The 208,914-nt window shown below is 43.5% G+C and overlaps 1 protein-coding gene and 1 long non-coding RNA gene across 2 annotated transcripts; both read right to left on the bottom strand.

The window, feature by feature from the left end:
• Positions 1–7,665: 7,665 nt before the first annotated feature.
• LOC118964579 lies at positions 7,666–12,486 on the bottom strand. The gene is made up of 3 exons (XR_005051693.1): positions 12,236–12,486; positions 8,837–10,317; positions 7,666–7,805 (listed from the first exon to the last, which is right to left on the bottom strand). It is a non-coding gene; the product is annotated as an uncharacterized LOC118964579 (long non-coding RNA).
• Positions 12,487–24,947: 12,461 nt separating this feature from the next.
• On the bottom strand, positions 24,948–178,921 carry whrna (whirlin a). The gene is made up of 12 exons (XM_021602252.2): positions 177,380–178,921; positions 111,518–111,736; positions 110,936–111,061; positions 79,772–79,980; positions 78,888–78,918; positions 54,079–54,291; positions 53,361–53,582; positions 39,025–39,096; positions 37,646–38,189; positions 37,291–37,448; positions 36,638–36,760; positions 24,948–25,874 (listed from the first exon to the last, which is right to left on the bottom strand). The coding sequence occupies exons 1-12, from the start codon at positions 178,091–178,093 to the stop codon at positions 25,692–25,694; spliced, it is 2,814 nt and encodes a 937-aa protein (XP_021457927.2). The 5' UTR covers positions 178,094–178,921; the 3' UTR covers positions 24,948–25,691.
• Between the last annotated feature and the right edge of the window lie 29,993 nt (positions 178,922–208,914).

Below are 208,914 nucleotides of genomic sequence, written 5' to 3'. Positions count from 1 at the left end.
TGCAAATCTACCAAGACCTGGCCGTCCCTCTAAACTTTCAGCTCATACAAGGAGAAGACTGATCAGAGATGCAGCCAAGAGACCCATGATCACTCTGGATGAACTGCAGAGATCTACAGCTGAGGTTGGAGACTCTGTCCATAGGACAACAATCAGTCGTATATTGCACAAATCTGGCCTTTATGGAAGAGTGGCAAGAAGAAAGCCATTTCTTAAAGATATCCATAAAAAGTGTTGTTTAAAGTTTGCCACAAGCCACCTGGGAGACACACCCAACATGTGGAAGAAGGTGCTCTGGTCAGATGAAACCAAAATTGAACTTTTTGGCAACAATGCAAAACGTTATGTTTGGCGTAAAAGCAACACAGCTCATCACCCTGAACACACCATCCCCACTGTCAAACATGGTGGTGGCAGCATCATGGTTTGGGCCTGCTTTTCTTCAGCAGGGACAGGGAAGATGGTTAAAATTGATGGGAAGATGGATGGAGCCAAATACAGGACCATTCTGGAAGAAAACCTGATGGAGTCTGCAAAAGACCTGAGACTGGGACGGAGATTTGTCTTCCAACAAGACAATGATCCAAAACATAAAGCAAAATCTACAATGGAATGGTTCAAAAATAAACATATCCAGGTGTTAGAATGGCCAAGTCAAAGTCCAGACCTGAATCCAATCGAGAATCTGTGGAAAGAACTGAAAACTGCTGTTCACAAATGCTCTCCATCCAACCTCACTGAGCTCGAGCTGTTTTGCAAGGAGGAAGGGGAAAAAATGTCAGTCTCTCGATGTGCAAAACTGATAGAGACATACCCCAAGCGGCTTACAGCTGTAATCGCAGCAAAAGGTGGCGCTACAAAGTATTAACTTATTAAGGGGGCTGAATAATTTTGCACACCCAATTTTTCAGTTTTTGATTTGTTAAAAAAGTTTGAAATATCCAATAAATGTCGTTCCACTTCATGATTGTGTCCCACTTGTTGTTGATTCTTCACAAAAAAAAATACAGTTTTATATCTTTATGTTTGAAGCCTGAAATGTGGCAAAAGGTCGCAAAGTTCAAGGGGGCCGAATACTTTCGCAAGGCACTGTATGTGTATACAGTATATGTGTATCCATCACATCCTGCATTTTGTGGAGACTTTTTATCACAACCCTTCTCAGTCTCAGGATGATAGAACTTCGATTAGAAAGAGTGGGTGTGTTAGTGATGGCTGTGGCTGAAGCTGACTGCCCCTCTCTGGTAAGCCCTTGAGACAGTAAATCACAGTGACCTCTGCTTGACCTCCCAAAGTGTCTGTGTAGCACCATCTCAACAAACACAGCTGCCATGACTACCCAGTGCCCACCGAACAGAATGGAGAATAGGCTAACTGTCAGAAACAGCCATTTAATCATTTTCATACAAGCACATATTGGGCTGTGTTCGATAAAGGATTAGGATTGAATTGGCCTTCCCTGCATATCTACACGATTATGTCTCCAGAAGGAGGAGGAGAGAGACAGATGGCTGTGTGCTTGTGTGGGTAAGGAGAAGAGTATGAGGGGCTACGCTGATATTAAATAGTATTAAGAGAAGAGTGCTCTGCAGCTGGAGAAGGAATGTGGGACAGAGGACAGGAAGAAGGAATACTCCTCCTAGATCCACATTCGATACGATGTGTGTGAGCCTTAGTTTCCACTTCAAATCAATGACTAGGCTATAACCAACATTAAAGAGGCAAGAAACTGTGAATGTCCAAGACTATGAAAACAAACTGTCACTACACTGTCCATCTGAAGAGGACTCCCCTACAGGGCTCTGAAATCAGTTATGTCATTTCCTGTTTTCCTTGACTGTGTCATGAGGGCAAAATCAATGCATGTGATTGTTCTATTGTGAACCGCAGAGTCACTTGACTGTATCCCACATGACAGGATGGGTCTATTTAGTGTTGGTCTAGTATTGGGGTTAGAGAGAAATGAAGACCTACCAACCCAACTGCAAAAGCTAAGTGGTGTTGTTAACCGTCTAACCAAATAGTAAACTGTGATACACAAGCATCGTTTAAAGTTGTTCTAGTAATAATGCAGTGTGCTAGAATTTGTATCTTATTCTATAGCTTTTTGAGCTACATGAGAACCTAGCATTCCTTGGGTTCTACCACCACAAACTCTGTTTGCTACTGTCTAATTCTTTCATTTGACCTACAATACCAATGTGGCTCTTCAGAGGTGCTAAGACTAGTCCAACAGCAACAGAGGCTGCTGTTTCTCTTCAGTAGGTAGTGTATTGTGCATGCAGGGTGCCCCCTGAAATAACCTGTGTACCAAATGGTATCCTATATCCTATAGTGCACTACTTTTGACCAGAGCCCTGAATGGGAATAGGGTGCATTTAGGATGTTTAAACAGGCTATAATCATACAGTCCACTTGACTGGCTGCATCACTGTTTGGTATGGAAACTGCCTGGCATTCGACCGCAAGGCGCCGCGGCGGGTCATGCACACAGCCATGTACATCACCCTTTTTGCACAAACTTTTTTTGGACTCATCACATACGTTGCTACTTTTTACTATCTGTTACTTTATTCATAGTTACATGTGTATATCTACCTCAATTACCTCATACATCTGCACATCGACTCGGTACTAGTACTCCGTGTATAGTTATCATTACTCAATGTCTTTTAATATTAATTGTATTATTACGTTTTACTTTTCTATTATTTCCTTTCTCTCTGCATTGTCAGGAAGGGCCCGTAAGCAACGATTTGACTGTTAGTCTACATCTGTTGTTTATGAAGCATGTGACCAATACAATGTGATTAAATATAACCCCTCTGTCTGCCAGACACAACACACACCACAGAGGGGATGGAGGGAGTGTTCAGTGTTACACTGATCTCAAGCTTAGCATTGGTTAGGGGCTGTGTGAATCAAGCGTCTGAGTAGCAGTGTCCCACCGTCCATGTCATCTTCTCATTGAGATCTAAAAGGCAGAACTGATCCTAGATCAGCACTTATACTGGGATGCTTGATCCACACAGCCCCTGGACCTTGAACAGAAAACTCTGTCTATGTCCAATTGCTCAATGGAAGTTTTGTAGCACATACAGGTATTGTGATGACACTTGCTACCTGCCAACTTTACGTTTTTTACTTTTTAATTACGGTTTATATTTTTGGTTTTCCCCTTGGTCTACTTTTTTTCATTCAACTTTTTCACTCCGGATGCTTTATCTGGACGTGGTTCGTCAGGACATCCACCAGCCGATGCTAAGTAGTAACATTAACATGATGCCTTCTAATTGCAGCCGCTGTACTCTGTACGGGAGAACGATCGCCTAACGGCGAGGATAGCTGTGCTGCAAGCCCAACTTCAGACGGAATCGTTAGGCAAGGGTCATTTCAGTGTAGGAAAGGATGAAACAGCGTCTGCACCACCAGTAAGTACAGATAGTAACGTTAGTACAAATCCCCTCGCAAGGTCCCCGCAGCCAGACAACTTTCTCATGGCTTCTGGAAGGAAATACTGTAGGAATGCTCAACCAGTGTCGCTCATTCAGCCGACAGAAACTTTGAACCGGTTCTCCCCATTAAGCAGCGAGTCTGAGTCAGAGGCCGAGCCTTCTCCGGTCTGAGATGCCGGAGACTCCCACCATTAGCTCTGACAAATTGAAAACCCTAGTCATTGGCGACTCCATTACCCGCAGTATCAGACTTAAAACAAATCATCCAGCGATCATACACTGTTTACCAGGGGGCAGGGCTACCGACGTTAAGGCTAATCTGAAGATGGTGCTGGCTAAAGCTAAAACTGGCAAGTGTAGAGAGTGTAGGGATATTGTTATCCACGTCGGCACCAACGATGTTAGGATGAAACAGTCAGAGGTCACCAAGCACAACATAGCTTCAGCGTGTAAATCAGCTAGAAAGATGTGTCGGCATCAAGTAATTGTCTCTGGCCCCCTCCCAGTTAGGGGGAGTGATGAGCTCTACAGCAAAGTCTCACAACTCAATCGCTGGTTGAAAACTGTTTTCTGCCCCTCCCATATTATAGAATTTGTAGATAATTGGCCCTCTTTCTGGCACTCACCCACTAACAGGACCAAGCCTGGCCTGTTGAGGAGTAACGGACTCCATCCTAGCTGGAGGGGTGCTCTCAGCTTATCTATGAACATAGACAGGGCTCTAACTCCCCTAGCTCCACAATGGAATAGGGTGCAAGCCTGCCAGCTTAGTGGAGTCTGCCACTAGCACAGTCAGTGTAGTCAGCTCAGCTATCCACATTGAGACCATGTCTGTGCCTCGACCTAAGTTGAGCAAAACTAAACATGGCGGTGTTCGCCTTAGCAATTTCACTGGAAGAAAGACCTCCTCCATTCCTGCCATTATTGAAAGAGATCATGATACCTCACATCTCAAAATAGTGCCACTTAATGTTAAATCCCTCACTTCCAAGGCAGTTATAGTCAATGAACTAATCACTGATCATAATCTTGGGTGATTGGCCTGACTGGAACATGGCTTAAGCCTGATGAATTTACTGTGTTCAATGAGGCCTCACCTCCTGGTTACACTAGTGACCATATCCCCCACGCAACCCGCAAAGGCGGAGGTGTTGCAAACATTTATGATAGCAAATTTCAATTCGCCCCGATGTTTTCGTCTTTTGAGCTTCTAGTCATGAAATCTAAGCAGCCTACTCAATCCCTTTTTATAGCTACTGTTTACAGCCCTCCTGGGCCATATACAGCATTACTCACTGAGTTTCCTGAATTCCTATCGGACCATGTAGATAATATTCAAATATTTGGTGACTTTAATATTCACATGGAAAAGTCCACAGACCCACTCCAAAAGACTTTCGGAGCCATCATCGACTCAGTGGGTTTTGTCCAACATGTCTCCGGACATACTCACTGCCACAGTCATACTCTGGACCTAGTTTTGTCCCATGGAATACATTTTTTGGATCTTAATGTTTTTCCTCATAATCATGGACTATCAGACCACCATTTTATTACGTTTGCAATCGCAACAAATAATCTGCTCAGACCACAACCAAGGATCATCAAAAGTTGTGCTATAAATTCTCGGACAACCCAAAGATTCCTTGATGCCCTTCCAGACTCCTTCTGCCTACCCAAGGACATCAAATCATATCAAATGTATTTATATAGCCCTTCTTACATCAGCTGATATCTCAAAGTGCTGTACAGAAACCCAGCCTGAAACCCCAAACAGCAAGCAATGCAGGTGTAGAAGCACGGTGGCTAGGAAAAACTCCCTAGAAAGGCCAAAACCTAGGAGGAAACCTAGAGAGGAACCAGGCTATGTGGGGTGGCCAGTCCTCTTCTGGCTGTGCCGGGTGGAGATTATAACAGAACATGGCCAAGATGTTAAAATGTTCATAAATGACCAGCATGGTCGAGTAATAATAAGGCAGAACAGTTGAAACTGAAGCAGCAGCATGGCCAGGTGGACTGGGGACAGCAAGGAGTCATCATGTCAGGTAGTCCTGGGGCATGGTCCTAGGGCTCAGGTCCTCCGAGAGAGAGAAAGAAAGAGAGAAAGGGAGAATTAGAGAGAGCACACTTAAATTCACACAGGACACCGACCAGTATGACGCTCGCCACGGTAAGCTTGGAGAGTTGGCTCAGGTCTCCAACCTGACTCAACCAAACTCCCCGCTGCCTCTCATGCCTGCTCTGTTGCCATGAGTCCTGGTAGCGAAGTCATTCCTCCCTCGCTACTTCAGCCTGTTTCCATGGCAGGGTCTTGTCCCCTGCCATAACCTCCTCCCATGTCCAAGATGTCCTCCATTCTCTCTTCTCTTGGGCCCAGGATCCCTGCTCCTCCTGGCCATGCTGCTTGGTCCTTTGGTGGTGGGTAGTTCTGTCACGGCCGTCAAAAGAAGTCGACCAAAGTGCAGCGTGGTAAGCATACATTTTCCTTTTATTTAAAATGTCCCCCACAAAACAACAAACAACCAACCATGAAGCTTACAGGGTTATAGTTCCACTATCAAAAGTCAACTACCCAAACTGAAAGGAGGGAAAAAGGGCTACCTAAGTATGATTCCCAATCAGAGACAACGATAGACAGCTATCCCTGATTGAGAACCATACCCACCCAAATCACACCCTGACCAAACCAAAATAGAGACAAAAAAGGCTCTCTAAGGTCAGGGTGTGACAGTCTCAAATAAAACTGTGAAGGACCTCTGCGTTACTCTGGACCCCGATCTTTCTTTTGGCGAACATATCAAGACTGTTTCAAGGACAGCTTTTTTCCGTCTACGTAACATTGCAAAAATCAGAAACTTTCTGTCCAAAAGTGATGCAGAAAAATTTATCTGGGATTTTAGGTTAGACTACTGCAATGCTCTACTTTCCGGCTACCCAGATAAAGCATGAAATAAACTTCAGTTGGTGCTAAACACGGCTGCTAGAATCTTGACTAGAATCCAAAAAATGTATCATATTACTCCAGTGCTAGCCTCCCTACACTTGCTTCCTTTTAAGGCAGGGGCTGATTTCACAGTTTTACTGATAACCTACAAAGCATTACATGGGCTTGCTGGTGCTCTTCCATGCTGTCCCTAGGAGGGGTGCGTCACTTGAGTGGGTTGAGTCACTGACGTGATCTTCCTGTCCTGGTTGGCACCCCACCTTGGGTTGTGCCGTGGCAGAGATCTTTGTGGGCTATACTCAGCCTTGTCTCAGGATGATAAATTGGTGGTTGAAGATATCCCTCTAGTGGTGTGGGGGCTGTGCTTTGGCAAAGTGAGTGGGGCTCTATCCTGCCTGTTTGGTCCTGTCCGGGGGTATCGTCGGACGGGGCCACAGTGTCTCCCGACCCCTCCTGCCTCCAGTATTTATGCTGCAGTAGTTTATGTGTCGGGGGGCTAGGGTCAGTCTGTTCAGTCTGTTATCTGGATTATTTATCCTGTCTTATCCGGTGTCCGGTGTGAATTTAAGTATGCTCTCTCTTTCTTTATTTTTTTATTTTTTTATTTTTTTATTTCTTTCTTTCTTTCTTTCTTTATTTCTTTCTTTCTTTCTTTCTTTCTCTCTCTCCCTAGGACCATGCCTCAGGACTACCTGGCCTGATGACTCCTTGCTGTCCCCAGTCCACCTGGCCGTGTTGCTGCTCCAGTTTCAACTGTTCTGCCTGTGGCTATGGAACCTGACCTGTTCACCGGACGTGCTACCTGTCCCAGACCTGCTGTTTTCAACTCTCTAGGGACAGCAGGAGAGGTAGGTGTGACTCCTGAGGTGCTGACCTGTTGCACCCTTGACAATCTCTGTGATTATTATTATTTGACCCTGCTGGTTATCTATGAACATTTGAACATCTTGGCCATGTTGTGTTATAATCTCCACCCGACACAGTCAGAAGAGGACGGCCACCCCTCATAACCTGGTTCCTCTCTACGTTTCTTCCTAGGTTCTGGCATTTCTAGGGAGTTTTTCCTAGCCACCATGCTTCTACACCTGCATTGCTTGCTGTTTGGGGTTTTAGGCTGGGTTTCTGTACAGCACTTTGTGACATCAGCTGATGTAAGAAGGGCTTTATAAATACATTTGATTGATTGACACACACACACACACACACACACACACACACACACACACACACACACACACACACACACACACACACACACACACACACACACACACACACACACACACACACACACACACACACACACACACACACACACTTATATAGACTGCCTTGGGTTCCAGACGCATCTGATCAATAGTGTTCTCTACCTCAGCATACTTGGTCAGCATCCTGTTGTAGTCCTCCTAGAGAAAAGAGGGGGAAGGAAAGAGAGAGGAGGGAGGATAATAGTCAAGGCCGTGAGCTGGATAGAAAGTAGAAAAGCACTATTCTGAGCTAGACAACTAATTCAGTGAATTAGTGTCAGCGTGTGGAAGACACGGAAAGTTGTTTAGCCTTTGCGTCTGAGTATGTCAGAGTGCTTAGGAATCAGACTTAGTCTGAGTCTGTCAGAACGCTAAGGAATCAGACTTAGTCTGAGTCTGTCAGAATGCTAAGGAATCAGACTTAGTCTGAGTCTGTCAGAACGCTAAGGAATCAGAGTAAGTCTGAGTCTGTCAGAATGCTAAGGAATCAGACTTAGTCTGAGTCTGTCAGAACGCTAAGGAATCAGAGTAAGTCTGAGTCTGTTAGAATGCTAAGGAATCAGACTTAGTCTGAGTCTGTCAGAACGCTAAGGAATCAGAGTAAGTCTGAGTCTGTCAGAATGCTAAGGAATCAGAGTTAGTCTGAGTGTGTCAGAATGCTAAGGAATCAAAGTAAGTCTGAGTTTGTCAGAATGCTAAGGAATCAGAGTTAGTCTGAGCGTGTCAGAATGCTAAGGAATCAAAGTAAGTCTGAGTCTGTTAGAATGCTAAGGAATCAGAGTAAGTCTGAGTCTGTCAGAATGCTAAGGAATCAGAGTTAGTCTGAGCGTATCAGAATGCTAAGGAATCAGAGTTAGTCTGAGTGTATCAGAATGCTAAGGAATCAGAGTTAGTCTGAGTCTGTCAGAATGCTAAGGAATCAAAGTAAGTCTGAGTCTGTCAGAATGCTAAGGAATCAGAGCTAGTCTGAGCGTATCAGAATGCTAAGGAATCAGAGTTAGTCTGAGTCTGTCAGAATGCTAAGGAATCAAAGTAAGTCTGAGTCTGTCAGAATGCTAAGGAATCAGAGTTAGTCTGAACGTGTCTGAATGCTAAGGAATCAGAGTTAGTCTGAGCGTATCAGAATTCTAAGGAATCAGAGTTAGTCTGAACGTGTGCCTGTGGTGTGGTCCTACTCTCTGTGTATGTACCTGCAGCTGCTGTACCAGAGTGCTGGCCTGTTGTGGGCATCTGAAGTCCTCTGGCACCGTGGAGTTTTGGGGCCTGTGGGGCCCATTGGGGTGTGAGGGGGTCCGTCTGTACTGATCAGCAGCACCTCTCTCACTATGTCAGCAGTGGACTTGAAAACCAGGGCGGGCTCCACTGACAGAGACCTCTTTCTGGGGGAGTTTTTGCTCTTGGGGGGTGGAGGGTGTAGCCGTTTATGGGGAAGCGGACCCTGGGCTCTACCTTGGAGAAGTCTGGGGTGGGTCCCTCTCCTGGGGTGGGGTGGGCTGTCTCATCTTCCTCGGAGAGTGAGAGGCGTGTTGCCAGTAGTTAGTGCCTGACTCATCCTGTAGGCTCTCTTCACTCCCCTTGTTCCTCTATCTGAGTCGGTAAGATATCCCATGGTCAGGAAAGATGGCTGCTGGGTAAGGGGAGGTCCTAGGCTTGAGCTCCTCCCCCCCTGCCAATGAGGCCTGGGGGCATGGCTCATTTGGCTGCTGCAGGATTCCGGAAGGCTCTCTGTAAAGGTGGGTTCCTCAGGGAATGTCTCAGCTTCAATCCCGGGAGCATTAGCCAACTCCTCGGAGGAGAAGTGGAGGAGGTAAAGAAAGGTACAACCTATGGGAGGGGAGGAGGGATACGTGGGGGATGGACTGAGCAGGTCAGGTGGGAAAAGGGAGGAGAGGTCTTCAGACACACTCTCTACCAATCGTGTCCTCCGTCTGTTGTCACTCTCTACCAATCGTGTCCTCCCTCTGTTGTCACTCTCTACCAACCGTGTCCTCCCTCTGTTGTCACTCTCTACTAACCGTGTCCCCACTCTGTTGTCACTCTCTACCAATCGTGTCCTCCCTCTGTTGTCACTCTCTACCAACCGTGTCCTCCCTCTGTTGTCACTCTCTACTAACTGTGTCCCATCTCTGTTGTCACTCTCTACCAACCGTGTAGAGTCTGTTGTCACTCTCTACCAATCGTGTCCTCCTTCTGTTGTCACTTTGTTGTCACTCCCTCTGGGTCCAAGGCTCCAGAGTACCAGGGCAGATCATCCTCTCCATTCTCCACTCCCTCCTCTTCTCCCTCCTCCTCTTCTTCCCCCAGACCCACATCATGCAAGGCGTTCTCCAGTCCTATAATCCCATTCTCATCCATCTGGCTGTGGAAGTCCTCTTCTTCCTCTTCTTTCCTGTCCCCACCTTCCTTCTCATCCCCATCCCACCAGTCCACATCTGAGTCTATGGAGCTGTAGGGAGAGGGGTGTTGAGGAGCAGGGGTCCAGAACAGAACCCGCCCTCTGGTCTCCATCCTCTCTCTCTGGTTCTCTCTCTCAAGTCTGAGCTCTAGCCATAGGCTGCTCTGGTGCTCCTCTGAAGCCCACCTCCCACAGCCATGGCTCAGAATCTAGCCTTCTGGACCTGGCTGTAGGTCTGTTCTTATGGAAAGCTTTGTCATGGGGGCACTGGATACCCTGAAACCAAATGCAGTAATATTACAGGATTAGTGAGGGAAGCCTAACTCACTTTGCCCAGTACAACAAGTTTCAAATGCAAGCACACACATATTCACAGGTTGCATTATAAATGTTGCCCTTTCCCCTACATTGGGCACTACTTTTGACCAAGGACTTTAGGGAATAGGGTGCCATTTGGGATGCTCCCACAGACACACGGTAATGCTGCGTACGCACCAACATCTGGGGAAAGTCAAGTGCAGCATTATACCACTGCATCCCTACTTCTCTGAAGACAGATGTGACTTCACTACACTGAAAACTGCAGGCCATCTTTGAGGCAGTAAGGCCGTCATTCAATCATTTGATGCAGAACACAGAGCTAATGAACTGTGATTAAAGAGCAAGGAAATGAACAGTCTGTCTTCATCCTCATACACAGCTGCTCCCTACTGTTAACATGGAAGCATCTTAATTAACAGATAATCATGTGTCACTCCTTCAGTATGCCCAATATTTCATGCTTACGTAGGAGGGCTTTTTCTCTCTCTCTCTTTAAACATTTTTGGGGGTTAATGAGACAGACTATAATATGGGGAGACAGATTAGAGAGAGACAAAGGGTAGGAACAGGGATTGAACCCCGGTCTCCCAAGTCTGTGTTTAGACCATGTGACCTGCACAAAAGAAGGGCTTTCATACAGGAGAGGGGAATGGGGATATTAATTCCTAAAGGTAATCTTAGAAGAAATAAAGATCCATGTTTCAGTTTCAGTTAAACTATGCATATTATGAAGATCAATTGATTTATCAAATTGAATTGTTCAGTTTTGAGAGATATTGCATATTGCTATTTAGGCTAGCAATGGGAACACATCTGGGGTTCATATCAAGATAAAAGTATTTTTTGACGTCATGGAGTCTTTGGCTGTCACCATAGCAACAGACAACACCAAACCCTGCCTTACTGAGCTCAGAGAACAACAGGCCTCAAAGCTGCACTTCTTATCTCTACCTTCAGCCAATCAGCATTCACACAGCATTGACTCATGGACAACAAAAAAAGCATGGAGAGAAGACAAATGAGAGAAGTTTCTGGGAGTTTGAGTGGGAAGCAGCTATAGACTCATCTGTATGAGTGACACGTACCTCCTCACCCTACTGCAGTGCACTTTCATGCACTTCAAAATACCTCACACAAGAATATAAACATTCTACCTGTGAATGGAACAGAATCTATTAGGATAACAAATCAGTTTTGCAAGACACAAAGACCCAGAAGTGTTTGAAGAATATATTGTCACATCCAAAAGTGTAGTTTTGAGATATGAATATTCAGATGTTGTATGTTGAATAAATGTGAAAATGTGCATTTCAGAATCTAGAAAACACTATAATAGGGTCTTACAGGAGGCAAATGGCCAATTTCATCATGATTTTAAAAAAAAATGGTTTGTGATACCAATGTAAAAAGCATGTTAAGCATCCTTCCTCTCAATGAAGTTGCTATGTGAGATTTGCCAGAACAATCTGAGACGCCAGCAGACTCATATAGCCCCTCTGCCCTCATTTCACACGCACATGTATGGAGAGTCTCTCTCCACAGAGGAGAAGAGGCAGCTGGGCTGACGCAGCATGCATCTAAACTGAGACAACTGGGAAAACACAAGCACTTCAGGCAGATAAACAACTTCGGGGCATTTTTCTATGCTAATTTCAGATCCGGGACATAGTTCATTAGTGAATATCAGACTTATTTTGATGTAGCCTAGATAAGTTGTTTATTTTGTATGCATCCTATCTTAAGTAGGAATATAAATTGAAACTGTAGGATCATATCTTTGATACATTGATTAGGCTAGTATGCACATCTTCACTCGTCAATAGAGCAATATAGCCATTCTGTTGATTGTAAAGCATAAAGAAGGTGGACTCACCTGTTGCTTAAATCCAAGCGACGTGTCCATACAGCCCTGAAACCATAATCCAAGATTTTATGTGGTCAGGCTGGGGTATTAAACCGTGTGGGGTTTACCTACAGTGCACAGACAGACAGGGCTGATCTGTTGAGCACACCCACTAGTACCTCTCCACAGGAGCCCCACAGAGCCACACTGACATCTAGGCCACTCCTTGGGGTGCCAGGGGAGCTGTCTCTCTTTGAGACTGGGATGACGGGAGCTGCCAAGCTAGGCTAATTAACGCCCCTGCCAGCTAGGCTCTCCGACGACGACAGACTCCCAACCCTCCCTCCCATAGCTGTCAGGACAGACATCAACGGAGCCAAAAGCAACACATTTCAGTTTTGTTAGGCTGAAGACGAGAATTCTGATGATTCTATGAATCTATTTGAAGCCTCAGGATATCACTCAAGCTGAGAGAGAGCCCAGTCCAGTGAATATTAGCTAAGATGACCTGCTAAATATCTAAGCAACATAGGCTAATCTTCTTACGAGGCAAGGGGGAGAGATAAGGATGTGCAGACAGTCACAGAACAGAATTTGTTGGGTGCTCATGCTAGGAGAATGACAAACAGGCCTGGGCCTAGTTCTGTGAATAATGCTCAAAGTTTTAACTTAGCAAAACCAAAGTTAGGGGACCACAGTAGTTTAGGTGACTAATACCAGGTCAACTTATTACAAAAAATTCCCAAGTCTCCAAACTGCCTACCCACAAGATTTTCCATCCTGACAACATGCTATATCAGTTAGTCAAGGTTGATCAATGTTTAGTGAGCCGACGACAACAGTCCCACTGATGCAGTGAAATTAGGAGAAACATTACAGGGCGTCAGTGGTTCCTTGACTCCACTGGGGTAAAGCACACAGAGGCTGCCCAAGAGAGCCCATCAGACTTGTCAATTGCTCATACTTGTGTAGTAACATTGTAAAAGGACTATGTAACAACAAAGTAATACATAGATACTACTAATGTACAGTATGACATTTTTACATAACATTTTAGGAATAGCTTTGCATAGCACAAAGGAGTTGGGAGGTTTTATCACACAAACACCCCCCCCCCCCCCCCCCCCCACACACACACACACACACACACACACACACACACACACACACACACACACACACACACACACACACACACACACACACACACACACACACACACACACACACACACACACACACACACACACAAGAACACTACAGATTCTAAACTTACCTTGTGCTTCTTAGGTTATATCATCCAAGGCAGTCGTAGCAGGAATTCAGAGAGACAGCGAAATTGCAGCATCGGCAGACTTAAAAGTAGCATGCCTTAGTTGCCTTGAGAACTGCTTACAAAAAAAGACTCACCCCAATGTCACCAAGCGACCATGCGGTGCATGGCAAAACATGACTTCACTCAATGCCACCTGAGTAAACAAAAAGACTGAGCTATAGCTAGGTTCAGTTTCAATTCAGTCACTGACCATAGCAAAGAGTATACAAAGAGTATCTTTATCTTAAAACCTGTGCTATAATATCTACATCTATTCTGCCTATTTATCTATTCTTTCTCGGGCATGAACGCACTCTCCAAGTCGCTCCAAGTCCCGAAAAATCTGTATTTGAATTCCCACCACTCTCTATTTTAAATGTATAGTCAAAACTTATTAAAAGTAGATTACAGCTAATTCATGGTTAACGCAAATTAACTGGGTTGTAATACCTGATCGTGGACAATAATGTAAATCTATCAGGAAAAAGGTGAAAGAGTATTGTTGGATAATTCTTCTGTTCTCGGGGCATGGCACAAATTTTCAAAGCTAAATGTTATCAAGAAACCAAGCAATAGAGCGAAGTACCAATTGGTTCGCTAGGGGGCAGGACTTTCTGACTGATTTTTATTATGTATTATTTATTATGTAGACATAATAATATAAAGTTTCTATAATTTCTATAATCAGCATATTATAATAATTATCAGAATTATGTATCAACACCAATGATGTGTATGGGTTAATACATATCATTCATTGATTATGACTCAAATGATAAAGGGGAAAATACAACTGTTCAGTATCACTTCATCAACACGAGGTCGGCATTTTCTTATATTTTCAATGCCATGTATTATTGTTCCTCTAGATGGCACCCTTAGATTAATTACTGCAGAAACGTTCTGCGTCTGTTGTGTCTCTTATTCTACATATAATACATTATCAATTATTTTCCACATGAATGAAGACACCCATTATTCCCACACATTATGTGTATTAGTAAGGTTTGACTCCAAAAGCTGTACAGTCGCGTCTAAGACTGCTGATCTAAGATCAGGACCCGTAATCATAAAGCATCTCAGAGTGGGAGTGCTGATCTAAGATCAGGACCCGTAATCATAAAGCATCTAAGAGTGGGACTGCTGATCTAAGATCAGGACCCGTAATCATAAAGCATCTCAGAGTGGGACTGCTGATCTAAGATCAGGACCCGTAATCATAAAGCATCTCAGAGTTGGACTGCTGATCTAAGATCAGGACCCGTAATCATAAAGCATCTCAGAGTGGGAGTGCTGATCTGAGATCAGGACCCGTACTCATAAAGCATCTCAGAGTGGGAGTGCTGATCTGGGATCAGGACCCGTACTCATAAAGCATCTCAGAGTGGGAGTGCTGATCTGGGATCAGGACCCGTACTCATAAAGCATCTCAGAGTGGGAGTGCTGATCTGGGATCAGGACCCGTACTCATAAAGCATCTCAGAGTGGGAGTGCTGATCTGGGATCAGGACCCGTACTCATAAAGCATCTCAGTGGGACTGCTGATCTGGGATCAGGACCCGTACTCATAAAGCATCTCAGAGTCGGACTGCTGATCTAAGATCAGGACCCGTAATCATAAAGCATCTCAGAGTCGGACTGCTGATCTGGGATCAGGACCCGTAATCATAAAGCGTCTCAGAGTGGGAGTGCTGATCTAAGATCAGGACCCGTAATCATAAAGCATCTCAGAGTGGGAGTGCTGATCTAAGATCAGGACCCGTAATCATAAAGCATCTCAGAGTGGGAGTGCTGATCTAAGATCAGGACCCGTAATCATAAAGCATCTCAGAGTTGGACTGCTGATCTAAGATCAGGACCCGTACTCATAAAGCATCTCAGAGTGGGAGTGCTGATCTGGGATCAGGACCCGTAATCATAAAGCATCTCAGAGTGGGAGTGCTGATCTGGGATCAGGACCCATACTCATAAAGCATCTCAGAGTGGGAGTGCTGATCTGGGATCAGGACCCGTAATCATAAAGCGTCTCAGAGTGGGAGTGCTGATCTGGGATCAGGACCCGTAATCATAAAGCATCTCAGAGTTGGACTGCTGATCTAAGATCAGGACCCGTACTCATAAAGCATCTCAGAGTGGGAGTGCTGATCTGGGATCAGGACCCGTACTCATAAAGCATCTCAGAGTGGGAGTGCTGATCTGGGATCAGGACCCGTAATCATAAAGCATCTCAGAGTGGGAGTGCTGATCTAAGATCAGGACCCGTAATCATAAAGCATCTCAGAGTGGGAGTGCTGATCTAAGATCAGGACCCGTAATCATAAAGCATCTCAGAGTGGGAGTGCTGATCTAAGATCAGGACCCGTAATCATAAAGCATCTCAGAGTGGGACTGCTGATCTAAGATCAGGACCCGTAATCATAAAGCATCTCAGAGTCGGACTGCTGATCTAAGATCAGGACCTGTACTCATAAAGCTTTATCTTGGCCAGGTCGCAGTTTCAAATGAGAGCTTGTTCTCAACTAGACAACCTGATTACATAAAGGTGGAAAAAAACGAAAACAATTCAGAGTAGGAGTGCTGATCCTGGATCAGGTCATTCATGTCCATGCAATCTTAGTTATTATAATATAGAAACTGATCCTAAATCAGCACTAAAACTCTGAGACGTTTTATGAATATGTAATCTTGTTCATGGAGATCTAAAAGGCTAAACTGATCCTAGATTAGCACTCCTACTCCGAGACACTTGATACATACAGCCCCAGGAATATAAGAATAAAGCTGAGGCCCCAGACCGGCATCTTCCACTGGGTGTCAATGGTGCTGCTATGGTCCTCCCCAGGAAGGGCTGAGGTAGAGGAGCCGAATACTAATGCAGTCTACAGCCAGTGATGGGGTGTCTGTGGCTAGTGGGAAAGGTGTGCCTGGTGCCAGTAATGTCAAGCCCTGGTGTCTCCATCCTCCACACTTAAGAGGCAGAACGATGACAAACCCTTCCATGGCTGGTTTGCTGACACAACTTAGACACGACAATTACTCAAAGAGCATGTATCTCCTCTGTGGGGATGTGTGTGTGTGTGCCTGTGTCAGAGAGAGAGTGGGGATGCCGTTTGTGTTTTTGTGAGTGAGTGTGTGTATTGAATGAGAGAGAAAGCTTATCTGGTAAAGAAAGAATGACGACAAAGAAAGAAAGAAAGAAAGACAGACAGACAGACAGACAGACAGACAGACAGACAGACAGACAGACAGACAGACAGACAGACAGACAGACAGACAGACAGACAGACAGACAGACAGACAGACAGACAGACAGACAGACAGACAGACAGACAGACAGACAGACAGACAGACAGACAGACAGACAGATAGATAGATAGATAGATAGATAGATAGATAGATAGGAGGGAGAGGTAGGGAGAGAGAGAGATAGTAAACAGACAAGAAAACAGATACAGAGATTTAATTATAGGGTGAATGTTGCAAAATTCTTGTTACTTTCCAAAACATCTCAGATTTTCAAGACATCCTGTTTGAAAAAGTCACTGGAATTTTGCAACCAAAGGTATTGATGTTCATGTTATATTTCTGTATCGCTTGTTTGTGTATTGTTTGAGTATGGTACATTAGTAGCCTAGAATGTGTGTGTATGACTGTTTCTATGTTATTAGCTCACTGTATTGTCATAAACTCCGCACTGCCTGAGCACAAAGGCTTAGCAGAAAAAGGCACAGACAGCCAGGCAGTTCTTGTGCAGTTACCTTTACTGTCAAATTAAACACACTTTCTGTATAAATAGCATGGCTGTGTTCAACACTTGTCATTAAACTGTACAAGAGGCAGGCAAATCAAGAACGTTGAAGGGAAGAAAACAATAACACTAAAAACAACTTGTGCAGCTAATGGGGAGGCACACTCAGTGAGACAGAAATAAACAGTAGTGATTATCAGTAGACTCCAATAGGTTGTTATTAATATAACGTAAGATGCAGAGTGTACATTTTGCCTGCTGGGGGGGGCAAGGAGACCCACAGCTCCGCTAAAAACATTGACAACTGTGTGCCGTTTTCAAGGGATTGTTAAATAACTGTAAAATACTTGGCTGTCATATTATCACCTCTTAGCGATAAGGCACTACAGGGGTTTGTGGTATACTAATATACCACGGCTAAGGGCTGTATACTCAGTGTTGCATTGTGCATAAGAACAGCCCTTAGACGTGGTATATTGGCCATATACCACACCCCCCCGGACCTTATTGCTTAAATAACTCTGATGATGGAGCTAAATGTGGAATAATGGGAAATGTGTAGTTCTGACTATATGCTCTTCAAGAGGTGATGATATTACAACCAAATAGTTATCAAATGTACTTAACAATCCCTTGAAAACGGCACGCAGTGGTCAATGGTTTAACTAAGGGGAGCTGGGGGTCTCCTTGTCTCCTTGTTTTATTGATAACAACCTGTAAGTAGCACAGGTTCATGTGTTTACTACATTACCAAAAGTATGTGGACATCCCTTAAAATTAGTGTATCTGGCTATTTCAGCCACACCTGTTGCTGACAGGTGTATAGAATTGAGCACACAGCCATGCATTCTCCATACACAAACATTGGCAGTAGAATGGCCCGTAATGAAGAGCTGTGACATTGAACGTGGAACCGCCATAGGATGCCACCTTTTCAACAAGTCAGTTCGTCAAATTTCTGCCCTGCTAGAGCTGTCCCGGTCAACTGTAAGTGCTGTTATTGTGATGTGGAAACGTCTAGCAGCAACAACAGCTCAGCCGCGAAGTGGTAGGCCACATAAGCTCACAGACCTGGACCGCCAAGTGATGTAGCACGTAAAAATGGTCTGTCCTCAGTTGCAACACTCACTACCGAGTTCTAAACTGCCTCTGGACACAACATCAGCACAATAACTATTCGATGGGAGATTCATTAAATACGTTTCCATGTCCAAGCAGCCAAACACAAGTCTAAAATACCATGCGCAATGCCAAGTGTCTGCTGGAGTGGTGTAAAGCTCGCCGTTCTCGTCTAGAATGTGTGTGTATGTGATAAATCACACTTCACCATCTGGCAGTCTGACGAACAAATCTGGGTTTTGTGGATGCTAGGAGAACGCTACCTGCCCGAATGCATAGTGCCAACTGTAAAGTTTGGTGGAGGAGGAATAATGGTCTGGGGCTTGGTTCAGGTTAGGCCCCTTAGTTCCAGTGAAGGAAAAACCTTAACGCTGCAGCATACAATGACATTCTAGACAATTCTGTGCTTCCAACTTTGTGACAACAGTTTGGGGAAGGCCCTTTCCTGTTTCAGCATGACAATGCCCTCGTGCACAAAGCAAGGGCCATACAGAAATGGTTTGTTGAGATCAGTGTGGAAGAACTTGACTGCTATACACAGAACCCTGACCTCAACCCCATCGAACACCTTCGGGATGAATCGGAACACTGACTGCAAGCCAGGCCTAATCGCCCAACATCAGGGCTTGACCTCACTAATGCTCTTGTGGCTGAATGGAACCAAGTCCCCGCAGCAATGTTCCAACATCTACTGGAAAGCCTTCCCAGAAGAGAGGAGGCTGTTACAGCAGCAAAGAGGGGACCAATTTCATAATAACCCCATGATTTTGGAATGAGATGTTTGTCTAGCAGGTGTCCACATAATTTTGGCCATGTAGTGAATGAGCAGAGGGGAGAGATACATTAGAATGACCAGTCTACGGCTGTATCCAAAATGACAACCTATCCCCTACACAGTACATTCGGAAAGAATTTAGATCCCTTCCCCACATTCTGTTATGTTACATTCTTATTCTAAAATGGATTCAATACTGTTTCTTCCTCATCCATCTACACACAATACCCCATAATGACAAAGCGAAAACAGGTTTTAAGAAATGTGTGAAAATGTATAAAAAATAAAAAACAGAAATACCTTATTTACATAAGTGTTTAGACCCTTTGCTATGAGACTCGAAATTGAGCTCAGGTGCATCCGGTTTCCATTGATCATCCCTGAGATGTTTCTACAACTTGATTGGAGTCCACCTGTGGTAAATTCAATTGATTGGACATGATTTGGAAAGGCACACACCTGTCTATATAAAGGTCCCACAGTTGACAGTGAATGTCAGAGTTAAACCAAGTCATGAGATCGAAGGAATTGTCCGTAGAGCTCCGAGACAGGATTGTGTCGAGGAACAGATCTGGGGAAGGGGACCAAAAAATCTATTCAACATGAAGGTCCCCAAGAACACAGTGGCCTCCATCATTCTTAAATGGAAGAAGTATGGAACCACCAAGACTCTTCCTAAAGCTGGCCGCCCAGACAAACTGAGCAATCGGGTGAAAAGGGCCTTGGTCAGGGAGGTGACCAAGAACCCGATGGTCACTCTGACAGAGCTCCAAAGTTCCTCTGTGGAGATGGGAGAACCTTCCAGAAGGACAACCATCTCTGCAGCACTCCACCAATCAGGATCAGGAGTGGCCAGACGGAAGTCACTCCTCAGTAAAAGGCACATAACAGCCCGCTTGGCGTTTGCCAAAAGGCACCTACAGGACCCTCAGACCATGAGAAACAAGATTTTCTGGTCTGATTGAAACCAATATTGAACTATTTTGCCTGAATGCCAAGCGTCACATCTGGAGGAAACCTGGCACCATCCCTACGGTGAGGCACGGTGTTGGCAGGATCATGCTGCAGGGATGTTTTTCAGCGGCAGAGACTGGGAGACTAGTTAGGATCGAGTGAAAGATGAACGGAGCAAAGTACAGAGAGATCCTTGATTAATACCTGCTCCAGAGAGCTCAGGACCTCAGACTTGGGTGATCGTTCAACGACCCTAAGCACACATCCAAGACAACTCAGGAGTGGCTTTGGGATAAGTGTCCTTTGTTGGCCCAGCCAGAGCCAGGAATAGAACCAGATCGAACATCTCTGGAGAGACCTGAAAATAGCTTTGCAGCGACGCTCCTCATCCAACCTGACAGAGCTTGAGAGGATCTGCAGAGAAGAATGGGAGAAACTTACAGGTGTGCCAAGCTTGTAGCATCATACCCAAGAAGACTCAAGGCTGTAATCGCTGCCAATGGTGCCTCAACAAAGTACTGAGTAAAGGGTCTGAATACTTATGTAAATGTGATATTTCCAAATTGCAAAACATTTCTAAACCTGTATGTTTTGTCATTATGTGTTATTGTGTGTAGATTGATGAGAGGAAAAAACGATATAATCAATTTTAGAATAAGGCTATAGCGTAACAAAATGTGGAAAAAGTCAAAGGGTCTGAATACTTTCTGAATGCACTGTATATAGTGCACTGATTTTGACCAGCACCTTACAGGCCCTGGTCGGAAGTAGTGCACTATATAGTCAGCAGGGTGCCAATTGGGACAGAGCCCCACATCTGTGTTGTTTCCAAGTACATGCCACAAGACAGGACACCTGCCTCTCCATCATATTCGCTGATGAATCACCCTGTCATTGGATTGGACTGATTCCTTTCATCATCTCTTCCCCTCTGAATTACTCTGTAATATGGGTTAAAGAGAAAGCCAGATTGTTATTAACATTAGATCCAGGGTCAGTAATAATAAGTAATCCCAATACATTTTTTTTTTACTTTATTGAATTCCTCAAAGCCTGATATGACGTGGGGAGACAATTACGTTGGATGCCTGGGCATGGTTGAATGGCTTGGCATCAGAGTAGACAACTGACTGTATGTCTATAATATAATCACATTTATGTGGTGTAGTTAATGTGTTACTAAGATTGTTTGGGACATTTCAAGACATCGGTGTTTGAAAGAGTCCCTGTGTGTGGAGTCATGCCTGAGTCAGTGTGTGGAGTCATGCCTGAGTCAGTGTGTGTGGAGTCATGCCTGAGTCAGTGTGTGGAGTCATGCCTGAGTCAGTGTGTGTGGAGTCATGCCTGAGTCAGTGTGTGTGGAGTCATGCCTGAGTCAGTGTGTGTGGAGTCATGCCTGAGTCAGTGTGTGCAAAAAGAAAGTTCACTGTAGACATTACGCAATGTCTCAGAGCATGTTAGAAGCAGAACGTGGATTGACCAGTGTGTGAGTATTTGTTTTTGTGTAATGTGTGTGTGTGCCTTTCCCTCTCTCCTGCATCAGGTCAACCTGTGTAATGTGTGTGTGTGTGTGTGTGTGTTTGCCCTTCCCTCCCCCTGCATCAGGTCAACCACTTTTGCTCTCTGATCCTTGCTCTGCATTCTCTGCCCATCTCCAGTGCAACAACGTAGAAACAACGTTAGACACAGTACACCTTCCTCTCATCCCTCTCTCTGAAGGGCTGTCTGTGTCATATGCACAGTGTAAAGACACGGCTCAGAGAACAAAGCCACCATTTCTGAAGCTATGCAATTCCTCCCAGATAGCAGTGTTTAATAGTGACTGCCTTGTGGATAGGAGTAGGACACACTCACACACTCCCACACACACGCGGAATGTTAAGCATTTGAGGTGGCATTGGCAGGGAATAGGGCAGTCTTCTCATGATTGTGTCTCATACCCTAAGTATGCATACAGAATACTATTGCATCCCAAATGGCACCCTATTCTCTATATAGTGCACTTCATTTTACCAGAGCCCTATCGGTCCTGGTCAAAAGTAGTGCACTATAGGAAAAGGGTGTCATTTGGGATGCTGCATAAATATACAATGATTGAAAAGATGGAAAATCTCTATTATCTGAATGGGGTGAACAAAGCACTTGTATGTTAATGGACATCAAGAGAAACCTGACTTAAACTTGATTGTTATTGTTGCTACATCAATAACTTCTATCTGTCCCTTTCTCTGTCTGTCGTTCTCTCTATCTGTCCCTTTCTCAGTCTGTCGTTCTCTCTCTCTGTCCCTTTCTCTGTCTGTCGTTCTCTCTATCTGTCTGTCGTTCTCTCTGTCTGTCCCTCTCTCTCTGTCTGTCGTTCTCTCTATCTGTCCCTTTCTCTGTCTGTCGTTCTCTCTATCTGCCTCTCTCTCTCTGTCTGTCTCTCTCTCTCTGTCTGTCTCTCTCTCTCTCTCTGTCTCTCTCTCTGTCTGTCTCTCTCTCTCTGTCTGTCGTTCTCTCTCTGTCTGTCGTTCTCTCTATCTGTCTGTCTCTCTCTCTCTCCATCTGTCGTTCTCTCTCCGTCTGTCGTTCTCTCTATCTGTCTCTCTCTCTGTCTGTCGTTCTCTCTCTGTCTGTCGTTCTCTGTCTGTCTCTCTCTCTCTGTCTGTTTCTCTCTGTCTGTCGTTCTCTCTCTGTCTGTCGTTCTCTCTGTCTGTCTCTCTCTCTCTGTCTGTCGTTCTCTCTCTGTCTGTCGTTCTCTCTCTGTCTGTCGTTCTCTCTATCTGTCTCTCTCTGTCTGTCGTTCTCTCTATCTGTCTTTCTCTCTCTGTCTGTCGTTCTCTCTGTCTGTCTCTCACTCTCTGTCTGTCGTTCTCTCTCTGTCTGTCGTTCTCTCTATCTGTCTCTCTCTCTCTGTCTGTCTCTCTCTCTGTCTGTCGTTCTCTCTATCCGTCTCTCTCTCTCTGTCTGTCGTTCTCTCTATCTGTCTCTCTCTCTCTGTCTGTCGTTCTCTCTATCTATCTGTCTCTCTCTCTCTGTCTGTCGTTCTCTCTATCTGTCTCTCTCTCTCTGTCCCTCTCTCTCTCTGTCGTTCTCTCTATCTGTCTCTCTCTCTTTGTCTGTCATTCTCTCTATCTGTCCCTCTCTCTCTGTCTGTCTCTCTCTGTCTGTCTGTCGTTCTCTCTATCTGTCTCTCTCTCTCTGTCTGTCGTTCTCTCTATCTGTCTCTCTCTATCTGTCTGTCGTTCTCTCTATCTGTCTCTCTCTCTCTCTCTGTCTGTCGTTCTCTCTATCTGTCTCTCTCTCTCTGACTGTCGTTCTCTCTATCTGTCTCTCTCTCTCTATCTGTCTCTCTCTCTCTATCCCTCTCTCTCTGTCTGTCATTCTCTCTATCTGTCTCTCTCTCTCTGTCCCTCTCTCTCTCTCTGTCGTTCTCTCTATCTGTCTCTCTCTCTTTGTCTGTCATTCTCTCTATCTGTCCCTCTCTCTCTGTCTGTCTCTCTCTGTCTGTCTGCCGTTCTCTCTATCTGTCTCTCTCTCTCTGTCTGTCGTTCTCTCTATCTGTCCCTCTCTATCTGTCTGTCGTTCTCTCTATCTGTCTCTCTCTCTCTCTCTCTGTCTGTTGTTCTCTCTATCTGTCCCTCTCTATCTGTCTGTCGTTCTCTCCATCTGTCTCTCTCTCTCTGTCTGTCGTTCTCTCTATCTGTCTCTCTCTCTCTGTCTGTTGTTCTCTCTATCTGTCTCTCTCTCTGTGTCTGTCTCTCTCTCTCTGTCTGTCGTTCTCTCTATCTGTCTCTCTCTCTGTCTGTCGTTCTCTCTATCTGTCTCTCTCTCTGTCTGTCGTTCTCTCTATCTGTCCCTCTCTGTCTGTCGTTCTCTCTATCTGTCTCTCTCTCTCTGTCTGTCGTTCTCTTTATCTGTCTCTCTCTATCTGTCTCTCTCTCTCTGTCTGTCGTTCTCTCTATCTGTCTCTCTCTCTGTCCGCTATAATGATAAAACTCCCCTGAATGGCACATGTACCGCTTCACTCTCTCTCCCCCTCCCTCGCACACCCCCTCTCCCTCCCCGAGAGGAAACAAATAATCCTCCACAACAACTACTGCACTTCTCAGTTCTTTCATTGGTCTCTCTCTCTCTCTCTGTCTCTCTCTGTGTCTCTCTGTCTCTCTCTGTCTTTCTCTCTGTGTCTCTCTGTGTCTCTCTGTCTCTCTCTGTCTTTCTCTCTGTGTCTCTCTGTGTCTCTCTGTGTCTCTCCGTCTCTCTCTGTTTCTCTTTTCCTCTTCCTGATTGCCATGACTTGCTCCTCATACCTGTTCAATTATTGGATAAAGTGCTTCTTCAAGTTCTTAGCATCAGCTCTCCATCAATCCACCGTGACTTCTGTCTGTTTGTGTGCTTGTGTGTTTGTGTGTGTGTGTGGTAAGATGGCATGTCTGTTTGTGTGTGTGTGTGTTTGTGTGTGGTAAGATGGCATGTCTGTTTGTGTGTGTGTGTGTGTTTGTGTGTGTGTGTGGTAAGATGGCATGCCTGTGTGTGTGTGTGCTGGGCCACATGTGTTCTGGGAGTGTGTATCGGAGAGAGCTTCTGCAGCAGTTTCCTTTCCCAAATGCCTCATTACTACCTCTTAGTAATTACTATGTGGCGCAGGCCCCTGCAAGCCCCTTGTGTAAACACAAATAGCACGGCTGACTAGCACTGCCAGAGAGGGCAATTAAAACACAATCATCTCCATTACTCTTCACTTGGGGACACATTTGCAGAAAAGGGACTTAACAGTACACTTTGAAGAATTCAACTTTTTAAGCATGTAAGATAGTAGGTTTCTATAATTCATAGATTATCTTTATGTATATATTGTATAGTATCTACATTTGTACATTTACAAAAACAAACTGTCATTGGAAAATGGTGTTTCCTCCTGCCTCTTCCATCTGCTGGATGGAAGGCTGGCTTGCGTCCCACCTTTTTCTTTATTTAGTGCACTACTATTTACCAGGGCACATAGGGTTCTGGTCAAAGGTAGTGCGCTATATTGGAATAGGGTGCTATTTGCGACACAGCCTGTGTCTCTTGCGTGTGCTGTTAGTCTCTCAGACTGACGCAGGTTAGTAGACACTGACCGCTAAATGACCACTAACTGACCGCTTCAGGAGCATATCTTCTGCCAGAGCTCTAGTGCTGATGGCGTCATTGTCCAATTGTCCATTTGAGATCCACAGGATGAAGCCACTAGCCAACACAGATAGAGTGACAGTATATGAGATTGCCATAAACACATACAATAAGGTGTCCAGAGAGATGACTGCTGCAGGCAGTATCCTAAAAACCAAGGTCACAAGGATGGTGAAAGTCCATGAAAATCAGAAATCATGGCAACTTCTCAACTTAGAGTGCAACTGTGTCCGTGTCTTGCTTTGGGGTTAAAGCTGGAGGATGTTGAGGATGGTGAGGCCAAGTGACCAGATAAAGATTGGTAGATGAACCCATGTACAGAACAGTGTGTAGGACTATGCCGCTTTGCCCCCACAGCCAACCCTATCCTCTCCAGCTCTGTAGCCCCTGTCCCTCCTCCCTCCTTCCTCCATGATACTTCCTCCTACAGTGCCACGTTGAACTCCGTGACCAGGAAGTCCACGTGTTCTCTCTCTTTGGTCTTGAAAGCCTCAGCGATGAGGCGCGCTGCGTCCCTGTGCTCCCGGCCCCTCAGGGAAACCCCGTTTACCTCCAGGATTACCTGACCCACCTGTAGCTGCCCGCAGTTGTGTGCCGAACCGCCCCTCTGAGAGAGAGAGGGAGAGAGAGAGAGGGAGAGAGAGGGAGAGAGAGAGAGAGGGAGAGAGAGAGAGAGAGAGAGAGGGAGAGAGAGAGACCTAGAACATTTATTTGTGATAAAGAGAACACAAACAGACGACAAACACTCGTTGGCACATCGTCACTGTTACAATTACTAATTAAACCAGGAAGCAAAAGGAACTTTTGTGATCTCATCTCTCACCACTGTTCCAGTCCCTCAGCTCAAATCAAATCAAATTGTATTTGTCACATGTTTTGTAAACAACAGGTGTAGACTAACAGTGGAATGTTTACTTACGGGTCCTTCCCAACAATGCAGAGAGAAAAATAGAAGAAAAAAACTAGAAAAGATTATAACACGATGAATAAATACACAATGAGTAACAATAACTTGGCTATATACACGGGGTACCAGTACTGTGTTGATGTGCAGGGGTACGAATGTATGGAGGTAGATATATACATATAGGTAGCCATCTCATTTGGAACGTTCACATGGACTGTGATGACCTGAGAGACTAAAGATACTACAAGAGTAAAACCAAAGATACTGGTAACTGACCCAAGATATATCACCGGCATCGTTTCCAATGAGAGCAAATTAAGCAGAGTGGGCAAAACCTAGCCTTATTTTAGCATGTATTTGCATAATTCCGTTAGGGAACGCCTTCTCTGTGAAGGCCTTCTCCTTCTTAACAACACCATTTTTTTGCAATTTTGGCAAAGGGTCAAGTCTACAAAACTTTGACTCTGTTCGTAACAGACTGTAGTTTTGGGAACAGAAAACTGTATTGAGATCGAATGTTTCATTGATGAGAAAATTTGCAGAATGTCAGCCAAGTTTCATCTAGCTCCATCTTCTCCCACTTTATTTGATTTATTTGTTATATCAAAAGTCAAAAGGGGGCTGGGGGCTGGGATTCTTTTTTATTTTGTACAAAATATATATAAATATAGCACAAAACACACATCACGACAAGAGAGACAACACAACACTACATAAAGAGAGATCTAAGACAGCAACATAGCAAGGCAGCAACACATGACAACACAGCATGGTAGCAACACAGCATAACAACAACATGGTAGCAACACAACATAACAACAACATGGTAGCAACACAACATAACAACAACATGAAAGCAACACAACATGGTAGCAGCACAAAACATGGTACAGACATTATTGGGCACAGACAACAGCACAAAGGGCAGGAAGGTAGAGACAACAATACATCACACAAAGCAGCCACAACTGTCAGTAAGAGTGTCCATGATTGAGTCTTTGAATGAAGAGATTGAGATAAAACTGTCCAGTTTGAGTGTTTGTTGCAGCTCATTCCAGTCGCTAGCTGCAGCGAACTGAAAGGAGGAGAGACCCAGGGATGTGTGTGCTTTGGGGACCTATAACAGAATGTGACTGGCAGAATGGGTGTTGTATGTGGAGGGTGAGGGCTGCAGTAGGTATCTCAGATAGGGAGGAGTGAGGCCTAAGAGGGTTTTTATAAATAAGCATCAACCAGTGGGTCTTGCGACGAGTATACAGAGATGACCAGTTTACAGGAGTATAGAGTGCAGTGATGTGTCCTATAAGGAGCATTGGTGGCAAATCTGATGGCCGAATGGTAAAGAACATCTAGCCGCACGAGAGCACCCTTACCAGCCGATCTATAAATTATGTCTCCGTAATCTAGCATGGGTAGGATGAATCAGGGTTAGTTGGCAGCTTGGGTGAAAGAGGAGCAATTACGATAGAGGAAACCATATCTAGATTTAACTTTAGTCTTCAGCTTTGATATGTGCTGAGAGAAGGACAGTGTACCATCTAACCATACTCCCAAGTACTTGTATGAGCGCTAAACCCTCAGAGGTAGTAATCACACCTGTGGGGAGAAGGGCATTCTTCTTACCAAACCACATGACCTTTGTTTTTGGAGGTTTTCAGAACAAGGTTAAGGGTAGAGAAAGCTTGTTGGACACTAAGAAAGCTTTGTTGTAGAGCATTTAACACAAATGGGCCAGCTGAGTACAAGACTGTATCATCTGCATATAAATGGATAAGAGAGCTTCCTTTTGCCCAAGCTATGTTGTTGATGCACTATATTTGGTTCTAAACGGATGCTTCAGATTTCTACATCTTGACAGACATCAAGCTAAACTAAAGTTACTACTTACTATAAGACTATGTTGGTGCTGTTTAGGCCCAGGGAGCATCTATTGAAGATTTGATGCAAAAGTATATAATCCTGAATTAAATTAATCTGTTAGGAATTGTGAATGGTTGTGAATACTTTATTTGTGTAATAGTGTGAGTAAGTAATCATTAAGGAAGAGCCAGAAACATATGGCTCTATTTTAACAAACCTAACGCAATGGTAAATCTAAGCGTTATAGGTTGAGGGTCATGTCAGAAATATTTATGCTATTTTCACTATCACAATTATCGGCACAAAACTTGGTGGCATTGAGCGAAAGGTCAGGGTTCTGATGAATACAAAAGTTGTGGGTGTGTAGAGGCTTGGCCCCTCACTGGCCAATCAAAACATGCTCAATGGCGAAATATGTGGTTTTGTGTGTATTTGTATTTATTGCCTTGGAATCAACTCCAATTCCGATGTTAGTCCGTTAGAGTTTGTTAAATGGCTTACTGAAACGTAATAACAAAATGTAGACCTGTCTTTGCTAAATTTGTTGACTCATTTGCAGTCCACATTGTTCTAACTAATTGTATGGCTTTAATAGCATTCCCACTGATACAGGGGCTAGGCCTAATGTACATTGTATTATAGCTGAGCATGGACATGGCAAATATTGAAAATAAGCTAGATTAAATTAACCTCTTAGAGCTCTAGGGGCGCTATTTCATTTTTGGATAAAAAACGTTCCCGTTTTAAGCGCGATATTTTGTCACGAAAAGATGCTTGACTATGCATATTCTTGACAGTTTTGGAAAGAAAACACTCTGAAGTTTCAGAATCTGCAAAGATTTTGTCTGTAAGTGCCCCAGAACTCATTCTACAGGCGAAACCAAGATGATGCATCACCCAGGAATTAGCAGAATTTCTGAAGCTCTGTTTTCCATTCTCTCCTTATATGGCTGTGATTGCGCAACGAATGAGCCTACACTTTCTGTCGTTCGCCCAAGGTCTTAGCAGCATTGTGACGTATTTGTAGGCATATCATTGGAAGATTGACCATAAGAGACTACATTTTCCAAGTGTCCGCCTGGTGTCCTGCGTCGAATTCGGTGCGCAATTGCCAGCTGCTTCCACTTTACCATTTGATTCAGGGGAGAAAGCATGTGTCCAAGAACGATGTATCAATGAAGAGATATGTGAAAAACACCTTGATGATTGATTCTAAACAACGTTTGCCATGTTTTCAGTCGATATTATGGAGTTAATTTGGAAAAAAGTTTGCGTTTTGAGGACTGAATTTATGGATTTTTTTTGGTAGCCAAATGTGATGTATAAAACGGAGCTATTTCTAATACACAAGGAATCTTTTTGGAAAAACTGAGCATCTGCTATCTAACTGAGAGTATCCTCATTGAAAACATCAGAAGTTCTTCAAAGGTAAATGATTTTATTTGAAGGCTTTTATGTTTTTGTTAATGTTGCGTGCTGGATGCTAACGCTAATGCTAACGCTAAATGCTAACGCGAAATGCTAACTCTAGCTAGCTACTTTTACACAAATTATTGTTTTCCTATGGTTGAGAAGCATATTTTGAAAATCTGAGATGACAGTGTTGTTTACAAAAGGCTAAGCTTGAGAGATGGCATATTTATTTCATTTCATTTGCGATTTTCATAAATAGTTAACGTTGTGTTATGCTAATGAGCTTGCTGATAGATTTACACAATCCTGGATACAGGGGTTTTTTCATAGCTAAACGTGACGCAGAAAACGGAGCGATTTGTCCTAAACAAATAATCTTTCAGGAAAAACTGAAAATTTGCTATCTGAGAGTCTCCTCATTGAAAACATCTGAAGTTCTTCAAAGGTAAATGATTTTTTTGAATGCTTTTCTGTTTTTTTGTGTAAATGTTGCCAGCTGAATGCTAATGCTAAATGCTACGTTAGCCATCAATACTGTTACACAAATGCTTGTTTTGCAATGGTTGAGAAGCATATTTTGAAAATCTGAGATGACAGTGTTGTTAACAAAAGGCTAAGCTTGAGAGCTAGCATATTTATTTCATTTCATTTGCGATTTTCATGAATAGTTAACGTTGCGTTATGGTAATGAGCTTGAGTCTGTATTCACGAACCCGGATCCGGGATGGGGAGATCAGAAAGGTTAATTATTGATAAGGTGTAAAAATAGAACAAATAATTCTAATCAAATACTAAACAAAACAAAACAACTGGTTTTAAATAGGCTTTGTCACACTTACTGGCACCATCATTTCTCCCCGCGGGCATATAGTAACAATGTAGACAATGTAGCTGGATAAAGATCCACTATAAAGAGAAAGGGAGAATGTCCACTCACTGTCATACTGCTCCCAAATAGGCCTGTGTTTTCAGAACATAATCGGAACTATTTTACAGATCAGATCGTATTCACACATCTTCAGAAGTTGCATTCCAAGCGCACCACAGACGTTGTCACGATAAAACCAGGAAGGTGAATCATTCTATGTTTGGTTATAATACAACTAAACGAAAAATAAGCAATCTATTCTTTTAAAAATACAGCAATAAATAAATGTAAAATGTAATGAATGATATCATAAAATCACCATTATTAAAAAGACACACATTGCTGTTGAACCAACCTTCATTATAGTAGGCCTAAGGGAAGGCTTCGGTTTTCAACATATGAAACGGAAAACTAGCGATTTTTATAGGTTGCAGATAACTTCTAATTACGAGGTTCCCCGGTATCTTTCGTTTCATGATGGGAATGGACATGTAGCCTACATCATGGCGGGGGTTTAACGTACATCAAAAATGGGACCTGTATGGCTAAAATAATGTGGGCCTGCCTACAATGCATAGATAACAAGAGAACACAGCTTTGGTGATGAAATTTAAAAAACGCTTTGGTGATTATATTTTAATAAAGCTTTGGTGAGGATATTTTAATAAAGTTTTGGTGATGATATTTAAAAACGCTTTGGTGATTATATTTTATACAGCTTTCGTGGTGATATTTTTATAAAGCTTTGGTGATGATATTTTAATAAAGTTTTGGTGATTATATTTAAAAAACGCTTTGGTGATGATATTTTAATAAAGCTTTGGTGATTATATTTTAATCAAGCTTTGGTGATGATATTTTAATAAAGTTTTGTTGATGATATTTAAAAAACGCTTTGGTGATTATATTTTAATCAAGCTTTGGTGATTATATTTTAATAAAGTTTTGTTGATGATATTTAAAAAACGCTTTGGTGATTATATTTTAATCAAGCTTTGGTGATGATATTTTAATAAAGTTTTGTTGATGATATTTAAAAAAAGCTTTGGTGATTATATTTTAATCAAGCTTTGGTGATTATATTTTAATAAAGTTTTGTTGATGATATTTAAAAAACGCTTTGGTGATGATATTTTAATAAAGCTTTGGTGATGATATTTTAATAAAGCTTTGGTGATGATATTTTAATAAAGCTTTGGTGATGATATTTTAATAAAGCTTTGGTGATGATATTTTAATAAAGCTTTGGTGATGATATTTTAATCAAGTTTTGTTGATGATATTTAAAAAACGCTTTGGTGATGATATTTTAATAAAGCTTTGGTGATGATATTTTAATAAAGCTTTGGTGATGATATTTTAATAAAGCTTTGGTGATGATATTTTAATAAAGCTTTGGTGATGATATTTTAATAAAGCTTTGGTGATGATATTTTAATCAAGCTTTGGTGATGATATTTTAATAAAGTTTTGGTGGGGATATTTTAATAAAGTTTTGTTGATATTTAAAAAACGCTTTGGTGATGATATTTTAATAAAGCTTTGGTGATGATATTTTAATCAAGCTTTGGTGATGATATTTTAATAAAGCTTTGGTGATGATATTTTAATCAAGCTTTGGTGATGATATTTTAATAAAGTTTTGGTGGGGATATTTTAATAAAGTTTTGTTGATATTTAAAAAACGCTTTGGTGATGATATTTTAATAAAGCTTTGGTGATGATATTTTAATCAAGCTTTGGTGATGATATTTTAATAAAGCTTTGGTGATGATATTTTAATCAAGCTTTGGTGATTAAGATTTACTTCCAAGCGGTCTCAGGAGGCAAACCCTTTATCAACAGTATTGACTTCTCCGCGATTGCATTGGGCATCAAAAGCCTTCATTGAAATTGAAACCTCCCCTACCTCCCCTTCTCTGCAAACTTTCTCAGTCTAAATCCCCTTTATTGTTATGTACCATCTTCTCTTCCATCTCTCTGTATATCTCTCTCCCCTTCCTAGCTCCCTATCTCCCTCCCTCCGTTGCTCTCTTTGATTTTGAATATGCTGATTTCACGGTCAGAGCCTTTGTCGCTCCCCTCGCAATCAGCGGCTCTTTTATTTTTCATTAGCCTCTCACCAAAGCATATTTTGAGCGGCAGAGCTTTCAGTGGTTCTCTGAACTCCACAGAACAGCACAGCTCCCTCCCCAGCCCTCCTCTCTCCTCACTCTTCAGGTTAATCAAAAGGGACACAAACAGACCTGAACAGAGCAGAGCTACAGCCAGGTACAGTGGTATTACCCTCAGTTCAGCCAAGCCTTTATTTCACATAACAGTCACTGCTCTCAGTGGATGTACTCCTTCAGGTAAAGGGAGAGAACAGTGGATGTACTCCTTCAGGGAAAGGGAGAGAACAGTGGATGTACTCCTTCAGGTAAAGGGAGAGAACAGTGGATGTACTCCTTCAGGTAAAGGGAGAGAACAGTGGATGTACTCCTTCAGGTAAAGGGAGAGAACAGTGGATGTACTCCTTCAGGTAAAGGGAGAGAACAGTGGATGTACTCCTTCAGGGAAAGGGAGAGAACAGTGGATGTACTCCTTCAGGTAAAGGGAGAGAACAGTGGATGTACTCCTTCAGGTAAAGGGAGAGAACAATGGATGTACTCCTTCAGGGAAAGGGAGAGAACAGTGGATGTACTCCTTCAGGTAAAGGGAGAGAACAGTGGATGTACTCCTTCAGGTAAAGGGAGAGAACAGTGGATGTACTCCTTCAGGGAAAGGGAGAGAACAGTGGATGTACTCCTTCAGGTAAAGGGAGAGAACAGTGGATGTACTCCTTCAGCGAAAGGGAGAGAACAGTGGATGTACTCCTTCAGGTAAAGGGAGAGAACAGTGGATGTACTCCTTCAGGTAAAGGGAGAGAACAGTGGATGTACTCCTTCAGGGAAAGGGAGAGAACAGTGGATGTACTCCTTCAGGGAAAGGGAGAGAACAGTGGATGTACTCCTTCAGGTAAAGGGAGAGAACAGTGGATGTACTCCTTCAGGTAAAGGGAGAGAACAGTTGATGTACTCCTTCAGGTAAAGGGAGAGAACAGTGGATGTACTCCTTCAGGGAAAGGGAGAGAACAGTGGATGTACTCCTTCAGGTAAAGGGAGAGAACAGTGGATGTACTCCTTCAGGTAAAGGGAGAGAACAGTTGATGTACTCCTTCAGGTAAAGGGAGAGAACAGTGGATGTACTCCTTCATGGAAAGGGAGAGAACAGTGGATGTACTCCTTCAGGGAAAGGGAGAGAACAGTGGCTGTACTCCTTCAGGTAAAGGGAGAGAACAGTGGATGTACTCCTTCAGGTAAAGGGAGAGAACAGTGGATGTACTCCTTCAGGTAAAGGGAGAGAACAGGATCAACTCTTATCCTATTGATTAAACAAATGAAAGGGTGCTTGGAACCCAAAAATCAAATTGAACGTACTCTTACAGTTAGACATTCATGTAAAGCACCTGGCAAGGGTAAAGGGCAATATTTACCTGAGCTGGACTTGAACTAGCCATACCCACGGACGTCTAACCTTAGTCACGACATCACAGGGTTGATCTTTGACCCTATTGCTATGGCTACTGTAATATTAAAATGTAAACCCCTAATTCTTTGCAGGGTATTCGGCCCCCTTGAACTTTGCGACCTTTTGCCACATTTCAGGCTTCAAACATAAAGATATAAAACTGTATTTTTTTGTGAAGAATCAACAACAAGTGGGACACAATCATGAAGTGGAACGACATTTATTGGATATTTCAAACTTTTTTAACAAATCAAAAACTGAAAAATTGGCCGTGCAAAATTATTCAGCCCCTTTACTTTCAGTGCAGCAAACTCTCTCCAGAAGTTCAGTGAGGATCTCTGAATGATCCAATGTTGACCTAAATGACTAATGATGATAAATACAATCCACCTGTGTGTAATCAAGTCTCCGTATAAATGCACCTGCACTGTGATAGTCTCAGAGGTCCGTCAAAAGCGCAGAGAGCATCATGAAGAACAAGGAACACACCAGGCAGGTCCGAGATACTGTTGTGAAGAAGTTTAAAGCCGGATTTGGATACAAAAATATTTCCCAAGCTTCAAACATCCCAAGGAGCACTGTGCAAGCGATAATATTGAAATGGAAGGAGTATCAGACCACTGCAAATCTACCAAGACCTGGCCGTCCCTCTAAACTTTCAGCTCATACAAGGAGAAGACTGATCAGAGATGCAGCCAAGAGGCCCATGATCACTCTGGATGAACTGCAGAGATCTACAGCTGAGGTGGGAGACTCTGTCCATAGGACAACAATCAGACGAATATGGCACAAATCTGGCCTTTATGGAAGAGTGGCAAGAAGAAAGCCATTTCTTAAAGATATCCATAAAAAGTGTTGTTTAAAGTTTGCCACAAGCCACCTGGGAGACACACCAAACATGTGGAAGAAGGTGCTCTGGTCAGATGAAACCAAAATTGAACTTTTTGGCAACAATGCAAAACGTTATGTTTGGCGTAAAAGCAACACAGCTGAACACACCATCCCCACTGTCAAACATGGTGGTGGCAGCATCATGGTTTGGGCCTGCTTTTCTTCAGCAGGGACAGGGAAGATGGTTAAAATTGATGGGAAGATGGATGGAGCCAAATACAGGACCATTCTGGAAGAAAACCTGATGGAGTCTGCAAAAGACCTGAGACTGGGACGGAGATTTGTCTTCCAACAAGACAATGATCCAAAACATAAAGCCAAATCTACAATGGAATGGTTCAAAAATAAACATATCCAGGTGTTAGAATGGCCAAGTCAAAGTCCAGACCTGAATCCAATCAAGAATCTGTGGAAAGAACTGAAAACTGCTGTTCACAAATGCTCTCCATCCAACCTCACTGAGCTCGAGCTGTTTTGCAAGGAGGAATGGGAAAAAATTTCAGTCTCTCGATGTGAAAAACTGATAGAGACATACCCCAAGCGACTTACAGCTGTAATCGCAGCAAAAGGTGGCGCTACAAAGTATTAACTTAAGGGGGCTGAATAATTTTGCACGGCCAATTTTTCAGTTTTTGATTTGTTAAATTTTTTTTGAAATATCCAATAAATGTCGTTCCACTTCATGATTGTGTCCCACTTGTTGTTGATTCTTCACAAAAAAATACAGTTTTATATCTTCATGTTTGAAGCCTGAAATGTGGCAAAAGGTCGCAAAGTTCAAGGGGGCCGAATACTTTCGCAAGGCACTGTATATGAGAATGCTATTCATTGACTACAGCTCAGCGTTCAACACCATAGAGCCTTCAAAGCTCATCACTAAGCTAAGGACCCTGGGACTAAATACCTCCCTCTGCAACTGGATCCTGGACTTCCTAGCGGGCCACCCCCGGTGGTAAGGGTAGGTAACAACACATCTGCCACACTGATGCTCAACACGGGGGCCCCCCAGGGGTTTATGCTCAGTCTCATCCTGTATTCCCTGTTCACCCATGACTGCATTGCCATGCATGACTCCAACACCTTCCTTAAGTTTGCTGATGACACAACAGTGGTAGGCCTGATCACTGGCAATGATGATACAGCCTATAGTGAGGAGGTCAGAGACCTGGCAGTGTGGTGCCAGGACAACAATCTCTCCCTCAACGTGATCAAGACAAAGGAGATGATCGTGGACTACATCGACGGGGCTGTAGTGGAGCAGGTTGAGAGCTTCAAGTTCCTTGGTGTCCACATCAGCAATGAACTATCGTGGTCCAAACACACCAAGACAGTCGTGAAAAGGGCATGACAACTATTCCCCCTCAGGAGAGTGAAAAGATTTGGCATGGGTCCTCAGACCCTCAAAAAGTTCCACAGCTGCACCATTGAGAGCATCTTGACTGGTTGCATCACCGCCTAGTATGGCGCATGTACACGGCGCATGTGACAAATAAACTGTATAATTGCTTAGCATTGTCTCATTGTCTCAGGCCCTCTGAGTGTCAGAGCCCTGCTATAGAGTCTATTCTGAAGGTTATAATCATCCCTGGTAAATCTGCCAGTCCTCGGGAGTGGAGGAACAATGGCATGGCAGCCAGGGATCTCAGTTTGAGTTATCTTCCGACTTATCTGACAGAGGCTGTGTTGTGTAGCCATGTGTGGAAGAGGAGGCGGCACGGGCCAATGACAGTGCAGAGTTGCAGAACACAGAGTACTATGGCTAGATCAATTCTGACAGGTGCAGGAGATTGTCTGGCAAGCTGTCATTTCGGAGATGACTTGAAAAGGGAGGGGTGAGAGGGGTGAGGGGCATGAGGGGTATTCTAGGCTGTTTGAGACCCACCTGTATGGTGACGATGCGTGGCAGGGGCTGGCGAGTGTTGGCACCCCCTTCGATGGCGATGCCCAGGGTGCTGGCACTCTTTGCCACCCTCACCAGTGTGGAGGTACGCTCCAAGAGACCCGGCTGCAGAGAGAGAGAGATAGAGAAGAGAGGGGGCATAATATAACTCAGCTTTTTACTCAAATATTCACCCTGGAGACCCATGAACTCTTTTCTTTTGCACCTTTGTTACACATTGGTCCACCCATAAAGGTAGGAACCAATCAACAATTTTCCCACCACCTAACCACTAATCAGCAATAAGCATAAAGGGACAGGCAGAGGAAACAAGAGACCTCTAGCGCAGTATGAGATGAGATGGAAGTGATTGAATAGATGAGAAATCATTGAAAGGACAAAAATGTATCAATGAGCAAAGAAAGAAAAACTGTATGTGCATAAAGAAAGAATAAAACAGAAAGAAGTTAGGACAGTTAGGATTGAGAACAAGCTTCAGATAGAGTGAGCAGTGACAGAGGACAACCCAGCTCTGTTTGTCTGTTTCTCTTCTTGTAATCCCTCCCTTTCAGCTCCATCCATCCATTCATCCATCCATACATCTCCCTCTTTCTCTTTCTGTGTCGTCTTTCTCCCCGCTGGTGTGTCCTCCTCACCGGTTTGGCGGTGCTGTCCCCACGTGCCCCCTTGGAGTCTCGTGGGGGGCGTGTGTGGGGACTGCTTTCCCTGCTGAGTCGCCCCGACTCGCTAATGTCCACCCCACTGTCCTCGCTCAGTGTCTGTCCACTGTCTGACAGCTGGGACAGGGTGGCACCTTGGAGGGGATGGGTGCAGAAGGTTAGAGACTGGCACAGGGACACACTCAGGCAGAAATACATACACCCATGATTACACATAAACATGCACTTCCTCTTATTTGTGTAACCAATCCTTCACGTCCAAATCTGGTCTCATGGTTTTTGGAGTCCAACTCTAGCTTTTCCTCCAACCTACTCCCTCCATGCCTCTTACCTCGTGACTGGGGCAGGGACCGCACCTCGTTGACGTCAGACTCTGCATTGGGCCTGTGGACCTCCACCATGACAAAGTGCTGTTTGTTGGAGCCAGAGGAGGCCTTGTCCGTGCTGTGTGGAAGGGGAGGGGGTGTGGATGGGGCAGGGAGTGGAGGTGGAGGGGGTAGATATGGGGAGGGGGCGGCAGGTTTGGTGGTCTTAATAGATGACTGGACTCTAGGGAAGGGGCCTATGGCGTGCTTGTTGACCATGGAAAACTTGGAAGTTGCCATCTCCTTCTTATGGGGGACAGAGGGGTCCCTCTTATGGGGGACGGAGAAATCCTTTTGGAGGGGGACCTTGGGTGAGGAGGGGGACCCTTGGTTCCCCCTCTGGTCCTTGGGTGGGTTATGGGCAGGGGCGGTGAAGTAGAGTCCAGAATAGGAGGATTTGGAGGAAGGGCGTTTTTTGACCTGGTCTCGTCTGCTGGGATGCCTCTGCAGCCCTGGAGGGGGTGGGGGGTTGAAGGTGGGGGGAGATTCGGATGTGGAATGCACCTCATCCTAAGATAAGAGGAGAACAAACAGATCACATTCCTTTCATCCCACAAAACACTCATATACTACAGCACATTTCTGGAATCTCCTCATTCCACACACACACACACCACCAATTATCACGCCTCAGAATTCAACACAACTCATTCAGTTAGGCCAGGATTCAGTTGAGACCCACAGCTAAACATGTTTTTTTGTGTAACCTCAGGTTACACCTTCCCAGTCCGCTGTGTCCCCGGCAACAAGCTCTCCCCTCCAACCAAAACCAACTGAGAAATGAACAATGAAAACAGCAACAGGAGCGGGGAGAGAATGAATGAAGTGATTCATGGGTTTAAAAATAGCAAGAGAAAGCAATCAAAACCAACACAAATATGTTCTGGCTGAATGGAGTTGAGGTGTTTTTAAGACTCTTCAGGTCTTTGCTCTCTGTGTCCCACATTACATCTCCTTGGAACCAACACAGCCTCCTGTCAACATCGGTTACCGTTGCTCTGGTAACTGTGGTAGGTATTCTTGTTTGTGTTTGTGTGTTTCTGATTAGAGCTTTTACCTCAGGTGTCAGACACAGAGCAAGTTCCTCCTTAGTAAGGAGGGAGGAGGAGGAAGAGGAAGCGGAGGAAAAATGTATGCCATAATATCCTCTAACTCTAAACAGACTCCTCCACAGGAAAGAAAGAAATAGGCTATAAGAGTTCAAACTGCATATCCGTTGCTTCCTCTTCTTGTCGCTCTTTCATTTCCAGCTTGTTGTTTTTTCCCTCTCCCTCCATCCCTCCCTCTTCCTCTGCTCTGTCCATCTTTATGAGGTTATGGTTCTGGGCCTGACTGCGGGGCTCACCAGAGAGACGTCAGGCAGTACATCTAGACTCTCTTGAGACTCCTCCCCATTACTGTCCACCATACTGTCATTCTGAGAGAGAGAGAGAGAGAGAGAGAGAGAGAGAGAGAGAGAGAGAGAGAGAGGAGGGAAAATAGGGGGGAGACGAGGGTAGAAAGAGAAGAGAGAGAGAGGAGGGAGAGAGAGAGAGACAGCGAGAGAGAGGGAGGTTACGTGAACAGCTGCTTATTTATCCTAAAGCAAATGTTGAGTCCAAATTGCATTTCGTAGGAGTTGTTTCATCTCTAAGAGGGAGGAAAAATAACTCAATATCGTTCTAAATATACTAATCATTCTAAATAAATGTAAATCTACATTCCTAGCTCAACGTTTGGAATGCAATACTACAGGTGGGTACTCGTCACACACACACAAACACAAATGCACACACAAACATTTCTCTATACACACTCACACACACTTTCACTCTCACTCGCACAAGCACTCACTCCATAATTTTCTAACCACTCACACATAATATGCACATACATTTATATTGACTCTACACACCCACACACCCATTCACATGCAAGCTGCTGTTCTCTGTATTGGAACTGACTTTTTAAATATTTCCTGCATATAGTATGCTTACTTACTTACTTACTTACTTTATTGTGTATTTCATATTTCTTATTCTTATTTCTTGTGTGTTTTTTCTAGTAATACATTGTCATTGATTAATGCATTGTTGGGTTTTGAGTTTGCAAGAAAGGCATTTCACTGTACTTGTGCATTTGACATCAAAACTTAAAATCGGAAACTTGAACACACACCTCTAAATCTCTATATTACACCTTTCAATCTCAAAGTTTGGAATGCAATACTACAGTGGGTACTCAGCACTCACACAAGGTGCACAGAAACCCAATATATCTGCATGGTGCAGGATGAACTGTTGTTCACTGTTCATTGTTTAGTGAGTTCAGACCCTTCATTAAACTCTGCCTGTACCAAAACAAAAGCCCCATAATTTCAGTCTAATTAAACGCTCACTGAAGGCACGGGAGTACTTACGGGCAATTCATTTACTGCAATACAGGGGCACAACTTTCACTATGGATGGCGGGGACATGACCAAATGACAAATTGCATTTTTGTCTCCCCTGGTTTTATCATTGCACTGTGATACCAAAAGCGGCATTGGTGTGCTTTAGGACCATGCGCTGTCCGCATGGCAATTTCAGCCAGCTGGATTTAGGACCGCGTGGACACCACAGAGCGTGCAGACAGGCTGTGTGAAGGCAAAGCTTCTGAAAGGCACAGCACCGCTGTCTCTGTGTGTGTTACGCTTTTTCTCAGAGAAGTAAAAACAAGCAGAGCAGAAACTGGATACTCTTTATTTGACTGATGTAGCTGGCAAGGTAACTGCTGTTTTAAATATTGATTCCCAGTGTTGAGCTAGTAGTGTAACTGACATGTAACGTTAGCTACAGTAATAATTCATCCCCCTCGAATGAAGTTCTGTCTGAAGAGAATGAACTAGCTAGCTAGTAGCAACCACAGCCAGTTCAGCTCTAGTCTCTAGCTATTTGTCAGGTAGCTGTATCTAACAGCTGTTGAGTGTATGAAATGTTTTATAGACTTTTTGTCCAGTTTCAACAGAAGTAAATGAACTTGGCTAGTTTTCATCAGTTGATGTACCATTACTATTAGAGATTGCCAAAAGTTGTTTAGCGTTAACTAACTAACTCAATAACTTTAGCTATTATTTTGCCTTAATCACACTAGACCTGAATCAAACAATGACACCAGTGGCCAAATGATTAAAGTCCAATATTCTGAAGTTTTTTGCCAGCACAATGTGAGTTTTTATTAGAGTCAGTTTAGCAATGTAAGGTTATTGATCTGCCAGTTTCCCTAGCTAATTCTCTACTTTTCACACTGACATGGTATAAGAAGTTGGTATAATACTATACTCATCATGTCTTCAGTGCGAAATGTCAGATTAATAGTAGGGAGAATGATTTATTTCAGTTTTTGTTTCTTTCATCACATTCCCAGTGGGTCACAAGTTTACATAGACTCAATTACTATTTGGTAGCATTGCCTTTAAATTGTTTGACTTGGGTCAAAAGTTTCGGGTAGCCTTCCACAAGCTTCCCACAATAAGTTGGGTGAATTTTGCCCCATTCCTCCGGACAGAGCTGGTGTAACTGAGTCAGGTTTGTAGGCCTCCTTGCTCGCACACGCTTTTTCAGTTCTGCCCACACATTTTCTATGGTATTGAGGTCAGGGCTTTGTGATGGCCACTCCAATACCTTGACTTTGTTGTCCTTGAGCCATATTGACACAACTTTGGAAGTATGCTTGGGGTCATTGTCCATTTGGAAGACCCATTTGCGACCAAGCTTTAACTTCCTGACTGATGTCTTGAGATGTTGCTTCAATATATCCACCTCGTTTTCCTCCCTCATGATGCCATCCATTTGTGAAGTGCACCAGTCCCTCCTACAGAAAAGCACCCTCACAACATGATGCTGCCACTCCCGTGCTTCATGGTTGGGATGGTGTTCTTCGGCTTGCAAGCCTCCCCCTTTTCCTCCAAACATAACAATTCATCATTATGGCAAAACAGCTCTATCTTTGTTTCATCAGACCAGAGGAAATTTCTACAAAATGTACGATCTTTGTCCCCATGTGCAGTTGCAAACCGCAGTCTGGCTTTTTTATGGTGGCTTTGGAGCAGTGGCTTCTTCCTTGCTGAGCGGCCTTTCAGGTTATGTTGATATAGGACTCATTTTACTGTGGATACAGATACTTTTGTACCTGTGTCCTCCAGCATCTTCACAAGGTCTTTTGCTGTTATTCTGGGATTGATTTGCAGTTTTTGCACCAAAGTACGTTCATCTCTAGGAGACAGAAAGCGTCTCCTTCCTGAGCAGAATGACAGCTGCATGGTCCTATGGTGTTTATACTTGCGTACTATTGTTTGTACAGATGAACGTGGTACTTTCAGGCGTTTGGAAATTGCTCCCAAGGATAAACCAGACTTGTGGAGGTCTACAATTTTTTTCAAAGTTCTTGGCTGATATCTTTTGATCTCCCATGATTTCAAGCAAAGAGGCACTGAGTTTGAAGGTAGGTCTTGAAATACATCCACAGGTACACTGCCAATTGACTCAAATTCTGTCAATTAGCCTATCAGAAGCTTCCAAAGCCATGACATCATTTTCTGGAATTTTCCAAGCTGTTTAAAGGCACAGTCAACTTAGTGTATGTAAACTTCTGACCCACTGGAAAAGTGATACAGTGAATTATAAGTGAAATAATCTGTCTGTAAACAATTGTTGGAAAACTTACTTGTGTCATGCAGAAAGTAGATGTCCTGACCGATTTGCCAAAACTATAGTTTGTTAAGAAGAAAGTGGTTGAAAAGTGGTTGAAAAGCAAATTTTAATGACTCCAACCTAAGTGTATGTCATCTTCCGACTTCAACTGTATTTGCATGTTATGATTTTGTGAAGGCTGGCTGAATTCTGTCAGTGTGTTATTTTATCTCAGCATGTCTATAGATTCTCCCTTCTCCTTGTTTTTGTTTGCTTGGAAATGTTGATACTGAAGAACGTTTTCAGAAGAAACTGTGTAACTTAGCGGCTAAGAAATGCATTGCCATTATCCTCCCTCAGTGTCTCAATGGATGACAGAATTATAAAGTTATCTATCACTAGATTTGATTTATTACGAGATTAAAGGGATACTGTGTAACTTACAAAAGGTCTGGGTGCCTTATATGGAATACTGTATGACAAAAGGGGTCAGGTTCAGACAGTCTAGCAGCCACAAATATATATTTCATGGCATTCGAGACACCTGTCTGATTTATGCCTGTCTCAATGAACTAATCCAATAAGAAGGCCTAAGAATATAGGGATTGTGGCTCAGATGCACAAGACACGTCTCTCTCCAGAATGCGTTATCTCCTGCCATTTTGTGGGTATTCATTGTTTCATAACTTTATTGTGTGCATTGTTTGCTGTGTCTATTAATTCCCCATTACATACAGTACCAGTTTGGACACACCTACTCATTCAAGTTTTTTTTTGTTTTTACTATTTTGTGAAGACATCAATACTATAAAATAACACGTATGGAATCATGTAGTAACCAAAAAAGTGTTAAACAAATCAAAATATATTTAATATTTGAGATTCTTCAATGTAGCAACCCTTTGCCTTGATGACAGCTTTGCACACTCTTGGCATTCTCTCAACCAGCTCCACCTGGAATGCTTTTCCAACAGTCTTGAAGGAGTTCCCACATATGCTGAGCACTTGTTGGCTGCTCATCCCAAACCATCTCAATTGGTTTGAGGTCAGGGGATTGTGGAGGCCAGGTCATCTGATGCTGCACTCAATCACTCTCCTTCTTGGTCAAATAGCCCTTATACAGCCTGTAGGTGTGTTGGGTCAATGACCGGTTGAAAAACAAATTATAGTCCCACTAAGCGCCAGATGGGATGTCGTATCGCTGCTGAATGCTGTGGTAGCCATGCATTCTGCGTTTTTGTTTATTTCATTCCATTTATATGTTTGTCAATGTATTGGTCGTCGTTTGAAATGCTCCTGTCAATGTTGAGTAAGGACGCACACCTGATTACGCATTTAGTAGTAGAACTAGTCTACCTGGCCTGCACGCAAATATAGGCCTATAAATGTGCCCATTTTGGGATGTCTGATAGTATTTCTGATTGCCGTTTCTCACCACCACTAATGAGCTGTGGAGCTTCTCAAAGTATTTTTTCTTCACCACAAACAACAAGTAAACAAAGTATGGTTTTAGAATCAATTGAGAATGACAAAAGTTCCTCAAAGTATTATAACAATATTTCCAGCTCTCTCCTTTTCGATAACCACTTGGCATGAAAGGGAAAAGTGTAATGCTCTGATCCAATGGAAACGTCATAAAATATCTGATTACTTCTTATCCCTTGCACAAATAGCCTACAGCGGTGTCTATCCTGAGCTCACTGGTGCGCAAAACTCTGAGGATGCAGACTGGGTTCTGAGGATGCAGAGCCTGGGTTCGAGCCCAGGCTCTGTCGCAGCCGGCCGCGACCGGGAGGTCCATGGGGCGACGCACAATTAGCCTAGCGTCGTCCGGGATAGGGAGGGTTTGGCCGGTTGGGATATCCTTGTCTCAACATGCAATAGCGACTCATGTGGTGGGCCGGGTGCAGTGCGCGCTGACCAGGTCGCTCGGCGTACGGTGTTTCCTCTGACACATTGGTGCAGCTGGCTTCCGGGTTGGATGCGTGATGTGTTAAGAAGCAGTGTGGCTTGGTTGGGTTGTGTTTCAGAGGACACATGGCTCTCAACCCTCATCTCTCCGAGCCCGTACAGGAGTTGTAGCAATGAAACAAGATGGTAACGACTAACAATTGGATACCACGAAATTGGGGAGAAAAAGGGGGTAAAAAAAAATTGTAAGATAAATTGGCACTCCAAATAAAAACATTACCGGCAACTTCAGGAGCGTAAAGGCAGAATCTGCAAAGGCCAGCAGCAGCAGCATCAGGAACAGGTTTTTTTCTTCTGGTCAGGCTATCTTGCTCTCTGGCTCCCTCTTGAGTCATTTGTGTGTCTTAAATATTTAATTAAACAGCATACTTAAAGCATCAGACAAGTTCAGTACATATACTAAAGATGATTTTATCAGAACACATAGGGTGTGTCTATATATAGAAAAATACAAGTTTTCAAATTTCGACTGATTGATTGTTCGAAAGAAAAGACTACTCTTGGTCGACCAAGATGGTTTTTTAATGTCGTCGACAGCCCTAGTAGAAATGCAGGAAATTAGCTTTAAATGGCCCAAAAAATTCTGAGGGACCCCCAGACCCACCACCAGATTATATCCACCCCACTTCTGAAACCAAAGTTGCGCCCCCCCAGCTGCAATAGTTATTACTTACTATGTGTGTGTACTGAGAGGAAGCTGTTTATTTGTGTGTGTGTGTGTGTGTGTGTGTGTGTGTGTGTGTGTGTGTGTGTGTGTGTGTGTGTGTGTGTGTGTGTGTGTGTGTGTGTGTGTGTGTGTACATGTGTGACAGAGAGAGGTGTGACAGAGAGAGAGAGAGAGGTAGAGAGTGAGTGAGTGTGTGTGTGTGTGTGTGCATGTGTGACAGAGAGAGGTAGAGAGAGAGAGAGTATTTGTGTGTGCACACATGTAATCAGCTGTACGTGTGTCTGTGTTTGCATGTGTTTGGGTATGTGACTGTACACCATACTGTGTCTAGTTGATAAATTCACATTTTCTGATCCCCAACTAAAACCATCCCACCTCTCTAATCTCTCCAAAACAGCGGCATTCAACTGTGACTCCAAAACAACAACAACTATAAGCAGGGGCACAGCCCAGACCCCCCCCCCCCCCCCACCACCAGAACACACACACATACACACACACGCACACACACACACACACACACACACACACACACACACACACACACACACACACACACACACACACACACACACACCTGGTCATACCATCCAGAGGCCATGCTGAGATAGAGATGTGACTTGTGAGTGTGTGAAGGTCTGGCATGGTCCACCGTGTACTATGTATGGTAAGCCTGCTGCAGCTTTTCTCAACTGTCAGCTTGTTTTTCTGAGTCAGAGAGTATTGTGTGTGTGTGTGCATGTGTTTACGTGCGCCTCTGAGTGTGTGTGTGTTACGTCAACGTAAGTCTGGCTGTCTGAAATTACTCCTGTTGAAACAACAGCCACTACCAAGCACCAGCACACATTTTAGGACAGAAGACACTAGTGATGCACAGGTTGATTCATAACCCGCAGTACCCTCACTTATACAGTGGCTTGCAAAAGTATTCACCCCCCTTGGCATTTTTCCTATTTTGTTGCCTTACAACCTGGAATTAAAATATACTTTTCTGAGGTTGTGTATCATTTGATTTACACAACATGCAAAATATTTTTTCTTGTGAAATAAACTAGAAATAAGACAAAAACAACAGAAAACTTGAGCTATAACTATTCACCCAACCAAAGTCAATACTTTGTAGAGCCACCCGTTGCAGCAATTACAGCTGCAAGTCTCTTGGGGTATGTCTCTATCAGCATGGCACATCTAGACTGGCACATCTAGACTGCTCTAAAACTGCTCCAGCTCCTTCAAGTAGGATGGGTTCCGCTGGTGTACAGCATTCTTTAAGTCATACCACAGATTCTCAATTGGATTGAGGTCTGGGCTTTCCAATACATTTATATGTTTCCCCTTAAACCACTCAAGTGTTGCTTTAGCAGTATGCTTAGGGTCATTGTCCTGCTGGAAGGTGAACCGTCCCAGTCTCAAATCTCTGGAAGATTGAAACAGGTTTCCCTCAAGAATTTCCCTGTATTTAGCTCCATCCATCATTCCTTTAATTCTGACCAGTTTCCCAGTACCTGCCGATGGACAAACATCCCCACAGCATGATGCTGCCACCACCATGCTTCACTGTGGGGATTGTATTCTTGGGGTGATGAGAGGTGTTGGGTTTTTGCCAGACATAGCGTTTTCCTTGATGGCCAAAAAGCTCAATTTTAGTCTCATCTGACCAGAGTACTTTCTTCCATATGTTTGGGGAGTCTCCCACATGCCTTTTGGCAAACACCCAACAAATGTTTTTTCTTTAAGCAATGGCTTTTTTCTGGCCACTCTTCCGTAAAGCCCAGCTCTTTGGAATGTACGGCTTAAACTGGTCCTATGGACATATACTCCCCTCTCCAATGTGGAGCTTTGCAGCTCCTTCAGGGTTATCTGTGGTCTCTTTGTTGCCTCTCTGAACTTCTTGATGCACCCATCCCGTTAGCGGGATCATTTTCGTCAACATCCGCTGAATTGCAGAGCGCCAAATTCAAATTAAATTACTAAAAATATTTAATTTTCATGAAATCACAAGTGCAACATAGCAAAACACAGCTTAGCTTGTTGTTAATCCACCTGGCGTGTCAGATTTCAAAAAAGCTTTTCGGTGAAAGCATACCAAGCGTTTATGTAAGGACATCTCTCTCAGCAGACAAAACATTACAAACAGCTAGCAGCCAAGTTGATTGGTCACGAAAGTCAGAAAAGCAATAAAATGAATTGCTTACCTTTGATGATCTTCAGATGTTTGCACTCACGAGACTCACAATTACACAATAAATGTTCCTTTTGTTCCATAAAGATGATTTTTATATCCAAAATACCTCCATTTGATTGGTGCGTTATGTTCAGAAATCCACAAGCTCGAGCGGTCATGGCCCGGGCAGACGAAAATTCCAAATAGTATCTGTAAAGTTCGTAGAAACATGTCAAACGTTTTTATAATCGAACCTCAGGTTGTTTTTACAATATACACTGCTCAAAAAAATAAAGGGAACACTTAAACAACACAATGTAACTCCAAGTCAATCAATCACACTTCTGTGAAATCAAACTGTCCACTTAGGAAGCAACACTGATTGACAATAAATTTCACATGCTGTTGTGCAAATGGAATAGACAACAGGTGAAAATTATAGGCAATTAGCAAGACACAACCAATAAAGGAGTGGTTCTGCAGGTGACCACAGACCACTTCTCAGTTCCTATGCTTCCTGGCTGATGTTTTTGTCACTTTTGAATGCTGGCGGTGCTTTCACTCCAGTGGTAGCATGAGACGGAGTCTACAACCCACACAAGTGGCTCAGGTAGTGCAGCTCATCCAGGATGGCACATCAATGCCAGCTATGGAAGGAAGGTTTGCTGTGTCTGTCAGCGTAGTGTCCAGAGCATGGAGGCGCTACCAGGAGACAGGCCAGTACATCAGGAGACGTGGAGGAGGCCGTAGGAGGGCAACAAGCCAGCAGCAAGACCGCTACCTCTGCCTTTGTGCAAGGAGGAGCAGGAGGAGCACTGCCAGAGCCCTGCAAAATGACCTCCAGCAGGCCACAAATGTGCATGTGTCTGCTCAAACGGTCAGAAACAGACTCCATGAAGGTGGTATGAGGGCCCGACGTCCACAGATGGGGGTTGTGCTTACAGCCCGACATCGTGCAGGACGTTTGATATTTGCCAGAGAACACCAAGATTGGCAAATTCGCCACTGGCGCCCTGTGCTCTTCACAGAGGAAAGCAGGTTCACACTGAGCACATGTGACAGACGTGACAGAGTCTGGAGACGCCGTGGAGAACGTTCTGCTGCCTGCAACATCCTCCAGCATGACCGGTTTGGCGGTGGGTCAGTCATGGTAAGGGGTGGCATGTCTTTGGGGGGCCGCACAGCCCTCCATGTGCTCGCCAGAGGTAGCCTGACTGCCATTAGGTACCTAGATGAGATCCTCAGACCCCTTGTGAGACCATATGCTGGTGCGGTTGGCCCTGGGTTCCTCCTAATGCAAGACAATGCTAGACCTCATGTGGCTGGAGTGTGTCAGCAGTTCCTGCAAGAGGAAGGCATTGATGCTATGGACTGGCCCGCCAGTCGGTTCCCCAGACCTGAATCCAATTGAGCACATCTGGGACATCATGTCTCGCTCCATCCACCAACGCCACGTTGCACCACAGATTGTCCAGGAGTTGGCAGATGCTTTAGTCCAGGTCTGGGAGGAGATCCCTCAGGAGACCATACGCCACCTCATCAGGAGCATGCCCAGGCGTTGTAGGGAGGTCATACAGGCACGTGGAGGCTACACAAACTACTGAGCCTCATTTTGACTTGTTTTAAGGACATTACATCAAAGTTGGATCAGCCTGTAGTGTGGTTTTCCACTTTAATTTTGAGTGTGACTCCAATTCCAGACCTCCATGGGTTGATAAATTTGATTTCCATTGATAATTTTTGTGTGATTTTGTTGTCAACACATTCAACTATGTAAAGAAAAAAGTATTTAATAAGAATATTTCATTCATTCAGATCTAGGATGTGTTATTTTAGTGTTCCCTTTATTTTTTTGAGCAGTGTATTATCGATAATATTTCAACCGGACTGTACCTTCTTCAATAGGTGAGCGAGAGAAAATGTCTGCTCCAAACTGTTGCGCATGCAAAACGCTGCTGACACCCAGCCATACAATGACGTGATCTTTCTCGCTCATTTTTCAAAACAAAAGCCTGAAACTATGTCTAAAGACTGTTCACAACATATGGAAGCCATAGGAAAAGGAATCTGGTTGATATCCCTTTAAATGGAGCGAAGGCAGGCAATGGAACAGAGAGTTTTCAGGAAAAACAGCACTTCCGGGTGGATTTTCCTCAGGCTTTCACCTGTAATATCAGTTCTGTTATACAATATTTTGACAGTTTTGGAAACTTTAGAGTGTTTTCTATCCTAATTGTATGCATATTCTAGATTCTGGACCTGAGAAATAGGCAGTTTCATTTGGGTACGTTTTTCATCCAAACATCAAAATACTGCCCCCTACACTCAACAGGTTAATGCCCTCCTTGCCTGGTCTGTGAGTTTTGGTGGGTGGCCCTCTCTTTGCAGGTTTGTCGTGGTGACATATTCTTTCAATGTTTTAATAATGGATTTAATGGTGCTCCGTGGGATGTTCAAAGTTTCAGATATTTTTTTATAACCCAACCCTGGTCTGTCCTTCTCCAGAACTTTGTCCCTGAGCTGTTTGGAGAGCTCCTTGGTCTTCATGGTGTCGCTTCCTTGGTGGTGCCCCTTGTTTATTGGTGTTGCAGACTCTGGGGCCTTTCAGAACAGGTGTCTATATACTGAGATCATGCGACAGATTGCACAAAGGTGGACTTTAGTTAACTAATTATGTGACTTATGAAGATAATTGGTCGCACCAGATATTATTTAGGGGCTTCATAGCAAAGGGGGTGAATACATATTCACGCACAACTTTTCTGTAATTTCTTTTCATTTCACTTCACCAATTTGGACAATTTTGTGTATGTCCATTACATGAAATCAAAATAAAAATCCATTAAATTACAGGTTGTAATGCAACAAAATAGGATAAACGCCAAGGGGGATGAATACTTTTGCAAGGCCCTGTATCTGCGGGGCGGGCGGGTTTAGTGTCATGATATATTGTGTGGATGAAGGGCAGCTGGGTGGCTTATCATTCTTGTCCAATTTCTAGGCTACGTTGAGGTTTACCGTTCATTATTTTTAAGCTATCTGGCATTATTAGTGCGGAACTGTATGTGCACCAAATAGTCTACATGCCAAAGGCTTTAGAGAATGGGCAGAAACAATAAGGACAATCTCTTAGTTTAATTCAATAAGAGAAAAGCTGCAGAATGGAGAGTTTAAAATAAAGAGAAGGGAAGGACAGAGAAGTAATGTTTGGGAAAGATTTAGTGAAGTGTTATTAAAAGAGGGTGAAGGCAGTGCTGGCTATGTTATTTGTGATTAGGGTAACCACATTTAAAATACCCAATTGTGGCACAACAGGATGATTCTGCGTAACATTCGCAGGACAGCGTAGCCTACATGAATAGAATCATTTGGCATAACATTTGGTTATGTTATGTAGAATACTATTTAATCATTATGTGATCTTCCAAGACTTTGACTCATCTTTGATCTAACTTTAGCCTACTAAAGGAGCACCACTGTGAGATGTGGAGGAGCTACTCTCAAAGCACTCCGGTGAAAAGGATGACATTTTATGACCAAGTTTTCCAAGTTCGCGGAGCAGAAACCTGTAAGTTCCTGTATGTTTCCGCCGTCGCACCATGTGTTGTTGGTCATAAATCAGAGCCCCCAACCCTTGCACTTGCCAGAGAGCTCCCGCTTCCTATTTGCTTGAAAAACTGTAAAACCCACTGGTTGTATATAATCCGTCTGCATGTCGGAGGAAAGCCAAGTCTCAGAAAAATAGAGTATGTTGCAGGACCTGATGTCCCTCTTGAAGGGGATCATCGCTCTGAGTATATCAAGTTTTTCATTAATGATTGAACATTAGCGAGTAGTATGCTCTTATTCTCACTAAGACCTTGCCACGTCTGCCTCTCCGTAAGCATCTTCGCAGCCTAAACTCTCCGATAGGACTCCCAAGCAGATCGGCTCCTTGCCGAAGAAGCTAGTCCATTGTTCTGCATTCTCAGGGAATTCGGGAAGGGCAGGATGGATGGTGAGTACCCATACATTTTTAGACGTCACTGCAGAATACCCACCACATGCATATGAACACATACTCAGCTGAGTTCTTTCTTACAAGACCTGAATTTCATATAATATTCAATACATCAATAAAGCAGTAGAACAAATATCACAATATCGGAACCTCAACTAAAATAAATCAATGTAGGCTAAAGCAGAAAACATATGAGAATATATAGTCCTCCTGCCTATGTGATAATATGAAGTACATATTCAGATTAACTTCACAGTACAGAACAAGTTTGTAAAGGAAAAATAAGTGCCTAACTTAGTTTTCAAAACCTCCCACAATGACTCTCCCCATGTCAAGTCCATTTAACTCCTGACAGTCAATGTCTTGCTCAAAGCCATAAGCGGGCCTGTGGCTGTGACGTTTAGCCTCCCTCTAACTGTTCTGAAGACTCTGGCTGTAGTGCTTATTTTTTTCCATTCTGAGTTAACTATAACCTGGGTGTCCTCTTTAGCCTTGTCTACAATGCTTACTGCCACTAAATGTGCTTTGGTTCGGGCATCTTCAAAAACCTTTTTTCGTTTTTTTGTTGTTTTTTATGTTGGAGGCAGAGGAGGCAGAGGATGTTATTGTACATTCCACCCACTCTTTTGCTAGTTTAATCCATCCAGTCTTTTCTAGACCCAAGCTCCCTGCATTTTTTCATGTTGTACAGCCCAGCTTTGAATTTTGCATGACATGCCAGGGGTTAATAGGTTTGCTTGTTCTTGAACTGAGCCTCCGTCTGGTGGATGCAAAAGTACATTTTGATTCTGAAACAGGAGTGGAGAAATAGGATTAATTTCTTTCAGCATCTTGAGCAAATACGAATGTGCAGTTAGGGACCAGTCTGTAGAGGTTCTATCTTTATCAGCATCATAAAAGCTGAGAGTATTTCAACCATATAAAATATGCATCCAAGCTGAACTGAAATCATATCAGAAACATATTGGATCATTTTCACAGCTTTCTATTTCCTTACAACCGGTCAAACATTCTTTCCCTTTTTTTTTGGTCCCTAAAGGTCTTTACTCCATGAAGGAAGCAGAAACAGAGACAACTTTACAGATGTCAACTATAGTGAAGCATTTATTTCATTCTAGCCATTTATGACACTATTCTGGTGAACAAGGGTTTATTTAGTCTTCCAGGGCAACATATAGCCTAGAAGCTTCATGTATCTAATTATAGACAATGTGACTAACAAATTAAGGTCGGGAATAGGAGAGTCACCAGGCCACTAGCACAAGCACACTGCATGACAATGTGTGTGTATGCACTGTGAATAGGGAAACACACACACATGCATGCAAGCACACACCCACATGCAGGCTCATGTACACCGAATGCACACACACACACACACACACACACACACACACACACACACACACACACACACACACACACACACACACACACACACACACACACACACACACAAATACATAGACATTTTCAAAAAGACAGTCACACTTGGATATAAGTACAAGACACAAACCAGCAAAGGAAATTACTTGCATTGGCTTTATGCAACCTGATAAGTGAATGCGGACTAAAGCACTCCAAACAGTATTGACTTCAAACATGAAAGCAGAACATCACTGCAAACGGATGCAAAAGAAGAGTATTGGCAACAACTTCTACCTCCATCATATCTATCAACCACAGCAGTCTTTCCTGTGGGGTTGAAAAGGGAGGGGGAGTCGGGGTTAAACGGAAGAAGTTCCTAGATAAATAAGTCTCTTTCATCTGTAGTGGAGGATTTACACCCTTTCCAACTCAGCAGGGACACAATGCTCTTATCCCTGTCTACGTCCCAAATGGCACTCTATTCCCTATTTAGTGCACTACTTTTGACCAGGATCCTTAAGGCTCTTGTCAAAAGTAGTGCGCTATATAGAGAATAGAGTGGAATTTGGGACGTAGCCCCTCTGTCCTCCCAATCCCCTGTCCTTGCCCCATGCAGGGCTGGTCATTCTGAGGAACGTCGTCCTTAACGGCTCTATCCTCTACAACTCATCAAACAGGGACAACTTCCAAGAGGTCTGCTTCGAGGCATCAGTGACAACTGGGAAAGATTAATGACTCAGACTTTCAAAGAAAGTCATACAGACAAGTAGGCAGACAAGACAGACAGACAGACATAGAGAGAGAGAGAGCGAGAGAGACAGACAGACAGAGAGTGGATCCACTCCAACCCAGTCGCCCTACCCGTGCAGAACTGAGGGTGGTGGAGGTCATGTAGCTCGTTGACGAGGAGGCCAGGGTATCTGGGTAGGAGACCATAGAGATGGAGTCAGAGTGGAGAGCGGCCGCACAGGCACTCCCCTGCCGAGCCTCCAAAGCCTGGATCTCGTGGCGCAGCACCATCCCATCGAAACGCTCCAGATCCTGGGGAGTTACCAGGCCACGCACCTCTGATAGCAGGGCGAACTGAGAGGAAGGGTGGGGAAGGGGAGGGAGACAGGGTTCAAGAGTTATATGGAGCTATAACAGGCATCAGTCTAAAACATGCATTAGGAGACTATGGGGAATGCAGAATGCAACTGAAGAACACTGTAAAGCACTTTGTGAATTGTGAATTCAATACATTTGATAAATCATTGCTTTATATGAGGTGGAGGGCTATGGCATAGACAGAAAGACAAGCAGCTTTATAATATAATGGGTAAAAAAAAGTCTGAACATCCACAAAAGCCTTAACATAAATCATCGAAAGTCTCACAAAACTTGTCATCCAAGTGATGGATGTACAGAGAAAAGGCAAATAATCACCATAAGCACTACGAAGTGAGAGAACACAATAACCCAATACATAATGCACCTCACACCAACTAATACACACACACACACGCACGCACGCACGCACGCACACACACACACACATCCTCCTCCCACATCTCCCCATACACACACTTTCACTCCTCACCTTGGCATGTGTGTTGAGCAGTTCAAACAGGGCCAAGACCAGCTGCTCCACCCCTATGTGTCCGTCTCGGTACTCCTCCACGTAGTAGCCCATGGTCTGCCTCTCTGTCTCTGTCAGCAGGTGGCGGGCCTGTTCCTCCAGCATGGCTCTGCTCTGGTTCACCAGGCTGGACAGGGTCACCTGGGAGCCAGCCATACCCTTATAGAAAACCATCTGGAGGGGGAGAAGGGGGGAGAAAGAAGGAACAAGGGAAAGGGGGTAAGGAGGAGGGTTGAAAAAGCAAGAGGAAAATGTGTGTGTGTGTGTGAGGAGGAGGGTCAGAAGGTGGTGAGAAGTTGGTGACACAGAGGTGAGGGGGAGGAGTGTGTCAGGAAGGAAATTATAAATGAGAAACAAAGGGACAGAAAAAGAACAGAGAGAGAGAGAGAGAGAGAGAGAGAGAGAGAGAGAGAGAGAGAGAGAGAGAGAGAGAGAGAGAGAGAGAGAGAGAGAGAGAGAGAGAGAGAGAGAGAGAGAGAGAGAGAGAGAGAGAGAGAGAGAGAGAGAGAGAGAGAGAGAGAGAGAGAGAGAGAGAGAGAGAGAGAGAGAGAAATCATATGTACATGTACATGCCCATGCATTAGCCATTCCTCATCATTCATCCATCCAACCCACAGCTGGCATGGAGGGCCCTAAGGCTCTTGGCTCTCATCACAAACACAGAACCACGGCCCACTGTGTGACAGCCCTGTTCTGTGCCAGCTCAACCAATCCAAACAATTTACAGAGTGATGGCATCACGGCACTTGAGAAACAGATGAGAATTGTACTCTGCGTTCACACACACACACGCACACACACACACGCACACACACACAGCACCCACTGTACATGCACGCACACACACATGCGCTCTCTCCTCACTCTTCCTTGCCCTCTCTTTCTCCTGCTCTGTGCTCCTCTCTTTCTTTTTCTCTTTATCTCCTCGCTAGCAGCTTTCCTTGAATTAGCTCCATATTTAAAGACACTTCAAAGTCACCAGCCACGAGGCTGTTTAAGAGAGAAGGAGAAAAAGAGAGCAAGATAGAGAGGGAGAGAAAGAGAGAGAGGTAAAGAAAGACAGAGAAAGAAGAGACAGAGAGAGGCGGTACGGAAGGAAAGAGAACGACAGAAAGAAAGAGAGAGGAGGGAAGGAGAGAGAGAGGAGCACCACAACCTCACCTCAGCCTCCTCATCCTAAACTCTTAAACACTGTCATTAGTCTGTGTTAGCCATCAGGTCTGGGGAATGAGGTGTTGCAGCCTGCGCCAAACATAAGTCCCTACCCCAAGGTGAATCTGCACACTAATCAACTGTATTACAGTACCTACAACATGCATTTAGATGAAGAATCCTACGGACAAGGGCACATTTATGTATCCCAAATAGCACCCTATTCCCTATAGAGCCTTGGTCAAAAGTAGTGCACTATATAGGGAATAGGGTGTCATTTGAGACGCTCTCTGAGAGTATAGTTCAAAACTACAAGGTGTAAGGAAAACCAATCCCCATTGCCAATCCATGTGATAGGCGTTAGGACACTGCTGGTGCCAACGATAATTTACTTAATTCAGATAAATTAATTACAGCACTAAAGTATGCTCTCTAGAGATTAGCTTCTGAGACCCGGGGTCTAGCCTGTAGCTCATGTTAAAATCTCTAAAAGTCTAGATCAGGTATCCCCCTCAAAAATGTACTATAAGGAATAAGGCTTGGAAGTGTCTGTCGCTGTCCTATTTTTGGCACACGTATTTAACCCCTTTTTTTTTGTTGGGACAAAACTACCGTCTTACCTCCATTCATTTTTTAAACCCATACCAGGTTACCTTTAGACGAGTCCAATGACACTTGTGGGGGTCGTAGCATGTTTGTGAGAGTCTCATCTTTTCATAGCATGGTTATATTAGTTAGTAGGCCAAACGCTTTCATGAGAAGACTGATTTCCGGGATGTCTCCTGGTCTGACAAACACCGCTGTAGCTCTGCCACTTTACACCGCAGGTGCAGAAGGCCGATGTAGGCAGATGTGGTGGGTGGAGACGCAGCCCATGCAAAAAGATATCTCTAACTTAAACTGCCATTTTTTTATGAGGATTTTTTTATGATGTTAATAAGATAGACGCATGGGCGCGTCAAAAGAGTCTTATTTAAACTAAGACCCATTAATAGTCCTATCAACTATTACAATGGCCAGTGTGCTGCTGGATTCTGTCTGTGCCTGCATCTTAAATGGGACACAGCCTGGGTCTTTGGCAATTCTAAGTGTGCACTCTGCCAGATAAGATGACTGTACACTTTATCAAAGGCACCAACTACAAGCACCACTGACCACATTCCAATCAATACACAGAGAAAGGGATAGGATCAAAACAAAACAAGACAATACAAAGAGATGGACACCACACAAGACAAGAGAGATATGCTCTCATCTCCTCACTGCTTACGGGTCAAATTCACACCACACTGCACTGTCTGGCACTCTGTTGTAAATCAATGTTAAAAAAGATCAGCGTAGATCAATCCACTTTGATAGTAGGATCAAAGTTCCTACATACTAAAACTTCATGACACTTCTACGAAAAGTACTGGATGGGGGAAAGCAATATACCGGTAGTGGAGTTCTGTGTCCACCAAATTAATTTGACCTTTCACCTGGCAGATCAGTGAGAACTAAGAAATGGACTTAGAAAAAAGGGTTCCAAACAGGTTCTTTGGCTGTCCCCATAGTAGAATCCATTTTGGTTCCAGGTAGAACCCTTTTTGGATCCTCTGGGGAAAGTGTTCTACATGGAACCCAATAGTGTTCTACCTGGAACCAAAAAGGGTTCTTTAAACGGTTCTCCTCTGAGGACAGCCGAAGAACCCTTTAAGGTTCTAGATAGCACTTTTTTTTCCTAAAAGTGTAACATTAGAACACGGGAATTATTCATCATTAGGAAACCAGTGTGAAGGATGCATCATTAAGAAACCCGTATGAAGGATGCATCATTAAGAAACCCGTGTGAAGGATGCAGCGGGGTGCCAGGCGGCGGGGTGCCAGGGTTTCCTTCTACAACTGGAACTGTACCTGGCTACCGTGCGTCCTGCTCCCTCCGGAGCAAGCGTCCTCGTCTCCTGTTTGACTGAGTGAGCTCTCGAGTGGGCCAACGCAGTGTGGAATGGTCCGGACTCGGCGAGGGATCATTACCCCGAGTTCACGGCTGAGTGAACGGCTGTTCCACCTGCGTCAGGAGACGAGGAGCGCTCAGGACTTTGCCCTGGATTTCAGGACCTTGGCCGCAAGAGCAGGGTGGAACGACAGGGCCCTGATAGATCATTTCCGATGCAGTCTCAGGGAGGACGTCCGCAGGGAGCTAGCATGTCGGGACACCACCCTCACACTGGATGAACTCATTGACATGGCTATCCGTCTCGACAACCTGCTGGCTGTCTGCGGGCGTTCGGATCAGGTCCTGTTGTTTCCACTTCCCAGCCCTCCTGCCCCTATCCCTATGGAGTTAGGAGGGGCGGCTTCGAGGGGGACCGGAGGAGGAGTGTCTTCCTGCACCAGTTGTGGTCGGCGAGGGCACACGGCCGACCGGTGCTGGAGGAACTCGTCTGGGAGTCGGGAGGGCAGGCGGGGCACTACTCGATCACCCCATGTGAGTAAGCACCAGACTCACCCAAAACTTCCTGTCGGTCATATGTATCTGTTAACTTCTTTCCCTGGGTTTCTTCCCTCTCTACAGCATAAGGCGCTAGTCGATTCAGGCGCATCTGGGAATTTCATGGATCGTGGGCTCGCGTTAAGGCTAGGGATTCCCCTGGTGTCGTTAGACCTACCTTTCCCCGTGCACTCCTTAGATAGCCGACCATTAGGGTCAGGAGTAGTTAAGGAGGCTACGGTGCTGCTGGACATGGTAAAGCAGGGGGGTCATAAGGAGCAGATTAGTCTGTTCCTTATAGATTCACCTGCATTTCCAGTGGTGTTGGGCATTCCCTGGCTAGCTCAACACAACCCGGTGATTTCCTGGCGACAGGGGGTTCTTAAGGGTTGGTCAGAGGAGTGTTCAGGCAGGTGTATAGGAGTTGCCGTTGGTGCGACTACGGTGGAGAGTCCAGACCAGGTTTCCACCGTGCACATTCCCTCTGAATATGCCGATTTGGCTATCGCCTTCAGTAAAAAGAGGGCGACCCAATTACCACCCCATTGTCGAGAGGACTGCGCGATAAACCTTCTGGAGAACGCTGCACTTCCTAGGAGTCACGTGTATCCATTGTCCCAGGAGGAGACAGTAGCGATGGAAACATATGTTGCTGAATCGCTGGGACAGGGGTACATTCGGCCCTCCGCATCACCCGCCTCCTCGAGCTTCTTTTTTGTGAAGAAGAAGGATGGAGGTCTGCGTCCGTGCATTGATTATAGAGGTCTAAATTCCATCACAGTGGGGTTTAGTTACCCACTACCTCTCATCATTTCACGGGGCGCGCTTCTTCACAAAACTGGACATGAGGAGTGCGTATAATCTGGTACGTATCCGGGGAGGAGACGAGTGGAAAACCGCATTTAGTACTACATCTGGTCATTATGAGTACCGCGTCATGCCATATGGGTTGAAGAATGCTCCAGCCGTCTTCCAATCCTTCGTTGATGAGATTCTCCGAGACCTGCTCGGGCAGGGAGTGGTAGTGTACATCGGTGACATCTTGATCTATTCTGCCACACGTGCGGCGCATGTGTCTCTGGTGCGTAAGGTACTTGGGCGACTGCTGGAGCATGACCTGTATTGCAAGGTGGAGAAATGTGAGTTTTTCAAACAGGCCGTTTCCTTCCTGGGTTATCGTATTTCCACCTCCGGGGTGGTGATGGAGGATGACCGCGTTACAGCCATACGTATTTGGCCGACTCCGACCACGGTGAAAGAAGTGCAGCGGTTTTTAGGGTTTGCCAATTACTACCGGAGGTTTATCCGGGGTTTTGGTCAGGTGGCTGCTCCCAACACCTCACTGCTGAAGGGAGGACCGGTGCGCTTGCGTTGGTCAGCAGAGGCGGGCAGAGCTTTCAGTCGTTTGAAGGAGCTGTTCACCAATGCGCCCGTGTTGGCGCATCCGGACCCCTCTTTAGCGTTCATAGTGGAGGTAGACGTGTCCGAGGCGGGGGTCGGGGCCGTGCTGTCCCAGCGCTCGGGCGTGCCACCCAAGCTCCCCCTTGTGCCTTCTTTTCGAGGAAGCTCGGTCCGGCGGAGCGAAACTATGACGTGGGGGACCGGGAGTTGTTAGCTGTAGTCAAGGCTCTGAAGGTGTGGAGACATTGGCTTGAGGGGGTGAAACACCCTTTTCTCATCTGGACTGACCATCGTATTCTCGAGTATATCCGGGCAGCGAGGAGACTAAATCCACGTCAGGCTAGATGGGCCATGTTTTTCACCAGGTTTCGGTTTACCATCTCATACCGGCCAGGCTCCCAAAACACCAACGCCGACGCACTGTCCCACCTCTATGATACCGAGGAGCGGTCCGTTGAGCCAACTCCCATCATTCCACCTTCATGTCTCATGGCACCGGTAGTATGGGAGGTGGACGCGGAGATAGAGAGGGCCTCACGGTTAGAGCCGCCCCCCCCTAACTGTCCAGCGGGGGCTCAGTACGTGCCGAGGGGGGTCCGGGATAAGCTGATCCGTTGGGCTCATACTCTCCCTTCCTCGGGTCATCCTGGCATCGAGAGGACAGTGCGGAGTATTAGAGGGAGATACTGATGGCCCATGCTGGCTAAGGACGTGAGATTCTCCTCCTGCTCAGTGTGCGCTCAGAGCAAGGCTCCTCGGCACTTGCCTAGAGGGAAGTTACAACCCCTCCCCGTTCCACAACGGCCGTGGACACACTTATCGGTGGACTTTCTTACCGACCTTCCCCCGTCCCAGGGAAGTATTACAATCCTGGTCGTTGTGGATCGGTTTTCTAAGTCCTGTCGTCTTATCCCGTTGCCCGGTCTCCCTACGGCCCTGCAGACTGAGGAGGCCTTGTTTACCCATGTCTTCCGGCACTATGGAGTGCCTGAGGACATCGTTTCTGATCGGGGTCCCCAATTCACGTCCAGAGTGTGGAGGGCGTTTATGGAGAGACTGGGGGTCTCGGTCAGCTTAACTTCAGGTTTTCACCCCGAGAGTAATGGGCAGGTGGAGCGCGTAAACCAGGATGTGGGCAGGTTTCCGCGGTCCTATTGCCGGGACCGGCCTGGTGAGTGGGCAAGGTATGTTCCTTGGGCTGAGCTCGCTCAGAACTCCCTACGCCACTCCTCAACTAACTTGTCCCCTTTTGAGTGTGTGTTAGGTTACCAGCCGGTCCTGGCCCCATGGCATCAGAGCCAGACCGAGGCTCCTGCGGTTGAGGAATGGGTACAGCGCTCCAAGGACACCTGGAAAGCCGTCCAGGACTCGCTAAGGTTATCGGGAGAACGGCAGAAGAGGAGCGCTGACCAGCACCGCAGTGAGGCCCCCGTGTTTGCACTGTCACGAGTTGGCTCCCCTGCCTGTTCGGGCGGTGCTCGGCGGTCGTCGTCACCGTCCTACTAGCCGCTACCGATCCCTTTTTCGTTTGTCTGTTGGTTTTGTCTTATTAGTTTCACCTGTGTGTATTTTTGTTTAATTAGCTTCCCTATATGTAGTAGTTTGACCCGCCCTTGTTTTGTGAAGGATTGTTTTTTGTTACTCTGTTGGTTGTGGTTTCATGTTTGTATTCTCCGGACTGTTTGGTCCTGTGTTTGGGCTGGTCTGTTTTATGTATGTTGGCATGACCGTTTTTTGCCGGAGAATAAATTACGATTTACCAACCCTGCTCTCTGCGCCTGACTCCAACCCTAAATTACGATTTACCAACCCTGCTCCCTGCGCCTGACTCCAACCCACCACTCCTGGTAGGCTGTGACAGATGCATCATTAGGAAACCAGTATGAAGGATGCATCATTAGGAAACCAGTGTGAAGGATGCATCATTAGGAAACCAATGTGAAGGATGCATCATTAAGAAACCCGTGTGAAGGATGCATCATTAGGAAACCAGTGTGAAGGATGCATCATTAGGAAACCAATGTGAAGGATGCATCATTAAGAAACCCGTGTGAAGGATGCATCATTAGGAAACCAATGTGAAGGATGCATCATTAAGAAACCCGTGTGAAGGATGCATCATTAGGAAACCAGTGTGAAGGATGCATCATTAGCAAACCAGTGTGAAGGATGCATCATTAGGAAACCAATGTGAAGGATGCATCATTAGGAAACCAGTGTGCTTGGTGTATTTTTCTGCCTGTCCTAGCCTAGCCACTAGCCAGTCTGTCACAGTACGAAGTGTGTGAGGGCACACACAGCCACCACCTTGCCACCAGTCCCTAGTGAGAATTACAAATCTCTCTGTTTCCTCCTCTCTCTCTTTCTCTGCGTTTTTGGAGAAAAGGATAACATTATCTTCCACAGGGGAAAGAAAACAAGACAAGGTCGCAGCTCAGGTACTGAGAAAGACAGAGGTAGAGGATGAGGAGGAAGAGTAGTGGAGTGATTTCACCAGCGTAAGAAAGATGAGGTGGGCAAGATTGGTTGTGAGTGACCTTGGAAGACCTATATCCAGGTATTAAACCCATCCCTACAGAGAGTGGGACCCTGCAGACACGTATGTAGTGGAATTATATCAGGCCCAGGGAAACATATTCCTTAGTCTAGCCTCGTTAAACCACACTATATGTTTCCACCTCTTCCAATTTCACCAAATGTCGACGAGAAGCCGAAACAGTTGATGTACAGTAAAAGCCTCTGAAAATGATATATATTTTTTTATTGCGGCTGACAGTCTACAGCTAGAGCTAGGCAGTTATCACATTCATAACACTAGGCATTTTAGCTGTTAGGAGGCCATTAGTGGATTGAATGACATCCATCTTTCCCACAGCATGCTGCCTGCTGATTGAATCACATTACCGGACCGCAATGCTCCTTAATCAGATGGAGAAATTAATTAACAACAGTTTCATAACAATAACCATCAAGCTAATGTACTGGACTGGAGAGTCTCGGACCCTCTGCTAAACCATGCAGAAGCAAACTCTTCTGCTTCCCAAATGGCACCCTATTCCTTATGTAGAACACTACTTTTGATCAGGGGCCATAGGGCTCTGGTCAAAAGTAGTGCACTATTTAGTGAATAAGGTGTTATTTGGAACACATCCCATCTCACTCTTCATCCACCTACACACATCACTGACCACCACAGACAGCCTGGTCTCATAGACTAGACATAACATAGTAAATGAAAATGTGGGATGTATGGTTACATAAGACAGAAGGTTACTTATTGCAAAAATGTAGGGTGGTTAGTCGGGGTGGATGGGTAGGCATATAACGCAAACATCTAGCAACCCAAAGGTTGCTCATTCGAATTTCATCATGGACAACTTTAGCATTTTAGCTAATTAGTTACTTTGCAACAAAAAATACAAATTATATTGTCACACACACTGGATAGGTGCAGTGAAAGGGTAGCCATAGTAGTAGAGCACTCCTGGAGCGAATGAGGGTTAAGTGCCTTGCTCAAGGGCACATCAGCAGGTTTTTCACCTTGTTGGCTTGGGTATTCAAACCAGTGACCTTTTGGTCACAGGCCAAACACCCTTCCCTTAACCCTAACCCTTTAACCTTTACCCTAACCTTAACCTATAACCCTAACCCCTAGCTTAGCTAACATTAGCCACCTAGCTAATGTTAGCCACAGCAAATGTAATTATTAACATACAGTAGCAAATGTATGATGTTTCCAGGATGTACTTTTACTATGTTACATCTACCCCTGAGTCTGGGTTGCCACAGAAGTAAATCGACCTCCAGCATACAGCAATTAAGCCGTAGATTCAACTTCAGGGGAGGGATGAGCTCTTACCTAGCCAAATAGAGAGGGACCTTATCTGTGTGACTGTCTGTGGAGGAGCAGTGAGGGAAAGGGCCATCAGAGGCTGGAGCCCCTGGAGCCACACAATGTTTACATCCTGGTACTAAACACACAGGGACGTGTGACAGCTATTGAATCCTGGGGGTGGTGGGGGTGGGGGTGGGGGGTGGGGGGTCTGGGAGTGGGTGTGTGTTTGTGTGTTTGTGTGTGCGTGTGTCCCACTATTCCATGAAAATGGAACAATCCATTGAGCCCTCCTCTCCACTGATTGTGTGACGTTCTCCGATCGATGGAAACGGAGAGAATAGCGTTTAAATGTGTATCCACCTCTATAACCTCATTGTGAAACCAGATTTATTTGTTATTCTTTAGACAAGGTTTCTTTGGGGGGAAAGCTATTAGCCAATAATAGCCCTGTCAAAATCAATTAGAGTCTATGCATAGAAAACTGATTGGGCTATCTCTTCCATTCACCATTAAAATGAACATAGTCGTATGTCAGATCCTTTGCTATGAGACGTTTGTTGTGCTGAACCAGTACTGAACACATACATTTTTACTCGATGTCATGGTGCAAGTGGGGTCACGTCACAAACTATTTCATTCTGCCGTGCGACCAACTCATAATTAATTAGCTTATCGGCCCATTCTGGCCTTTGGCTGTAATGAAAAAGAGTATGACTGCTGTGACGGACTAAATCAAGATGAAGGACAGAGAATGGCTAGCAGCGGTGTCTTGTTAAATATAATCATCTGGCTGTATCTTCACAGCTGAAATGAGTTGGGAGCTGAGAACAGTTGATACTGTGCGAGTGTTCCTCTCTGTTCATATTGAACATTTTTGAAGCTGTTGCACAGTGTATTAAGAGCGTCTTCCCAGCTGACTCAGCCAACAGCTCTCAGTCTGCAGCTCTATTCTGCCTTGCATCTATTACAGCCAGCTCTGGGGCTTGGCAGCTCGCTTGGGTAAACTTTAAAGACTTTTTGAAACTCTTCCTTCGCCAGAATTGCTACTAACTCTCTTTTTATTCTCTTTCTCTCATTCCCTCTCTCTCCCCTTCCCCCCCTCTCTCTGTGGAGAGTTCCCTGTTTTTGTTAGCTTCAAAAGAAAGATTTTTCAAATGCATTGAGGAACTATTGTAATTCTCAATGGATGTAAAAACAGACTTTGTTCCTTGCTGTTCGAGGTGAAGAAAAAAATATTTTGAGAAGCTCCACAGGTAGTGGTGGTGCGTTAAGCCAATCAGAAATACTATCAGATCTCCAAGTGGGCACATTTATATGCCTACATTTGCGCAGGCCAGGTAGCCTATAGGACTACTTCTATGCGTGCGGGTCCTGACTCAGCATTAACAGGAGCACTCCAAACAAAAGACAATGACTAAATTGACAAATCTCGTAAATGGAAGGAAATAAACCAAAACTTGTTTCTCACAAGTGTAGCATAGGTTGTGCACTCTGCTAACAATGTGCCCACTCCAACAATGAGAACAGGAAGACTGGAATAATAATATTGAATGCATTAAAATAAATTACTGTAACCAAAGTAACAAACATTGTAGATTAGAAATTATAGGAATTTACGGTAAATGTACTACTGGTGATATACAGTGCATCCAGGAAAGTATTCAGACCCCTTGACTTTTTCCACATGTTGTTACATTACAGCCTTATCCTAAAATTGATTAAATCGTTTCCCCCCTAATCAATCTACACACAATACCCCATAATGACAAATCAAAAACTGTTTTTTTGGACATTTTTGCAAATGTTTTTTTTTTAAACAACCTGAAATATCACATTTACATAAGTATTCAGACCCTTTACTCAGTACTTTGTTGAAGCACCTCTGGCAGCTATAACAGGCTTGAGGCTTCTTGGGTATGACGCTACAATCTTGACACACCTGTATTAGGGGAGTTTCTCCCATTTTTCTCTGCAGATCCTCTCAAGCTCTGTCAGGTTGGATGTGGAGTGTCACTGCACAGCTATCTCCAGACATGTATGATCGGGTTCAGGTCTGGGCTCTGGCTGGGCCACTCAAGGACTTTCAGAGACGTGCCCTTCTCCCACGATTGCTCAGTTTGGCCATCTTGGTGGTTCCAAACGTCTTCCATTTAAGAGTAATGGAGGCCACTGTGTTCTTGGGGACCTTCAATGCTGCAGAAATGTTTTGGTACCCTTCCCCAGATCTGTGTCTCAACACAATCCTGTCTCAGAGCTCTACAAACAATTCCTTCGACCTCATGGCTTGGTTTTTGCTCTGACATGCACTGTCAACTGTGGGACCTTATATAGACAGGTGTGTGCCTCGGCCATGGAAGCCACACACAAGCCTAAGATCACCATGCATAATACCAAGCTTCGGCTGGAGTGGTGTAAAGCTCGGCGACATTGGAGTCTAGAGCAGTGGAAACGCATTCTCTGGACAGCTGGTGAAGCTGGAGTCCGAATCTGTGTTTGGCGGATGCCCGGAAAACGCTACCTGCCCCAATACATAGTGCCAACTATAAAGTTTGGTGAAGGAGGAATAATTGTCTGGGGCTTTTTTTCACTGTTCAGGCTAGGCCCCTTATTTCCAGTGAAGGGAAATCTTAATGCTACAGCATACAATGACATTCTAGACAATTCTGTGCTTCCAACTTTGTGGCAACAGTTTGGGGAAGGCTTTCCTGTTTCAGCATGACAATGCCCACATGCACAAAGCGAAGTCCATAAAGAAATGGTTTGTCAAGATCGTTGTGGATTAACTTGACTGGTCTGCACAGAGCCCTGACCTCAACCCCATCGAACACCTTTGAGATTAATTGAAACGCAGACTGTAAGCCAGGCCTAATCGCCCAACATCAGTACTCGACCTCACTAATGCTCTTGTGGCTGAATGGAAGCAAGTCCCTGCATGTTCCAACACCCACAGTAGTGAAAAGCCTTCCCAGAAGAGTAGAGGCTGTTACAGCAGCAAAGGAGGGGACCAACTCCATATTAATGCCCATGATTTTGGAATAAGACGAGCAGGTGTCCACATACTTTTGGTCATGTAGTGTATTTATTCCAGGCCAGTTTAAATTCCATCTAACTTTTTAATAAAATAAATGGCCTGCTCTCCAACTTTATTTGGAATGGAAATACCTCAAGAATCTAATTGACTGTTTTACACTTCCCCTATCAAGCTAGAGGTGTTAGACTGCCTCATATGAAGATGTATTACTGGGCTGCAAAACTGCATTCACTTTAACAATGGACAGCAGACTATCCTTGTGCATCAAGTATCAAAGCCAGAAATGTAACATCTTATGATACCTTATGATCTCAAATATATTCACTACTTCGGGTCCAAGGTGTTGAGTTATAGAACCGACAATCCATTGATTCTCAATTACATTCATATTTGGGAAAATGTACATCAATTCATGCGGTGGAAAGAACCATTATCGCACCCCTATTTGGAATAACCCCATCTTACCTCCAAGTCCTGATTCCAAAGTGGCAGCATGAATTTTGAGCATGTGTACTATGATGGCTCTCTACTGTCATTCGATCATTTACAAGAAAGATTTGGATTATCCAAGGCCGATCTCTTTAAGTTCTTACAACTCAGAAATTCAATCATATTTAATCGCTTCAACAGAATCTAGATGAATCAAAGGCGTCTAGAATAGAACAAATACTGAAAGACGCTGCTACGCCAAAGAAGTTAATTGCCAAGTTATATCAAGGGCTGATTGAAAGTACCTGATAGTTCAGAACCTATGAGGAAAAGATAGGAAACAGATCTAAAGGAAGGAATTCTTCTCTAAAGGAGAACCATTGGTCACAGATATGTGAAAAACGCTTACACCTACTCCTACAACCTAAACGACTGCAATTTAAGATAATTCATAGGACTTACTACACTCCTGTCAGAAAGCATGTAATACTTATTTGACAGAATTTGTAAACCATACAGTATGTGGACCATCTCAAAGAATGTACACTGTATGATTGTGGCCAAGTTCGGGCATGTTCTGTATTGTCTGTATTGTTGTCTTGTTTCTGTTTTTTATTGTTTCTGTTTGTGAATGTCAGTTTAATTTGGATACATTTTAAAAAAAAAATGTTAAAGAATTATTGTTTTATAAACCAATTCAGTAATCCTCACAAAATCTCATCAGGTTGATGAGTAATTAGTTTGGATTGTTTATAGGGATCTAGGAAATCAAAGGAAATACACCCAGTGATGCCTTTTTCAAGAGATAGTAGCCTCTCCTCTCCTCTCCTCTCCTCTCCTCTCCTCTCCTCTCCTCTCCTCTCCTCTCCTCTCCTCTCCTCTCCTCTCCTCTCCTCTCCTCTCCTCACCTCACCTCTCCTCTCCTCTCCTCTATTTTCCTTTCTCCTTCTTCTAAGCGATTATAAAGGACTGTCCTGTCCCAGTATCTGGCTGCTCATGCAGGGTATCACTTTAATGGAAGGGTCTTTTTGTGCATATTAACATAAAGGGATTGCACAGCAGCACATAAAGCTCATTGATCCGCTAAGTCACCTTGTGAAGGAACGTGTTCGTCCTACAAGATCACTCTGGCACAAGCACTCGCGTGCGCACACACATATACACACACACACAATTCAGTCCCATTCAAAATCCTATTTTAGCTAACCTCTAACCCTAACCTGTACCCTTGCCCTACACACACACACACACACACACACACACACACACACACACACACACACACACACACACACACACACACACGCACACACAGACACGCACACACAGACACGCACACACACAATTTGGGGCTAAAGACACATAGTTCTCTACATAGATAGCTGTACAAGAGCTCTACAAGGTAAGATGACTGACTTTGCACACACAAGGATTGTGTCATGCTTTATCAGTGTAGACACAGTAACACCTTTTTGGAAGTCTACCCAATGCCCCGCTCCTCTACATCTCCCTGTGGACCCAAAGACATGACCTTGTTATGTCAATGGCGAGGAGCAGCACTTCAAGAGATGTGTAAACGATGGTGATCTCTACCTGTCTCTTCCTCCCCTCTTCTTTCCTTGCTGTCCTTCTTTTTGGCAGATTTTGTCTCTCCCAACTCTCCACCTGTCTCCTTTCCATCTAAAAAAAACCTTCCGCTGCACTGAAGACAGGGCCAAAGTCAAAACCAAAGACAAAATGAGCATCCGTGAGAGAAGACCTTGTAACTAAAGACTCTCTCTACAGTACAAGCATACTGGGACATCATCTTCAGATAAAGCAATGTGGGCTAGGTCTACATGAGGGTGCTAATTTAAAAAACTCACAAGAGCTCTGACCGATACATAAAGCTTATCAAAGAACAGTTATACTATCAAGAGCAGTGTTTAAAAAAAATGTATTTCACCTTTATTTAACCAGGTAGGCCAGTTGAGAACAAGTTCTCATATAAAACTGCGACCTGGCCAAGATAAAGCAAAGCAGTGCAACAAAAAACAACAACACAGAGTTACATGTGGGATAAACAAACATACAGTCAATAACACAATAGAAAAATCTATATACAGTGTGTGCAAATGGGGTAAGGAGGTAAGGCAATAAATAGGCCGTAGTAGCAAAGTAATTACAATTTAGCAAATTAACACTGGGGTGATAGACGTGCAGATGATGATGTGCAAGTAGAAATACTGGTGTGCAAAAGAGCAAAAAAAAGTAAACAAAAACAATATGGGGATGAGGTAGGTAGTTGGATGGGCTATTTACAGATGGGCTGTGTACAGCTTCAGTGATCGGTAAGCTGCTCTGATAGCTGATGATTAAAGTTAGTGAGGAAGATATAAGTCTCCAACTTCAGCGATTTTTGCAATCCTTTCCAGTCATTGGCAGCAGAGAACTGGAAGGAAAGGAGGTGTTGGCTCTAGGGATGACCAGTGATATATACCTGCTGGAGCGCGTGCTACGGGTGGGTGTTGCTATGCTGAACAGTGAGCTGAGATAAGGCGGAGCTTTACCTAGCAAAGACATATTGATGACCTGGAGCCAGTGGGTTTGGCGACGAATATGTAGCAAGGGCCAGCCGACGAGAGCATACAGGTCGCAGTGGTGGGTGGAATAGGGGGCTTTGGTGACAAAACGGATGGCACTGTGATCAAAACGGATGGCACTAGGGTGGCAGGGTAGCCTAGTGGTTAGAGTGTTGGACTAATAACCAGAAGCTTGCAAGTTCAAATCCCCGAGCTGACAAATCTGTTGTTCTGCCCCTGAACAGGCAGTTAACCCACTGTTCCTAGGCCATCATTGAAAATAAGAATTTGTTCTTTAACTGACTTGCCTAGTTAAATAAAATAAGTAAAACTGCACCAGTTTGCTGAGTAGAGTGTTGGAGGCTATTTTGTAAATGACATCGCCAAAGTCGAGGATCAGTAGGATAGTCAGCTTTACGAGGGTATGTTTGGCAGCGTGAGTGAAGGAGGTTTTGTCGCGCAATAGGAAGCCGATTCTATATTTAATTTTGGATTGGAGATGCTTAATATGAGTCTGCTAGGACAGTTTACAGTCTAGCCAGACACCTAGGTATTTGTAATTGTTCACATATTCTAAGTCAGAACCGTCCAGAGTAGTGGTGCTAGTTGGGTGGGCGGGTGCGGGCAGCGATCGGGTGAAGAGCATGCATTTAGTTTTACAAGCATTTAAGAGCAGTTGGAGGTCATGGAAGGAGTGATGGCATTGAAGCTCGTTTGGGGGTTTGTTAACACAGTGTCAAAAGAAGGGCCAGATGTATACAGAATGGTATTGCCTGCATAGAGGTGGATCAAGGAATCACCCGCAGCAAGAGCGACATCATTGAGATATACAGAGAAAATAGTCAGCCCGAGAATTGAACCCTGTCGTAAACCCATAGAGACTGCCAGAGGTCTGGACAAGGCAGACCTCAGGCAAGGCAGTTATTTCAGTCATTTGAGAAATCAAAGCTGTTGAGTCTGCCGATAAGAATACGGTGATAAACAGAGTCAGAAGCCTTGGCCAGATCGATGAAGACGGCTGCACAGTGCTGTCTTTTATCGATGATGGTTATGATACCGTTTAGTACCTTGGGTATGGCTGAAGTGCACCCGTTACCAGCTCGGAAGCCGGATTGCACAGCGGAGAAGGAACGGTGGGATTCGAAATGGTCAGTGATCTTTGTTATCTTGGCTTTCGAAGACTTTAGAAAGGCAGAGCAGGATGGATATAGGTCTGTAACAGTTTGGGTCTAGAGTGTCACCCCCTTTGAAGAGGGGGATGACCGCGGCAGCTTTCCAATCTTTAGGAATCTCGGACCATACGAAAGAGAGGTTGAACAGACGAGTAATATGGGTTGCAACAACGGATAGTTTTAGAAAGAGAGGGTCCAGATTATCTAGCCCAGCTAATTTGTACAGGTCCAGGTTTTGCAGCTCTTTCAGAACATCAGCTATCTGGATTTGGGTGAAGGAGAAGCTGGGGAGGCTTCGGCAAGTAGCTGCGGGGGGTGCAGAGCTGTTGGTCAGGGTTGGGGTAGCCAGGAGGAAAGCATGGCCAGCCGTTGAGAAATGCATATTGAAATTCTCGATTATCGTGGATTTATCGGTGGTGACAGTGTTTCCTAGCCTCAGTGCAGTGGGCAACTGGGAGGTGCTGCTCTTATTCTCCATGGGCTTTACAGTGTCCCAGAACTTTTTGGAGTTAGAGCAACAGGATGCAAATGTCTGTTTGAAAAAGCTAGCCTTTTCTTTGTAAACTGGCAGTGTGTATTGGTTCCTGACTTCCCTGAAAAGTCGCATATCACAGGGACTATTCGATGCTAGTGCAGTACGCCACAGGATGTTTTTGTGCTGGTCGAGGGCAGTCAGGTCTGGAGTGAACCAAGGGCTATATCTGTTCTTAGTTCTTTTTGAAAGGGGCATGCTTATTTAATATGGTGAGGAAATTACTTTTAAAGAACAACCAGGCATCCTCTACTGACGGGATGAGGTCAATATCCTTCCAGGATACCCGGGCCAGGTCAATTAGAAAGGCCTGCTTGCAGAAGTGTATTAGGGAGTGTTTGACAGTGATGAGGGGTGGTCGTTTGACCGCAGACCCATAACGGATGCAGGCAATGAGGCAGTGATTGCTGAGATCCTGATTGAAAAGAGCAGAGGTGTATTTGGAGGGCAAGTTGGTCAGGATAATATCTATGAGGGTGCCCATGTTTACGGATTTAGGGTTGTACCTGGTGGGTTCCTTGATAATTTGCAGGACGGCCAGGGTGTTAAGCATATCCCAGTTTAGGTCACCTAACAGAACAAACTCTGAAGATAGATGGGGGGCAATCAATTCACATATGGTGTCCAGGGCACAGCTGGGGGCTGAGGGGGGTCTGTAATTTTAGATTTTTTGGTGGCCTTCCTAAAACAGGATTTAGACACGGTAAGGACATCAGGGTTGGTGGAGTGTGCTAAAGCAGTGAGTAAAACAAACTTAGGGAGGAGGCTTCTGATGTTAACATGCATGAAACCAAGGCTTTTACAGTTGCAGAAGTCAACAAATGAGAGCACCTGGGGACACACAGGGCCTGGGTTAACCTCTACATCACCCGATGCACAGAGGAGGAATAGGATGAGGGTACGGCAAAAGACTATCAGAACTGGTCATCTAGTGCGTTGGGAACAGAGAATAAAAGGAGCAGATTTCTGTGCGTGGTAGGATAGATTTGGGTCATAATGTATAGACAATGGGTATGGTAGGGTGCGGGTACAGTGGAGGTAAACCTAGGCATTGAGTGACAATAAGAGACGTTGCATCTCTGGAGGCACTAGTTATGCTAGGCGAGGACACCGCATGTGTGGGAGGTGGGACAAAATAGCTATCTAAGGCATGTTTTGTTGGGACTAGGGGCTCCGCAGTCAAATAAAACAATGATAACTACCCTAAACAACAGTATACAAGGCATATTGACATTAGAGAGAGACATTAAGCGAGGCAGAAAGCAATCACACGTGTTGATTGGGAGAGCTAGCTAAGACAACAATGGGTCGACAACAACAGCTAAACAGCTAAGACAACAACAACAGGTAAAAAGGCGATGAATGGGCAGAGAGGGTTAGTTAACTACACACAGGACCTGAGTTCAAGGCTGGGGCCGACAGATATACAAAATAAACAAAATGGAGTATTGTGATTAATGAACAGTGCAGCAGGCATCAGCTATGTAGCAAAGTGATCATAGGGTCGAGTGAACAGCAATAGGTGAAACAGGGAAGCCTTTAGATCATGGGTGTCAAACTCTGGCCCGTGGGCCAAATTTGGCCCGCGGGGTAATTATATTTGGCCCGCGAGACAATACCAAATTACTACTAGAGCTGGCCCGCCGGTATTATACAGCGCATTCACCACTAATACTACGAATCCCATAATGCTCTGCTGTTTTCGCGCGCCAATCAGGACAGGACCCAGAAACGCTCTCTCCTCTGTGACAGTAGTCATAGCAACATAGACGCTACAACTGTCAGCGAGCTAACCCTTCCCAAAAATGGCGAAAAGAAAGGCAGAAAACAGGAGCTTTCTGGACAAGTGGGAGGCAGAATATCTGTTTACATATGTAAAAGACAAACCTGTTTGTCTTGTTTGTGGAGTCAACGTGGCTGTAAGTAAGGAGTACAACATTAGACGACACTATGAAACGAAACACCATGACAAATACAAGGACCTGGACATGACTCAAAGGAGCCAGAAAGTAGAGGAGATGAAAAGAAGTTTGGTTTCACAACAGAATATGTTTAAAAAAGCCACATCACAAAGCGAGGCTGCTGTAAAGGCTAGTTATATAGTGGCAGCAGACATCGCAAAATCAGCCCGGCCCTTTAATGAGGGAGAGTTCATGAAAAAGTGCATGATGAAGGTTTGTGACCTCGTATGCCCAGAGAAAAAACAAGCATTTTCAAACGTGAGCCTGAGCAGGAACACAGTAGCTGATCGCACATGTGATCTTGCCACCAATCTGTATGACCAGCTGATGGAAAAGGGAAAAGATTTTGTTGCGTTCTCCCTCGCTGTGGATGAGAGCTGCGACGCATCTGATAATGCTCAGCTGTCAGTCTTCATCTGTGGAGTGGACTCAAATCTGTGTGTTACGGAGGAGCTATTAGGATTCAAATCAATGCATGGCACAACCAAAGGAAAGGAAATCTTTGAGGAGGTTTCCAAATGTGTAACTGAAATAAAGCTGCCGTGGGATAAACTCGTTGGATTAACGACAGATGGTGCGCCAGCGATGTGCGGTATAAAGAGTGGACTGGTGGGCATGGTTCGGGAGAAGATGCGGGAAGAAAACTGTGCAGGTGAGCTAACTGTTTACCACTGCATCATACATCAGGAAGCACTGTGTGCCAAAGCCCTAAAGATGGAACATGTTATGACCACAGTAACACAGGTAGTTAACTTTATAAGAGCCAAAGGTCTAAATCACCGCCAGTTGAAATCTTTTCTGGAGGAGTGTGGTTCGGAATACGCAGACGTGCCGTATCACACAGAGGTGAGATGGCTAAGCAGAGGAAAAGTACTGAACAGATGTTTCGAGCTGCGTGAGGAAATATGTAAATTCCTGGAAACCAAAGGGAAGGATACAGCAGAGCTCCGGGAGCAAAAGTTCCTGTGTGAGCTGGCCTTTCTCTGTGACATCTCGAGCCATCTCGATGCGCTGAACCTGCAGCTTCAGGGGCGGGGGCGCATCATCACAGACATGTACGCTGCAGTGAGGGCCTTCAAAACTAAACTGTGCCTGTGGGAGAATCAGATGCTGCAAGGAAACCCTTGCCATTTTCCCTGCTGCCAATCCATAAAAGCGCAGATCTCTACCGCCGTGTTCCCATGCGCACAGTTTGCTGAAAAACTCAGTGTTCTCTCAGTGTTCTAGCCGGCGATTTGCCGACTTCGATGCCCAGAAATGCAAGTTTGAACCGCTTAGTAATCCCTTCGCAGTTGATGTGGAAAATGCACCAACCAACATCCAAATGGAGCTGATTGAACTCCAGTGCAACGACACGCTGAAGTCAAAGTATGATGCTGTGGGCGCCGCACAGTTTACACGGTTCATCCCTGACACAATGCCTCAGCTCCGCACCCAAGCTGCTCAGATGCTCTCCATGTTCGGCAGCACTTATCTATGCGAGCAACTTTTCTCCTCGATGAAGATGACCAAAACAACTCACAGGAGACGTCTGACTGATGAACATCTTCGCTCGATACTGAGGATTTCTTCAGCTCAGAGCTTGAGCCCAGACATTGATGAACTAGCATCCAAGAAGAGATGCCAGGTATCTGGCTTGGGCACATCAGATTAGACAATGTGTGCAATAATTAACGTTTTCTTTATGCACTTTTTCTTGCTACAAGGCATGGGCTTGAATGGTTGATTGATTTATTATCATTTTATTTGTAAAATTATTAGCCAGTGGAAAAAGTTTATTTTGGTATTTAAATCAGAAGGCTGCAAATAGAAAAGAGGCATACAATTTTTATTTAAATTTTATTTATTTAATAAATGAATGCCATTGATGTGTTTTTTCATTTGAAATTCGATTTTGCATGTCTCCACTATTAAATTATATATTGTATGGTAATAAGCGATGCTTGTTCCATATTCAATGTTAAAGCAAAACTTGTTTGGGTCCATATTAAAAGGTTAATTTGTTAAATGTTGGCCCGTGACTTTGTTCAGGTTTTACATTTTGGCCCACTGGGTATTTGAGTTTGACACCCCTGCTTTAGATAGTCGTTACTACGCTAGCTGGGAGATGCGCCTGGCTTAAGGCTAACTGGTGCTAGCTTTGGGACAAGGGCGTCACCGTCGGCAGACCAGTCGTGATGGATCGGCGGGGCTCCGTGTCGACAAAGGGTCCAGGCAAAAGAGGTGTTGTAGCTGGCACAAGTTTGCTTGCTAGCAGGGATATGCGCCTGGCTTGAGGCTAACTGGTGCTAGCTTCGGGACAAGGGCGTTAGTCACTATAGCCACTCCGGTGCATCCGGTGCAAAGGTCCAGAGCTTATGGCAGGAATCCGGTGATGTAGTGGCTTCTAGTCGTGTTAGGGAAGAGTCCGGGAGGCATCAGCTGTGTTTCTAAGTGATCATAGGGTCCACTGAGCAAGCCGGGAGATGGGCCTGGCTCAAGGCTAGCTTCGAGGCTGGGCCACTCGGTAGCAGCTAGCTAGCTGCGATGATCCGGAGTAATGGTCCGGAGCTTACGGCAGGAATCCGGTGATGTAGTGGAGAAAAGCAGTCCGATATGCTCAGGGTTGATATCGCGCTGTGCAGACTGGCAGGTATTATCCAGGCTAAAAGAGGCTGGTGTCTGAGCTAAAGGTAAAGGCCGCTAGCAGTGGCTAACAATGACTAAATAGCTAGTAGCTAATTAGCTGGTTAGCTGCTGATAGCTAGCTTCTGATGAGGGTTCTAGCTATAATTTAAAAATGGGAAAAGATATTTAAATAAATTGAAATATATACAGCAACAAAAAAGAAAAAAAAAAAAAAGAACATTTACACGGGACAACAACAAACACGTCCGCATTGGCTACGCTATCTTGTGTGGGTTCCTTCTTTTTTTCTCAAGTGGGTGAAGTAAAATACCCTCATTTTTCTTCATGATGACCACTAAATAGGGTATAATATATTATAAAATGGGTAGTTTGGGTCCTGGATACTGATTGGCTGAAAGGTGTGGTATATCAGACATTATAAACTTGTTGGTTCGAGCCCTGAATGCTGATTGGCTGACAGCCGTGGTATATCAGACCGTATACCGCGAGTATGACAAAACATGTATTTATACTGCTCTAATTATGCTGGTAACCAGTTTATCATAGCAATAAGGCACCTCGGGGGTTTCTGGTATATGGCCGAAATACCACGGCTAAGGCCTGTATCCAGGCACTCCGCGTTGCATCGTGCTTAAGAACAGCCCTTAGCCGTGGTATGTTGGCCATATACCACACCCCCCAGGCCTTATTGCTTACATTTAACACAGGTATGATGCAAAAATGCTTGTTTACTGTTCTATTAGTGTTAAACACCAGTTTATAATGGCAATAAGGCACCTCAGGGGTTTGTGATCTAAGGCTAATATATCACGGCTAAGGGATGTACTGTATCTAGGCTGTACTCCGCTTTGCGTTGTGTCTAAGAACAGTCGTTATATTGACCAATGTACCGCACCCCCCCCCCGGCCTTATTGCTTAAATATGAGTTTAACAGTGCCTTGCGAAAGTATTCGGCCCCCTTGAACTTTGCGACTTTTGCCACATTTCAGGCTTCAAACATAAATATATAAAACTGTATTTTTTTGTGAAGAATCAACAACAAGTGGGACACAATCATGAAGTGGAAGGACATTTATTGGATATTTCAAACTTTTTTAACAAATCAAAAACTGAAAAATTGGGCGTGCAAAATTATTCAGCCCCTTTACTTTCAGTGCAGCAAACTCTCTCCAGAAGTTCAGTGAGGATCTCTGAATGATCCAATGTTGACCTAAATGACTAATGATGATAAATACAATCCACCTGTGTGTAATCAAGTCTCCGTATAAATGCACCTGCACTGTGATAGTCTCAGAGGTCCGTTAAAAGCGCAGAGAGCATCATGAAGAACAAGGAACACACCAGGCAGGTCCGAGATACTGTTGTGAAGAAGTTTAATGCCGGATTTGGATACAAAAAGATTTCCCAAGCTTTAAACATCCCAAGGAGCACTGTGCAAGCGATAATATTGAAATGGAAGGAGTATCAGACCACTGCAAATCTACCAAGACCTGGCCGTCCCTCTAAACTTTCTGCTTATACAAGGAGAAGACTGATCAGAGATGCAGCCAAGAGGCCCATGATCACTCTGGATGAACTGCAGAGATCTACAGCTGAGGTGGGAGACTCTGTCCATAGGACAACAGTCAGTCGTATATTGCACAAATCTGGCCTTTATGGAAGAGTGGCAAGAAGAAAGCCATTTCTTAAAGATATCCATAAAAAGTGTAGTTTAAAGTTTGCCACAAGCCACCTGGGAGACACACCAAACATGTGGAAGAAGGTGCTCTGGTCAGATGAAACCAAAATTGAACCTTTTGGCAACAATGCAAAACGTTATGTTTGGCGTAAAAGCAACACAGTTCATCACTCTGAACACACCATCCCCACTGTCAAACATGGTGGTGGCAGGATCATTGTTTGGGCCTGCTTTTCTTCAGCAGGGACAGGGAAGATGGTTAAAATTGATGGGAAGATGGATGGAGCCAAATACAGGACCATTCTGGAAGAAAACCTGATGGAGTCTGCAAAAGACCTGAGACTGGGACGGAGATTTGTCTTCCAACAAGACAATGATCCAAAACATAAAGCAAAATCTACAATGGAATGGTTCAAAAATAAACATATCCAGGTGTTAGAATGGCCAAGTCAAATTCCAAACCTGAATCCAATCGAGAATCTGTGGAAAGAACTGAAAACTGCTGTTTACAAATGCTCTCCATCCAACCTCACTGAGCTCGAGCTGTTTTGCAAGGAGGAATGGGAAAAAATGTCAGTCTCTCGATGTGCAAAACTGATAGAGACATACCCCAAGCGACTTACAGCTGTAATTGCAGCAAAAGGTGGCGCTACAAAGTATTAACTTAAGGGGGCTGAATAATTTTGCACGCCCAATTTTTCAGTTTTTGATTTGTTAAAAAAGTTTGAAATATCCAATAAATGTCGTTCCACTTCATGATTGTGTCCCACTTGTTGTTGATTCTTCACAAAAAAATACAGTTTTATATCTTTATGTTTGAAGCCTGAAATGTGGCAAAAGGTCGCAAAGTTCAAGGGGGCCGAATACTTTCGCAAGGCACTGTATTACATGTAAAAGTACAATCTCTGCATGTTCCTGTAAAGTTTAGCTCAGGTTCAGGGCATTGTGTGTGGTTTACTGACGTTGACAAGTATCCACAAGATGCTGTTAAGGCCTTGCACCAGAGCTATGTAAAGTTCAGCTCCATCTCCTCAGGCCAAGTTCTCTGTAATTGTCAATAACAGCAAACCAAACAGCATGAGTCCTGTGGGACAGTATTGTGTTCTGGGGGTTCTCCCAGCCTGACCTAAGCCTGGCCTCTCGCCCTGCTGATGCCCTCACACCCAATAACACCGGTGGCGACCGCATGACATGGACGAAAATGCCAGCGTCCCTCTGCTTCTCTACATGCTGGCATGATGCAGCGCTGTCACAGATGTGGATACAGATGACGAGAGAGTTGGAGAGAGCAGATATGATCACAGCACATACAGTTGCAAATAGAGACATACACACACAGTATTTTACAGCTAACCTTGTGGGGACACACAATTCAGTCCCATTTAAAATCATATTTTCCCTAACCCTAAACCTAACCCATACTCTTACACTAACCTTAACCCATACACTAACCTGTTAGGGATCCCAAGTAGCGCAGTGGTCTAAGGCACTGCATCACAGTGCTAGAGGCGTCCCTACAGACACAGGTTCGATCCCAGGCTGTATCACAACCGGCCATGATCGGGAGTCCCATAGGGTGGCACACAATTGGCCCAGCATCGTTCGGGTTAGGGGAGGGTTTGGCAGGGGTAGGCCATCATTGTAAATAAGAATTTGTTCTTAACTAGTTAAATGAAAGTTAAATAACCTAAAACTCCTGACACTTAACGTAACTTTAACCCTAAACCACCTCGAAATAGCATTTTACCTTGTGGGGACTAACAAAATGTCCCCAGTTGGTCAAATTTTTGTTCATTTACTATTCTTGTGGGGACTTCTGGTCACCATAAGAATAGTTAAACATGTCCACTGGCAGGCCAGGGACACACGTATAAGACTGATGATGTCATAGACAGAGCTCTGTGTGGAGGTTGGCCTTACCCTTCCTGATGCTCCTTGGTCCATGGACAAGCTGCAGGATAAACAGATAAACAGAACACATTATTACACTGTCCTCATGACAGCTCCCTCCAGACACACACGTATCACTGGTAGCATGTTGTCATTACCTCTCTGCTCTGACAATATGTGGACACACACACACACACACAAGCAGGCAGACCGCCAGATATTAGAGTGATGTACTGTCCTGGTATAAAAACATCTACCTTGCAGTTATTTGTTTCTCTCTGTGGTGTGTGACCAGCTCTCCAAAGCTCTCTTAATCAGGCGTACTGCATTACAGCTAATGACACTGAGCTGGAGCAGAACACCACACGCACGCGCGCACACTCACGTATCTCATTGCCCGGAGTGACACTAAATAAACTGGCACGCCTGGAAAAGCATTTGAAATGGAAATGTATGGAAACCTTGTATGTGGGTCATTCATCTATTCAACTGCACACATGCATACAGATTACATCTACAGAGCAGACAGAACAGATGAAGAAGTATCTATCCTCACAATGGGGAGAAGGCCAATATCTCTGTCTTTATGAGAGTAATTCTAGCTTCTCGTAGCAATCTAAGCAGCCAACAACATAATTACTGATTCAAAGCATGTCGTTGGGGTCAGTAAAGGGAGAGGTGTGGTAAAATCAAAGATGCCCTCTTGAAATTACACATTAAATCAGGCGCAAATTCAATTAGCGAGCTTTACTTTTAAACACCATCACCATCTCCCTTACCATCTCCCACCCCTCCCTCACCATCTCCCTCACCATCTCTCACCCCTCCCTCATCCTCAACCCACCCACCCCCTCCCTCACCCAAACCTCACTCTCTCCCACCCCTTCCCTCTCCCTCCCCTCTCTCTCTCTTACCCAGCCACACTGCCGCTGGCAGAGCTCTCAGCGATTTGGGAGCTGGCAATCCACTTGGTCTCCCCCACTACTGTCCTGGCATGTGGCAAGCGCCCCACGTCCTTCACAGTCATTATCAGGTGGCGCGATGACTTGAGCACGCGCACAGCCTCGTCATGGGGGATACCCAGGAAGCTGCACCCGTTCACCTCCAGGATCTGATCGCCCACCTGGGTTGCGGGGAGGGCACAGAGAGGAAGGAATGGTGGGCGGACTGGCATGGGCATGGGCAGACACTGGGTCACAGTACATAAGTCAGAGGTCACACAGTAGGGGCCAGAGAGGTAGAGATGAGGTAGAGTACAGACGAGAGTGAAAGTAACAAACACAGTTGGGGTTAGATTGGTAGATTGATCCGTGCTGAGTTCCAGTGGGAGGTAGATCCTGTTTAGATGTGAGGTCACAGGGTCAGAGGTATTCCTTACTCCTGGTAAGACTGAGAGGTACTCCCTCTATTGAGAGGGCTTCTAGACGCTAATGCAGACAACTCTGTCTATGGATGTGTATCTCCATCTGTAGGGCTCCATAACCATAACCCTAGGTCTTTCTGCACTCCCCTTGTGGACTCTTACAGTATCTTACCTCGGACCTTAGCAATATGGATCACTAGGCTGACCTCTGATCATCTACAATATTATTATGTGTTAACTGATAGCACTGTGAACTGTATAGATAAATCACATATGCAGCAGCTAGTGACAGACTACATTAAACAGAGACCAGACAGACTGGCCTTTCAGGGATGGCTAACACTGACCTTTATAAAGTTAGCTAGCTGCAACAAGACCAGGGCCTGTATTCATTAAATGCATCACTAACACAGAGAGGCTGCTGCCTACATACAGACTTGAAAGAATTGGCAACTCTAATAAATGGATCACAAGTCACTTTATAAATGCCACTTTAATAATGATGTTTACATATTTGCATTACTCCCACATACTGTATTTTATACCATGTATTGAATCTTGCCTATGCTGCTCGGTCACTGCTCATCCATATATTTATGTGTCACACCCTGATCTGTTTCACCTGCCTTTGTGATTTTCTTCACCCCCCTCCAGGTGTCGCCCATCTTCCCCATTATCCCCTGTGTATTTATACCTGTGTTCTCTGTTTGTCTGTTGCCAGTTTGTTTTGTTCATTCAGACCGACCAGCGGTTTCCCCCTTGCTCCTGTCCTGTCTATAGTGCCTGTTTCCTAGTTTTCCCAGTTTTGACCTTCCTGCTTAACCTGACCCTGAGCCTGTACCTTTGCATGCCCGTGTTCGATTTAATAAACCTTTGTTACTTCAACATTGTCTGCACCTGGGTCTTACCTTCAAACCTGAAATTATGTACATATTCTTATTCCATCCCTTTACTATTTGTATGTATTAGGTAGTTGTTGTGGAATTGTTCGATTACTTGTTGATATTGCTGCACTGTCAGAACTAGAAGCACAAGCATTTCGCTACACTCGCAATAACATCTGCTAACCATGTGTATGTGACAAATAACATTTTATTTTATTTGAGAAGGAGCGCTGATCTAGGATCAGTTTAGCCTTTTAGAACATAATGCATAAGATTATATGGACAGGGGGACCTGATCCTAGATGGGCACTTCTACTCTGAGATGCTTTATGAATATGGGCCCAGTACTGTTCCTGCCAGAGATTAAGCCAATTTCATCCCCATTATTTCAAAGCATGTCGTTGGGGTCAATAAAGGGAGCGGTGTGGTAAAATCAAAGACTGAAAAATACTGTGATGCCCTCACACATTAAATCAGGCGCTTGTGCACCCCCACACCCTCCTTCACCATTAGTTTTGCATTTAGAGTTTAATTAGGTGTTTAGCAATTCATCATTATTTCCAGATGTCAGCTGTTCTCACATGGGTTGTTATATTTTATTTGACTGAGCTTAGTCAACCAAATCGCACCAACAACAACTTCAGTAATCCCTCAAAAGATATTTAGTATATTCCGTGACTGGTATTGAGGTATTATGGGAGTGAGAGTCCCTTGACATTTGTTCTCTCTATTTCTCTCATACACTCACACACACCCAGAAGAGTCTCTGATCATGTTGAGTCACCACAGAGGCGCCAAATGACAGTGATGGTGTGCTGCATCTCCTGCTGTTGTCATAAAGTTGGCACTGACGCCAATCCCCCCCACCCCTCCTCTCCTCCATCCCTCCTTCCTTATTATAATTTCATTAAGGGGCTTAGAGAAGCTGGCAAAGAAAGTACTGCTTCCTCATAGCACATGCGCGCGAGTGCACACACATGCACACACATGCACACACACAGATCAATGCGCTGCGTCAAATCCAAGTGTGGGCAAGCCGCCAGGGAGCATCCTGGGTAATTAACCAGCAGCGACGCTGGCTGGACCAATGATAATTATATTTACAAATGAGAGGCCAATCAATGTGGAGATGAATAATAAGCGACTGTGTTTTCTGGAAATTCGGCTCAGGCTACAGATGAGTACAACTGGATCGATGGCCATGAAACACAGCCCATTGTTTTCCCCACACACCTTTCTATCGCAACTCTCACATTGCCATTGATTCCCCATCTCGCTCTATGTCTTCATTGTTCTCTTTCTTTCTCTCTGTCTCACTTTCTCAGCTTGTGTGCCAACACCTCCACAAGAAAGCAACAACTCGAATCACAACTACAGAAACAGCCTTGGAAGCCAATCAGATCCCAACCAGATCTACAGTCAGGGGGGAATGGAGCCTGTAAAGCTTTGGGGTACTGCAGTGGTGGCTATTGGACTGAATGGAAAGGTATCAAACACATACCATTTCTTTATTCCATTGCAGCCACTACAATGAAATGTTCCTCCTATATCTCCACCCACCATCCACCACTAGATAACTGTTATATCACAGTGGCTCTCTGACCAATACACAACCTGTATGAACTAAATCAGGATTTTGATGAAGGCGTGGCATGTTAAGTGAATCAGATGGGAGAGAGAGTTGAAAGCTGACCAGAGCTGATCTCATAGCAGTAAGAAAAGGTTGAGCTACAATATAAAAAACACACCCAACACAGTGACTCTGTGGGGTTAGAGAGCACATGTCTCAGGTGAGGAGAGGTGAACAGACATCGTATTAGATCCCCTTTTAAGTGTCTTTCTTCCCTACACTGTGCGTATGTCACAAAAGGCACGCTATACATAGTGCACTACTTTTGACCAGGGCTCACCAGTAGTGCAATATATAGGCAATAGTGTTGCTTTTGGAGAGCATCCTGTATTTGTTTGATCTGGCCCACTGTCTTGAATCCCATTGACATTACACTGGTTGGGGTGGGACAGTAATGTACTATGTGGCGAAGGGCAGAGGTATTCAAACATTTTCAGCAGTGACCCAATTTTTTACGCCAGATCTTCTGGGGACGCCACTTTTTCTTGTGACAGCAGCCCCCCCCCCAAATCTTTTGACACAACCTTAACATCTGTACAATTAGATTTTTAAATCAACACATGACCTTCAAAATAAATGTGTAAAAAAAAATGTTGGTAAAAAAAACAATATATGTACAGTGCCTTGCGAAAGTATTCGGCCCCCTTGAACTTTGCGACCTTTTGCCACATTTCAGGCTTCAAACATAAAGATATAAAACTGTATTTTTTTGTGAAGAATCAACAACAAGTGGGACACAATCATGAAGTGGAACGACATTTATTGGATATTTCAAACTTTTTTAACAAATCAAAAACGGAAAAATTGGGAGTGCAAAATTATTCAGCCCCCTTTACTTTCAGTGCAGCAAACTCTCTCCAGAAGTTCAGTGAGGATCTCTGAATGATCCAATGTTGACCTAAATGACTAATGATGATAAATACAATCCACCTGTGTGTAATCAAGTCTCCGTATAAATGCACCTGCACTGTGATAGTCTCAGAGGTCCGTTAAAAGCGCAGAGAGCATCATGAAGAACAAGGAACACACCAGGCAGGTCCGAGATACTGTTGTGAAGAAGTTTAAAGCCGGATTTGGATACAAAAAGATTTCCCAAGCTTTAAACATCCCAAGGAGCACTGTGCAAGCGATAATATTGAAATGGAAGGAGTATCAGACCACTGCAAATCTACCAAGACCTGGCCGTCCCTCTAAACTTTCTGCTTATACAAGGAGAAGACTGATCAGAGATGCAGCCAAGAGGCCCATGATCACTCTGGATGAACTGCAGAGATCTACAGCTGAGGTGGGAGACTCTGTCCATAGGACAACAATCAGTCGTATATTGCACAAATCTGGCCTTTATGGAAGAGTGGCAAGAAGAAAGCCATTTCTTAAAGATATCCATAAAAAGTGTAGTTTAAAGTTTGCCACAAGCCACCTGGGAGACACACCAAACATGTGGAAGAAGGTGCTCTGGTCAGATGAAACCAAAATTGAACCTTTTGGCAACAATGCAAAACGTTATGTTTGGCGTAAAAGCAACACAGCTGAACACACCATCCCCACTGTCAAACATGGTGGTGGCAGCATCATGGTTTGGGCCTGCTTTACTTCAGCAGGGACAGGGAAGATGGTTAAAATTGATGGGAAGATGGATGGAGCCAAATACAGGACCATTCTGGAAGAAAACCTGATGGAGTCTGCAAAAGACCTGAGACTGGGACGGAGATTTGTCTTCCAACAAGACAATGATCCAAAACATAAAGCAAAATCTACAATGGAATGGTTCAAAAATAAACATATCCAGGTGTTAGAATGGCCAAGTCAAAGTCCAGACCTGAATCCAATTGATCATCTGTGGAAAGAACTGAAAACTGCTGTTCACAAATGCTCTCCATCCAACCTCACTGAGCTCGAGCTGTTTTGCAAGGAGGAATGGGAAAAAATTTCAGTCTCTCGATGTGCAAAACTGATAGAGACATACCCCAAGCGACTTACAGCTGTAATCGCAGCAAAAGGTGGCGCTACAAAGTATTAACTTAAGGGGGCTGAATAATTTTGCACGCCCAATTTTTCAGTTTTTGATTTGTTAAAAAAGTTTGAAATATCCAATAAATGTCGTTCCACTTCATGATTGTGTCCCACTTGTTGTTGATTCTTCACAAAAAAATACAGTTTTATATCTTTATGTTTGAAGCCTGAAATGTGGCAAAAGGTCGCAAAGTTCAAGGGGGCCGAATACTTTCGCAAGGCACTGTATATATACAGTAAAACTCAGTTTTTCACAACTCCTGACATTTAATCCTACTAAAAATTCCCTGTCGTAGGTCAGTTAGGATCACCACTTTATTTTAAGAATGTGAAATGTCAGACTAATAGTAGAGAGAATGATTTATTTCAGCTTTTATTTATTTAATCACATTCCCAGTTGGTCAGAAGTTTAAGTACACTCAATTAGTATTTGGTAGCATTGCCTTTAAATTGTTTAACTTGGGTCAAACGTTTCGGGTAGTCTTCCACAAGCTTCCCACAATAAGTTGGGTGAATTTTGACCCATTCCTCCTGACAGAGCTGGTGTAACTGAGTCAGGTTTGTAGGCCTCCTTGCTCGCACACGCTTTTTCAGTTCTGCCCACAAATTTTCTATAGGATTGAGGTCAGGGAGTTGTGATGGCCACTCCAATACCTTGATTTTGTTGTCCTTAAGCCATTTTGCCACAACTTTGGAAGTATGCTTGGGGTCATTGTCCATTTGGAAGACCCATTTGTGACCAAGCTTTAACTTCCTGACTAATGTCTTGAGATGTTGCTTCAATATATCCACATCATTTTCCTCCCTCATGATGCCATCTATTTTGTGAAGTGCACTAGTCCCTCCTGCAGCAAAGAACCCCCACAACATGATTCTGCCACCCCCGTGCTTCACAGTTGGGATGGTGTTCTTAAAGGCACAGTCAACTTAGTGTATGTAAACGTCTGACCCACTGGAATTGTGATAATCTGTCTGTAAACAATTTTTGGAAAAATTACTTGTGTCATGCACAAAGTAGATGTCCTAACCGACTTGCCCAAACTATAGTTTGTTAACAAGAAATTTGTGAAGTGGTTGAGAAACGAGTTTCAATGACTCCAACCTAAGTAAACTTCCGACTTCAACTGTATATATGTAGTGCCTTCAGAAAGTATTCATACCTCTTTGATTTATTCTACATTTTATTGTGTTACAGCTTGAATTCAAAAAGGATTAAATACATTATTTTTATCACCCATCTACACACAATACCCCATGATGACAAAGAGAAAACATGTTTGTAGACATTTTAGCAAATGTATTGAAAATTAAATACCGAAATAACTCATTTACATAAGTATTCACACCCGTGAGTCAATACTTTATAGAAGCACCTTTGCCAGCAATTTCAGTTTTGAGTCTTTCTGGGTCTCTAAGAACATTCCATACCTGGATTGTGCAACATTTGCCAATTATTCTCTTCTGAATTCTTCAAGCTCAGTCAAATTGGATGTTGATCATTGTTAGACAACCATTTTCAGGTCTTGCCATATATTTTCAAGTAGATTTAAAAAAAAAAAATGTTATTCGTCACTCAGGAACATTCACTTTGTTCTTGGTAAGCAACTCCAGTGTAGATTTGGCCTTGTGTTTTAGGTTGTTGTCCTGCTGAAAAGTTAATTAATCTCCCTGTCTGGTGGAAAGCAGACTGAACCAGGTTTTCCTCTAGGAATTTGACTGTGCTTAGCTCGATTCAATTTTTTTTTTAATCCCCGAAAACACCCATCCTGAACATGATTTTTGAATGACTACACTACCGGTCCAAAGTTTTAGAACACCTACTCATTCAAGAGTTTTTCTTTATTTAACAGGCACACCTGTTAATTGAAATGCATTTCAGGTGACTACCTCATGATGCTGGTTGAGAGAATGCCAAGAGTGTGCAAAGCTGTCATCAAGGCAAAGGGTGGCTATTTGAAGAATAAAATATATTTTGATTTGTGTAACACTTTTTGGGTTAGTTCAATACTCCATGTGTTATTTCATAGTGTTGATGTCTTCACTATTATTCTACAATGTAGAAAATAGTAAAAATAAAGAAAAATCCTTGAATGAGTAGGTGTTCTAAAACTTTGGACCGGTGGTGTACCTCATCTCTGTACCCCACACATGCAATTATCTGTAAGGTCCCTCAGTCGAGCAGTGAATTTCAACTACAGATTCAACCATAAAGATCAGGGAGGATTTCCAATGCCTTGCAAGGAAGGGCACCTATTAGTAGATGAGTAAAAATGAATTAGAAGACATTGAATATCCCTTTGAGTATGGTGTTATTAATTACACTTTGGATGGTGTATCAATACACTCAGTCACTACAAAGATAAAGTTACCGGGGAGGAAGGAACATTTCCCCTTGAGGCCAATGGTGGCTTTAAAACAGTTAAGAGTTTAATGGCTTTGATAGGGGCAAACTGAGGATGGATCATCAACATTGTAGTTAGTCCACAATACTTACCTAAATTACAAAGTGAAAAGAAGGAAGCCTGTACAGAATATAACATATTCCAAAACATGCATCTTGTTTGCAACAAGGCAATAAAGTAATTCTGCAAAAAATGTGGTCAGGCAATTACCTTTTTGTCCTGAATACAAAGTGTTATGCTTGGAGAAAATCCAATCTAATACGTTACTGAGTACCACTTTCCATATTTTTAAGCAAGTGGTAGCTGCATCATGTTATGGGTATGTTTATAATCGTTAAGCATTATTATTACAAACGGAGTGAGTCCATGAAACTTATTATGTGACACATTTTTACTGCTGAACTTGCCATTGACTCAAGATATTTCAGCTTTTCATTGTGTATTAAATTATAAATATTTCAAAAAAACATAATTCCACTTTGACATTATGGGGTATTGTGTGTAGGCCAGTGACAGAAAATCTCAATTTAATCCATTTTAAATTCAGGTTGTAAATTACAACAAAATGTGGAAAAAGTCAAGGGGTGTGAATACTTTCTGAAGGCATAGTAAATGTAACATTTTGGCGAGCCCACTGTAGTTCCGGTGTCACGACTTCCGCCGAAGTCGGCCCGCTCCTTGTTCGGGCGGCGTTTGGCGGTCGACGTCACCGGCTTTCTAGCCATCGCCGCTCCATTTTTCATTTATCCATTTGTTTTGTCTTGTTCCCTGCACACCTGGTTTTCAATCCCCAATCACACTACATGTATTTATTCCTCTGTTCCCCCTCATGACTTTGTGTGAGATAGTTTTGTGTTATGTGTCTATGTTGAAGCGCTTTACTGGTATGGGTTTATTCTGTGTTTTATTTCACGGGGTATGTTATTGTGTTTATACTATATTATTGTGACAGTTTGCGCGTTTGCACTTTTGCATTGGCTGGAGGTTTCGACGCTGTGGCGTCCGTCTGTTGGTTTCTCCTGCCTAAATAAAGTGTGCGCCTGTTCACAACTCTCTGCTCTCTTGCACCTGACTCCGCTCCCAGTACGCACGCCATTGACATCCGGGTCGTGACCCCGACTTTGAATACCACTGGTGTAAGGGGAAGATTGCTTTACTGTGAGATGGGAGAAGGGGATGAGGAGATGTGAGATTAAATGATCCCAAGACAGTGATCCCTATACAATCAGACACTCTCTATTCCCATCTTGTGGATTGAAGTGTCTTCACTTCGTTGTGCCTCTCTGGGCCTCAGTGTTGCTGTCTTTTTTCGGAATCAACTCGCTCTTTTTATGTCTCTTTTACTGTATCTCTCTCTCTCTCATTGCCTTCATCTGTCTCTGTCTCTCCCTCTCTATCTCCTTCTCTCATCCCTCTACCGTACAGTAGAAGGGTCCTGTGACAGAGAAGCGTTTGGCATTTGGCCACCCACCTCTGTTCCTCTACACTCGGACAGCCGTGACATTTCGCTCTCGTCTGTTCTCCACTGAAGGGAAAAGAAGAATAGGGAAAAGATTAGTATAGACTGGCGCCGTGCCCATTTGTCCAACTCTGCTCTATGAAAGGCAGCATTTTTCTTTTAAAACAGGATTCCCTAAGTGAAGAAAGGCAGCATTTGTCTTTTAAAACAGGATTCCCTAAGTGAAGGAAGGCAGCAGGGGGGTTGGGGAAATAGGGAGGTGTATGTCTGTTCCAAAAAGAGAGAGAGAGGGATGCCTAGATCGTGCCAGACTCCTGAGAAAAGACAACTGAGATGTCAGACTTTTACTGGATGGTGTTAAACTTTTATAAAGTCTCTGTCTTCTTTACATCTCTCTCTGTCTGTCTGTCTGTCTGTCTGTCTGTCTGTCTGTCTGTCTGTCTGTCTGTCTGTCTCTGTCTGTCTCTCTCTCTGTCTGTCTGTCTGTTTGTCTCTCTCTCTTCTTTACACGTCTCTCCAGCTCTCTCTCTCTGTCTGTCTCTCTCTCTGTCTGTCTGTCTGTCTGTCTGTCTGTCTGTCTCTCTCTCTGTCTTCTTTATACCTCTCTCTCTCTCTCTCTGTCTTCTTTATACCTCTCTCTCTCTCTCTCTCTGTCTGTCTGTCTGTCTGTCTGTCTGTCTGTCTGTCTGTCTGTCTGTCTCTCTCTCTCTCTCTTCTTTACACCTCTCTCTCTCTCTTCTTTACACCTCTCTCTCTCTTCTTTACACCTCTCTCTCTCTTCTTTACACCTCTCTCTCTCTCTTCTTTACACCTCTCTCTCTCTCTGTCTTCTTTACACCTCTCTCTCTCTCTGTCTTCTTTACACCTCTCTCTCTCTGTCTTCTTTACACCTCTCTCTCTCTCTCTCGCTGTCTGTCTGTCTCTCTCTCTCTCTCTCTCTGTCTGTCTGTCTCTCTCTGTCTGTCAGTCTGTCTCTCTCTCTCTCTCTCTCTCTCTCTTCTTTACACCTCTCTCTCTCTCTCTCTCTCTCTTTCTTTACACTCTCTCTCTCTCTCTGTCTTCTTTACACCTCTCTCTCTCTGTCTTCTTTACACCTCTCTCTCTCTCTCTCTGTCTCTGTCTGTCTGTCTCTCTCTCTCTGTCTCTCTCTCTCTCTTCTTTACACCTCTCTCTCTCTCTGTCTGTCTGTCTCTCTCTGTCTGTCAGTCTGTCTGTCTGTCTGTCTCTCTCTCTCTCTTCTTTACACCTCTCTCTCTCTCTCTCTCTCTCTCTCTTTCTTTACACCTCTCTCTCTCTCTTTCTTTACACCTCTCTCTCTCTGTCTTCTTTACACCTCTCTCTCTCTCTCTTCTTTACATCTCTCTCTCTCTCTCTCTCTCTCTTCTTTACATCTCTCTCTCTCTGTCTGTCTCTCTCTCTGTCTTTCTCTCTCTCTCTCTCTCTTTCTTTACACCTCTCTCTCTCTCTCTCTCTTCTTTACACCTCTCTCTCTCTCTCTCTCTGTCTTCTTTACAGCTCTCTCTTTCTGTCTTCTTTACACCTCTCTCTCTCTGTCTTCTTTACACCTTTCTCTCTCTCTGTCTCTGTCTCTGTCTCTCTCTCTCTCTCTCTGATCAGAGCTTAGAGAAGAGTCTTCGATCAGCCTGAGTCACCACAGAGATGTCACCTAACTGTGATGGTGTGCTGCATCTCCTGCTGTTGTCATCAAGTTCGCACTGACACCACTCTCCTCGCTCTATCTTCTGTCCCTCCTCATTATAATTCCATTTGGGGGCTCAGTAGTGCTGAGCGATTACAGCTTTTTGAAGTATTACAAAATAATCATGGTTTTCGATTTCGGTTTTTATAAAATATTTTTACATTAAATATGCATTATGTGATTTGAATGATTTCCATGATAGTAGTGACTGCTCATTACTGCTTATCACTAATTTACCATAATTTATTCACATTACTTAACTTTCATACACTATTTCATTTATTGTGTATGTTACATTTGTTTTACGCCTATATAGAGCTACTGCCTATGCTGTCTGACAAAATCACTATTTTAGTCATTCTTGAAAGTAAATAAGGCATACTTTTATGGCTGCTGAATACCAATTATCAATCTTAGACCATGTATTTTCAGGTAGAGATACCTCACGAAGCAACTGCTCTCTATCCCTCTCGATCGCGTGTTCTTCTGCCTCTTCTCTCGGTCTCAGAATGGACAAATAGGTGTGCTTTGGATTATGGTAATTGTAGTTAATTACTATGTTTTCTGCTCTAAATTATGTAGAGTATTGGCCTGTTGGAAACTACAACTCCTTACTACATCGCACAGTTCGGGCTTGATCTGATTTATCTGTAGAGATTTATCAGTCAATTAGTTGTTTAAAAACTGGAAAATAACTAACAAATTTCTGTTAAGTATTCAGCACTAGGGCTCAGAGAAGCTGGCATGGGAAGTAAGTACTGCTTCGTACACACACACACACACACACACACACACACACACACACACACACACACACACACACACACACACACACACACACACACACACAATGTGCTGAGTTTGATCAGAGCGTGGCCAAGCCGTCAGGGAGCATCCCGAGTAATTAACCAGCAGCGACGCTGGACCAATGATAATGTTATTTACAAACGAGAGGCTAAGTTTCAATGTCACAAGCACAAGTACAGTGAAATGCCTTTATTGCTAGCTCTAACCTCAACAATGCAGTAATCAATAACAATGTAATACTAAAAATAACAAGGTAGAACAAAAACACACAAGATATAAAAATAAGAACAACACAAAGTAAGTGGGCATGCTATATACAGGGTCAGTTCCAGTACCATATATATATAATGTGCAGGAATACTGGATCGATAGAGGTAGATATGTACAGGGGTAAGGTGACTAGGCATCAGGATATGATAAACAGAGTAGTAGCAGCGTATCTGATGATTGTATGTGAGTGGGTGTGTGTAGAGTTAGCATACATTTATGTGCATATGTGTGTGTGATAAAGTGATGTGATGGAGTGTCAGTGTGCATAATGTGAAGGGTCCTGTAAGTGTGCCTAGAGACAGTGAAAAAATAACAATAAAATACAAAGGTCAACTCAGATAGTCCTGTAACCATTTTGTTAGCCATTTAGTAGTCTTATGGCATGGAGATATAGGCTGTTCAGGAGCCTGTTGGTGTCAGACTTGATGCACCGGTACCGCTTGCCAATCGAAAGCAGAGAGAACATTCAATGGCTTGGGTGGTTGGAGTCTTTAACAATTTTCCGGGCCTTCCTTTCACACCGCTTGATATAGAGGTACTGGATGGCAGGGAGCTCGGCCCCAGTGATGTACTGGGCTGTCCGCCCCATCATTTGTAGCACCATACGATCGAGGGCAGTGCTATTGCCATACCACGCAGTGAGGCAGCCAGTCAAGATGCTCTCAATGGTACAGCTGTATAACTTTTTGAAGATTTGAAGGCCGATGCCAAACCTTTTCAACCTCCTGAGGTGGAAGAGGCACTATCGCACCTTCTTCACGATTGAATGGAGGTGTGTGGACCATTTAAATTCTTAGTGATTTGGACACCGAGGAACTTGGAGCTCTCAACCCGCTCCACTGCAGCCCCGTCGATGTGGATGGGGGTGTGTTCGGCCGCCCATTTCCTGCAGTCCACGATCAGCTCCTTGGTCTTACTGACGTTGAAGGAGAAGTTGATGTTCCGCCCCACAATGCCACGTCACTGATCTCCTCCCTGCAGGAGGGGACTAAGCCCTGTGGGGCCCCTGTGTTGAGGGTCAGCATGGTGGAGGTGATGTTGCCTACCCTCACCACCTGGGGTCGGACCATCAGGAAGTCCAGGATCCAGCTGCAGAGGGAGGTGTTCAGACCAAGGCTCCTAAGCTTGGTGACGAGCTTGGAGGGGACGATGGTGTTGAAAGCTGAGCTGTAGTCAATGAACAGCATTCTTACACAGGTATTCCTCTTATTTGGGTGGGTGAGGGCAGTGTGGAGTGCAATTCAGATTGCGTCGTCTTTGGATCTGCTGTGGCGGTATGCAAAATGGAGTGGGTCTAGGGTGTCTGGGATGATGGCGTTGATGTGTGCCATAATCAGCCTCTCAAAGCACTTAATGATTACCACAGCTGTGAGTGCTACAGTGTGGTGGTCACTGTGATATGAAGCCATACATGCTGACCATACCACCCGGCTTGTGTGATTGAGAATTGCAAAATACATTTACATACACTATATATACACAAAAGTATGTGGCCACCCCTTCAAATTAGTGGATTCGGCTATTTCAGCCACACCGTTGCTGACAGGTGTATACAATTGAGCACACAGCCATACAATCTAGATAAACATACATTGTCAGTAGAATGGCTGTATTGAAGAGCTCAGTGACTTTCAACGTGGCACCGTCATAGGATGCCACCTTTCCAACAAGTCAGTTTGTCAAATTTCTGCCCTGCTAGAGCTGTCCCGGTCAACCGTAAGTGCTGTTATTGTGAAGTGGAAACGTCTAGGAGCAACAAAGGCTCAGCCGTGAAGTGGTAGGCCACACAAGCTCACAGAACGGGATTGCCGAGTGCTGAAATCGTCTGTCCTCGGTTGCAACACTTACCGAGTTCCAAACTGCCTCTGGAAGCAACATCAGCACAATGACTGTTTGTCGGGAGCTTCATGAAATGGGTTTACATGGCTGAGCAGCCACACACAAGCCTAGATCACCATGCACAATGCCAAGCGTAGGCTGGAGTGGTGTAAAGCTTGCCGCCATTAGACTCTGGAGCAGTGGAAATGCGTTCTTTGGAGTGATGACTCAAGCATCGCCAACTGGCAATCTGAGGGACAAATCGGGGTTTGGTGGAGGTCAGGGGAACGCTATTTAACCCAATGTATAGTGGCAACTGTAAAGTTTGGTGGAGGAGGAATAATGTCTGAGGCTGTATTTCATGGTTTGGCCTAGGACCCTTAGCCTTCCCAGAAGAGTGGATGCTGTTATAGCAGCAAAGGAGGGACCAACTCCATATTAATGCCCATGATTTTGGAATGAGATGTTCAACGTGCAGGTGTCCACATACATTTTATCCAAACTACTCGAGAGTGTCTGCATAGCCAGGCTCTAAAACATAACTTGGTTCTAGTCCCTCCTCTCCCATCTCCTCATTGGTTTTTAGGAGCAATTACTGTACCCAGGTGGGTGATGAAAGATGAACTGAGGTCCACACTCCAGTCCAGTTGGTGGCGGTAATGCACCTTACAGTTGGTTGCCAATAGCCATATAAAGTCCACAGAAGAAGAAGAAGCAGACTGAAGGAGGAGAGATCACTAGAAAGAAACAAGGTTTCCGCTTTGATCTGTGGATTAATTGTCGGAGTAGAGAACACATGATTGTGTAAAATGGGTTCTACAAAGATCCAAGAATAATAACAAATAACAACCTAATGTTTATATCCCTTGACAAATTAGCTAGCAACAACAAGCTAGCTAGCTAAATGTCCATAAATGTGTCATGTGTGTTTCAACCTGTCCTCAAATTAATATAGTTGTTTCAGAGTTCGTTTTGATATTTCAACCTGCGTGTCCTGATCACGTCTGGTGGGAATAGACAAACTCAACATGTGCATGATGGCACACATGGACGCACGCCTGGAGCAGGTTTGGTCATCATGTTAGAGTTCCTGGGAACAGGAATGATGGTGGTCATCATAAAACATGTGGGGACAAGGAGAGGTTGAAAATGACTGTGAATATACCTACCAGCTGTTCTGCGCATGCTCTGAGAATGCACCCTGAAATACCATTGGGCCCCGCGGCCTTGTGGGTATTGACCTGATTAAAGACTTCACTCACGTCGGCCTTGGAGAACGAGATTTCCAAATCTTCTGGATCTGCAGCGAACCTCACACCCGGCTCAATGTTGTTATTGTCAAAGCGTGCCGAAAATGCATGGATTTCGTCTGGTAGAGAGACATTGTTGGGTCTTCGGTTGGCTCTTCCTTTCTAATCCGTAATGGTCTGTAGCCCCTGCCACATGTGCCGGGCGTCGGAGCCTGTGTAATATGATTCCACCTTATTCCTAGATTGTCATTTGATGAGTCTGGTAAGGTGACGTATTGTACGTGATCCTGTCCTCAGCAGTAGCATCAGGATTGTTTGCAATAGCTCTGTGTGTGGTGGCCTTGTCCTTTAGTTTAGCACCAACCTCAGTGTTCATCCAGGGCTTTTGATTGGGGAAGCAGAGAACCTTCACCGTGGGGACAACTTCCCCGATGCATTTCCAAATGAAGTCAGTGACGCAGGTGGTTAGCTCGTCGGTGTTATCCACAGTCCTGAAAGTCCTGAAACATATTCCAATCAGCGCTAGCAAAGCAGTCCTGTAGCATAATCTCTGATTCTGGAGACCATTTCTCAACATAGCGAGTCACGGGTAATTCCTGTTTGAGCTTCTGCTTGTAAACAGGAAGCAGGTGTACAGAGTCATGATTTGATTTGCCGAATGGAGGATGAGGGAGGGCCTTGTATTCCAATTGGCTCCTTCATCCCCTCTCCTCCCCCTGTAACTATTCCCTAGGTCATTGCTGTAATTGAATATGTGTTCTCCGTCAACTTACCTGGTAAAATGAGGGTTATATAAAATGTAAATAAATAAAAATGGTATGCTTGCTTGTGGGTAGAATAACAGTGGTCTAGGACTTTATCGGCCCTAGCGGCGAGGGAGACGTGTTGATGGAAGTTGGTCATCACGTGTCTTAATAACCCAGAATTAAAATCGCTGGCAACCTGAAAAGCAGCGTCTGGATGTAAGTTTTCCTGCTTGGTTATCTTTTACAGTTTGTTAAGTGCCAGCTTGTTATTTTACTTGTCCTGGGGTTGAATGTATAGAACAGTCACTATAATAGCTGAAAACTCACTCGGGAGGTAAGAGTTGGCATTTAACCATCAGGTATTCCGACACTTCCACCATGCTCAAGTCATCACACCAGTTATTGTTGATGAACAGGCAAACCTCCTCCCCCCTGTATTTCCGCGACTCCACTGTTGGCACAGTGAATGGAGAATCCATCGAGTTGGATAGCCATGGGGGATATCTTGTCCGAGAGCCATGTTTCAGAAAAACAGAGAATATTGCAGTTTTGACAGTCCCATTGGTAGCAAATCTGCGATCGGAGGTCATCCATCTTATTATCAAGTGGCCAGTAGAATGTAGGAAAGAGGTGTCCGGTTCTCCCTTCGCCTTAATCTTACCAGGATCTCCCCTCGCCTTAATCTTACCAGGATCTCCCCTCGCCTTAATCTTAACAGGATCTCCACTCGCCTTAATCTTACCAGGATCTCCCCTCGCCTTAATCTTACCAGGATCTCCCCTCGCCTTAATCTTACCAGGATCTCCACTCGCCTTAATCTTAACAGGATCTCCACTCGCCTTAATCTTACCAGGATCTACCCTCGCCTTAATCTTACCAGGATCTCCACTCGCCTTAATCTTACCAGGATCTCCCCTCGCCTTAATCTTACCAGGATCTCCCCTCTTGCCTCTGTAATGTCAGTGTTTCCACTTGGGTAGCCCAAAAATTGGGTTGAAATTACAAAAAGAGCTCAGGGAAGATGAGTCGAAGTCGAAGACGGAATTGAGGTAATTAACTGCCGATCTGATGTTCAAAAGTTCTTGATAGCAGATATATTGAGAAAAAAAGGTAAAATAAACGATAAATGAATCACAAAATATCCATCCAGTACGGTGCCATCTTTCGGCTAATCAATGTGGAGATGAATAATAAGCGATTGTGTTTTCTGAAATATGACTAAGGCTACAAATGAGTACAACTGGATCGATAGCCATGAAACACAGCCCATCGATTCCTCATCTCTCTCCATGTCTTTCTGGTTCTCTTTCTTTCTCTTTGTCTCACTTTCTCAGCTTGTGTGATAACACAAGCGAGTCAACTCCCAATGCCTTCCATTCTTCTTGCTAACGTGCAATCATTAGAAAATAAAATTGATGACCTATTAACATTATGCTACCAAAGGGTAGATAAAAACTGTAACATCTTCACCAAGACGTGGCTGAACGAAGAAACAGACAATATAGAGCTTCCATGCACCAGCAGAACAGACACGCTGCCTCTGGTAAGAAGAGGGGTGGGGGTATGTGTATTTCTGTCAATAACAGCTGGTGTGCAATGTCTAATATTAAAGAAGTCTTGAGGTATTGCTCGCCTGAGGTAGAGAACCTTACGATAAGCTGTTGTCCACACTATCTACAAAGCGAGTTCTGTATTATTCGTAGCCGTCTATTTACCACCACAAAGCGAAGCTGGCACTAAGACCACCCTCAACCAACTCTATGAGGTCATCAGCAAAGAAGAAAATGCTCACCCTGAAGCGGCTCCCCTAGTGGCCGGGGACTTTAATGCAGGCAAACTTAAATCAGTTTTACTAAATTTTTACCAGCATGTCTACTAGCTATTTGTTTGTTACCTACAGTTGAAGTCGGAAGTTTACATACACTTAGGTTGGAGTCCACAAATTTCTTGTTAACAAACTATAGTTTTGGCAAGTCGGTTAGGACATCTACTTTGTGCATGACACTATTAATTTTTCCAACAATTGTTTACAGACAGATAATTTAATTTATAATTCACTGTATCACAATTCCAGTGGGTCAGAAGTTTACATACACTAAGTTGACTGTGCCTTTAAACAGCTTGGAAAATTCCAGAAAATTATGTCATGGATTTACAAGCTTCTGATAGGCTAATTGACATAATTTGAGTCAATTGGAGGTGTACCTATGGATGTATTTCAAGGCCTACCTTCAAACTCAGTGCCTCTTTGCTTGACATCATGGGAAAATCAAAAGAAATCAGCCAAGACCTCAGATTTTTTTTTTCAATCTCCACAAGCCTGGTTGATCCTTGGGAGCAATTTCCAAACCCCTGAAGGTACCACGTTCATCTGTACAAACAATAGTAAACAAGTATAAACACCATGGGACCAGCAGCCGTCATACCTCTCAGGAAGGAGACGCATTCTGTCTCCTAGAGATGAACATACTTTGGTGTGAAAAGTGCAAATCAATCCCAGAACAACAGCAAATAACCTTGTGAAGATGCTGGAGGAAACAGGTACAAAAGTATCTATATCCACAGTAAAACGAGTCCTATATCGGCATAACCTGAAAGGCTCCTCAGCAAGGTTGAAGCCACTGCTCCAAAACCGCCATACAAAAGCCAGACTACGGTTTGCAACTGCACGTAGGGACAAAGATCGTACTTTTGTAACTGCACATGGGGACAAAGATTGTACTTCTTGGTGAAATTTTCTCTAGTCTGATGAAACAAAAATAGAACTGTTTGGCCATAATGACCATCGATATGTTTGAAGGAAAAAGGGGTAGGCTGCAAAGCCGAAGAACACCATCCCAACCGTGAAGCATGGGGGTGGCAGCATCATGTTGTGCGGGTGCTTTGCTGCAGGTGGGACTAGTGCACTTCACAAAATAGATGGCATCATGAGGGAGGAAAATGACATGGGTAAATTGAAGCAACATCTCAAGACATCAGTCAGGAAGTCAAAGCTTGGTCGCAAATGGGTCTTCCAACTGGACAATGACCCCAAGCATACTTCCAAAGTTGTGGCAAAATGGCTTAAGGACAACAAAGTCAAAGTATTTGAGTGGCCATCACAAAGCCCCGACCTCAATCCTATAGAAAATTTGTGGGCAGAACTAAAAAAGCTTGTGTGAGCAAGGAGGCCTACAAACCTGACTCAGTTACACCAGCTCTGTCAGGAGGAATGAGCCAAAATTCACCCAACTTATTGTGGGAAGCTTGTGGAAGGCTACCTGAAACGTTTGACCCAAGTTAAACAAATTAAACGCAATGCTACCAAATACTATTTGAGTGTATGTAAACTTCTGACCCACTGGGAATGTGATGAAAGAAATACAAGCTGAAATAACTATTATTCTGACATTTCGTATTCTTAAAATAAAGTGGTAATCCTAACTGACCTAAGGCAGGGAATTTTTACTAGGACTAAATGTCAGGAATTGTGAAAAACTGAGTTTAAATGTATTCAACTGTAAGTATTCACACCCCTAAGTAAATACTTTGTAGGAGCACCTTTGGCAGCAATTACAGCTGTGTCTTTCTGGGTAAATTGCTAAGATTTTCCACACCTGGATTGTGCAACATTTGCAACATTTTTCAAACTCTGTCAAATGGGTTATTGATCATTGCTAGACAACCGTTTTCAGGTCTTGCCAAAGATTTTCAAGTAGATTTGAGCCAAAACTGTAACTCGGCCATTCAGGAACATTCACTGCTTTCTTGGAAGCAACTTCAGTGTAGATTTAGCCTTGTGTTTTAGGTTATTGTCCTGCTGAAAGATTAATTAATCTCCCTGTCTGGTGGAAAGCAGACGGCATCAAATTTTCCTCTAAGATTTTGTCTGTGCTTAGCTCCATTATGTTTATTTTTTATCCTGAAAAACACTCCAATCCTTACCGATAACAGGCATACCCATAACATGATGCAGCCACCACTATGCTTGAAAATATGAAGAGTGGTACTCGGTAATTTGTTATATTGGACTTGCTCCAAACATAACACTTTGTATTCAGGACAGAAAGGTAATTGCTTTGCCAAATGTTTTGCAGTATTACTTTATTGCCTTTTTGCAAACAGTATGCATGTTTTGGAATATTTGTATTCTGTACAGGCTTCATTCTTTTCACTCTGTTAATTAGTTTAATATTGTGGAGTAAATACAATGTTGTTGATCCATCCTCAGTTTTCTCCTATTACAGATAGGCCTTTAAACTCTGTAACTGTTTTAAAGTCACTATTGGCCTCATGATGAAATCCCTGAGTGGTTTCCTTCCTCTCCAGCAACTGAGTTAGGAAGGAAGACTGTATCTTTGTAGTAACTGGGTGTATTGATACACCATCCAAAGTGTAATGAATAACTAGCTTTTTCAATTTTTACCCATGTACCAATAGGTGCCCTTCTTTGCGAGGCATTGGAAAACCTCCATGGTCTTTGTGGTTGAATCTGTGTTTGAAATTCACTGCTCGACTGAGGGACCCTGCAGTACATACAATTGTATGTGTGGGGTACAAAGATGAGGTAGTCGTTCAAAGATTATGTTAAACACTATTATTGCACACAGAGTCCATGCAACTTAGTATGTGACTTGTTAAGCACATTTTTACTCCTAAACATATTTACAGTAGGCTTGCCATAACAAAGGGGTTGAATACTTATTGACTCAAGACATTTCAGCTTTCACTCTAAAATTATGGGCTATAGTGTGTAGGCCAGTGACAAAACATCTCGTTGTAATCCATTTTAAATTCAGGCTGTAACCCAACAAAATGTGGAAAAAGTCAAGGGGTGTGAATTGTTTCTGAAGGCACTATCAGCAAAATTGTATTTACACATAACGTACATTTTTATTCAAAGCAACTTAGTCATGCGGGCATACATTTTACATATGGGTGGTCCTGGGAATCGAATCCAATACCCCGACGTTACAAGAGCCATGCTCTACCAATTGAGCTACAAAGGACCACAAAGGACTTTCTGTGTGTGCATTCTTGTTGACTCACAGATGAACAAAAGTGTTTTGATTGATTACTGCTAGTGATAAAGTGGCGTTCGACAAACTAAAATGGTTCCAACAGGGCTTTTGCTCCCTTGCACACAGTGCTTCATATTTGGATGGATTAAGGAACAAAATTTCAATTTGGTTGTTGGGAGGCTTTCCATCCGTCGTGATAATTGATGGTTCTGCTGAATGGTCGGAAAACAAATTAGTGTGCTCAGCTTGGCTCTCAGTCCGACTCCGCACTCTGTTTTACTACACTAGTTCCTCTTAAATGGCCTCTGTGGAAGTCTATAGCATTGTTTGTGTGACTCATCTAAGGAAAGGTTTAATTTAGTCATTTGTGTTGAGTCAGCCTTTGTTGATCATGTTGAATCTCTTGTCTAATTTGTTAAGTAGTGGTGATCTCCTTTGTATGATCGGCAGTGCATTTGTTCAATTCAGTTTAACACCATCCAGTAAAAGTCTGACATCTCAGTTGTCTTTTCTCGGGAGTCTGGCACGATCTAGGCATCCCTCTCTCTCTCTTTTTGGAACAGACATACACCTCCCTATTTCCCCAACCCCCCTGCTGCCTTTCTTCACTTAGGGAATCCTGTTTTAAAAGACAAATGCTGCCTTCCTTCACTTAGGGAATCCTGTTTTAAAAGACAAATGCTGCCTTTCTTCACTTAGGGAATCCTGTTTTAAAAGACAAATGCTGCATTTCTTCACTTAGGGAATCCTGTTTTAAAAGACAAATGCTGCCTTTCTTCACTTAGGGAATCCTGTTTTTTTTAAAAATGCTGCCTTTCATAGAGCAGAGTTGGACAAATGGGCACGGCGCCAGTCTATATCTAATCTTTTCCCTATTCTTCTTTTCCCTTCAGTGGAGAACAGACGAAAGCGAAATGTCACGGCTGTCCGAGTGTAGAGGAACAGAGGTGGGTGGCCAAATGCCAAACGCTTCTCTGTCACAGCCTGGACCCTTCTACTGTACTGTAGAGGGATGAGATAAGGAGATAGAGAGGGAGAGACAGATGAAGGCAATGAGAGAGAGAGATACAGTAACAGAGACATAAAAAGAGCGAGTTGATACCGAAAAAGACAGCAACACTGAGGCCCAGAGAGGCACAACGAAGTGAAGACACTTCAATCCACAAGATGGGAATAGAGAGTGTCTGACTGTATAGGGATCACTGTCTTGGGATCATTTCATCTCACATCTCCTCATCCCCCTCTCACAGTAAAGCAATGAGTAAACCTACACCGTACAGTACATCACTGTCCCACTCCCACCACTGTATAATCAATTGGATTCATGACAGTGGGCCAGATAAAACAAATACAGGATGCGTCCCAAAATGGCACACTATTCCCTATACAGTGCACTACTACTATATAGTGCACTACTTTTGACCAAAGCTCTATAGTCCCTGGTCAGCACTGGTCAAATGTAGTGCACTATATAGGGAATAGTGTGCCTTTTGTGACGTACGCACAGTGTAGGGAAGAAAGACACTTCAAAGGGGAACTAATGGGATGTCTGTTCAGCTCTCCTCACCTGAGACATGTTGTTACGGTACGTGAATGAGGACCCAAAAGCGAATTAACGTAAACAGAGCTTCTTTAATGACAAAACATAGGTAGGCTCAGATGGACCGGCAGATTCCGACAGGACAAGGTTGCAGCAAACATGACGATAGTCTGGTTCAGGCATGAATAACACAAACAAGAATCCGACAAAGACAGGAGCAAAAACAGAGAGAGATATAGAGGACTAATCAGAGGGAAAAAGGGAACAGGTGGGAAAAGGGGTGACGAGGTAGTTAGGAGGAGACAAGGAACAGCTGGGGGAAAGAGGGGGAGAAAAGGTAACCTAATAACGACCAGCAGAGGGAGACAGGGTGAAGGGAAAGGACAGAAACAAGACACAACATGACAATACATGACACATGTGCTCTCTAACCCCATAAAGTCACTGTGTTGGGTGTGTTTTTTATATTGTAGCTCAACCTTTTCTTACAGCTATGAGATCAGCTCTGGTCAGCTTTCAACTCTCTCTCCCATCTGATTCACTTAACATGCCATGCCTTCATCAAAATCCTGATTTAGTTCATACAGGTTGTGTATTGGTCAGAGAGCCACTGTGATATACCATTAATCCAGTGGTGGGTGGAGATATAGAAGTAAAATCAAATTGAATGGCTGGAATGGGATAAAGGAATGGTATGCGTTTGATACCTTTCCATTCAGTCCATTCCAGCCATTAAAATGAGTTGTCCCCCTATATCTCCACCCACCAATTTTCCAAGCTGTTTAAAGGCACAGTCAACTTAGTGTTTGTAAACTTCTGACCCACTAGAATTGTGATACAGTGAATTATAAGTGAAATAACCTGTCTGTGAACAATTGTTGGAAAAATGACTTGTGTCTTGCACAAAGTAGATGTCCTAACCGACTTGCCAAACTATAGTTTGTTAACAAGAAATTTGTGGAGTGGTTGAAAAACAAGTTTTTATGACTCCAACCTAAGTGTATGTTAACTTCTGACTTCAACTGTATATAAAGGAGCCATTTCTGTATTTCAATTCCAAAACATATTTTTTTTTGTTTAAAACATGTTTGCATTATGGGATAATGTGTGTAAATAAGTGAGAACATTTTTTTATATTAAAAAAATATTTTATCCATTTTGAATTCAGGCTGTACAATGTGGAATAAGTCGAGGGGTATGAATACTTTCGGAAGGCACTCTAGTCTCCACTCTGGTTGGTGTTAGTAGTCAACTGCACTGAGACATTGTTGTCCATAATCGTTTGTCTGCACATACAATGTTCATCAGAGGCGTCAAACCCATATGTCGTGTTAAAAAAAAGTATGTTGTTGTTGTTTCTCAGTGTTACCTCTAGCCACAGCAGTTTTATGAAGTTGGCTTTAGCTAGACAAGATAGGTTCAGAGTAGCTAGTTTGTTTAACTACCTTAGCTGGCATGCCTGCTGGCAATGTTGGTAGCCTTTAAAAAAGCAAGCAAAAACTAAATGTACTGAATAAGACTCTTTTACCCAGATTTTTACAGAGAAGCATATTTAGTTTCTTTAAAAAACAAATCACCAGTCAGGAGGATACAGACAGCTCAAGAGGTATGCAGACAGCTTAGGTATGCAGAAAAAGCTGTTTCAGGTGTTCGAAAAATGCGAACCCCCTCCCAGCCATCCTCACATACTTTGTGCCTCTTTAGAGTTTTGGGGTGTTTGATGCCCCTGGAGTTCATTAAAGGACAGCCTTAGTGTCAGCAGGAGTTGTTTCATCCGTAGTTCTGACACTGTGTTATTGTATTGATGCTGGTGCGTTTGGCATGACCTTTCTCAAGACATTGAATTCAATTAGACTGAAGCAGCCAGGTGTCATGAAAAGGGCAAACGACTGTCAGTAGCCGTTTCCACCATGGAGAAAGCTGTCTCTGGGCAGAGCACTTTACCAGCAAAGACCCATACTGTATCCCAAATGGAACCCTATTCCCTATTTAGTGCACTACTTTAAACCAGAGCCCATGGGGAATCGGGTGCCATTTGGGAAACTAGCTAGCTGTTATAAACACCCCAACACTTTACAACAACACTTACAACACTTACAAGGCCTCTGGAGTGTAGAGCCATAAGGCTGGAGAGTAAAGCCATAAGGAAGCTTTTACAAACCCCAGTCATTTGGTGTGCAGAGAGAAAGGGAGAGAGAGAGACAGACCGAGACAGTGCTGCCACCATGACTGGTTGGGATGTTTTTATACAAGCCTGGCAGGGATTGAACTGAGCAAATCCATCATCCCAATGCTAGATGACACACAGTAACCGTACAGTCATCCCCTGGTCAATATGACTACAGTTAGAAGGACTTTCATTCCTGTCGGGGGCTGTGGACACTGTGTACAATAATATTCCAATAATATATTTTAGAATTTAGACATAAATGGATTGAAGGCCCCCTCCAGAGTGAATTACAGAGCTATAATCAACATGTTGTTTATTTACAGAGGGATAACAACAGGAATAAACCCACAAGATGACTTACATACTCAATGATGCAATGAGTCACATCCCAACGAGTCAATGAGTCACATCCCAACGGGGATTTAAAGACACCCTATGTGTCCCAAATGGCACCCTATTCCCTATTTGGTGCACTACTTTTGACCAAGGCCCATGGCACTGTGAAGTTTAATGTATCATTATTTAAAAGTTCGCCCCATAAGCTTTACAACAAATAACAACCATCATTGCTAGCTGTAAGCATCTCTGACTGACCCCATCTTGGTGAATGAGGTGCTACTTCTGAACATGACCAGTGGGTCGTAGCTGTGTGTTACCCTGTTAGTGTTACCTTCCATGCTATCCCACTGTCCTAGGGCTCTATTTTCGGCTGGTGGTAAGGAGGCACAAGTGTCAAAAGCACGTTAGTTTGCAATTTCATCGTGTGAAAACTGGTGCACTGGCATTTTCTAGCCCTAACACCAGGTTCGGCAATTTACTTGTCCAACATCAGCTGAGGTTGGAGGGGTGGCTATATTTGAGGCGTGTCCTTAAAAACACACGCCAAGGTGACAATTTCATGCAGCGCTAATGGGACATTTTAAGACCCACACAAACATGTTGTTAAAGGTAACACAGTTGATAATGTCATGGATTTAGAGAGCAGAAGTGTAGCCTATCCAGCCAGTGTCCATGGATGAGAGATATGCATTTTCTGTTGGTGAATCTCGTTTTTAGAAACATAAAAAACTTTGGTTTTCCCCCCATTTTGTTTAATTTGATTAAAAACCAAGCATAGCTTACCCTCCACTTAATCAATGCTGGTTTAGCATAAAGGGGTTTTAAATGGTCTACTGAGAGTGCTTTGAAATAATTTGGAGGTTTTTGCCCTCATGATTATTTACTCCTGTCTGTCCCGTGGCCCTTAAATTAAAATGAGGAAACCCTGGTGTCCATCGAGTCAACTGTCAGTTGGGCCTGGGCTTTGATCTGTGGCCCTCCAGGCTGCAATTAACCATCCATCACAATTCACATACCTGCATACTTCATTCCGATTGTTTGAGTAGGCTATCCACACTCTTAGAATTTTTTTCTCCCTTATAGAACCAAAAAAGGTTATATTGCTTGCTTCATATATGGTACCCCAAAAAGTTATATGCAGAACCCTTTTATAGGATTTGAACAGAACCCATGAGGTTCTTCTTCACTGAACCAAAATGGTTCCATATAGAACTCTGCATGGTGCCATTTATAAATTATTTAATAAACAGTAGTTATGGACAAAAGAATACCAGCATAGTTTTTAGAAAGTGTCATTATATGCATAGTTTGGAAATATGCACTGGTAGCCAGAGAGGCATCTCTTTGTTTGAATGACATGCCCAGATGACTATAGCCCCGTCGCGCTCACTTCGGTCATCATTAAGTGCTTTGAGAGGCTGATCATGGCCCACATCAAGGCTGGCATGCCAGGCACACTGGACCCACTCTAATGTGCTTACTGCTCCAACACAGCAGATTCATGGAAGATGCCATTTCCACCGCTATTCACACGGTCGTAACACATCTGGACAAGAGGATTACCTATGTGAGAATGCTGTTCATTGACTACAGTTCCGCACCACCCTCTGCAAATGGATCCTGGACTTCCTGACGGGCAGACACCTCCTCCACACTGACTCTTAACACAGTCCTCTGCTGTACTCCCTGTTCACCCACGACTGCATGGCTTTGCACGACATCAACCCCATCATCATGTTTGCTGTCGACACCACGGTTGTAGGCCTGATAACCAACAACCACAAGTCAGCTTATAGGGAGGAAGTGAACTAGCATTGTGGTGTCATGACAATATCAGCAAAACAAAATAATTAATTGTTGACTTCAGGAAGCAGAGTAGGGAACATGCCCTGATCCACATCAATGGGGATGTAGTAGAGAGAGTCATGAGTTTTAAGTTATTCGGCGTCCACATCACCGAGGACCATGGACCAACAACACCACCATTCTTGTCAAGAGGGTGCAACAGTGTCTTTACTTCCTAAGGTGGCTGAAGAAATTCGGCACGCCTCTCCATAAACTACCGCTGCACCATTGAGAGTGTTCTGACCGGTTGCATCACGGTTTGATACGGAAATTGCTCCATCCACGACTGCAAAGCCCTGCAGCGGGTGGTGAAGATCACTGGAACCATGCTTCCATCCAACCAGGACATCTACTCAAAACAGGGCCTGAGCATGAGGCATCATCAAAGACCCCACACACCCCAGCCATGTGCTGTTCTCTGGGCAGAACATTCTGGACTAATATTGAGGGTTATAATGTGTTCAGAGCTGACAAACAGGGTACAGATGGTGGAGTAGCAATTCTTATTAAAGTCCTTTCTCTGTCTCTTTACTGAAATCCATTTATCTTGCCAAATAACTTTAGCTGCTATCTTTATGCCTTTGTCTGGGGAAAAATGTTTCCATAACTGTTATAAGAGTATATCGTCCTCTCTCAGCTAACCGTTGTGCACTCGAGGAGTTAACTAGTTTGTCTTCTTTTACTAAATCAGAAATTATTATGCTGGGTGACCTAAATTATAATTGGAAATTGCAGGCTTTAGACAATCTAAAAGGCGTGTAATGATCTCAACCAAACTCAGCTGGTGACTAAGCCTACACAGTTCAACCCCAAAGATCCTTCACAGTTAACTCTGATTGATTGTATTTTACAGAATACACCAAAGAAATATGCTTCTACTGGTGTCTTTGCCCAAGACATTAGTGACCTTTGCCCAGTTGTTTGTGGTAGAGATGTGAGAATACAAAAATTGAAGCCTTGTAATCATCACAACGAGGAACTTTAAAAACTTCAGTGAAAAGGCTTTTTTTCATGATGTTTATTTTAGTGACCTGCCTGGTACACTCCGGAATTATCAGAAGTCATTCATAAAAAAGAGGATGTTTGGGTCAAGGCTAGGAACACAGGCTTAGGCCCGGACTGGTAAGATTTTAAGCAACTGAGGAAACATTGTGTAAAACAAATCAGAAAGGCTAAATCTGATTAATATGTAATGGTTTTTTCAGATTGTAATGGGAACCTGGCTAAATTCTGGAAAACTGTCAAATCCCTGAAGGGTTCTACTTCCTCCTCTGCCACAACAAATTAATTCAGACACTTGCTTCATTACGGGAAAAAATTACATTAATGATGCATTTAATCACCATGTTATATCAGCGAGCTCTGTCTTTGAAATAACATCTAAGCCTATTCACAATGATATTGGGCTTGACCCTGATAGTGGAAACTTACTGAATTTTCAGGGAAATCAGAGTCAAAGATTTTCTTTTAGGATATTTACAGAAAAATAAGACCTGGATGCTTTGCTAGCAATAAACAACATGAAATCAACAGAGGCCGACCAATTGGATCCTGGTCTGCTTAAGTGTGCATCGCCCATCATTGTTGGCTCCATAACACACCATAACACACATTTTTTATTTGCATTTTTTTTATGGTAGGGAAGATAGATGTGTTTGCTTTCTACTAAATGTATTGGTAAGTCATGTATTTAACAAACCTCAAAGTGCTTTTCTTAGGAGCGAATGGTCTGCCTGCAGGCAGCAGGAAGACAGACTGCACGCAGGCAGCTCGAGATCATTTGATTGACATTTCTGGTTGCCTTGTGAAGTGTTTCGATGTTTTCAATGAGAGCACAAATGCCATTGAGGTTGGCGTTTGAATGCCGTCAGCTGCCACAGTAGACAGGACTTGTCGCCTGAGTTAAATTATTTAAACGTTTGCCATCTGCCGTGCTGTTATATTTCTACCGCATGTTGATTTTCACTGATTGTTTACTGAAATCACCATAGCAATTCATACCGGCATACTGGCTTGCTTTTGCCATCACCCTCTTTCTTGCTTTCTTGTCCCTCTATGGCGACTGGTATGATGTTTTTTTAGTTCTGCTTCAGAAGTGGCATTACTTTACAGACAAGATAAATGCCAGTTCAGTGGCGCTTCAAAACTATCTTTAGAGAAGGTGTTGTGGTGCCATTTAAAAAGCCGTGGTGTACCCTTTCAGACAAACAAACATGCCGTATCTGAAAGGGGTACAAGAGTCTGCGGAGCTCCTCCTTTTCCTCACCACTCCACAGAACGCTAACACACAGCTAGAGAAATGATATATTTCACCGGATGTATAAATGTGAAGCATCCGGTTGACGTTTCCACTCATACCAGGTCGCAATTGTAAATGAGAACTTGTTCTCAACTTGCCTACCTGGTTAAATAAAGGTGAAATAAAAAAAATAAAAAAATACCAAATATGGTGATGAGAGGAAGCCCAGTGGGAGAAGATGGTGCGAGATTGATTTTGGCCGACATTCTGCAATACAGTTACATACAGTTTTCTGTTTCCAAAACTATATAGAATCTGTAACAAACCGTTTGAACTGTGTTTTGTTGATTTGACCTTTTGCCAAAGTCTGTAAGTTGTTGTTTTGTTTGTATTCAGATTTGGTTAGAATCTGTCTTTTAAGGTCTTTTAAGACCTTATCAATAACCTACTAAATTGTATCTTGCTTATTAACTATGTTTGGCATGTCTATCCCTAGCCTCTATATCAATGTGAATGCCGTAGTTTAACTCTGTATTTCGATATTGAAGCAATGCAATTAGAACAATATGGACTGCAAACATGTTCAACATATTTTGCAAATGGGGCAGACTAATTAACGGACTAGGCTATAATGGACTAACATTCCAATTGGAGTTGATGACAACGCAATACATAAAATGCCTTAAATACACAACTTGAAGCAACCACGTATTTAACCATGGAGCACATTCTGATTGGCCAGGGAGGGAGCAAGCCTCGACACACCCACAACTTGTTTGTTCAGAAAAACCCAGCCCTTTCACGCCACCGCCAGCAACTGCAAACCATAATTGTGGTAGCAAAAATATTTCTGACACACCCCCAAACCTACAGAGCTACCGCTATTCACTTAGCTTACCCATTCCATTAGATTTGTTAAAATAGAGGCCCTTGTCTGCATCCCACATGGCACCCTTTTCCCTATGTAGTACACTACCTTTACCAGGGCCCATAGGGCTCTCGTCAAAAGTAGTGTTAAGGGGTGTCAAACTCATTTTACCCCGGGGGCCGCAAAAAGGTCTTCAACGAGGTCCGGAGGGCCAGGTCCGTTCCATAGAGGGGCAAGGGTGGAGATGGACCTGCCTGCTACGCCTGTAATAACCCCATCAGTCAAAGTGTCAGCCCAGCTGGCTCCAGCTGGGAGCTGGGTCTCCCACCACACTGTCCCTCATAACAGTACACAGGGGGCCATTACAGAGAACCGGGCTGGAACATTACAGAAAAACAAAACTATACACTGGAATAGACTATTGTAAAACTTTAATTAATAGCATGGGCTTTTATTTGCTGAAATGTGTGCCATTGGCCAGCTGTTAAAAGGGACAGGTGGCTATTTGAGCCTCAGCATTTAATTGAAGTTTTACGGTAATAACGCACATTAAGGTTGCAGCATACTGTATGGATGCATGTTGAATCCATTGTGTGTGGGAGTGTGTGCGTGTCCGTGTTTTGACCTATGCTCCCTGAAAGTCGTCAAAAGCGTGTGTCTCGGCACCAGGATACCAGGTGTCCATTGAAGCGTTGTTCATTCTCCCCCCTGTCAAAAAACGGTATGGGCCCAACACATCAGAGACGGGGCTATATTTAGATCCTGCTCCAATGCCTCCCCTTTCTTTTTCCTCATGGCCCAAAGTGAAATGTCTACATGCTGCTCACTAGAACAGAGGACATAACTGGTCCATAGCCATGTCCCCATTTCAATATATTCAGATGACAACATTGCCTTCCCTATCAAATCACATCAAACCACCATGCATCAAAACTCAGAGATGTAAAAAATGTAAAAAATGACTAGTTGAAGATTTCAGAAAAAACAGAACCAAAACAATCCCCTCCACTCAACAAGCACACACAGGCAAATTGTCTTTAAGATGACAATGAAGCATAAGGAGAAAGCAAGAGAGAGATGGAGTGAGGGAGGGAGATGGACAGAGGTAAAAAGACAAGAGTCTGGAACACAGCAAAGAGAGGTGGATGGAGAGAAAGAAACAGACATCTTTTCCCTTGAAGCCCCTCTCGAATGTAATGATGATGTTGAGCCTTTGAGCCTCCTTCTCCATCTTTGTCTACCTCTGTCTCTCGCCCTCCCTCCCGCTTTCTCTCACCCTAAATTTCCCTTGGGAGGTCTTGTCAGTCGCTACTAACACGGAGGATCAATATCCTGCCATGAGTGTGAGCCATTGATGGGAGTCTGATCCTTCAGCAGTGGCCACACTTCAACTGTCTTTCCTGTCCCTTAATGACCTAATGTGTGATAAACTAGAGAGAGAGAGAGAGAGAGAGAGAGAGAGAGAGAGAGAGAGAGAGAGAGAGAGAGAGAGAGAGAGAGATGATATTCAGCATTATGGACAGTTCTGGTGACCTCCTTAATTAACATGCCTGTCTTATCAGACATATTGTGAATGTTTGTATGTGTGTGTATGTGTGTGTGAGTGAGTGCTAGCTGGGTTGGTGGTATTCTCAGAAGCTTGCGCTAGCTAAGGAAATATGTCACAAGAGGTTCAAAAGAAGTGCACTATGTAGGGAAAAGGTGCCATTTGGGACGCAAGCCATGTCGGTGGTTACCTTAAGTCCACCACACTCTGCGGCAGAACCCCGGTCCACTCCGGTGATGTAGATCCCCAAGGCATACTCTGCCCCACCCCGGATCATCAGACCTAGTGAACGGCCATCGTCCAATACCAGGTTCACCTGACAGAGAAGTGGAGGGAGGGGGAGAGAGAGATTTGACATAAAAAAAGCATTCAAAAAGCATCCAGCATTGTCTAAGATTCTGAATGCCCTGTCTTTTTTTAAAACAAATTGAGCAGCTATTTGTAAGTGAGTTATTGTTGTCTAAGAAGAGTGAAGTGGACTAATTTGTCGAGACAATAAAACATGACGATTTATGTGAAATCCCTGAACAGCTGAATCTGGAAACGCCCAACACTAAATTACACTCTTAAATGCTAAACTAAGCCGTTTCAGAGGCCAGTGGTAATGTGAATGCTCAGTCTGAGTGGGCACCTGTGTGTGTGTTCAGTGACCTGTCACCCTAACAACCAACCAACTATAGGATCAAACCATGCACATCACAGCAGACCCTACAGAACTAGAGTGCTGGTATATGTGTATTTGTGTGTGTGTGTACATAGAAAACAGGCTCACCTTCTTCTCATCTCCCTCCTGCAGTATCTGCATGGTGCTGCGTCGTTGGCTGTCGGTGCGTCTCAGGGTGGCACTGCGGTGCTCTGGGAGGTCAGGGGGAGGGGGAACACTGTGACCCTGAGGGTCCACCCAGGTGTACACATGGTTAGTGACATAACCCCCTGGGATACGCCCCACCGACTGCACCGACAGGGACAGCTTCTTACTGCCCTTCAACACCTAGAGAGAGGAGAGGAGAGGAGATGAGAAGGTGGATGAGAGGAGAGGGGGGAGTAGGGGAGGAGAAGAGAGCAGGGGAAAGAGATGAGTCAATATTTCACAAATCATCCAAATCATCTATTCATACATGAGCAAGCACTTCAAAGCACGGAGTACATACAGATCATTCTGGCAATCAATCATACATTCACACATGCAAGCATGCACCTGTGTACACACACACACACACACACACACACACACACACACACACACACACACACACACACACACACACACACACACACACACACACACACACACACACACACACACACACACACACACACACACACACACACACACACTTGATATGCTGAGACAAAACACTCTGAGTTGTCCCTCATTGATTTCTGATAGTCTGCTGTAACTGCAATCATGTTTGTGCAATGTGTTGCGTTGAATGCATCCATGTGTGAAAAAATCATACTATTCCTTTGTTGTACTGTCAAACAGTCAGATTCTAAAAAAGCCTGTCTTCCAGACTATTCTCCTAGCGCTGTACGCATCAATCGTCTCAGAGTAGGAGTGCTGATCTAGGATCAGGTCCCCACTGTCCATGTAATCTTATTCATATATAAACAACTTATAAAGCCCAACACATACAAATAATATAAATAACTTATAAAGCCCCACACATACAAATAATATAAACAACCTATAAAGCCCCACACATACAAATAATATAAACAACCTATAAAGCCCCACACATACAAATAATATAAACAACCTATAAAGCCCCACACATACAAATAATATAAACAACCTATAAAGCCCCACACATACAAATAATATAAACAACCTATAAAGCCCAACACATACAATAATATAAATAACCTATTAAGCACAACACATACAAATAATATAAACAACCTATAAAGCCCAACACATACAATAATATAAATAACCTATTAAGCACAACACATACAAATAATATAAACAACCTATAAAGCCCAACACATACAATAATATAAATAACCTATTAAGCACAACACATACAAATAATATAAACAACCTATAAAGCCCCACACATACAAATAATATAAACAACCTATAAAGCCCAACACATACAATAATATAAATGATATAAATGGTTGCGAGTTCAAACCCCCGAGCTGACAAGGTACAAATCTGTCGTTCTGCCCCTGAACAGGCAGTTAACCCACTGTTCCCAGGCCGTCATTGAAAATAAGAATTTGTTCTTAACTGACTTGCCTGGTTAAATAAAGGTAAAATAAAAAAATAAATAAATAAATAAATAACCTATAAAGCCCCACACATACAATAATATAAACAACCTATAAAGCCCAACACATACAAATAATATAAATAACCTATAAAGCCCCACACATACAATAATATAAATAACCTATAAAGCCCCACACATACAATAATATAAATAACCTATTAAGCACAACACATACAAATAATATAAACAACCTATAAAGCCCCACACATACAAATAATATAAACAACCTATAAAGCCCAACACATACAATAATATAAATAACCTATTAAGCACAACACATACAATAATATAAAGAACTTATAAAGCCCCACACATACAATAATATAAATAACCTATAAAGCCCCACACATACAATAATATAAATAACCTATTAAGCACAACACATACAATAATATAAATAACCTATTAAGCACAACACATACAATAATATAAAGAACTTATAAAGCACAACATATACAATAATATAAAGAACTTATAAAGCACAACACATACAATAATATAAAGAACTTATAAAGCACAACATATACAATAATATAAATAACCTATAAAGCCCAACACATACAATAATATAAAGAACTTATAAAGCACAACACATACAATAATATAAAGAACTTATAAAGCACAACATATACAATAATATAAATAACCTATAAAGCCCAACACATACAATAATATAAAGAACTTATAAAGCACAACATATACAATAATATAAATAACCTATAAAGCCCAACACATACAATAATATAAAGAACTTATAAAGCACAACATATACAATAATATAAAGAACTTATAAAGCACAACACATACAATAATATAAAGAACTTATAAAGCACAACATATACAATAATATAAATAACCTATAAAGCCCAACGCATACAATAATATAAAGAACTTATAAAGCACAACACATACAATAATATAAAGAACTTATAAAGCCCAACACATACAATAATATAAAGAACTTATAAAGCACAACACATACTGTACAAATAATCTAAGCCTATGGGGAAAGGGTGGTATGGGGAGGTTTTTCTCTGGTTGCCGAGAGGCGGGGCAGGATTATGCATGTAAAAGTATCTCGCTTGTTTATGAGAGTGGGGGGGCTTATGGGATAAGTGGTGGGGGTGGGCATATAGAGATATGGGGGGGCTGACAACTACCTGGGTTGATAGGCGGGGGGAAGGGGTGGAAACGTTTGTTTATTTTTCTTTAAATGTCAATTTTATTAATACAAAATCCTGTGTGATCAATATGATAATTTCTTTGTATGTATTTATTTTGTTTTTCTTTTGAGTGTCAGCCCACGGGTACATGTAAACTGTTATGTAAACTGAATATATGAATTTAAATGAATACTGGACCTGTTACCCACCCCAACAAAAAAATGCCATAACAAATTAAAGCATCTTTATTGTTAAAACCAACACATTTCAGACACAGCCTTCATCAGGGTTTGACACCTGGCTCAGAGCACTAGTTACACTAGTTACAGTTACAGTTCACATTACAATCACAGATGCATAATGAAAGTGCCATTACAAACACTTCTAAATTGATCAATCTCACCTAATAATCTTGGGACCCAAATCTTGTGTCAGCTAGCTGGCTACCTCCATTCTGTCACCAGAGATTACACCTGAAAAGCCTATTGTGGCACTAACATCATCAGTATTCTAGAGGAGGAGATGCAGATAAAGGAACAGACTTCATATTCTAGTGAGTCTGACAGTAAGGGACTAGATGTGCGTCTTTGCCAAGCAGCCTCTGAGTCTGTACTGCTGTGATTTATGTGATCCAACAGGCTCTCTCCCTCTGGTACGTGCCGCCTTGCTGGGCCCAGAAACGTTCCTTTGCATTTAGGGGAAAGAGAATAGGAAGCCGGAAAATTAACTGTTTAGATTAAATGGAAACTGAAAGGGCAGATACAGTTTGGTAGAGTAGTAATTAGGAAGAGGGGATGTGAGGAGAGGCAGAAGTGGGGAAGGTCGAAGGGAGAGAGAGGTGAAAGGAGAAGAGGGGGGTAACAACAGTAATTTAGAGCAGAGCTTCTCTACAGTGGCAGCAGCAGCAGTCCTAATGTGGTGTGTCCCAGCAGGAAAGTACGGACTGGGACGGTGCCTGATGGAGTGCATCGGTAAGGCCCATACCAACGACACATAATGGGTGGTAATGGGAAATAAAGGGAAATAAGAAGAAATGGTAAAGCCAAGTAATATACAGTGGCAATCAGGCAAGACCGTACAAAACAAGTTCCCCAATGAAAATCCAGACACACCCATATATGCTACAGGACCAGTACTATGCATGCGTGTATGTGTGTGTGTGTGTGTGTCTCAGATAAAAGGGTTGTGGTAGGTTGAATTCCCACATTGAACCTCTAGAAGGACCAATGGATTTATGCCACCCAGAGAAAAGGCTCTTTCCTTGTATCCTGGTAAAACTGTTTTTTATGTGGCTACGTGGACGTCTTGGCTCCTATAGTGGAAACACTCAAGGCTAATTGTTCCCGGTAATTGGCGTCGCTTGGCCGGTTTATTTAACTGGCATGCACACATGAATGCACACACATTGACACACGTGCACACACACACTGCCACTCCCTGTGTATTTACCGCTGTGTCCGAAGGGAATTATAAAACATCTGAGAGATGAACAGGGATGAGGGAAACAGCTCAGTGCTCAGTGAGAAAGAGAGGAATGTGTGTGTGTGGTAACGTTAGCATCGACAGGGGAACAGAAACACAGACGTACTAAACAGAGCATGTGTAAACATTAGCTTAACAAAAGAGGGCCAATTAGGGGATCATAAGAAGTAATTGGGTCTTTGCTGGCAGTGGCATGTGTTTAGAATGTTCAGAATGTGATTATATGATTACAAATGAGAGGGGGAAATACAGTTGGGCCAGAAAGGACATTTGCATTGGTTTGGTATGTTGTATTTATTTAAAAGCAGCAGCTACTCTTCCTGAGGTCCACATGAAACATGACAGAATACATAGTACAGAACATTATTAGTCAAGGACTGAACTACATACATTTACAACGTTACACATAGCCTACATATCAGTACATACACATTATATTTAGGTCTAATACATAGCACAGTGCAAATTACAATACATGATGAATAAAATGGCTGTGTCTCTTCACAGTCCTCTTTGTGCAGTAAGCTGTTCTTTTATATGTTTTTTTAAACTGGTTTTATTGCTAGCTTGAGTTACAGAGAGTTCCATGTAGTCATGGCTCTATTTAATACTATACGTTTTCCAGCCTCTGTTCTGGACCTGGGGACTGAAGACCAAATCAAATCAAATCAAATGTATTTATATAGCCCTTCGTACATCAGCTGATATCTCAAAGTGCTGTACAGAAACCCAGCCTAAAACCCCAAACAGCAAGCAGACAACAGGTTGCATGTCTTTGCTGACCGATGAGTGTCCGAACTGTGCCAGCTGCTTGATCAGACAGTTCGGTACCTTCAACACATCAATACCTCACACAAAGGCCAATAGTGATGCAATCAATCCTCCTCAACTTTGAGCCAGGAGAGATTGAAATGCATGGTACTGACACTTTCCCTCCACATCTGACTGTGATATGTGTTGCTTTGTTCTAGACCAACTGTCCTTCTTTGCCACACATGACCACACAGCTGGGCAGTAGTCCAGGTGTGTCAAAACTAGGGCCTGTAGGACGTGTCTGGTCGACTGAGATGTCAAGAAGGCAGAGCAATGCCCTATCATGGACAGACCTCTTCCCATTTTAGTAACCATTGAGTCTATATATGTTTTGACCATGAAAGCTTGCTATCTAGGGTTACACCGAGCAGTTTAGTCTCCTCAACTTGCTCAATAGCCACATAATTCAATAATAGATCTAAATGAGGTTTAGCATTGAGAGAGGGATTTGTCAGAAAAATGATGCTTTTAAGTTGAGATATTTATCACCAGCCTATTGCTAGTTACTATTGATAGTTTCTTGATGGGAGCCTATCAGTAACCGGAAGAAGCAGTTTCATAAATGCTTCAAGTGCAGCGTCCAGATGTTCCTCATTACACACATCAGACCAACAAATATATTTCACATCTTCGACATAGGAATCCTTGCAAAACCTCTTGTATGAGCATTTATACACAATTTTAGGAACTACTACATTATGATCACTACATCCAATGGGTGTGGATCCTGCTTTAGAGCAGATTTCTCCAACATTAGTAAAGTTTTGATCAATAAATGTGGATGATTTATTTCCAGTTATTTTTGTAAATACCCTGGTAGGTTAACTAATGACTTGAACCAGATCACAGTCACTGGTTACAGCTTGGAGCTTCTTTTTCAGTGGGCAGTTTGATGACAACCAGTCAATATTTAGGTCACCTAGAAAATATACCTCTCTATTGATATCACATACATTTTCCAACATTTCACACATATAGTCTAAATACTGACTTTTAGCACTTGGTGGTCTATTGCAACTTCCTACGAGAATAGGCTTCAGGTGAGGCAGATGAACCTGTAGCCATATTAGTTCCACATCATCTGACATGAGATCCTCTCTCAGCTTAACAGGAATATGACTCTGGAGATGCATGGCAACACCTCTTCCATTTGCATTTCTATATTTCCTATATATTATATAACCTTGTATAGTTACTATTGCATCAAATTAGCTACAGTGCCTTTGGAAAGTATTCCGACCCCTAGACTTTTTCCACATTTTGTTAAGTTAAAGCCTTACAATCTACACACAATACCCCATAATGACAAATTGAAAACAGTATCCGCTCCGAGACAGGATTGTGTCGAGGCACAGATCTGGGGAAGGGTACCATAACATTTCTGCAGCATTGAAGGTCCCCAAGAACACACATCATTCTTAAACGGAATAAGTTTGGAACCACCAAGACTCTTCCGAGAGCCAGCCGCCTGGCCAAACTAAGCAATCGGGTGAGAAGGGCTTGGTCAGGAAGTTGACCACGAACCCGATGGTCACTCAGACAGAGCTCCAGAGTTCCTCTGTGGAGATGGGAGAACCTTCCAGAAGGACAGCCATCTCTGCAGCACTCCACCAATCAGGCCTTTTTGGTAGAGTTTCCAGATGGAAGCTACTCAGTAAAAGGCACAAGAAAGCCTGCTTGGAGTTTGCCAAAAGGAACCTAAATACTCTCAGACCATGAGGAACCAGATTCGCTGGTCTGATGAAACCAAGAATGAACTCTTTGGCCTGAATGCCAGAGCGTCACGTATGGAGGAAACCTGGCACCATGCTTAAGGTGAAGCATGGTGGTGGCAGCATCATGCTGTGGGGATGTTTTTCAGAAGCAGGGACAGGGAGACTAGTCGGGATCGAGGCAAAGATGAATGGATCAACATGAACCCGACTGAACATCTCTGGAGAGACCTAAAAATAGCTGTGGAGCAATGCACACCATCCAACCTGACAGAACTTGAGAGGATCTGCAGAGAAGAATGGGAGAAACTCCCAAAATAGAGGTGTGCCAAGCTTGTAGCGTCATACCCAAGAAGACTCAAGGCTGTAATAGCTGCCAAAGGTGCTGAGTAAAGGGTCTGAATACATACATTTGCAGTTGGAAGTTTACATACACTTAGTTTGGAGTAATAAAAACTCGGTTTTTCAAACACTCCGCAAATTCCTTGTTAACAAACTATAGTTTTGGCAAGTTGGCTAGGACATCTTCTTTGTGCATGACACAAGTCATTTTTCCAGCAATTGTTTACAGACATATTATTTCACTTATAATTCACTATATCACAATTCCAGTGGGTCAGAAGTTTACATACACTAAGTTGATTGTGCCTTCAAACAGCTTGGAAAATTCCAGAAAATTATGTTATGGCTTTAGAAGCTTCTGATAGGCTAATTGACATAATTTGAGTCAATTGGAGGTGTACCTATGGATGTATTTCAAGGCCTACCTTCAAGCTCAGTGCCTCTTTGCTTGACATCATGGGAAAATCAAAAGAAATCAGCCAAGACCTCAGAAAAAAATTTGTAGACCTCCACATGTCTGGTTCATCCTTGGAAGCAATTGCAAACCCCTGAAGGTACCACGTTCATCTGTACAAACAATAGTACGCAAGTATAAACAGCATGGGACCACGCAGCCGTCATACCGCTCAGGAAGGAGACGTGTTCTGCATCCTAGAAATGAACGTACATTGGTACGAAAAGTGCAAATCAATCCCAGTATAATAGCAAAGGTCGTGAAGATTTTGAAGGAAACAGATACAAAAGTATCTATATCCACAGTAAAACGAGTCCTATATTGACATAACCTGAAAGGCCGCTCAGCAAGGAAGAAGCCACTGCTCCAAAACAGCCATAAAAAAGCCAGACTGCGGTTTGCAACTGCACATGGGGACAAAGATAATGCTTTTTGGAGAAATGTCCTCTGGTCTGATGAAACAAAAATAGAACTGTTTGGCCATAATGACCATTGTTATGTTTGGAGGAAAAAGGGGGAGGCTTGCAAGCCGAAGAACACCATCCCAACCGTGAAGCACGGGGGTGGCAGCATCATGTTGTGGGGGTGCTTTGCTGCAGAAGGGACTGGTGCACTTCACACAATAGATGGCATCATGAGGGGGAAAATTATTTGGATATATTGAAGCAACATCTCAAGACATCAGTCAGGAAGTTAAAGCTTGGCCACAAATGGGTCTTCCAAATGGACAATGACCCCAAGCATTCTAACCAACTTGCCAAAACTATAGTTTGTTAACAAGAAATTTGTGGAGTGGTTGAAAAACAAGTTTTTATGACTCCAACCTAAGTGTATGTTAACTTCTGACTTCAACTGTAGATGGCCGATATCAAGACTACTGGCGAGCGGCTAGCTTAATGAGCCGGGCTACATCAGTTGTTATGAGACTCCAAGGCTGCTTAAGTGGCACTTTAAAGGCCAATGAGACAGAATGTAGTGAACTAAAGGAGAACTGCTGGGCTGCGTCCCACATAGTATATAGTGCACTACTTTTGGCCAGGGCCCGATAGTGAATAGGCTGCCTTTTGGGAGGCACCCCTGAAGTGCTATGAATCACCTTCACTGCTGCGTAAAAACTACCACAGCAATCTGTTTTGCCATGGATCCCAAAAACTATTAATTAAACACTAGCCAAATGGATGAGCTCCTTTTCTTAGAAATGTGAGTGCAGATTTGGGGCCTCAGGTGGGCCCGGTGCCTGGCGGTTTCTCCTATCATCAGCAACAGCGGATCAATTACAGTTCATATTCTCATAGACACATTAATGTACTGCCACACTTTAACAATGCGCGCTCCACCTCCCCCCGCCGGCATTGGAAAGGCGTCTGAAATATAAAATGCAATGCTTTCAGAGTAATTATCAGCACTTTGCTCCAAACGCAGGAAAGTAAGAACAATTTGATTCATTCTGCCATTGGTTCCACCCTATAACTGTCTCATTCCAGGAAATGCAGATCTACAATTTTTACAAATAAGCTGCTTATCAGGTGAAATGTTGATGAGGGCCAGTCTATTCTCTCATTAGACATACAGTACATACTTAACCTGTACACTATCATATATTTCTAATTTCATTGCAAGAATTGGCATTTCTGGAAAAGACAGAATATTATATGATCCATTGCTGGTGTTTAACTTACCATGTATGAATGGTACAGTATATAAATGACGTATCAAAGGTATATGAATGGTATATTGATGGTGTATGAATGGCCTAATACATGGCATTTTCATACAGCGGTAAAATGTCCTCCTGGATGGAGATCAAAGGTGCCGGCTAACAAAAGATTTCAAGACCCCCCCCACTCCTGGGGGAGTTGGCCAGTTTTATTATGGTCATAAATACCTTGCAGGAACTCTCTCCCACTCTGCAGAAATGGAAGTTAAAAATCCCTTCGTTACAACAGAAAGAGATTTTGCAGTACTGTAACATCAAAAGGTTGGACAATGAAACAATATTTCTAAAGTAAATATTGTGGGAAATGGTTGGTGGGACTTAAACAATAATCATATCAAATCAGTTGTTGTTATGCGATATCATTAAGGACAGTATAACTAAACAACTGTATCTCTGAAAGTGTACGCATTCAAAGTGTCAGGTTTACATCTAAATGTTGTAAAACTTATATGAGTAAATATTAAACTATTTGTGAGAAGATTAAATGTGATTTTAGCCTCCTAAATGAGACAATGGTTTTTCATATAGACTTTTGCCAAGTCAGTAACCACGTCCACGTGAGCACAGACATTGTGGCAACGGGATGGAACCGCCCTCCAAGGCAAGGGCTTAAAGGACTTGCTGATGAATTAATATATTAGACCAGAGAACGTGAGGATCATCCACATGTTGAAATGGTTGGAATCTCTACAGACCAGACAGCGTGGAGTGGTGGCTACATGGCTGAGAAATGGTTTAAAACTTAAGACCAGTATACGTGCAGCGCGAGCTGAATACATTACGAAATGGTTTGAAGACTACAATACCAAAAAATGTTGAGACCCTCTGAAACTCATTCCTCTCGAAGAAGAAGACTACACAGGAACATTCAGTCTGCAGCTGTTTATGCACTGTTAGCCTAGCCTCTTTGGGCTAGGAGGCAGTATTTTGACGTCCGAATGAAAAGCGTACCCAAAGTAAACTGCATGTTACTCAGGCCCAGAAGCTAGGATATGCATATAATTGGTAGATTTCGATAGAAAACACTCTAGTTTCTAAAACTGTTAAAATAATGGCTGTGAGTATAACATAACTGAAATGGCAGGCAAAACCCAGAGGACAAACCATCCCCCCAAAAAAACATTTTCAGCCTACCACTATTTTCAATGACTGTCACTTTTATTATAAGGCTAAATCCTCCCAGATTGCAGTTCCTAGGGCTTCCACTAGTTCCGCTAGTTTTTGTAAAAATGAGGTAGAAGTTGTAGTTCTTCTATGTGGCTCTCATTTTGGCTGTAGTGTTTCCATGTCTTTATCTCTTGTAAAGACAATAACGATCCTCCGTCTTGAATTTTATAGTTTATTTACGTATTAGGGTACCTAAGGTTTGATTATAAACGTTGTTTGACTTGTTTAGATTAATTTTATATACATTTTGATGAAGGGAAACCAGTGGATTATTGACTGAAGCGCGCCAGCTAAACTGAGTTTTTATGGATATAAAGAAAGACTTTAGCGAACAAATTGACCATTTGTGATGTAACTGGGACCTTTTGGAGTGCCAACAGAAGAAGATCTTCAAAGGTAAGGCATTTATTATATCGCTATTTCTGACTTTTGTGTCGCAACTGCCTGGTTGAAAAATGATTTTCATGCATTTGTATGCGGGGCACTGTCCTCAGATAATCGCATGGTGTGCTTTCGCCGCAAAGCCTTTTTGAAAGCTGACACTGTGGCTGGATAAACAAGAAGTTAAGCATTATTTTGACGTTTTACACGTATATTGTCATGAATGTTAAATACAGTATGTATAATACTGTAGTTTGAATTTCGCGTTTTACAATTTTATCGGATGTTGACAAGGTGTCCCGCTAGCAGCACGTATATCCGTAACAGGCTAGGAAACTCAAACGAAGACGAGAGACAAAGAACAGTTTCCTCTCACCACTATACAGTCATGGCCAAAAGTTTTGAGAATTACACAAATATTAATTTTCGCAAAGTCTGCTGCCTCAGTGTGTATGATGGCAATTTGCATAAACTTCAGAATGTTATGAAGAGTGATTTGATGAATTGCAATTAATTGCAAAGTCCCTCTTTGCCATGCAAATGAACTGAATCCCCCCCCCAAAATTCCACTGCATTTCAGCCCTGCCACAAAAGGACCAGCTAACATCATGTCAGTGATTCTCTCAGTAACAGAAGTGTGAGTGTTGACGAGGACAAGGCTGGAGATCACTCTGTCAGGCTGATTGAGTTCGAATAACAGACTGGAAGCTTCAAAAGGAGGGTGGTGCTTGGAATCATTGTTCTTCCTCTGTCAACCATGGTTAGCTGCAAGGAAACACGTGTTGTCATCATTGCTTTGCACAAAAAGGGCTTCACAGGCAAGGATATTGCTGCCAGTAAGATTGCACCGAAATCAACCATTTATCGGATCATCAAGAACTTCAAGGAGAGCGGTTCAATTGTTGTGATAAGGCTTCAGGCCGCCCAAGAAAGTCCAGCAAGCACCAGGACCGTCTCCTAAAGTTGATTCAGCTGCGGGATTGGGGCACCACCAGTACAGAGCTTGCTCAGGAATGGCAGCAGGCAGGTGTGAGTGCATCTGCATGCACAGTGAGGCTGTCAGCGTCGTGTGTATAGGTGGCAGGGAAGTCAGGCGCAGGAGAGTCAAAATGGAGTGTAAATGGAGTCTTTTAATAAATGTCAACAGAACATGCTCCATAACACTAAAAAGTACAGACATGAAAAAACATGGGTAAGAGGACCCGTCGCGCACCAACACAACAAAATAACAACACTGACAATAAAACAATCTCTGACAAAGACATGAGGGGAAACAGAGGGTTAAATACACAACAGGTAATGCATGGGATTGAAAACAGGTGTGTGGGAAGACAAGACAAAACCAATGGAAAATGAAAAATGGATCAATGATGGCTAGAAGACCGGTGACGTCGAACGCCGAGCACCGCCCGAACAAGGAGAGGCAACGACATCGGCAGAAGTCGTGACAGAGGCGAAGACTTTTGGAGGATGGCCTGGTGTCAAGAAGGGCAGCAAAGAAGCCACTTCTCTCCAGGAAAAACATCAGAGACAGACTTATATTCTGCAAGAGGTACAGGGATTGGACTGCTGAGGACTGGGGTAAAGTCATTTTCTCTGATGAATCCCCTTTCCGATTGTTTGGGGCATCTGAAAAAAATAATGTTCGAAGAAGACAAGGTGAGCGCTATCATCAGTCCTGTGTCATGCCATCAGTAAAGCATCCTGAGACCATTTATATGTGGGGTTGCTTCTCAGCCAAGGGAGTGGGCTCACTCACAATTTTGCCTAAGAACACAGCGATGAATAAAGAATGGTACCAACACATCCTCAGAGAGCAACTTCTAACCATCCAGGAACAGTTTGGTGATGAACAATGCCTTTTCCAGCATGGCGGAGCACCTTGCCATAAGGCAAAAGTGATAACTAAGTGGCTCGGGGAACAAAACATCTATATTTTTGGTCCATGGCCAGGAAACTCCCAAGACCTTAATCCCATTGAGAACTTGTGGTCAATCCTCAAGAGGCGGGTGGACAAACAAAACCGCACAAATTCTGACAAACTCCAAGCATTGATTATGCAAGAATGGGCTGCCATCAGTCAGGATGTGGCCCAGAAGTTAATTGACAGCATGCCAGGGCGGATTGCAGAGGCCTTGAAAAAGAAGGGTTAACACTGCAAATAATGACTCTTTGCATCAACTTCATGTAATTGTCAATAAAAGCCTTTGAAAACTTATGAAATGCTTGTAATTATACTTCAGTATTCCATAGTAACATCTGACAAAAATATCTAAAGACACTGAAGCAGCAAACTTTGTGGAAATTAATATTGGTGTCATTCTCAAAACTTTTGGCCACGGCTGTAGGTTTCTCTATCTATTCTAAGCAAACAGAGCGACGGACAAGCGCCACTGAACACCGCGTGGTACACCTCTGGAAAATCTGTTCTTACAGACACTCCGAGACCAAGAAGCTACGACTACTGAGGACATGGTGACCTCTGGTGGACAACCAGAGACTTACATAACCAGAGACTTTCTGTGGAACTATTCCACAGATTGATCGAGTGATTTCAACAGAGCGAGACGACAAAGACATACAAGAGTAAATATGTACTTTGCGTTTCAAAATACGAATGAGCGGTTGTTAGGGTGCTAAATATCCACATTTACGATGAGCGTATTCCTCAACTGTATGTACGATAATTTAATTCCTTTGTCTCTCCCCCTCCCGCTCTTTTGCACCCCCCCTTTCATTGTGTAACCTGTCGTCATATCGGGTTAGTCCACTAGGGACTTTCATTGCATTATGTAGTAATCAATGTATAATCTATCCTTTGTGTGTGTTTATGTATTTCTGTGTGATTATTTAGTTGGTTAGTAAATCAATAATTAAGCCAATTGGTGTAAGATGATTCATCATGGAGACCCGGGTTCGTGCAGATTTATAGGATATTACGACGTTCAGAATGAGACTGAAATAGGAGCAAATGATTGATGGATGACGGATAGTATCTCGAGATATTCTGATATTTTTTTATAAATTTGGGATACGGTAACTCATTAAATAAACATTTCCCGTGGTGCCCCAGATTACTACTTAATTAATTGTTATATGTTTAAATTAATTGCATAATAATTGAACGTGGTATGTAATTATTAGATAACTAGCATTCATCGCATTAATGGTAGCAACTTCACGACAATGCTATTGTGTGGATATCTTAGAATAGACAGTTGAAAATGCTGTTCAGAAAGTAAAGTGCTTCCATCAGGTAAAGTCAGTGTGATGTTGATATTGTGCAGCTGCCTGCCTGCCTGCCTGCCTGCCATACAGAGAGAACATAGGAAACACACCCTCTGCTTGTTTAGCAACCTGCTAACCATCAACCATCTATTCAGGCCGACCACAGCCTGTAGGGTTTCTCCGGATCCAAACGCACTGAAAGATAACAATACAACACACACACACACAGTCTTACAAATCAAATCAAATCAAATCAAATTTTATTTGTCACATACACATGGTTAGCAGATGTTAATGCGAGTGTAGCGAAATGCTTGTGCTTCTAGTTCCGACAATGCAGTAATAACCAACAAGTAATCTAACTAACAATTCCAAAACTACTGTCTTGTACACAGTGTAAGGGGATAAAGAATATGTACATAAGGATATATGATGAGTGATGGTACAGAGCAGCATAGGCAAGATACAGTAGATGGTATCGAGTACAGTATGTACAAATGAGATGAGTATGTAAACAAAGTGGCATAGTTTAAAGTGGCTAGTGATACATGTATTACATAAGGATACAGTCGATGATATAGAGTACAGTATATACGTATGCATATGAGATGAATAATGTAGGGTAAGTAACATTATATAAGGTCGCATTGTTTAAAGTGGCTAGTGATATATTTACATCATTTCCCATCAATTCCCATTATTAAAGTGGCTGGAGTTGAGTCAGTGTCAGTGTGTTGGCAGCAGCCACTCAATGTTAGTGGTGGCTGTTTAACAGTCTGATGGCCTTGAGATAGAAGCTGTTTTTCAGTCTCTCGGTCCCAGCTTTGATGCACCTGTACTGACCTCGCCTTCTGGATGATAGCGGGGTGAACAGGCAGTGGCTCGGGTGGTTGATGTCCTTGATGATCTTTATGGCCTTCCTGTGACATCGGGTGGTGTAGGTGTCCTGGAGGGCAGGTAGTTTGACCCCGGTGATGCGTTGTGCAGACCTCACCACCCTCTGGAGAGCCTTACGGTTGAGGGCGGAGCAGTTGCCGTACCAGGCGGTGATACAGCCCGCCAGGATGCTCTCGATTGTGCATCTGTAGAAGTTTGTGAGTGCTTTTGGTGACAAGCCAAATTTCTTCAGCCTCCTGAGGTTGAAGAGGCGCTGCTGCGCCTTCTTCACAATGCTGTCTGTGTGAGTGGACCAATTCAGTTTGTCTGTGATGTGTATGCCGAGGAACTTAAAACTTGCTACCCTCTCCACTACTGTTCCATCGATGTGGATAGGGGGGTGTTCCCTCTGCTGTTTCCTGAAGTTCACAATCATCTCCTTAGTTTTGTTGACGTTGAGTGTGAGGTTATTTTCCTGACACCACACTCCGAGGGCCCTCACCTCCTCCCTGTAGGCCGTCTCGTCGTTGTTGGTAATCAAGCCTACCACTGCTGTGTCGTCCGCAAACTTGATGATTGAGTTGGAGGCGTGCGTGGCCACGCAGTCGTGGGTGAACAGGGAGGGACCCTCACCACCTGGGGGCGGCCCGTCAGGAAGTCCAGTACCCAGTTGCACAGGGCGGGGTCGAGACCCAGGGTCTCGAGCTTGATGACGAGCTTGGAGGGTACTATGGTGTTGAATGCCGAGCTGTAGTCAATGAACAGCATTCTCACATAGGTATTCCTCTTGTCCAGATGGGTTAGGGCAGTGTGCAGTGTGGTTGAGATTGCATCGTCTGTGGACCTATTTGGGCGGTAAGCAAATTGGAGTGGGTCTAGGGTGTCAGGTAGGGTGGAGGTGATATGGTCCTTGACTAGTCTCTCAAAGCACTTCATGATGACGGAAGTGAGTGCTACGGGGCGGTAGTCGTTTAGCTCAGTTACCTTAGCTTTCTTGGGAACAGGAACAATGGTGGCCCTCTTGAAGCATGTGGGAACAGCAGACTGGTATAGGGATTGATTGAATATGTCCGTAAACACACCGGCCAGCTGGTCTGCGCATGCTCTGAGGGCGCGGCTGGGGATGCCGTCTGGGCCTGCAGCCTTGCGAGGGTTAACACGTTTAAATGTCTTACTCACCTCGGCTGCAGTGAAGGAGAGACCGCATGTTTTCGTTGCCGGCCGTGTCAGTGGCACTGTATTGTCCTCAAAGCGGGCAAAAAAGTTGTTTAGTCTGCCTGGGAGCAGGACATCCTGGTCCGTGACTGGGCTGGATTTCTTCCTGTAGTCCGTGATTGACTGTAGACCCTGCCACATGCCTCTTGTGTCTGAGCCGTTGAATTGAGATTCTACTTTGTCTCTGTACTGACGCTTAGCTTGTTTGATAGCCTTGCGGAGGGAATAGCTGCACTGTTTGTATTCGGTCATGTTACCAGACGCCTTCCCCTGATTAAAAGCACACACACACAAATATCTCTATATTTACACGTGCTGTTAAAGCACTACTAAATCTGTACGATAATGTAAATGTCATACGGGTGTCATTGCATTCAGATAATGTTGCACTAGAGATGCAGGGAGGGAGGAGGTTGGATAGGGAGGGAAGGAAAGATATTAAGTGATGATGTTTGCTTATTCTCTTTAATCAGGACAGTGCTATCGGTGTAAAATCTATGTGAAAAGCTGTGTTTTACACATATTCTCTTTCTATTGATGAGAAAAGACTTGCTTCTCATACTGGAGAACTGCATTAGCTTGAGGATATGAGGATGTAAGAACATCCTTAGTTTCCTTCATTTTAGTCCTTACTTATAGCCTATATACTAATAGCAGACGGTTTAATCCAAAGCCACTTACTGTAGCGTGTGCATACATTTTCACATGGACGGTCCCAGTGGGAATCGAACACGACTGCAAGCACCATGCTCTACCAACTGAGCCACACAAAACCAGACGTCTTACATTTATGAGTTGCAGCAATTCATTGTCTTGTACCAAGTCCAATAAGATTATTTCACTGAGGCCCACATACACTTTATATTTACCAAGACATATAGACAGCCAGACAGACAGACAGGTATACCAAAGGCCACATAATAAGTGAATCCACACGGTTGACTGACGGGATATTGAAAGCCTCGGCTTCATCCCCAGACTCAACCATCTTTTCCCACATATCTATCCCCCCCCCCTCTCCCGCTGGACTCCAAGAGAATGGAGAGTGCTTTTGTGATTAAAGAGTGAGCGTTCAGTGTTCAGTCCAAACCACATCCCTGCAGGGAGAAGAGATGAGAGGCAGGTGAACGTTGGCTTGACATGCAGGCAATGAACAACAGATAACATTCCACAGAAAACCACGGGAAAATGACAAACAAGTCAAATTGAGGCCTTAGACAATACTCTCTGCCGAGCAAACTATTACACCGGAGAAAGGGCTGAGGTAACGAACATAGCTCTGAGGCTTCCATATAGAATACAGTGGGATGTGAACTGTGCTATAGGGAACTCTTAAAAGCTCTATATCGCCCCTCCACCCTGCCAGTTAAAAGCTATTTAAGGCTTTTATGTCCTGTCCGTTTATGAATATATTGAAGATATTGATGGGGTTTTCATGGGCTTGCTGGCCCAGCAGTGCTGTACTCAGAATTCTGCTGTCAGCAATTAAATAAATCACAGCATCTCAGAACACAACTGAAGTTACTGTAGTACTGGAGAAGGATAGGACTCTTACTTCCTCAAACTAGACAGGCCGGTCTGTGATGAGACACTATGTCCCGACCCCTGAACTATAGCCTGAAGATGATTGGTTTCGATGGTTTGCTGCTGTATGTTACAGTGTTTCCATTTGGCCCATCAGGCTGGTGTTGCATCAGAGTCTTCTGGGCTGCCACGGTGCTGTCAGACAGTGCTGCTGGCGCACTGAGATGATGCATTGTCCCATGAGCGGCTCTTCGCTGCCACAAGCGACTGTTTTTCATAGTTTCAGTGCTCAGTTATGCGGAAAATGTACTCCCAAGAGCCAGGGTGAGTCCACTTCCAAAGGGGGAAGTATCAACACACACTCATTCATACATTCACTGACATTGCTTCAAATACACCCACTTTTAAACAAACAAACAAACAAACAAACAAACAAATACACACACACACACACACACACACACACACACACACACACACGGGCCATAGGCTACACAGATTCCCACACCATCATATAAACAATCTGATATACATCTGACAGTACATCTGATCTCACATCAGCAGTGACGATGAACTGGGCAGCTTTTCATTACATACGACAACCTTATGACATCGTATGTACCTCTCATATAACAGTGTATCAATTCCAATAATCTCTATCATTACTTCACTGGCACAGCATTCAGGAAGGGTTGTGTCAAGATCTGATTCCTGTGCCAGACATTGTGTGTCAGTGATAAGGGTGTGACAGAGGTGGAAAGTACCCTGATGCTGTCACCAGACACTCCTCCACCCACCAGGTCAGAACCAGGAACAGGGGAGACAGGCACATCTGGGGCTGCCAGTGCCAGCAGTCCTTTGGCAAGGAGGGGACGAGGAGAATACAGAAACATCTTACCTGATAAATAGAGGCACAGAAGAAGAGATTTTACGCTAAAACCAAACTGGTTCCTTGTTATGTACTACGAACACCAGCGACCATGTATCAAACATCTCAGAGTAGGATTGCTGATCTAGGACCAGTTTTCTCCTCTCCACAAAATGTTATTCATTGTGATTGAAAAGACAACTGATTCTAAATCAGCACTCCTACTCTGACACTTAGTTGAAATACACTCTACACTGTACATCCCTGTAGTTGGTATACACTATACACTGTACATCCCTGTAGTTGGTATACACTATACCGTACATCCCTGTAGTTGGTATACACTCTACAATGTACATCCCTGTAGTTGGTATACACTCTACACTGTACATCCCTGTAGTTGGTATACACTATACCGTACATCCCTGTAGTTGGTATACACTCTACAATGTACATCCCTGTAGTTGGTATACACTATACACTGTACATCTCTATAGTTGTTATACACTCTACACTGTACATCCCTGTAGTTGGTATACACTATACCGTACATCCCTGTAGTTGGTATACACTCTACACTGTACATCCCTGTAGTTGGTATACACTCTACACTGTACATCCCTGTAGTTGGTATACACTATACCGTACATCCCTGTAGTTGGTATACACTCTACACTGTACATCCCTGTAGTTGGTATACACTATACACTGTACATCTCTATAGTTGTTATACACTCTACACTGTACATCCCTGTAGTTGGTATACACTATACCGTACATCCCTGTAGTTGGTATACACTCTACACTGTACATCCCTGTAGTTGGTATACACTCTACACTGTACATCCCTGTAGTTGGTATACACTCTACACTGTACATCCCTGTAGTTGGTATACACTATACCGTACATCTCTGTAGTTGGTATACACTCTACACTGTACATCTCTGTAGTTGGTATACACTCTGCACCCCGGTAGTTGGTATACAACTCTACATCTCTGTAGTTGGTATACACTCTACACTGTACATCCCTGTAGTTGGTATACACTCTACACTGTGCATCTCTGTAATTGGTATACACTCTACACTGTACATCCCTGTAGTTGGTATACACTCTACACTGTGCATCTCTGTAGTTGGTATACACTCTACACTGTACATCCCTGTAGTTGGTATACACTCTACACTGTACATCCCTGTAGTTGGTATACACTCTACACTGTACATCCCAGTAGTTGGTATACACTCTACACTCTACATCCCTGTAGTTGGTATACACTCTACACTGTACATCCCAGTAGTTGGTATACACTCTACACTCTACATCCCTGTAGTTGGTATACACTCTACACTGTACATCCCTGTAGTTGCTATACACTCTACACTGTACATCCCTGTAGTTGATATACACTCTACACTGTACATCTCTATAGTTGGTATACACTCTACACTGTACATCTCTATAGTTGGTATACACTCTACACTCTACATCCCAGTAGTTGGTATACACTCTACACTCTACATCCCTGTAGTTGCTATACACTCTACACTGTGCATCTCTGTAGTTGATATACACTCTACACTGTACATCTCTATAGTTGGTATACACTCTACACTGTACATCTCTATAGTTGGTATACACTCTACACTGTACATCTCTATAGTTGGTATACACTCTACACTGTACATCCCAGTAGTTGGTATACACTCTACACTGTACATCCCTGTAGTTGGTATACACTCTACACTGTACATCCCAGTAGTTGGTATACACTCTACACTGTACATCCCTGTAGTTGGTATACACTCTACACTGTACATCCCTGTAGTTGGTATACACTCTACACTGTACATCCCTGTAGTTGGTATGCACTCTACACTGTACATCCCTGTAGTTGGTATACACTCTACACTGTACATCCCTGTAGTTGGTATACACTCTACACTGTACATCCCTGTAGTTGGTATACACTCTACACTGTACATCCCAGTAGTTGGTATACACTCTACACTGTACATCCCTGTAGTTGGTATACACTCTACACTGTACATCCCTGTAGTTGGTATACACTCTACACTGTACATCCCTGTAGTTGGTATGCACTACACTGTACATCTCTGTAGTTGGTATACACTACACTCTAGATCCCTGTAGTTGGTATACACTCTACACTGTACATCTCTATAGTTGGTATACACTCTACACTGTACATCTCTATAGTTGGTATACACTCTACACTGTACATCCCTGTAGTTGGTATACACTCTACACTGTACAACCCAGTAGTTGGTATACACTCTACACTGTACATCCCTGTAGTTGGTATGCACTCTACACTGTACATCCCTGTAGTTGGTATACACTATACCGTACATCCCTGTAGTTGGTATACACTCTACACTGTACATCCCTGTAGTTGGTATACACTATACCGTACATCTCTGTAGTTGGTATACACTCTACACTGTACATCTCTGTAGTTGGTATACACTCTGCACCCCGGTAGTTGGTATACAACTCTACATCTCTGTAGTTGGTATACACTCTACACTGTACATCCCTGTAGTTGGTATACACTCTACACTGTGCATCTCTGTAGTTGGTATACACTCTACACTGTACATCCCTGTAGTTGGTATACACTCTACACTGTACATCCCTGTAGTTGGTATACACTCTACACTGTACATCCCAGTAGTTGCTATACACTCTACAATGTACATCCCTGTAGTTGATATACACTCTACACTGTACATCTCTATAGTTGGTATACACTCTACACTGTACATCTCTATAGTTGGTATACACTCTACACTCTACATCCCAGTAGTTGGTATACACTCTACACTCTACATCCCTGTAGTTGCTATACACTCTACACTGTGCATCTCTGTAGTTGATATACACTCTACACTGTACATCTCTATAGTTGGTATACACTCTACACTGTACATCTCTATAGTTGGTATACACTCTACACTGTACATCTCTATAGTTGGTATACACTCTACACTGTACATCCCAGTAGTTGGTATACACTCTACACTGTACATCCCTGTAGTTGGTATACACTCTACACTGTACATCCCTGTAGTTGGTATACACTCTACACTGTACATCCCTGTAGTTGGTATACACTACACTCTACATCCCTGTAGTTGGTATACACTCTACACTGTACATCTCTGTAGTTGGTATACACTCTACACTGTACATCCCAGTAGTTGGTATACACTCTACACTGTACATCCCTGTAGTTGGTATACACTCTACACTGTACATCCCTGTAGTTGGTATACACTCTACACTGTACATCCCTGTAGTTGGTATACACTCTACACTGTACATCCCTGTAGTTGGTATACACTCTACACTGTACATCCCTGTAGTTGGTATACACTCTACACTGTACATCCCTGTAGTTGGTATACACTCTACACTGTACATCCCTGTAGTTGGTATACACTCTACACTGTACATCCCAGTAGTTGGTATACACTCTACACTGTACATCCCTGTAGTTGGTATACACTCTACACTGTACATCCCTGTAGTTGGTATACACTCTACACTGTACATCCCTGTAGTTGGTATGCACTACACTGTACATCTCTGTAGTTGGTATACACTCTACACTGTACATCCCTGTAGTTGCTATACACTCTACACTGTACATCCCTGTAGTTGATATACACTCTACACTGTACATCTCTATAGTTGGTATACACTCTACACTGTACATCTCTATAGTTGGTATACACTCTACACTCTACATCCCAGTAGTTGGTATACACTCTACATCCCTGTAGTTGCTATACACTCTACACTGTGCATCTCTGTAGTTGATATACACTCTACACTGTACATCTCTATAGTTGGTATACACTCTACACTGTACATCTCTATAGTTGGTATACACTCTACACTGTACATCTCTATAGTTGGTATACACTCTACACTGTACATCCCAGTAGTTGGTATACACTCTACACTGTACATCCCTGTAGTTGGTATACACTCTACACTGTACATCCCTGTAGTTGGTATACACTCTACACTGTACATCCCTGTAGTTGGTATACACTCTACACTGTACATCCCTGTAGTTGGTATACACTCTACACTGTACATCCCTGTAGTTGGTATACACTACACTCTACATCCCTGTAGTTGGTATACACTCTACACTGTACATCCCAGTAGTTGGTATACACTCTACACTGTACATCCCTGTAGTTGGTATACACTCTACACTGTACATCCCTGTAGTTGGTATACACTCTACACTGTACATCCCTGTAGTTGGTATACACTCTACACTGTACATCCCAGTAGTTGGTATACACTCTACACTGTACATCCCTGTAGTTGGTATACACTCTACACTGTACATCCCTGTAGTTGGTATACACTCTACACTGTACATCCCTGTAGTTGGTATACACTCTACACTGTACATCCCAGTAGTTGGTATACACTCTACACTGTACATCCCTGTAGTTGGTATACACTCTACACTGTACATCCCTGTAGTTGGTATGCACTACACTCTAGATCCCTGTAGTTGGTATACACTCTACACTGTACATCTCTGTAGTTGGTATACACTACACTCTAGATCCCTGTAGTTGGTATACACTCTACACTGTACATCCCTGTAGTTGGTATGCACTACACTGTACATCTCTGTAGTTGGTATACACTACACTCTAGATCCCTGTAGTTGGTATACACTCTACATCTCTGTAGTTGGTATACACTACACTCTAGATCCCTGTAGTTGGTATACACTCTACATCTCTGTAGTTGGTATACACTCTGCACCCCGGTAGTTGGAATACAACTCTACATCCCTGTAGTTGGTATACACTACACTCTACATCCCTGTAGTTGGTATACACTCTACACTGTACATCTCTGTAGTTGGTATACACTCTGCACCCCGGTAGTTGGAATACAACTCTATATCCCTGTAGTTGGTATACACTCTAGATCGTCTAGTTGAATTAGCCCAGCTTCAAGCCTTATGCACAGAAATCACTTTGTCCACATGCTGGTTTTTAGTTCAAATCTCACTTAGAGAGAAGGCTAATAAACAGCGATTTCACTTAGGAGTGGAGCACACTCAGAAAACATTTCGTACATTGATTCTGTCAGTAGCTAGACCATAATGACGATGAAGAGTCCAAGTCCTTCATTATTCTCAGGTAGCATACGCTAATAGCTTTCATTAAAGTTCATTAACAGGTCTGTTGAATCAAACCATTTTGTAGACGTTGGGATTGCCACAAGCTATTTCTTCCAATGTACTAACGACATACCTCAAATGCATATATCATCTATAATTGAAAGACAATTAATTGTGTATGAGAGTATTATTCATGATAATGTGCTTGCATGACTGAGTGTCCAAAATAATGTGTTCAATTATTATACATTGCGGTGCACTTTTGAGTCCAGACTGCCTCATATAATGAGACATTGTAGAACCCAAACATCCCCTGTCTACACCAACTCATTGCACTAGGAAACAAATGGCATCCTATTCCCTACATAGAGCACTAATTCTGGTCAAAAGTACTGCACTATTAGGGAATAGATTGCCATCTGGGACGTACCAATACGCACTTCTATACAAAGACCATTCATTAAACAGGCCTCACTGTCACTGATGGCCTTTGTAAAGGAGATGAGACCCGGTGTACCTGGTGACCAGCCTGGTGATGAGACCCAAACAGACATGTGAGCATGTCACCCAATATCTCCACATCACACCCAACCAAATCACCGATACTGTCTGCAACGTCAGCGCAATTACACTGCAAGTAATCTGCTAAAGTTAAGTCTGAACACACACACACACACACACACACACAAGTCATATGTAGTCATACACAAAAACAACCCCAAAGCCAATACACACACAAAGAACACACACTACAATCCACTTTCCTCCAAAGCTTAATCAGTAGCACTTTAACATCTACATTCAGTTACACAAGGTAATCTCTTAAAGTTGTGTTTAACACTCACACCCACACACATACATTCCACCCCCCCACCCCCACCCCCAGACGCGCACACACACACAAAATACACACACACCCCACAAGCTACTCCCAGCATCACAAAAGCTAATTGAGGTGAGTCACCTCTAGATCAATCCAGCTCTCAACGTGTTCCTCTCAATCCTCACAGAAGAGGGGTTTAAAAAACTGAAAGTGGACTTTTTTGTCATCTTAGCCCCACTATTACACCTCTCCTTCCCCTGGCAGGCAGACAGGCAGTACTGGCTGTTTTCTGTATTGAAGCCTCTGGTCCTGAGACTAGCATCATAGTGGACTTCATGATAGGTATAATAGCTACAGAGGCACTGCCTGCTTAGCCATCACACACATACACACATCATGCTTGTCACATGCACACCGGAAGTTCGTCTGCACACATGCACGCATGCACACAGGCTCACGCACAGCTTTCCTGTATATCTGAAGCTGATTTTAATTACACAGCATACACACACCCACATGCACAAAACAACAGCAACCAACCAAATGCACTACCATTTCCGACACAGCCAAAACATTTATATTCTAAATTGAATTTCACAGCAGTATATTTGTTATTGCTTCAAATAATCTGCTGTTTACAAAACAATACAGGAGAAAAATGTGAAATGGGAGATGGTATTTCTCCTCCTGTGAACCCTGCCACAGACACAGCATCTCAACAGCCAGAACACAAACTAACATGACAACCCAGATGAAGCAGGCTGCTCCGTTTGATCACTGTCTATCAGCAGAGTTGCTGCAGTATTTCTCATTACCTTCTCTCTCTGCATTGTTAAATCGAAACAAATGACATTTCCTCTTTCACGCAGCTATAGGCTTTCTCTCTTTCTGGTCCCAGAGTGCAGTAATTAGCTGGTCTGTTCCGTTCTGGTGCACTGGGCTGTATATGGACCTGCTGTTACTGTACAGGGCACTGAATGGAGTGGGGCTGCTAGCTACCAGACATGGACTGGGAGTGGAAGAGTCATGCATAGTTGGAGATAGAGGAGTAAGAGAAAAAGAGGGAGTGCGAGAGACAGACGGGCAGACAAACAAACGGACAGACTGGTTTATGGTGTTTGTGATTGGAGGTCTGGGAGACGAGGCAGCCGTCTGCAGCATTTAAAGGAGCGTTGATCTGGGTTAAACTGCCTTTCTAGGGTGATGAGAAAGCAGAGGAAAGAAAACACACACAGCTGCATATCAGAGGACTACAAAATGTTAGATCCCTGGGATCTACAAGGATTTTTCATCCCTTTCAACATGTCTCTTTTCTATTAATGCATTTCAAAAGAAGGATACGCTCAGGGCCTCCAGAGTGGCTCAGTGGTCTAAGGCACTACATCGCAGTGCTAGCTGTGCCACTAGAGATCCTGGTTCAAGTCCAGGCTCTGTCGCAGCTGGCCACAACCGGGAGATCCATTGGGTGGCGCACAATTGTCCAAGCGTCTTCTGGGTTAGGGGAGGGTTTGGCTGGCAGGGATGTCCTTGTCCCATTGTGCTCTAGCGACTCAAAATCAAATCAAATTTATTTGTCACATACACATGGTTAGCAGATGTTAATGCGAGTGTAGCGAAATGCTTGTGCTTCTATTTCCGACAATGCAGTAATAACCAACGAGTAATCTAACCTAACAATTCCAAAACTACTACCTTCTACACACAAGTGTAAAGGGATAAAGAATATGTACATAATGATATATGAATGAGTGATGGTACAGAACGGCATAGGCAAGATGCAGTAGATGGTATTGAGTACAGTATATAGATATGAGATGAGTAATGTAGGGTATGTAAACAAAGTGGCATAGTTTAAAGTGGCTAGTGATACATGTATTACATAAAGATGATATAGAGTACAGTATATACATATACATATGAGATGAGTAATGTAGGGTATGTAAACATTATATTAAGTGGCATTGTTTAATGTGGCTAGTGATATATTTTACATCAATTTCCATAAATTCCCATTATTAAAGTGGCTGGAGTTGAGTCAGTGTGTTGGCAGCAGCCACTCAATGTTAGTGGTGGCTGTTTAACAGTCTGATGGCCTTGAGATAGAAGCTGCTTTTCAGTCTCTCGGTCTGCTTTGATGCACCTGTAATGACCTCGCCTTCTGGATTATAGCGAGGTGAACAGGCAGTGGCCCGGGTGGTTGTTGTCCTTGATGATCTTTATGGCCTTCCTGTGACATCGGGTGGTGTAGGTGTCCTGGAGGGCAGGTAGTTTGCCCCCGGTGATGAGTTGTGCAGACCTCACTACCCTCTGGAGAGCCTTACGGTTGTGGGCGGATCAGTTGCCGTACCAGGCGGTGATACAGCCCGACAGGATGCTCTCGATTGTGCATCTGTAGAAGTTTGTGAGTGCTTTTGGCGACATGCCAAATTTCTTCCGCCTCCTGAGGTTGAAGAGGCGCTGCTGCGCCTTCTTCACGACGCTGTCTGTGTGGGTGGACCAATTCAGTTTGTCCGTGATGTGTACGCAGAGGAACTTAAAACTTACTACCCTCTCCACTACTGTCCCATCGAAGGGGATAGGAGGGTGCTCCCTCTGCTGTTTCCTGAAGTCCACAATCATCTCCTTTGTTTTGTTGACGTTGAGTGTGAGGTTGTTTTCCTGACACCACACTCCGAGGGCCCTCACCTCCTCCCTGTAGGCCGTCTCGTCGTTGTTGGTAATCAAGCCTACCACTGTAGTGTCGTCCGCAAACTTGATGATTGAGTTGGAGGTGTGCATGGCCACGCAGTCGTAGGTGAACAGGGAGTACAGGAGAGGGCTCAGAACGCACCCTTGTGGGGCCCCAGTGTTGAGGATCAGCGGGGTGGAGATGTTGTTACCTACCCTCACCACCTGGGGGCGGCCCGTCAGGAAGTCCAGTACCCAGTTGCACAGGGCGGGGTCGAGACCCAGGGTCTCGAGCTTGATGACGAGTTTGGAGGGTACTATGGTGTTAAATGCTGAGCTGTAGTCGATGAACAGCATTCTCACATAGGTATTCCTCTTGTCCAGATGTGTTAGGGCAGTGTGCAGTGTGGTTGAGATTGCATCGTCTGTGGGCCTATTTGGGCGGTAAGCAAATTGGAGTGGGTCTAGGGTGTCAGATAGGATGGAGGTGATATGGTCCATGACTAGTCTCTCAAAGCACTTCATGATGATGGAAGTGAGTGCTACGGGGTGGTAGTCGTTTAGCTCAGTTACCTTAGCTTTCTTGGGAACAGGGACAATGGTGGCCCTCTTGAAGCATGTGGGAACAGTAGACTGGGATAGGGATTGATTGAATATGTCCGTAAACACACCAGACAGCTGGACTCCTGTGGCGGACCGGGGCAGTGTACACTGACATGGTCGCCAGGTGTACAATGTTTCCTCCGACACATTGGTGCGGCTGGATTCTGTGTTAAGCAGGCATTGTGTCAGGAAGCAGTGTGGCTTCGTTGGGTTGTGTTTTCAAGGGACGCATGGCTCTCGACCTTCGCCACTCCCGAAAGGCATTTCACTGTACTTGTGCACGTGACAATAACAACTTGAAACTTGAGATCACCTGACAGTCACAGAGCCACTTCACCAACAACCTCTAGAGAGAAACTCTGCTCACTTCCGCTGAACCTCAACATTACTTGAAGACTTCGTTGCTATAACTACAAATGTGGAGACCACTGGCCCTTTCAGTAAGTAAATCAATATCAGTTTAGAGGCTATTTTGCTCTCTCTCTCTCTGCTGGTTTGCTGACACATGGACTCAGGGAGAGTTGAGGTGGTGCCATTACTCAAGACCTCCCAGCTTAGCTCCTCTTCAGCTGAATGGAGGCAAATGGAGGCAGATTGTGGAGGCACGACACAGTGTTCTTAGAGAGGGAAAGGAAACGCTATGGTTATGTTCCAAAATGCAGCCTATTCTCTATAGAGTGCACTACTCTTGACCAGGGCCCATTGGGAATACGGTGCCATTTGGAACTCAGGCATTGATCTAACACGCAAAGTGTTGAAAAACAAGTGCTAGCATCATCATGCCACAGACAATGCTCCACATGATGTTTGATTGACTATATGACAACGAGGTCTCTGTGTGTGTGCCTACTACCAGTGATCATCAATTAATGATGTGTTTACCATGCTCCAGTGACTGGTGCCTGTAGAGGAACCAATAAAAAGCCTTGTTAGGTTGAGCTCTACAGGGACTACAGGGCTCGGTGTTGGGTTATTTAGAGAGCAGGGTTGAGAGGAGAGGGCGAGGGAGGATTTTATAGCCCCTATCGCCCCTCCTTATCCATTACCTAAATGCCTACTACTATACCTTTTGTCAAAATATCGTCGGATACACATATTACTCAAATGTATACTTGCGTACTTGCTAGGTCTCGACCCCTGCCTCTGGAGCGTAGACATTAACCTTTTACTGCAGTGGGCTAAATCCGGATCACACAGAGTGATTCTAGTTCATCTTAAGCAAATCTACTTTGAAACAAAAGTATACACCTCACACACATGGTTATGGGCTTACAAAAAAAAAGACACCTGTACCATGTCAGAGTTAAAATGTATTACATTTTGAGTTTGCATCCCAATATTACACTTTATATAATTCACAGATGACTGAAATACCTGATCTGCTGCATAAAAAAAAAAAAACATGTGGCCACTACCTCATTTGACTGCAGGAAAGGGCTACAACCAGTAGATAGAGAGAGTGCTGACATTCCTATGGAATGTCACTGTTAAGAACATTTTGTTCTCAACGTTCATAAACTGAACTTCAATTAACTACTCAGTCTGTAACCCAGAATTTGTAAGATACTGGTTGAAATGAAAACAGACAGAGGCCCAGCCTACAATAGTCAAATGTTTATTCACGGGAACGTTCTGAAGTCCACAATACAAAGACATCCATTTTATAACGGCGCACATGCTTCCACACAAACATTAGGTATCCTGCACACACACAAACAGGTATCCTACGCACACACTGTCCTACTACCCAGCCGACAAAGATTAGAGGAGGCCGTGAGAATCGCTCCCCGTTCTCCCTCAAGATAGGGAGACCGTGGGAAGTACTTCCCATTCTTTCCCCAATCTCTCAGAGGCCCTAGCCAGGTCGGCACCAAATTCTGCTACGACAGTCTGTGTTTAAGATACTGTAGAGACATATTTGTACAGATATATTGTTTGACTGACTAAAACTACACCCATCATTAATTAATTATGATTCATACAATTATATGGTTTCAGGGCGGAGTATTCTAATCATTCATTTAAACCTATAAATTCCATCAACAGTCACGTATTCCTATGTAAAACTCCCGATGGCGCATAAAACCGGAATAATTTACATTTAAAGAGTGCCATATTGTTGAATGGGACTGATGTCTCCAAAAAAATCACTAAGGATCAAGTGGCAGTAACTAGCAAAGGAACATGGTCAATCTAGCCGTCTTCATCCTGCCTGAGAGAGTTAACCCAACGCTGCTAGATGACGTCGGGGTCAATACCGGAAGCCTTGGACATAAACAGTCGAGAACCCACCTTCTATGTTGAGAACACGCAAACAGATGTTACCTGCATTAACATTAATAAAAACATCTAGCTACATCCTATATTGTCTCTCGTGTTTTTAGTTTTTTTGTGTATAGGACCTCAGTTAACGATAGTATGTTCTCATGCATCCTCTAATATTAAACTAGTCCTAATACTCTTATGTACCTAATTCCTTATCATTTAGAACTCAATGGCTCTTTCCTGCAAATTGTTGCTGTATAGATTATTTGGATAAAATGTATTGCCGTCCTTTTCGTATAATGTCTGGCGATAATAAAAGCAATCTGGACCAGTTTTGTCTAGTAGCTTAATATACCATTTGTCTACTCAGCTAACTTAATGCATCATGTTCATTTGATCTATTTATACAGTAAACACTTTTGAAAAGACCAATACTCAGCAAATGACATGTCTACAATGGGGTTCTTGCAATGCCATGCAATGTGGAGTATAAAGCTAATAGACAACAGTGCTTTAACCTCGCAAAATTGGATGATAAAAGATTGAGACGAAGAACACTGACATATGCATAATTCAATAGTCTTTATTACAATATTCTGTCTGTAACGAAAGGTTACAATAAAAATGATTTTACAGTAGATGTGTGTGTCTGTCTGTGTGTGTGTCTGTGTGTCTGTCTGTGTGTGTGTGTGTGTGGGGGGGGGGGGGGGGGGGTTACATTATTGTATTGCCAATGTTTGCCTATTTAAAATTATGTGCGGCAGAGTGTGTGTGAGAGTGTGTTTGAGAGTGTGTGTGCAAGAGAGAGAGAGCATGTGTGTTACAGCTGAGAAGGGGGCCAGAGAACAGTATATTTTCAGTCCCAGGTGGATGGCATTGAGAGAGATTGCAGAGTGGCAGTGAGATGAACACCATCCCTCAGAAATGGCTGTGGGGGACTGTGTTTAATGTCTGTGTGCTTTATTGCTGCTCCCCCCAATCCCCTGAAACAGACTGTCATCACATTGCTGACCCAGATCCATGCCCTGTTGATCTTCACTGGATGAGCATTCCTCCAATGCACGCGTTGAATGATACAGGACTAGAGGACCTTCCTCGTGGGGGAACTCTGCACACCGACTCTGCATGTCTCTTCAAACCAGCTCCACACTTTTAAACCTTCCTAAATCCCAGTCCCCTGCATGCACGACCAGGATGTCAGGAGCAGGACACCACTCCGACACATGCCTCCTTGTCCAAACCAGGATGCTGTGGCATTCAGCCTGAGGTCACTCCCTAAAGTTTCGATAGCCCTCTGTTCAGCTCAGTGCACTAGACTGGAACCCACAATCCAAATCCTTTTCACTGTAATGAAAGTTTTTGCGTTCACTTCACTTGCCTCTTTCTTGGGTACATTGTATATAAATCCTTTTTTGGGCATGAAATGGTCCTAAAATAATGCCATCATCCTATCACAGCTTGTCATGAAAACGAAAGGACCAAATGAAGTTATAGCTAAATCGAACCGGTATGCCCATAACCTGCATAATCATGAAATAACCTGATGCTAGCCTACTGTTAAACCTTTGCAGCAGAAGGTTCATTTGAAAGCTCAGCGTTACCTAGAACCTAGCCAGGTCAACATTGGAAAACAAAACGGACAGCAAGTATTAACTATGATAATCAGAATGACAAAATAAAAAAAATGAAGATGAGACTCTTTCGAGTTTAGTACAGTTAAATACAGAACATGTCGGCATGCTGACTCTCTTTGTTTTGGTTTGGTGTGTGTAGGAGTGTGTGTGTAAAGGTTTCAAAGAGCAGGTTTGAAATAGAGAGTCAGACAGAGAGATAGAGAGAGACTGTAAGAGTTTTTTTTCTTCTCCTAATTATGTCTACATCATACTGTCAAATCAAATCAAATGTTATTTGTCACATGAGCCGAATACAACGGGTGTCGACCTTACAGTGAGACGCTTACTTACAAGCCCTTAAACAACAATGCAGTTTTAAGAAAATAGAGTTAAGAAAATATTTATTAAGTAAACTAAAGTAAAAAATAAAATAAATAAGTAACACAATAAAATAACAATAACGTGGCTATATACAGGGGCTACCGGTACTGAGTCAATGTGTGGGGGTAAAGGTTAGTCACGATAGCATGGTTAGATTATCAAACATGTTAGCAACCAAGTTTATATAGCCAACAATGAATAAGTCCATGCTGTCATGATTCCTACCGATGGTGGCGCCCCTTCCTGTTCGGGTGGCGGTCGGCGGTCGTCGTCACCGGCCTACTAGCTGTCACTGATCCTTTTTTCCCCTTGTCTGTTTATTAGTTACACCTGTGTTTAATTAGTTTTTTTGGTAGGGCTTTATTATCCAGCCGGCCCGCCTGCTGGGTGTGCAGGATTCTTCTCTGTCTACATTTGTGCACAACTGTAGGTCACGGTTGTCCGTGGATGTGTGTATTTTCTGGACTGTTTAGTTCCCCGTGTTTTGGGGCATTTGTTTGGGTTGGCGTCGGTTTCACCTGTGTGGTGAATTAAAAGTATCGCTACCCTGAACTCTCTGTTTCCTGTGCCTGACTTCTTCCTCCACTACACCCCGGGCATTACACATGTGGGGAGAAATGGAGGGATATGTTGCATGTGACAATGGCTCACAGGCTTATTGTCAAACAACCATACAATCTCTATCATAGAGAAATAACAGTATATAATATGTTCGAAACAACTTAATGTTACTTTCATTAGAGATCTGTGACTTCCTCCCAAATGGCACCCTATGAGTGCAGAAGATCCCTGGTTAAAAGTAGTGCAGTAGGGAATAGGGTGCCATTTGGAACTAATCCTTTCTGCATGATGTGTATCAATCAGTCCAGGATGTGGTACCTCTCTGTAAACAATCCCTTGAGGTGTGGGCCAGGGTTCAGGGTGTAGGTCACTGATAGTCAATATCGCAGTAGGAGAAACAAACCCCTCCCTGCCCTCTGTTGTCTCCTGCCCCCATGTTGAGCAATTAAGAGCCACCACCAGCATGTTAGAGTCTATTTCAACTACGAGATATGAAGGATAGTCTGAGGAGAGGGGTGGCAAAAGAGAATTCTACTTTTCAATTCACATTACGTTCTTGGTTTACCTTTCGCTGTGGCTGGCAACACAACATTATTGGCCCGCAGTGAAAATTGACCGTAAATATCATAGTAGCCCCTAGCCAGTAAGCAAACTATTCAACAATGGCAAACTTTTCTTCTAAAATATATTAGACTATTGAATAATGCAACCAAACCATATTACACTCTTGAATAATGCAACAATTCACAAGCATGTACAGTATGTGCAGACAATTAAAGGGTTAGTTTATTGTCTGTAGGCTACACTCATTACGTTTTAACTTCAAGACAAAAGCACAGAGTTGTGGCCTCCCGAGTGGGGCAGCAGTCTAAGGCACTGTATCGCAGTGCTAGACGTGTCACTACAGACCCGGGTTCGATCCCAGGCTGTGTCACAGCTGGCCGTGACCGGGAGACCCATGAGGCAGCACACAATTGTCCCAGGGTCGTCCGAGTTAGGGGAGGTTTTGGCCGGCCGGGATATCATTGTCCCATCGTACTCTAGCGACTCCTTGTGGTGGGCTGGGCACCTGCAAGCTGACTTCAGTCGCCAGTTGTACGATGTTTCCTCTGATACATTGGTGCGACTGACTTCCGGGTTAAGCAAGCAGTGTTTCAAGAAGCAGTGCAGCTTGGCAGGGTTGTATTTCGGAGGACGCATGACTATCAACCTTTGCCTCTCACGAGTCCGTATGGGAGTTGCAGCGATGGGACAAGACTGTAACTACCAATTTGGATATCACAAAAATAGGTAAAAGTTTAAAATAACAACAAAATACTAACATCCACTGCCATGCTTCAAAGACTTCCTGGTTGCTGCCGCCGACTCTATCCTATGGTTGTTCTATTTCTCTGGTTGTCTCCCACTCTATCCTATGGTTGTTCTATTTCTATGGTTGTCTCCCACTCTATCCTATGGTTGTTCTACTTCTATGGTTGTCGCCCACTCTATCCTATAGAGAATTAGTTAATGCTGGTCCACAGTGCAGAGCCAGTGAGAAAATAGACCACTCTGACAACAGCTAGAATGAAGCATGGGTTTCAAGGGCTATTGTGCTCCAACACCAGCACACGGCTCTCATCATGCAGGCACACTGAAGTGGCGTGGGTTGAAATTTGCATTCTCCTACATGGTGTGTGTACGTGTTTGTTTGTGTGAGCGTGTGTGTCATGTACAGTAGACGACAGAAGTGGATATTTATAGGGAGAGGAAGCGGGTGAAAGCAGAGAGAGAACACCACTACTGACTTCAGATCAGGTTCTCTTCTCACTTCATCCCACAATGAAAGCAAGTAGAGTACTAAAGAGGACCAAAGACTTGTTTCGAATACTATGGAAATGCATCCTTTCCTTGATGTACAGTAAGCACAGATCTATATATGATTTATAGCTTTGAGAGGCTAGTTAAGGATTATATCACCTCCACCTTCCCCGACACCCTAGACCCACTACAATTTGCAAACTGCCCCGGGATTTCCGAGTGGTGCAGCAGTCTAAGGCACTCCATCTCAGTGCTAGAGGCATCACTACAGACCCTGGTTCGATCCCGGGCTGTATCACAACCGGCCGTGATCGTGAGTCCGATAGGGCGGCGCACAATTGGAGTAGCGTTGTCCGGGTTAGGGGAAGGTTTGGCCGGGGTAGAATTTCATTATAAAATAAGAATTTGTTCTTAACTGACTTGCCTAGTTAAATAAAAAAGGAACTGATCCACGGATTATGTAATCGCCATCACTGCACACAGCCCTATCCCATCTGGACAAGAGGAATACCTACGTAAGAATGCTGTTCATTGACTACAGCTCAGCCTTCAACACCATAGTGCCCTCCAAGGTCATCACTAAGCTTGGGGCCCTGGGTCTGAACCCCGCTCTGTGCAACTGGGTCCTAGACGTCCTGATGGGCTGACCCCAGGTCGCGAAGGTAGGCAACAACACCACCGCTATGCTGATCCTTAACATGGGGTCCACAATGGGGTGTTCCCCCTCCTATACTCCCTGTTGCCCCTCCTATACTCCCTGTTCCCCCTCCTATACTCCAACTCAGTCATCAAGTTTCCAGACGACACTACATTTGTATGCCTGATTACCAACAACAACAAGGAGACAGCCTACAGCAGGGGTCTCCAACATTTTCTATCATTCAAATAGGCACATTCTTCTCTTCTCCGCTCCCCTGCAACTCTTCCCCAGGTCCTTGGTGTACAAGAGAAAGTAGTGCATGATGTTTTCTGTCAATATACCTGCTAAAATAATGGTTCATAAACAACTCTAACAGGGGCCCTACAAAATATTTTCTAAAGAGATTTTTTCCCCCAAAATGTTTCCTGATTCTGTTTTCTCCGATGTATTATTTCTGGATTTAGATTATTATTTTTTACTGTCAACATTTCAATTGTTCATTGAGAATGTTTTTATTTGATGTTCTGAGTCCATGTCAATGCTTAAAACTCATCAGAAGACCATTTCGTTTTAGGTATGGAAGAAAAATATATATATTGGGGTGTAATTTCCCTTTAATTGCGCATCTGACCCTTTGTGCATCTAGCAACTAAGGAATGTGCTGTCTAGTGTGTGCTGCTGCTGCTCATTCTATGGCCAAGTTTGCAAATAACAAAATTATAGATACAAATGATATACTTACTCATGATATGCTTCTGCCAGGTAAGCTTAAATTGCAGTTAACATTTAACTGAGAAGGTTATGGGGAAAGTATTTCTGTCAACCAACAAGAAAGTTACCGTATCAACTGGCTACACACGGACGGAGTGACAGACAAACTTGCGCACCACACAAAAAGGGACAATATTGCTTGGAAATTCATTGGCAGATATTGTGTTAGGTTTGGTTTTTTAAGCAATTGTGGCAAACCAGGGGTGGGATAATGTCAATGTTGCGTTGATTAGATAGTAGCAGGGAGTATCTGATACTTGTGAAATTTGTTTATGATAGTTTGTGTGGAAAACATTAACAATTGCATGTACTTTCAGAATTGTTTGGCGAGCTACTCATATGTGCTACTGGTAGCTGGTGGTAGACCTGTTGGAGATCCCTGGCCTACAGGGAGGAGGTGAGGGCCCTGGCGGAGTGGTCCCAGGAAAATAATCTCTCCTTCAACGTCAACAAAACCTTAGGAGCTGATCGTGGACTTCAGGAGACCACATCGACGGGGCCACAGTGGAGAGGGTGAAAATCTTCATGTTCCTCGAGGTGCACATCATTGACAACCTGAAATGGCCCATCCACACAGACAGTGTGGTTAAGATGCAACTGCACCTCTTCAACCTCAGGAAACCTCAGAAATTAGCCTAGGCCCCTAAGACCCTCACAAACTTCTGCAGATGCACCATTGAGAGTATCCTGTTGGGCTGTATCACCACCCCTGGTACGGCAATTGCACCGTCCGCAACCGGCTGGGCTCTCCAGAGGGTGGTGCGGTCAGCCCAACGCAACATCGGAGGCACAATGTCTGCCCTCCAGGACATCTACAGCACTCGGTGTCACAGGAAGGTAAAGATCATCAAGGACCTTAGCAACCCAATGCCACAGCCTGTTCACCCCGCTACCACCTAGAAGGCAGAGACAGTACAGGTGCACCAAAGCTGGGACCGAGAGACTTCTAATCTCCAGGCCATTAGACTGTTAAATAGTCACCATCCTGTCCTGAACTTAAACACCAGTATTAGCCGGCTACCACCCGGTACTCTACCCTGCACCTTAGAGGCTGCTGCCCTATGTACATAGTCATTGAACACATGTCATTTTAATAATGTTTACATACTGTTTTACCCATATCATATGTATATACTGTATTCTAGTCAAAGCTTGTCCTAAATTGCAACTGCTGTACACACCTTTTCTATTAATTTTCTGTCCATACTGTCTATATACATTATCATACACACACACACACACACACACACACACACACACACACACACACACATATATATATATATATATATATATATATATATATATATATTCTGGACTCTGACATCGCTCATCCTGATATTTCTTAATAAAAAAAATTATATTTGTATTGTTAGGTTGGGTATTACTGCACTGTTGGCGCTAGAAACATAAGCATTTTGCTGTACCTGCGATAACATCTGCAAAATGTGTACGTGACCAATAACATTTTATTTTATTTATACATGATTGGATAGTGTGTAAGCATGGTTACCACCCTGATACTTTCACCAATCCAACAAATTCAAGGAAGGAAGGATTTCTGGAGTATTCGAACAGGGCCTGAGAGGAAAAGCCTCATCCCCTTCACCCCCTTCCTCTGCTTAAATCTTGTGGCAACATACCACGTGGCCCCCTCCCCGTAAACCCCAACAGCATATTGTAACTCAATCAGCTCAATCTACTTTTACATCACATCAACTAAATCAAATGACAACAAACAGCATTGCCCTCAAAAGCATCAGTATTAACTCTGTCAGTTCACTTGAACAACTGATTCTTTAAACCTAATAGTGGACTTCTGTACAGTGAACAAATGAACACTATGCGTGCCTACTAACAAAGGGTTAAGCTGATTAGCCTGAGAATATTGTGGAAGCGGTGAAGTGTCTGTGTATCTAGTCCACATCATATGACTCTTTAATGCAGCCCTGCCCTTCCCTGCCCTGACCTGACCTGACCTGCACAACACCTCTGGGCTTTTATAACTACTCTCAGACTTACCATTGAGCTAGCATCATGAATTAAAGCTGAACGTATCTTTTCATACACTAATAGAACCTGGCTGTGGAGTTGTGGAGCCAGAAAAAGCTAAAGAAAAATAGAAGAGAGGGCTCTACACCCCAACCCGAGCACTCTGGTCTCTTGGCACGTCCAGCCCTACAGGAGGGCAGCTCCCACACAGCCCAGTCCAAGCTCTTCTCTGTCCTGAAGCTAGGAAAACAGAGTCCCTGCCCATCTTACGAAAACATCTGAAAACATCCCCCCCCCACCCCCCACCCCCACACACACACAGACTTACTAGCTCTGACTTTGCTGATAGCTACTTTATTGAGGAAAAATGTACTTACTATGACTGTGATATGTGGTTGTCCCACCTAGCTATCTTAAGATAAATGCACTAACCGTAAATCGCTCTGGTTAAGAGCATCTGCTAAATGACTAAAATGTAGGTTAGGTAGTTGTGGAGCCAGATAAAGAGAGAGATGGAGAGGTAGAAAGGTGGAAGAGATGGAGGTACAAATGAACAGGCTGATCCGAGTAGCTCCTAATCCCCTTTAATTAACTCCAAAATCCTCGGCCGTTTCATCAAAGACAGCCAGGGGGAAGAGAAAATATTACAGATTGCGTGGGATGTCATTTTAAAATCCTCCCTCCTCTTCTCCATCTCCTCCCCCACTATGTGTGTGTGTGTGTGTGTGTGTATGATTGTTCCACAGGTCCTTCAGTGTTTCCGCCACGCTGCTCTGAGTGCCTATTAACCAGACGCCACGACACGCCACACGGCAAGCCAAGCCCTCCCAGAATGCACGGGGGCACAGCTTTTGTTACGGCGAGTTCCGTTATCCTAGCAACCAGACAGACACTCCCGCCTCTGTTGTATGTCTACTTAGGAATTGATTTTCTCAGTGCCACTGCCTACAAATAAACAGTATTGTGACAGCTTGGTTTACATGGAGATATGCTGTCACTCAGACAAAGACAGTTTCTCTAGTCTATACAGTGGCAAGAAAAAGTATGTGAACCCTTTGGAATTACCTGGATTTCTGCATAAATTGGTCATAAAATTTGATCTGACCTTCATCTAAGTCACAACAAAAGACAAACACAGTCTGCTTAAACTAATAACACATAAATTATGTTATTTCTCTTGTCTATATTGCGTACATCATTTAGACATTCACAGTATAGGTTGGAAAAAGTATGTGAACCCCTAGGCTAATTACTTCTCCAAAAGCTAATTGGAGTCAGGAGTCAGCTAACCTGGAGTCGAATAAATGAGACGAGATTGGAGAATGTTGTTTAGAGCTGCCCTGCCCTATAAAAAACAATCACAAAGTTTGAGTTTGCTATTCACAAGAAGCATTGCCTGATGTGAACCATGCCTCCAACATAAGAGATCTCAGAAGACCTAAGATTAAGAATTGTTGACTTGCATAAAGCTGGAAAGGGTTTACAATAGTATCTCTAAAAGCCTTGATGTTCATCAGTCCACGATAAGACAAATAGTCTATAAATGGAAAAAGTTCAGCACTGTTACTACTCTCCCTATGAGTGGCCGTCCTGCAAAGATGACTGCAAGAGCACAATGCAGAATGCTAAATGAGGTTAAGAAGAATCCTAGTGTCAGCTAAAGACTTACAGAAATCTCTGGAACATGCTAACATCTCTGTTGACAAGTCTACGATACATAAAACACCAAACAAGAATGATGTTCATGGGAGGACACCACGGAAGAAGCCACTGCTGTCCAAAAAAAACATTGCTGCATGTATGAAGATTGCAAAAGAGCACCTGGATGTTCCACAGCGCTACTGGCAAAATATTATTGGTATAGATTAAACTAAAGTTGAGTTGTTTGGAAGGAACACACAACACTATGTGTGGAGAAAAAAGGCACAGCACACCATCATCAAAACCTCATCCCAACTGTAAAGTATGGTGGAGGAAGCGTCATGGTTTGGGGCTGCTTTGATGCCTCTGGGCCTGGACAGCTTGCTATCATCAACGGAAAAATGATTTCTCAAGTTTATTTGCAGGAGAATGTAAGGTTATCTGTCCGCCAATTTCATCTCAACAGAAGTTTGGGGATGCAACAGGAAAACGACCCAGAAGTAAATCAACAACAGGATGGCTTCAACAGAATAAAGTCCGCCTTCTGGAGTGGCCCCGTCAGAGTCCTGACCTCAACCCAATTGAGATGCTGTGGCATGACCTCAAGAGACCGGTTCACACCAGACATCCCAAGAATATTGCTGAACTGAAACAGTTTGTAAAGAGGAATGTTCCAAAATTCCTCTTGAACGTTGTGCAGGTCTGATCCGCAACTACAGGAAAAATTGGGTTGAGGTTATTGCTGCCAAAGGAGGGTCAAACAGTTATTAAATCCAAGAGTTCACATGCTTTTTCCACTATGCACTGTGAATGTTTACACAATGTTTTCAATAAAGACATGAAAACATATAATTGTTTGTTTGTTAATAGTTTAAGCACACTGTGTTTGTCAATTGTTGTGACTTAGACGAAGATCAGATCAAATTTTATGACCAATTTATGTAGAAATCCAGATAATTCCAAAGGGTTCACATACTTTTTCTTGCCACTGTATGTGTGAGCTGTGCAGAGAAGCTAGACTAAACTAGATAAATATAGTCACTGAAATTGCCAACTGACATTTTGACAGATGCTTTCCAAATTAACATTTGAATTCTTCTAAGAATAGGCCATGTTGGTGTGTGGTTAAGTAGGCTTAGAGCCAAACCAGTGCCTGGGATCTCAGAGGGAGGGGGAGAGAGGAAGGGAGGTCACTTGTCTGTGAGAAATAGATTCAGGAGTGGCTCCCGAAATTAACTGTCACCACTGAATCTCCTGGCCAACTCCAACACCCCTCTCCCATTACCTACCTTACCCCTTTCCATCAATCTGCTCTCATCCCTCATCCCGCTCTCATCAGCACTCTGTCACACCGCCTGCAACCCTCCTTCTGAATCATCCTCCTCTCCTCCCATCGAGTGTGTGTATGCTCCCTCCACCCCCCCCCCCCTCTCCCTTTGCATCTCATCCATCCATCACTTCCTCCTTAGCGTATTGTCGGCTTTGTAATATTTACGTGTGAAAGGTGTGTCTGTGAGTCACGTGTCTATCCTATCCTTATGTGAGTGTGTTTGTTAGTCTGTCTGTGTCGTGCCAGGTTTGGGGATACAGTAATTCAGTCATATCAGGAAGTAAACTGAAATTCTAATTCTCCCTCATATCTTCTCTATAAGAAAAACATATCGTGTTCAGGGACATCCAGGCAACGGTGTTATAGAAGGCAGATGGATAGATCAACATCTGTTGAGGTAAAAATGCAAAATGCCATGCAGCCTCCCAGACTAATGTATCTGCTATGTTTCGTGTTCGTCATTCCATCTTTCTCCTTGAGGCATCATTTACAGGACCTCAGAAGCCGGTACGACCACCCACCCACACAAGCACATACACACACACACGCCGACCGCCTACTCTCCAGCTGTCTGCGGTCCCCCAGGATCCTTCTCAATGGAAGCAAACTCTATGACAGATAACAACCTATCCAGAACATTCGAAAGGTTAGCTGCGTACATCGGACTTAGTTAGAGAAAAGCATTTGGATGAAATAATATGCCTGCGGTATAGTAGGCATAACTGAGAAATACTGAGATGTTTTTCAGCCTTTCACAACTTAGAGAAATGTCATAGGTTGCATCCCAAATGGCACCCTATTCCCTATACAGTGCACTACTTTTCACCAGAGCCCTATGGGCACACACACATAGGGAATGGAGGGACATTTGGGATAGATCCAACTCCTCTATTTGGCATTTGGTCAAAATGCCACTCAATGGAGAGTCCCGATTTCACCTTGAGTTGAAACAACAGGCCACAAGTGTTTCTCTTACCTTCTACAGAGTGGTTCTGAGCTGAGAGGAAGACTGACACAGAGGTGAGCAGCCTTATGTCTACATTGATCCACAGCTTCTATAATTAAATAACAAGTACTGTGATTCTGGGGATGTGTGTGTGTGTGTGTGTGTGTGTGTGTGTGTGTGTGTGTGTGTGTGTGTGTGTGTGTGTGTGTGTGTGTGTGTGGCGGGCTATGGTTAAGGGGGTGGGGGGCGGTGATGGGTTTAATTGCATCATGGGAGAAGCCAATGAATGGAATGAGGCAAACTGAGCACTTATCATAGAGCCCTATGGGAGCAATTACTTCCTCCACGCCTCCACTCCCCCTTAGAGACAGAAAGAATGCGCCCCAAATGACACCCTATTCCCTATATAGTTCACTAGTTTCGACCAAAGCCCAAGTGTGGCCAGGGTGTCATTTGGGGTGCAGACAGAAAGTGAAAAAACTGCCCTGGAGGTTCAGCCTCACTCACAGCTGGAGTCTCCACAGTGGGCAGTTCAGACGGAAGTTACTCAAACTAAGTGGTAGAGATTAGAGAGATTATTTTTCTGCTCCAAAAAGAATAATGACTAGATTGGGAGAAGACAGATTCCTTCTAGCCCCACATTGTGCGTGTGGGTTGTATGTGAACTCTGGCTATGTTCCAAAATGTACCCTATTCCCTTTATAGTGCACTACTTTTGACCAGATCCCTAGTGCACTATATCGGGAATAGTGTGCCATTGAGATGCAGTCTGTGTCAGGTCTGGCCTATAGGGTCCAGTTTTTCCCCTGTCTTTTTTCAGCAACGGACACAAAGTTTGTGGCTGGGGGAGGGGTGGGGTTGTGGTAGTGGGCGTGGCCATCGGCACCATCTCTGACCTACTCTTGGCCACAGAGACAACATTTAGCTGTTTTAAAGCATAACTGAGAAATACTGAGAGATGTTTTTCATCTTCACATGGCTTATGCTGTGTTCTCATGCTATCTGAGTGACTCAAACAAAACAATAATAACAAAATCATTTGGAGTCCCAAGCCATTTTTGGAATTTTAGTATTTAGGTGATTGTTAGTTCTCAAAGATGGTCTTATTTAAAAAAATATATAGCTCCCTTTTCTTGTCTACATACTTTAAATCTGATTTCACTAAAAGTGCAGGCAAATCCCCTTTTGTGAAGTGGAGCCTCTAGGGAGCGGTTTGTCTCCCCAATGCTCAACCTGTCCTTAACCTGTCCACACTGAACTTCAGAACATGTCATTCACTGCTGACTAAGCAAAACACCCATACACACACAAACACACCCACAGAGACCTATGTGCACACATTCACACAGGCATTACCTAAGTTACAGTGGTGTAAAGTACTTAAGTAAACATACTTTTAAGTACTACTTTTTGGGGTATCTGTACTTTACTATCTATATTTTAGACTTTTACATCACCACATTCCTAATCAAAACGATGTACTTTTTACTCCATACATTTTTCCTGACACCAAAAAGTACTGGTTAGAATTTGAATGCTTAGCAGGACAGGAAAATGGTCCAATTCACACACTTGTCAAGATAGCATCCCTGGTCATCCCTACTGCCTCTGATCTGGCAGATTCACTAAACACACATGCGTCATTTGTAAATTATGTCTGAGTGTTGGAGTGTGCCCCTGGCTATCCGTAAATAACAAAAACAAAAGGATTAAGATATTATTTATACTTTTAATTTTGATACTTAAGTATATTTTAGCAATTGCATTTACTTTTGATACTTAAGTATATTTCAAACCAAATACTATTAGACTTTTACTCAATTAGTATTTTACTGGGTGACTTTCACTTTTACTTGTCATTTTCTATTAATGTATATTTACTATTACTCAAGTATGACAATTGGGTACTTTTTCCACCTCTGCTAAGTTAGAACACAGCTGTGCAAAAAACAAAACACCTCTACATCCTCCAGTCACTAAGCCCCTCAGGCCTACAGTATAGTCACCACATGCCCACACGCCAGCACAAACACGAAGAGTGACTATATTCTCGCCCCACCTACCCTCCATTTTGGTTCCAGGTAGAGCCCTTTTGGGTCCAGGTAGAACCATTTTGGGTTCCATCTAGAACCCTTTCCACAAAGGGTTCAACATGGAACCCAAAGGGGTTCTACAAAGGATTCTCCTATGGGGACAGCCAAAAAAGCCTTTTAGGTTCTACATTTTTTTAATAAGAGCGTAGTCGTCATGTCTGTGATTGATCGAGAGTCTTTCATAAAGAAATAATGTTACAGATTATCTGCTTTGATGCAGCAGCACTGAGGAATAGATAATAATAGGAATAGCAGTGGGACAAAGCCAGCTCAATCACTCATCTAACTGTTCCTCCCAATCTCTGTGTTCACCAGTCTCTGTGGAACCATCTGTTTCATAATCAAGTACATGCAGATTCAGGAAACAATCGCAATGAAAAATAATCTGTCTTGAAACAGATTCAATTATCCAGCATGGTGGTGGGGTTGGCTGCTGGCTAAGTCTTAGAACATGGCTCCTCATATCACCTCAAACTATTCTAATCCACCCATCTAGCTCAGCTACAACTCATAATGAAACACTATGCCCTATGCTGACCTGTCCTTAATCTCTGGTGAATTACTCTCCCCATATTTCTCCTAGGTGGTGTCATGACGTTGGCCTGGGGAGTAGGTTTATGACAGTCATAAATACCTCTTCCCCCCTTTTTCCTCTCTCTACCCTACTGAGGTAACATTTACAAAACCCTTGGTTAACATAGAGATTCTGGGAACTTCAGTAGGTGGGGGGAAATTAACTATATTCTGGTAATCCGAACAATTTAACATATGCAGTGGAATTTATGAATATGATGTCAGTTCGGATGTCATCTGAGACATTCTCATCAATAATAAGATGACAAACTCTACAGTGGAAAATCTACACATCAGAGTTATCGGATTCACATGGAATTGTTGTTCAATTTAAATGTTTGAATATGAAATTATTTGTGATGGGATGAAATGTGATTTTAGCTTCTAAAATGTGAGATTTGGGTTTTCATAAGATATGGCTCTGCTCAATCAGTGGCCCACCCCTGTAAAGGGACATGGGCTATAAAACGTTTCAAACACGCCCTCCTCTCCCTTCCTATAGAAGCCCTTGACGACAATATAACTTCCTGTTCCGATGATGTGAGGACGACGGTCCTATGTCAGAATGGTTCAGATAATAATTACAGAACGAAGCCAACATCAGCGTGAGCTTTGGTTGCAAATGGTATGAACTTCGAACTCTTATTCACTACAGAAGTGATACCTCCTAGCCGTTGAGTTAGCAACAGCAGATGCAAACGAGGGTTAGGAAGGAACAGACAGAGTATCCCGTCTATCACACAACAACGTTACTACAACGTATCCAATTGACCATCAGAGACATTCTTCAAAGGACTCAGTTGGGCAACACGGCCTTCCATCTACCACCAACCTACCGAAGCGTAGCTCAGAGTAAATATTTATTGCATTTTCCTTTTCCAAATGGGCGGTAATTTAGAATGCATAAGATACTGTATTTACGATAGCACAGCTTCTTCCCTTTGTTCCTCAGTCTTCCCGCTCTTTCACTCAAACCCAGCCCTTTTCTTTTGTGTAACAAGCTGTCATATCTGTTCCGCCCGCTAGGGACGTTTTCCTTTATGACGTAATGTGTAATCAAGTTATGATTTAATTATGTGTATGTGTAATTATGTGTGATTAGTTAGGTATTTAGTAAATACATGATTAAACCCAATTTTGAATTGCTGATTCAAATTGTTAGCCAGGGTTCGTGCAGATAACCAAGATTTTACAACTTTCAGATGAGACTGAATTAAGATGAAGATTAATATTGACTGCTATTGATGTAAAATATTACTAGGTCTTTAAGAGTTTATTCGGAAGATAACAGCTCTATAAATATTATTTTGTGATGCCCGACTCTCGTTAATTACATTTACATGATTAGCTCAATCAGATGATATTAATTACGGATAAATTATTTTATAGAATAGCATGTCATATCACTTAATCCGGCATAGCCAAAGACACGACAGTGGTGTCCTAAACGGCACCCTATTCCCTATATAGTGCACTACAGTCAAAAGTAGCTCACTATATAGGGACATGTTAGTAATATTGGATCCAGTCCACTCCAGTCCACTTCAGAACCTATTAGGAGAAGGAGATTTTAATCCGTGTCTATGGCGTCCCAATCATCCTTCAGTTTCTCATCGCTCTCCAGTGCTTTTTTAAAAAAACGGGCATTACTGTATGTTCTAATTTTAAAAGGAAATTGCTTTTTCATTGGACCAAAATTGGTGATAGGAAAACCGTAACTGTAAATGTGCTTCCCTGATGTAATAAAATTAGGAATTCAAAACAGAAGGAGGAAAATAATGTGCCCAGTATTGGCCCCAATAGGAGTCCATTACTTCAGGTTACCAGAATGGCATTGTCGTGGAAATTCTTACACAGAGCCACTCATAGTCAATCTTAAATGAATCATTGTTTATTTGGCAGCGCGCTGGAGAGGGTCCAACCAACTCAATGCACCATAGCAAACATGTCAATCAGGAGCTCTCCCTGGGGAGACCCAGTAGTTCTTATATACGGCTATACTCAGACAAGTTATATTTGCATGATTTACATAATTAATTAATCATTACCGGTTTGTTCTATTCATGTGACGACCAATACTGTTTCATAACATGTGACAGACCAACACCTCACAAGGTTTCTCCTCTCTAAGCTGAGACCTTGAAACTGAGATATCTTTCGTTTGTTCACAAAACACGTTAATTTGTTCTCAAAACACGATCTGTCCATACTGCCAAATTGCAGCTACTTATAGGTGGGATTTGTACAGTCAGCCATTTGCATGGGCACAGAATTTGGTTATTAGAACCGCACATGAACAGAACACAGAAATTAATCATAGCACAAACATAAACATTTCCCTTACAGCAAAATAGATAACTGCATTTGGAGGACAATGAAACATAAGAAGCCAACAACGTTTCAGTGCATACAAAAAGTATTCCGACTCCTTGACCTTTTCCACATTTTGATTAGGGATGCACGATATATCGGTGAGCATATCGGAATTGGCCGATATCAGCTTAAAATGGCAACATTGGCATCAGCCCGATGTCTAGTTTAAAGCCGATGTGCAAAACCGATGTCATTACGTACCTATATAACGTAGGTAGGGGGCTGTCATGTAATTTTAATGAGTAGTCGCTTCCATCTGGCCACTCTAACATAAAGATTGGTGGAGTGCTGCAGAGTTGGCTGTCCTTCTGAAAGGTTCTCCCATCTCTACAGAGGAACTCTAGAGCTCTGTCAGAGTGACCATTGGGTTCTTTGTCAGTTCCCTGGCCCTCCCCCGATTCCTCAATTTGGCTGGGTGGCCAGCTCTAGCAAAAGTCTTGGTGGTTCCAAACTTCTTTCTTTTAAGAATGATGGAGGCCACAAATGTTTTAGTACCCTTGCCCAGATCTTTGCCTCAAAACAATCCGGTCTCGGGACTCTATGGAAAATTCCTTCAAACTCATGGCTTGGTTTTTTCTCTGACATGCACTGTCATCTGTGGGACCTCATATGTGTGAACTGACATGTGTGTGCCTTTCCAAATCATGTCCAATCAAAGGAATTTACCACAGGTGGACACCAATCAAATTGTAGAAACATCTCAAGGATGATTATTGGAATCAGGATGCAATAGAAACAGGATGCAAAGGGAAACCCAGCCGCAGGCTCCCAATGACGCGAGCCTACCAGATGGGCTAAATGCCTATAATGCTTGCTTCGAGGCAAGCAACACTGAAGCATGCATGAGAGTAACTGCTGTTCAAGACGACTGTGTGATCACGCTCTCTTTAGCCAATGTGAGAAAGACCATTAATCAGGTCAACATTCAAAAGGCCACAGGACGGATTACCAGGACGTGTGCTCAGAGCATGCGCGGACCAACTGGCAAGTGTCTTCACTGACATTTTAATACCTACATGTTTCAAGCAGACCATCATTTACATTTGATTTATTTTTTACTTTAGTTTATTTAGTAAATATTTGTTTAACTTTATTTTCTTAAAACTGTATTGTTGGTTAAGGGCTTCTAAGTAAGCATTTCATGGTAATGTTTACACCTGTGGAAAAATAGAAGGGGTCTGAATACTTTCCGAATGTACTGTATGTACTGTATCATTGTGGCCAAAATGTCACCCTATTCCTTATGTAATGGAGCATAAGGCTCTTGTCAAAGGGTAGTGCATTATATGGACTAGGGTGCCAGTTCGGAAGCCAACAGAGGGACCATATATCTGGCTTTAATGGCTATGCTGTGGCTGTGACCCGGTACTCTGAATGACACCTGGGTCAGTTGTGTGACTGTCATGATCTAACACAGATTCCCACATACATTCAAACATGCATGCATGCATGCATGCATGCATGCAAGCACACATATGCACGGCATTGCAGGCCCATATGTAAACACATGCCCACAGACCAGATCCGATCGGACTCTCCAGTGGCCATGCAGAGGTCGGGTGTGTGAAGCAGGGTGGGGTCAATTTGAATTGAAGTTAGTCAATTCCGCGAAGTAAACGAAAATTCCAATAATTAATGAAATGTAAACTATTTTCATTGACTTCTCAATAAACTGAGAAGTGGAAGCTACTTATTTCAAATGTTTTTTCTTCCATTTGAATTGACCTCAACCCTGGTGTGAAGGTCTATGGCCATGGTAAGCTAGGTGCAGCTAGACAACGGTTGCAAAAGTACAGTAACTTTCCCAAAATTGCTAGGTATTCCAGAAGTGTTCACACTGGAATTTGTGTGACCCTACACCAGACTGGTTTGCACATTATGGATTGGCCCTGTAGCGCTTGTCCCGTGCCAGAGCATTGATTAGAGAGTGTGACAACAACGACACAGACTCAAAACCGGAAGGGCAATGTAGCACAAATGACAACAGATGCTATTAAATGCTGTGTGGGTAATACACACCCAGAGTACACAGAGACAAACCCACTGGATCAATTATCAATACTAGAGCAAGCCAGCAGCTATTGGCAGTCTCTAATATAGTCTAGAGCTGAGAGTTTCTGGCTGGGAGTGTTGTGTGGTTAAGAGCTGACACTGTTCCAGGAGCAATATGAAAAATACAAATCACAGAGGACAAATTCATCCAATGACCCCCAAAGCTTAATGGTTTGTACTCTCCCTATCACTCTCTTTCTCTTTCCCTCTTTTATAGACACGGATAATGAGGTAAGGGTTAGCTCTTGTTCAATAATTCAGACCCAGGTAACCCTGAGCAGAGGACACAGCCAATCAGACCTCCAAGGAGAGGGGACTGGGCACCCAGGCTCTCCCGTACGCTTTAAATTGATACTTTCCCAGATCACTCATTATCAATGCAAATGCAAACAGCTAGCAGTGGTACACAGAGCTCTTCAGCACAGTACAAGAAGGGCACATGCTCACTGTGTCTTTGTCTCTGTCTCATTGCCTTCTCAAATATGTGTGTGTGTGTGTGTGTGTGTGTAAGCAGACTGTGTGTCCAGGGTCATGTGATGTGGGAGAGAGGAGGCTCGAGGCTGACGTGTATCAGATGACCCAGAGAGAGACAGAGCTCCTCCCAGGGGAACTTGGAGATAATGAAGTTATCTGGATCTCCTAGATACAAGTTGTGTCCCGGCACCATATATCCCTACATACATTAGTAGGATCTTAATTTGACAGCAATAAAATAATCCTGCAGCAACAGGAAATGTAAATGATTGTGTGGATTATTATAAATTGACATTTTTGTAGGGGTTGATCCATTTTTAGCAAATCAAGTCTAACATTTGAAAGTGGAAATTAATAACTTTAGAAGTGTTATTCAAACCTTAAATACAAGTTTGCATTTCCTGCTGTGCAGGACATTTCCTGAAACAACAGGGTGATCAAATTATGATCCTACATCTGTAGGGCACTGACCTATGAGCCCTGGTCAAAAGTAGTGCACTATATAGGGAATAGGGTGCCACTTGGGATGCATACAAAGACAAAGTTTTCATACTATCATGCTCTGTAGATAGATCCTTGTTGTAGCTATAGGACAAATCATTATCTATTGACCCCATGACACAGTTTGATGACTGGATTAGTAGAATCGACTAGACCAATTAGCGCACTATGTCATGCCAGACTCAACAATGCATGCAGTTGAACATAGGTGTTCCTTTTGTCCAGGTGGGAAAGGACAGTGTGGAGTGCAATAGAGATTGCATCATTTGTGGATCTGTGCGGTTTGCAAATTGGAGTGGGTCTAGGGTTTATGGGAGAATGGTGTCGATGTGAGTGATAATTTCATGGCTACAGACATGAGTGCTACAGGTTGGTAGTCATTTAGGCAGGTTACCTTAGTGTTCTTGGGCACAGGGACTATGGTGGTCTGCTTGAAATACGTTGGTATTACAGACTCGGCCAGGGAGAGGTTACAAATGTCAGCGAAGACACTTGCCAGTTGGTCTGCGCATGCTTTCAGTACACGTCCTGGTAATCCATCAGGCCCAGCGGCCTTGTGAATGTTGACTTGTTTAAAGGTCTTACTCACATTGGCTGCGGAGAGCGTGATCACACAGTCATCCGAAACAGCTGACGCTCCTGCATGTTTCAGTGTTACTTGTCTCGAAGCGAGCATAGAAGTTATTTAGCTTGTCTGGTAGGTTTGTGTCACAGCTCCTGCATGTTTCAGTGTTACTTGTCTCGAAGCGAGCATAGAAGTTATTTAGCTTGTCTGGTAGGCTCGTGTCACTGGGCAGCTCTCGACTGTGCTTCCCTTTGTAGTCTGTTATAGGTTGCAAGCCCTGCCACATCCGGCAGGGCTTCCGGCGCCGACAGAGATGGCCGCCTCGCTTCGCGTTCCTAGGAAACTATGCAGTGTTTTGTTTTTTTACGTGTTATTTCTTACATTAGTACCCCAGGTCATCTTAGGTTTCATTACATACAGTCGAGAAGAACTACTGAATATAAGATCAGCGTCAACTCACCATCAGTACGACCAAGAATATGTTTTTCGCGACGCGGATCCTGTGTTCTGCCTTTCACCCAGGACAACGGAATGGATCCCATGCAGCGACCCAAAAAAACGACTCCGAAAAAGAGGGAAACGAGGCGGTCTTCTGGTCAGACTCCGGAGACGGGCACATCGTGCACCACTCCCTAGCATCCTTCTCGCCAATGTCCAGTCTCTTGACAACAAGGTTGATGAAATCCGAGCAAAGGTAGCATTCCAGAGGGACATCAGAGACTGTAACGTTCTTTGCTTCACGGAAACATGGCTCACTGGAGAGACGCTATCGGGGGCGGTGCAGCCAGCGGGTTTCTCCACGCATCGCGCAGACAGAAACAAACATCTTTCTGGTAAGAAGAGGGGCGAGGGCGTATGCCTTATGACTAACGAGACATGGTGTGATGAAATAAACATACAGGAACTCAAATCCTTCTGTTCACCTGATTTAGAATTCCTCACAATCAAATGTAGACCGCATTATCTACCAAGAGAATTCTCTTCGATTATAATCACAGCCGTATATATCCCCCCCCCCCCAAGCAGACACATCGATGGCTCTGAACGAAATTTATTTGACTCTTTGCAAACTGGAATCCATTTATCCGGAGGCTGCATTCATTGTTGCTGGGGATTTTAACAAGGCTAATCTGAAAACAAGACTTCCAAAGTTTTATCAGCATATCGATTGCGCAACCAGGGGTGCAAAAACCTTGGATCATTGTTACTCTAACTTCCGCGACGCATATAAGGCCCTGCCCCGCCCTCCTTTCGGAAAAGCTGACCACGACTCCATTTTGTTGATCCCTGCCTACAGACAGAAACTAAAACAAGAGGTCTGTCCAACGCTGGTCCGACCAAGCTGACTCCACACTCCAAGACTGCTTCCATCACGTGGACTGGGACATGTTTCGTATTGCGTCAGATAACAATATTGACGAATACGCTGATTCGGTGTGCGAGTTCATTAGAACGTGCGTTGAAGATGTCGTTCCCATAGCAACGATTAAAACATTCCCTAACCAGAAACCGTGGATTGATGGCAGCATTCGCGTGAAAGTGAAAGCGCGAACCACTGCTTTTAATCAGGGCAAGGTGACTGGTAACATGACCGAATACAAACAGTGCAGTTATTCCCTCCACAAGGCTATCAAACAAGCTAAGCGTCAGTACAGAGACAAAGTAGAATCTCAATTCAACGGCTCAGACACAAGAGGCATGTGGCAGGGTCTACAGTCAATCACGGACTACAAGAAGAAATCCAGCCCAGTCACGGACCAGGATGTCCTGCTCCCAGGCAGACTAAATAACTTTTTTGCCCGCTTTGAGGACAATACAGTGCCACTGACACGGCCTGCAATGAAAACATGCGGACTCTCGTTCACTGCAGCCGAGGTGAGTAAGACATTTAAACGTGTTAACCCTCGCAAGGCTGCAGGCCCAGAAGGCATCCCCAACCGCGCCCTCAGAGCATGCGCAGACCAGCTGGCCGGTGTGTTTACGGACATATTCAATCAATCCCTATACCAGTCTGCTGTTCCCACATGCTTCAAGAGGGCCACCATTGTTCCTGTTCCCAAGAAAGCTAAGGTAACTGAGCTAAACGACTACCGCCCCGTAGCACTCACTTCCGTCATCATGAAGTGCTTTGAGAGACTAGTCAAGGACCATATCACCTCCACCCTACCCGACACCCTAGACCCACTCCAATTTGCTTACCGCCCAAATAGGTCCACAGACGATGCAATCTCAACCACACTGCACACTGCCCTAACCCATCTGGACAAGAGGAATACCTATGTGAGAATGCTGTTCATCGACTACAGCTCGGCATTTAACACCATAGTACCCTCCAAGCTCGTCATCAAGCTTGAGACCCTGGGTCTCGACCCCGTCCTGTGCAACTGGGTACTGGACTTCCTGACGGGCCGCCCCCAGGTGGTGAGGGTAGGCAACAACATCTCCACCCCGCTGATCCTCAACACTGGGGCCCCACAAGGGTGCGTTCTGAGCCCTCTCCTGTACTCCCTGTTCACCCACGACTGCGTGGCCACGCACGCCTCCAACTCAATCATCAAGTTTGCGGACGACACAACAGTGGTAGGCTTGATTACCAACAACGACGAGACGGCCTACAGGGAGGAGGTGAGGGCCCTCGGAGTGTGGTGTCAGGAAAATAACCTCACACTCAACGTCAACAAAACTAAGGAGATGATTGTGGACTTCAGGAAACAGCAGAGGGAGCACCCTCCTATCCCCTTCGATGGGACAGTAGTGGAGAGGGTAGTAAGTTTTAAGTTCCTCTGCGTACACATCACGGACAAACTGAATTGGTCCACCCACACAGACAGCGTCGTGAAGAAGGCGCAGCAGCGCCTCTTCAACCTCAGGAGGCGGAAGAAATTTGGCATGTCGCCAAAAGCACTCACAAACTTCTACAGATGCACAATCGAGAGCATCCTGTCGGGCTGTATCACCGCCTGGTACGGCACTGCTCCGCCCACAACCATAAGGCTCTCCAGAGGGTAGTGAGGTCTGCACAACGCATCACCGGGGGCAAACTACCTGCCCTCCAGGACACCTACACCACCCGATGTTACAGGAAGGCCATAAAGATCATCAAGGACATCAACCACCCGAGCCACTGCCTGTTCACCCCGCTATCATCCAGAAGGCGAGGTCAGTACAGGTGCATCAAAGTTGGGACCGAGAGACTGAAAAACAGCTTCTATCTCAAGGCCATCAGACTGTTAAACAGCCACCACTAACATTGAGTGGCTGCTGCCAACACACTGACACTTACACTGACTCAACTCCAGCCACTTTAATAATGGGAATTGATGGGAAATTATGTAAATATATCACTAGCCACTTTAAACAATGCTACCTTATATAATGTTACTTACCCTACATTATTCATCTCATATGCATACGTATATACTGTACTCTATATCATCGACTGCATCCTTATGTAATACATGTATCACTAGCCACTTTAACTATGCCACTTTGTTTACATACTCACCTCATGTATATACTGTACTCGATACCATCTACTGTATCCTGCCTATGCTGCTCTGTACCATCACTCATTCATATATCCTTATGTACATATTCTTTATCCCCTTACACTGTGTATAAGACAGTAGTTTTGGAATTGTTAGTTAGATTACTTGTTGGTTATTACTGCATTGTCGGAACTAGAAGCACAAGCATTTCGCTATACTCGCATTAACATCTGCTAACCATGTGTATGTGACAAATAAAATTTGATTTGATTTGATCCGACGAGCGTCGGAGCCGGTGTAGTACGATTCGATCTTAGTCCTGTATTGATACTTTGCCTGTTTGATGGTTCATCGGAGGGCATAGTGGGATTTCTTATAAGCTTCCGGGGTTAGAGTCCCGCTCCTTGAAAGTGGCAGCTCTACCCTTTAGCTCAGTGCGAATGTTACCTGTTGTGGTATGTACGTACAGTCACTGTGGGGACGACGTCCTCGATGCACTTATTGATAACTATCTAACTACCTTAGCTGGCATGCCTGCTGGCAATGTTGGTAGACTTTAGAAAAGCAACAATTACTAAATGTACTAAATAAGGCATTCATTTTAATCTTTTACACCAATTTTAGCAGAGACTCAGAGAAGCATATTTAGTTTCCCCCCCAAGAAGATGGATACAGGCACCTCGAGGTATGCAAATAAATAAACACTTTTTGAATAGAATTAATGATTATGGCTCGAGATTGCAGGAAATGTATTTTTGCAAGTGTTTGAAAAATTCTAAATTCTCCAACTTCCTGACGGGGAATAAAGGAAAAATAATAAGCAATATATTGTAATAACTTGATGTTCCTAAACGGACTTCCTACAGTCACTGACACCTTTCATTCAATGGGCATCGCACATAGGCTTAATGAGTCCAAAACTTTTCAGAGAAGCTGCATGGACAAAAATAATGTCCAATGTAAAGAAAAAACTGCTGCTCGTGATATTTTAATAAAACATTGGTTAGGCTACTGATTAGGCTACTGTGCGCCTCCACTGGCAAAATCAAAGCCATAACCAACTGCATTACCGCTATAACCAGCTTTCTGTGAGTCTTAAAAATCAAAGCCATAACCAACTGCATTACCGCTATAACCAGCTTTCTGTGAGTCTTAAAAATCAAAGCCATAACCAACTGCATTACCGCTATAACCAGCTTTCTGTGAGTCTTAAAAATCAAAGCCATAACCAACTGCATTACCGCTATAACCAGCTTTCTGTGAGTCTTAAAAATCAAAGCCATAACCAACTGCATTACCGCTATAACCAGCGTTCTGTGAGTCTTAAAAATCAAAGCCATAACCAACTGCATTACCGCTATAACCAGCTTTCTGTGAGTCTTAAAAATCAAAGCCATAACCAACTGCATTACCGCTATAACCAGCTTTCTGTGAGTCTTAAAAATCAAAGCCATAACCAACTGCATTACCGCTATAACCAGCTTTCTGTGAGTCTTAAAAATCAAAGCCATAACCAACTGCATTACCGCTACAACCAGCTTTCTGTGAGTCTTAAAAATCAAAGCCATAACCAACTGCATTACCGCTATAACCAGCTTTCTGTGAGTCTTAAAAATCAAAGCCATAACCAACTGCATTACCGCTACAACCAGCTTTCTGTGAGTCTTAAAAATCGCCAGTAGCGCTGCTTGAAATTGGCACATTAGCACTCGTGTTTTAAGGACACACCCAGAGTTGGAAAATACCAAGTCGAATTTTCCAAAGAGTGTACATTCGACACTAGCAACGCATTAACGCCAGCCGGAAATAGAGACCTGGGTCCTGTAACTAGGGCCCTGGGGCTTTTTCTGTTCATGTCTTGTGGTTAGGAACACTTCTGGTCCTGAACATGAGTATACCACAGTGAAACATCAGAGAACTTTCCAGGAAGTCATATCCCTTGACATTCTTCCATTCCTATACCATTCTGCAACTCTATCAAATCCCCCCTCTTTCTATCTCTCTCTCTTCCTAAACTGGAGGGAAATTGTTAGCTGGCGGCACACATCAGGCTGTGAGCAGCAGCAGTGACTGTGTGTGTGAGAGAGTGAGAGGGAGAGAGAGAAAGAGGGAGATACTGTATGTTTGTTTGAACTTCTCAAACCAAAAAGATTTTCTCTCGGCATGTTTCAGTGTGATACTCTTGAAAAGCCCCTGATGCGCTCCTCTTTCTTCCTCTCTCATCCTCAGAGAGCAAAAACAGATCATCAACACACCAGCCAATGTGGTCTTCCTTTCCTCTGCAGGATAACTAAGCCACAAGTGTGTGTGTGTGTGTGTGTGTGTGTGTGTGTGTACACCTGTGTCAGCACGCCTGTGTAAATCCCAATCCTATATCAAACAAACACCTGCCAAAAGCCACTGAACTAAAAAATGGGCCCTGGTCAGATGTAGTGCACTAAATAGGGAATAGGGTTCCATTTGAAGTAATAAAGCTGCAAGTCCCAGACCAGCATTTCCTTTGTCTGAGTTTAGCCCTAAATTCTCATGGTGTCAACTAAACCATGTACCACCCAGACAACTTAACTGTCACTTTAATAGTGCTCCTAATACAGTCTCCATTGAAATCAATGTCAGTACGGTATAAGTGAACCGACCCGGACACTAATAGAATGAGTGATATTTCTGCACATATCTGACCACAGCTCTGGGCAGTGAATATAGGATATTATTGGCTAGTTAAGCGACACTCTGCCAGCAGAGAACAAGTGAGAACAGGTGATGGATTAGAGACATGTTGGTCATGAACCAAACCTTCACTGCAGTCCATTGTAAAACAATTACACAGACACAATGGAGTCCCTTTAGCAGGGCAGGTGTTGAAGACCCCAGGAGAGACTGGGGTGAACACAAACAGTGCTTTGAGACAGACAGGGGGTGAAAAAAGTTGACAGAGAGAAGCCCAGTCTGACAGTGTTCTTTTTGTGTGTGTGTGGGTGAGTGTGAGTGCGTACGTGACCGATATATGCCCAGGGAGAATGTATACTAAGCATAACGCAGCAGCATAAAAGGGGGAAAAAACATATCATATCAACAAAGACAGTACCATTGCCAGAAAGAGACACTGTGTTTTCTGTTCATGATAATGAAATATAGAAAGATGAGTTTGAGTATGAGCGCCAACAAAAAGAGTGGAAGGATGATGGCTTAAAGATTGTGTGAAGGATAGCCTCATCTTCTCCCCTGGCTGTCAAGGCATACATTGTGGTCAGTGAGACGGATGTGACTTTTCTGCATCCCAAATGCCACCCTATTCCCAATAGAGCCATGGTCAAAAGTAGTGCACTTTATAGGGAATAGGGTACCATTTGGGATGAAATCTTCATTCTACTCTCCTTGTTCTTCATCTACGCCGGTAAACATTTCAATATTAATCACACCAGAGCACAGTCAATCTGAGGCAAGAGGAATTAGTCTCCGCTTGCATAATTAAAGCATTTGATAAATAATTCACTTCATAATTAAAAAAGGGAATGGAATCAAGAGAACACAGCAGACCCCACCTGGCCTCAGCACTTAGTACAGGCCTCTGTTTTCTTCCTGAGCCATCTGTGTGGAGAGGACAACACAAATCAGATCACCCTTGTCATTACAAACGTGGGTTGGCCCTACTTTTAAACAACAAATGGTGAGCCAAAAGACCCTGGCCCGGACCACAACTCTTTCGGGCAGAAAACATAGGGGTGTCACGGCTGTTTGAAGGAGAGGACCAAGGTGCAGCGTGGTGAGCGTACATGATCTTTTAATGGTCAAAAATGAAGCCGACAAAACAATAAACAATACAAAAACAAACCGTGAAGCTCAAAGGCAAAGTGCCATAAACAAAGTCAACTTCCCACCAAGACAGGTGGGAAAAAAGGCACCTAAGTATGGTTCCCAATCAGAGACAACGATAGACAGCTGTCCCTGATTGAGCACCATACCCGGCCAAAACGTAAGAGATAGAAACACAACACATAGAAATGCCCACCCCAACTCGCGCCCTGACCAAACCAAAATAGAGACATAACAAGGATCTCCAAAGTCAGGGCGTAACAAGGGGTTGTTGAGCTGCAGCCAAAGTTTATTTTGGTAAATCATTATCTGTTGCCCAAGAGACTGCAATTTGTAGCAAAGGTCCACCTTTTAAAGTGCTTAAAATGTTTAAGTTACCTGTCGAAAACACCCCTCTCCCTTGTGGAGAATACATTTAGCAGAAGTGTAAACATAAACAGCACTGAGCTCTGTTAATCAGGGATAGGAGTCCTGCTAGCGGTGAAACTGGCGCGCAATTTAAATAAATAAATCATAAATATTATGGATTTGAAACATTTAGGTACATAGAAGTGTCTTATATCGGCTGAAAGCTTAAATTCCTGTTAATCTAAGTGCACTGTACGATTTACCGTACACCTCCTTTGTCCCACCCCCCACACATGCGGTGACCTCACCCATTACAACCAGCATGTCCAGAGATACAACCTCTCTCATCATCACCCAGTGCCTGGGCTTACCTCCGCTGTACCCGCACCCCACCATACCCCTGTCTGCGCATTATGCCCTGAATATATTCTACCATGCCCAGAAACCTGCTCCTCTTATTCTCTGTCCCCAACGCCCTAGGCGACCAGTTTTGATAGCCTTCAGCCGCACCCTCATACTACTCCTTCTCTGTTCCGCGGGTGATGTGGAGGTAAACCCAGGCCCTGCATGTCCCCAGGCACCCTCATTTGTTGACTTCTGTGATCGAAAAAGCCTTGGTTTCATGCATGTCAACATCAGAAGCCTCCTCCCTAAGTGTGTCTTACTCACTGCTCTAGCACACTCTGCTAACCCTGATGTCCTTGCCGTGTCTGAATCCTGGCTCAGGAAGGCCACCAAAAATTCTGAGATTTCCATACCCAACTATAACATCTTCCGTCAAGATAGAACTGCCAAAGGGGGAGGAGTTGCAGTCTACTGCAGAGATAGCCTGCAAAGTAATGTCATACTCTCCAGGTCCATACCCAAACAGTTCGAACTACTAATTTTGAAAATTACTCTCTCCAGAAATAAGTCTCTCACTGTTGCCGCCTGCTACCGACCCCCCTCAGCTCCCAGCTGTGCCCTGGACACCATTTGTGAATTGATCGCCCCCCATCTAGCTTCAGAGTTTGTTCTGTTAGGTGACCTAAACTGGGATATGCTTAACACCCCGGCAGTCCTACAATCTAAGCTAGATGCCCTCAATCTCACTCAAATCATCAAGGAACCCACCAGGTACAACCCTAACTCTGTAAACAAGGGCACCCTCATTGACGTCATCCTGACCAACTGGCCCTCCAAATACACCTCCGCTGTCTACAACCAGGATCTCAGCGATCACTGCCTCATTGCCTGTATCCGCTACGGAGCCGCAGTCAAACGACCACCCCTCATCACTGTCAAACGCTCCCTAAAACACTTCTGTGAGCAGGCCTTTCTAATCGACCTGGCCCGGGTATCCTGGAAGGACATTGACCTCATCCCGTCAGTTGAGGATGCCTGGTCTTTCTTTAAAAGTAACTTCCTCACCATTTTAGATAAGCATGCTCCGTTCAAAAAATGCAGAACTAAGAACAGATATAGCCCCTGGTTCACTCCAGACCTGACTGCCCTCGACCAGCACAAAAACATCCTGTGGCGGACTGCGCTAACATCGAATAGTCCCCGCGATATGCAACTGTTCAGGGAAGTCAGAAACCAATACACACAGTCAGTCAGGAAAGCTAAAGCCAACTTCTTCAGGCAGAAGTTTGCATCCTGTAGCTCCAACTCCAAAAAGTTCTGGGACACTGTGAAGTCCATGGAGAACAAGAGCACCTCCTCCCAGCTGCCCACTGCACTGAGACTAGGTAACATGGTCACCACCGATAAATCCATGATTATCGAAAACTTCAACAAGCATTTCTCAACGGCTGGCCATGCCTTCCGCCTGGCTACTCCAACCTCGGACAACAGCTCCCCCCCCCCCGCAGCTACTCGCCCAAGCCTCTCCAGGTTCTCCTTTACCCAAATCCAGATAGCAGATGTCCTGAAAGAGCTGCAAAACCTGGACCCGTACAAATCAGCTGGGCTGGACAATCTGGACCCTCTATTCCTGAAACTATCCGCCGCCATTGTCGCAACCCCTATTACCAGCCTGTTCAACCTCTCTTTCATATCGTCTGAGATCCCCAAGGAGTGGAAAGCTGCCGCAGTCATCCCCCTCTTCAAAGGGGGCGACACCCTGGACCCAAATTGTTACAGACCTATATCCATCCTGCCCTGCCTATCTAAGGTCTTCGAAAGCCAAGTCAACAAACAGGTCACTGACCATCTTGAATCCCACCGTACCTTCTCCGCTGTGCAATCTGGTTTCCGAGCCGGTCACGGGTGTACCTCAGCCACGCTCAAGGTACTAAACGATATCATAACCGCCATCGATAAAAGACAGTACTGTGCAGCCGTCTTCATAGACCTTGCCAAGGCTTTCGACTCTGTCAATCACCGTATTCTTATCGGCAGACTCAGTAGCCTCGGTTTTTCGGATGACTGCCTTGCCTGGTTCACCAATTACTTTGCAGACAGAGTTCAGTGTGTCAAATCGGAGGGCATGCTGTCCGGTCCTCTGGCAGTCTCTATGGGGGTGCCACAGGGTTCAATTCTCGGGCCGACTCTTTTCTCTGTATATATCAATGATGTTTCTCATGCTGCGGGCGATTCCCTGATCCACCTCTACGCAGACGACACCATTCTATATACTTCCGGCCCGTCCTTGGACACTGTGCTATCTAACCTCCAAACGAGCTTCAATGCCATACAGCACTCCTTCCGTGGCCTCCAACTGCTCTTAAACGCTAGTAAAACCAAATGCATGCTTTTCAACCGTTCGCTGCCTGCACCCGCACGCCTGACCAGCATCACCACCCTGGATGGTTCCGACCTTGAATATGTGGACATCTATAAGTACCTAGGTGTCTGGCTAGACTCTAAACTCTCCTTCCAGACCCATATCAAACATCTCCAATCGAAAATCAAATCAAGAGTCGGCTTTCTATTCCGCAACAAAGCCTCCTTCACTCACGCCGCCAAACTTACCCTAGTAAAACTGACTATTCTACCGATCCTCGACTTCGGCGACGTCATCTACAAAATTGCTTCCAATACTCTACTCAGCAAACTGGATGCAGTTTATCACAGTGCCATCCGTTTTGTCACTAAAGCACCTTATACCACCCACCACTGCGACTTGTATGCTCTAGTCGGCTGGCCCTCGCTACATATTCGTCGCCAGACCCACTGGCTCCAGGTCATCTACAAGTCCATGCTAGGTAAAGCTCCGCCTTATCTCAGTTCACTGGTTACGATGGCAACACCCATCCGTAGCACGCGCTCCAGCAGGTGTATCTCACTGATCATCCCTAAAGCCAACACCTCATTTGGCCGTCTTTCGTTCCAGTTCTCTGCTGCCTGTGACTGGAACGAATTGCAAAAATCGCTGAAGTTGGAGACTTTTATCTCCCTCACCAACTTCAAACATCTGCTATCTGAGCAGCTAACCGATCGCTGCAGCTGTACATAGTCTATTGGTAAATAGCCCACCCATTTTCACCTACCTCATCCCCATACTGTTTTTATTTATTTATTTTTATTTTTCTGCTCTTTTGCACACCAATATCTCTACCTGTACATAACCATCTGATCATTTATCACTCCAGTGTTAATCTGCATAATTGTAATTATTTGCCTACCTCATGCCTTTTGCACACAATGTATATATAGACTCCCCTTTTTTTCTACTGTGTTATTGACTTGTTAATTGTTTACTCCATGTGTAACTCTGTGTTGTCTGTTCACACTGCTATGCCTTATCTTGGCCAGGTCGCAGTTGCAAATGAGAACTTGTTCTCAACTAGCCTACCTGGTTAAATAAAGGTGAAATAAAATAAATAAAAAAAAAATAAAAATAAAAAAAAGTGGGGCAAAAAAGTATTTAGTCAGCCACCAATTGTGCAAGTTCTCCCACTTAAAAAGATGAGAGAGGCCTGTAATTTTCATCATAGGTACACTTCAACTATGACAGACAAAATGAGAGAAAAAAATCCAGAAAATCACATTGTAGGATTTTTAATGAATTTATTTGCAAATTATGGCGAAAATAAGTATTTGGTCACCTACAAACAAGCAAGATTTCTGGCTCTCACAGACCTGTAACTTCTTCTTTAAGAGGCTCCTCTGTCCTCCACTCGTTACCTGTCACCTGTTTGAACTTGTTATCAGTATAAAAGACACCTGTCCACAACCTCAAACAGTCACACTCCAAACTCCACTATTGCCAAGACCAAAGAGCTGTCAAAGGACACCAGAAACAAAATTGTAGACCTGCACCAGGCTTGGAAGACTGAATCTGCAATAGGTAAGCAGCTTGGTTTGAAGAAATCAACTGTGGGAGCAATTATTAGGAAATGGAAGACATACAAGACCACTGATAATCTCCCTCGATCTGGGGCTCCACGCACGATCTCACCCCGTGGGGTCAAAATGATCACAAGAACGGTGAGCAAAAATCCCAGAACCACACGGGGGGACCTAATGAATGACCTGCAGAGAGCTGGGACCAAAGTAACAAAGCCTACCATCAGTAACACACTACGCCGCCAGGGACTCAAATCCTGCAGTGCCAGACATGTCCCCCTGCTTAAACCAGTACATGTCCAGGCCCGTCTGAAGTTTTTTTTAGCAATTACAGCGAAAAATGCCATGCGATTGTCTGAGGATGGCACCCCACATCAAAATATGTTTCCACCGGCACAGGTTTCATACATTCACATATAATGATAAAATATGAACTTACTTTTTGAAAATCTTCCTCTGATTTGTCATCCAAAGGGTCCCAGCTATAACATGTTGTGTAATTTTGTTAGATAAAATTATTCTTTATATCCCAAAAAGTCTGTTTAGTTGGCGCCATCGATTTGAGTAATCCACTTGTTCAATTTACAGAGAAAGGAATCCAAAAATCTACCCCTAAACTTTGTTTCAACAAGTCAAAATCCGTTTCTATTTCCTCCTGAGATACCCTAAAATGTAATCAAACAATCATATTTCTTTCGGAAAGTAGTATGTTCAATAGGAAACTGATTTTAGCAGGTGTGTAATGTCTTCATGGCGCGTGCAAACACATATTTCCAAGACTGTGTCCCTTTACTAAAACTGGTATTTCTTATTTGTTTTTGAAGTTACAAGCCTGAAACCTTGAACATAGACTGCTGACACCCTGTGGAAGCCATAGGAATTCCAGGGAGATAATTTTTAATATGACCTTTCTCTTGCCTTTCTAAGAGGATGATCTCACTCTCAAAAACATTCTGGTTGGTTTATCTTTGTATTTTCTCCTACCATATCTATTGTGTTATATTCTCCTACATTATTTTAACATTTCTACAAACTTCAAAGTGTTATCTTTCCAATGGTACCAATTATATGCATATCCTGGCTTCAGGGCCTGAGCTACAGACGGTTTACTTTGGGCACGTCATTCAGAAAGGAAGTGGAGAAAAGAAGAGGCCTAGCCCTAAGAAGTTTTTAAGCTATGACCACTCAGTATGACCCTATAGTGTAGCCTGAGCTATGAGGAATAGTCAACAGAAGTACTCTAAAAGTCTCATAAGAAATACATAGTCAACATGTTGCTCTTTGAACCTCTGGACACAGAAAGAAGAAGGAAGAGAAATACAGGAGTGCTTCCCCCAGCCATCCACACACAGGAAGCTCAGACAGCAGCACAAGTCCTAGTGGAGTTTGTTTTTCAGCTGCAAGATCCCAATAGCATATCATGCTCCGTGACTGGTATGAACTCAATTTACCGAGTCGGATTTACCTGTTCATTCCTAAACAGCAAAAGAGTGAGCTGCCTTGGGACCCTCTGCCTAGGCCTCTTCCCAATCTCTCTTCTTCTGGCCATTCCTCTGCTGGGCACCACACCACCTCAGACCTCAGCCCAACCCAGAGAGCCTGCACTCAATTCTCTCCATATTGTAATCCTCAAGGAGCTGTCAGCCTTGCAGGGACCAGCTGCCCATCACAAGCTGTGTTGGCACCAAGAGAGGGAGAGGGGAGAAAAGAGAGAGGGAGAGAGAGAGAGGGAGAGAGGGAGAGACTGTAGAGAGGGAGAGACTATCAAAACCAAAGGGAAGGTAATTTAATCTCCTGCCTCCTCTGTTTCACAGACTCAGAGACTCAGATCAATCTGATTAAGCGGTAGGTAGACAGACGTCTTTCTCTGCATCTCTCTGCTGCAACCGATTGGACGTGGCCCCAGGAGGGCAGGATTTATGACCCTGTTCCCGTCACGGTGCTGGTCCTCGCCGCCAAGCATGTCATGGAAAAGATTATCCTAAAAAAGCTCAAAGCGCTGACTGTGGGGCACACCCTGGCACAGGATCCAGGAAGAAGAGCCAAGACAGGCTCTTAGGAGACTGGTCAGCTAAAGAGCTTCAGGGGAAGTTTCAAACAAAGTGGAGCAGGTTAGAGCTGGTAGAGGTAGGATGTACAGTGGGAGTAAACATATTGCAAACGAGCAATGCTGCTGTAAATCTATGAAGTTCTGCTTGAAGGTATTTCCTCTCTGTCTGTCTGTCTGTCTGTCTGTCTGTCTGTCTGTCTGTCAAAGAGAGGAGAGGGAGAGAGAGAGCGAGAGGGAGAAAGAGAAAGTAGGCCGACCTGGCTCTCAAGAGAAGACAGGCAATGTAATGTGCACACTGCCCACAAAATGAGGTGGAAACCGGGTTGCATCTTCTGCCAAATGTATGACCATATTAGAGACATATATTTGCCTCAGACTACACAGACCCACAAAGAAAATTAAAAACAAATCCAATTTTGTTAAACTCCCATATATTTTGGGTGAAATACCACAGTGTGTCAACACAGCAGCAAGATTTGTGACCTGTTGCCAACCACAAGAAAATGGCATCCAGTGAAGAACAAACACCACTGTAAATACAACCCATATTTATGTTTATATATTTTCACTTTTGTACCTTAACCATTTGCATATCATTAAAAACACTGTACATAGCCATAATATAACATTTGAAATTTCTCTATTCCTTTACAACTTGTGTTAGTGTAATGTTTACTGTTTATTTTTGATTGTTTATTTAACTTTTGTTTATTATCTATTTCACCTGCCCTTTGAATTGGAGACCGAGACCGAGAGAGAGTTACCATAGAGGACTTACGATTCAGCACCATGGACAGCACAACTAGCACCATTAGTCGCGGTAGATGCGATCCATACTATTCAACACCATGGACAGCGCTCAATACCTCAACACCGTACTCTTGTTTTATCAGACCTATCTAATGGATAAATTACTATAGAAATATGCTCTTATCTTATCAGTTAATAAGTCAGTTATATAGTCGGTTGAGGCAAAGATTCAAAGACATTTGTTTACCAACAACCTTTTCAGTACAATTTCAATTGACACAAAAAAATACTACTGATTATGGGAGACATGAGTCGACCATGGACAGCTTAGTTGACAATGTTCAATTACAAGGTTCCGGTGCTACACCAGGCGGCACAATAACCGGCCTGTGACTACAAGTCAACCGCTACAGGGCTTACATGAACCAATTTCTCTCGATAACGAAAGTTATAAATCATCGCCTGTTTGCTCCAGGGGTCCATTTCAGCCACCGTGGCCAAATACATGATTAACCACGGATAGGGGGCCTGATTACATCAGGGAGATGGGGATTTGGGGTCAGAGGCGCAGGCCAGTGTAAACGACGCACATCATTCTGCCATTGGCACATTTGGAGCCACTGGCCCCGGATCCATGCGTTGGTTGCATTGCCTTGGCTTGCCCATGGGCGCATTATATTTCTCTACGTGTAGGCTAGTGACCCTGGCGACTGGTGAGGGCAGTTACTTCTTGTAGGCCTGTGTATTAACTCTATACTGTGCTATCTTAAGTGCCATACATTGCTTGGCTGAAACGTGACAGCCAATAAACACACACACACACACACACACACACTTACCTTCACCGCTTCAGCGTGCGTGACTTTATCGAACACTGTGCTGTTGACTTTCATAATCTGATCCCCAATCCTCAATCCCTCTTTCTCAGCCAGGGATCCTGGCTCCACCAGAGACACATATATTCCGACCCCGTGCTCTGAGCCGCCGCGGATACTGAAACCCAAGCCCTCGTTGCTCTTGTGCCGTTTCAGGGTCACCTGTCGGACCTCTCCTGGAGGCTCGTGCAGGAAGCTTCTCCGGAGCAGCGGCACGAGGGGAGCTGTCCCATCACTGCATGTGCTGAAACTATCCGGAGAGCTGCGCAGCGCAACCTGAGATCCGGGGGGAGTTGGACTCGCACTGGAACCTTCGCCCACCGCTTCGGCGCTCCCATTTCTTGCAAGTAAATCCGATTTCAAGTAAAGGCCCTCCGAGGTGTACTGGTCAAACAAAAGCTGGTCGGAGCGGGGAATGACCAGCCGTAGCATGGGCAGAAGTTGGCGTTTGCTGGGCGCATTGAGAATGACTTTGAGGGTCTGAACCAGGTCGTAGACATTACGCTTGGAGTGGTACACGTTGAGGCAGTGAATGAACTGCTCCCGCTCCAAGTCGTTAAGCAGCAGGTTGAGCGCGTTGTGCAGCTTCTTGACGTTGGCTGACAGCGTGCGGGCACTCGAGGCCACAGAGTTGGCCGAGGAGGAGTTGAGCGACATGTGCTCTAGATCCGTGCTCATCCTAGACGTGTGACTGGGTCACAGAGCCACGCTGGAGCAGGGAGACGTTAGTCATTAGGCCGAGAGCGCTGGGCTGTGCTCCTTTAAAACGGAGCCTGGCATAGCGTGTTGTGCAGGACGTCCACTCCACTAATATACATATTGGCTAGGTCTGAGGCTGAGGGCTGTCTAACACAACCGGCTGAATTACAACAGTCTTTGATCGCATCCTCGAGCAATAACTAAAACAACGTTTCAATGTTAGAATTTCAAACACAAATTATATAACATTTTCATACGATGTTCAGTTTAATAATAGCCTATGATATGAACTTCAGTACTCCGTTTGGTTAATCAACCGTCAAAAAGGCACATGAAATACACTAAAGCACATAGAAGAAACATTTCATAGCCTTGGTCTTGTTTTGCGTGCATTAAGGTCGCGAGCTGCTTCTCAGGTATCCACATATATCACCTCGTCAACAGGCACAAGAAGCTCGAGCGCCAAAAGAATAGGGCTACTACAAATTAATATCAAGTGATAAACGTACTACTATATGAACACAAGATTCGGAAAATAATACCCAAGACGTTCTAGATAGAAGTTTGTATTTTGCTTGGTTCCTTTACCGGAGACCGAAGTTCATTTTGTGGAGTTGTTTTATCCCTTGCAAATATATCCAGCCGGAGCTTTAAACGTGTTCCAAATAACGCAAAGATAATTAAGCCATTTTCAAGTAAAGTTAATGTTTCCCCCGGTAGCTTTTGGTTTATATAACTATTTACTTGATTCCAGCCGTGCGTTGACAGTCGGCTGTTGTCTCCGCAAGATTCCCGACCAGCTGCTAAATGCTGCTGTACTGTCTGGGGTCTCGCTCCCTCCCTCCAATCGCTTGTCAGGAGGAAATGACGCAGCCGATCGTGTGGAACGAATACGTTGCTTGGTAACCAACAACACACCCTCGTGGGAACCACCAAGTGCAGCAATAACTCTGATTTGCAAAACCTGCGTGGGGTTATTTTTAGTTTGATTGAAAATGTTAACATTCGAAGCTCACTACAGAATCACGCAACCGTTATGCACGCACACACACAGTCTAACACTTGCCAAGGTAAACATTTTAACCAAGAACCCCAAAAAACGGTGATAGTAGAGAGATAACAATATTACTAATTATAGTCAGAGATTGTTATCATTGAGTGGGTAGCATGGCAGGTGGCACACATCTACACACTGGAAACATGATATCACATCTAGCAGTCTAATTGTAGACTATCTGTGATACTGGATTATCATTGGTCAGAATTATCCTGCCAGTCCACAGTGTCCACTGACCAATTGATGGATGGGAGTTAAATAGTAAATAAACACAGAAGTGAACCACATGACAGAAGAGCAGGGCAATGTTCAGTAGGCAAGCATTGCAGATAGAAATATCACAAAGAGTTAAGGTTGGGGAGTAACGGATTACAAAACAAAACAGTAAGGGTAATCCCTTACTTTACCAGCAAAAATATTGTAATCAAATTACCAATACTTTTGAAAAACTAGATGATTACTTCGAAGATTACTTTTAAATTCAGAAAGTGTGTTTGCGAAAACAAAATCTTTGACACTTCTCAGAAGTTTACATACTCAATAAGTATTTGGTAGCATTGCCTTTCAAGTGTTTAACTTGGGTCAAACGTTTCATGCAGCCTTCCACAAGCTTCCCACAATAAATTGGGTGAAATTTGGCCCATTCCTCTGGACAGAGCTGGTGTAACTGAGGCAGGTTTTCTATAGGATGGAGGTCAGGGCTTTGTGATGGCCACTCCAATACCTTGACTTTGTTGTCCTTAAGCCATCTTGCCACAAATTTGGAAGACCCATTTGTGACCAAGCTTTAACTTCCTGACTGATGTCTTGAGATGTTGCTTCAATATATCCACATAATTTTCCTCCCTCATGATGCCATCTATTTTGGGAAGTGCACAAGTCCCTCCTGCAGCAAAGCACCCACACATCATGATGCTGCCACCTCTGTGCTTCACGGTTGGGATGGTGTTCTTCGGCTTGCAAGCCTCCCCCTTTTCCCTCCAAACATAATGATGGTCATTATGGCCAAACAGTTCTATTTTTGTTTCATCAGACCAGAGGACATTTCTCCAAAAAGTACGATCTTTGTCCTCATGTGCAGTTGCAAACCGTAGTCTGGCTTTTTTTTGTCAGTTTTGGAGCAGTGGCTTCTTCCTTGCTGAGTGGCCTTTCAGGTTATGTCGATGTAGGACTTGTTTTACTGTGCATATACTTGTACCTGTTTCCTCCATCATCTTCACAAGGTCCTTTGCTGTTATTCTGGGATTGACTTGCACTTTTCTCACCAAAGTATGTTCATTTCTAGGAGGCAGAACACGTCTCCTTCCTGAGCGGTATGAAGGTTGCCTGGTCCCATGGTGTTTATACCTGTGTACTATTGTTTTACAGATGAACCTTCAGGCGAACCTTCAGGCGTTTGGAAATTGCTCCCAAGGATGAACCAGACTTGTGGAGGTCTACAATTTTCTTTCTCAGGTCTTGGCTGATTTCTTTTGATTTTATAATTATGTCAAGCAAAGAAGCACTGAGTTTGAAGGTAGGTCTTGAAATACATCCACAGGTACACCTCCAATTGACTCAAATTATGTCAATTAGCCTATCAGAAGCTTCTAAAGCCATTATATAATTTTCTGGAATTTTCCAAGCTGTTTAAAGGCACAGTTATCTTAGTGTATGTAAACTTCTGACCCACTGGAATTGTGATACAGGGAATCATAAGTGAAATAATCTGTCTGTAAACAATTGTTGGAAAAATTACTTGTGTCATGCTCAAAGTAGATGTCCTAACCGACTTGCCAAAACTATAGTTTGTTAACAAGACATTTGTGGAGTGGTTGAAAAACGAGTTTTAATGACTCCAACCTAAGTGTATGTAAACTTCTGACTTCAACTGTATATATGTAACGAATCCCGCCGAAGATGGTGCCTCTTCCTGTTCAGGCGGCGCTCGGCGGTCGTTGTCGCCGGCCTACTAGCTGCCACCGATCCCCTTTTCTGTTTCATTTAGTGTTGTCTGATTAGTTGCACCTGTTTGGTGTTTAGGTTTGGTTGTGGGCTATTTAAACCCAGTAGGCCCGCCGGCTTTTGTGCGGGCTTGTTTTTCTGTTTATGGTGTTTGATTATTCTTGTGGTTTCTTTTTTCCGATCAGTTTCGTCCTGTTTGTTTGGACTGGGACTTTACGCGCCCTTGTGTGCATGGCGTGACCGTCTCTCTGGTTTTGTTGGAATATTAAAGATCCACATCTTTTTGAACTACCCTGCTCTCTGCCCCTGACTCCTGCACACACTACTTATTGAAGCCGTGACAATATATTAGATATATATGCATTGATTCTTGAGGAATATAACTTGTAAATGCCTCATGAGCTTTGTTCAACTGTCACATTGTTTTACTCCAATGTTTGTAAACAGTGTAAATGTAAACAAACACTGTAAACACTCATAACGTGGTTAAAACAATACTTTTTATATCATGGATGGTCAATCATAGCATACTGTAGCTCTGTCTATTAATCTGAGAATGGTTACATTTCTCTAGGCACATCCCTCAGCTTTTACCAAAACAGAGGCGGGGTGCCCATTTTGTTATTGTTTCATCTGTGGATTTTCCCTTTAAACAGCTGCATATTATCAAGATATCAAAGTGTCACCAACAAAAAGGTAAACAATAGGCCTATAGCAAATGCAGCATATGACATTAATTTTTCACATGTACTATAAATATAACTTTTCAGTAGTGCTCAAATCCATGAGCGCAGCATTTATTTCCCCTGCTGAACGTATCCCGGTTTCCCAGTTTCCCAGAGGAATCTTTTTAAAACAATGTCAATTGAAATGTGCTTTACACCATGCATCAATGCATCACGCCATTAGCATGTATTTTTATTTTTTATTTATTTTGAATTTTACCCCTTTTTCTCCCCAATTGTTGTAGTAGCTACTATCTTGTCTCATTGCTACAACTCCCGTACGGGCTCGGGAGAGACGAAGACTGAATGTCATGCGTCCTCCGATACACAACCCAACCAGCCGTACTGCTTCTTAACACAGCACGCATCCAACCCGGAAGCCAGCCGCACCACCGTGCACCTGGCAACCTTGGCTAGCGCGCACTGCGCCCGGCCCGCCACAGGAGTCGCTGGTGCGCGATGAGACAAGGAGATCCCTACCGACCAATCCCTCCCTAACCCGGACGACGCTAGGCCAATTGTGCGTCGCCCCACGGACCTCCCGGTCGCGGCCGGTTACGAGAGCCTGGGCGCGAACCCAGGGACTCTGATGGCACAGCTGGCGCTGCAGTACAGCGCCCTTAACCACTGCGCCACCCGGGAGGCCATGCCATTGGCATGTTAAACCTCCAAGAGTCAATGTCTGCGTCACTGTGGAAATCTAATCAGAATAATACAAAAATCCCCATCAAAATATGTCTGTTTAAACTAGAGATATCCTAAAATTCTAAATCAAATAGCTAATTGATCCTTGGTATGACCATCTTAAAACAATTCCATATATTAGCTTAATAGTACACCCCCCCCCCCCCCTTCCAAAGGTTCCCTATGATATCTGTTTATGACACAGAAGCACAGGCATGTTCAATTATGCTAATCTGAGAGACATCCAGGGGGCTCTGTGAGATACGGTCCAATCGTCTCTGTAAAGGATAACCTCTGAAGAATAATGAGGAATGGAGTCCTTGTCTTCAGTGAGCTGAGCTGTGGGTATGGGAGAAAAGTAGAGGGAGAGAGGGAGGGAGGGAGAGAGAGATGGGGGAGTGATTTATAGGACTAATTAAAGGAGTTAGGGGGCAATCGCCATGGGAAAGCAAAAGTAAACACTATTATAAAGCAGAGCATCCTCAATCGGACGGAGATAGAGTGACAAAAAAGCTACATTCCACTACAATATACACAGTAGAGAGAGAGAGGCAATTAACTGACTCTCTTCCCTCACAGCACCGGCACAGCTTTGGCTATCAGCTTGATTTTCAATTTCTACTGCAGACTGTTGCAGCTCCTCATTGCGATTGCAGAAACAGACAAATCCTAATCCTTATAGTTCATAGTGGCAGACAAAGTATAATTGAGGCACCGACCACTGTATGCCATCACCAACAGAGCCATCTGAATGGTCTTAGGTGTGTGTGTGTGTGAGAGCTGCAGTAAGGAGATAACATTCAGCACTTTGAACAGTGTTTGTGTGTGTGTTTCAAGTGTTTTACCTATCAGCGGTTGTGAATGACATAGATAATGAAAAATTATATGAATAGTAAACACATCTGAATTATCACTTGAACTGTTCCCGATTATTTTAATCATTTTGTACAGAGAAAGAGAATTAAGCACTTTTTATAATAGGCTTAGCTGAATCTGACTCAGTCCTATCCCGTCACTGGTTTTGTGCAAATGGAAACTGTTTATGCCCTCCACACTGCTGGAATGGACTCAATCAAACATCAGAAACTTGAAAAACAAAACAAAATCCATATAAACTGAACAAAAATCAAAACGCAACATAAAACAATTTCAAATATTTTGCTGAGTTACAGCTCATATAAGGAAATCAGCCAATTGAAATAAATTAATTAACTTCTCTAGGGTAGGTAGCAGCATTCTGAATTTTGGATGAAAAGCATGCCCAAATTAAACGGCCTGCTACTCGGGCCCAGAATATATCATATGCATGTAACTGGTAGATTTGGATAGAAAACACTCTAAAGTTTCCAAAACTGTTAAAATATGTGTCTGTGAGTATAACATAACTGATTTGGCAGGCGAAATCCTGAGAAAAATCCATTCAGGTAGTATTTTTTTTGTTGGCTTTGTAGTATTCTATTCAATGCCATTACAATATCCATTGACTTAGGACTCAATTTGCAGTTCCTATGCCTTCCACTAGATGTCAACAGTATTTAGAAATTGTTTCAAGCTTGTATTCTTATGAATGAGGGAGTAAGACCAGTCTGAATGAGTGGACCCTGACGTGTCACAGAGCTTTTTCGATCGCAATCCTGAGAGAGTGCATTTCTTGTTTACCTTTTATATTGGCGACGTTATTGTCCGGTTGAAATATTATAGTTCATTTAGGCTAAAACAACCTGAGGGTTGAATATAAACATTGTCTGACATGTTTCTATGAACTTTATGGAAACAATTTTGATTTTTTTGTCTGCCTATTTTGACTGCGTTTGAGCCTGTGGATTACTGAAGAAAACGCGCAAACAAAACAGAGGTTTTTGGATATAAAGAGACTTTATCGAACAAAAGGAACATTTATTTAGTAAATTAATGTCTTCTGAGTGCAACCATATGAAGACCATCAAAGGTAAGGGATTAATCTTATGTCTATTTCTGAGTTTTGTAATGCTTCTGCTTGGCTGGTTACTGTTTGTAATAATTTGTCAACTGGGCTATGTTCTCAAATAATCGTAAGGTATGCTTTCACCATAAAGCATTTTTTAAATCTGACACAGTGGTTGGATTCACAAAAAGTTAATCTTTAAACCTATGTAAAATATGGTTTGTTTTCTGAATTTTTTTATTAGTATTTCTTTATTTGAATTTGGCGGTCTGCAATCTCACTGGATGTTGGCCAGATGGGACGCTAGCGTTCTACATACCCTAGAGGGGTTTTAAGCCCTAATCTATGGATTTCATATGACTGGGCAGGTGACTGACGATCCCGCAGGTGAAGAAGCCGGATGTGGATGTCCTGGGCTGGGCTGGCGTGGTTACACATGGTCTGCAGTTGTAAGGCCGGTTGGATGTACTGCCAAATTTTCTAAAACGACGTTAGAGGCGGCTTATGGTAGAGAAATTAACATAATCTGGCAACAGCTCTGGTGGAGATTCCTTCAGTCAGCATGCCAATTGCACATTCCCTCAAAACCTGAGACATCTGTGGCATTGTGTTGTGTGACAAAACTGCACATTTTAGAGTGGCCTTTTATTTTTCCCCGGCACAAGGTGCACCTATGTAATGACCATGCTGTTTAATCAGCTTGTTGATATGCCACACCTGTCAGGTGGATGGATTATTTTGGCAAAGGAGAAATGCTCACTAACAGGGATGTAAATACATTTGTGGACAAAATCTGAGAGATAAATTATATTTTTTGTTAAATAAAGGTTATATAAATAAAATGGAACATTTCTGGGATCTTTTATTTCAGCTCATGAAACATGGCACCAACACTCCACATGTCATGTTTAGATTTTTGTTCAGTGTATCATGATTACAATGTCCTATTACCACTCCTAGTAGAAATAGCCATTTTTGTAGTTAGCTCATTACAGAAAAATATGCTGTAGTCGTAGATGGGTTAATAACAGTTAATAACAAACACTGTAATAACAAACCTTCTGATACAGATAACAGTATGATATTCCTGAACTGGGATAGTGACTTTGGTAAGCAATTTGACTGAGAGCTTAGTGCATTAATTGAGTTTAAGTGGAGTAAAAAAAGGCTGTTGAACTGGAAGAAAGAGTTCCTTGGGGATTAGCAACAATGCTTACCCTATATTTCATGCATGCATTTATTTATTTTGGTCCATTGCACAGCATCAGGAAGTTAATTTGTATTGCGTGTTATCCAGAATGAGTTAAGGTGATCTGTCCCTAGATTCATATACATACTTAGGCAATAATGCCCAAGGAAATGTGGTATATGGCCAATATACCACAGGTAAGGGCTGTTCTTAAAGCGGATTGCCTGCATACAGCCCGTAGCCGTGGTATATTGACCATATACCACAAACCTCTGAGGTGACTTATTGCTCATTTAAACCGGTTACCATTGTAATTAGAACATACCCATGGAATACATCTGATATACCATGGCTGTCAGCCAATCAGCATTCAGGGCTTGAACCACCCAGTTTAAAAATATAATTATACAGCCAATCAGTATTCAGGGCTCGAACCACCCAGTTTGAAAATATAATTAAAAACTGGGTGGTTTGAGGCCTGAATGCTGATTGATATACCGGTACCACAACTCCTCTGGCCATATTGCTTAAATATACACTGCTCAAAAAAATAAAGGGAACACTTAAACAACACAATGTAACTCCAAGTCAATCACACTTCTGTGAAATCAAACTGTCCACTTAGGAAGCAACACTGATTGACAATAAATTTCACATGCTGTTGTGCAAATGGAATAGACAACAGGTGGAAATGATAGGCAATTAGCAAGACACCCCCAATAAAGGAGTGGTTCTGCAGGTGATAACCACAGATCACTTCTCAGTTCCTATGCTTCCTGGCTGATGTTTTGGTCACTTTTGAATGCTGGTGGTGCTTTCACTCTAGTGGTAGCATGAGTTGGAGTCTACAACCCACACAAGTGGCTCAGGTAGTGCAGCTCATCCAGGATGGCACATCAATGCGAGCTGTGGCAAGAAGGTTTGCTGTGTCTGTCAGCGTAGTGTCCAGAGCATTGAGGCGCTACCAGGAGACAGGCCAATACATCAGGAGACGTGGAGGAGGCCGTAGGAGGGCAACAACCCAGCAGCAGGACCGCTACCTCCGACTTTGTGCAAGGAGGAGCAGGAGGAGCACTGCCAGACCCCTTCAAAATGACCTCCAGCAGGCCACAAATGTGCATGTGTCTGCTCAAACGGTCAGAAACAGACACCATGAGGGTGGTATGAGGGCCCGACGTCCACAGGTGGGGGTTGTGCTTACAGACCAACACCGTGCAGGACGTTTGGCATTTGCCAGAGAACACCAAGATTGGCAAATTCGCCACTGGCGCCCTGTGCTCTTCACAGATGAAAGCAGGTTCACACTGAGCACATGTGACAGACGTGACAGAGTCTGGAGATGCCGTAGAGAACGTTCTGCTGCCTGCAACATCCTCCAGCATGACCGGTTTGGCGGTGGGTCAGTCATGGTGTGGGGTGGCATTTCTTTGGGGGGCCGCACAGCCCTCCATGTGCTCGCCAGAGGTAGCCTGACTGCCATTAGGTACTGAGATGAGATCCTCATGACCCCTTGTGAGACATCATGCTGGTGCGGTTGGCCCTGGGTTCCTCCTAATGAAAGACAATGCTAGACCTCATGTGGCTAGAGGGTGTCAGCAGTTCCTGCAAGAGGAAGGCATTGATGCTATGGACTGGCCCGCCCGTTCCCCAGACCTGAATCCAATTGAGCACATCTGGGATATCATGTCTCGCTCCATCCACCAACGCCACGCGGCACCACAGACTGTCCAGGTGTTGGCGGATGCTTTATTCCAGGTCTGGGAGGAGATCCCTCAGGAGACCATCTCATCAGGAGCTTGCCCAGGCGATTTAGGGAGGTCATACAGCCACGTGGAGGCCACACACACTACTGAGCCTCATTTTAAGGACATTACATCAAAGTTGGATCAGCCTGTAGTGTGGTTTTCCACTTTAATTTTGAGTGTGACTCCAAATCCAGACCTCCATGGGTTGATAAATTTGATTTCCATTGATAATTTGTGTGATTTTGTTGTCAGCACATTCAACTATGTAAAGAAAAAAGTATTTAATAACATCTCATTCATTCAGATCTAGGATGTGTTATTTTAGTGTTCTGTATTTTTTTGAGCAGTGTATATCTCTAGCCCTTCCCATTACCGAACATTCTCTATTTTTATTTGTATCCCTGTTAAAGCCAAGCATTTGTCAGGTAATGCTCGCTACACCATTGAATTGCAGGAATAATTTACTTCAGCTATCCACTCCCATTCCTCTAAGGCTGTATGAAGATGGAAACCGACCAAGGCTGTCATGGTAGTTTGCTACTATGCTAGTTTTACTATAAATGGTACACTCTCAGCTGTGGGATGTTTAAATAAAGATAGCTCAGTCCCTATGATACAAATATGGATCCTGATCATGTTGTATCCCATCATTATTTCCCATCATAGGCCTATGTGAGACCATTTACTTACAAATGACAAAACAACTTGGGACTAAATTTAATTGAGTTTTTAATGGATTGTTTCAGCCTTGGACTACAGGGAGAGACACAACCATCTCAAACAATCAATAGGTGTTTTCGAACAAGCTCTACTATTTACTATGAGAGTTGTTCGATGAGGCAGCAGGAGCAAAAGTTGGGAGACACAGAGACTGTATCCCCACCAAATTGTCAGCATTTTAAGTTGAGATACTTAACCATGTACACTTAACACATAAACAACCCAATGCAAGTACAGTAGCCAGCAAGAAAATGTAACATGAACTGGGTTTGCCCAATGTGCTCGATCATGCTCACAGCATAACGATAACGGGTAAATCCAAGGTGAGTATCTATGCAGAAGACTGTGGTGCATATTGCAGGTTTCTACCCTTATCCAGTTGATTTCTCTAAACATATCAGTGTGATGAAAAAGGTAATTCTACAGCGTCCACTACACAAAGTAAGCAATTTTCCAGCTGATTAGCTCACAGTCTAATCAGAGGAATACCAAGTATATTGAAAGCAGGTGCTTCCACACAGGTGTAGTTCCTGAGTTAATTAAGCAATTAACATCCCATCATGCTTAGGGTCATGTATCTTGGTCTTCAACCAAGATCTCAGTGATCACTGCCTCATTGTCTGCATCCGTAATGGGTCAGCGGTCAAACGACCTCCACTCATCACTGTCAAACGCTCCCTGAAACACTTCAGCGAGCAGGCCTTTCTAATCAACCTGGCCGGGGTATCCTGGAAGGATATTGATCTCATCACGTCAGTAGAGGATGCCTGGTTATTTAAAAAGAAATGCCTTCCTAACCATCTTAAATAAGCATGCCCCATTCAATAAATTTAGAACCAGGAACAGATATAGCCATTGGTTCTCCCCAGACCTGACTGCCATTAACCAGCACAAAAACATGCTATTGTGTTCTGCATTAGCATCGAACAGACCCCGTGATATGCAGCTTTTCAGGGAAGCTAGAAACCATTATACACAGGCAGTTAGAAAAGCCAAGGCTAGCTTTTTCAAGCAGAAATTAGCTTCCTGCAACACTAATTCAAAAAATTTCTGGGACACTGTAAAGTCCATTGAGAATAAGAACACCTCATCCCAGCTGCCCACTGCACTGAAGATAGGAAACACTGTCACCACTGATAAATCCACTATAATTGAGAATTTCAATAATAATTTTTCTACGGCTGGTCATGCTTTCCACCTGGCTACCCCTACCCCGGTCAACAGCACTGCACCCCCCAAAGCAACTCGCCCAAGCCTTCCCCATTTCTTCTTCTCCCAAATCCAGTCAGCTGATGTTCTGAAAGAGCTGCAAAATCTGGACCCTTACAAATCAGCCCTGGCTAGACAATCTGGACCCTTTCATTCTAAAATTATCTGCCGAAATTGTTGCCACCCCTATTACTAGCCTGTTCAACCTCTCTTTCGTGTCGTCTGAGATTCCCAAAGATTGGAAAGCAGCTGCGGTCATCCCCCTCTTCAAAGAGGGGGACATTCTTGACCCAAACTGCTACAGACCTCTATCCTACCCTGCCTTTCTAAGGTCTTCGAAAGCCAAGTCAACAAACAGATTACCGACCATTTCGAATCTCACCATACCCTCTCTGCTATGCAATCTGGTTTCAGAGCTGGTCATGGGTGCACCTCAGCCACGCTCAAGGTCCTAAACGATATCTTAACCGCCATCGATAAGAAACATTACTGTGCAGCCGTATTCATTGATCTGGCCAAGGCTTTCGACTCTGTCAATCACCACATCCTCATCGGCAGACTCGACAGCCTTGGTTTCTCAAATGATTGCCTCGCCTGGTTCACAAACTACTTCTCTGATAGAGTTCAGTGTGACAAATCGGAGGGTCTGTTGTCCGAACCTCTGGCAGTCTCTATGAGGGTGCCACAGGGTTCAATTCTTGGACCGACTCTCTTCTCTGTATACATCAATGATGTCGCTCTTGCTGCTGGTGAATCTCTACGCAGACGACACCAATCTGTGTACTTCTGGCCCTTCTTTGGACACTGTGTTAACAACCCTCCAGGCAAGCTTCAATGCTATACAATTCTCCTTCCATGGCCTCCAATTGCTCTTAAATACAAGTAAAACTAAATGCATGCTCTTCAACCGATCGCTGCCTGCACCTGCCCACCTGTCCAACATCACTACTCTGGACGGCTCTGGACGGCTCTGACAACTACAAATACCTAGGTGTCTGGTTAGACTGTAAACTCTCCTTCCAGACCCACATCAAACATCTCCAATCCAAAGTTAAATCTAGAATTGGCTCCCTATTTCACAACAAAGCATCCTTCACTCATGCTGCCAAACATACCCTTTTAAAACTGACCATCCTACCAATCCTCGACCTTGGCGATGTCATTTACAAAATAGCCTCCAATACCCTACTCAACAAATTGGATGCAGTCTATCACAGTGCCATCCGTTTTGTCACCAAAGCCCCATATACTACCCACCATTGCGACCTGTACGCTCTCGTTGGCTGGCCCTCGCTTCATACTCGTCGCCAAACCCACTGGCTCCATGTCATCTACAAGACCCTGCTAGGTAAAGTCCCCCCTTATCTCAAAAGACAATAAAAAAAATTAAAAAATGTAAATTGAAATTTGCGATCGTAAATGTTAGCAACACCTCCGCCTTTCCGGGATGCATGGGGGATATGGTCACTTGTGTAACCAGGAGGTGAGGCCTCCTTTAACACAGTAAATTCATCAGGCTTAAGCTATGTTTCAGTCAGGCCAATCACATCAAGATTATGATCAGCGATTAGTTCATTGACTATAACTGCCTTTGAAGTGAGGGATCTAACATTAAGTAGCCCTATTTTGAGATGTGAGATAACACAATCTCTTTCAATAATGTTAGGAATGGAGGAGGTCTTTATTCTAGTGAGATTGCTAAGGCAAACACCGCCATGTTTAGTTCTGCCCAACCTAGGTCAAGGCACAGACACGGTCTCAATGGGGATAGCTGAGCTGACTACACTGACTGTGCTAGTGGCAGACTCCACTAAGCTGGCAGGCTGGCTAACAGCCTGCTACCTGGCCTGCACCCTATTTTATTGTGGAGCTAGGGGAGTTAGAGCCCTGTCTATGTTCGTAGATAAGATGAGAGCACCCCTCCAGCTAGGATGAAGTCCGTCACTCCTCAACAGGCCAGGCTTGATCCTGTTTGTGGGTGAGTCCCACCCCAATTTGCATACCGCCCAAACAGATCCACAGATGATGCAATCTCTATTGCATTCCATACTGCCCAATCCCACCTGGACAAAAGGAACACCTATGTGAGAATGCTATTCATTGACTACAGCTCAGTGTTCAACACCATAGTACCCTCAAAGCTCATCACTAAGCTAAGGAACTTGGGACTAAACACCTCCCTCTGCAACTTGATCCTGGAATTCCTGATGGGCCGCCCCCAGGTGGTGAGGGTTGGGTAGCAACACATCTGCCATGCTGATCCTCAACACTGGAGCTCCCCAGGGGTGCGTACTCAGTCCCCTCCTGTACTCCCTGTTCACCCATGACTGCATGTCTGGGCACGACTCAAATACCATCATTAACCTCTCTTGGATAGGGGGCAGTATTTTGATGTCTGGATGAAAAGCGTGCCCAAAGTAAACTGCCTTATAAGGCAAAATCCTCCCAGATTGCAGTTCCTAGCGCTTCCACTAGATTTCAACAGTCTTTAGAAAGAGTTTCCTGTTGGTTTTTGGAAAAATAAGCCAGAAATGTACGTTTTTCTAGGTGTGGAAGAGAGCGCCTTTGGTATTTTTCTCCGGTAAAGACAATAACAATACTCCGTCTTTAATTTTATCATTTATTTACATATTAGGGTACCTAAGGTTTGATTATAAATGTTGTTGGACTTGTTTGGAAAAGTTTATTACTAACGTTTGGGATTCATTTTGTATGCAATTTGGTTGAAGGGAAACTGGGTGGAAACTGGGTGGATTATTGAAACTATTTGCATTGTGTTCATCCCCCCCCAACCCCTCTTTTACACTGCTGCTACTCTCTGTTTATCATATATGCATAGTCACTTTAACTATACATTCATGTACATACTACCTCAATTGGCCTGACCAACCAGTGCTCCCGCACATTGGCTAACCGGGCTATCTGCATTGTGTCCCACCACCCACCAACCCCTCTTTTTACGCTACTGCTACTCTCTGTTCATCATATATGCATAGTCCCTTTAACCATACCTACATGTACATACTACCTCAATAAGTCTGACTAACCGGTGTCTGTATATAGCCTTGCTACTGTTATTTTCAAATGTCTTTTTACTTCTTTACTTACCCACACACACACACACACACCTTTTTTTCGCACTATTGGTTAGAGCCTGTAAGTAAGCATTTCACTCTAAGGTCTACTACACCTGTTGTATTCGGCGCACATGACAAATAAACTTTGATTTGAGTTGATACGTAAATGCCAACAAAATAACTTTTTGGTCAGTGTAGTGTGGGGTATATCCTGCCTCTTTGGCCCTGTCCGGGGGGTATCATCAGATGGGGCACAGTGTCTCCTGACCCCTCCTGTCTCAGCCTCCAGTATTTATGCTGCAGTAGTTTATGTGTCGGCGGGCTAGGGTCGGTCTGTTATATCTGGAGTATTTCTCCTGTCTTCTCCGGTGTCTTGTGTGAATTTAAGTATGCTCTCTCTAATTCTCTCTTTATTTCTCTCTCTTGGAGGACCTGAGCCCTAGGACCATGCCTCAGGACTACCTGGCATGATGACTCCTTGCTGTCCCCAGTCCACATGGCCATGCTGCTACTCCAGTTTCAACTATTCTGCCTGTGGCTATGGAACCCTGACCTGTTCACCGGACGTGCTACCTGTCAACTCTCTAGAGACAGCAGGTGCGGTAGAGATACTCTCAATGATCGACTATGAAAAGCCAACTGACATTTACTCCTGAGGTGCTGACCTGTTGCACCCTTGACAACCTCAGTGATTATTATTATTTGACCCTGCTGGTCATCTATGAACATTTGAAGATCTTGGCCATGTTCTGTTATAATCTCCACCCGGCACCGCCAGAAGAGGACTGGCCACCCCTCATAGCCTGGTTCCTCTCAAGGTTTCTTCCTAGGTTTTGGCCTTTATATGGAGTTTTTCCCAGCCACTGTGCTTCTACACCTGCATTGCTTGCTGTTTGGGGTTTTAGGCTGGGTTTCTGTACAGCTTTTTGATATATCAGCTGATGTAAGAAGGGCTATATAAATACATTTGATTTGATTTAGTGTGGTGTGTGTGTAACCTTTTATTTAACTAGGCAAGTCAGTTAAGAACAAATTCTTACTTACAATGGCAGCCTACCCCGGCCAAACCCGGACGATGCTGGGCCAATTGTGCGCCTCCCTATGGGACCAATCACGGCCGGATGTGATACAGCCTGGATTCGAACCAGGGACTGTAGTGACGCCTCTTGAATTGTGCCTTAGACCGCTGTGTCCATGTGTGTGTTAACTATATAACTGTACTAGAATGCTTAAAAGGCCGCTAACATTTTAAAAATCGGTGATAGGTATCGTTTTTAATTTGGCAAGGAAAATATTGAGATATCAGTATCGGCCAAAAATTTCATATCAGTGCATCACGAGCAATGGTCATGCTGTTTAATCAGGTTCTTGATATGCCACACCTGTTAGGTAGATGGATTATCTTGGCAGGTGAAAAATGCTCACTAACAGGGAAGTAAACACATTTGTGCACCAAATTTCAGAGATATTAACATTTTTGTCCATATGGAATATTTATTTTATTTCAGTTCAACTGTACTTGCACTTTGAAACTCAGAGCACAACTTTTAGCAAGGGGAAGTATTTGACTTTTTCAGGGGGTATGTTTAAAAGGGGCTGGATATGCTTGGAGGGTAACTTATTTCTGTGGGTGTCTTCATAGATCTTTCAGAGCCCAATTTCCTAGCAAGGGGCTTACGGCAACAACACTCCCAAATTCCCTTCCAGGCAACAATTAGAAGCTTCCAGAAGTAAAGTTCCATAGTAAAGTTGTATGTTCTCACATTGCCCCGTGCTGCTGTCCATCCCATCACGAACTGATAAGAGTTCTAATTAGAGATACCCTCCAGGCAGAAGGTTTCTGTTTTGGCAGATGAAGAAATGCTGAGACAGACGAGGGGCTGTGTTGACACCAGATTAAATCCACACCTGTGGTTTAGTGACTCCAGAAATCCTGCAAGGCCTTAATAATGCTTAATGTTACATTCCCTACAAGCTCTCACAGTCTCACGTCGGAATTAGATGTTCGTCCATGTTTCTTAAACCTCAAATTTCAAAGTTGTTACAAATGTCAAGTTTAGAAGTGTTTAATGTTAAAATGTGTAGTTAATGACTAAACTTAAGGTTAAGTTTAGGCATTAACTCAGAATTCTTAAGGTAAGAGTTAACGTTTGGGATAGGCAGAAAAATAATACAATTTAAATAAATACTGTATTTGTATTTGTATTGCTGGATTTGAAAATGCAAACTTTGGAACCAGAGGTAGATGCTTACGTCCACACCGGCCGAGCAAAACCGAAGTTGAAGGTAACAGCTATCACTGTTGTCCCTAGTGGCCGGTTTGCACATCTTCTCCCAACGTCCTCAGACATGGATGAACGTCAAATACTGACTTGTATCATGTGTGATCTGACTGACATTCCTACTCTTCTGTTCTGAAGCAATCCAAATACATACAACATACAGTTGAAGTCTTACACTTAGCTTGGAGTCATTCAAATTCAACCACTCCACAAATTTCTTGTTAACAAACTATAGTTTTGGCAAGTCGGTTAGGACATCTACTTTGTGCATGACACAAGTAATTTTTCCAACAATTGTTTACAGACAGATTATTTCACTTATAACTCACTGTATCACAATTCCAGTGGGTCAGAAGTTTACATACACTAAGTTGACTGTGCCTTTAAATAGCTTGTAAAATTCCAGAAAATTATGTCATGGCTTTAGAAGCTTCTGATAAAATAATGGACATAATTTGAGTCAATTGGAGCTGTACCTGTGGATGTATTTCAAGGCCTACCTTCAAACTCAGTGCCTCTTTGCTTGACATCATGGGAAAATCAAAATAAATCATTCAAGACTTCAGAAAAAAATTTGTAGACCTCCACCAGTCTGGTTCATCCTTGGGAGCAATTTCCAAATGCTTGAAGGTAACACGTTCATCTGTACAAACAATAGTACGCAAGTGTAAACACCATGGGACCATGCAGCCGTCATACCAAAGGTGCAAATCAATCCCAGAACAACAGCAAAGGACCTTGTGAAGATGCTGGAGGAAACAAGTACAAAAGTATCTATATCCACAGTAAGAGTCCTATATCGACATAACCTGAAAGGCCGTTCAGCAAGGAAGAAGCCACTGCTCCAAAACCGCCATAAAACAAGCCAGACTACGGTTTGCAACTGCACATGGGGACAAAGATCGTACTTTTTGGAGAAGTGTCCTCTGGTCTGATGAAACAAAAATAGAACTGTTTGGCCATAATGACCATCGTTATGTTTGGAGGAAAAAGGGGGTGCACAAAATGGAAGGCATCATGAGGCAGGAAAATTATGTGGATATGTTGAAGCAACATCCCAAGACATCAGTCAGGAAGTGAAAGCTTGGTTGCAAATGGGTCTTCCAAGTGGACAATGACTATACTTCCAAAGTTGTGGCAAAATGGCTTAAGGACAACAAAGTCAAGGTATTGGAGTGGCCATCACAAAGCCCCGACCTCAATCCTATAGAAAATTTGTGGGCAGAACTAAAAAAGCGTGTGCGATCATGGTGGCCTACCAACCTGACTCAATTACACCAGCTCTGTCAGGAGAAATGGGCCAAAATGTATGGGCCAAATGAGCCAAAACGTATTGTGGGAAACTTGTGGAAGGCTGCCTGAAACGTTTGAATCAAGTTAAACAATTTTAAAGGCAATGCTACCAAATACTAATTGAGTGTATGTAAACTTCTGACCCACTGGGAATGTGATGAAATAAATAAAAGCTGAAATAAATAATTTTCTCTACTATTATTATGACATTTCACATTCTTCAAATAAAGTGGTGTTCCTAACTGACCTAAGACAGGACATTTTTACTGGGATTAAATGTCATTAATTTTGAAAAACTGAGTTTAAATGCATTTGGCTAAGGTGTATGTAAACGTCCAACTGCAACTGTATGCTAAACACTTGACATGGAATGTACTGTATCAGTGCTCCAATAAAAATAACGTCACTTTTAAAGGCCAAAGTCATAACATTGAATTGGAAAGGTTTATTGAGGTAAATGAAGAGGTACTCAAAACCACTGTGGCCCCTCATGATGAGTTCCACTTTTTTTAGGGCCCCCAACCCCATCAAAGTTGCCCATCCCTGGCTTAGATGAAGGAGAGGAGACAGGTTAAAGGATTTTTAAGCCTTGAGACAATTGAGACATGGATTGTGTGTGCCATTCAGAGGGTGAATGGGCAAGACAAAATATTTAAGTGCCTTTGACCGGGGTATGGTAGCATTGACAACTTCGTCAGGAAACAAATACTGTAAACACTTACCGGAGACTTTCTGCACAGCCACAGGTTGCAAGCTGACTTATATAGTTAGGCTAATTAACACTGCAAGCTCGCGCTAGCTGCGACGTCAGTCACTCTTAAAGGGACAGGCTTTCTACCAGGTGAATAAAACAGAAATGAATATAGAACTGTTGTTGAAAATGTTGTAAATAATGTTGTTGTATTGTGCTGGAACTAATGACAACAAAATATAATTTAATGGATTCAATTAAGAAAAAAGTTATAATAGGTTGACAAAATGCAACAAGAAATCAAAAACTTATGGGATCCAATCAAATTGCTTTTGATTTACAATAGCAAAACAAGTAGATTCCAATAGGATTACTTTTGATTTACAATAGCAAAACAAGTAGATTCCAATAGGATTACGTTTGATTTACAATAGGAAAAAATATAGGATTCCAATAGAGGATAAACAAAATCCTATTGGAAAAATCACTAATCCTATAGGAATTGACTAGGGAGTGGGACAGAGAGGAGATGTCCACATGGCATCATATCTACAGACAGCCTGATCACAACACAACATAACTCTGCACTTACAGACAAACAGCTGAGTGCCCAGGAGACACACACCAACCCACCCCAATATTTATTTAACCCTTATTTTACCAGGTAAGTTGACTAAGAACACATTCTCATTTACAGCAACGACCTGGGGAATAGTTACAGGGGATAAATGAGCCAATTGTAAGCTAGGGATGATTAGGTGACCATGATGGTGAGGGCCAGATTGGGAATATAGCCAGGACATCAGGGTTAACACCCCTACTCTTACAATAAGTGCCATGGGATCTGTAGTGACCACAGAGAGTCAGGAGACCTGTTTAACATCCCACCCTACACAGGGCAATGTCCCCAATCACTTCCCTGGGGCATTGGGATATTTTATTTTAGACCAGAGGAAAGAGTGCCTCCTACTGGACCTCCAACACATCTTCCAGCAGCATCTGGTCTCCCGTCTAGTGACTGACCAGGACCAACCCTGCTTAGCTTCAGAAGCAAGCCAGCAGTGGGATAGAGGGTGGTATGCTGCTGGCCTTGGGCCCTGGTTAAAAGTAGTGCACTATATAGGGAGTAAGATGCCATTTGGGACACAGTAACAGTGAGATCTTTCCATTCGTCCTCAGATCAGATGCAGTCTTACCTTGTCATTGTGAGCAACTGATAGAAATAAGCCCCATTCCTATTTGTTGACTGACACTTAATTGAAGGCAGAAGCACAAATGACAGATGATAGCAGTACCCAAATCCGATCTAAAAAAGTGTCAATCTAAATTAGAACACACACATGCACAATCAAAAGCTTGATATTGACAAACCTCATGCTTTGGTTATAAAATCTCAAATTCAAGCAGAACTTCAAGCTTCAAGGTAAAACACAAAGGTACACATTAATCCTGTTTTTGCTGCCCCCTGGTGTTACAACTATGTACGGTATAAATAAACATGTGGGTGTATGAATTAACCAGTTGGCAACCCATCCCTTATGGGATTGATTGACACATAAACAAACATTATAATAATTCACTGTGATAATTCAGTGATCATTCTTCTTCCGGTGTTCTCTGCAATGCAGTGAAAAAAAATCTATACATAACAGTAAAATAAGCTTGTCCAAACAATAATTATATCCCTAGGGCTTTAAAAAATATATGCATACATACATGGAAAGCGAAACAGCTAAACTGAGCAGATTTGTTGCCACTCAACCGTTTTGCATGACTGATTGGGCTGCAAGACAAGTCTATAAGAAGGGATCCAGCTTTTGTCAAATTAACGTCAGATTTTACTTTTATTTAGTTATTCCAACATGCTACGAAAAGTTAACGTAGCAGGTCATGAGAATTAGGTTAAGGTTAGGAAAAGGGATAGGGTTAACTAAAATGCTTTTTTGTTTTTTTTGTTACTTTTGACAAAAGCTGGATCCCTTCTAACCATGACCGTAGACTAGTGGCGGTTGCGTTAGCTAACATAGGTCAGGCTTGGGTGTTGTATCGAGGTGCCTGCCAACCAGAAGTGCCTCCCAATAGGCAGTTGAAGTGCCTCCCATTAAGTGCCTCCCATTATATTATTTAAAGTAGGCTAGCTGCCCATAGCCGCAGGAAGTAGGGATGATGTAGGACCCCCTGATAAATGGAAAAATAATTAGAAATAAATGTGGGAATTCCTTCAAGACTGTTGGAAAAGCATTCCTCATGAAGCTGGTTGGGAGAATGCCAAGAGTTTGCAAAGCTGTCACCGAGGCAAAGGGTTGCTACTTTGAAGAATCTCAAATGTATTTTGATTTGTTTAACACTTTTTTGGTTACTACATGATTCCATGTGTTATTTCATAGTTTTGATGTCTTCACCATTATTCTACAATGTAGAAAATAGTAAAAATAAAGAATAACATTGGAATGAGTACCGGTATGTGTGTCCAAACTTTTGACTGGTACTGTATATATAAATATATGCTGCCAAATTAGTACACTAGGCCTTTATTTCTTCTGTATCAGCTGAGAAAAAAATACTTGTCAGCAGAGCGGAGAAAAATACTCCTCAGCACTCCCCTGGTCAACAAAAAATCTCCTAAACCTACACAAGTAATAACTAATTTTGATAACCATGTAGATCACCTTGATACTGTGTACTCAATGGGGAGGTCATAAACGGCAACAACACCGGGACAGTGTCCTTCGCTGCCGCCTGGCAAGCACTGTTGTGTAGTGACAGCCAATATCAGAGTGACAGTTACAGTAAGCACACACATATAACGCATACAAGCAACAATACACCCATCATCAGTACTTTTAATGGAAAATAAACAATCATCAGTTTTAATAGCTAAAAATGAAGAATTATTTGTTACAGGGAAATACAACTCAGACTCATCCTCTGGCTTCAAAACAGAAGTCCAAACTCTCGCAGTACTGTAAATAATAACAGCTAAACTGAGCATAATAAATAATGAAAAACAACACCGCTCAATCCAAACCGTCCAATAATGGAGCGCTGATGTTACACCCTGACACATCGCTGTTGATCCACCCACTTCTTTCACCACGCCCACTTTCAGACACACTTCAAGTATGCAGTTAGCTTTTTTAACAGGAACAATTTCAAAGTAAATGTTTACTTTAAAAGCCGGGTCTGAGTCATAATTTGCACACCGAATAGACACTTATGGATATAAACCCCAGATTATAGTTTTAAAACTTCTTCGGGCTAGGGGGCAGTATACTGAAAACTGCCTGTTACTCAGGCCCAGAGGCTAGGATATGCATATAATTGGTAGAATTAGATAGAAAATACCTTGAAGTTTCTAAAACTGTTAAAATAACGTATGTAAATATTACAGAACTGATATGGCAGGTGAAAACCTGAGGAAAATCCATCCAGACTTTTTTTTCTTTGGAGTTCACAGACCATTCCAATGGAAGTCTATGGGTCTATATATCAAAATTCCTCCCAGATTGCAGAAGCTATGGCTTCCACTAGATGTCAACAGTCTTTATCCTGGGTTTCAGGCTTGTTTCTTGAAAAACAAACGAGTAGTTGTAGTTTATCCAAGGTGTTGTCATCGGGAAAAGTAGGCTTTTGGCGCGCATGAATGAGGGCGCACTCTTCGTTATTTTCCTTTCCTATTGGACACCGTTCTTTCCATCTGAAATATGATCATTTATTTACATATTAGGGTACCTGAGGATTGCATAGAAATATTGTTTCACTTGTTTGGACGAAGTTTACCGGTAGCTTTTTGGATTCCTTTGTATGTATGTTGAAGGAGTGGATTACCGAAATTAATGACACCAACTAAACAGACTTTTTTGGATACAAAGAAGACTTTATCGAACAAAACAAACATTCATTGTGTAGCTGGGACCCTTGGGATTGCAAACAGAGGAAGATCTTCAAAGGTAAGTGATTTATTTTATCGCTATTTGTGATTTTTGTGAAGCCGGTGCAGGTTCAAAAGGTATTTTGATGTGGGGCACTGTCCTCAGATAATCTCACGGTATGCTTTCGCTGTAAAGCCTTTTTGAAATCTGACAATGCAGTTGGATTAACAAGAAGTTAAGCTTCTAAATGATGTAAGACACTTGTATGTTCATTCATGTTTATTGTATGTTCATGAATGTTTAATATTACTATTTTGTCATTTGAATTTGGCGCTCTCCAATTTCACCGGATGTTGTCGGAATTATCCCGCTAGCGGGACACCTAGCCCAAAGATTAACCTCTAAAACAATTTTAGGATCCCTTCAGCCTTTACTAAACTGAACAAAAATATAAACGCAACATGTTAAATGTTGGCCCCATGTTTTATGAGCTGAAATAAAAGATCCCAGAAAAGTTCCATATGCACTTAAAGCTTATCTCAAATTTTGTGCACAAATGTGTTTACATCCCTGTTAGTGAGCATTACACACTAGCCAATATAATCCAGCCACTTGACAAGTGTGACATATCAAGAAGCTAATTAAACAGCATGATCATTACACAGGTACACCTTGTGAAAAAAAAAGATGGCGCCGAAGAACATGGCTGACGTTTTACATTCTCCCAAACAATTGTGCTATCTATCTTTTTTAAAATTGTGTTTTGTGTAACTTATTTTTTTACATATTGTGTACATAATGTCGTTGCTACCATCTCTTATGACCAAAAATAACTTCTGGACATCAGAAAAGTGATTACTCAACGCGGACTGGAAGAAACCTTTTCCTTTAACAAGTCCGACGAGAAGGATATCCTGCTTTCACTGGAACAGATCCACGCCTTTTGCGTGAAGAAAAGATGCTGGAAAAGGGGACGCAGATCGGGGATCCTTCTGAGAATCCGTAGGCGAGCAAGTAAACTCCCAATGCCTTCCATTCTTCTTGCTAACGTGCAATCATTGAAAAATTGATGAAGTTAAGTTATCCTACCAACAGGAAATTAAAAACTGCAAACATCTTATGTTTCACCGAGACGTGGCTGAATGAAGATACGGACAATATAGAGCTTGCGGGATTTTCCATGCACCGGCAGAACAGAGACGCTGCCTCAGGTAAGACGAGGGGTGGGGGTGTGTGTCTTTTTATCAGTAACAGCTGGTGCGCAATGTCTAATATTAAAGAAGTATCGAGGTGTTGCTCACCTGAGGTAGAATACCTTTTGTTAAGCTGCAGACCACATTATCTACCAAGAGAGTTCTCATCTGTATTATTTGTAACCGTCTATTTACCAACACAAACCAAAGATGGCACTAAGACCGCTCTCAAACAACTCTATAAGGCCATAAGCGAAGAAGAAAATGCTCCCCCAGGAGCGGCGCTCCTAGTGGCCATGGACTTTAATGCAGGCAAACTTAAATCAGTTTTACCAAATTTTTACCAGCATGTCACATGTGCAACCAAGGGGAAAAAAATCCTAGACCACCTTTACTCCACACACAGAGATGCATACAAAGCTCTCCCCCGCCCTTCATTTGGTAAATCTGACCATAATTCTATCCTCCTGATTCCTGCTTACAAGCAAAAACTAAAGCAAGAAGTACCAGTGACCCACTCAAAATGGAAGTGGTCAGATGTAGCTAAGCTCCAGGACTGTTTTGCTAGCACAGACTGGAATATGTTCCGGGATTCATCCAGTGGCATTGAGGAATACACCACCTCAGTCATCGGCTTCATCAATAAGTGCATCGATGACGTCGTCCGCACAGTGACTGTACGTACATATCCCAACCAGAAGCCATGGATTACAGGCAACATCCGCATCGAGCTAAAGGCTAGAGCTGCCGCTTTCAAGGAGCGGGAGACTAATCTGGACGATTATAAGAAATCCCGCTATGCCCTCAGACAAACCATCAAACAAGCAAAGCGTCAATACAGGATTAAGATTGAATCCTACTACACCGGCTCTGACGCTCGTCGGATGTGGCAGGGCTTGAAAACTATTACGGACTACAAAGGGAAACCCAGACGCGAGCTGCCCAGTGACACGAGCCTACCAGATGAGACAAATATATTTTATGCTCGCTTCGAGGCAAGTAACACTGAAGCATGCATGAGAGCACCAGCTGTTCTGGATGACTGTGTGATAACTCTCTCGGTAGCCGATGTGAACAAAACCTTTAAACAGGTCAACATTCACAAAGCCGCTGGGCCAGATGGATTACCAGGATGTGTACTCAAAGCATGCGCGGACCAACTGGCAAGTGTCTTCACTGACATTTTCAACCTCTCCCTGACCAAGTCTGTTTCAATCAGACCACCATAGTCCCTGTGCCCAAGGAAGTGAAAGTAACCTGCCTAAATGATTACCGCCCCGTGGCACTCACGTTTGTAGACATGAAGCAGGAGCAGGTGACAGATATAGGGGAGACAATCAATAACATGATGGAGTCCAGGTGAGTCCAATGAAGCGCGCGTAACGATGGTGATAGGTGTGCGCAATGATGAGCAGCCTGGCGACCTCGAGCGCTAGAGGGGAAGTGGGAGCAGACGTGACAGTACCCCCCTCTAGTGGCGCCACCTGGTGTCCTACCTGGGCGAGCATGATGGGCCGGCCGAGGCGCAGGAGCCCGACGAACCGGCTGAGGCATGCCCGGTTGCTTCGGCAGCGGCACCCGGACCCAACATCACCAACAAAAAAACACAAAAAAACGAATTAATGCTTCCAATTGTGGTGTCTGCATTCTGTAACGGTTCCGTAACCAGACGCTCGGACAAGGGAAGCAAGTACAGGGTGAGGAATTAATAATAAATAGACATGAAACTAAACAAGAACAGCGCCTGGACAAGAGAAACAAAACAACATCAATGCAGACACGGGAATGAAACTGAGGAAGTGACAGATATATGGGAGGCAATCAATAACGAGTCCAGGTGAGTCCGATGAAGCGCTAGTGCACGTAACCAGTGGCGGATTTAGGTACAGGCGACATGGGCAGCCACCCAGGGCGGCATCTTGCCAGGGGCGGCACGGGGCACCCGCACAAAATTATTTGGAATGGTGACATTTGTTCGATCGGTTTTCTATCGCTCATTTGCACGTCACTTCAATGGTATCATGTCACCATGTGGGACTGTGGATCAATTAACCTTGTCGGAGAGGGCACCCTGATTCTAGTTTGTGAGTTAGGCAGGCTACTGCTGGGAAGGTCTGTGAATACAGTGCCTTGCGAAAGTATTCGGCCCCCTTGAACTTTGTGACTTTTTGCCACATTTCAGGTTTCAAACATAAAGATATAAAACTGTATTTTTTTGTGAAGAATCAACAACAAGTGGGACACAATCATGAAGTGGAACGACATTTATTGGATATTTCAAACTTTTTTAACAAATCAAAAACTGAAAAATTGGGCGTGCAAAATTATTCAGCCCCTTTACTTTCAGTGCAGCAAACTCTCTCCAGAAGTTCAGTGAGGATCTCTGAATGATCCAATGTTGACCTAAATGACTAATGATGATAAATACAATCCACCTGTGTGTAATCAAGTCTCCGTATAAATGCACCTGCACTGTGATAGTCTCAGAGGTCCGTTAAAAGCGCAGAGAGCATCATGAAGAACAAGGAACACACCAGGCAGGTCCGAGATACTGTTGTGAAGAAGTTTAAAGCCGGATTTGGATACAAAAAGATTTCCCAAGCTTTAAACATCCCAAGGAGCACTGTGCAAGCGATAATATTGAAATGGAAGGAGTATCAGACCACTGCAAATCTACCAAGACCTGGCCGTCCCTCTAAACATTCAGCTCATACAAGGAGAAGACTGATCAGAGATACAGCCAAGAGGCCCATGATCACTCTGGATGAACTGCAGAGATCTACAGCTGAGGTGGGAGACTCTGTCCATAGAACAACAATCAGTCGTATATTGTACAAATCTGGCCTTTATGGAAGAGTGGCAAGAAGAAAGCCATTTCTTAAAGATATCCATAAAAAGTGTCGTTTAAAGTTTGCCACAAGCCACCTGGGAGACACACCAAACATGTGGAAGAAGGTGCTCTGGTCAGATGAAACCAAAATTGAACTTTTTGGCAACAATGCAAAACGTTATGTTTGGCGTAAAAGCAACACAGCTGAACACACCATCCCCACTGTCAAACATGGTGGTGGCAGCATCATGGTTTGGGCCTGCTTTTCTTCAGCAGGGACAGGGAAGATGGTTAAAATTGATGGGAAGATGGATGGAGCCAAATACAGGACCATTCTGGAAGAAAACCTGATGGAGTCTGCAAAAGACCTGAGACTGGGACGGAGATTTGTCTTCCAACAAGACAATGATCCAAAACATAAAGCAAAATCTACAATGGAATGGTTCAAAAATAAACATATCCAGGTGTTAGAATGGCCAAGTCAAAGTCCAGACCTGAATCCAATCGAGAATCTGTGGAAAGAACTGAAAACTGCTGTTCACAAATGCTCTCCATCCAACCTCACTGAGCTCGAGCTGTTTTGCAAGGAGGAATGGGAAAAAATGTCAGTCTCTCGATGTGCAAAACTGATAGAGACATACCCCAAGCGACTTACAGCTGTAATCGCAGCAAAAGGTGGCGCTACAAAGTATTAACTTAAGGGGGCTGAATAATTTTGCACGCCCAATTTTTCAGGTTTTGATTTGTTAAAAAAGTTGGAAATATCCAATAAATGTCGTTCCACTTCATGATTGTGTCCCACTTGTTGTTGATTCTTCACAAAAAAAATACAGTTTTATATCTTTATGTTTGAAGCCTGAAATGTGGCAAAAGGTCGCAAAGTTCAAGGGGGCCGAATACTTTCGCAAGGCACTGTATATAGTTTCACATACATATTGTTGCATTTTTTTCTGGTTTGTGCAAAATCATTGCGAATAATATAAAACCAGTTTGCACACCACCAAGGTGAATTGGTTTAGTCTTGACACTTGGTTGACAGTGTTGGGGGATGGGTAATGTATTGATGCTCGAGTGCCAAATCAACACACATTTGTTTCTGTCTTTGTTACTTCTTTTTGATATTTATGAGTCTTATTTTTGTATATACGCTGCTCAAAAAAATAAAGGGAACACTAAAATAACACATCCTAGATCTGAATTAATGAAATATTCTTATTAAATACTTTTTTCTTTACATAGTTGAATGTGCTGACAACAAAATCACACAAAAATTATCAATGGAAATCAAATTTATCAACCCATGGAGGTCTGGATTTGGAGTCACACTAAAAATTAAAGTGGAAAACCACACTACAGGCAGATCCAACTTTGATGTAATGTCCTTAAAACAAGTCAAAATGAGGCTCAGTAGTGTGTGTGGCCTCCACGTGCCTGTATAACCTCCCTACAACGCCTGGGTATGCTCCTGGACAGTCTGTGGTGCAACGTGGCGTTGGTGGATGGAGCGAGACATGATGTCCCAGATGTGTTCCCCAGATTCAGGTCTGGGGAACGGGCGGGCCAGTCCATAGCATCAATGCCTTCCTCTTTTGCAGGAACTGCTGACACACTCCAGCCACATGAGGTCTAGCATTGTCTTGCATTAGGAGGAACCCAGGGCCAACCGCACCAGCATATGGTCTCACAAGGGGTCTGAGGATCTCATCTCGGTACCTAATGGCAGTCAGGCTACCTCTGGCGAGCACATGGAGGGCTGTGTGGCCCCCCAAAGAAATGCCACCCCACACCATGACTGACCCACCGCCAAACCGGTCATGCTGGAGGATGTTGCAGGCAGCAGAACGTTCTCCACGGCGTCTCCAGACTCTGTCACGTCTGTCACATGTGCTCAGTGTGAACCTGCTTTCATCTGTGAAGAGCACAGGGCGCCAGTGGCGAATTTGCCAATCTTGGTGTTCTCTGGCAAATGCCAAACGTCCTGCACGGTGTTGGGCTGTAAGCATAACCCCCACCTGTGGACGTCGGGCCCTCATACCACCCTCATGGAGTCTGTTTCTGACCGTTTGAGCAGACACATGCACATTTGTGGCCTGCTGGAGGTCATTTTGCAGGGCTCTGGCAGTGCTCCTCCTGCTCCTCCTTGAACAAGGGCGGAGGTAGCGGTCCTGCTGCTGGGTTGTTTTCCTCCTACGGCCTCCTCCACGTCTCCTGATGTACTGGCCTGTCTCCTGGTAGCGCCTCCATGCTCTGGACACTACGCTGACAGACACAGCAAACCTTCTTGCCACAGCTTGCATTGATGTGCCATCCTGGATGAGCTGCACAACCTGAGCCACTTGTGTGGGTTGTAGACTCCGTCTCATGCTACCACTAGAGTGAAAGCACCGCCAGCATTCAAAAGTGACCAAAACATCAGCCAGGAAGCATAGGAACTGAGAAGTGATCTGTGGTTATCACCTGCAGAACCACTCCTTTATTGGGGGTGTCTTGCTAATTGCCTATCATTTCCACCTGTTGTCTATTCCATTTGCACAACAGCATGTGCAATTTATTGTCAATCAGTGTTGCTTCCTAAGTGGACAGTTTAATTTCACAGAAGTGTGATTGACTTGGAGTTACATTGTGTTGTTTAAGTGTTATTTGTTTGAGCAGTGTATTTTTTATATTTATAGAGTTTTAAATGTTATGATTATTTATTTGTGTTGTTCCAAATATCTGATTTAAAAATGACAGTTTGTGCAGGGATGAGCAGCCTGGCGACCTCGAGCGCCAGGGAGGGGGAGCAGACGTGACATAATTAATTTATTACAATTGACTGACTTCCTTATATGAAATGTAACAGAGTAAAATCTTTGAAATTGTTGCATGTTGCATTTATATTTTTGTTTAGTATACTATAGCCCATAGAAACACATTAAATAACAGATTCATAAATGGCAAAAAATACAGTCAAACATTAAATCATAAGGAATAAGGTTTTGACGTGTCTGTCCTATATCTAGGAGATATAAGAAAGCTCAGGATATATTTTATTTTTTTGGACACATACTTATCCCCATATTTCTGTTGGACCCTTCTCTAATGACGCTACTCCTTAAACAGCTCAATCAATTGGTCTTGGATGCAACGGTCACATTTGCAATCTCCGCAAACAGATTACTACATGGAAGAGCATGTTATCAATCTATAAATCAGTATTGAATGGATTACTTTTAAAACACACATCACTTCAGTGAGAGGGCTATTACCTAATTGTGAATCATTTCTTAAAATGTTTATATTTAATTTCCATTCCAATAAAATATTGGCGGATCTTAATTCAATCTTTGGACACTTTTCATTATGGTCATGTAGCAGAATCAAAAGGAAAAATGATTATGTGTTAAATATAAAAGGACCTTTCTGAAACTTTCTGAATAGCGTAATGAAGTATTTGCCGTGGTGACAAATGACTCTGTTCCTTTTAATCCCCTCCAATCTTTAAACCTCACACCAACTAAGCACACATGGCGATCATGAATATTTGAGTTTAGAGCCCGGCTGGGGCCAAAGCTGAGAGAAGCAATTATAGGAACAGCACACTGAGTGCTTATCTGAGGAAGCTGCCACTCGCTAGTCACTATGGCTTGGAAGGCACAACATTAGAGAGACACTAGAAAAACTCCCAACACACCACAAAGGTGGTAGGGAAGGTAAGCTGTGCAGTGGATGATGGAGGAGGATGCTGCCAAGCACTGGTGCAGGGCCAGGTCTGCCTGTTCAAGTCCTGATGGTTGAGGTCAGGATTGGGGCACAGAAAAATCAGATCCTAGTGCAGTGTTTAAAGGGATACTTCAAGACTTTGGCAATGAGGCCCTTTATGTACTTCATCACTCAGAATAACTCATGGATACCATTTTCATGTCTCGGCGTGCAGTTTGAAGGAAGTTGCTAACTAGCACTAGCATAATTGCTAACTAGCGTTAGCGCAGTGAGATACCATACACCTCCAGTTACTATGCTAACGCTAGTTAGCTTTGGCTCACGAAACTACCTCAAACTTCCTTCTTACTGGGCACAGAGACATAAAAATGGTATCCACGAGTTCATCTGACTTTGGGAAAGTAGATAAAGGGCCTCCTTTATCAAATCCTTAAAATCCTGAAGTGTCCCTTTAAGGACAATGTCTGCCTGGAGTATGAAAGAGAAGCCGATGCAATATAGCCTTCTGTAGCTAGATATTTTAGGTTGTGCTTGGCTAAATTATGTATTTTGAAATATACAGCAGTTGATCAACTAGAATAATTATAGTTAAACACAAACAGAAGCACAATATGAGCCATGTCTTAGGCCAATTAAATTGAGCAATTAATGTCAGACAACTAG

The sequence above is a fragment of the Oncorhynchus mykiss genome, chromosome 5 (genome assembly GCF_013265735.2).
Source record: "Oncorhynchus mykiss isolate Arlee chromosome 5, USDA_OmykA_1.1, whole genome shotgun sequence".
NCBI classification, from domain to species: domain Eukaryota; kingdom Metazoa; phylum Chordata; class Actinopteri; order Salmoniformes; family Salmonidae; genus Oncorhynchus; species Oncorhynchus mykiss.
The sequence above is the reverse complement of the archived record's forward strand: the minus strand, read 5'-3'. Positions and strand labels throughout refer to the sequence as shown.

What these genes read in the sequence shown, in the direction of transcription:
- whrna (XM_021602252.2), bottom strand. Translation starts at nt 178,093, where the DNA reads ATGAGCACGGATCTAGAGCACATGTCGCTCAACTCCTCCTCGGCCAAC. An exon ending in CAGAGTGTGGTGGACTTAAG is followed by an intron (nt 79,981 to 110,935) that starts GTAACCACCGAC and finishes CCCGCAACCCAG; the next exon opens with GTGGGCGATCAGATCCTGGA. An exon ending in CACGCATCGTCACCATACAG is followed by an intron (nt 25,875 to 36,637) that starts GTGGGTCTCAAA and finishes TCTCTCTCTCAG; the next exon opens with AGGGGCGGTTCGGCACACAA.